The 233,702-nt window shown below is 44.4% G+C and overlaps 1 protein-coding gene across 1 annotated transcript; it reads right to left on the reverse strand.

Moving 5' to 3' along the window:
• Positions 1–2,218: 2,218 nt before the first annotated feature.
• On the reverse strand, positions 2,219–179,333 carry EPC2 (enhancer of polycomb homolog 2). The gene is made up of 14 exons (XM_030209088.1): positions 178,938–179,333; positions 138,711–138,870; positions 99,733–99,878; positions 94,852–95,058; positions 77,717–77,865; positions 65,187–65,319; positions 56,183–56,374; positions 51,969–52,058; positions 40,820–40,965; positions 38,942–39,285; positions 14,115–14,251; positions 11,686–11,845; positions 9,433–9,766; positions 2,219–4,312 (listed from the first exon to the last, which is right to left on the reverse strand). The coding sequence occupies exons 1-14, from the start codon at positions 179,088–179,090 to the stop codon at positions 4,240–4,242; spliced, it is 2,424 nt and encodes an 807-aa protein (XP_030064948.1). The 5' UTR covers positions 179,091–179,333; the 3' UTR covers positions 2,219–4,239.
• Positions 179,334–233,702: the final 54,369 nt, after the last annotated feature.

Genomic DNA, 233,702 nt, shown 5'->3' on the forward strand with positions numbered 1-233,702 from the left:
TCCGATTCTCAGCGGTTATAAACACTCTACACCCCGTCCACTCACACGTTTAACCAACCTCCCTATTGAGCCCATGGGGAGCAATAGTATTCCACGTAAATATCATGTGCTGCTCTCTACGTAAAAGTCTCAGAGAAATATGCCCCCCCCCCCCATTATTATAACACTGACATACCACAAATTTCAAATCCTGAAGTGCATGCCCTGCAGTCGCCCAGTGTGGTACTACAGGCGCTTCTTGTTTCAATAAGAGTATATTGCTCAAGTGTTATGCAATTCTGTTCTTAACTTTACGAATAGTATGCCCTACGTACCACAACCCACACGAGCAGCAGATACCATAAACACACTGACTGCTATTACAATCCTTGCGTGACCGCAATGCATACACCTGTCCTCCTCAATGGGGTATATTTATTTGAGAGACCTGCAATGCATACCTACAATACACATATGCTCCACACTCCCCGTGGCCCCCCCACTACATCTCTCCTCTGTGTCTCCATTAAAACCTTATAATGGGACATTATTTCACCCAGATTTTTCCCACGTGTATATGTGAACCGGGGTTGCTGTTGGAAATTCTCATGTACAGATAAAATAGGCCATAGTCGTTTCATTATTCTTTCCACCGTCATACTCTCCAAAGTGTATGGCAACATACACATCAATCTAGGGGTGCCTTGCGGTTTCCCAGAAGTGGTTAACCACTCTCGCTGGGCATTAAATGCCCGCTTCACCGCCTTATGAATAATTTTAGGATGGTACCCCCGCTGTCTAAACTGGGCTGACATCCCTTGTGCTTGTTCCTTAAACGTGTCACAAGAAGTGCACAGTCTCCGAATCTGGAGAAACAGCCCTGCCAGTATACTATTTCTCAACCGTAGAGGGTGATGGCTGCGGTAATGCAAAAGTGCATTCCAATCTGTGTCCTTGCGATAGGATTTGGTTACAAACTTACCCTGATGCCAGATAATGTTGACATCCAAAAAATTCACTGTATCTCCCCCTATATGATAGTGAAAGTGAATATTGGGGGATCTGCTCATTCAAATAAATCATACATTGATTTTAACTGGTCCTTTCCAAATCAATAAGATATCAAAGTACTGCAGCCATCCCGCCACACCTGAGAAAAAGGAAGATCTATACACAAAATTCTCCTTATATTGTGACATATACAGGCACGCCACCTTGGGGGCAACCGTGGTCCCCATTGCGACCCCCTTCACCTGTAAAAAATATTGATCTCCAAACCTAAAAATATTTTGGAAAATGATCGATTGTGCCATCTGATATAACAGGGATACCCGTCCTTCGGACAGCTGTAACATATTCAACAGTTGTTTTTGCATCTGCACGGCTGCCCATTGTGGTATATCCGTGTATAAAGCCGTAACATCTAGTGTTACTAGAATGACCTTGGACCCTATTTGTTCCGAAAAACCCTCCAATTCCAGTAAATGATTGGAATCCCTTACATAAGTTTGCTGGTATTGTGCAGTTAAATGTGGAGCTGAGGAGAATACTCCGGAAGTAGCAACAAGATCAGCATTAACAGCATTGGCTGATAATATGGGCATCTAGTGAAACTTCTGGAAGGAAGTTTTATGAAAGAACTTTTAACTGGAGCGAGGGTTGAAGAACAAAGTTTACTGCTACACTTCTAATGCTGTAGGCAGGCATGTGTAATGTATTAGATAGGTTTGGTGTAATGTTTGGATGAGTGTGGGTTTGTAGCTGATTTATCTTTTGATATGTGATTTTAAAGGTTTGATATATTTGTGATACATAATAAAGTGCAATCAAAGGATAGTTGTATGGTCTACTATTGTTATACAGTATACAACTATTAATATATTTTACCCAGTCTAGTGATTTGTGTATACATATTCACTGGGGAAATCCTGAAAACCCAACTGGGTTGCAGTCCTCGAGGATCAAGGTTGGACAGCCTTGTATTAGATCATATCATATGATCTTAAAAAATAAAAAAAATACAGTCAAGCAGACTTTGCTATGCACAGAGTAGTGCTATGCAATTTTTAGCTGGAAACCATAACTAAAAAATGCACAATAAATATATTTGTATTTTTATTTTGTTTCCTTTCCTCTGCTTGCCTGTCTGTATTACGATACTGCATAACTTCCAATTAAAAAGCAGATAAGCACACTGAAAAAATACAAAACGTAAATTTATTTTTTGTAAGTTTTTAGTTACACGTTTCCAGTTAAAAAGCATATACACATTTGAGCACATTGGCTAAGTTGTCAACATGAATTGCTGCTTTAAACTTACATAACATTTTAATAAATACAAAAGAAATACACTTTAAATATCCTATCAAAAAGACTATACAAATAAAAAATGGAAAGTATATAATATTCTTTCTGGTAGCATTTGTGATTTCACCAATGATAGCAGGTAATCTTGAAATTTCAATATGATGAATGCGAACTTCAAATCAACTTTTTTTTCAGGGGATTCTAGATCAAAAATATGGAACATAGGTCTAAAACAAAAAATGATGTGTACAGTATATTACCGTGGACATAATTTACTGAAAAGGCTTGCCATTCAGTTATTATTATTATTTTGTTACAATTTACCATATGAATCTAGTGTATTTTTAGGTAATCAAATCATAAGTATGCTGATCAACTTCCTCAATCCACTGTAAATACAGTGACATGTCCAACAAAAATCAGCAGCAAGATCTATTGGTACGACTTAAAAGGAAGCCCACTTATCCACTGCTGAGGCAGCAGATTACACTTTGAGTTTATGTTTTCTTTTTGAAAATGTGAAATTTCATTTTCTAAAAACAGTTCCCTTATCAATGGGCTCTATTTTTTCTAATTAAATGTTCTCATCTTTTGCAATAGTCATCATTATCATACTCCATTAATGGCCAATTATCTCCTAACAGAGCCAAATAATAAGACTATCCTTTAAATAGTAAAAAAAAACTACCCTCTACATAACCATGTCTTTTCTCTTTTTGCAAAACATTTTTTTACATTGTATAAGGAACACGTGCGCAAATTCTTAATGTTTTGATATGTATTTTATTTCCCTGCAGTTTTCACTTATCAAGAACAAGTAACAGGGAAAGTTGTCTGAACTAGTGCATAAACAAACGTTCTGGTAAACACCACTACACGTATCTAATTTACAAGAACTGTATTAAAAAAAAAAATCACTAAAACACTACACTACGAAGGTGTCCAACGCTTACAAGTCAGACTTTTTCAAACCCGTTACTTGCCTTGTAGCCACAGGAAAACTATTCAAAATTGAAAAGACCATCTTGCCACAATCCTCCCCCCGCCCACCACCAGGGATGGCTCGATATTTAGACCTCCAATAATTATTGCAATGATAAATAATGCAATATATAACTGGTAAAATAATCTTTTGTGTGTTATAGTTTTAAAGCCAGTTAAAATACACAGTCTTCCAATAAAATGTAATCTGTTGAAAAATGTTCGTATCAGCACAGTTTACATGTGCTAGATGCATAATTTTCCCCTAATCCATTTTTTCTGTGTGTAATTAACTCTTATAAACTGGTATCATAAATAGAAATATACATTCAAAATATATGGAAAAGTGAGTTACTACATAAAATTTTCATGTATCGATCCATCCCCTTCCCCTGCATGGTAATAGAAAATACTATTTTGCCTTGAACTTCATATTTGACAGTGAAATGCCACTAAATTTACCAAAAAAGTCCATCTAGTCAAATTGAGAGCAAAATGAACCGAGTGAAAACTTTACATTTCCTTTAGAAAAAAATTACAAGAATTTCATCTCCTAGCTATGAATCTTGAACTTTAGACACAAAGTTGAATTTATTTGTACAAGATACAAAATGTAAACATGGCAAAATAAATAGTTAAAACAAGTGATGCAGGATCCTATTTCATGCTCATGATCCCATTAAAGATTTTTTTTAATTCATTCAGTTGCAAATTCAAGTGCAAAAGCATGATGATGAATATCTACTATTCAAGTAACAGAAATATTGATGATACAAATAAACTATTTTACAAGGTAGTGATTTTCCCAATTTTACAAAATTTACACTGTACATCGATGTAATATACGATATACGGATAGTCCATTTAGGTCCATTTGAGCTCCCTGTGATCCACAGAGTGCAGAAATTTGCATTCAGTTGGAACAATAAATGCCTATACTATTAAGCACAGGACAAGTCCACTGTTTTAAGGTTATGTCACTTCCATTGCTACTGTTGTCTCTGCAATTCCATTTAAACCCAATCTTTCTGGCTCATGGTTCTCTCTGTAAAGAAAAGAACATGTTATTTAAAACTAATCCAGAATTATTACAAAAGTCATATAACACAACACAAAACCATGCTGTCAGATCAAGGTGCACTGGGACCTACATCTAGTCTTCAGATCATAAGTAACCAGAAGATCCCAAAAAGCAAATTAAAATTCTCATCTTTCATTTAATGGGAAAAGTGATGGTTTTCCAAGTCTACCTATTAGTTTTTAATAGATTTTTCCTCCAGAAATTTCCCTAAATCTCTTTTCAATCCCACTATGTTAGTTACCTTGATCACATCCCCTTTAATGTTTCTGTTACCATTCTCTTAACCTTTTCTAGTTCTTCTATATCTTGGACAGGGGCGTATCTGCGTGGGGCCTCAGGGGCCTGGGCCCCCGCAGATTTCGCCCTGGACCCCCCTACCGCTGCCAACCCTCCCCCTCCGTTGCTCGCCTACCTTCGCTGGCGGGGGACCCCAACCCCCGCCAGCCGAGGTCCGCGTCCTCCTGCCGCTGCCGGCTGCCTTTAAAGAATTCCGTCAGCTGGCGGGGGACCCCCAACCCCCGCCAGCCAAGCCGAGGTCCTTTCATTTTTCCACTGAAGCTGGCGCCGACGAAAGTTTCTTTTGAGTCTGACGTCGCTGCACGTTGTACGTGCAGGACGTCAGACTCAGAAACAGAATGAAGCTGTTTCTGAGTCTGACGTCCTGCACGTACAACGTGCAGCGACGTCAGACTCAAAAGAAACTTTCGTCGGCGCCAGCTTCAGTGGAAAAATGAAAGGACCTCGGCTTGGCTGGCGGGGGTTGGGGGTCCCCCGCCAGCTGACGGAATTCTTTAAAGGCAGCCGGCAGCGGCAGGAGGACGCGGACCTCGGCTGGCGGGGGTTGGGGTCCCCCGCCAGCGAAGGTAGGCGAGCAACGGAGGGGGAGGGTTGGCAATGGCAGCGGCTGGGGGGAGGGGGATCGGCAATGGCGGCGGCGGCAGGGGGGGGCTATAATGTGCCCCCTCACTCTGGCCCTGGCCCCCCCTACCGCCGCAGTTCAGATACGCCCCTGATCTTGGACCCAAACAGAGGCATAATGATATCTTCAGTTGTGCTCTGCAGCCCTTTTCAAATAATCTCTAACATTCTACTTGCTTTTATGACAGCTCTGAAACTTCAGCATATTGCTCACAGTGATGACAAGATCTTTTTACGTGGGAGGTGACTCCTAACTCATCACCTAGCACTTTATACCTGTAATTGGGATTTATTTCTCTATGTATATCACTTTGAACTTGTACACATTAAGATACTCTGAGGTCCTTTTACAAAGATGTGGGAAAAGTGGTCTTATTGTGCCACACGTGAAGGCCAATTTCTACTGCAGCAGTACAATGGCTGATTTCGCATTTTTAAAAAATTAATGGCCACGCGCTGTTGCCATTAGTGCGCGGCCATTAAAACAAATTACACATGAGCACTTACGGACAATTATTTTGTAGGCGGTAAGGGCTCATGTGCTAATGATGTACTAACTGATTAGTACTGGCCAGGGGCGTAGCCAGACTTCAGCGGGAGGGGGGTCCAGAGCCCGAGGTGAGGGGGCCCCCGCCACTGCCAACCCCCCATGCCATCACCACCAACTTTTACCCCCCTTGCAGACGATCCTCTCGACCCCCCTCCCGCACTGCCGCCGTTGCCTACCTTTGCTGGCGGGGGATCTGCAAGGCTTCGTTCTGTTTCTGTGAGTCTGACGTCACGCAGGATGTCAGACTCAGAAACAGAACGAGCTTTGCGCTGGAAGAAAAGGACCTCAGCTGGCAGGGTCGGGGTCCCCCGCCAGCAAAGGTAGGTGACGGCAGGAGGGGTCGAGAGGGTCGTTGGCAGGGGGGGTCCAGGGCCAAATCTACGGGGGCCCAGGCCCCCGTGGCCCCACGTAGGTATGCCACTGGTAAAAAGATATTCTGTTCTCCTACACACAGTGATTATCACTCTCTGCACTGACATGCCCCTTCTGCCATAAAAATGAAAAATATTTTTTAGCACGTAGTTTGAACCTGCTAATCTTAGACTTCCTGCAGGACCTCCTGCAGTAAACCTTTTTAAGTTCTGGGAAGAGCACTAACACTTACCGCAGCTTAGTAAAAGGCTCCCTCAGTCTCCTAGTCTCATAAAATCCTGCAATGTCTCAGAATCCTTTGCTGTTTTAACAGCTTTGAATAATTTTGTGTCATCTGCATGTCTAAACAATTCACTCACTGCTCCTTTTTCAAGATTGTTCATGAATATGATGAATAGTACAGGATTCAATACAGACCTTTGGGCACTCTACCATTGACCCTTTTTCAATTAGAAAACTGACCACTTCACTCTACTCTCCATTTCCTGTCTCTATGCCAGTTTCCAATCCACAGTAGGGCACTGCCTTCTATCCTGGGCTGTTTTAATTTCTTGAAGAATCTCTCATGGATGACTCTGTCAAATGTCTTTTTAAAATTGAAATATAGTACTGGGTTCTTGGAAGGAGGGAGGTCTGGGGCTGCCCGACCTACGGCACTATAATCAAGCCTGTGTGCTTCGCCATTTGGGTGACTAGTTTCTGGACAGACAGGATTATACCCCATGTCATTTTTATTTTTTTGTTTCAGGCCCCACGATCTTTAGTTCCTCAGCCTTTTTGGAATAGTTTGTTGTTGAGTCCGCTGTGGGTGCTTTGGAAAGATATGACTAGTTTTTGGGGAGTCGACTCACATGCGTCTGACCTGCTGCCAATTTGCGGTAATTTGATGTTTACACCTGGCAATGAGAATAGCACATTTTGGACCTGGGAACATATGGGCATCACGTGACTGGAGCATGTTTTGTCTGATAGGGGTTCTTTGTTGAGTTTAGGGCGTTGGGTATTGGTACAGAGATCATATAACCAAATATCTCATTACGTTGGCTCTTTGTGTGTTGAAGATTTGGGATCTTGGCACAGCCATCGTTTACGATAATTCTTCGTGTTGGTGAATGGTGAGAGGCTGTCAGACGCAGGCCTTTATAAAGCACTTGCTACCCTTTCCCCCCCCCCCCCCCCCCCCCCCCACACGAAGGACAAAGAGCTTATTGGACTACGTTGGGCAAGAGACATGGATAGACCCAACCTTTCTTTGAATTTCAACGCACTGACCTCCTGGATCCCCACTTTAGCTGTCAGTGCAGATCTGAGAGAATGCCAGTTTCGAATATTGAACAGGGCATATCTTACCAAAGTTCAAATTTTTAAAATGGGGAGGGCCTACGATGTACCATAAAGCATAGTCGCCTTGTGAATAGATATTCTGTTCTCCTACACACAGTGTTTATCACTTTACAGAGATTGGGTATGGGTGGGATGGGTTGGGTCGGGGTGGCAGAAGGATGGGGTATATTAGGTCAGCAGTGGTAGTGATGATTAGATGGGGGATCTTAGTTGCTCCCAGCTTGATGACTGTGTAAGTCAGTTCCATTGCATGTTTTGAATTGACCACTGATACTTTATATCTCTTTATCGTTTATACAGTTTACTTTGGGGGTTAGATAGTTACCACGAGTATATAGTGAGATGGGGTGGGATACTTGTAATACTTGATGATGGATTATTTCCCCCTTTTCGTTTCTGCTGTATACTCCTCATGTGTATCTTTGTATATACATTTGATTGGATGTACTCTTTTCTATGGTCATCAATAAAAACTGTTAAAGTAAAATTGAAATATATTATGAGGTCATTTTAGAAGGATCAGCATTTGAACATGTAAACAGTGGCATTTACTTGTCTAGATCACATACACATGCAAATACTGATTTTAGAAAGCTACTACTTGCACTTGTACATCACAGGAACACAGGAATTTAAAGAGGATGTGGTGGGATAATGGAGGCTGCAGATGAAAATGTGTGAGATCAGGATGCTCTACTTTTCAGTCTCTATTTGTAAAATCACAGGTCCTACTGGATGTGCTAGTAATCTACTATTTTATGAAAGGATCTGTGTTCAGTAAAGTCTTTTGTTAAATACAGGGAGAAGTGAGCACATGCTGACCTGGAAGTCTCTTTTGTGATCTCAACACTGTTTCTCAAATGGGCCTTCACAGGGGCGGCCCAAGGCAATCTGCCACCCGAGGTAGGGATGAGATGCCGTCCCCGTTCCCCATCCAGTCTGGCATCTCCCCACTTCCTTCCTCAATCCTTTTCCCCACATTTACCTTATTTTTTTGCCAAAAGGCAGCAGTGATTCCCATAGGCTGCTCTGCCGCCGGCACCAGCCTCTTCGCTCTACTGTGTCCCGCCTTCAAGGAAACAGGAAGTTACGTCAAGAGGCGGGCCACAGTAGGGAGAAGAGGCTGGTGCCGGCAGCAAGGCAGCCTATGGGAATCACTGACACTGCCATCGCCACCTTTTGGAAAATAAAAAAAAATTAAGTAAACATGGGGAAGAGGGGTGAGGAGGGAAGGGGAGTGCGCCGTTCCTGGAGAGTGTCACTTGAGTCCCCCACCTCAGTTGGCCTAATGGTAGGGTCGCCACTGCGCCTTCACATTTAACCAGCTCACATTTATGTACATGTTTACTTACACCTTTAAAAATGTTGACTTCTGCAATATCCATGCTGAATTATTCTCATTAAGCCTTTTCTATCTATATTGTCAATAATTTTGCTTATTTTGCATCTACATTTTTCCCAGCACCACTGTATTTCTTTAGAATAGCTTCTACCATTTCCCCCTGGTCTACAGTTCTCAATCACCCCTGGAGCCATTTTTATAAATTGTCATTATATTGGCCACTCTCCAGTCCTCAGTTACCATGGCCATTTTAAATGATAGGTTACAACTAGTAACAGATTAGCAATTTCCTGTTTGAGCTTTTTCAAGACACTGGGGTAAATGCCATCTAGTCCTAGTTGTTTGGGAGAGGGTGTGGAATTTAAAACAGGAGAAAAACAGGAACAAGGGAATACACATTTCATACTCTGAAAATCCCATACCTTTATGTACTCTACAAAATTTACATTCTATAGAAACAATACAACAGTACAAAGCAAAAATGTGAATCCAGGGTACAGTTATCATAAAAGAATTATTAAATAGCATGAAAATATTGTTCTGATTTATTATACATACCGTGCTATGCTGCTGATGGCACTGCTAGGAGTCACCTTTGGCACTCTGTCCATACTGGCAGCAACTGTGGCAAGTTTTAAGGCTGTTGGCGATGGTGCTGAAGTCCTTGTATTGATATGCACATTGACCGGAGAAACAACACTGACATTGTTAAGGTGGACTGCATTAGTTAGGCAAGAATTGTTCATTGGAAGTGTTTGAGGGTTACTTGTGCACAACGTTGGAATTAAGTGGTTTGTGGTGGTGTGGCCAACTGTCCTTACAAGTTGCACTGTTGAAATCCCTGGGCTGGATGATAAAGCCATATTGGCAGAGTACAGAGTTTTAGAAGTTCCTATTTAAACAAACAAAATAAAAAATAATGAGTATTCAAAACACGTTCATTTTAATAAAAGAAAGAACAGATGTGAAACAATTTAGAGGCTCTGATTTTACAAAGCTGGCACATGGACATTTAAAACTGATGAATGTCTAAATGGCACGAAGGAATGGTCTGGGCATATTCTGGGCGGGGCTACAGGAGGTCCAAAAAACAAATGTTTATTTCCCATTTCAAAAGGAATACGAACATCTATGTTCACAAACATGGACATCAGGAACCACAACTGCTTACCTGTGAAGTCCAGGTTTCAAAAAAAATACTTTTACTGAGTAGCTCTCCTTCATCCACCAGTGGTTGGTGTCCCCCCTGAACATGAAACTGGACTGTGTGACAGCTTCAGCAGAAACAAATGTTTGTGTTTCTACAAAGGCTGACCAAACGCTTATGTTCCATCACATACTTGTCTATGTGGTCATTATACAATATAGCTATTCATATGCTGCTACAGAGATGTTCATGTTCCTGTGTTGTCCTGTTGATAAGATGTTTCTCTTTCTAAAATGGATGTTCATCTTGCACGCTACCGGCATATAAACATCCATTTCACCAGGTATTTTAGAAGAGGTTCTGTGTTGGCAGATCCTGTTCTAAGATACTAGCAGAACTTCACATGCCCCAACTTGGAATATTTAAAATTTCAATTTAGATGTCCTTTCTAAAATGCTACTCCAAATGTACAGTGTCGCAAGTAACTATTCAGCAAACACATAACTTTAAATAAATACACCTTTTCTGTTTCAAGCAATTCCTGCTTTCAGGCTTGAATACATAAATTATTCATAAAGCAGCTCAATTTTGCTGCTCTCCATAATTATTTTTATTGGGAAAGCATGATAAACCATAATACCTGCAAGCAGGTCACAGCAATTTACAATCAATAAAACACAAGATAGTAAACGGAATGCCAAAAACTAGACAGGACAGCATTAATCAATCACACAGAACCCAAACTTCATATAACTTTTAGCCTGGAATGCCCCAAATGCCAATATATATGGCCAACAGTTATCCGTATAAGTCCCAAAAAAGCACTGGTTGGCTGTCATTCATTGCTGATCATATAATATTGACTCCTGTTATCTTCAATTGCACCAAATTTTAAAAATGTCTACAAAAAGTATACTTATTTCTCATTATAACTAAAACTATGTCTTCCATTAATATTAAAGGATGCCTTAGCCATCACCAAACACTTTAAAATATAAATATCTGATTATGTTTGATTAACATTTTATATACAGCAATGCCCCAGCAAGTCAAACTGCCTTAATTAGATGTCAGCACCTATCACACTTGGTGCAAAGATGAGCCACCATCTTACCTTATGCAGCTAACCAAAGATAAGAGATCCAAACTCAAATTTTCTTCTTCACAGTACTACTAACCAAGCCCTATGACTGCTCTGTTATGCAGATTTTAATTCATCCAAAGCAAACCTCTGTGTAAACTGAAAGCAAAACTACTATATTTTTTGTGTGCCTGACTATCTTTTCTATCACTTCTCTTTAATCCCACTGATGGAATTCTTGCTTATAATGAAATCTTCTCAGTAGTAAACATGTATCAGATATGCAGATAGGACATAAATAAATGGGCCATATTGAGGTGGAATCACATATATATAGTATATTAAATAAAATAGCTCTCCAGATCAGGAGGATTGGATAATATAAGGTAAAACTGCAAATACCCTTGGTCTGATCTGTACAGTTATTTTCCCACTGTTCCTCAATACCCATGATACTGGTCCAAAGTTGATGCTATTCTTGTATAACTGATCTGCATTGTGCACACTCTCAGCATTTGTTCTTTCAAATCATGATGATTTGTCACAAAAAAAGCATTAATGAAACACCTTTCAAAAGTCTCACCTGAAGACTGCACAACACCATTTATGTTGTTGTGACCAGTACTCTGTTCCTTGGTCATCTCGCTGCGACCAGGAGCTGGAGCACTGACCACTGCAGATGCAGCAAAGTGGGCACTGGCCGAATCAAGTGTTTTGGACATACAGTCAGAAGTGCTTGAGCCCTGTAAAAGGTTTAACAATGTTAAGAAATTGTTTGCTGTTTTAACAAAAATTACAAAAGTTTTATTTCTTTAGAAGAGGTGACTCTAACTTAAACAAAGGACTACCCGCCAGAAATCCTTCTCTCTGGTTTACCAAGGACCTGAAAATCCTAAAAAAAGGAATATCAGCTTAGAGGAAAGGTAGAAAGAGGACAGAATTGATGAGATTTTAAATTACGTAGAAACCACAGCTGGCATAATCAACAGATGCTGAAAATGAAATTAAGACAAACTGATAATGACAACCTCTGCGGATCAGACAAATAAACAAGGAGCGGAGACCAGTGAATAACAGGAAATCAATATAGGTGATGACATTTATTATGATTAGTAATGACCTGACATGGCTGATAGAGTGAGAGTGAGTAGTGTTGCTTTCCTTCTTGTGAAGCCTTCTGAATAAGAAAAGAAGATCTTTATGACGGTCTGTGCCAGAGCCGGTGGCGGGAGTCGGGGCTGGTGGTTGGGAGGCGGGGATAGTGCTGGGCAGACTTATACGGTCTGTGCCCTGAAGAGGACAGGTACAAATCAAAGTAGGGTATACACAAAAAGTAGCACGCATGAGTTGTCTTGTTGGGCAGACTGGATGGACCGTGCAGGTCTTTTTTCTGCCGTCATCTACTATGTTACTATGACTGTTTCTATATTGTTGTTGGATGTACAGTACATACCTTCGGGATCCCTGACGCAGCACATGCCAAAATATGGTCACACTGGGTCACTGCTAGTCATAACAAAGGTCACTGCCTATATTACAAGGCTCCTGTTATTCATTTGTCTCCTCCACTTGGCCGTCTCTGCTCCAGATTTATTTGGAAATGAGACAGAGCTATCCCTCTTAATTCCTTACAATGGCCAACTCTAAGACTATGAATTCATTTTAAATGGCATTGATAACCATTATAGGTGTTGGCCTGAGAGTGTGGTATCACTCTGCCGATCCACAAAAGCATTGCCAAAATGCTGATTTTACAGTTCCCTCATTGAAGGAATGGAGGACGATGAGAACCACAGAGAGAACATTTACTAGGATGGCTCCTAATCTGGAACTTAAAGATGCACAACCTTACATCCAAATTTAGTAGCACTCAAACTTACCAGTCAATATTCAACCAGCGGCAGTCAGCAGTTTTAAACACTGACTACCACTGGCAGAATTAGGCCCCAATTCACAGGGTAGACAGATTTTGCAGTTTGCTTTTATTTGTGTTTTTTATGTTTGTTGTTATTGATACGTAAAAGTTTTATGGATGTTTTTATTGTAATCTACTTAGTGTTTAGGCAGAATATAAATATATGAAATAAAATAAAACAAATAAATTGGTGACTGACTGAACATATTAACATTCAACACCTGGACAGGTACCTAAAGCTTAAAATACAATACCATGGGGAAAAAATTTTGACCCTCAGTCTTTTACAAGTAAGAGATCATATGGGGGATAATTTTATAACAGGACATTCATGTTAAAATTCCAAGATGACATCTATTTTATAAATGTGCCTATGTGTCTTTATAAAATAGGCACTGTGAAGCACTCCCAGTACTGCTCTTAAGATGATGCAAATCTGTGTGTGACCTCTATGTGTTTGTGTATTATATAAAATATGCATCTACATCACAGCTCGGTCTTCACTCTGCTCAAACTAATAACCTGGGAATGCCTACGAGCACTCTGTGTAAAAGTGCTATGTTTACACACACACACACACACACACACACATATATATATATATATATATATATACACACACACACAATTTCTAGAATTTTGCCTAGTATCCCAAGATAAAGATTTCCAACCATCCACGTATTAGAACAGATATCCAAGAATTTGTGAAAATCAACATTTTATACGTATTATTGGTTTGCATCTGACACACTGTATATCTTATCTAAAGGCTCATGGATGAACAATTCCGAGTTAGCTAAAGGAAGTCATCCATAGACTGCTGTTATTCAAAAGTTGTATTTCTAAAAATCTCTCTTAAATATATATATGTAAACACACATACACAGAGAAATAAAAGGGTAAATAAAAAAATAGAAACAAAACAAGCAAAAATAGAATATATGATGTAAAACAAAAATATATTTAAAAAATGGCAAACCAGGGAAAATGCTGAAAAAAAACATACACAAAACCAACATATTTTCCTGTTGCTATCTGAACCAAGTAGATTATGGGTCATTCCTCATATTATGCTGCTGGAAAACAGTCAAACATACCTGTGCTTTCGGATGTGTCTGAAGCGAGGAATGCTGCGACTGCTGCTTCTGTTGTAGCTGAGCCAGCTGCTGTCGCTGCATTTGAACTAACTGCTGTTGATGTGTCTGAAATTGCTCCTCTGTGATACCTCCTGTGACTGGAATAAGAAAAAAAAATTCTGCAATGTGGTCCAAAAATGTTAAATCAGAGCTCTGAAAACTCAGGACACAAGTATAGATATATTACACCAATTCTCTGAAGGAGGACATTATTACATTCCAAAGGCAGGTTTAGACAGTTTATCTCTGGCAGAAAGTCATTATATACAAAGTAAAAAAAAAAAACAAAAACCAACAACAACAACCAACCAACCAACCAAACAAGAACGACCAATAAACCTTAGGGTTTTATATAAGCACATTTCACTGCTATTCAGCACCACAGTCTGGACAGCTCCAATTGCAGACAAGCAGTTACTACAAAACTGTCTGAACATCACAAACCTTTGAAACATACTAACAAAGCACTTGCTAGCTGTTAAATATCTACCCAAGCCTGAGGATTTCAATCCTAAATATTCTCCAGCTTACGACTTCTCAACATTTTATATTTTCCTATTAGAAATGTAAAATAGTACCCCTCAACAGCAAATTACTTGAGTAATTTATTTGTGCTAATTCAATCTCAAATAACTAGGATTTATAATCTTAGGTATTTATAACTTACACATCTACGTGTTTACTTTCCAGATAAATAGATATTCTTTTCAGGTAGAAACAAGTAAAATCATTTTACCAGTATATTTGCAACACAGGTAGTACTGCTAAGTACGTTTTCTGAAAGAATCAAATATGTATTTTTGTATCACTTAGGAGTCATCGGTCCAGAAAAGGCACAAAGAGCAAGCAGAAGATTAAGGATAAGCCAGTGGAGGTGTGAGAGAGTACTAGGAGAAGTGTTTTTCCAACTTCTTTTCAATAAACACTTATTTAAATTTTTTTTCGTATCGTGTTTATTAAGGAATATTTCCAAGAAATTCGGACATTTTCAAAATATCTTCCCTCTGTACCACCTAATTAACAAGAGCTAAATATCAGGAATGTTGGCAAGCTTGCTCTCATTTTTTGGAGCAAACTCAGATGAAGGTATTTTGAAAGTGATTCTCTTGCTCTCTTTTACTTTGAAACCTAATGCTGTTTTTTTTTTTAAGCAAGAAAGCGAATGCTACATACCTGTAGAAGGTATTCTCCGAGGACAGCAGGCTGATTGTTCTCACTGATGGGTGACGTCCACGGCAGCCCCTCCAATCGGAAACTTCACTAGCAAAGTCCTTTGCTAGCCCTCGCGCGCCCGCGCGCACCGCGCATGCGCGGCCGTCTTCCCGCCCGAAACCGGCTCGAGCCGGCCAGTCCAGTATGTAGCAAGACAATACACTTCAAGGGAAGACACAACTCCAAAGGGGAGGCGGGCGGGTTTGTGAGAACAATCAGCCTGCTGTCCTCGGAGAATACCTTCTACAGGTATGTAGCATTCGCTTTCTCCGAGGACAAGCAGGCTGCTTGTTCTCACTGATGGGGTATCCCTAGCCCCCAGGCTCACTCAAAACAACAACATTGGTCAATTGGGCCTCGCAACGGCGAGGACATAACTGAGATTGACCTAAAAAATTTACCAACTAACTGAGAGTGTAGCCTGGAACAGAACAAACAGGGCCCTCGGGGGGTGGAGTTGGATCCTAAAGCCCAAACAGGTTCTGAAGAACTGACTGCCCGAACCGACTGTCACGTCGGGTATCCTGCTGCAGGCAGTAATGAGATGTGAATGTGTGGACAGATGACCACGTCGCAGCTTTGCAAATTTCCTCCATGGTGGCTGACTTCAAGTGGGCTACCGACGCTGCCATGGCTCTAACATTATGAGCCGTGACATGACCCTCAAGAGCCAGCCCCGCCTGGGCGTAAGTGAAGGAAATGCAATCTGCTAGCCAATTGGATATGGTGCGTTTCCCTACAGCCACTCCCCTCTTGTTGGGATCAAAAGAAACAAACAATTGGGCGGACTGTCTGTGGGGCTGTGTCCGCTCCAGATAGAAGGCCAATGCTCTCTTGCAGTCCAATGTGTGCAGCTGACGTTCAGCAGGGCAGGAATGAGGACGGGGAAAGAATGTTGGCAAGACAATTGACTGGTTCAGATGGAACTCCGACACAACCTTTGGCAGAAACTTAGGGTGAGTGCGGAGGACTACTCTGTTGTGATGAAATTTGGTGTAAGGGGCCTGGGCTACCAGGGCCTGAAGCTCACTGACTCTACGAGCCGAGGTAACTGCCACCAAGAAAATGACCTTCCAGGTCAAGTACTTCGGATGGCAGGAATTCAGTGGCTCGAAAGGAGGTTTCATCAGCTGGGTGAGAACGACATTGAGATCCCATGACACTGTAGGAGGCTTGACAGGGGGCTTTGACAAAAGCAAACCTCTCATGAAGCGAACAACTAAAGGCTGTCCTGAGATCGGCTTACCTTCCACTTGGTAATGGTATGCACTGATTGCACTAAGGTGAACCCTTACGGAGTTGGTCTTCAGACCAGACTCAGACAAGTGGAGAAGGTATTCAAGCAGGGTCTGTGTAGGACAAGAGCGAGGATCTAGGGCCTTGCTGTCACACCAGACGGCAAACCTCCTCCAATGAAAGAAGTAACTTCTCTTAGTGGAGTCTTTCCTGGAAGCAAGCAAGATGCGGGAGACACCCTCTGGCAGACCCAAAGAGGCAAAGTCTACGCCCTCAACATCCAGGCCGTGAGAGCCAGGGACTGGAGGTTGGGATGCAGAAGAGCCCCTTCGTCCTGCGTGATGAGGGTCGGAAAACACTCCAATCTCCACGGTTCTTCGGAGGATAACTCCAGAAGAAGAGGGAACCAGATCTGACGCGGCCAAAAAGGAGCAATCAGAATCATGGTGCCTCGGTCTTGCTTGAGTTTCAACAAAGTCTTCCCCACCAGAGGAATGGGAGGATAAGCATACAGCAGACCTTCCCCCCAATCCAGGAGGAAGGCATCCGACGCCAGTCTGCCGTGGGCCTGAAGCCTGGAACAGAACTGAGGGACCTTGTGGTTCACTTGAGATGCGAAGAGATCCACCAGGGGGGTGCCCCACGCCTGGAAGATCTGTCGCACCACACGGGAATTGAGCGACCACTCGTGAGGTTGCATAATCCTGCTCAACCTGTCGGCCAGACTGTTGTTTACGCCTGCCAGATATGTGGCTTGGAGCACCATGCCTTGACGGCGAGCCCAGAGCCACATGCTGACGGCTTCCTGACACAGGGGGCGAGATCCGGTGCCCCCCTGCTTGTTGACATAGTACATGGCAACCTGATTGTCTGTCTGAATTTGGATAATTTGGTGGGACAGCCGATCTCTGAAAGCCTTCAGAGCATTCCAGATCGCTCGCAACTCCAGAAGATTGATCTGTAGATCGCTTTCTTGGAGGGACCACCTTCCTTGGGTGTGAAGCCCATCGACATGAGCTCCCCATCCCAGGAGAGACGCATCCGTGGTCAGCACTTTTTGAGGCTGAGGAATTTGGAAGGGACGTCCCAGAGTCAAATTGGAGCAAATCGTCCACCAATACAGGGATTCGAGAAAACTCGTGGACAGGTGGATCACGTCCTCTAGACCCCCGGCGGCCTGATACCACTGGGAGGCTAGGGTCCATTGAGCAGATCTCATGTGAAGGCGGGCCATGGGAGTCACATGAACTGTGGAAGCCATGTGGCCCAGCAATCTCAACATCTGCCGAGCTGTGATCTGCTGGGACGCTCGCACCCGCGAGACGAGGGACAACAAGTTGTTGGCCCTCGCCTCTGGGAGATAGGCGCGAGCCGTCCGAGAATCCAGCAGGGCTCCGATGAATTCGAGTTTCTGCACTGGGAGAAGATGGGACTTTGGGTAATTTATCACAAACCCCAGTAGCTCCAGGAGGCGAATAGTCATCTGCATGGACTGCAGGGCTCCTGCCTCGGATGTGTTCTTCACCAGCCAATCGTCGAGATATGGGAACACGTGCACCCCCAGCCTGCGAAGCGCCGCTGCTACCACAGCTAGGCACTTTGTGAACACCCTGGGCGCAGAGGCGAGCCCAAAGGGTAGCACACAGTACTGGAAGTGGCGTGCGCCCAGCTGAAATCGCAGATACTGTCTGTGAGCTGGCAGTATCGGGATGTGTGTGTAGGCATCCTTCAAGTCCAGAGAGCATAGTCAATCGTTTTGCTGAATCATGGGGAGAAGGGTGCCCAGGGAAAGCATCCTGAACTTTTCTTTTACGAGATATTTGTTCAGGGCCCTTAGGTCTAGGATGGGACGCATCCCCCCTGTTTTCTTTTCCACAAGGAAGTACCTGGAATAGAACCCCAGCCCTTCTTGCCCGGATGGCACGGGCTCGACCGCATTGGCGCTGAGAAGGGCGGAGAGTTCCTCTGCAAGTACCTGCTTGTGCTGGAAGCTGTAGGACTGAGCTCCCGGTGGACAATTTGGAGGTTGTGAGGCCAAATTGAGGGTGTATCCTTGCCGGACTATTTGGAGAACCCACTGATCGGAGGTTATGAGAGGCCACCTTTGGTGAAAAGCTTTCAACCTCCCTCCGACAGGCAGGTCGCCCGGCACTGACACTTGGATGTCGGCTATGCTCTGCTGGAGCCAGTCAAAAGCTCGCCCCTTGCTTTTGCTGGGGAGCCGCGGGGCCTTGCTGATTCGCACGCTGCTGACGAGAGCGAGCGCGCTGGGGCTTAGCCTGGGCCGCAGGCTGTCGGGAAGGAGGATTGTACCTACGCTTGCCAGAAGTATAGGGAACAGTCTTCCTTCCCCCGAAAAATCGTCTACCTGTAGAGGTAGAAGCTGAAGGCTGCCGGCGGGCGAATTTGTCGAATGCGGTGTCCCGCTGGTGGAGAGACTCTACCACCTGCTCGACTTTTTCGCCAAAAATGTTATCCGCACGGCAAGGCAAGTCCGCAATCCGCTGCTGGATTCTATTCTCCAGGTCGGCGGCACGCAGCCATGAGAGCCTGCGCATCACCACACCTTGAGCAGCGGCCCTGGACGCAACATCAAAAGTGTCATAAACTCCTCTGGCCAGGAATTTTCTGCACGCCTTCAGCTGCCTGACCACCTCCTGAAAAGGCTTGGCTTGCTCAGGGGGAAGAGCATCAACCAAGCCCGCCAACTGCCGCACATTATTCCGCATGTGTATGCTCGTGTAGAGCTGGTAAGACTGGATCTTGGACACGAGCATAGAGGAATGGTAGGCCTTCCTCCCAAAGGAGTCTAAGGTTCTAGCGTCCTTGCCCGGGGGCGCCGAAGCATGTTCCCTAGAACTCTTAGCCTTCTTTAGGGCCAAATCCACAACTCCAGAGTCATGAGGCAACTGAGTGCGCATCAGCTCTGGGTCCCCATGGATCCGGTACTGGGACTCGATCTTCTTGGGAATGTGGGGATTAGTTAATGGCTTGGTCCAGTTCGCAAGCAATGTCTTCTTCAGGACATGGTGCAAGGGAACAGTGGACGCTTCCTTAGGTGGAGAAGGATAGTCCAGGAGCTCAAACATTTCAGCCCTGGGCTCGTCCTCCACAACCACCGGGAAGGGGATGGCCGTAGACATCTCCCGGACAAAGGAGGCAAAAGACAGACTCTCGGGAGGAGAAAGCTGTCTCTCAGGAGAGGGAGTGGGATCAGACGGAAGACCCTCAGACTCCTCGTCAGAGAAATATCTGGGATCTTCCTCTTCCTCCCACGAGGCCTCACCCTCGGTGTCAGACACAAGTTCACGGACCTGTGTCTGCAACCTCGCCCTGCTCGACTCCGTGGAACCCCGTCCACGATGGGGGCGTCGAGAGGTAGACTCCCTCGCCCGCATCGGCGAAGCTCCCTCCGCCGACGTAGTCGGGGAGCCTTCCTGGGAGGTGGCCGCGGTCGGTACCGCACGCGGTACCGACGTCGGGGACCTCAACCTGGGCGATGGGCCAGCCGGCGCCACGCTCGACGGTACCGGTGGCGCAAGCACCGCCGGTACCGGAGGGGTAGGGCGCAACAGCTCTCCCAGAATCTCTGGGAGAACGGCCCGGAGGCTCTCGTTTAGAGCGGCTGCAGAGAAAGGCTGAGAGGTCGATGCAGGCGTCGACGTCAGTACCTGTTCCGGGCGTGGAGGCTGTTCCGGGCTGTCCAGAGCGGAGCGCATCGACACCTCCTGAACAGAGGGTGAGCGGTCCTCTCGGTGCCGATGCCTGCTGGGTGCCGAATCCCTCGGCGACCCAGAGCTCTCGGTGCCGACACGGGGAGGAGACCGGTGTCGATGCTTCTTCGATTTTTTCCGAAGCATGTCACCGGAGCTCCCCGGCACCGACGAGGAGGACGTCGAATCCATCCGTCGCTTCCTCGGGGCCGAGACTGAAGAAGGTCGATCTCGGGGGGGCTGTACCGCAGGAGCCCTCAGGGTAGGCGGAGACCCACCCGAGGGCTCACCGCCACCAGCAGGGGAATGGACAGCCCTCACCTGCACTCCACCCGATGCACCACCGTCCGACGACATCAGCAGACGAGGTCCTGGTACCACCGACGTCGATGCAGCTATCCGATGTCTCGGCGCCGATGCAGAGGCCCGATGCCTCGATGCACTCGATGCAGGGGCGGCCGAGGAAGGAGGTCTGGACGCTGACGACGTCGATGCACTCGAAGATCCCGGTGCCGATGCCGACGAAGAGCCCGAGAACAACACGTTCCACTGGGCTAGTCTCGCTACCTGAGTCCGCCTTTGAAGCAGGGAACACAGACTGCAGTTCTGAGGGCGGTGCTCGGCCCCCAGACACTGAAGACACGACGAGTGTCGATCAGTGAGCGAGATAACCCGGGCGCACTGGGTGCACTTCTTGAAGCCGCTGGAAGGCTTCGATGTCATGGGCGGAAAAATCACGCCGGCGAAATCAAAAGCCGAAATGGCGAAATTTGAAGCACCAAATTTAGAGGGAGAAAAAATCTCGACCGAGGCCGAAAAGAGGCCTACCCCGACGACGAAAGAAAACTTACCGGGGCAAAAAAGCTGGAAGTACGGGGAGGATTTACACGAAACCCGGCGGGGGGTTTCCGGAGCACTTCCCGACTAGGACAAAGCTTTCCCGAAGGAAAAAAACACGTTCAAAACAAATTGGACGCGCGAGGTCGACTTTCCGGGGCTCGACACGGCGAAAACACGACCGTACCGAGTGCGGACAAAAGAAGACTGGCCGGCTCGAGCCGGTTTCGGGCGGGAAGACGGCCGCGCATGCGCGGTGCGCGCGGGCGCGCGAGGGCTAGCAAAGGACTTTGCTAGTGAAGTTTCCGATTGGAGGGGCTGCCGTGGACGTCACCCATCAGTGAGAACAAGCAGCCTGCTTGTCCTCGGAGAAAATATATTTATCTCCTGAAGTTCTCTATAGTGACTTGAGTTAAATAAAGACAGTTTTCGGGACTGTATTCTGAGGTGGGTTACTCTAGTGCCGGCTTTTTTCTTAAGTTTTCCTGTTACTGTTCTGTTAAATTTCAGGAGAACTGACTGACCTTCCTTGACCACAATAATCTTAAAAGTATTGTTAAGGAAAGGGAAATGGGACTTGATATACTGCCTTTCTGAGGTTTTTGCAACTACATTCAAAGCGGTTTACATATATTCAGGTACTTATTTTGTACCAGGGGCAATGGAGGGTTAAGTGACTTGCCCAGAGTCACAAGGAGCTGCAGTGGGAATCGAACTCAGCTCCCCAGGATCAAAGTCCACTGCACTAACCACTAGGCTACTCCTCCACTAGCATTCTATGGGGCCCTATTACTAAGCTGTGGTAGGAACTAGTGCATGACTACCACATACCAAAAGGCACTGCCATGGGACGGGCTGAGGTGCCCCAAGTTAGTCTGCTGTTCAGCGTGTGCTGATCGCATACTAAAAAATAGTTTTTCTTTTTTTAGAATGGGAGATATGTCAATGGGCAGAGAGTAGGCATATCCTGTGCTAGTCAGTAGTGTGGGCACATTGCCGCACTCTGCCCGATTAGCATGGGGTTAGTGCATTGCCCCTTAGGCCCCGATGCTCAAAGGTAAACGCGGGTGCCATTAGCGCTGTATTAGCACCCACATTTACCTGCGTAGAATGTTCAGAGAGGTCTAACGTGGGAAACAATGAACATGCCAGGCACTAAGGCAGACAGCATGCAAATACTGTCAAGCTCATGTAAATGAGTTCATTTTGTATTCCTCCCCAATGCTCAGAAAAGAGTGCCCGAAACAAAACTGCCTTAGCGCTGCAAGAAATAACCCTGGTTTTGATTGCTTTTGGAAGCAGAAGGAAACCCGTACAAGCCTTTAAGCGCTGATTGCGAGAAACAGCAGACCCAAACAAAAGCACACACTGGCATCTGTTTCCTATGTCTAAATTTAAAACGTCCATGCTTAAAAAAAATTTAAAATGCCCAGTAAAAGCACACATTGGCGTCTGTTTCCGGCATCTAAACATAAGCATTCAAGGTAAAAAAAAAGAAAAAATTAAAAACGCTTATATTTAGGCAGCAGAAAACAGAAACCAATGTGTGCTCCACATTTGGGTTTTACCGGGTGCATGCACACAGGAGAAGAGCTAACTGTGGAACTCTTCTGCACATGTGCCTACAAAATTGGTGGCGGTAAGGGATCCCACAGTAATGGCCATGTACTAATTAGGAAGTATACAAATGAGTCCATTTTACCACCACGCTAAATGTAGTTGCAGCACATGAGAAACCCACAAGCTAACAACAGCATCAGCCACTTTTTAATATAGGCTTGTAAAAGGTCTCCTAAATTTGATTTTGACAAGCTCTCTGATACTTTAGATCACATTGTCTGATCTTTAAGGAAGAAAAACAGAACAGATGTTGATTTGATTATCTGATGCCCCATATTTGTTTGCTTTTCTTTCATACTAAATCTGAGAAACTTCTCTCTTGTAGGGCTTGATGAGATTTTGGCAGCAAACTATTCTTTTAGATGCTATGTGACTGGGCTTATCATTCCCATTGTTTTTGTTAATTTCAAGAAGCATAACTGTTTATTTCCAAAATGTTCTAAACCACCAATATTTAACAATTTTTCTTGCCATGGTGTACAATATCAAATAAATAATAAAAACACACAACCAAATTGTACCCAACCAAAATTACATATATAACACAAACAAAATGAAATCCTCTAAACCCACTGCTTAATACATAAAAGCAAACAACTGTCCCTTCCTGTCACACCAACCAAGAATTTACAGCAGATGCCAAGTCTGTCATGACCCTCCATCCCCACAGACTTGTTCAAGTAGCAAAATGTTTAACAGTTTTAACAGATGGCCAAGTAGATCTGCTGACTTTGGGGTCCTTTTACTAAGCTGTGCTAAGAAATGGACCTAGTATGCCCATACGTGGACCTTTCCCAGGCACTAAGCCCATTTCTAGAACAGGGAATGGGAATTCATAGCTACAATGCTAGTAGAGATTTGCACACACCGAAATCTTATGAAAACTCAGTTAACTGAGAATTATATAGAGAGAGAGATATTGCAGGTGTCACCTGTAACAGCAGAAAAATGGGTTTGGAGGGTGGAGTTGGATGCTGCACACTAAATAAATTTTGCAGAACTGTCTGCTCCAGGAAGTAGTGAGAAGTAAAGGTATAGACCAAAGAATCATGTCACAGCCCAGCAAATCTCCACTACAGAGGCTGACCTTAAATGGGCTACCAACATCGCCATGGCTCAAACATTATCAGCCGTGAGAAGTACTGTGGCTCCTCATCTGATTCCCAGGAAGGGTCAAAAGGAGAGTCCTCAAAGTACTCCTCACAGGTAGTACTGTTTATTTATTAATTAGGATTTATTTACCGCCTTTTTGAAGGAATTCACTCAAGGTGGTGTACAGTAAGAATAGATCAAACATAAGCAATAGACAATTACAGCAGTAAAAGTATTAAAAAACAATACAAAGTATGGCATGGTATACTACTTAAAATGTCAACACAATACGTAATAGAACATTATAGGTGATAGCGAAGGGTAAAGCAAAGATGTAACATATAGAAGGGTAGAAAAGTAGGAAGAGTTAGAAAGTAAGGTGATTGACTTAAAGAAAGTTGCACAGGAGGTTAGAGAAATGGTTAAATGTTATCTCAGTTAGAGTAGGAGTGGATAAACATGTCCTGCTGCAGTATATGCAGCTCAAGTACTCCTTGTGTGTGCGAGTGAGACTAACGAGTTAGTTACTTCTTCCAGTAAAGGCCTGGTTGAAGAGCCAAGCTTTCACCTGCTTCCTGAAGTACAGATAGTCTTGTGTTAAGCACAGCCTTTCAGGCAATGTATTCCAGAGTGTGGAGGCTACTCCGGAGAAGACTCGCTTGCGGGTATCACATTGTGTAATGTCTTTTTGGAGAGGGTGTGGTTAGTGAAAGTCCTTGGCGGTGTGTGGAGGCTCATCCTATTTTTCAGGTACTCAGGGCGGATCCTCTCATAAGGTCTGTGGTCACGCATGGAGGAGCGTCGAGATATAGACCAAGATGGCCTAGATACAGGATACTGTGGATTAGCCCTTGTGCTTGCAGGTTTTCTTTTACCAGATCCTTCCAAGATTTGCTTTATGTCAAAATGGAAAAGCAGATTACAGGGGTTCATCCCCCCCCCCCCCCCTCCAACAAGCCTACCACTGAAATCCAATAGTTGCCCATAATGGGTGTCATATAACACTTGCCTCTTTTGGGCAATTCCATTGAACAGAGGCTTGGAAGGAGTCCCTGCTTGGACAGTGATATTTGCCCAGCTCTTCTGGCCCAGATTATCCTTTGGGGCAGTGCTTATATGGACACCCTAATTAACCTGCCACCTAGGAACTCTCACAAATCAGCTCGTTCGTACCTAAACCTCCATTGCCCAGTTTTCTATGGCCTCAAGTATAACACCACTTATGCATCCTCCTTCTCCTATCTCAGCACTCAATTGTGGAATGGGCTGATCACCCGACCTTCAAGAAGCGCCTCAAGACCTTCCTCTTTAGTAGAGCATACGCTTCAAACCCACCTGGCATCTCTTCCTTCTGAATTCCAACTGACGTAGCGACACATTGTTCATCCCTACTCTTTCCCCCTTTTCCCACCTTAGCTTTTCCCCTTACCCCTTTACGATATTAATTGTTTGCTGAAGTGTTATTTGTTTTTATACAGTTGTACGCCACATTGAGCCTGCCCTTGGGTGGGATATAAATGCTATAAATAAATAAACATGCAGAAGGCACTAACCAGTGCAGCTTTGGGAGAGCCTTCCCCACTTTTCACTGCAATGATAACTGCAGCAGCACTTGGGATTACTGCTGCACTGCACCTGGAGGAGGGAAGCTTCAACAGTGCACAAGGTATACAAGCTTCAACAGTGCTGTTGCTATAAGTTTGTCAGAACTGCAGAGTCTCAAGACTCTAGAAAGACTGAGGGACAGATGCACAAAGATCCCCGCTACGAATCGGTCTGTATTTTCAAATTGGTAAAAATTACCAATTTGGAAATATTATTATTTTATTATTATTAGCATTTGTATAGCATTACCAGATGCACGCAGCGCTGAACACCTGATACAAAGAGACAGTCCCTGCTCAAAAGAGCTTACAATCTAAGTACAGAGGGAGTCCCAAAGAGAATCGCATGCAAATGAGCTGCTCACTGCTTTTGCGAATAGGGCACATTTGTATACAATGGGGGGGGGGGGGGGGGGGGGGGGGGGTGGAGCCAGTTGGCCAGATGAGAATGTGAAGAGCAGCCAATCGCTAAGCATGGCTGCTCTGCACATGCCACAGATGGCTTCATACACGTGGACAACCTGCATGTAAAAAAGCCATCTATAGCATATTTTTGTTTACATTGATCCAGCTTAATAAATGCTTCTGCAAGATACTTCCTGTAGCCACACTCCACCTCCTTTCCCAGAAAGGCTCCAATATCAACTGCCACAGAAGTGCCTGCCTGCCAATCACAGCATATTTAGGGAACTCTGGAGGTGGGGATTTTCAAGCTTCCAAAAACAGCACGGTGCTTCATGGGAAGGGGAAGAAGCAGAGGAGTATTAGAGTGAAAAGGGAGTTAAGCAGAAAAAAACGTGAAAAAGAGGGAGAGAGATCTAGGTTGCAAATCACAGTTTGAATCACACTTCTCATTGACCAGGCTGGAACGGCTCAAGCAGGGAGTTCCGAGGGGGGGGGGGGGGAGGGGATTTGTAGCTGTGTAGTAAGAAATCAAAGATCTTATGAGCACACTTTGCCAGCCTCAAGAACCCTACTGGTGTCCTTTTTTGGAGGATAGTACTGGCAGGAGCAGGGGAAGGAGTGGGAGATCAAGGATAGAAAGTTTTCTTAACAGGATTGGCCAGTCCGCAGCAAGCCACCAGGCAATACTGGCAGCTCCTGAACACCTGTTAACTTTTCCACGGTAAAGGCAGGAACTGCTTCTGTCCATTGGGTTGTAAAACGTCTGTGCATCCCTTTGCATGCACATTTGAATAGTAATTAGCTCATTATAATAGCTTTGCATTCTGTTTGCATTAGCTGCTATCATGATAGGAAAAGAGCTTGGAGAACCCCTTTGTGCATGTCTGGTTGTACTTCTTGCTCACTAAACCGGCTAGAACCAGTGTAAAAACCACACTGTTGGCTCGTTAGGTGCATCTGGGCCTAAGAGAAATAACACTGGATTCCATCTGGACAGTTCTAGACTTTCTACGTCATGTCTGTTCTGGCTTCATTAATACTACTATGCAAAACTCTATTAAAATTCAAGCCTTAGAGACAAGTGTCTAAGACTAAAAATTTGGTAACCAGAATGTCTCCAACAAAAGTACTTCCATCATCCCTAATTCAAGATAAATTGTTGGTGCACAAGAAATTGAGAAAGCGTGGGCAGTTTCACTAGATATGTCAATTTAAGTCTTTTGAATTTTCCACAAGTTGCAATGCTCTTTCCCTGAGAGCTGTTTCATACAATTTTTGAAAGAAGTTGTGAGGTATCCAGTCAGCATTTCCCCTGCTTCATAAGATTTACTACCTGTCATTAAAGGGAGGAGGAGGGGCAAGTGACTCATACAAAGCATTTGGTAACCAATGTTTCACCTGATATTTTGGATTTAACTAGAAGAGTGGAAGAATCTAGGGATGTAAGTGTTGAAGAAAGCCCTTTTGTTTTTCTTCATGATAAGGAAGCTATAAATTAGTTTGCATTTTTTGTGTCAAAATACTACCTTTATGTGAGAAGGTACCAATATTTTTGGATATCTGTAAATGGACTCAAAGGTAGGATGAAATGGATTCTGACTCTTCACAAGCAGGTTTCCTCTTTGGGAGCCAAGTTCATAAGATTTTCCTATAAATATACAGTTTGGTTGGAGAAGACTATGCATTCTATGAACCTTCCCAACTGATATTTCTTTTTTCTTGAATGTACAGGTGTTTCTAGACATGCTTTTGAAAAGGTTTGTTAATCTGGATGTATAATTGTTTCAGGTAGGGTTTCTATCCCCTTTTCCTTTTATCTTTTGGTCTATTATTTCCATGGTTCGGGTATTGGATTCTCTCATATTATGGTCTAATATGCAGAGTTTCTTAAAAAGCATCTGTAAAGTTTTGTCTATGTGGGGAAATGTATATCTTGCTTTTTTCCAACCATCTTTGAATTATTACTCTGAAATGGATAAAATACAAATTGAAAACTGAAAAAGCACAATCAGTTTAAATGTAAAAGTCCTTTGAACATTAAACTTTTGTCTGCAGCACAGAGCTTCCCAAACGGTGGGTTAGGACCCTAAATGGGATCATATAACCTGCCTTTAGGGTCACAAACTACGTGGGCTCTTCACAGGTGCATCATTATTCTGCACCTCCAGGGGTTACACAATTTTATTTGGCCACAATCATATCATGCAGTTCTTTCCTCTCTCTCTGTTAAAGCTGGACTGTATCTCCTGGTTTCATCAGCCAGCTCCAGTAGTCTTGTTTCTCTTTCCACTCTTTGAGGGTAATTTTATAAAGATTTTCTCACATGTAAAGCCTGTTACAAACACAGAAAAGAGCTTTTATAAAACTGGTCTAGAAACTTCTCAGTGCAAGGCCTAGATGGCCATGACAAGAAATAGCTCTCTGATGTTTCTCAACAGCCCTGAACTCCTAAGAGCTCTGCAGAAGTTTTAGTTAATTCATGTCAAAAGACCAGAACAGCAGGGCCTTTTATAGTTTCCTCCAAAACACACACAGGGAACATGAGAGTGAGAGAGAGAAAAAATGTGTGTGTACCTATCTATGGTAAAATTATGTATCATACCTGATAATTTTCTTTCCATTAATCATAGCTGATCAATCCATAGACTGGTGGGTTGTGCCATCTACCAGCAGGTGGAGATAGAGAGCAATCCTTTTGCCTCCCTATATGTGGTCATGTGCTGCCGGAAACTCCTCAGTATGTCCATATCCAAGCTCCATCCGCAGGACTCAGCACTTAGAGAATTACACCCACAAAGGGACACTCTGCCCAGCTCACCATCGCCGAAACGGGGGAGGGGAATTAACCCAGCTCATCCCCACACAAGTGGGGGAGGGGAATCCGTCCAGCTCATCCCCGCGGAGCGGGGGAGGGACACCACACCCGCCGATGCGGGGGGATCTGGCTTATCCTGCAACCGCAACCGCGGGAGGAGCTGACTGACCCTAACACCGCCGAAGCGGGAGGGGTACAAAGCTGCCCTACTGCCGCATGAAGCGGGAGGGAGCACCGGCAGAATTTAAGTCTGAATCCAGCCCCGTAAAACGGAGGGGAGAGGAATGCAGCAGCTCACTATAACACAAATCCGTCTCAACTCTTGAAGAATCCACTGAAAAACTTGAACACGAAGTCCTCCTGAACAGGAACTGAAGACTAAACTTGAACCTGAAATGCAACCAGAATATAAACAATACAGATATCTGGGAAGGGCTATGGATTGATCAGCTATGATTAATGGAAAGAAAATTATCAGGTATGATACATAATTTTACCTTCCATATCATCATGCTGATCAATCCATAGACTGGTGGGATGTACCGAAGCAGTACTCACCCAGGGCGGGACATAGAAATCCCTGACCGCAACACTGAAGCTCCAAACTGCGCCTCCGCCCGAGCAGCCACAGTCAAGCGGTAATGCCTGGAGAAGGTATGGGCCGATGCCCAAGTTGCCGCCTTGCAAATCTCTTCCAAGGAGACGGACCCGGCCTCTGCCATCGAGGCCGCCTGAGCTCTAGTGGAGTGAGCTTTCAGCTGGATAGGCGGCACCTTCCCCGCAGCCACATAAGCCGCTGCAATGGCTTCCTTGACCCATCTTGCCACTGTAGGCTTAGCAGCCTGCAGACCCTTACGAGGACCTGCAAACAGGACAAACAGATGATCCGACTTCCGGAAATCATTGGTCACTTCCAAGTATCTGATGATGACTCGTCTCACATCCAGATATTTGAGAGCAGAGTATTCCTCTGGGTAGTCCTCACTATGAAAGGAAGGGAGACAGAGCTGCTGATTCACATGGAAGCGAGAAACAATCTTGGGCAGGAAGGAAGGCACTGTGCGAATAGACACTCCTGCCTCAGTGAACTGCAGAAAGGGCTCTCGACATGAGAGTGCCTGGAGCTCGGAAACTCTTCTGGCTGAAGTGATAGCCACCAAAAAGACTGCTTTCAACGTCAGGTCTTTCAGAGATGCCCTCGACAAGGGTTCAAAAGGCGGCTTCTGCAAGGCTCTTAGCACCAGGTTGAGATTCCACGCAGGCACCACTGAGTGCAGAGGAGGGCGCAGGTGATTAACTCCCTTGAGAAAGTGCACCACATCTGGCTGCGAAGCCAGGGAAGCACCCTTCAGGCGGCCCCTGAAGCAAGCCAGAGCCACTACCTGGACTTTAAGGGAACTGAGCGACAGGCCTTTCTCCAGACCTTCTTGCAGGAACGCCAACACTGAAGAAATTGGAGCAGTGAAGGGAGAAAGTGAGCCTGCTTCACACCACGCTGCAAAGGTACGCCAAACCCTGGCGTAAGCAGTAGAAGTAGAGTGCTTCCTCGCTCTCAGCATAGTGGCGATGACCTTGTCTGAGAAGCCCTTCTTTCTCAGACACTGCCGCTCAATAGCCAGGCCGTAAGACCAAAGGGGGAGGGATCCTCCATCACCACGGGACCTTGATGCAACAGGCCCTGCTCCACTGGCAGCCGCAGAGGATCGTCCACTGAGAGCCTGAAATAGTCCGCATACCAGGGACGTCTGGGCCAGTCCGGACCCACCAGGATTATCCGGCCCGGATGCTTTGCCACCCGGTCTAGCACCCTGCCCAACATGGGCCAGGGCGGGAACACATAGAGAAGCTCCTGTGTCGGCCACTGTTGGAGAAGAGCATCTACTCCCAGGGATCGAGGGTCCCGTCCTCTGCTGAAAAAGCGCGACACTTGGCAATTGGCCGATGACGCCATCAGATCTAGGCTCGGCTGGCCCCAGCGCTTCGTGATGTCCAAGAACGCCTGAGCAGATAGCTGCCACTCTCCGGGATCCAAGGTATGGCGACTGAGAAAGTCCGCCTTGACATTCATGACTCCGGCAATGTGGGCCGCTGACAGCTGTTCCAGGTTCGCTTCCGCCCACTGGCATAGATTCATGGCCTCCTTGGCTAGAGGGGCGCTCTTGGTACCTCCCTGGCGGTTGACATAGGCCACAGCCATGGCATTGTCCGACAGGACCCGTACTGGCTTCAACGCCAGTACCGGGAGGAACTCCAAAAGCGCCAACCGAATGGCTCTGAGTTCCAGGAGGTTGATAGACCACTTTGCCTCTGCAGGAGACCAGAGCCCCTGCGCTGTCCTTCCCAAGCAGTGGGCTCCCCAGCCCGACAAAGAGGCGTCCGTCGTGACGACAATCCACTCCGGGGTCACTAGAGGCATTCCTGCAGACAACTTGTCTGTCTGCAGCCACCAGCTCAGCGCCTTGCGCACTGCTGGGTCCAAGGGAAGGCGCACAGCATAATCCTCCGACACCGGAGTCCAGCGCTGCAGCAGAGAGTGTTGTAGTGGTCTCATATGAGCCCTGGCCCAGGGCACTACTTCCATCGTGGCCGTCATAGAGCCCAACAGCTGCACATAGTCCCAAGCCCGAAGAGGAGAGGCTACTAGGAACTGGTCCACCTGAGCCTGAAGTTTGACAATCCGATTGTCTGGCAGAAACACTCTGCCCACTTGGGTGTCGAATCGAACTCCCAGATACTCCAGGGACTGAGTCGGGCGCAGCTGGCTCTTCTCCCAGTTGATGATCCACCCCAGGGAGCTCAAAAGAGCAATCACCCGGTCCACAGCTTTGCCGCACTCTGCATAAGAGGGGGCTCGGATCAACCAGTCGTCCAGATAAGGATGGACTTGTACTCCTTCCTTTCGCAGGAAGGCCGCGATGACCACCATTACTTTGGAGAAGGTCCGCGGAGCAGTAGCCAACCCGAAAGGGAGGGCTCTGAACTGGAAGTGTCGGCCCAGGACTGCAAAACGCAGAAAGCGTTGATGAGGAGGCCAGATGGGAATATGCAGGTACGCTTCCTTGATGTCCAAGGAAGCCAAGAACTCCCCTGCCTTCACTGCCGCTATAACAGAGCGGAGAGTCTCCATGCGAAAGTGCCGCACTTTCAAGGCCCGATTGACCCCTTTGAGGTCGAGGATAGGCCGGACAGAACCTCCTTTCTTTGGTACCACAAAGTAAATGGAGTAATGTCCCTTGCCAATCTGATTTTCTGGCACCGGAACGACCGCACCCAGGCGTATCAGGTTGTCCAAGGTCTGCTGCACTGCCACAGCTTTGACCGGAGACTTGCAGGGAGAGAGTACAAACCCGTCTCTTAAGGGTCGGCAGAACTCTAGCTTGTAGCCGTCTCTGATGACTTCCAGAACCCAAGCGTCTGAAGTTACCCTGGTCCACTCGCCCAGAAACGAGGACAGGCGTCCTCCAATCTGCACTGGGCTAAGGACCAGGGCCCCGTCATTGGGTACGAGACCCTGGGGGAGGACCGGAGGGCGCACCTCCGGTACGGCGGTCTCTGCGAAAGGAATGCTGCTTGGGGGAGAAGTTCCTTTTGAAGGAAGAGGGGGCAGAGGAGCCCGACTTGCCCGGGCGGTACCGACGGGCTTCCTGAAACCGTCCTCTGGAGTTACCAGGGCGAGCACCACTGGCCCGAGCCCTGACCTCTGGTAACCTCTTGCCCTTAGACGTGCCGAGATCGGTCACAATTTTGTCCAGCTCGACCCCAAAGAGCAGCTTGCCTTTAAAAGGCAACTTAGCCAGGCGGGACTTAGATGCGTGGTCAGCAGACCAATGCTTCAGCCAAAGCCACCGCCGCGCAGAGACTGTCTGAGCCATACCTTTAGCCGAGGCTCTCAAGACATCATACAGTAAGTCTGCCAAATAAGCCAGGCCCGATTCCAGGGCCGGCCAGTCAGCCCTCAAGGAAGGATCCGAGGGGGAAGCCCGCTGCACAATCGTCAGGCACGCCCTGGCCACATAGGAGCCACAAACTGAGGCCTGCAAACTTAAAGCAGCCGCCTCGAAGGACGAACTTAAGGCCGCCTCCAATCTTCTGTCTTGGGCGTCCTTTAGGGCCGTGCCACCTTCCACCGGCAACGCCGTTTTCTTAGTCACCGCAGTGATTAAAGAATCCACGGTAGGCCAAAGAAAGGTCTCCCGTTCACTTTCAGGCAAAGGATAGAGGCGGGACATAGCCCTAGCCACTTTGAGGCTCGCTTCCGGGACATCCCATTGAGCCGAAATCAAAGTGCGCATGGCATCATGCACGTGGAAGGTTCTAGGCGGGCGCTTCGTCCCCAGCATAATGGCGGAGCCAACAGGGGCTGAGGGAGAGACGTCCTCTGGAGAGGAAATCTTCAAAATGCTCATGGCCTGCATTAACAGGTTGGGCAAGTCCTCTGAGCAAAAGATCCGCGCTGCAGAGGGGTCATCCGCTCCATCCGAGCGGGAATCCGTCTCCTCCAAGGAATCCCCAAAGGACCGTTGGGAGAACTCAGATACGCTGCCTTCATCTACATCAGAGGAGACAGAGTCCTCTAAGGCCTGGAAATCCACCCGAGGGCGTTTACTTCCGGGGGCCTCAATCCCTTTATCAGACAAGGGAGCAGGGGCAGCGTTTTGCATAAGGAAGGCCTGATGCAGCAGCAAAATAAACTCGGGGGAGAAACCCCCCAGACTGTGCACTTCAGCAGCCTGGGCCACAGCCCTAGACGCACCCTCAACCGGCGCTCGCAAGAGCGGGGGAGAAACATGCTGCGCATCCAAGATGGCGTCCGGCGCGACACTCCGCGAAGGAGCCGCGCGGGAAGGACGGCGCTTAACTTTAGCCGCTTTTCTGCCGTCGCCCAAATGAAGGGCGGCCACGGCATTAACGTCTCCCACCTCAAGGGCGGCCCAAGAAGAAGCCGTCCGAGCAGCGTGGCCGGCCAAGATGGCGTAGGCGAGCAGCGGGGGATGGGCGTTTATGGCGGGAAAAACCGCCGCACCGGAGGAAGAACCGGGACACTGACCGGCCTCCAAATTGACACCCAACAAGGGCGAAACAGACTTTAAAACCCCCGCATCCCCGCTAGACGCGCACACGCGGTCCGGGGAGCGATTCTTTGCGCCCTCGCCCTCCAACGCCATCAGCCACATGGAGATCAATCGGGGAACCCCCTGCCCGCTACAAAAAGGTAAAATTACCTGCTTTCCGCTCCGAGCTGTAACGACCTGGTGTCCCAGTGAGTAGCTGCAATAAACGTTTAAATAAACGTCGACATAAACGCCCTTAAGGACGTCCAAAAAAAAATTTTTTTTTTTTTAAATGGAGCTAGCGGGAGGGGGGGAGAAAAGGAGGGACCTGGCACCACCAGGTTTGCACTTGCTCAAGAAGAGCCCTCAACCCCAGGCACTCAACAAAACCTAAAAATTAGGCTTGGAGGCCTAGCCAGAGCTGCTGCTGTGTGTGACCACCACCTGCTGAGATAGAGAACATACTGAGGAGTTTCCGGCAGCACATGACCACATATAGGGAGGCAAAAGGATTGCTCTCTATCTCCACCTGCTGGTAGATGGACACAACCCACCAGTCTATGGATTGATCAGCATGATGATATGGAAATATATATTGTGATTACACAAGTGTCTGCTCACCAGCAGTGTCAGGAATGATGGAGCCCCAGTAGAAATCATCTTAAGGTGAGGCAGCAGATGAGTGTTCAACCACAAGCAGTGAAACGTCTGCTCAAAAGCCCTACCTATATCCTTCTTTTCCTTAGAATCATGTCCCCATGTCTGCACCATGATTCAGTTCTCTGCAAGCTGATCGTGGTAAAGTACGTTTGCAAAGTCTCATGGGATTTGAAACCGAGACTTCCTGAACTTCCTGGACTGCATAGCTAGATCTTACTGAGAGCCAATGTGAGAAACACAATGTTTGTGAGGCAGCTCTGCAAATAGCAAAATAAAGGTAGTACGTAAAAGAATCCCAATTGCATTAGTTGTCTGGGAGTGACTTATGAGAGTGAGAAAGACTGTATATAGGCTGGGGGAATGAGCGAGAGAGAGACTGGGTGAAAGCTGGGGATATAAACACAAGAGAGAGGGAGAGAGAGGGTGAAGGCTTGGTGGGAGGTATGAGCAACAGAGACATGGGGGGGGGGTATGAGTGAGAGATATATTGGATGAAGGCTGGGGGGGGGGGAGTATGAGAGAGAGAGAGAGAGATTGGGTGAAGGCTTGGGGAGGGGAATATGAGAGAGAGAACAACTGATGGGGATCCAAGCCATAGAGATATGTGAAACAAAAAGAGGCAAAGGGGTGTTATCACACAGCTGACAGCAGTTTTGGGAAAGGAGGCTGCTGGTTTTTGCCAGTGATTTGCAGAGGCACCTTAAGGAACTGATTCACTAACGTTTCTTTACTCACAGACCTAGAACATGAAAAGAACCTGTTTTCAAAAGAGCTACTGATGATTTGTATGGGATTCCCATCCTTCCTTCTCTCTTAAATCCATAGGAGACAATGTTGGAGGGGCGAGGAACGAAAAGTGAGAGGTCTCAGCTGCAGGCTCCTAAGCTTTTGGGCTGGCTCACAGATTGGGGATAGGACCAATGAGGTGCTCTGTCTCTGAAGCAGAGGGTGAGCACAAAAAGTTGTGGATATGCTCTCGAATAGCGATTTCAAAACAGCATAGCTGGAATAATGTCCCTGAACCCTAAACCTGCCCCAAAGAGTGAGAATGGAGAATCAGACTAAGGAGCTCATCGTATCACTTACTTCCATGAAGAAAGACTCACTATATGTTGCTTCACCCAAGAGCTGCTAGCTCCCACAAAGGGATGGAAACAACTTCTCTGCTCTGTGGAAGACTGACTCCCACAAAGACAACATCAGGATTCTCTCATGGAATACAGAACCCAAACGCTGCCTGGAAGGAGATAGACTACAGAAAAGGAGTTTGGTAAAATAGAGATCCTAATCTTCTACCATGAAAGCCCCTGAACACCATGCTTCCCAATGACCTTAGATTCCCAAGAGGTGGGCAAATCCTTAAGGTGTCTAACAGGAGTTCATCTCTCCAACAGGCAGGAAACATACTCCTCCAGATGTCTTCACTTTAAGGCTAGAATCAAGTGGTTCCTGTAGAGGACATTCTTTCCCTAGCGAGCAACCATAGCCAAAATAGAGGTGGGGGAGGGATGCTAGCCCTGCCTAGCACTGTACGATTTCCCCACAGATCAATGTCCCTAAAGGCTCCCTTGGAAGCTAACTAGAAGACATAGGGATATCAGCCCTTCTCTCTCTAAGAAGCTTCTCCATGAGGCTGTCTCCCCTGCGGGAGAATAAGTACCTTCCATCTGCTAAAGTGGCTGCAACTGAGCTATCCAATAAACACACTGGGGATGGGACCAATGAGGTGCTCTGTCCCTGAAGCACAGCCAAATCTAAAAGGAAGAGAGCAGCTTGTTTACCTCTGTTCAACCCAAGGCCTGCAGTTCTTCAAATTTGTTGGTTTCTGCAGTCAGAACTGCAACCCCTAACCCTTAAATGTACTTTTTTTTTTTTTTTAAATGTGAAGAAGTCTTTATTAAGAACTAAAACACATCAAAACTACAACCAACCAATATGAAGGAATTCTCACCTCCAACGTTCTAATCTTGCTGCCTCAGACCGTGGCTCCTTCAGAGTTGGTCTGCTAGGCTCCGTAGATCGCTGACGTCACCGGAAAGGAGACACCAGATTGGCTCGGCGATAAGGTGCAGGAGCAGGAGGGGTACGTCACCCGCAACACTGACCAACCGCAAGACAGGAGCAACAGGCCCCGCCCCTGCTACCCTCGCCGCAACATCACGCCCCCCCCCAGGTCTCCCTCCCTCCCAGATCCCCGAGTTTCAGGGTCTCCCTCCCACTACCAGGATCCTCCCAGTTCCAGGATCCCCCCTCGCTCACAGTTCCAGGATCGGCGTAGCCTCCCTTCCTCCCGTCCACTGCCAGCCCCCCTCCATACGAATTTTTGAAGTCTCACTTACCCAGTCAGGGTTACGGCAGACTGCGGCGGCAGCAGCATCGGTAAACGGCGTACAGGCACGGGCCATCTCTGTCTCTCAGGTCTGGTCCCACCCTTGCGGAAACAGGAAATGAGGGCAGGACCAGAGCTGAGAGACAGAGACGGCCCAAGCCTGTACGCCGTTTACCCATGCTGCTGCTGCTGCCGCCATACGCCATAACCCCGACTGGGTGAGACTTCAAAAATTCTAAGGAGGGGGGCTGGCAGTGGACGAGAGGGAGGGAGGCTACGACGAACCTGGAACTGGGCGGGAGGGAGGATCCTGGTAGTGGGAGGGAGACCCTGAAACTTGGGGATCTGGGAGGGAGGGAGGAAGGGGGACCCTGACACTCGGCGGGAGGGAGGGAGGGAAATACTGGGAAGGTGTGTGAAATATGCACGAGGCAGTTTGGGGGGGGGCTGTTGGATCACCTCGGGGGGGGGGGGGGGGGGGGTAGAGGGGGGAGTGGTGACGACCTTGGGGAAAACGTTTTAGCGCCTGTTTCATTGTGTTCAGAAATGGGCCTTTTTTACTAGTTACAATATAAAACACAACCACAAGGACAGCAAAGTTTCCAAAGCAACCGTGTACCCCGTGTAGCTAATAACAGCGCTCAGCAAAAAGCCATCCAATGAACCCTGGGATGGAAGACCCCTGGCTCCAGGGGAAACTGTTCTGCCAAAAGCACCTGACAATGAACTGGGCATCTCTGGTTTCTAGCATGCTGCTCTCACCCTTACACTAGACCCTCCCCCCTCCTACCCCCAAGCCCAAAGGGGTGGGGTAGGGAAATAGCTACCTGTAAGGTAAGCGACAGGAAGCCCGGACCCCAAGGCAGGATCAGGCTCTCATGGTACACATCTTATTTTTTTGGTTATATACAGAAGGAATCTTCCAAGAAAGCTCCTGCAGGCTGAGAGTCCCTATGACAGGGACAGCATACAGACATCAACAAGGCTGCCATTCCTACCAGTACACAAACTTCCCACCCCCAATGGGGAACAGAAACAGTCACCATGATTCACCTGCTCCTCATTACAGGAGGGCTACAAGCCAGTGTGGTTACTACAAACAAAAAACACAGGCCCACAGCCAACAGTGATCCGGCACTGGAAGAGGAGAGGGGATGCCTGACTACTCATGAACATGGTCTCCTCTGGCCCCAGGTGAAGAAGTATCTCCAAAGCCAACTGCAAAATTAAACACGAACCTTCACTTCCATAGCACACAGCACTGGAACTGCCCCCTCCTTGGCAGACATCAGCCTGAAGCTGACTCATGAAGAGATTCCCCCCTCTACAGAGCAGGGGAAGTCTTTAACGCCTTTCATTTATTATTTTTAACTAACTTTAAAGACAACTGTCTTGCAGGGCAGGCTGTCTCACACGTTTTAATTTTATTCGTTGCTGCAAAGGTTCCTGGAGGAAGGAGGATGGGGGAAAGAGGGTTAAGAGGAAGGAGTAATAAGAAGGGAAGTAAGTTCACTGACCTTCACCCTGCTGGCACAGGCCCCTTGGGACCACCACCAGGCTAGACACCCAAATCCTAAACCCGTGGGCTTGTATTTAGGGCACCAGATGGGCATGAACCCCCCTCCACTCAACAAGGCTATGGACTGCACCCCAGGAGCGGAACCAGCCCCCCTGCTACATACTCACCCCTTCCAGCCAGCCACCTTGTGTAAAGGCTTGTAAACTGATGCTCAAGTGCTGCAGTGGGGAATGGACCTCTCCAATCTCTACCCAAGAAACAGCTGTGGTTCAATCCATGGAAGACTCCACCAGTCAAGAGGACTCAACCACAGGGAGTCAGGCCTACTTCCCAAACATTGCTGCACCATCTGCTGGAAGCAGAGAATAATGGCAGGTTCCAGGGCCTGCACCACTCCTTACACAAGTGATGGCATCACAGAGATGTCAGCGTTCTCTGTTTCCATCTGTTGGTTGGGGATCATAACCTAGTCGTGTGGACTGGTCTAACAGTAAAAAATTCACAGGTACTCTGCACCAAGGTAGGTAGATTTGAAAACGTATCCTCTGCCCGTCTTAAACCCACTTCTTTGCTAACTATTATTCATATACTCTTCGGTACTGTTCATACAGGCTAATAAAAAAAAACTTGAATGTGCAGTAACCAGACTATCAAGAAGTTACTGACAGTGGAATATAATTTGAATTTTTGCTTACCTGATATGCCATTCCTGCTGGTGTTTAATAAAGCTACAGATGTGGCAGAAATTCTTTTACTATTCACAGTCTGCCCTGGTTTCCTTGAGGTACATTCTTCATTATCATTGTCCTGTACATTTAGAAGCCTTGGCTGAAAACACTGCAACCGACACGATCTGATATTGCTTAGTACTTCAGAAAGGGAGAGTCTATTTTCACAATCTTTATTGGAAGCATTGGTCCATGAGAAATTAGGGGAAAAGTCTACAGTTTGGGAAGAGCTTGAAAGACTATTCAGCATTTCAGGATCCAGCTGCTTCAGGACGGGGTCATGTTCAGTGGCTATACGGTCCATTAAAATTCTGAAAAAGAACATTTAAACATACTCAGTTATGAGCTTCATTTCTAAAGCACCAATATAGGTACAAATGCATCAATATAAACATTGTGCCATTTTGGTATACATAGGCAATAAACCGTTAGGCTTTTTTAACAAAACATATTTCTCCTCTAACTAAAAGCTATTCTGGTTGATATTCAAAATGATTTAACTGGCCCAAAATGGCCGGTGACCAGTTACATTGTTTGTTCAGGGCTATCCGCTAGTTTTTAGTGGCACATAACTGGTTATTGCTGTTGAAAATTAATGGTTAGCGCTTAAGTGAAAGCTGGCTATTTTGGGGGTGTTCCAGGGTGGAGTCAGCACTTCACCAGTTAAGTGCCGATATTCAGCACTTAACAAGCCAGGGTAACCACATAAATGGGACCACATAAAACACAGTCTTATCTTTATATGGCAACCCATGGCTGGTTAAGTTCTGAATATCCACTTAATCAATCATGTGTTAGCTGGCACTGCATAAACTGGATACTCAATGCTGAAGCCTGGAAATGGCCTGGCACTGGGTACTTTTTTGCCAAGACCTACTCCTCACTTTATACCACTGCTTGATGCACCCTCCCTGGCTCCTACCCTGCTAGTTCGCCCTGTTAGATGCTTCTCCCCCTGCCTACTCCTTGTATATTCTTCTAAGTTTTCCTATTCTGTATTTTATTTAATGTTTGTAAGCCACATTGTGCCTGCATGAGTGGGAAAATGTGGGATATAAGTGAACAAGAAAGAAAGAAAGAAAGAAAGAAAGAAAGAAAGAAAGAAAGAAAGAAAGAAAGAAAGAAAGAAAGAAAGAAAGAAAGAAAGAAAGAAAGAAAGAAAGAAAGGTATGGTGATGGGCTGCCATAGAAATATTCCCTGGTCTGGTGCTTTGGGTCAATTTGAACCCTGACTGGGAGAGTGAAAGGGAGGGGATATTCTTCAAACAGAGAAAGAAAAGAGCAAAGGAGAAAAGACAGGACAGAAAAGTAGTGAAAGAAAGAATATGAACAGAAAGAAAAACAGAGTGCGATGGATGAATGGATAAAGAAGGATGGGGATGAGAGAGAGGGGCGATGAAAAAGGGCAGGGTGGAAAGGGTGATAAAAGAGAACAAGACACTGATGGCAAATCTTTGCTATAGCTGTTAACTGAACCAAAGAAGTAAATGTCTCTGGCACAGCTATTAGAGGGCCCTGGGGGAGACTGCTGGATTCTGGCAGCACTGTGCAGCTGTCCATTGAGCCTAATTTGCTAAGCTTTCTTTTCCTTTGGAAACAATGGGAAAACAGTCTTAGTAAATTAAGGAGCTTCAGCAAATCTCTGAGAGGATACCCATCCTGCTCCTGAGCTTAGGTTGGGGCATTGGGGGCTTGAGGGAGGAATGAGATGTCTCGGACTCTGGCTCCCAAGTTTTTGGGTTGGCTCTTACATTGAAAGAGAATTTGTCAAGATCTGCTGTAGGGCACAATATTTTTAAACAAAATCCAGATATTAAAAAAGTCCTTCAAATAATATTCAGCTACCTTCCGCCTCGGCCAACTCGTCTCCTGGCAAAGCCAATGCACCTGCGTGGAACTGTAAGAGTTGTAAGACAATGCCTGTATCGCAACTTTGTCAGTTCTGCCAAATCTGAAGTCTCAAATTGGTGTGTAGTTTGGTCCAAACGAGGCTGTAGACAAATAAAAGAATTTCATACTTAAATAAGCTGCAAAGTTCTGTTAAGTGTTTTAAAAAGACAAGACTACATGACAGCATTTTATATGCTAAATCATATTCCACCTTGTACATTCTGGAGAATAAAAAGGCAGATTATAGTTTTATTTTAAACTGAATTAAAACTAGCAATAAATTAAAATGAAAATAATGGCACACTTGAGCATAAAACTTCAGTTTTTAGGCAACTTGTCATTTATTGTACTATGAATTACGGAAGTATGCCCCCAATGGGCAATGCAGATGTGGTTCAGATTTGTCAACATTATAAAATAAAAACTGAAAGAAATGCTCCTAATGAACAAGGTGCACCAGCAACAGAACCAGCTAGTTTTGCTTTCCACATAGATTATTAAACTCAACTGCAATATATGCAAATCAAAAGGTGTAATGGGTAAAATGTATTTTTACCTTGAATAAAACAGTTCTGTGGTATAATATACTATCTAATCCAAGGCTTTATTTTAAGATGTGGTCTCCCAAAACGTTTTTGCATAAATGTCTCCAGTTCATGAACCATACATGACAGAGGCATGTTTCAAAAAGGTGCACACCAACTGAGAACCCGGCTAGCAACCCACATTGAACATAATTCTGTAAGCAATATGCTGTGGTTCACCAAATCAAAGCAGCTGTAGATCCAAAAAAAGTTTTAAATCCTGCAGGAGTGCAGTAAGTAGGGTTTCAGTACTGCTCTGGTTCCAGAAACCAGATTGACCTGGATCTAAAAGCTCAAATTCCATAATATATTGTTCATGTCTGTCTGCTACACTTGCTTCTGAGATTTTTGCGACAATTAGAATCTGTGCTGCAGGCCTATAATTTGAGCAATGGCAAAGGATGGAGTAAGTAGGATATCTCCCAAATATCTTGGGATAACAACCTTCCTTAAATTAAAAAAATTATTATCATTGTTAGTCAAAGTAAAATGTCCCCTGGGGGATCTTTATAGAAACTGGCAGGGCAACAGTTCAACGGACAGTTCCTTTGTGCAAATTTTTTTTTCCTCTGCGCAATTTATTTTTTTAAAATCTCAGATGAGGAAACTTCATCAAAAGCATCTTTATAATTTACTAGTAAAAAAGGCCCGTTTCTGTAGGCAAGGAAACGGGCCTTAGGCAGGCAAATTCCCCCCCCCCCCCCCGCGCTACGGCCCCCTCAACCCCCCCTTCCGCGAACCTGTCGATCCCCCCCCTGTGCCGGCGACCCCCCCCCCCCCCCCCCCCCCCGCTGTTGTTGTGCTACCTGTGCTTACAGGCGAAGTGTTGTTCTGCCCTTCGCGTAGTTTCCTCAATCATCTTGTCTGGAAGTTCCTCTGCATGCGTCGACGTCAGACGCACGCAGATAAACTTTCAGTGAAAATGATTGAGTAACCTACGTGAATGGCAGAACAACACTACAACACTTGGGCTGTCAGCACAGGTAGTGTACAACGGCGGCGGGGGGGGGGGGGGGGCGTTTTTTCGGCGATCCGGGGGGGGGGGGGGAAATCGACAGATTCGCGGAAGGGGGGGTTCGAGGGGGCCGTAGCGCGGAGGGTAACAGATGATTCCGAGGCAATAGGAGGAGTAGTGACCCCTTGCCTTGGAATCATCTGTCTTGACGTCAGTGACGTCCGTGCGTGTCTGCCTCGCAGACCACCTCCAGCCAGGGAGCCACGGTCCCAAGCACAGAACGCTGGAGGTGAGAATTATTGTATAGGATTGTAAACCACTTGTGGAACACTTTCTTGACAACTCAGAGAAGAACTTTCCTATAAGAAACTTAGGATGGCCTTAAAAACAATTATTTCCTATGGCTCTCCTGGGTATTGAGGCCAGTGGGAGAGTGGTGTGGCAATCACTATCTGTACCTTCGTCAAAAGAAGTTGTATGATGTGATACCCACCAGCGGGCCTTCTCAGGAGTAGCCTCCATGCTCTGGAATTTACTCCCAGAGGGGCTAAGTATAACTCGAGAATATCTCTACTTCAGGAAGCAGGTGAAAGCCTGGCTCTTCTCTCAAGTCTTTAATACATAGAGTGACTGACTCATTCTGCACCTGGATTATCTTGCTATACATATTTACAATTTTGGTAACAGTGTAACAATAGTAAAATGACCAAGTATAAACAAATAAAATAAATGAGGTAAACCTAAGAACAGCAAATTAAAACCTAATAATAGGACTATTGTGAAAGAGGATCAAAAATACACACATTTAATAGCACTGGAATTCAAGTACCAGAGATATAATACAATTTTAGCATACTACTAATGATGCACCTAATAAGCATGCATTAGAACACCCAATTAACATATATATGATGCTAATGATTTTCTACAATACAGCTTACCATATAGCTGAGGGATCAAGAGCAGATATATGATGGGAACAAGATGCATGGTAGAGTCAGTTGGGGATAATTTGATGGTTAACTGAACTCAAGGGAAGTTCTCTGTATAGTTAAGCAAGAGATAAGGATCTGATCTAAGTTACAGTTTTATGTTAAACTGTACCTGCTGTACACCGCCTTGGGTGAATCCCAATAAATAAATGTGGTAACAGCGGTTAGCGTATCTGGGTTTAAAAAAGGTTTGGACAAATTTCTGGAGGAAAAGTCCATAATCTGCTATTGAGACAGACATGGGAAGCAACTGCTTGCCCTGGGATTTGTAGTATGGAGTGTTGCCACAATTTGGGTTTGGCCACTGTTTGGAAAACAGGATACTGGGCTAGATGGATCACTGGTCTGACCCAGTATGGCAACTCTTATCTCATGTTCTTAAATAAAATTTGACCAACTTTTATGTACCTAATTTATTTCTGAACTTTTAACTTTTATATTACCTTTCCTGTCCTATACTTGCTTTCATTTTATTTTTTTTTTAAGAAAGTTAAATGTTAGTGCAAAACCACTTTGATGCCTTGCATATTGCAGTATATCAAAAACAAACAAGCTTACTTAGATATTTATTGATTGGCAGTATATCAAATAAACCTGAACTATCAACTAGAACACACATATGGCCCCATATCCCTCACAGGCTACCCTTCATTTTGGGGGTATTTGTAACAAGGCACCTACATGGAAAGTCCGAACAAAAGTGCCTATTTTAAAAGCTCTCTTATAAATTAAACACAAACCCCGATAATGCAGAAATTCTCAAACACAAATTTACTCCTGCTCCAAAAATATAAATGTGTACATGAACTCTAGGGCTATAAGTTAATCACAATTAATGCCATGATCAATGCATCATTTATCAGGCACGATTAAAAAAATGAATCGTGGCTAATATAATTAATCGTCTCCATCAAGCACTTTTCTCCCTTACCAGCTCCCCCATACCCCCATAGAAAGCAGCGACAACGCAGCAGAATCTACATGATACCTGCTGCAGAGGTTCCCTCTGACCCGTCCTGCCTCCCCCCTCCCCTCAAATGTCCTGTTTCTGCAGGGACTGAATGGGTCAGAGGGGGCCTCCGGAGCAGGCAGCATGTAGATGCTGCTGCTGTCTAAGACCAACTTGGAAGGTACAAGGGGGTGGTGGAGGGAGGGAGGGATATGACAGTGCATGATTTTGGAAGGGGCAGGGTGTGTGGGTGTGTGTGTATATGCAGGCAATGCTTGAATGGTTCCCAGGATCTATATCAGTGGCAGAATTCCCCTCTTACATACTGCTTGCAGAATTCAGCACTTCTAGGGCAGAATTCTGCACAGGGCCCAAAGCAACAGAAGCAAAGCAACTAGCATGATTAAGCCCCCACCACCCCCGAACTTGTTCTCTGAGCTCTCCTCTGCCTCCGACATGCACTGCCCATTTTGTCCTGTTCATTTCTTCTGAGCCTGCTTCCTTTTTGGTGATCAACAAAAGCAGAGGAGCAAGAAGAGCGGCTGCATGTCAGGCTGTATCTTGTTAATCTGCCACACTAGTTCTCACTGCTAAATTCCAAACTGCAGGGCTCTATGGTGTCCCGCTTGATTTAAATTCAGCAATGCGAACCAGCACAGCAGATGAGCAGGACATGGCCCGACATGCAGCCACTTTCCTCCTGCTCCTCTGCTTATGTTGAGTGCAGGGAGGGGGAAGGGGGAGGAAATGAATGGGACAAACTGGGCATGTGAGAGCTCGAGCATCAGAGGACAAAAGGAGATGAAAGAGGCAAGCTGAAGAGGAAATACCTGCAGGAGGGCTATATGTGCCAAAGATAGAAGAGAAAATGAGAAGGAAGAAAGAAGGAGTACAAGCCCAAGATGCCAAGTATGGGGATATCATGGGGGAGTGGGGAGTAGGGAGAGAAAGGGCTGAGGTGGTATATGGGAAAATTAAATTCTTACCGTGATAATTTTCTTTCCTTTAGTCATAGCAGATACAGCCATTACAGATGGGTTGTGTCCATCAACCAGCAGAGGGAGATAGAGAGCACACTTTTTTCAGTGCCTCATACCAGCTTGCTCCACTGCCTCTCTTCAGTATTTGAAGCTTCCAAAGCAGTATGGCAAACCGCAATGGGAATAACATAAACTTTCCTCACAGCGAACGATGGCCCTACAACAAAGGGCATTAACTCAGAATGGAGGGAATGAAACATCCTCCCGGAGGGCATAAACTCATCCTCCACTGAGACATAACTAGAGGGAATAAACTCATCCACCCGGAGGGAATAAACTCATCCTCCAAAACATGAAACTGGAGGGAATTAAGTCATCCTCCTTTAATTGAACAAGAATCCTGAAGACTGTTTCCCGACTTTCTCCCAAGGACGGAATCTCCAGGAAACACGAACAGAACCTGAAATAGATTTACAGCAGATAGCATCAGACAGGGAGGGATCATGGCTGCATCTGCTATGACTGAAGGAAAGAAAATTATCACGGTAAGAACCTAATGCTCCCTTCCTTGTCATCAAGCAGATGCAGCCATTACAGATGGGATGTATCAAAGCAATCCCTAGATAGGGTGGGAACAAGCCACACCACGCGCCAGCACTTGCGCTCCAAAATGTGCGTCCCTCCTGGCAGCCACATCCAGCCTGTAATGTCGGGCAAAAGAGAGCTTAGAAGCCCATGTTGCTGCACTACAAATCTCTTGCAGAGAGAGCACTCCAGTTTCAGCCCAAGAAGAGGAAATTCCTTTAGTGGAATGCACCTTAAAGGCATCAGGCGGAGGCCGGCCGGCCGGCAAGCAAATAAGCTGAAAAGATAGATTCTTTAAGCCAGCGGGCAATAGTGGCTTTAGACACTGGAGACCCTCTGCAAGGACCTGATAGCAAAACAAACAGATGATCAGAGGTCCTGAAAGAGTTACTAACTTGCAGATACTGCAGCAGAGTCCTGCGCACGTCCAACAGGTGCAATTGCCCAAAAGATTCTGGAAACTCCTCCTCGACAAAGGAGGGCAACAAAATAGGTTGGTTTAGGTGAAACGCTGAAACCACCTTAGGCAAGAAGGAAGGCACAGTCCGAACCGTGACCCCGGACTCTGAAAACTGCAGAAAGGGTCTCTACAGGACAGCGCCTGGAGCTCTGACACCCGTCTCGCCGAAGTAATGGCCACTAACAAGACGGCCTTCAGTGTCAAATCTTTCTCTGAAGCACGCCGAAGCGGTTCAAAGGGAGCACCCTGAGGGGCCTTCAGCACTAGCCCCAGGTTCCAAGCTGGACAAGGTGCACGCACAGGAGGACGGAGCCAAAGCACCCCTCTAAGAAACCGTGCCACATCCGGATGAGCAGCTAAAGACACGCCTTCAACCTTGCCACGCAGGGAGGCCAACGCTGCCACTTGCACCTTCAGGGAATTATAGGCCAAGCCTTTTTGTACACCATCCTGCAAAAAGTCCAGAATTGGCGAGACAGGAGCCCGCAGGGGTGTGATCTCTCTGGAAGCACACCAGACTTCAAACTGGCACCAAATCCTGGCATAAGCCACGGAAGTGGAATGCTTGCGGGCTTCCAGGAGAGTGGTAATTACTTTATTGGATTAGCCTCTGCCTCTCAATAATCGCCAGGCCATTAGACCAAATCGGCCGGCGTCCTCCATGGTCACCGGACCCTGTGACAACAGGTTGGGAACCAGAGGTAACTGAAGGGGATCCTCTATGAGCATCTGTCGGAGGTCCGCATACCAAGGCCTCCTGGGCCAATCCGAGGCGACAAGAACCACTTCTCCTGGATGCAGCCGAATCCGCAGGAGCACTCGCCCTATCAAGGGCCACGGAGGGAACACATACAGTAGGCCCGGAGGCCAGGGTTGAGCCAAGGCATTCAACCCCACTGCGCGAGGATCTCTCCGTCTGCTGAAGAAGCACGGGACTTTGGCATTGGTGCTTGTCGCCATTAGATCCATCACGGGCTTGCCCCACTTGGCACATATCTGCAGGAACACTTCGTCTGCAAGTTCCCACTCCGCTGGATCGATCTGATGCCTGCTTAGATAATCGGCTTGCACGTTGCTCTGACCTGCAATGTGAGCTGCCGACAGAAACTGTAGATGCAGCTCGGCCCAGTGGCAAATTTGTTCGGCCTGCGCGGCTAGAGCTCTGCACTGAGTGCCGCCTTGTCGATTTATGTAGGCCACTGCTGTCGTGTTGTCCGACATCACTCTGACAGCCAATCCTTCCAGGGTCACTTGAAAGGCCAGAAGCGCCTGAAACACCGCTTTCAATTCTAGGTGGTTGATGGACCACTCCGACTCCTCAGGTGTCCATAGACCCTGGGCATGCTTCCCCTTGCAATGTGCGCCCCAGCCTTTCAGACTGGCATCTGTCACCACTAGGCACCAATCGGGGAGCGCCAGCGGCATTCCTCGCCGCAGCATGCTGTCTGAGAGCCACCACTCCATGCTGAGTCGGGCCGCAGGGAGCCAAGAGAGTCTGCATTGGTAATCCTGAGATACTGGAGACCATCTTTGGAGTAGAGCATACTGTAGAGGTCTCAGGTGCGCTCTCGCCCAGGGCACCAGTTCCATGGTGGCCGTCATCGATCCAAGCAGCTGGACAATGTCCCAAGCTCGCGGGCGGGGCATCCTCAGGAGCAGACGGACCTGATTCTGAAGCTTGCACCGCCTTTGCTCGGGTAAGTACACATACCCCGAGGCTGTGTCGAACCTGGCCGCCAAATATTCTAGAGACTGCGAGGGGGTCAGGTGACTTTTGGCCAAATTGACGACCCAGCCCAGAGATTGAAGTACTGAGACCACTCTGGCTGTTACATGCTGACTCTCTGCAGCAGAGTTTGCTCGAATGAGCCAGTCGTCCAGGTACGGGTGGAACCCGAATACCCTCTCGCCTTAGAAAGGCAGCTACTACCACCATAACCTTCAAAAAGGTGCGGGGAGCTGTGGCGAGGCCAAAAGGCAAGGCCCGGAACTGGAAATGCTTTCCCATCACCGCAAACCTCAGAAACTTCTGGTGCTGGGGCCAAATTGGAATGTGCAAGTAAGCTTCTTTCAGGTCCAGAGACGTGAGAAACTCTCCTGGCTGTACCGCAGCAATGACGGAGCGCAGGGTTTCCATGTGAAAATGCCGTACTCTCAGGGACTTGTTTAATTCTTTTAAGTCCAGAATAGGGCGAAAAGACCCTCCTTTTCGCGGCACCACAAAGTAGATGGAGTAGCGGTCGCAGCCGTGTTCAGCGGGAGGTACCGGGGACACGGCCCCTATCTGAATCAGACCTTGTAAAGTCTCCTCTACCGCTGCCCGTTTGGCGGCAGAACCGCATCGGGACTCCACAAACACGTCTCTTACAGGGGCGTCGAATTCTATTCTGTAGCCGTCTCTGATCAGGTCCAAGACCCACTGATCTGAGGAAATGTTGGCCCACTCCTCGGCAAAGAGGGAAAGACGTCCTCCGATGACAGGACTCGAGGAGATTGCCGGCGCACCATCATTGAGAGGGTCTCCCCTGAACTCCAGGCCTTGAGCCAGTGGCTGTGGAACGTTTGTCCGAGCGAAAGGAGTTCCTCTGCTGAAAACGGGCACGAGAAGTGAACACAGCAGAACGCCCCGGGCGGTACCTTCGAGCTTCACGGAAGCGAGGTCTGTAACAGGAGTGGACCGCCGCACCCTTAGAGGAAGGCCGAGGCCTATCTTCGGGCAAGCGCTGGGGTTTAGCCTCACCCAGGCCCTTCACAATTTTCTCCAACTCCTCACCAAACAGGAGAAGGCCTTGAAAGGGCAACTTCACCAACCTTTGCTTAGAGGCCATGTCCGCCGCCCAATGCCGTAGCCAAAGAAGACGGCGAGCCGCCACTGCTACTGCCATGTGTTTAGCTGAAGCTCTGACAATATCATAAAGGGTGTCAGCAAGAAAGGACAAGGCCGACTCCATCCGCGGAGCCACATCTGAAACCAACCAAGCCAGGCAGGCTCTAGCAGCATAACAACTGCATGCAGACGCCCGAATAGTGAGACCTGCAATTTCAAATTAAGTGCTGATTCCAGTCTACGGTCTTGAATATCCTTCAGGGCAACACCTCCTTCAACAGGGAGGGTAGTTCTCTTTGTCACAGCTGTGACTAGGGCATCCACTTTAGGCATAGCAAAGCGAGCCATATGCTCCTCACTCAGAGGGTATAATTGCCCCATAGCCCTGGAAACTTTCAAAGGTCCCTCGGGGTCAGCCCATTGAGCCGAAATAAGCTTTTGGATGGAGTCATGCAAAGGAAAGGCTCGAGCAGGCTTTCTGGTATTAGCCATCCTAGGATTCACAGAGGAGGCTGTGCCACTGGCAGGGTCCTCAATAGAGAGAGCCTGCAGGGCATCAGAAATAAGCGCTGGCAGCTCATCACGGTGGAAAATCCTCACCGCGGAGGGATCGTCCAGATCCTGAGTCACTTCTGCACCAGACTCTGGCTCCTCAGACCATGAAGGCCTGCCAGAGTCCTCCGAATCCTCGCAGCCTGACCACGGGGGGGGGGGGGGGGGGGGGGGGGGGGGAATGGAGGTGCAGCACTCTCTGAAGGGGAATGAGCCCTTCTGCGCTTCATATTCTGCCAATTATCAGGGAATAAGCCTCAGAGGGCATACCCAGGCTAGAATCCACGGGGGGGGGGGGGGGGGGGGGGGTCATTAGAAGAGGCCCGTGCCGGGCTTTGTGGGACAGCTCTTTTAAGCATGTATGCTTTATGCATTAATAAGACAAAATCAGGGGAGAAATCTCACCCTGGGCACCCGGATCTCTGCCGGGGCTAGTAGCTCCCATATCAGCCTCACTCCGAGGCCTCCCCCCGGGCTCAGGACTCTCCGTCTCAGTGGAGGTCGCGACATGTGGTAAATTCAAAATGGCGCCCGCTGCCAGCTCAGAGCGCGAAGAATCGTCGCTCGCCATGCTCGGGACGGCTCTAACGTTTGTACAGCACGATTTACAGAGCCCCGCTGATGATCTGCGCTTGCCACACTTGGAACAGCGCTTTACTGTCTCCGCAGCCATCGCCGAAAAGGGTGGTAAAATTCAAAATGGCGGTTCGCGCCAAAATCACCCCGATCGCGGGCCCACCCCGGAGGAGTCAGAAAACACTCTTACCTCACTGGACCGAGTATCACAGCTCCGGTCCCACAGAAAAAGGCAAGGAAAAACCTCTGTTCCAGCGTCTAAGCGCTTTTTTTTTTTTTTTTTTTTTTTTTAACGCTGTGAGGAAAGCAGAGGTAAATAGAACTCCGGAGGCTCAGGTGAGTGGGAAAGGCAGGGAAAGGGCGAACCTATGTGCCTGCATCCACTGTTATGTGCCTGCATCCACTGTTGGTGGGGAAGGACAGGGAAAGCTAAGCAATGTGTCCACATCCACGGAGGTATGGGTAAGGCAGGGAAAGGGCGAACCTATGTGCCTTTAAAGTGAAGCTGCTATAGCCTCCAACACCCCTGCTAACAACTGGGAAAAGCACAGGAGCAACCTCCAGGCAGATTTTAGATGGAGCTCGAAGAAGCTGCAGCCACTCTGCTAGGGGAGATAGAGAATACTGAAGAGAGGCAGTGGAGCAAGCTGGTATGAGGCACTGAAAAAAGTGTGCTCTCTATCTCCCTATGCTGGTTGATGGACACAACCCATCTGTAATGGCTGCATCTGCTTGATGACAAGGAATTGGGGATTCACAAATAGCTGTGGGAAGTGTGTGTAGAGTGGGGAAGGGTTTCAGAGTTAGGATGCTGTATTTAGGAGGTTCAGAAAACTATGGTGGGGCAAAGACTGACTGACAGCTATGATGGGGTACATACTGAGGGGATGTCTGTATACTAGGGGAAGATGTGAAAGAAAATTCCGGGTGTCTGGGGAGGAGACTGACAGAGAGGTATGGGATGTGCTGTGCAAAGAGAGGGATAGAGGAAGAAGCTTAATGAGATTTTTTTCGGTGCCTACTGGATGGGGGGAGAGAGGTGGAGAGATGTTGGACTGGGAGGGGGGCAGAGGGATACAGGGCAAAAATAAGATACTGGCAGCCATCTTTTATTCTCACGATTAAAAATGTAATCAAAATGCAGCCCTAACTCACACCTTTTAAAGATCCTACATATACACTGCAACTGTCTCTACTCCTCTCAACCCATGCTCTCAAGAAAGCCTATGTGCAGCATGCGTGTAACTATGTACGATTTTTATGGTGTGTGTATATACAATGGCTCAGTTTTATAAAAGTCCATTTCTCAATGTAAAACAAGCTTTACATGCAAAAAATACTTTATAAAATTACCAAAATATGTCTTTATACACAAGAGAAGGCAGAGCTGACTGCTCACAATGATAGATTCAGCAAATAAGGCTTCACTATGCAGCCATTTAAAAAAATATTAAAGATGATTCAGATATAACAAATGGGTTTCAAATTCTGTACATTTCATGTTTTCATGGGATACACATATTTCAAATGACAATGAACCTTATTAATGGATCTCCCACTACAGAGGCTGCCATAAGCAGCTTCTCAAGCATGCTTATAGAATTAGAGCAGTAGTGTGAAAGAAAAACTAAAAATCATTCTTACAGCATAATACTGGCAACCCAATTTTCTTCTAAAAGCATATGGTCCATCAGGATCATTTTCTTCTTCCGTTTCTGATACTGGTGAAGGAACCTAGTGTCAAAAAGCCAAACAAAAAAAATTAATGAATATGGTTGTTTACTAGGTTCCATCTCTAGATACTTAGCAGTTGCAATATAGCTCATCCGTCATAATCACTTTGACTATAGGCTGAAATAAAGATATATCATGATACCAGTCAATGAGCCATATGTAATATAATTTCTTGGCACCCTACATTTTTCTTCTGCTGGCATAATTTGGATATGATTGAAACATGATAAAGGTCTAACAGGAGATCTGCACCACCTACAAAAATACACCTATTCAGATTCTTCACTCTACGCAGAGTGGTGTACAAATCACTTTCACAAACCAACTTTAGGTAGAACTGAATGATCATACACTTACATCCTCCAGTTCTACAGTGTTAATACATAGAAGAAAGTGATAAACTGTGCTACCTCCTCCCCCTCACCACGCAAAGGGTCAGACTTTGTACTGTCATTAGTATGAACCTGGTATTCGGATTGGCTGTCCAGATGTACATGTTTTTCCTCATCCCCACTTTCCCTGCTCAATGTCTCAGTGATCCCAGTTAATAACAACACTAAACTGTTCTTTGATGCCTAAGTGTCAATTGTTAAAAAAAGATTCTACTGGTTGCGATGACTACGATCCATTAGCCACTTTTTAAATTTCTCAGCTCTCCACACTGATTCATGCATTTGTCATCACCAGGTTGGATTATTGCAACTCTGTCTACTGTGGGATTTCTTCTGATCTTTTGTGCCGCTTACAAACAATACATAATTCTGTTGCCTGGTTTCTTTGTAAAGCAAAAAGATTTGATCATATCACTCCTCTCCTTATTCATTTGCACTGGTTACCGATCTTTTATAGGCGTTGGATTAAAGTACGCTGTCTAACCCACAAAGCCCTGCACCCTTGGTGCCTCTTCCGCTCTTTCCTTCCTTGTGATCTCTACACACCCCCTCGTCTTCTGCGTTCTCTGGATGCCAATCACTTAGTATTGCCATCTCCAAAATGTACCCACTATGAATCTACCCATTTGGCTGCTTTTTAATTTTCTTTCCCCCTTTCTCTGGAACAATCTTCCCTCTCACATAAGGTCAGAAAAGTCATTCACCACCTTCAAAATTCTTCTAAAGACTCTTTAAAAAAAAAAAAAAATGCCTTAGGCCCTTCTGCTACAACTCCCTGAGGCTGGGGTGGCCTGCTCAGTAACAGCAGCCTATGTGTATAGTTTCTTATGCATCTCCCCCTACCTGTTGTATGATTGAGCCTTGGTATGGTTGGTTCCCAGTCTTTGTTTAATGTTCTTTCAATTTTATGATATGTTAATAACATTGTGATCCTCTTTGGCCTGTAAACAGTAACAGTGGGGTATCAAGACTTTTAATAAACAAACTGCGGTAAGCAGTTATCGTGGGTATCAATATGTGATAGCTATTAGTGTGGACCTGCTGCCATTTTGAACCTGGGAGGCAATGGGCTAGGTGTGGAGGGGGATTGCTCTTGCCCAGTCCATAAAACTACCAGGGATACTCCTAGGTAAGTCCTGTGTGTAGAGTCTGGGGGTAGGTTTGGATCTGAATCATTACATGGGTAAGACTTTAAACCTCAGGTTCGACCAGGTGGGAGAACTCCAACTTGTAACCTTTTGTAAGGATATCCAGAACCCACTGATCTGACGTGATTTTGGCCCACTCCTCCTGAAATTCCTGAAGACATCCTCTTACTGGAAGAGAAGAGTAGACCATCCTCACATCTTTATAAAGCTTGGGAGCCATTGGGTGCTCTAGCTGACTCCACACGAAAGGAAGAGTGGCGTGCCTCAAAGTGGGATTTCTGACTATACTGCTGACAACCAGGCCAGTACTATCTGCTGTCTCAATTGAGATCGAGAGCCCCTGAAGACCAATGATCAGAGGCTTTCGGCTTATCCTCCGGCAACCGCTGTGACTTAGTTTCTTCCAGTTCTTTCACCAAGTTACAGAGATTTTCTCAAAATAGTCACTTGCCCTGAAAGGGTAGTTTAACTAGACGTGCTGCATCTGGTGCCCAATGCTGCAACCAGAGCTACCGACATGCCATGGCAGCCAAAGACATACTGTGGGTCGTAACTCATAACATGTCATAAATAGCATCCGCCAAGTAGGCCAAACCCACTTCCAGCTGGATGTTATGACTCCCATTTTGTGTTGCAGATTGTTGATGTCACTTCAGGCATACTCTTGCCATGAATGAAATGCACATTGTCACTTGAAGGTCCAAAAAAGTCATTTCAAAAGCTTGTTTCAGCGAACATTCTAGCTTCCTATCCTGTAGGTCTTTTAGGGTAATGCCCCCTTCCATTGGCAAGGTGGTCTTCTTAGTCACAGCCATAACAAGGGAGTCCACCCTGGGAAGCTGCAATTTCTCTTTCTCCTCTGGAACCAACAGATAGAGGCAAGCCATGACTCTTCCCACTCTCAGCCCCAAATCTGGTGAGACCCATTCTGCTGTAATCAGGTCCTTAATGTCAAGATGCATTGGGAAGGCCTCAGAAGGATCTCTAAGCCCCCTCATAATCAACGAAGCAGAAGGCTCCTCAATGGAAAGGACCACCAATGCCTCAGAAATAAGAGAAATGAGCTCCTCTTTATGAAACCACCTCAGTACTTTCAGGTCATCTCCCTCCTCTAACAGCTCCTTCAACAATGGTTCCACGTTTTTGGTTAGTTGCAATATGATCATATCTCAGCTCATCTAAAGCGGTTGAAGTGGCTGCTGGTTGCATTTAGGGTGAAATTCAAGTTACTGATGCTAGTTCATCATGCTTTGTTTCATGATTCTACTTTGTATTTGAGGAATGTTATTCAGCGTCATGCTCCACAGAGACAATTGAGATCGATGACTGCTGGGAATTTAGTTGTGCCTGCTATGACTCAATATCGTTTGGATGTGACTAGAAAAGGTTCTTTTTGATTGCTGGGCCTTATGAATGGAATTGTTTACCCGCTGGTTTGAAACATGAGACTCATTTATGGACTTTTAAGCGACAATTTAAAGCACACTAGATGTGTTTGGCTTTCTCTGCTACTGTTGGTTAAGTATTAGGCTGTGCTTTGAACATTTTTGGCTATTTAGATTCTTGATGATTGTTAGAAATGAATCTATAAATAGCCCGAAGCCACATCAGATAAAGAAGGAGAAACAGAGAGCCTCATCTGCCTACTCCTGGTGGTCTAAATGAGATCTCTTAGGAGCTGGAGGGGCAGTGAGGTGAGAAACTGAAGCACCTTGCAGCAACTCTGACTAGCCCTGCTTCAGTAAATAGGTCTGGTGCAAGAGCAATAAAAACTCCGGAGAAAGCAAATATCCCGATGCAGCTGAATGCTCTGTTGGGCCCTGAGGTTGTAAAATGGCGACTGTGCTCTATGTGTGATCAGAGACTGTTCCTCACTGCCAGTTGGATCTAACAAAATATTGCCCTTTCCCATGCTCTCTTACATCAAACTGCAAATGACCCTGTCAGAGAGCCTGAAGTCTCCGGCATATTCGGATGCTGCGCCAAATCCGAAGATGTGCTGCCGTCAACCATTTCACCCACGTCCTGTGGGATTCTCCCCCCAACCCCCACTTACCCACATATACGAATTAGAACAACATTTTAGGCAGAGTCTTCTTCATTAGTGCGATATAAATCCCAAACTAAATGGTAACTATCTTAACAGTGACAGAAAATGTCTGTATGAGCTCTCCATATAGGTACCTAGCTAAACCAAAGAATGGCAGTTGCTATTATGAGAATTGCAACTTTGGACCTCAAGCCAGCCAACAAGTCTGGCTTTTTTAGGGTAACCAAGCTATGCAAATAGCTTTATTTGTTCGACCATACGTTAGCAAAAAGAGATGGATATTTATTATGGATACCCTGAAAACAAGATCTATTCATGGCTCTTGCTGAGAACCACTGTACTGTCCAATAGTGCAAATAATATGCATGCATTTTAGACAGTTATCTCAAATTACTTTCAATATAAGAACCATATATCCTCTTACAATACCCACTAATGCACTCTTCTTCTGACCCATCAGCAATTTGCTATGATGCTGTAATCAGTGCTTAAGCTACAGGTGTCATGACATTTCACCATGGTATATTAACACACCTGTACATATTCATCTTCATCTGAGCTTTGGAAGTCATACTGTTTTATGTCGCTTTTGTTGATAACAGGTGATGGCTCAGTAGTGGCTTGTGCAGGTGTTACTAAAATTTCAGTTTTCGGCTTCTTTGGATATTTCTTCTTCTGACGGACAACTTCTGAAACTTCTTCCTTTACAGACAAATGGTGAGGATGCTGGGTGAAGAAGAATAATACAATGTGTCACTACATAAGTTGTAAAAAAACAAAAAAAAATCAATCTAAACATAATGGCCCTTTATTTTAGAAGCCCTATTCATGATTTACACATGTAAATACAGTACTAGCATTTAAACATATTCCCCAAATAAATGTAGAAAACGCAAGTTTACGCCAGTACTTACATGTGTAAATCTGCATATGACAAAGGGATGTGATTTCGGAAGGACTAGAGCACCACCAAAATCTACATTTGTATTTTCCATTTCAGCAAGGCAATGTGTGTCTATAATTACAAAGACCTAAGTCAGCTATCCCCAGATATGTATAGATTTGGTAGAAGTACTTGTTTTGAGCAGTATTAACAGAGGAATTAAGTGAGGTCTCTCCCCCTTAATCCCTCAGTGCCCCCCCCCCCCCCACAAGATTCAAAGTACAGAAAGATTGTGGCCTCTGAACTTAATTAGAGTAATTTAGACATCTCGATTTCCAAAATGGCAAAGATCTAATTGCGAGCACTTGCACGTCTATGTTCTGAAATTCCATTTTGCACATGTAAACGGTAACACATAGTTGTACAAGTTGCTGAGCTGTCCCTGTTGAGGTCATAGATGTTGCTGAATGTGAAATGGCTATTTCCACTGCACTTGGCCTGCACATACCCATGCATACTTGCATGTATTTTAGAAACGGCTGTACATCAGTAGATCCTTTTCTAAAATACAACCAGAACTGGACATGTCCAGACATGGATGCTCAACTCAATTTCTACATTCAACTAAAACAGGACTGAATATGTTTAAGGAAATGTACAATGAACCACATCCTAGGACTGGTTGTTGGATTTAATATTTTCTGCCCTACCCCCACCCCTCTTCAATACCCCATGCATTCTCCATCCCCTTTATTGAGCTCTCTTCTAGCCAGGCAGCAGTGGGCTTCATATAGACCTAGCTATTCATTGTCCCATGCACTTCATATGCATGGGACAATGAAGTGCCCCATGCACTTCATTCTGTCCCCCACACGTTGCCTTATTACCCACTTGCAGATATGCCTTCCATTTAAGTTTCTTATGTGCCTTATATCTCTACTTCTCGTGTCGTGCCATGCTATGCCTTGCACACTACCCTCTCCCAAAGCTCTGTGTGGGGCTCTTCCTACTTGGTTGAATATCCAAGGATAACTTCCCTTGTCAGCAGTAGTGCTACACAAGCACGTTTTTGCTTCACCTTCAATAGGCTCTTTTACATCACATTGCCCAGGTCCTCCATGAGCAGGGCACTATATATCCATTCCAATGACATCCCCAGGGCATAGTCCTTTAGCTCTATGACCATGTCCACAGTCATCTGAGCTTTGAACATTCCAAAAATCCATGGACTAAAGTTTCTGTCTGCATGGAGTGGAGGAGTGGCCTAGTGGTTAGGGTGGTGGATTTTGGTCCTGGGGAACTGAGTTCAATTCCCACTTCAGGCACAGGCAGCTCCTTGTGACTCTGGGCAAGTCACTTAACCCTCCAATGCCCCAGGTACAAATAAGTACCTGTATACAATATGTAAGCCGCATTGAGCCTGCCATGAGTGGGAAAGCGCGGGGTACAAAATAAAAAAAAAATAAAATAAAATTTTGCATTTGCTGCAACCCAAAACCCCATCTTTTCTCTCATATCTTTAGTTATTATTTGCATTTCCCACTGACTGGTATACTTTTCAAAAAGATCAGTCATCTTAGTTCCTTTAAAACTCTGTGTCATATCTTCCTCTCATCTCCCTATCAGATCTATCAGGTGTCCCCCTGGTATTGGTTGCTAATAACATTTTCAAACCACAACTGGGCTAGCTGCTCTTAATGATCTGCATGCAAACCATTTGAAAATACTTTAGGGGCCCTTTTACTAAGGCCCACTAACAGATTTAGTGCACACTAACAAATTAGTGTGTGTTAAGTGCCATGCAGCCCATAGCTATTCAATGGACTGCACAGCATTTAGCAAGCACTAATCGATAAGTCCATTAGCACACCTTAGTATAAGATCCTCTTAGTATGTTCCCAAGGGAACATATTTTGAAATACCTAAAGAACCTGATTGTCACTCACCTTGAGATGTTACTAAATGGTAGCCAAATACAAATAAATAAAATAAAACAAACATGTTTGGAATATATGTAACACTTCTGTCAAGGAACATCTAGGGGGCAATTCTATAACATAGGTGCTAACATTTACACACCCTATTATGTGCGTAAATGTTTATAATAATTTCATTTATGTATGTATGTATGTATGTATGTATGTGTACACATACACATGTAAATGCCAAAGTTCCGTCTAATCACTATTCTGCAAATATCCACTTAACTTACACAGTGCATATTTGCAAGAGGAGCACACAAAGGGATAGAGCATGAGTGGGGTTCAAAATTATGCGCATAAGTTATGTGTGTGTTTATAGCAATTAAGCACTAACAATCACACTAGCTTTATGGTTGGCTAGCTTTATGGGAAGGCGGTAGAACTGGAGGACATGAAATGAGATTGAAGGGGGGCAGACTCAAGAAAAATGTCAGGAAGTATTTTTTCACGGAGAGAGTGGTGGATGCTTGGAATGCCCTCCCGCGGGAGGTGGTGGAGATGAAAACGGTAACGGAATTCAAACATGCATGGGATAAACATTAAGGAATCCTGTTCGGAAGGAAGGGATCCTCAGGAGCTTAGCGGAGATTGGATGGCAGAGGCGGGGCTGGTGGTTGGGAGGCGGGGTTAGTGCTGGGCAGACTTATACGGTCTGTGCCCTGAAAAAGACAGATACAAATCAAGGTACGGTATGCACAAAAAGTAGCACATATGAGTTATCTTGTTGGGCAGACTGGATGGACCGTGCAGGTCTTTTTCTGCCATCATCTACTATGTTACTATGTTATCTGTTAGGCATATACTGACCCAGTTAGACTATTATTTTATAAAGCAAAGTAGGTGTCTATCCACTTTCATCCACGTTCCCCTCGATGTCACCTCTCACTAACATAAACTTATTAATTTGACCACCCAAATGTGGCATGTGTTCCTCACAGATTTTTTTTTAAATTAAAAGCCAACAGAAATAAACACCACTAAATTTAAAATTCTTTTCACAACACCGAACCGCATATTCCTCCCTCTTAGAAACCCCCCTCCAAGGTCTTGACAACCATTTTTTAATTACATTTTTCAAACCTCTGCAGCCAAACCTACATTTCCATTAAAATAAATTCAATTCAAATCCCCTTGATCTAAATTCCCTCATATCTCTAGTCCCTTCTGTCCTCCATCCTGGTCCAGTAGCATTTTTTCCAGCCCGGTTCCAAATGCAAGCTCTGGCGGTAGGCATGCCGGGTAACCTCAAAAATTGAGGCCCTGGGGGGTTTGGGGGGGGGGGGCTACTGTGGAGTCTCTGTGCATATGCACAAAAACTCACGCGTGACTAGAGATGTTCCTGATCTGAGACAGGTCACATACCTGGGTTTTCCTACTGTGTTGATTGTGCCAGGAACATGTAATTGGTGCACCCAACGGGTGCTTGAGCTTCTCTCACCCCAGATAGCCCTGGAGAGAACCAGAGACCCCTAGTTTCCATATTACCATGGTAGAAGGCCTAAAAATAGCCTCCCACTAATGCCAAACTGCAACTCAGCACCAGCCTTAACCAGGGAGTGGCCTGGAGACCAGTTACTTCCCTACACCATGTTCCCCCTCACAACTGGCCTGACCAGGTAGTTTATGTATTTAAAAAAAATAGATAACAACTCATGGGTTATATTCAAGCAGGCTTTTTAAAAAATGTTTACTAACATTTTTCCTATTACCTCTCTCCCCCCCCTTTCTTTAATACCTTAACTAAAGGTGGAATCTCAATTCAACTCAGTCAGCTTCTTAAGCTTTCTATAACTGTACTTAGCAACATACAGTACCGTTATTTAGTCCACAATATACATTCACTCAAATAAGTATTTCCCTTTGTTTATTCTCAGAGACATTCTCACTCCTTTAAGCTCACCTTCATTCCATGTACTAAAGCATTTCAGCTTAGTATTACATACTAGTATTCATGTATATTACTAGTATTCTAAATTCTAACATCATTATATATTACATACTACAAACATTTATGGTTTTCATTTTTTGTGTTCAGTTTTTGATTTAGAGGTTACAAGCCTTATTTGTTCCAACACCTTCTGATTCTCTTGTGTTTCAGTTTCTCTATCACCCCACTTATACAATTTTAACAAATCACGAAGTACTCTCATATCGCCAGCCTTTTTGATCACCCACAATTTCTATTATCTTGTACAATTTGGTTTTCCACACATCTTGTATTTTGCGCCTCCAAGTCTCTCAACTTTTCTTCTTGTGTATGAACCCAATCATCTAAACTGTTCAAATTTTCCTCTTTTACTCTATCTTCAGGTAATAAAATTTTATGAGGTAACAGAGTCTCTGCCTAAAAACATAAAGGCTGGCATGTAATCAGTGGAATTATGTACTGAACTGTTATAAATCTGATTCAGTTCCTGCAAGCACTCTGACCAAGGTTAACGGTTCTCAATATTTGGGGCACCATAGAATTTAAAAGCTCGTATCGTTTTCTTGATTCCATACCACAAACACATTTCTTTAATGATGGCAGATTTCCTTGCCAGAGTAAATTTTCACCAGGGCATCATACGAGTTTAGCTGTTGTCTTTGCCATTTGATTTTTGCTGGGAACTATGACTGTAGCTCTTGTAAACAGATAAGATAATGCACACTCTCGAAACCTTTTGTATCTTTTTCTAAAATTTTATATTCTATAGCAAGAACTTCTTATGTCTCATTATGTTAAAGTACTGCCAACAGTTTTTTCTATATGGGACTATCTTTTTGGCAGAATACCTACCACCTTTTACAATTGTAAATCCAGTTTTAGATATCTCTTTTCATGTCAGCTCAATAATATAGTTTTCTTATGCTCTTTAATGCAGTTTCTGCACTAAAGTGACCTCTTATCATGATACATTTCTGGAATTTATCTTTGATTTTCTTCTGATACAACTAATTGCAACATCTCAACCCCATGTCTGCAGTGTTCAAATGTTTGATATGACACCAGCCTCTCTGATTTCTCTATAGTTTCTTTTCCTTGTAAGATAAATCTTGAAAAGCAAGTGTTTGACCAGTTTCCAGTGCCTGAACAATCATTTTCAACGTATTATCAAATCTCTGATTCTTATCTCAATTTTGCACTAAGCAGTCACATTTTCAATTATTCTTTTCCCAAACTATCACATCTTATTTTTAATACATGATTTAAATTTAATACTTTCTAGTTAAAATAAAATCCTTTTCTAAATCATCTTCTTCATATTCAGGTTCAAAACTACTGTCTGGGCAGCAGTGATCATCAAAAGTTTGGTTTGATATAACAGCTACATTTGGTTTGATATAACAGCTAAAGGGGAGGGCAGCCATTAAAAGTCCTGGATTTCAAACATGCTGACTTTAGTAAAATGCGGGAATTCCAGGAGACGGGCTGGGAGGATATATGAAAAGCAGAAAGGCAGTGGTCCAGGCTGAAAGGAGCTATAATATGGCTACCAACCTTTATGCAAGGAGAGTAAACAAAAGCAAGAGAAACAGTAAACCAATATGGCTCTCCAAGTGGCTGAGAAAACAACGACTAAAGAGTTGGCATTCATGGAATACAAAAAAGAAACACAGAGAGGAATACCAGATGAAACTGAAAGAAGCTACATCTGGCGAAAACACGAGCGGAAAAACAAATGCCTAGAAATGCAAGGAGGAGTGACAAGGATTTTTCCAGGTATATTAGTGAAAGAAGGAAGACTAAAAATGGAATTGTGAGACTGAAAGATGCTATGAACTGCTATGTGGATAACGATGAGGAAAAATCAAACGTGCTAAACAAATACTTCTGTTCTGTGTTCACAGAAGAAAATCCTGGAGAAGGACCACGATTGACTGGCAAAGGTACATATGAGAATGGAGTGGATATAGAACCATTCATGGAAGAAAGTGTTTATGAACAACTTGGAAATTTAAAGGTGGACAAAGATATGGGACCGGATGGGATCCATCCCAGGATACTGAGGGAGCTCAGAGAGGTTCTGGTGGGTCCTCTTAAAGATTTGTTTAATAAATCCTTGGAGACGGGGAATGATCCATGAGACTGGAGAAGAGCGGATGTGGTCCCTCTTCACAAAAGTGGTGACAGAGAAGAAGCTGGAAACTACAGGATGGTAAGTCTCACTTTGGTTATTGGAAAATGGAAGCGATGCTGAAAGGATAGTGAATAAGGAATCCAATAGACTACAGGATCCGAGACGATATGGTTTTATCAAAGGTAAATCATGTCAAACGAATCTGATTGAATTCTTTGACTGGGTGACCAGAGAATTGGATCGAGGACGTGCGCTAGATATAATCTACTTATATTTCAAGAAAAGCCTCTGACACAGTTCCTCAAAGGAGGCTCTTGAATAAACTTGACAGGCTGAACTTAGGACCCAAAGTCGTGAACTGGATTAGGAACTTGTTGACAGACAGATGCCAGAGGGTGGTGGTTAATGGAATTCACTCAGAGGAAGGAAAGGTGAGTAGTGGAGTGCCTCAAGGATCGGTGCTGGGGCTGATTCTGTTCAATATATTTGTGGGCAACATTGCCGAAGGGTTAAAGGGTAAGGTTTTCCTTTTTGCGGACGATACCAAGATTTGTAACAGAGTGGACACCCTGGAGGGAGTGGAAAACATGAAAAAGGATCTGCAAAAGCTAGAAGAATGGTCTATGTTTGGCAATTAAAACTCAAGTTCAGAGTGATGCACTTACGAAGTAGAAGACCAAGGGAGACGTATGTGTTAGGCGGTGAGAGGCTGACAAACATAGACAGGGAGAGGGACCTTGGGATGATAGTATCTGAGAATCTGAAGATGACAAATCAGTGTGACAAGGCGGTGGCTGTAGTCAGAAGGATGCTAGGCTGTACAGAGAGTACTGTGTTCAGTTTTGGAGGCTGTATCTTGCTAAAGATGTAAGAAGACTTGAAGAAGTGCAGAGGAAGGCGACAAAAATGATATGGGAATTGTGCCAAAAGACATATGAGGAGACTGAAAGACCTGAATATCTATACCCTAGAGGAGAGGAGGAACAGGGGAAATATGATATAGACATTTAATACTTGAAAGGTTATCAATATAGAAACAAATATTTTCCAGAGAAGGGAAAATAAACTAGAGGATGTGATTTGAGTTTGCGGGGTGGTAGACTTAGGACTAATGTCAGAGAGGGTGGTTGATGCCTGGAATGCCATCCTGAGGGAGGTGGTGGAGAAGAGAACTGTGGCAGAATTCAAGGTGATGTGGGATGAACACAGGGGATCACAAATTAGAAAATGAATGGTATAAAAAAACAAAATTTAAAGGTTTGCTTATGTATTTGTATGGCAAGTGGTGTTTAGATGGCAACTCTATCTATATCAACTAAGGCCGGTGCTGGGCTGGCTTGTACGGTCTGAATCCCACACATAGCAATCCGGCTAAGGATGGGCTGTACAGAGCTTCAACAGAAACTTCAATAATTTGGAACATGAGGACAGTGCCAGGCGGACTTTTATGGTCTGTCCCCCGCAAATGACAAGATGGATTTGAATAGGCTTTGACGGCAACTCCTGTAATTGGAACAGAAGGATAGAGCTAGGCGGACTTCTACGGTCTATGTCCCTGAAACAACAAAGACCGACTATGATCAACTATAATATCATGTTCATTGTTGATTCAATGTAGAACTGAGAATGAATGAGAATGCTGGGCAGACTGGATGGACCGTTTAGATCTTTATCTGCTGTCACTTATTATGTTACCTTATCTGCCTCAGGCAACACAGATTATATAGCCTCAGTTACACTGTCTTAAGATATTAAAAGAATCAAACACTTTAAAAACATCAACAAAAGGATTTAACAGAGATAATGGTTTCTTCACCCATTACCAGGTCTACGTCTCCTGAAGCTGTAGATTCTACTATCCAAGCAACTCAGTTTCTCATACCTCTACAAATATAGCAAAGATACTTGCTTACAAGTAACAAGTGCTCTCAACATAAGCAAAAAAGATGCAATCTGCTATCCAATTAAATGGTGAGCTTTTACCAATGGCAGTACCAGGCGTCTTGGTATCAAAACACACACACACACACACACACACAAAAAACAGCCAAACAAACAAAAAACCTGGATGGACTTTCTAAAGGCTCTAGTTCACTCCAGGTAGAAAGCTAAAGCTCAGGCTCTCTTAGAATTCTAACTGTCTAAACCACATTTGTCTTTGTTGACCATCAGTAAACAAATCAAGCTAATCCATACATTTCTTAACTTTACATCTTTCAGGATTCTCTACACTGAATTCAGCTGCAAATTTCAATATTGATCTGACTGAAAGGTAAGACATTTCAATACACACTGCTCATCACATAGTTGTGACTTCAATATGCTTGAATTGGTTTTAATTATTTTCTGGTAACAAGTACGATTCCTTATGGATAAGTGCAAATTTTTCAGGTTAGCAGGTATATAGATGTACAGATGGCCTTACTTACAGCATTTATCTTGAAGTCTAACATTAGCCAACTCTTAATCCTAGGAAACAAACCTAACTAGCCAGATCTGTCTTATAAACAAAGGCAATATAAACCAGCTTCATATTCAGCCTGCTGAATTGTTGAAATATAGGACAAAGTTCTGTTATATGAAGATGCATTTCAAAAAGTGAGGTCTCTTACCTTAACTTTACATTCTGGGATTTTGTGGTGGTTTCCATTATGAAGAGATGCTGGAGCAGAGTATACTTCTTTTTCTGGTCTCTGGACCTTCACTTCATTAAGGATTTCACCTCCAAAATCACCCAAATGATACCTAGAATACATGCCATTCAGCTGTAGAATTAGACACTGTCAGGCTCTAATATTTTTTTCTAACTTATCTAATGATTTTAGTTACAATTAGTTGTATGCCTGCTATCAACCTGTTTTTACTATGTAGCAAATAAAATGTATAAAAAGTGATTTAAATTAGGATATTTAAAAGATAAGAATCACAAGCATAATACAGTTAGCTATAAACAACCCAAATTCCTCATTTTAAAATATTTCAAGTATTACAGTCTTTAGAACAAATTTACAAAATAAATTAAGAAATATTTTAGGCTCTTAAAGTTCAAACGTAAACAATTAAAATCTCTGTGTTGCTAAGGTGGTATTAGCATGTATAGTTTTGGTAGCTTCTCTCACCTTTATGAAATTAAATCAGAACTCTGTTGTGATAAACATAATGAATGAATACAGCATACAGTAAAGAGTGGACAAGAAAGTGGCAATAATGATACACATATGCCTTTTATTCCAAGACAAAAACAGATGCAGCAATTTTCAGACTGTCTACTTTGGGGCAAAGTCCATAAAGTACACATACTTTTCCTGTCAAACTTACTACAAGTATACACTTACAATGGACTTCTGAATCTGTTTTCTGCACATAAATTTGATCATGTTACTCTATTACATATTCAACATCATTGGCTACCAGTGGGTTTTTGGTGCAAATTCAAGATACTTACAAGGTTTAATAACTATTCTTGATCTTAGTGCCGTCTTTGACCTTGTTAGTCATCCCCTTCTTTTGTCCCAGCTTTCTTCTGCTGGTACTGTTCTTGAATGTTTCACCTTATTTCTTGAAAATCATTCCTTTTTTGTCTCCTTACCAGGTACATGTTCCCATTCGTTCCCTCTTTGTTATGGTGTTCCTCAGGGTTCTTTGCTCTCCCCAACACTATTCAATATTTCCTTAGCTCCTTTAACTACCCAATCTATTTTCCGTTAAATTCTATATTTATGCTGATAATATCCTCTTGGTCTCCCACCATGCTCCTTCTAACCCTGATCTCTCAACCCTTCAGTCCTGACTGCCATTCTGACATGGCTCAATACCAATTTTCTTGTTCTGAATTCAGCCAAGTCTGTAGCACTCTGGATCACAGGTAATACCACATTTGCTACTATTTCCCACTACCTGGTGCTCCTCTTGAACTGGTTGGCACTCAAGCATCTTGGAGTTGTTTTTGACTCAACTGTCTTTTACATCTCATACCTCTTCTACTATAAAATTCTGGTTTTTTTTCTTCATCATATTCGGTCTATTTGTAGCTTAGGAACACAAGAGTAGCCATACTGAGTCAAACCAATGGTCCATCTAGCCCAGTATCCTGTTTCCAACAGTGGCCAAGCCAGGTCACAAGTACCTGGCAGAAACCCAAATCATGGCAACATTCTATGCTACAAACCTCAGGGCAAGCAATCGCTTCCCCATGTCTGTCTCAAAAGCAGACTATGGACTTTTCCTCCAGGAACTTGTCCAAACCCTTTTACAACCCAGATACGCTAACCGCTGTTACATCTTCCTGCAAAACGTTCCAGAGCTCAATTATTCATTCAGTGAAAAAATATTTCCTCCTATTTGTTTTTAAAGTATTTCCATGTTAACTTCCTTGAGTGTTCCCTTGTCTTTGTACTTTTGAATGAGTAAAAAATGTACTTGCTTCTCCTCGTTTTACACCACTCAGGATTTTGTAGACCTCAATCATATCTCCCCTCATCCGGCTCTTTTCCAAGCTGAAGAGTCCTAACATTTTTAGCCCTTCCTCATATGAGAGGAGTTCCATCCCCTTTATCATTTTGGCCGCTCTTCTTTGAACCTTTTCTAATTCCACTATATCTTTTTAAAGATACAACCAGAACTGAACGCAATACTCAAGGTGCAGTCAAAGCATGGAATGAGTGACACAGAGGCATTATAATATTTTCGGTCCTATTCACCATCTCTTTCCTAATAATTCCTAGCATCCTGTTTGCTTTTTTGGCCGCCGCCACACACTGAGCAGAAGATTTCAGCGTATTATCTACGATGACACCTAGATCTTATTCTTGAGTGTTGACCCCCAAGGTGGACCCTAGCATCAGGTAACTATGATTCGGATTATTCTTTCCAACGTGCATCAACTTGCATTTGTCCACATTAAATTTCATCTGCCATTTGGATGCCCAGTCTTCTAATTTCCTAAGGTCTTCCTGCAATATTTCACAGTCTGCACGTGTTTTAACAACCTTGAATAGTTACTGTGTCACCTGCAAATTTAATTACCTTATTTGTCGTTCCAAATTCCATTATCATTTATAAATATGCTAAATAGCACCGGTCCCAGTACTGATCCCTGCGGCACTCCACTGTTCACTCTCCTCCACTGAAAGAAATAACCATTAACCCTAACTTCTGTATTCTGTCCAATAACCAATTCCTAATCCACACCAGAACACAGACTCCTATCTCATGACTCTTTAATTTTCTCAGGAGACTCTCATGAGGAACTTTATCAAAAGCTTTCTGAAAATCCTGATACACTACATCAACTGGCTCACCTTTATCCACGTTTATTCATGCCTTCAAAGAAATGAAGCAAACTGGTGAGGCAAGACTTCCCTCAGCTGAACCCATGCTGACTCTGACCCATGAAAACCATGTTTGTCTACATGTTCCATAACTGTATTATTTATAACAGTTTCCACTATTTTGCCTGGCACTGAGGATCACCCCTGGAACCCTTTTTAAAAATCGGCATCACAATGGCCACCCTACAACCTTCAGGCATTATACGATTTTAACGACAGGTTATATATTACTAACAGCAGATCAGCAATTTCATGCTTGAGTTCTTTGAGTACCCTTACTACTCTTTAATTTGTCAATTTGGCTCAGCACATCTTCCAGGTTCACCAAGATTTCTTCCAGTTCCTCCGCATTATCACCGTTGAAAACCATTTCTGGTACAGGCAGATCTCTTACATCTTCTTCCGTGAACACCAAAGCAAAGAATTCATTCAGTTTCTCTGCGATGGCCTTGTCTTCCCTGAGTGCCCCTTTTGCTCTTTCGTGATCTAACAAGCAAAAGGGGCACTCAGGGAGGACAAGGCCATAGCTTCCTCTTGTGCCACTCTCCTATCTTCACTAGTTATCTCCCGACTAGAATATTGTAACATAACTCTAGCAAGTCTACTTTCCATCTTCAAATAGTTCAAAACCCTGCTGTCCATTTGCTCTGCCATGCCCACAGATCAAATTGTGTTTCCCCCCTTCTTGCACACCATCACTGGCTTCCCATCTTCTTCCATATTCAATTTAAGCTCCTCACTCTAGCATTTAAGGCCCTACGTTCTGGCTCCCCCCTTTACTTCACTGACCTCATCTCCTCTTACACTCCCTCTCGCTCTCTCTCTCTGCTCTCTCTCCATCTTCCGTTTTTTTATCCCCCCAGTCTATCTGTCTCGTTTGGAAACTACTCATCATTCTGCTTTCTTTTACAAGGTCCCTTCTCTTTGGAATGCCCTCCCATTAGCACTTCGTTCTGAACAGTCCTTTTGCCGTTTTAAGTTTTTGTTGAAAGCCCACCTGTTCAAATTAGCTTTTCCTTTTGTTACTCTCTCTGCAGGTCCTGGACTAGAACTGCAGTCTACTTAATTTTAATTTTATTTATTCTAATGAATGTAATCTTACTCCTTGGTTTGTCTGGGGGTGGTGGGGGGGGGGGGGGGGGGGGGGTTCTCCTTCTTCTCTCTTTCCTTTGTATTTTGTAGTTCCTTCCCTACTGGTTTTATCTGATTCTTGTACACCGCTCTGATGTGAATGTGAAGAGCAGTATATCAAATTTTTAATAAACTAAACATTAATACATAAAATTCTATACTCCAATACGCCTTCCTATCTTGCATTACAGATTTGGACACACAAATCAACCCACCATTTACGATCCTCATAAGAATTTCTCCTCGCTCTACCATCACCTACACAAGCTCGACTTGAGAGCTCACACCACTCTGCTTTCTCTTTTCTTGGGCCCCAGTTATGGAACTCACTATCTAAAGATCTGAGAGATTAACCTACATTTGCTAAATTTAAAACAGAACTTAAAAGGTGCTCGATTAAACAAGCTTTTCCTGAGGTCACGTGATGCCGTGCTAGTACGCAGGCGTTGATGGAGCGCGCTCCTGGGCCCAAACCTCAAAGAAGTTATTTTTAGAGGGTATATTGGTACCTGGCTAGCGAAGGATTGCTACCTGTATCTGTGTTTTGTGAATAATTTTTGTCAGTTGGAGAGGATGGCACTACGAACGCTGCATCGAGACAAAAAGAAGCCACGCCAGAGTGAGAGCAAGATGACGGAGGATGGAGACTCGGGGCACTGTTCGATCAGCTCCGCCTGGGTAGCAGAGATTGTGACGGAAGTTAAGCAGGCTATTGATGCTTCGTTGGATAAGTGTTTGCAGTGTATCACCGATAAGCTCGATATTGTTGATGGTCGGCTAGAATCCTTAAAGGGAGAATTTACTGCGTATTGCCAATGCTTATCGGACCTGGAGGACAGGGTGTAGCAACTTTCTACAGGTAATGAAGAGCTGTATAATAGGGTGCGTACCTTGGAAGACAAACTGGACGACTTTGAAAATAGGTCGCGAAGGGGGAACCTGCGTTTGGTAGGTCTACCCGAAAAGATTGATGAGTCAGAGCTTCGGGGATTTTTGGAATCCTGGTTGGTTTCAAGTCTGCAGTTACAATCTGAAGCAGGAGCGTTCTGTATTGAAAGAGCACATCAATTAGGCCCACGGAGGCCTACAGAGGCGAGCCCTCGAGTTGTTATCTTTAAACTCCTGATCTTTGTACATAAAACTGAAATTTTAAAGTGCTATTCGGAGCAAAGGGACACTCACGTTTGAAAATAAACCAGTGCTGTGTTTTCATCTAGAGTCTTTTTTTTGAGGAAAGCTTATGCTCGGATATGTGGGGGCATATTCAGTTTGCCCTATTGTACCCAGCACATATCAAGGTGTTGACAGAAGGGAAACAGCAAATTTTTGATGCAGCAGACTGGGCCAAAGCGTTTCTTCAAACTCTACCGCCCATGAGCAGTCAACCATGACTATTAGTATGGAACAGTTTGGAGGCTGTGGACCTAATTGTGAGTCACTGACAGTTTGATGGAATACTGCAGGAGGTGCCTGTAAGCAATCCTTTGAAGCAGCAGGCCGGGCCAAAATGTTTTCCCAAGTTCTTCCATTTCTGACCAATTAACTGGGAGTATCAACATAGAAGTTCAGTCACTGTGGGTCTGAATATAAATTAATGTCAATTGTCGGGAATATTATAGGGTGTACTGTTAGTGTGCATCTTTGATGCAACAGACTGGGCCAAAGTGTTTCTCCAAACTCTTTCATATTTTGAGCAACTAACTATGAACATTAGCAGGGAGGAGTTGATCTTATTCCGGAAAGGGTTGGCTATTCAAATATTGCAAACTTGGAAGGACCCTAAGGGTAGATTCCTCATTGTCAAAGTCGCTATTTGCAACAGAGAGCTGCTCTTGTGTAATGTTTATGGCCCTAATGTGTATGATCATAAATTTATCCAAACACTTACACATAGGATTTTGGGGATGGCTGATATCCCGGTCCTTATGGGAGGGGATTTTAATTTAGTACATGACCCAACCTTGGATAGATCTCCCAATTCTGCACGAGATGTTGGGAACCCAAATAGGGGTATTCCGTTGCTTTGCTCTACTTTACATCTTTTGGATATTTGGCGAATATTACATCCCATGGATAGAGACTATACGCATCTGTCAAGGGCTCAAGGGTCTCAGTCTCGCATTGACTACTGGCTGGTCTCGTCTTCGTTTTTTTTCTTCAGTTTTAGAGGCAGGGATTGGTCCCTATAGCGTTTCTGACCATGCTTTGGTGTGGTGCTCATTTACTTTTGGGCCATTGGGGGATAAGGCATATCGCTGGCATTTTCCAGTGCATTTGTATTGGGATGCTGAATTTCGAGAATATCTTCTGCATTAAGTGGGATGATTATCAGAATAATAATGCCGCGCATGTACACACCCCAGTACTTTTTTGAGAGGCAGCTAAGGAAGTGCTGCGAGGAGAAATGTTAGCATATACTTCTTTCAAGAGGAAGGCGAGAGATCAGGAGATTTTACAGCTAGAAAGGCAACTCCTCACAATGTAATCCATAACTGAGTTGTAACAAACTGTATTTCCAGCTTTCATAACGTATTGTAAGCCACACTGAACCCGCAAAAAGGTGGGAAAATGCGGGATACAAATGCAATAAATAAACTGATTAAGGAGTGTATTCAATATGGGAAGTCTCCTTCTGTGCATCAGCGTAGCTCATTGTTGGCTTTGCAGTCTTCTTTGGGTGAGTTGCTCCATGCTCGGGCGATAAAGTCGATACAATATTACAAATTTCAGCTATATTGTCATGGTAATAAATCGGGGAAGCTTTTGGCAAATTTGGTTAACACACCTAGAGGTTCTCCTAGTATATCTCAGATAGATCGTGGAGATGGGGTTTTGATGAGAAAAGATTCAGAGATTGCAGAGGTTTTCCTGAGGTATTATAAATGTTTGTACACTCGCCCGGCAGGGGAGGATTTGGAAGGAGAAACATTTCTAAATAGCTTGGATCTACCACAGTTTTTGGAAGAAGATAAGGATAAACTTGATGCGTCTCTAACTGAAGAGGAGGTATCTTTGGCTATTCAGCAAAGTACCTTACGTAAGGCATCAGGCCCCGACGGTTTTAGAGTTGAATTTTACAAACTTCTATCACCATCCATTGTCCCCATGTTATAATCTCTGTTTACGTAGTTTATTACGGATGGGTATATACCCAGCTCCCTACAAGTAGCCCAGATCATATTGTTGCTGAAGCCAGGGAAGGATCCTACACAGCCTTCCTCGTATAGGCCTATTTCACTGTTGAATGTAGAGGCTAAGTTGTTTGCTAAGATTTTGGCGAATAGATTGGCTCAGGTGTTACCTTCTGTGATAGCCGAGCCACAAGTTGGCTTTGTCCGAGGACGTACAATTACGAGGAATTTGAGGAAAATTCTTATTTCGCTGGAGCAAGTAGAGCGTTCCCAGGTGCCATCCCTGTTAGTTAGTTTTGACGTGGAAAAAGCTTTTGATCATGTAGATTGGAAGTTTTTATTTGCTACTTTGCGTCACTATGGTGTGGGATGTTTTTTTTTTAAGGCAGTCCAGACTTTGTATGCCTCACCTCAGGCAGTGATCTGGATAAATGGTGTTTTCTCGTCATCCTTTGGGATTAGTAGGGGCACGAGGCAGGGTTGCCCCTTATCTCGATTACTATTTGTACTTTCTTTGGACCCTTTGATTAGAGAAATCCTGGGTAATCCTGAGATTAAAGGGGTTAAGGTAGGGATACAAGAATTCAAAGTATCTACTTTTGCAGATGATATATTAGTACACATTACTGAGCCTCAGAGACCTTTAGAAGAACTTATGGATAGTTTTGTGGAATATGGTGATTTTTCTGGCTTTAAACTAAATCTTGAAAAGTCTTTAGCTCCTCCTACTACTGAATCAGTGCGAAGAGATTGGGTAGGGTCGTTTCATATGCCCTGGGAATCTATTTCATTTGTCTATCTGGGGATTAGATTATGTTATAAGACCACATTACACATAACGGTTTAACTGGACTTGACTAGAGAGTGTTTGTCACGGTGGATGTATCTTCCATTGTCGGTGCATGGTAGAATACAGTTATTTAATATGGTTTTGTTTCCCAGTTGGCTCTATACTTCCCAGCTATTGCCTCTCCGGTTGTTGAAGCGAGATTTGAACTTATTGTGGAAGTTTTTTTCTAAATTCTGTTGGGCAGGTAAGAAGCCAAAAATGGCCTTTAAATATTTAATAGGTTCATGGAAATACGGGGGTATGGGGCTGCCTAATTTATGTGTGTACAATCAAGCCTGCTTGCTGCATCATCTTGGAGAATGTTTTTTAGGTGAGCAGGACTTCACCCTAATAGATTATGAAACTGCATTTTATTCACCATGGCATTAATGCAAGGTTCTTTGAAGACGCTGACGAAGGGGTTGCGTCAAAGTGTAATTCTTAGGCCATTGCGGGAGATTGGGCAATATTTGGTTCTCTTGTTGGGGGGAAATCCGGAAATTTCAGATCAGATCCCTATTCGAGGTAATTTACAATTTCCACCAGGGCAGGATAATGCCAGTTTTGGGCAATGGGTTGTGCAAGGGATGACTCTTCTACAACATGTGTTGGGCGATGACGGTCAGTTGCTAAGTTGGGCACAGTTGCAGGCTAAAGGAGGGGTGGAGCCAAGAGATCTGATGGCATACCACCAACTACACCATTACCACAAGTCTTTAGATAAAAGGACATTGGTTTTTTGTTTAGACCACCATTTAGAGGAATTTTTTGGGAAGTTCGGGGAAGGCGGCCTGTCTGTTTCTTCTCTTTATAAGGAGCTACAGCGGCTGTTAGTTGCTAGACCTCGGATGGCTGTTTTGGAGAAATGGAGTCAGGATTTAGGTGTGCTTATTTCTCTGTCGGATTTCAAGACACTAATTAAACGTATTCCTGACATTTCTATAAGTGCTGAATTGAGAGAATGTCAATACCAGGTATTACACAGGGCTTATTTAACACAGGAGCAGATGTTTAAGATTGGTGGGGTTGGAACACCGGTCTGCCTGAAGTGTAGGCAAGGCCCTAATTCTTTTTTCCGTGCTTTTTGGGAATGCTCAAAGGTCAAATTATTTTGGGAAGCTATTTTACAGTATGTGGGAGGGCTCTTGGGCTGCTCTTTGCCGATTACACCTGCGGGCTTGCTTTTAGATAAATATGAAAATTTTTGTGTCACTAACTGCGATGCCGTTCTTTTCATAAGGAACGCGGCAGTTTTGGGTTAACGAATCATATTGGAGGTATGGATAGGTGAAGCAGTACCGTCTTTTTGGGCATGGAGGAATCGTTTACATGCATTGTTGCTGTTGGAACAGAGGGTAGCTCACGGCTCTCCAAAGCGAAAGAAGTCGTTTTTGGCAGTATGGGGTGCATATATAACTGTCTTATAATGTTTTCTTGTTTTTACTAATATGCTTCATCATTATCATGTAACCCAAAACCCTCTGTAATACCAAATGTCTACTCTCTTGTATCCACTATTCATAATGTATTATAAAACACATTGAGCCTGCAAAGAGGTGGGATAATGTGGGATACAAATGCAACAACTAAATAAATAAATATATTCAATCTCTTCCACAGACAGCAAGAAGTTTGATTCTGAATAGTCTTTGAAATAAATATTCTCTTAGTGTTGGCAGTCGGTTTTTTTCTGCCTGCTTTTGAATGAAGTGTTCCCCCTGCTACACACGCTGGAACTCTCGGGGGAGGGGGGGGGGGGTTTGGGGAGGAAGGTTTGCCTATTTGGAGAAGAAAATTAATGAGTTCTAGTTCACTTTTGGCTTAACCATGGTAGTTTACTAAAATAGTTTACTAAAATATGTGTTTCAATGTATTATCTGGTGGTGTACTTTTTGTATTTTTGATAATTCATCAATAAAAATAGTTGAAATTAAAAAAAAACCAACAACAACAACAAGCTTTTCCTTATGTTGTTTAGAGGTCTGCCTATAGGGGAGTAGGCAGATTCGATTTGTTTCAGCGGTAAAAAAAATCAGGATTCCTGACTCGGGACTTTCCCACCTCCCTCCTGCTGTCACCCAAGCAACCGCTGCTGCTTCCCTCAGCAGCAGCGGCAACAAAAGAAGATAATCTCACCACAGGGTAGGTCTCTCTATTGGCACAGGCTGCATGCTCTGCTCCGGAGCAGGAAGTGACATCAGTGGCTTGGGACCAGCAGCTGCGCCAATGGAGAGCCCAGCCTCGTGATGAGTTTATTTTCTTTTTGACGCCACTGCTGCTCTAGTGAACAGCAGCAGCAGAAGTGTCAGGGTAGGAGGGGGCACAGAGAGGAGGCAGATGCTGATTGGGGGTTACAAAGACAGGACAGTAGCTGGATGGAAGAGGTGGGGGGGAGGGCAAAGGCTAGATCGAAAACAGAAGGGCAGATGCTGGATTGGGGGTTACAGAGATTGGACAGTGGCTGCATAGAAAAAGTGGGGAAAGAGAGGCAAAGGCAAGATGGAAAGGGGACAGAAATGGAGGGCAGATGCTGGATTGGGGGTTATAGAGATTAGACTGTGGATGCAAAGAAAAGGTGGTGGGGGAAGGAAAATGATAGATGGAAAGGGGACAGTAAAGGAGAGCAGACGCTGGATTAGGGGTTATAGAGGTAGCTGCATAGAAGAGGTAGGGAGAGAGATGAAAATAATGGATGGAAAGGGGACAGAAAAGGAGGACAGATGCTGGATTAGGGGTTACAGAGTTGGGACGGTGGCTGGATAGAAGAGGTGGGGGGGAGAGAGAAAGCAAAAGCTGGATGGAAAGACGATAGAGAAGGAGGGCAGACATTGGCTTGGTGGTTACAGAGATGGGACCGGTGGATGGGTAGAAGAGGTGGGGGGAGAGAGAGAGGGCAGAGAAGGAGGGCAAAGGTTGGATGGAAAGAGGACAGAGAAGGAGGGCAGGCCATGAATGGAAGGAAGGACGGAGAGGAGGCAGAGGCTGGATGGAAGGGGGAGGGGAGGACAACCGAGAAGGAAGGAAGATGTTGGTCCTTGAAGAGAAATGACAAGAGGGAATTGGGACAGGAGGGAAGGAGGAATAAGGGGAGAAGCTGAACATGAGTTGGTATGGGGACACAGAGTGTGATGCTGGACATTGGGGGGATAGGGACACAGAGGGATGTTGCTGCATAGGGCAAGAAAAAAGATACAGTGGGGGGAGATGCTCAGCATGGCAGGAAGATAGGGGCAGGGACATACAGAACAGTTGAAAGATGAATATAGACAGAGAAGAAATGATAAATGGCAAAAGAGTTAAGAGAAGACAGAGGAAAGTGGAAACCAGACCCATGATTACAAAAATTAAAAGACCAGACAATGAAGATAGAAAAAATGAATTTATTTTCTATTTATTGATAGTGGCCTTAAAGGACTAAATCAAATTGAAATGAATCAAACTGAAAAATCGATTCATATGAGTGAACTGAACTGAAAACATTTTGGCCGAATTGGGCAGCACTAGTATGGAGTACTGAATTGTTGACTATTTTTGATGGGTTTTCTAACCTTTTTTATATGTACTTTCCTATTCTTTTATTATGGAGTTCCTCTTCTCTCTTTTTATTGTTTTTATTTTAAATTTTTGCCAACTGCTTAGACACACTGTATGGTAGACAATATATAAAATATTGAATAAACCATAAGGAAAATAACTCATGTTGAACTAAAAATACAAGCTATCTACTTTATTTTCTAACACCATCCAAAATATGCCACCAAGAACAATTCTTGTAAATGGAACTGAAAAGTATATACGTTGTGGAAAACCATATTAAGTACTTTTAGTGGTACTGAGGGCATGCTATTTTCACAAAGCTAGTTTACACAGCTTTGAAAACTGCTTTTCAAATAAATACTACCACCTTAAGGAAATAAAGGAATATATAATATTAAGGCTAAATGAAGAAAAAACAAGAGCTAAGAAATTGACAGGCTAACACTGTAAAACGATAGAACAGCAACCAGCAAAGGTGAAAGACAAAAGTCCAGAGAACCAATAAAAAATTGATGAGAAAAAAAATACATATATACAAATATACACACACAACCCTCCCCCCCCCCCTTTAACAGAAATAAATATAAAGGCACATAAAATCATTAACAGAGAACATAAAAACTGTATTAACAGTACATCTTTTTACTAATGACCATAAGTCAGAAGCCCAAGGAAGTTTACTTGGCTCTCTTGTTTATTGATGGTTGGTCTGGCCCACTTACTTATTTATTTGTTTGGTTTTTTTGCTCACATCTTTTTGCAGTAGTAGCTCAAGGACAGTTACATTCAGGTACACTGGGTATTACCAGCATTCTACCAACCAATTCATTCATATGGCATCTTGCTGACAATTGGCTCTTCAAACATTTTTACCTCCACTCACTACCATTCTCCCTCTCACCCCTGGGTCATTTCACTCTTCCTACTCTTCCTGATATTCTAAAGAAGTTACCTAGTACTGTCACATAGTAATTTGCATGTGCATTAGAGTGGGTTGATTATTGGTTTTGATCTACATGGGGTGGACCCTATGGGTCCTTTTTAGAATTATGTATTAATATATTTAATGGATTTCAAATATTATATGCTGACTGAAACAGTAATTTGATCTGTGCGACTTATAAATAAAATTAAAAAAAATAAATTTCTAGGGTTTTATTTTCATTACATCTAAGGAACTTTACCTTTTCTCCACAACTTCCAATGTTAAATGCAACAACTCCCGTTTTGTCTTTTCTCTTCTCTTAATCATCTCTAAAATGGTTATAGCTCTGCTGAACTCCCTTCGTAACTTTAACATCTTCTCATAGGAGGCTTCATCATTCTTTCGATTCTGTGGAAGAAACAACTGATAAGAATGCAAGTCTGATGAAGGCTGTATATATTCCTCAACACTGTACCAGCAAAAAAAGGAGAAATTAGACCTTACCTGCTAATTTGCTTTCCTTTAGTCCCTCCGGCCCGGCCCAGGATTGGACTGATGGGTTGTGCACTCCTTTGAGCAGGTGGAGACTGAGAACATCTGACTCTGGAGAGCCAATAAAAGCCCTGGCCATGTGACCCTAGACTCAGTAATTGACTAACAAAGCAGGAAGAGAGAGAAAGAACCAACTTCTGTGCTCTCTGGAATCTAAGCAGCCACTAAAGCACTCCAAAGAACGTGCTTGATACAACACGACAAAGCCGCATCCCATCTGCTCACACCCAACTCCTCCGGAGAAGGGGTCTGGCAGCAAAGAACACTCCACAGAGGGAGGCCAAAACCATTTGTCTCCATTTTATTTTTTGTCTTTGTTGTATTATAAAACCATAAACGCACCAAGCAGCTCTGTCCTAGAACACATAGCCAGGCTAAGAACCATGAGCCTCTACCTGGAACTATAAACAATCCACTACTCTGCAAAGCATGCAGGAGGGACCTGGGCCAGTCCGGAGGCATTAAAGGAAAGCAAATTAGCAGGTAAGGTCTAATTTCTCCTTCCTTAGCATCCCTCCGGACTGGCCCAGGATGGAGTGATGGGATGTAAACAAAGCAGTACACGTAAGGCAGGGACCCCAGCAAACCCGCTGTAAGCATCGCCTCCTGATGACACTGGACGTCCAGTCTGTAATACTTAGAAAAGAAATGTGGGAGAAGCCCAGGTAGCCGCCTTACAAATGTCTGCGGGCGACACCAAAAACCGCTCCACCCACGAAGCCGCTTGTCCCCTAGTGGAGTGGGCCTTGATCCCCTCCTTGACCCCGGCAAGGAGGTAGGCAGAAGATATCATCTCCTTAATCCACCTAGAAATAGTGGGCTTAGAAGCCGCCAAGCCCCTATGCGAACCCCCAAGGAGCACAAACAAGCGATCCGTGTGTCTGAAGTCTTCCGTAGCTTTAAGACAGAACTTAAGAACTCTCTTAATGTCCAAAGAACACAACTTACACTGAGCCTCCGAAACTGAGGCAGAACCCAGGACTGAAAGGATGACCGACTGGGACAGAGAAAGCATGAGACCACCTTAGGCAGAAAGGAAGGAACCGGACGCAAAACCACGCGTTCCTTGGAAAATTCCAAAAAAGGAGTCCTGCAGGAAAGGGCTTGCAGTTCCAAGTCTCTCCTCACTGAAGCAATGGCCACCAAAAACACCGTCTTGAGAGAGAGATCCTTAAGGGAACAAGAAGATAACAGTTTGAAACGGGGTCCCTTCAGTGCGGACAGCACCAAATTCAGATCCCAAGTCGGGAAGGCTGCCCTAGCCGGTAGACAAAGAACGACGACACCTTTCAAGAAACGCAACACATCAGAATGGCTCGCCAGCGACTTATCGAGCACCCAACCTCAGAAGCAGGACAGCGCTGCAATCTGAACCGTAAGAGAAGAGAGAGACAGATCTTTCTCAAACCCAAGCTGTAGAAAATCTAACATCTCCGCTAAGGAGGCCCGGAGCAGAGAAATACTACAGTCTGCACACCAAGCCTCAAAAATCCGCCAAGTCCGTACCTAAGTCAGAGACGTAGACCGCAACATGGTAGCAATCACAGAAGAAGAGAGTGACCCCTTTTTCTCAAGCGGGCCCGTTCAAGAGCCAGGCCGTAAGACAGAATCGAGCCGGGTCTGGATGAGGAATGGGGCCCTGAACTAGGTCGTCACTGTGGACCAGGAGGTAAAGAGGAGGCGCGGACAGAAGATGCTGGAGATCTGCACACCAAGGGCTATGAGGCCAATCCAGAGAGACAAGAATCACTGGTCCCCTGTGCACCTCGATCTCCTGAAGCAGCCACCCCAAGAGAGGCCACGGCGGAAACGCATAGAGAAGACCGTGAGGCCAGTGCTGCAGGACAGCATCTATCCCCTCTGCTTTTGGGTTTCGTTGTCGACTGAAAAAGTGGAGTACCTTTGCATTGAGGCCGGAGGTGAAGAGATCCATCAGAGGGGCCCCCCACTGGGCCACGATCAGACGAAACACCAACGGACTCAGAGACCATTCTCCCGGATCGAGGGTGTGATGACTGAGAAAATCCGCCTGGACATTCTCCACTCCCGCCACATGAGAGGCTGAAATGGCGTACAGGTGACGCTTTGCCACCTCCAGCTGCAAAGGATAACTTCTCGTTCCCCCCGTCAGTTGACATGAGCCACTGCTGTTGCGTTGTCTGACAAGACTCGAACCGCACCTCCCACAAACATGGGGCGAAACTCCTCCAGAGCCAGGCGTATCGCCCTGGTCTCCAACAAATTGATCGACAGGGAGGCCCTGAGCAAACTTCCCCAAGCAGTGGGCTTGAGGCTGGCATCCGTCGTGACTACTATCCACTGGGGGAAATCCAACGGCATCCCCTTGGTGAGGTTGCCTGTCTGCAGCCACCACCGGAGACTGCCGTGCTCCTGCAACTGCAACCTCACCAGAAGAGAGTCCGTCTGAGGAGACCATTGGGACAGAAGAGAAACTTAGAGAGGTCTCATATGTGCCCTGGCCCACGGTACTACCGTCGCTCTCATGGAGTCCAGAACCTGTAGATAGTCCTGAGCACAGGGGACATGCTTGCGAAGTAGTCCCTGGATCTGAGACTGCAACTTGAGGACCCTGCTCTGAGGAAGAAAGATCCGACACCGCGCAGTGTCGAAGGAGACCCCAAAGTACTCCATGGACTGCGAGGGCACCAGAAGGCTCTTAGATGCGTTGACCACCCAGCCGAGGGACTGTAAAAACTGCACCGCCCGATCCGTGACCTGCAAACTCTCCTGATACGACTTCCCCCGGATGAGCCAGTCGTCCAAATAAGGGTGAATCAAGACACCCTCTTTCCTGAGCGCGGCTGCTACCACAACCTCGACTTTGGTGAACGTGCGAGGAGCCGTGGCCAGGCCAAACGGTAACGCCCGAAACTGAAAGTGCTGACCCAGAAGAGCAAACCACAGAAATCTCTGGTGGGCATCCCCAATCTGGATGTGTAGATAAGCCTCTGTCAAGTCCAACGCTGTGAGGAACTCTCCCGACCTCACGGCGACAATCACCAACCGGAGAGCGTCCATCCGAAAACTGCTGACCCGGAGGGCCTGATTGACGGCTTTGAGGTCTAAGATCGGCCAAAAGGAACCCTCCCTTCTTCGGGACCACAAAGTAAATTGAGTACCGCCCCATTCTTAACTCTGAAGGAGGAACTGGACAAATTGCCTGGAGATCCAAAAGCCTCCAAAGATTGTCCCGGACCGCTCCCGCTTTGATGCATATCTTCACTGGGGGGGACGGGAAGCAGATTGGAAAGAGGAGCTGGAATCACGACCCCCTTCTACCCCCCATAAGGACTGGGTCTGCTGGAAAAACCTAGATCTCTGGGCTTGAGTCCCCCGGCCGGAGCGAAACCTACGGATATCAGGCGCTCTCCCCTTGTCAAACAGAGAACCCCACCCAGATGAACGAGGCTTATCTTCTGGGAGACAGGGGACCTAGGTACTGCCCAGACTACGCACCAGCTTGTCTAACTCTTCGCCAAACAAAAAAGACCTCTTAAAAGGGAACTTACTCAATTTAGATTTGGAGGCCGCATCCGCCGACCAACCCCACAACCATAGGGAGCGGCGAGCTGCCACCCCGAAAGCCTTGGAGAAAGCCTTCAGCAAATCATACAAAGCATCCGCCAAAAATGCCGAACCCATCGCAATCTTGGCTACCTCAGCATCGATAGGCAACAAATCATCTGAAGTTCTATCCAGCACTCTTTCCGCCTAGCAGAAGAAGGCCCTGGCCACCAGACAGCCACAAATGGCAGCCTGCACCGCCAAAGAAACGTCAAAGCTTTGCTTAAGGAGAGCATCCAGTCGCCAATCCTGGACGTCCCGAAGGGCCGTGCCACCATCTACCAGGACAGCGTTACGCTTGGTGACCACCGGAACCTTCAAGAGGGACCTGTCCGCATCTGGAACCGGGTAGAGGCGAGTCATGGCCCTAGCAGGGCGAAAAGAAGAGTCAAGAACGTCCCATTGGGCCTGAATAATGTCCTGGATGTCCTGATGCATAGGAAAGGATCTCCCTGAAGATCTGATTCCCTTGACTAACAAGTCTACCTTATGGACCTCGGGGACCTAAGCTTAAGGGAGCAAAATCTAAATCTATTCATTCAATGGGTTTTGTTTATTGTGCAGCCCAATGTTGGAATTTGATCCCAATAGAACTGAGATTGATTTCATGTTATTTGACATTTTGTACATTATTGAAAGCCTAGCATTTTCAAAAATATCTGTATTAAATAGTTGTTATTTTAATATTGAGTGTTTTTTAAACAATTTTGATAAAGTGATATTATTTTATGTTGTAACTTCCTAGTGATGGCCTAATAAAATTGTTTTGTAATCCATACTGATCCAAGAATGGTTAGTAGCAGAATATAAACTGTGATAATTGAATCATGGGGGCATTAGTTTTTATTTAACCATCATATCTGGAAGAAAGTCCCAAGTGCAATGACCAGCCCAAAGGGTAATGCCTAAAACTCAAAAAGCCTGCACAAGATACAGAACCGAAGGAACCGCCAATGGTCCAGGTGAATTGGACAATTGGATGGAACATTCCCCTCTTCTTGGGAACCACAAACAAATGGAACAGCCCCAGCTTTGTTCCACCACAAGGACCAGCATGACCACTTCCAGCTGCAGGAGATTTGCCAAGGTCTTGACCACTGCCTTTGTTTTGGTGACAAAGCCACAAGAGAAACCATAAAATTATTTGAAAGGAGCTTTTTGAACTCCAAGGTATATCCTTGCTGCATCACTTCGAACATTCATTGATCCAAGGTAATGCGAGTTCATTCCCAAAAACAGCTGGCTGAGACAACCTCCCACTTGTTGTAGCCTCTCAGAATGGGCCAGTTGATTCTCACTGAGAACTTGTACCTCCAACGGTCAAGCTGCCTCCACCATCCCTGGGTTTATAGGTTTCCCAACAGAGCTGGATGTTCCTGAACTGACCCAAAGTACAGTTCAATGGGCCCGAAGGTGGCCTAACTGGAAGCTGACCCAGTTCTTGTAACATGAGATACTCTAAGAAGCCAAAGCAGAGATCTGAAGAGGTCCTCAGGCAATTTTTGCAGCCGTGCTTCTCTTAGATCTTAACAAAATTCATCAGGTCCTCTCCAAAAAGGAGCTAGTCCCTGAAAGGAAGCATGCAAAGCCTTGAGGTGGAGTCCGCCAACTAGTTCCATAGCCAATGAGCCATATGCACCACCATTATACAGACCACTGACCTAGTCTCAAACTGGCCAGATCATAGAGTGCATCAGCCACAAAAGCTGCCCCTGACTCTAACTGGACTGCCTCTGGTGATTGTGGCATTTGCTGAATCCACAACAGAAGGGCCCAAACCACATAACCTCAACAAATGGAAACCTAAGTCCCCATGGCCGAAGAAGCAAAAACCTGTTAGAGGAGTATCTTGACTCTCCTTATCCTGTATGTTTTTCATCACCACACCATATGAATCATCTTCTCGGTGACTGTTGTCACCAGCACATCCACTCTAGGGATCCAGAAAAGCTGATCCAGGTCCTCCTTGAGGGAACTGATTTGGCACCCCCATGATCCTGGTGCCTCTAAGTACCCTCTCTGGATACTCCCACTCCTCTAAGACCTGCGGAGGGTCTTATAGAGGAAAAAAAAGGTCTAGCAGGCTTCTTTGAGCTATCCAAAATGAGATCCCTATCCATCACCACCGGTTCCTCCGTCATCTTGAGGGAGGATGCAAGGTAAAGGAAAACTCATCCATCTTAAGGAAGGAAATTTCCCCCTATTCTGGCAAAAGACTAAGGGAACCATACCTCCCTCATTCTTCTCTAGAAGCAAGTTGTCCCCTAGTTCTGGACCCAGACTGTACTCTCCCCTCCTGCGCAGTGGAGAGGGACTCCCTCCCTGGGTCATTTGAAACACCAGAGACCCTCCCACAAGTGACTCCCTGACTTCCTCTGAACCACCCCAGTATATTCAGGGAGGCCAGAACTTTATTGAGGCAGGAGGTAATTTCCTCTAAAAGGTGCTGTCCCAGGACCAAAGAACTGTTCCCTTCTAAAGAGGACAAAATCCTTAATAAGGTCTGCCATGCAAGAGATATATGGCTTCAATCTAAAACTGCCACGTGTCCTGCCGAAGATAAAATTGCCTTAGCCATGGCCACCAGTACAGCCTCTTGACCTGGACCTAGGCTACCATCCAGAATCAGGGATTCTGCTGCTCTTTGCTGCTGCGCTGCCTCTCCCTCACAGGCAGAGCAGAACGAGATGGCTGACAACAAAATCTTTTGTTCCCCACAAGTGCCACAGTGCCTGCTTCACTTTTTTATGTACTACAGGCCATAGCAGCTGCACACATTACTCTCTCACCAGGATCTGCCCAAAGGTGCCTCAATGCACCCTGCTGTAATCATAGACCCAACATCAAAGCCATGTGCTGGAGCTCTGGCCTGTAAGCTTCTGGATTACCGATAAAGCTGACTCTTTTTTTTCAAAAATGAGCCCACTCCAAATATGAAGTGGGGGGTGGAGAGCAACAATGGAGGTCAAGTCTCAGATACTGGACACACCAATAGATGGGGGACCTTCTAAAGAACCCCACCCCCAACATATTACCCCCCCCCCCCTCAGTACGGATCCTATAAGACCCTTCTGCCCGGCCCAAGTATCGCTGCACCAATACAAACTGCAACCTTCTGCAAGAGGAAGGGAATACTGGAAAATTCCAGCACTATACCAATCCATATACTGACAATGATGTCACTGAAAATTAGTGTTCTCTGCCTTCATCTGCTGGTTGGGGAGTACAACCCACCAATATGGACTCATCTAGCAGGAAGGAAATTAAAATAGGCTACTCTCTATTAAAAACTGCTTTCCTAACATATAAGAGAAAAACACAACGGAGGTGACCAAAAGAAAAACGTTCACACCAAAGGTGCTACAAACACTTTATTGCACTCCAACAGACTCGACACAAATCATGTTTCAGTCACAAATGTGCCAGTATCAGGAGTCTAGCGACCTTCACAGTGGTCTATATGTTATCCCACTGTGTCTTATATCAGTATACCAAGCTGTCAGCAACCAGCAACTGCAGAATAAAGTGATGCCACTCTTTTTCCACTTCTATTTTTCCAAATTGCTGCTACTGCAGGGTGTACCAACAAATACATGCATATTTGCTGGCATCCTTATACGGTACTTACTTTACAAAAGGCACCATGTTCAGTAGAGCTTTTTGTAAAATAATCAGGTATGTGAACATCCCATCCTGAATGTCCCATTTCCCACATGGAGTCCCTATCCAAAAAGGGGCTTCATAAGTACATAAGTATTAGTCAATACAAAACACCACAGTATAACATAATAAAAGCAGCACCCTAATACGTTTTCAGGCCATATCACTTTGCATCAGATTGAGACCCTAGTTAAAAGCCCTGACAAAAAATACAAGCTTTACGATGTTTTCTGATAATTTAAATATTTTGCCAACTGCCTCAGTTCTTTACAGATGCAATTCCAGAGGCTTTGGCTTACAAAAGAAAAACAAACATTCTCTGTGTCCACTAATTTGATTTCCCTTAATGAAGAGCCACACAAAAGGCCTTCGTGAGAGGAATGTAGCATTCTTCCAGGAACATGTGTCTTACGGTCTCATTTCTCCTTGTTCCAATATGCGAGGAAATTCTTAACCCATAACAGATGACCCAAATAATGAATAACAAAAAATATTCATAATAAAAAATTTATGCATTTCAACTTTGTTCTAATGTAATCAGAACAAAAAAGTTGTAAGTTTTTTTTTCTATAAAATAAATATCTAAGATCCCTAAGCATATCTAAGAATAAACATTCTATAACACTAAGGGGTACTTTTTGCCAAGTGGTGGTAAGCACTAATGCGTGCTTACTGTGCGGGAAATTCAATACCGCGGGGTGCACTCAGGCATTCTGCGGTATTATTGGCATCTGTGCGCGCCTTTCAGGCGCTAAAAATAATAATTTAATTTTTTTTTTAGTGCTGGGGGTGTGTTTGGGGAGGGGAGGAGAATAGGCTTGCCCAGCATGGAAATATTAAGTCTTTCCTGATAAAATTATTTCCTTTAGTTGCAGATGGATCCAGAAACTGGTGGATTGTATCCGTCTACCAGCAGGTGGAGATAGAGAATAATGAAGTAAAGGCAGTGATCCTGGACATTCAGCCACTCAGTTTAAGTCTCACCACAAAGCAGGAGAAGCAAACACTGCAAATCTTCCTCACAAACAAAACACCACAATCCAACAGAACCAATGCAACACCCCTGATAAGTCCGCTTCTTCCTTTCTCAATAACTTTGACTTCTGGCTTTCTTTCTTTCATGAACCTTCATTTCCTTCCCTCATTCTTGAGGATTTTAACATTCATGCTAATGATCCCTCTGACTCTTATGCATCTAAGTTTCTCGCTTTAACATCCTCTTTCAATCTTCAACAGTGCTCCACTACCCCCACTCACCAGAATGGCCACTATCTTGATCTTCTTCTCCAACTGCTCACTCTCCAGTTTCTGCATCTCAGCTCTTCCCCTCTCTGACCATCATCTGATAAATGTCACCCCCCCCCCCCCCCCCCCGGCCTGTCAAAAGTCATTTAGGAACCTTCAGGCTATTGACCCTTCTACTCTGCCCTCCAGTGTATCAAATCTCTTCTCAACCACTATGTTATCCAAGTCTGTCATGAGGCTATCTCTTCCTATAATACTATTCTCTCCTCTGCTCTGGATACTCTCTTACTTTCCCCGTTCTGTAAAACGTACCAAACCCCAGCCTTGGCTGACCTCTAGAATCCGCTACCTACGTTCCTGTGCCCGCTCTGAAGAATGCCTTTGGCTGAAATCCCGTGCCCCTGCTAACTTCATACATTTCAAATTCTTGCTGACCTCCTTCCAGTCTGTTCTTTTACTTGCCAAACAGGACTATTACACTCAGTTGACAAATTCTCTTGGCTCAAACCCTCAACGTCTCTTTGCCACACTGAACTCGCTCATCAAAGTGCCTTCACCTCCAACTCTCCCCTTCATTTCCTCCCCAGACTCTGGCTAAGATTCACAAGATTAAACTTGAATTTTCAACCAAGTCACCTCCACCTCTCCTTCTCTTAGTCCATTCTCTTAACCTTCCTTCAACTCCTGCCTCCTTCTCTTCCTTTTCTGAAATCAATGAAGAGAAAACTGCACATTTTCTTTCCTCCTCAAAACTAACTACCTTTTCCTTTGATCCTATTCCCACCCATCTACTTAGCACTATCTCGCCTACTGTCAACCCTTTTACCTGTCATATCCTCAATGGGAAAATTAGGTTCTTACCTTGGTAATTTTCTTTCCTTTAGTCACAGCAGATGAATCCATTACGAATGGGTTGTGTCTACCTACCAGCAGGGGGAGATAGAGAACACTGAAAACCATAGTCCTCTAGGACGGCTAGCTCCGTCTGCCTCTCAGTATTTTGAAGCTTCCAAAGCAGTGTTAAACCGCAAAGTAGCATAACATGAACTTTCCTCACAGCGAACGAACGCCCCAGAACAGGAGCAATAACACAAAGGAGGGACGAACTCAACCTCCTGTAGAAGAACAGAAATCCTGAAGACTGTTTTCCAACTTCTCCCAAAGAGGGAACATGTCTGCAGGAAAAACTGAACACAAAACAGAGTCAATCAGGGCGGGATCATGGATTCATCTGCTATGACTAAAGGAAAGAAAATTACCAAGGTAAGAACCTAATTTTCCCTTCCTTGTCATCAGCAGCAGATGAATCCATTACGAATGGGATGTATCAAAGCAATCCCTAGATAGGGCGGGAACAAGCCACACCACGCGCCAGCACTTGTGCTCCAAAAAGCGCGTCCCTCCTGACAGCCACATCCAGCCTGTAATGTCGGGCAAAAGAAAGCTTAGAAGCCCAAGTTGCTGCACTACATATCTCTTGAAGAGAGAGTGCTCCAGTTTCAGCCCAAGAGGAAGAAATCGCTCTTGTGGAATGAGCCTTAAAGGCGTCAGGCGGAGGCTGGCCAGACAGCAGATATGCAGAAAAAATGGCTTCCTTAAGCCAACGGGCTATAGCGGCTTTAGACGCTGGAGACCCGCTGTGAGGACCTGACAACAATACAAAAAAGTGATCAGAGGTCCTGAAAGCATTTGACATCTGCAGATACTGCAACAGAGCCTGGTGCACATCCAGGAGGTGCAACTGCCCAAAGGATTCTGGAAACTCCTCCCGAGTAAAGGAGGGCAAACAGATAGGCTGGTTTAGGTGAAACACTGAAACCACCTTAGGCATGAAGGAAGGCACAGAACGTACCATTACTCCGGACTCTGAGAATTGCAGAAAAGGGTCTCGACAGGACAGCGCCTGGAGCTCAGATACTCGTCTCGCCGATGCAATGGCCACCAAAAAGACCATCTTTAGAGCCACATCCTTCTCCAAAGCTCGCTTCAGCGGCTCGAAGGGCGAACACTGAAGAGTCTTTAATACTAGCCCCAGGTTCCAGGCCGGACAAGGGGTCCGCACGGGAGGACGGAGCCTAAGCACCCCTCTCAGAAACCGTGCAATATCCGGATGTGAAGCCAGGGAGAGGCCAGCGACCTTCCCCTGAACGCATGACAATGCTGCCACTTGAACACGCATGGAATTATAGACCAAGCCTTCTTGTAAACCACCTGCAGAAAGTCAAGTATTGGTGAGACAGAAGCCCGCATGGGTGCGATCGCTTTAGAAGCACACCATGCCTCAAACTGGCACCAGATCCGAGCATAGGCCTGCAAGAGAGTGGAGATGACCTTGTTAGAATAGCCCTTGTCTCTCAATTGCGCCCTCTCAATAGCCATGCCGTAAGACCAAAGCGGCATGGATCCTCCATGGTCACCGGGCCCTGCATCAACAGGTTCGGAACCACAGGCAAAGGAAGGGGAGCCTCCACCAGCATCCGCCGCAGGTCCGCATTCTACTACAGCAACCTGGGCCAATCCGGGGCAATGAGGATCACCACTCCTTGATGTAGCCGAATTCGCAGGAGCAGCCGCCCTATTAAGAGCCAAGGAGGGAACACATACAAGAGGCCCGGAGGCCAGGGTTGAGCCAAGGAATCCAACCCCGCTGAGCGAGGATCTCTCCGTCTGCTGAAAAAGGACAGGACTTAAGCATTTGTGCTTGACGCTATAAGATCCATTACGGGCTTTCCCCATTTGGCACAAATCTGAAGGAACACTTCGTCTGCCAGTTCCCACTCCGCTGGGTCGATTTGATGCTTGCTTAGAAAATCGGCTTGCACGTTGCTCTGATCTGCTATGTGAGCAGCTGACAGAAGCTACAGATGTAGTTCGGCCCAGTGGCAAATTAGAGTGGCCTCCGTGGCCAGTGCTCTGCACTGAGTGCCGCCTTGTCGATTTAAGTAGGCTACTGCTGTTGTATTGTCCGACAGAACTCTGACAGCCAGTCCGTCCAGGGTTTTGCGAAAGGCCAGAAGCGCCTGAAATATCGCTCTCAGTTCTAAGCGATTGATGGACCACCCCGTTTCCTCGGGTGTCCACAGACCCTGGGCATAGTTTCCCTGGCAATGTGCTCCCCAGCCCTTCAGGCTGGCATCCGTTACCACCAGGCACCAATTGGGAAGCGCTAGCGGCATTCCTCGCCACAGCATGCTGAGAGCCACCACTTCATACTGAGTTGGGCCGCAGGGAGCCACGTGAGTCTGCATTGATAATCCTGGGACATCGGAGACCATCGTTGAAGCCGGGCAATCTGCAGAGGTCTCATATGCGCTCTCGCCCATGGCACCACTTCTAAGGTGGCCGTCATCGACCCCAACAGCTGGACAATGTCCCAAGCTCGCGGGCGAGGCATCCTCAGGAGCAGACGGACCTGATTCTGAAGCTTGCACCGCCTTTGGTCAGGTAGATAAAACAAACCCTGAGGCCGTGTCAAACCGGACCCCCAAATATTCTAGAGATTGAGAGGGGGTCAGGTGACTTTTGGGTATATTACAGACCTAGCCCAGAGATTGCAGTACTGAGACCACTCTGGCTGTGACATGATGACTCTCTTTTGCCAAGTCCGCTCTGATGAGCCAGTCGCCTATGTACGGGTGAATTCGGATACCCTCTCGCCTGAGAAAGGCAGCTACTACCACCATTACCTTTGAAAAGGTTCGGGGAGCTGTGGTGAGGCCAAAAGGCTAGGCCCGAAACTGGAAATGTCTTCCCAACACCGCAAATCAGAGGAACCATTGGTGCGGGGGCCAAATAGGTATGTGCAAGTAAGCTTCTTTTAGGTCCAGAGACGTGAGGAACTCTCCGGGCTGTACCGCCGCAATGACGGAGCGCAGGGTTTCCATGTGAAAATGCTGCACTCTCAGAGACTTGTTGACTTGCTTCAAGTCGAGAATGGGCCGAAAAGACCTGCCTTTTCACGGCACCACAAAGTAAATGGAGTAACGATCGCAGCCGTGTTCGGCGGGAGGCACAGGGATCACCGCCCCAAGGTGCAACAAGACTTGAAGGGTCTCCTCTACCGCCGCCCGTTTGACGGCAGTCCGCATCAGGACTCCAAAAACACATCTCTCACCGGGGCATTGAATTTCAATCGGTAACCTTCTCTGATCAGGTCCAGGACCCACTGATCCGAGGTAATCTTGGTCCACTCTTTTAGAAAGAGGGAAAGACGTCCTCCTACAGCTGTAAAGGAGGAGTGGACCGGCGCACCATCATTGAGAGGGTCGCCCTTGAACTCCAGGCCTAGCACCGGCCGCTGCGGATCGCTTGTCCGAGCGAAAGGAGTTCCTCTGCTGAAAACGAGCACGTTAAGTAAACCCAGCAGAGTACCCCGGGCGATACCTTCTAGCTTCACGGAAGCGAGGTCTAGAGGAGGAGGAAACCACTTGACCCTTGGAAGAAGGCCGCAGCCTATCCTCAGGTAACCACTGAGGTTTAGCATTCCCCAGGTCTTTAACAATCCTCTCCAACTCCTCTCCAAATAACAGAAGTCCCCGAAAGGGCAACTTCACCATCCTTTGCTTAGAGGCCATGTGAGCCGCCCAATGCCGTAGCCATAGAAGGCGGCTGATGGACACCGCCACAGACATCTGTTTAGCTGAAGCTCTGAGCAGATCATAGAGGGCTTCAGCTAAAAATGACAAGGCCGACGCCATGTGCGATGCAACCTCAGCGAGGGACTCCGCACCATCCACGGGCTGTTCCACTGCCTGCTGTAACCAAGAAAGGCAGGCTCGAGCAGCATAAGAACTGCAAACAGATGCCCTTAAGGCTAGGCCCGAAATCTCAAAGGACCGTTTTAGCGCTGATTCCAGGCGCCGGTACTGAATGTCCTTCAGGGCGACCCCTCCCTCTACTGGGAGGGTGGTCGTTTTTTGTCACAGCCGTGACTAAGGCATCCACTTTAGGCATCCCAAAACGGGCCAAGTGCTCCTCACTCAGAGGGTAAAGATGCCCCATCACCCTGGCCACTTTCAAGGGCCCCTCTGGGTCAGCCCATTGAGCAGAAATAAGCTCTTGGATGGAGTCATGCAAAGGAAAGGCTAGAGCAGGCTTCTTAGTACTCGCCATCCTCGGATTACCAGAGGAGGCCTTGCCTTTAACAGGATCATCAATAGAGAGGGCCTGTAAGGCATCAGAGATAAGCACTAGCAGCTCATCGCGGTGGAAAATCCAAACCGCAGTGGGATCATCCAGATCCAGTGGCAAACCGGCACCTTCCTCTGGCTCCTCAGACCACGAAGGCCTGCCAGATCCCTCAGAGTCCCCACAGCCCGAGCATGGGGGGGGGGGGGGGGGGGGGGGGGAGGTGCACCACTCTCCGACGGGGAATTTACCCGTCTATGTTTAGCGTGCATCCAAGGTTCAGGGGCATCCACTTCTGACATCTGCCCCAGGCTATCATCAGTCAGAGGGAGACCAGGTAGCAACACAGTCTCAGACACCAGCGGCAGAGCTCTTTTCAGCATGAAGGCTTTATGTAAAATAAGCAAAAACTCAGAGGAGAAAAACTCAGCCTGACCTCCTGTCTCTGAATTAGGAGCTACGGGGAATGGAGCTCCTCTGGTAGCCTCGGCCCGAGGCACCCCTCTGCTCATAGACTCCTCCACAACCGCGGGAGTCAAGCCGTGCGGCGCTTCCAAGATGGCGCCTGCTGCCAGCTCCATTGAGCGGGAAGACTCATCGCTCGCCTTGCTCGTACTGGCTCTACCGTCTATACAGCACGTTTTACAGAGCCCCGCTGCTGATCTGCGCTTGCCACAACAGGAACAGAGCTTAACTCCCTCAGCAGCCATCACCAAAAAACGGCGGAATAAAATACAAAATGGCGGCTTCGCACCAAAATCACACCGATCAGAACGCCGTCCACGGGCCCTCCCCGGAGGAGCTGAGTACCGCTCTTACCTCAGAAGCGGAGTCCACCGAGCTCCGGTCATGCTACAAGTCAATAAAAGCCTCAGAATAGCAGTGCATAAAAAGCGCATTTTTTTTTTTTTACGCTGTGAGGAAAGTTAGAGGCAAACAGCTACAGAGGTACTCTGGAGGCAGTAGAGGGTGGGAAAGGCAGGAACAGGGCGAACCTATATGCCTACATCCACAAGGGGGAAGTGGGAAAGGCAGGGAAAGGGCGAATCTATGTACCTGCATCCACAAAGGCAGGGAAAGTGCGAACCTATGTGCCTTTAAAGTGGGCACCACCAGCCACAACACCTCAGCTCAACTGGCCAAGCACAGAAGCCTCCCCAGGCAGAAATTTTCAAGGAGCTGAACAAGCTGACTCCTATCCTGCTGGGAGATAGAGAAATACTGAAAGGCAGATGGAGCTAGCCGTCCTAGAGGCACTATGGTTTTCAGTGTTCTCTATCTCCCTCTGCTGGTAGGTGGACACAACCCATTCATAATGGATTCATCTGCTGCTGATGACAAGGAATGTTCATTTTCCACTGCGACTGTTCCTGATGCCTTCAAACATGCTGTAGTCATACCACTCCTTAAAAAACCTTCATTAGACCCTACCTGTCCTTCCAACTATCGCTCCATCTCCCTCTTCCCTTTCCTATCCAAGATACTTGAATGTGCTGTTCACCGCCACTGTCTTGACTTTCTTTCATCTTAAGCTATTCATGATCCATTTCAATCTGGCTTTCGCCCTCTTCATTCAACTAAAACAGCAATTGCTAAAGTTTCCAATGACCTGTTTCTGGCCAGATCCAAAGGTCTCTATTCTATCCTCATTCTTCTCGAACCATCTGCTGCTTTTGACACTGTTGATCACCGCTTACTCCTTGATACGCTGTCCTCTCCACACCAGAAATCTTAGCAGAAATTCAGGCCAAAGTATCAGCCTGCCTGTCTGACATTGCCGCCTGGATGTCTCACCGCCATCTGAAACTAAACATTACCAAGACTAAGCTTCTTATCTTTCCCCCTAAACCAACCTCTCCTCTTCCCCCATTCTCTATGTCTGTGGATAACACTCTCATCCTTCCTGTCTCATCAGCTTGTAACCTTGGGGTCATCTTCGACTCCTCTCTCTCCTTTTCTGAACATATTCAGCAGACTGCTAAAATCTGTCGTTTCTTTCTCTATAATATCAGCAAAATTCACCCTTTCCTTTCTGAGCACACTACCAGAACCCTTATCCACACTCTTGTCACCTCTCGCTTAGACTATTGCAACTTGCTTCTCACAGGTCTCCCACTTAGCCATCTCTCTCCTCTTCAATCTGTTCAAAATTCTGCCACACGACTAAAATTTGCTCTCTGGTCCACAAGATAATCTACGGTGATGCCCCAGGATATATGATTGATTTAATAGACCTTCCAGCCAGAAACAGAATCAGTTCATCACGTACTTATCTGAACCTTCACTATCCAAGCTGCATTGGACTGAGATACAAATCAACCTATGCATCCAATTTTTCTTACTTAAGTACGCAAATGTGGAATGCATTACCAAAGAGTGTGAAAACGATGCACGATCATCAAAACTTCAAGCGACCTATCTGTTTTGCAAGGCCTACTCTATTGATTCTACTTAAATGCCTCAACTCTACAATGCATCTATACATACATTGCAATGGACATTTTATTTCTTATTTCCTTGTCCCTTATTGTACCCATTTATCACTACCTTAGCTGACCCTTTTTCTAATTGTATTTGTTTAATACTTACTGTACTTGGTGCTCACCATTTCGGTATTTTGTAAGCCACATTGAGCCTGCTAATATGTGGAAAAATGCGGGATACAAATGTTACAAATAAATAAATAAATATTCCGCCAGTGTCGCTATGCTCATATTAGCCCTCTCCTCAAGTCACTTCATTGGCTCCCTATCCGTTTCCGCAAACAGTTCAAACTCCTCGTATTTACTTGTAAGTGCATTCACTCTGCAGCTTCTCAGTACCTCTCCACTCTCATCTTTCCCTACACTCCTCCCCAGGAACTCCGTTCACTGGGTATCTCTCTTATCTGCACCCTTCTCCTCCACCACTAACTCCAGACTCCGTTCCTTTTATCTTGCTGCACCATACGCCTGGAATCAACTTTCTGAGACGGTCAGTCAAGCTCCACCTCTGGCTGTCTTCAAATCTAGGCTAAAAGCCCACCTTTTTGATGCTGCTTTTAACTCCTAACCCTTACTCACTTGTTTAATTCTATCAGTACTCTGGGATGAATACCATCCGGGCCAGGCATTTGCTACTCTTCAATTTGTCAAATTGTGCAATTACATCTTCTAGGTTTATAGAATTTCTAAATATGATTTATGCCTCTTACATCTTTAACATAGTAACATAATCCCAAATTACCTTTCGGGTCTGCATTTTCTCCGTTCTTCGACGAAAGGCAACATATGGGTCACTGTTCGTTGAGCCATCCCTTTTCTCTTGCTTGATTTGAGGGATGAGGGAAGGCCCCCTACAGTTTTTACGCTTTCTTACCCAGTAGTCATAGACTGCCTTTATAAGATAATCATCCTCATTTAGCAGCAATTTTGCTTCCTGAAGAGTTACAAGCTGAAAAACAAACAATAATTGTGCAGCTTAGTAAAAATACTATGGAAGAAATCAGAGAAATAAAGGGCTATCATTTATGCTTTTAGCTCTAGTATTTCATTTAAAATTTGTTATCAATAGAAATCAAACAAAATAAAACATGGAAAGCTAATCAAGAAATGTATTAAGTTATGTCCAATAAAAAAAGGTATCATCTTATTTTCTTTTCCATGTTTTATTTTGTTTGATTTCTATTGATAACCAAAGATATCAAGAAAGAGTTTCACTTCTACTGAATGCTTCTGTTCCTTGAATAGCTAACATGATCCACCCAGAGTCCTTCATTATGTTGTTATTGTTAAGAGGCAGTTTGACTCTCTAATCCACTCAAAATGGTTTAATTAATCCCAATTCTTCTTTTTAATGAAAAGGAAGCAAGAAAATATTCTCGACTGGAAATTGTTGCATGACAGCAAGGCATTTCTTAAGCAAATAAGGAGAAATTTCTATACTGGGCTTCCTTTCATTTTCTTTGCTTTCATCACAATTCAAGGACTAGCTTTAAGGTCTTTAAAAACCAGAAGGTAACACTACACAAATCGTTGATGTAAATAATGAAAAATTTGGCACTAATATAGTGCATAATGATTCAATACTATATTTTGTCACAGCAAGTAAACTTCTGATGGATAGACTTGTGGTTTCAGTGAGATTGTCATCATGCTTTTTATTGATGTTTAGTGAGGTTTGATGAATTTCATAAAAAGTTCTGCTCTGCTTTCTAACACAGGACACTAACAGGCATTTTCAGATCTCCTGGAAGCCATATAAAGCTAACGATCCTTCATTCCATGTTTCTAACAAGTCCTGGCAACATTCCAAGCGTCTGATATTCCTGTTGTGGCTCAGTGTACCACACTGAGAAGTCCAAGATATAATATTCCAAGAGTGGACTAACACGGCTACCACACTCCTCTATTTAAAATTTGTGTAAGGGAACAGAACAAGAACCAGCTTACAATGAAGGACTGGAACAGTTAGGACGAAATTCTATTAATTGCGCTGAAAAATCGTTGAGAAAAAAAAATATGCTAAGCGCTATTTTATAAACGGCGCTAAAAGTTAGGTGCCATTTATAGAATACGCTTAAGCACCTAACTTTAGAAGCGAGGATTTATATCAAGTAAACCCTGGTATCCTTGGGTCTAAATTAGGCGTGGATCCACCTTATTCTACAACAGTAAGCATAAATTCTAGGAACTCCCCCAATCCACCCATAACCTTCCCATGGCCACGCCCCTTTTCAGAACTGGGCAACTAAAAATGCGGTCTCGGCAAGATTCAAAATGGCCACTGAGACTTCAATTCTCTGCGGCCATTTTGAATCTCGCCGAGACTGTCATCACAGGCAGCATACAGGAGGATGCAGAGCAGTACGCTGGGCAGGAAAGAGGGGGCTCTTTCCTGCCCCGACGTCACTAGACCACCAGGGAAGATCGCGTGAGTAAGGGGAGAGGTGGTGACAGGGCCGGGGGGGAGGGGAGGTAACCCTAGGGAGGGCGATTCCGAACTTGGAGAGAGGGATTCGGACAAGATGCACCGGAGCACCTAGGTTTTAGAGGAGGGAAAAAGTGCATCTTATAGTCCAAATTTTTTTTTCCTATTTCCCGCCTCTAAAACCTAGGTGTGTCTTATAGTCCAAAAAATACGGTATTAATGTGAAAGATTTGACATTCATGTAGTGCAAAATGAAGATGCTGTAATTTAAGGTTTTTGAATTTTCCATGAGTGCCCATTGTATCAGCAATGTAAATATATAGAAACTTTGTTACTTCTATTCTTGAAGTTCCTACGGTATCTATACCACCATTGGTGAAAGCTTATTATCTGCCTCAAGCTAATAAAAAAGACGGTCCTGTTCAGGTCTCTTCAGTAAAAATGGATAATTTGGAACTGAATGAATTCCTACAAAGGTCTGTTCTGAACCAGTGACTTCTACTTTATTGATAATGTGTGCCCTAGAATCAGAGACTGGCTTCTTAAGTTGTTTTTCAGAGCAAAGGCCATGGTCTCTCTGAATTCCAAGGTTCGAATATATCCAGATGTGACCAAAAGTACACAATTTTTATTGTTTAGACCCACTGCAATTAAACTTGGTGGTTTATTCTTTTCCATGTAAATGTTTAGTTAAAATTAAGGGGGTGAGATATGTTTTCTTTGAGATTATGTTTTCTTTGAGCAACAGCATCTTGCATCCTTTGCAAATGCGAAATCTTTGGAAACTCTGATATTCCATCTATGATCCCCCCCGTAGGATCAGTTACTGTGGGCAAAACCCTTAAAGCTTGAACAGGGAGATATTTAGTGTTAAGGCTAGAGAGAAGTAATTTAGCTGCTGTATAGCCCATTTTTGATGGCTTAAAAAATTTCCTTTGAGTAGTGAATCGGATCTCTCAAGTTGTGGACTGATTGATTAGCAGAAATAATTCTCCTTGATATTTTTATTATTTTTTAAAATCTATTATTATTTATTGTTCCTATAAGGGTCTTCTTCTGTAGCAAATTGCTTTGCTTGTGTAATATCTATTTAAACAAATACAAGAAAAAGAAAGAAAACATTTGTGATTAGCAAGTGGCAATGATCTAGAAATATAAAAGGAAGACCTTTGAGAAGACTGGTCTTGGTGGTCCACCACTGCAACTTGGCCTGAAGCTTATGGACACATTTTGGAAGATAAAGGTTGGATTTGTTGACTCTACTGGACTTTGAAGTCACTTTGTGGTTTTTAAAAGTTTGCGAAAAGCAAGATATGAGGAGACATTTTGAAGTTTATCAGGTAGAAATTTTCAAAAATAAGGACCAGCATTTGAGAATGCTCTGTCTAGTAGACAAAAATTTGATAACGCCAAGACCCAAAAGTTGCAAAAGATTTTTTTTGTGATGAACAAAGTTCTCATTTGAGAGATATATGTTAAGGTAGAATGGACGACCCAATTGGAATGATTTATAAACCAAGCTTAACAGTTTGAAATTGATGTGTGTTGCCACTGGTAACTCAGAGAAGGAACACTATATAGAGAAAGGATGGATCCAATTAAAGCAAAAATAAAATGACTTTATAACTGGAGTGAGCTTTGACAACAGCTTCAGAGGTTGGGAAGTAAGACTAATGACGGACAGACTTCCACGGTCTGGGTCCCATAAATGGCAAAAACAGAGCAGGATTGAGGCTGGAGTTGGCTTCCACGGCTACTCCAATACTTTGGAAGGAAGACCAGTGCCAGGCAGACTTCTACAATCTGTGCCCTAAAATTGGCAAAGACAGACAGATATGAACACAGTAACACAATAAATAATAGCAGAAAAAGACCCGAACGGTCCATCCAGTCTGCCCAACAATATTTATTCATGTAGAAGTGACACTTGTGCAGAGTGGCAGATTCAACTCTAGCCACTTTGAAGGGCAAACTGGATAGATCATGCAGGTCTTCATCTGCCAACATTCACCTTCCAAGGGATATATAAATCTCTTGAAACATAATGCTAATTCACCTCCAAGATGGACCAGAGTCACCTGCAGGCTCTTAATCAGAGTGAAAAGCTGCAGAATCTAATCTTTTAATGTCACTGAGGACTAAAATTGGGAAGAGTTGCAGAAGTTTCTCCCAGCAGAGCAGATGGATTAACCAAGCTAGTTTCTCTGTTACAGAGTGCTTGCCGAGACTCAACAAGCCTAATGACTATTATCCAATGCTGCTCATCAATGTTGGCATAAATTATATTCCCGGGACTTGCTTCAATGGTAAGTGTACTTGTTTATTAGGAATAAAACAGGAAAATTATAGAGATTACACTTAATTTGAATACAAGCACACGTTGTATTACTGAGTTACTTGCAGTTTTGTGGACACCTGTGTGCAATGATTGATGATTTCAGAGGCTTTTACTTAGGATTTTTAGATCCATGCTAGTCTCTTTGGTTGTCTAAGCACACTGAAAATATTAATTTAAATGACTAATATATACGTTTTGAAAATATAAGGTAAACAGTGTTTTTACTGTGGGGTTTGTTTTTGGGTTTCTGCCGGGTACTCGTAACCTGGCTTGGACACTGTTGGAAACAGGATAGTGGGCTAGATGGACCATTGGTCTGACTCAGTATGGCTTTTCTTATGTTTATTTGTTACTACATTTTCCCCCAGTGAACTTAATATATACTTTGCCCTTTTTGTGTACTGAGAAAGAAGGATGACATCCTGACTGGGCAAGACACTTTCTTAGCCAGCTTGCCTAACTTAGAACACGGATGGCATGTGGGTTTATTGGTATTGAATACTCTTCACCAATCATTTCTCGAGGGCCTTGGGGTGGCCAAGACCAGTGCTCTTGTAGTACCTTCCTGGATGATTGAAGGGCGATTCAGAAATGCAGCAAACTGTTCTTTAATCTGACCCACCAAATGCTATGTGTAAGTCCTTACAGTAGTAAACAAGTAGCCAACAATAAAGCCATATGAATAAATGCTGGGCATCCTAATGTATAATTGGGATAATTATATATGGCATAATCAACACAGTACCAGAAGACAGTATGCACAGGTTAATAAAATACTTTTAAAAATTAAAGAGAAACAAGACAAAATGCTTAATTAAATTCAACACAATAAATGTTTATTTCTGCAGAAATTGCAATACCTGATTAGAACTGGCTTTTTCAAGCCTATCAATCATAATCTCAAACTGGAGTGGTTTGATTTCCATCTTTCTGTTGAGTCGATTCAATATTGTTTCATCTTCAGAGTCCATGTCATAGTCAGGTTGTTCGTTGTCCAGATTGAAGGCTGAAACAAAATTAAATATAAAGTTGCTTTGAGATTATAAAAAAAACAAAATAAACATGTAAATTTGCAAAATATCTACACTGAACAATGAAAAAACTGTACTTAGCATCATGAACTTGTATAATTTAAAAAACAGAGTAGCCAGGTACCTAGGATCAGAAAAATAAAACGAGTGACTAGTAAAAATGTAGTAAAAATTAGTGACTAGTAAAACCAGACAGTTTTGGTTTCATACTTTCTACTGGAAACTGTACAGAGTTTACAAAACAAAGAAACTGCTAAATCACAGAACTGAATCTAGGATATTATTTGCGGGGGGCACAGAATAAAAGACTGAGGGCTCCCAAGGTCCCTAGAAGCTTCTAAGGCTCTGTTTACTAAGGTGAGCTAGCATTTTTAGCACATGCACAAAGTTAGCAGACGCCGTGTAGGTGCCCACAGGAATATTGTGGGCGCCTACACAGTTAGCGCTTGCTAATAGAGCACTAAAAGCAGTAAAGCGCCTCAGTAAACGGGGCCCTAAGTGTTATATGTGAGATACTAAATTTGACGTTCACATAAATTTAGTATCTAGCACAGCCTAGGATTTTGCATTACACTGACATTATAAACAGCATATAAACATTTGTCAGCAGTAAATCATTCTAAAAATATTTTTTTATATATTCACATTTATATTTATTAATTTTACAGAGAAATAATATCTTACTGGTTAATTTTCTTTTCTTTAGTCAGCGACACCATTCTGCACAAATGGTTTTTGTCGCATTTTTACTGTGTACATCTGTGAACTGTATCTGCACATTCGAGGTGTTTCAGATTCAGGACGTTTCTTCTTTATATTTCTGTTTGGTTCACCACACAAAGACATTTCAAAACTTTAAGAAATGACAACACTTGTAAACCACAGAGACTCCTGAGGCAGGCCTCTGCGGCCGAAACACGATTTGTGTTCAGTCTAGGACTTTTTGTAAAATAAACTTCTGAGGTGAACTCTATGAGTCCGTTGGATGTTTTTCATCATCTTCATTGTCTCCTTTGCTGTGTGTCAACCCTCCCTACCAGCAGATGGAGGTAGAGAAAACTGAAATCTGTCAGTGACATCACCAGCATAAGCTGAGGTGCTCCCAGGAACAATCCAATATGCATTTGCCCAAGCAGCAGAAGGTCCTTTTGTAACGCACCCATGCCCCATCACCACTGCAGTTGCAATGATAACCAAGCGAGCAAAATGGCTGTAGCTACCCCGCTCATACCAGGATATAGCTATATCATGGGAACCCCGTATGGCTGCCAATCACAAAATTAATTTCTTTTTGTTGTTTTTCCTTTTTTGAAGCACTGAAAAGGAAACATAGAGCACACCCAGAACCCTGGGCCAAGGGCTTCCAAAGGTAGGGATTGCAGAAAGGCATCGCTGACTAAAGAAAAGAAAATCATCAGGTAAGACATAAATTCTCCTTTTTTAGCATCAGCTCCACTGTTCTGCACAAATGGGATGTACTGAATCAGCCTACTGGGCAGAGGAAGACAAGGCCCCTGAATGATGGCTCTGCCAAAGTCCAAGTGGATTCTGGCCAACACATCCAACTTGTAGTGCTCAGCAAAGGAATGGAGCAACGACCAAGTTGCAGCCCTGCAAATAGACTCAGGGGACACAGCCTTGGCCTCCACCCAGGCAGCAGCCTGAGCCTTAGTAGAGTGGGCCTTCAACCCTTGAGGTACCAGATGATTCCTGCCAATATAAGGAGAGACAACAGTTGCCTTGATCCATAATGCAATGGAGGCCTAGAAACACCTGGCCCTTCCAAGGGCCATCAAAAGTACAAAGAGGTAGGTGGATAGAGATGAAATTTATTCATCTCCCTCGGGTACCAGAGCAGCATTCTGTGAACATCTAGTTTGTGGAATTTCCGATCCCCAGGAGCTGAACCTTCTGCCAAAAAGGAGCGGCAAGTAGACCTTCTGACTAACATGGAATAGAAACATCACTTTTGGCAGAAAGGAGGGGAATATACACATGGGCCATGAGTCCTTTGTGAAAGAGATATGGGTCGGCAAAACAGTGCCTGCAGGTTGCAGTGTCTATGAGCAGAGGCAACACTCTGCTCATAAACAATACTCTGATAGGAAGGTCCTTGGTGCAAACCAAGCGCAAAGGCTCAAATGGAGCCTCGGACACAGCCTAGAGCACCAGACAGAGGTCCAGTGAAGAGTACGAAGGGTGCAATGGAGGGTGCAAATCAGTCACCCCCTTCAGGAACCGAGCCACCTCTCCAATGCCATGGACGGCTGCAGGTCTCGCCTAGCTTGATGATATAAGCCATTGTCATCACATTGTTGGAGAAAACTTGGACCAGGGCCCCGCAAGAAAAGGAGCAAAGTTGCGGCACCCCAGTTGAAAAATGCTGTCCCAGAAGATAGACACCTTGGTTCAACTCTGGCTGTTGGAGGAGCAAGTTCTTAAATATCGGTGTGGGGAGCAGTCCCTGTTTCTCTGGAGTGCTCAGGTTCATGATATTTTGGGGTTTCTGCAGCTAGGCCTGGATCATGGGATGGCTCTGAGCTCCTGAGGATCCAGGTGCTGCTCTGGCCAGTTTTTGTGAAGGGTATCTCTTTTGCTTTATACAGAGAGGTGGCTCGGGTTCCTGAAGGGGGTGACTGATTTGCACCCTCCATTGCACCCTTCGTACTCTTCACTGGACCTCTGTCTGATGCTCTAGGCTCTGTCCGAGGCTCCATTTGAGCCTTTGCGCTTGGTTTGCACCAAGGACCTTCCTATCAGAGTATTGTTTCTGGTAACTGTAGAGTGTAATCAATGGGAAGCAGTGCATCAGGGAAGAGGGACATGCAGTAGAATGGGAGGAGGTCGGCTGGAACCCAGCGGTAAATCCATGGTAAAGCAGTAGTCTTTACCGCGGTTTACAGCAGCTCCCCTTTCCTGTTAGAACCTTGCCAGGAACTATTCCCATGGCTCAGCTGTTCGTCACAGTGTGTTCTTTGCAGCACACTTGGAGGTGCTGCCACGGTGCCACATCCAGCCTGTAATGCCGCACAAAAGAGAGCTCAGAAGCCCAGGTAGCCGCACGACAGATCTCTTGAAGAGAAAAGACACCCGTTTCAGCCCATGAAGAGGACATTCCCCTCGTAGAGTGCGCTTTAAACGCTTCAGGCGGCGACCGCCCTGAAAGCAGATAAGCAGAAAAAATGAGTTCCTTAAGCCAGCGGGCTATAGTGGCCTTAGACTCTGGAAACCCCCGTCGGGGACCTGCCAACAGAACAAATAAATGATCAGAATTCCTAAACTCATTTGACATCTGCAGATACTGCCACAGAGCCCTGCGGACATCCAAAAGGCGCAATTGCCCAAAAGAGTCCGGAAACTCCTCCTTACAAAAGGAAGGAAGAAAAATGGGCTGGTTCAGGTGAAAAGCTGAAACCACCTTAGACAAAAAGGAAGGCACTGTACGAAGTTACCCCGGATTCCGAGAACTGTAGAAAAGGATCCCGACAGGAAAGAGCCACTAAAAAAAAAACTGTCTTGAAAGTCACATCCTTCTCAGAAGCCCGTTTAAGAGGCTCAAACTGAGATCGCTGGGGCGCCTTCAACACGAGCCCCAGGTTCCAAGCCGGACAGGGCGACCGCAAAGGAGAACGGAGACGAAGCGTCCCTCTGAGAAATCGGACAATATCCGGATGAGCAGCAAGGGACAAGCCGGATACTTTCCCCCAGAAGCAGGCCAACGCTGCCACTTGAACTCGAAGAGAATTGTAGGCCAGGCCCTTTTGTACCCCGTCCTGCAAAACGTTTAGCAAAAGCGAGACTGTCACCAGAGTCGGTGAAATAGACTTTGGAGTACACCACGCATCAAAAGTGCGCCAGATCCGAGCATAAGTTGCAGAGATAGACCGCGTGCGAGCCTGCAAGAGCGTGGCAATAACCTTATTAGAATAGCCCTTGTCCCTCAATTGCGCCCTCTCAAGAGCCAGGCCGTAAGACCAAAGCGGCAAGGATCTTCCATAGTCACCGGACCCTGAACTAACAAGTTCAGAACCCGAGTCAAAAGGAAGAGGCGCATCCACCAGCATCCGCTGGAGATCCGCGTACCACGGATGCCTTGGCCAATCCGGGGGGATGAGACTCACCAATCCTCGGTGCCGGCGAATCCGAAGTAGCACTAGCCATATCAAGGGCCAAGGAGGGAACACATACAGTGGGGGAAATAAGTATTTGATCCCTTGCTGATTTTGTAAGTTTGCCCACTGACAAAGACATGAGCAGCCCATAATTGAAGGGTAGGTTATTGGTAACAGTGAGAGATAGCACATCACAAATTAAATCCGGAAAATCACATTGTGGAAAGTATATGAATTTATTTGCATTCTGCAGAGGGAAATAAGTATTTGATCCCTCTGGCAAACAAGACCTAGTACTTGGTGGCAAAACCCTTGTTGGCAAGCACAGCGGTCAGACGTCTTCTGTAGTTGATGATGAGGTTTGCACACATGTCAGGAGGAATTTTGGTCCACTCCTCTTTGCAGATCATCTCTAAATCATTAAGAGTTCTGGGCTGTCGCTTGGCAACTCGCAGCTTCAGCTCCCTCCATAAGTTTTCAATGGGATTAAGGTCTGGTGACTGGCTAGGCCACTCCATGACCCTAATGTGCTTCTTCCTGAGCCACTCCTTTGTTGCCTTGGCTGTATGTTTTGGGTCATTGTCGTGCTGGAAGACCCAGCCACGACCCATTTTTAAGGCCCTGGCGGAGGGAAGGAGGTTGTCACTCAGAATTGTACGGTACATGGCCCCATCCATTCTCCCATTGATGCGGTGAAGTAGTCCTGTGCCCTTAGCAGAGAAACACCCTCAAAACATAACATTTCCACCTCCATGCTTGACAGTGGGGACGGTGTTCTTTGGGTAATAGGCAGCATTTCTCTTCCTCCAAACACGGCGAGTTGAGTTCATGCCAAAGAGCTCAATTTTTGTCTCATCTGACCACAGCACCTTCTCCCAATCACTCTCGGCATCATCCAGGTGTTCACTGGCAAACTTCAGACGGGCCGTCACATGTGCCTTCCGGAGCAGGGGGACCTTGCGGGCACTGCAGGATTGCAATCCGTTATGTCGTAATGTGTTACCAATGGTTTTCGTGGTGACAGTGGTCCCAGCTGCCTTGAGATCATTGACAAGTTCCCCCCTTGTAGTTGTAGGCTGATTTCTAACCTTCCTCATGATCAAGGATACCCCACGAGGTGAGATTTTGCGTGGAGCCCCAGATCTTTGTCGATTGACAGTCATTTTGTACTTCTTCCATTTTCTTACTATGGCACCAACAGTTGTCTCCTTCTCGCCCAGCGTCTTACTGATGGTTTTGTAGCCCATTCCAGCCTTGTGCAGGTGTATGATCTTGTCCCTGACATCCTTAGACAGCTCCTTGCTCTTGGCCATTTTGTAGAGGTTAGAGTCTGACTGATTCACTGAGTCTGTGGACAGGTGTCTTTCATACAGGTGACCATTGCCGACAGCTGTCTGTCATGCAGGTAACGAGTTGATTTGGAGCATCTACCTGGTCTGTAGGGGCCAGATCTCTTACTGGTTGGTGGGGGATCAAATACTTATTTCCCTCTGCAGAATGCAAATAAATTCATATACTTTCCACAATGTGATTTTCCGGATTTAATTTGTGATGTGCTATCTCTCACTGTTACCAATAACCTACCCTTCAATTATGGGCTGCTCATGTCTTTGTCAGTGGGCAAACTTACAAAATCAGCAAGGGATCAAATACTTATTTCCCCCACTGTACATGAGGTCCAAGTCTGGAGTCCCCCATTTGGCACAAATCTGAAGAAAAACTTCTTCCGCCAGTTCCCATTCCGCCGGGTCGATTTGATCTCTGCTGAGGAAATCGGCTTGTACGTTGCTCTGACCGGCTATGTGAGCTGCAGACAGCAGCTCTAGGTGGCGTTCGGCCCAGTCGCAGATCTGAGACGCCTCCGCAGCCAGTGCCCTGCACTGAGTGCCACCCTAATGATTGATGTAGGCCACTGCTGTCGTGTTGTCTGACAGAAGTCGGACAGGAAGACCCTTCAGCGTCCTGTGGAAAGCCAGAAGAGCCTGGACTATCGCTTTCAGCTCCAAGTGATTGATGGACCATCCCGCTTCCGCGGTGGACCGCAGACCCTTAGTACAGCATCCACGGCAATGAGCTCCCCAGCCCGAAAAACGGGGATCCGTTATCACCAGACACCAAAACGGAAGAGCCAGTGGCATCCCCTGCTGCAGCATGCTCTCGGAAAGCCACCAATCCATACTGCGCTGGGCCGCAGGAAGCCACCTTAGTCTGCGTTGGTACTCCTGGGAAAACGGGGACCATTGCTGAAGCAGAGCAAGCTACAGCGGCCTCATGTGAGCTCTCGCCCAGGGGACCACCTCTATGGTGGCCGTCATCGATCCCAGGAGCTGAACAAAGTCCCAAGCTTGAGGGCGAGGCATCTGCAGGAGCAGGCAGACCTGATTCTGAAGCTTAAGACGCCTGTTGTTGGGAAGAAAAACGAACCCCGAAGCCATGTCGAACTGGACCCCCAAATACTCGAGAGACTGAGAGGGGGTCAGGTGACTCTTCGGCATATTGACTACCCAGCCCAGAGTCTGAAGAACTGTAACAACTCTGGCTATGGCAAGTCGGCTTTCGTCTGCCGAATGCGCTCTGATGAGCCAGTCGTCGAGATAAGGGTAAACTCTGATACCCTCTCGCCTGAGAAAGGCAGCCACCACTACCATTACCTTGGAAAAAGTCCGAGGGGCAGTTGCCAGGCCGAAAGGCAAGGCGCGAAACTGGAAATGTTGGTTCAATATCGCAAACCAGAGAAACTGCTGATGCGGCCAGATGGGAATATGCAAATAAGCTTCCTTGAGGTCCAGAGGTGTGAGAAACTCTCATGGCTGTACCGCCGCAATGACGCAGCACAGGCTTTCCATGCGGAAGTGTCGCACTCCTAAGGCCTCGTAGACTCTGCGTAAGTCGATGATAGGTCTGAACAATCCGCCTTTTCGAGGCACCACAAAATAGATGGAGTAGCGACCGCAGCCATGTACAGTGGGAGGAACTGGAACCATAGCTCCGAACTTCAGCAACACCTGCCAGGTCTCGTTTACCGCCGCCCGCTTGACAGCAGTGCTGCATCGAGACTCCAAAAACGTGTCTCCCACCGGGGCAGCAAATTCTAGTCAGTAACCTTCTCTGATCAGGTCCAGGACTCACTGATCCGAAGTAATCTTGGTCCACTCCTCAAGAAAGAGGGAGAGACTACCCCCTACTGCGGGAACTGACGAATGGACCAGCGCCCCATCATTGTGGAGGACGCCCCTGAACTCCTGGGCGTTGCCCGGACGCCACAGCGCGTTTGTCCGAATGAAAGGAGTTCCTCTGCTGGAAACAGGTATGTTGTCCAAACCCCGCAGAGCGCCCCGGGCGAAACCTGTGAGCTTCGCGAAAACGTGGCCTGGAAGAGAAAGGAAAAGAAGGACTTTTGGAAGAAGGCCTTGGCCTATCCTCAGGCAACCGTTGGGACTTAGAGCCCCCTAGGTCCTTAACAATCTTCTCCAAATCCTCCCCAAATAAAAGAAGGCCCCGAAAGGGTAACCTCACCAGCCTTTGTTTAGAGGCCACGTCAGCCGCCCAATGCCGGAGCCAAAGAAGGCGGCGGGCAGAAACTGCCACAGACATCTGCTTAGACGAAGCTCTGACCAGATCATAAAGGGCATCAGCCAAAAAAGACAGTGCATACTCCATACGCGGGCTGACCTCAGTGAGGGAACCCGCTCCATCGGCGGGCTGCTCAACTGCCTGCTGCAACCAGGAAAGGCAGGCCCGGGCTGCATAGGAACTGCAAATAGCCGCCCGTTAGGAAAGGCCCGAGATATCAAAGGACCGCTTCAGCGCGGATTCCAGCCGCCGGTCCTGCATATCTTTCAAAGCGACCCCTCCTTCCACCGGGGAGTAGTCTTTTTAGTCATAGCCGTGACTAACGCATCCACTTTAAGCATCCCAAAGAGGGCCAACTGACTTTCACTCAGAGGGTAAAGGTGACACATAGCCCTGGCCACCTTCAAGGGACAATCAGGGTCAGACCATTGAGCTGAAATAAGCTCTTGGTGTACTGGAAAAGCTCGAGAAGGCTTCTTAGTACTAGCCATCCTAGGATTAATAGAAGAGGCAGCGCCCTCGTCAGGATCTTCAATACAAAGGGCCTGTAAGGCATCAGAAATGAGAGCTGGCAGCTTATCCCGGTGGAAAATCCGAACCGCTCTAGGGTCATCCAACTCCTGTGGCAAGCAGCCACCCTTGTCTGGATCATCAGTCCGTAATGGCCTGCCAGACCCCTCAGACTACCCAAAACTAGACCACGGGGGAGAACAGGGTGAAGAGTCCCCCTCAGACGGGGTATTCACTCGTCTACACTTAGCGTCAGCCAAAGGCACAGGGGAAGAAATAAAGTCTTCAGCAGACGCTGGGTTATCAAGAACTGGAGGCAACCCAGTCCGAAAGGAATTGTCAGGAGCCTCAGGCAATGCTCTTTTTAACATAAAAGCTTTATGCATCAGCAGCACAAATTCAGGGGAGAAAAACTCACCCTGTACCTCTGCCCCCACATTGGGGGAAGCGGAGGCAATAGCTCCTCTAGATCCCTCGAAACAAGGCGTCCCCCTGCAGTCAGACCCCTCCGCAACCGTGAGGATCGAGTCACACGGCGCCTCCAAGATGGTGCCCGCTGCCAACTCTGTCGGATGGGAAGACTTACCGCCCGCCATGCTCATGCCAGCATTAGCATCTAGGCAGCATGAGCTGCAAAGCCCCACTGCTGATCTGCATTTCCCACAGTGGGAGCAGCGCTTAACCCCTTCAGCAGCCATCAAATACAGAAAACAAAATGGCGCCTTTGCGCCAAAACTTACCCTGCACAGAGCGGTCAGCGGAAACCTCCCCGAAGGAGCTGGGCACCACTCTCACCTCAGGAGACCGAGTCGAACGAGCTTCGGTCAAGCTGCACCGAACCAGAATCTCTGGAGAAAGTCTCAGAAATCACCACGCTGAGAAAGCGAGCCTCTTTCTTTTTTTTTTTTTTACTGTGAGGAAAGTTAGAGGCAGGCAGCCACAGAGGAACTCCATGAGGAGGGGGAATGGGGTAAGGCAGGAACAGGGAAAACCAAGTATGCCTTTAAAGTGGGCACCACCAGCCACAACACCCCCCTGCTCTACTGGCAAACCACAGGAGCCACCCCAGGCAGAAATCCAGGAGCTGAGAAAGCAACATCCACACCTGCTGGGAGATAGAGATATACTGAAGGCACAGGGGGCTGGGCATCCAGGAACACCATGTGCTTTCAGTGTTCTCTATCTCCACCTGCAGGTAGGCAGATACAACCATCAGTTAATGGATTCATCTGCTGTTGATGACAAGGAATTATAGATGATATTTTGATGATATGGGAAGGTGGTGAGACTATGTTAAATAATTTTTTGAAATGGTTGAATACAATGGATAAGAATATGAAATTTCATATGAACTTTAATAAAACTGAGACACCCTTTTTAGATATAAAAATTAAATTCGATTATGGCAAATTTAAGCCAACATTATATCGGAAACCAACAGATAGAAATAAATTACTCCAATTTGATAGCTGTCATAGTCAACCACTCAAGCTAACTCTTCCTTACAGTCAGTTTTTAAGAGTAACAAAAATATGTTCAGATAATAAGGATTGTAAGAGACAGATGAGCATAATGGCTAATAGATTTATACAGAGAGGATATCCAAAAAAATATATTAAAGAAGGAATGCTTAGAACTTCACAACATCAGAGACGTGATCTCTTCCATACTAAAAATGATACTAATATCAATAAAGAAAATAGAATTGTATGCACCTTATATTTTGACCATATGTCATCGGATCTGATCAAGATATTTAGAAAACACTGGTCATTGATCAAAAACATACCATATTTTTCTAATAAGGAGTTACTTATACATTTAAGAGAAACTGAAATTTAAAAGATTTTTTGGCACCTTCATGCCTTTCTAAAACCAATAAAAGAAGACTCAGTATGGGGACATTACCCATGTCTAAAGTGCTCCTTCTGTTCAGTTAATTTGAAGACAAAGCTCTTTATTCATCCAAAGACAGGAGAAAAATATGAATTAAGACAATATTCCAACTGCAAGACATCACAGGTAGTCTATACAGCGATTTGCCCCTGTGGATTGATTTACATAGGCAAAACCATCAGGGCACTAAATAAACAAAATGCAGAACACAAAAGTGCAATAAAAAGAAATATACCAGAAAAACCATTAGTGGAACATCTGTATGCCTTTAATTACCCTTTTGAGGAGCTGAAGGTTTTGGTACAGTTGAAAATTAAAACATATTGGAGAGGAGGAGATGTAAATAGACGATTATTACAAATGGAACAGAGATTAATATTTAAATTTAATACGGTCAAGCCTTTTGGCTTGAATCAAGAAAATGATTATGCTGTATTTTTATAAAAAAATAAATATTTTTATAATTTTTTAAAATTATTTTTAACAAAACATCTCACTACATTCAGTTGTAATTCTTGTAGCTACAAACTTGTGTTGGATAGGTGACATGGTATATATGTTGCTTTTAAACTCTGGGTTTTTTTTCGTTTTTTTAGATTTTGGCAAGAGTATGGGTATTTATAGGGGACTGATTGAATAAGGAAAAGAGAATCGCTCTGATAACTCGACTTCAAAGAATGTTGACTCTACGTCATGACATTATAACCCTTAGAATTAAGAAATTTATGTTTGAAATAACCTGATTGCTTAAGAATTAATACTTTTTTTCAAATGGTAATCTTTTATTTATGCTACGTAAATGGGGTATAAACTAAGTCTATAGTTTGACGGTTGGTGACCTTTGATCTGAGGATGAGGCTTTATAACGTGGGACGTGATTGACTCGGTAATGCTGTGGACACAGTATTGCGTTTAGTTGAATGCTGAACAACAAAATGAACACTGTGAGTACTAAGTCTTAGTAATTTTCTTTCTGCTATCACTTTGATTTTTTGGAAAACTGAGAGGTTTGTAAAAGGATTAGAGTGTATTCAGTCCGTTCATGTTATGGATGTAGTTCACTTAGGAGCAGTATACATGCTAATATATTCAATAGCTATAGGCTTGGTATGTTTACGGATATAGATAATTAACATGGAATAGATTTAGATGTTTCCATTGACGTCATATGTCTCAGCTATAATAAATGGTGATACAATGGTCAGAAAGATCAGCTTATCTCTTCTTAACATTGAATCTGTATAGTTGGCTCATTGTTTTATTTACTGATGGTTACTATTTTTATTTTGATTATTTCATTATATGTTTTATTATTATTTGGTTTTATTGATAGTTGGATGTAGTGGAATGCTTGATTTATTTTTTTGTTTCAGGAGGTTGTTACACTTTTTATGGGGTATGATCAAGAATAACCCCCCCCCCCTTTTCTTTAGCTATGTATATAATCTATTTCAAAATATGCATACCACTTTGAGTAAATGTTTGACTCACCTCTCCATGTTTTAATTTTCATTTGAGTTTTTTTAATATGGATTCATATTTATCCGTTAAAAATTTCTTTCACTTTTATTGGGATTTATATGTAGTAATTTAAAAAAATTGTGTTTTGAATACATTTTTAGTTCAATATTTAATTTTATGTTTTATTCTTTGTTTTTATGAGCTATATTATTAAAAATTAAAAATGTTGTTTTTCTGTTTGATATATATGTACATGAGTTATACATGTTGATTTTACTATTTTTATACTTTCTTTTAAGTTATATTATGTATAAATGTAAGATTTAGATTTTTTTTGTTCGTTATATATGTACATGATTTATATATGATGATTTGATGTTTATGTTGTCATTGTTTTATTTTATACTTTTAACCCTGACGCAGCCTGAGGGCGAAACGTGGCCACGTCGGGTTTGTTTAATTTACCTCTGGGTTTTGTTTTACTAAACTTTGTTATTTTAAAGTGATTTTTATTAGTCTGCTTTTGTGGTTTATATTTATTATTGGAAGCAGATTTTTTGCCTTTCTGTTATTTTTGTTTTAAATTAAATGTGGCCAGTAATTGCTTCTACAAATTTCTGGTGTAGCCATGGGTGCCACTATACATCAATTACAAATGTGTTCATTGGTTTTTTTTTTTTTTTTTTGAAGATCAATGGATAAGAACGTTCACTTTTTAGCCAGACTGTTTTGTGGCTAAGGTTCATTGATCATGTTTTTGTTCTTTGGAAAAGGAATACAAGACCTTTTAAAATGTCATATTTTGCTCAATACATGTCACTGGCGATACATTTTACTTTTCATCCAAATGAAATTTCCTTTTTAGATATATCGATTAGAAAAAGAGGTTTTGCACTACACTTTTCAGAAAACCAAGGGACTGGAATGCCTTTTTTACATTATTCAAGCTGTTACCAAGGTCCGTTAAAGTGAGTTTACTGTTCTCTCAAGGTTTTGAAATACCAGCGGATCTGTTCTTTGATTTCTGCTGTACATTATCTGGGACAGCCTACCACAGTAACCAATCGGCAAGGCTGTCAAGAACTTCCCAAAGCAGCTGAAAGCCTCTGTTAAAGCTGGAGGTGATGTTTTGAGCATTCACAGTGAATGCGAAATTGACTCACTGTTAATTGTATCGTTTGAAGGATGTTATTTTACTGTGTTTTAGCTCAAACATTTTTAAGGCACAGGTAACTGGCCCCCAGCCAGACCTCTGGACAAGGCCTCAGGACAAGAGTCAAAGTTGATAGAAAATGCTGAGGAGCTGAACTAGGGGTCTGGGTATATAGGCTACAGCTCAACTATGTATTTTTGTCCTGAAATAGTGGGAAGGTATATAATGGCATGCTTAATTACTGTTTATTTGCTTTTTTTTTCACATATTCTACTCCTGAAGGAATTCTGTGCAAAACAAATATTTGAAAATTCTGCACACTTTAGGCTTACAAAGTGGCGTTACTGATTAGTAGTGCGCTGAATGTGAAGAAGCCCATTCAATTCCCATGGGTTTCTTCACATTCAACGTATGCTAATCGTGAGTGCAGTTTTCTAAAAGGAGCCCTTTATTTGTAATTCTTTTTTGCAGAATTGCCCACTTTATTTCAAATGGCATAGACATCACTTGATTCCAGGTGTTAAATTTTCTGAACTGCACTGAAGAGACATTTAAATTAAAATGGTCCTGAGAGCATCTCATTATGGGGGCTACTTCAGCTAACTGCCTATATTTGTAAAACTATATTTTATGCTATTATGTTATTGATGTGGTGTAATTTCTTTGATTCTGTCTACTGGAATTTGTAACATTTAAACAATAATTTTTTTAAAAAATGGTCCTGAGAGTACAAGCCAATAAAAACTTAACTAGCAAAGGCACAGATAAATATATCACTTTAAATTTCACAGGACATAGAACCAGAAGTCAATGCAACTGAAATGGAACAGGAGTACAATGATCAAAAATCCTTTTGTCTACATACAATTCTGGTGCAGAATTCTGTACTATTTAGTGGCTTCAGAATAGCAGCAGGTACCCCAAAATCAGCTGTTGTACAATAGTCCTAAAATCGTTATCAGCTAAAAATGATTTCAATCTAATGAGTAATCTTAGCTTATAAAAAGTTAACACCACCATTTTAGCAACTTACTACTACTACTATAAATCACTTATATAGCGCTACCAGTCTTGAGATTTAAACGTCAAACCTGAATCTCTAATCATCCCTAAATACATTATTTCAGTCCTCCCTCCCTTCCTCCCCTCCCTGTACACTCACCCTCCATCAAAGCAAGAGGAGCAGCAGCCCAGCTGCACAATGGGTGGCTTCCTGCTCCTCTGCTGTCCCAGACCTAACTGCTCCTTTCAGCCATATGGGCCTCCGTACAGCTCTGCGGCTTAAAAGAACCGCCGGGGACCAAGGCGGCATAGGAGCCAGAAGCTGCCTGATGTGCGCAGCTGGGCTGCTCTTCCTCTTGCCGCAATGGAGGGGGAGTGTACAGAGAGGGGAGGGAGGCAACCAGAAAACCATCTGTGCCATGCTGTAGGGCAAAAAAGCAGACTACACAGAACTCTGCACACAAAAGACAGAATTCTGCACAGCCTGAGGACGGGGAAATTCTGCACAAATTCTTTATTGCACAGTAGCACATAATTCTCCCAGGAGTAATATTCAAATCAGAACAGTGAATATGTAAAATACAGAAGTCTGGATGCCCTTCCAGTTGATTTATTACCATGGTTTTTTTTTAAGTTGTTAGTGTCTATAATTTTTAGCTATAAGCTGTAAAGCTTTACTTCAGGTATACTGAACTTTTTCCCATCCCCCATCTCTCTTTTCCTATCAGCCACATGAAGGAATTTCTGGCTGGTCACATGCTATGATGGTGAAAATGTTGCTAAGGCAACTCAGATACCTAGTATATCCTGTTACAAAAATAATTTACGGTGAAAAGGTATGGAAAGGACCAATTGCAAGCCTCCAGCATACACGAAAGTCCCAATTACAAGCCTCCAGCCCATATGCAGCACCTATGATTGGTCCAGGGTAGAGGAGAGAAGGATGCTCACAACAGCCTATAAAACCACGTTGCAGACAAAGGAACTCTGAAAAACTAGGCTTGGAGAGAGAGTTTCAGATCCGTCCAAATGGCCTGTTTTTCCCGAAGGGGTCTGCTTCCCCCCCCCCCCCCCCTTCGTACTTGATAGAATCATAAGTACATAAGTATTGCCATACTGGGAAAGACCAAAGGTCCATCAAGCCCAGAATCCTGTTTCCAACAGTGGCCAATCCAGGTCACAAATACTGGCAAGATCCCAAAAAAGTACAAAACATTTTATATTGCTTATCCCAGAAATAGTGGATTTTCCCCCAAGTCCAATTAATAATGGTCTATGAACTTTTCCTTCAGGAAGCCGTCCAAACCTTTTTTAAACTCCGCTAAGCTAACCGCCTTTACCACATTCTCTGGCAACGAGTTCAAGTTTAATTACACATCATAGCTATTAATCTTCCTTTCATTCATTCTTTCTTTCTCTGCCTTCTCTCTGCTTTCTCTCTGTTCTGTGACCTTTGTATGAGAAACAAACTTTTCTTCCTTCTTCATATAATTTGTCTAATTACTTATAATTACCAGAGGTACTGATGTTAGATTTTGAAAGTTTTGTTATAACTTTACAACTGATGTCTGATGTTGTGATGGTGGGTGAGTAATTAAAAAGTAAATTCTCTCTAATTCCTGTACAATTTTTTTCTATAATATTCGATAAAATTTGTGTTTTAGCGAATAGCAAACCAAATTGCGCAGCCTAGTACAAATTGTGACCCATGACGTCTACTAAAACCTCTATCTGCTCGTCAGAGAGAAGACTGTAGTTTAATTTATTGAAATCTATTTTTAATGATTGTCCCAAGTTTTGCATTTGCTGTTGCCCAAAAGGTATAGAGGACAATTCTACAATTTGGCGCCAAGATCTAGGCACCGATTCTATAAGGGCACTTATGTGTGCCTAAGGCATTACAGAATACTAATTTAAAGCTGCTTTAGCATGCCAAATTTAGGCATGCCTACAATGGATCATGTAAGCTGGCGCACTAAGTGTGCCATGCAATGTGCGCAACTGACAGTATTCTATAATCTGTATGCGTCGCTTGGTAACATGCCTATGGTCCACACATGCTAAGCAACATGTACAACCCCTTGCAGTTATGTGCTAAGGGACTGGCGCGTACTTTATAGATTAGCACCTAGCACTTATACACCTAAATGCCAATTACTGGTGCCCCTGATGCATCTAAGTGCTAGTATTCTATAAACTACTCACAGAGTTGGCATCAAGTTATAGAATGAAGAGGATAGTGACTCATTAGGCTTTCAATCAGTCAGGTACAGACAATACCACACTTAAATACCCTGACACTTCTAACCTCTCAAATTATGACTATTCTGTCTACTTTCAACAAGGAAGGGCTCCTATAAGCAACTGTTTGAGTATCTGGAAAATGAAGATAATTCAAATCTTACAAACCAGGGGAAGCTATGAAAAAAATATCTAAATGCTTCTAGCTAGCAATTTCAACTATTAGAAACACTGTTAAGAAATGGAAGTTACATGCAACTGTTAAAATCAAGGCAAGATCTACAAGAACATCTGATGGAACAGTCTGAAAACTGATCAAATCTGAAAAACAATAGCCTACAAATCACTTGCAGAAAACGTTCAGATGACACAGGAATAGTTGTCCATAGGTTGACAGTACACTGCTGCTTACATAAAAGTGAAATGCATGGAAGAATTGTCATAAGGAAATCTTTTCTACAAACTCAATCACTTATGTCATTATGACAAAGAAAACCTTAACAAGCCTGAAACTGCTTTGAATAAAGTGTTTGCCACAACCACAGAAGATGCAACTGTAAAGAAGAGATGAAGCATTTGAAGAAAGCAATACTTTGACAGCTCTTTAGCACAGGATGGATCTATTTTGCTTTTTGAATGAGTGACTAGTGTCAAGAAATACTGGAAAAAGGATGGCCTCAGCCTCAACTAAATAACATATCCAAGAACCTAACATATCGAAGTCAGTGAAGAAACTGGGAGTTTTCATATTTCAGCAAGACAACAATCTGAAATCAGACACAGAGTACTTACAGGAAGGATAAATGACAATTTTAAAATAGCTTTCACCGTCCCCAAACCTGATTTTTGAAAAATCTGTAGGGAGATCTGAAGCATGCAGTGCTATGCAAAGAGGTCTAACAATAATTCTGAGTTATGAGAGTTCTGCAGGGATGAATGGGAAGAAATTCCAAAAGCAAGAAATGAAAGATCTAGCTAGCAACAGAAAATATTTGGAAGCTGTTACTTGTGTTAAACAAGGTGTTACAAAGCATCTGCCATATTGATTTTTATTTTTATTATTTTGAAACTGGAAAAAGAAAACACATAGCAAATAGTAATTAATGCATTAATATTTGCAGAAAGGTGTTATGTTTAACTCTATTTTCTCTGATCAACCTAACTGGATACAAATTACAAAAATTGACTACACCAAAAATAATATAGTTTGCTTAATAATAAAGCTATTCTACATCCATTTTTCCTATACATAACATATTAAATAACTGAAATCTCAAATCTCCTGATAGAGGAATTTGCAACAAATTTACCACCCTCTATCACAATGGGAGTCAATTCTTATCATTGGCTCCTAGGAGGAAAAAAAGAACCAGTGTAAAAAAAAACTCCCAGTTAACCGGAAAAAAACAACTTGTTCCAAAAAATCCTCCTTCTAATAAACAGATTACTTTGAATGTGAATGCTTTATCTAATATAATAATTCGCACCTCCAACGTTCTGAAGCTGACTCCGTGGCAGTGTGGCAGTGAAGCCATGTAGTGTTCGTAGGGTTCGTAATCGCACTCTCGATCACTGCCCCGCCCTCGAGGGAACTCTGTATAGTTGCCAGGGAAAGAAACGCGACATCACAAGAAGGGACCAACCACAGGCAATCTCTATCGCTCTCAGTTTCCGCAAACAGGAAATGAGGGCGAGACTACTACTACTACTACTTAACACTTCTAAAGCGCTACAAGGGTTACGCAGCGCTGTACAGTTTAACAAAGAAGGCCAGTCCCTGCTCAAAGGAGCTTACAATCAAATGGACAAAATGTGCAGTCAAACAAATTGGGGCAGTCTAGAGGACCAGAGGAAAAGCTGAAACCACAGCCTGTCTGAAGCGACGTCTATACTTGCTGCACTTCAGTGTTGGCGGCCGAGCAGGAGGTAAAACTTTTTAAACAGCACACGTCCTCCTTGCATTCGCAGGCCACAGACACAGAGGGAGGGAGGCGCTGGGCGGCGGAAATTGGAAGAGAGGGGGCACGGATAGAGGGGGAGGGGGAGCAGGAGGGGGGAGGGGAGTGGGAGCAGGAGGAGGAGGGGGAGAAGTGGGGGTGGGGGTGAGGGGAGAAGAGGAGGGGGGTGAGGGAGGAACAGGAGTGGGCCCTGGAACCTTGATAGCACCCGTTTCCTTTCTGTTTGAAATGGGCCTCTTTTACTAGTTTTTGTTATATTTAACTCTACACCATGTAGAGATTACCCCAGCTTTTGTTCTTTTAGGAGTTCCCTGAATATACAATTTGGTCTGGTGTGATAGAAGGGAAGTTTGATAGAAACATTTGAATATGACAGGCTTCCATAAATTATGAAACTTTGTAAGTCTAAGTGTTTGAAAATGAGCCCCTAAGTGTATGAAACAGCCTAGTGATAGAACTTCACTGCCAATCTTCTGACAGAAGTGAAATATGTTTAGGTCAGACACTGAACAAAGTGGTAAATATAGGTGAGAGGTATACTGTGGTAAAATTGCGGGAGAAGGGGATTTGAGCATTCAATCATATAAAATGTCAGAAGAGGAATACAAGCTCCTTGGTAGAAAGTGATACTGTGCCAACTTTTGTCTTCCATAATGCAGAATATATATTTTTTTAAATAAATAAATGAAGGCCAGGGTCACCCGCATTTGGTATCAGGGTATAATCATGACCTTTCCAAGTGGGATTTTGCTGGCTGCTGCTGTTATTACAATGCTTGGCATTAAGAGAGGGTCTTTTGTTGTTGGATCAGGGGAAGTGAGGAAAGCATAAAGGGAATGAGTCATAGAATTTTTTCCAACCTGTGTGTGTGTTGATACTATGTATGTGCTTTCTTTTCTGTGATCAGGACAGGAAGGCAGTTGGAAAGGTACAATTCCTTAATCTCTATGTTACAGTGAATCAGTTTATGTATACTGCAGCTGTTGGAATTGCTTTCAACCACAGAAATGTATTGGGGCATTTTTTAAGAGCATTCCTTTCTCTTCCACCCCCCACCCCATGCAGAAACTTTACTTTTACAGCACAGAAATTTCCTCCAGATCACCTGCTTCCCCTCCTGTGATTAGAGTTGACTTCCAGTTCTCTACCCCTACCACCTTCCCACTGGCTGGATCCTACTTATTGTCTTTGCTGCTAGTTACAATAGATGCAGGCAGAGCAGGAGTCACTCACCAAGGAGGGGTGGGAATGAGACTAGAGAACTGCAGATAGTGTTAAACTCAGAAGTGTCCTGACCTATTATCCATCCTTCTACAATCTTAAAAAGCCACACAATTGGCAATTCTAACCTCCTGAATCCTAAGAACACTCACAGGGCTCCCCTAAATATATGCAAAGTATGTGCAAAGTTTGCCAACGGTGTAATCTGGCCCTGCCCATTGTATATAGGGGTAGTTGTGAGGAACTAGCTTTGGGGGTGGGACAATTGGTGGGGTAGTTGTGGGGGTGTAGTTTTTGGAGTTAGGAGTAGTTGTGGAGTATTATGTCATTTGCAGATAGGGTAGTTTTGGGGAGTGGGGAAGCGGTACTGGGATGATGGGACAGTTGCAGGGGCTTAGTTCTTGGAAGGTGGGGGGCAGTGCAAGGCGCTGGCGTAGTTGCGTGATGGTAGTTTTTGGGATTGGAGCAGTTTGCAGAGTCGTGGCGTAGTTGGGGAAGTAGCTGTTTTTGGAGTGGAGTAGTTTGGTGGTGGTTTGGCAGTTGCAGGATGTACCAGTGGCTGGGTCTCAGCTCCTTAGAGTCTAGTATATATTCCCTGATGTCCTTCAGGAAGGCTACATTCACATCAGGTGCTTTGATGGAACCGATCACCTCGGTGCCTTAATGCTTTTGGCACCAAGCTTCAAGGGGAGAGTAATATCAATGCTTGTTGGCCTCTGCCTGATGCAACACACCAGAATCTCTCCGCGCTGACAAAGATGAGTAGAAATCATTCCTTGTGCTCGAGGAGAGAGAAGACCGGAGAATGCTCAACCCTGACAGTTATTATCGATGCTCAATGTCGAGGAAGGTGGATGCCCCTTCAATGCTTATGCATCCCTAGTGTCCAATGCAACACCCAAAGTCATGGAAACCAATGACTGATGTTGACAGATCGGACTTCTCAGCACCAAAAATTTGTTCATAATGCTTTTCACAACCTTCGCTGTCTCTGCTTAATGTATGAAGACAGAAAGCAGAATCATGATCGAGACCCAGGTACTGCAGGCTCCAATTGTGAGTATCCAAAAAGACATGGTCCTGCTTTACCAGAAACACTTTTTTAAACTACCAAGTGTTTTCTGGGACATATCTGGAAAGACAGCCATGTTACAAATCAAATGTACTGATACTGACAAAAATCTACCCAGCCAAGAAACCCAACGTCTAAAAGGGCCTAGTGGGCCACAGAAAAATAAGAAAAGAAAGAAAAAAAAAAACGTAAAGAAGTGCCAAAAACCCAACTGACACAACCAGGGTAAGGGGCCTCACACTTGACAGGTCCAAAGAAACAACATGGCAGATAATGTGGTGGTTGAACATTGCAGATCAGAAAGGAAATCTTTATCCCAAGGTTTATGCACTATAACAGATAAAATACAAACAGAAAAGCCTAACACAGGTCATGTTTCGCCTGTGTCAGGGGTTCAAAAGTAACTAATAGAAAAATAATACAAAAACATAGTAGTATAAATCATAAAGACAGAGGTTTTTTTTTTTTTTTACTGAAACCACTATTTCACACCACTTCAGTATGTACTCTTATTTCACCTCTCTATGGGCTCCTTTTAAAGTGCCACGCTAGCAATTCCAGTGCGAAAAATGCAACAAAGCCCATAGGAATTGAATGGAATTCATCGCATTTGCCACACCAGAATTGCCAGCTTTGGTTTTGCAAAAGGAGCCCTATGTTTTAAACTAACAATTTTAGTTTTACAAAAATGTGTTTTTTACATAAGTTATATGTTTTCTGTTACAGATTTTATTCATTTATTCATTATTCGAACATACCTTTATTCCATGTACATATTCTGGTTTATTTACAAGTGTGTACGGAGTTATTTTGTTTCTATGATTTCTTTATTCTCTATTTTTATGATTAATACTAACGTATTTTTATTTCATTTTTAGTTACTTTTAAGCTCCTGATGCAGACCTCGCATGGGCGAAACATTCTGTCAGGCTTTTCTATTTGTATTTTATCTACTACAGTGAATAAACCCTGGCATAAAGATTGCCTTTCTGATCTGTTGTTTTCTACCTCCACACCTGACAGGACTTCAAAAACATGTGCAAAAATAAAATGAAAGAAATAAGAGCACATGATCAACTCCGACACGTTGAGGACACCAAAACATCTCCATTGCTCCATAGAAATAAAAAGACTGACAAGGTCCCACATGATGGTGACAGGCAAGAAAAAGTAACATAGTAGATGACAGCAGATAAAGAGCTGCATGGTCCATCCAGTTTGCCCAACAAGATAAAAACTAACAGCATCCTGCATATGCATACTTGATCCTGATTTGTCCTTGCCATTTTCAGGGCACAGACTTTAGAAGCCCGCCCAGCACTGGCCTCAATCCCAAACTACTGAAGCCATCATAAAAGCACCACTCCAGCCCATCCACATCTCTCCAGCCACGATCAGGGCACAGACCATAGAAGTAGGCTTTGCTTCCCAATTACTGGAGTCGCTATCTAATCACTGTGAAGTTTGTTTGCTTCCATTAATATAAGAACAGCCACCCAAAGGGTCCATCTAGCCCACTAGCCTGCTTCCAACAGTGGTTAATCCAGGTCACAAGTACCTAGCAGAAACCCAGTAAGTAGAACATTCCATGCTACCAAACCCCAGGCAAGCAGTGACTTCCCCCATGTCTATCTCAATAACAGACTATGGACTCTTCCTTCCTCCAGGAACTTGTCCACAACTTTTATATACCTAGATACACTAACTGCTGTTACCGCATCCTCCAGCAGTGAGTTCCAGAGTTTAACCATTCTTTGAATGAAAAAAATATTTCCTCCTATTTGTTTTTAAAGTATTTCCATGCAATTTCGAGTGTCTTTGTGCTTTTCGAAAGAGCAAAAAAAAAAAATCGATTCACTTTTACCCATTCTACACCAGTCAGGATTTTATAGACCTCAATCATATCCCCCCCCCCCCCCCCCACCTCAAGCCATCTCTTTTCCAAGCTGAAGAGCCCTGACCCCTTTAGCCTTTCCTCATATGGGAAGCGCTCCATCCCCATTATCATTTTGGTCACTCTTCTTTGAACCTTTTCTAATTCCAATATATCTTTTTTGAGATACGGCAACCAGAACTGAACGCAATACTCAAGGTGAGGTCGTACCATGGAGCGATACAGAGGCATTATAGTATTCTTGCTCTTATTTTGAATCCCTGTCCTAATAATTTCCAGCATCCTGTTTGCTTTTTTGGCCGCCATCACACACTGGGCAGAGGATTTCAGTGTATTGCTTACAATGACACCTAGATCTTTTTCTTCAATGCTGACTCCTAAGGTGGACCTAGAATCAGGTAACTATGATTCTGATTATCCCTCCCAATGTGCATCACTTTGCATTTGTCCATATTAAATTTCATCTGCCATTTGGATACCTAAATCTTCCAGTTTCCTAGGGTCTTCCTGAAATTTTTCACAATCTGCATGTGTTTTGACAACTTTGAATAGTTTTGTGTCATCTGCAAATTTAATCACCTCACTCGCTCTGATTTCCAGATCATTTATAAATATGTTAAATAGCACCAGTCCCAGTACAGATCCCTGCAGCACTCCACTATTCACCCTCCTCCATTGAGAAAAATGGCCATTTATCCCTATGCTCTATTTTCTGTCCAATAACCAATTCCTAATCCACAGAAGGACATTGTCTCCTATCTCATGACATTTTAATTTTCTCATAAGTCTCTCATAAGGAACTCTGTCAAAAAATTTCTGAAAATCTAGATACACTACATCAATCGGCTCACTTTTATCCACGATTATTCATGCCTTCAAAGAAATGAAGCAGATTGGTGAGGAAATACTTCCTTTGGCTGAACCCATCCTGGCTTTGTCATTAAACTATGTTTGTCTGCATGTTCCATAATTTTATTCTTGATAATAGTTTCCAATATTTTGCCCGGCACTGAAGTCAGGCTTACCGGTCTATAATTTCCCAGATCTCCCCTGGAAGCCTTTAAAAAAAAAAGGTGTTACTTTGGCCACCCTCCAATCTTTAGGTACTACAGACGATTTTAATGACAGGTTACAGATCACGAACAGCAGCATCAGCAATTTCATGTTTAAGTTCTTAAAGTACCCTGGGGTGTATACCACCCAGTCCAGGTGATTTATCACTCTTGTCGATTTGGCTCAGTACGTCTTCCAAGTTCACCGAGATTTCTTTCAGCTCCTCCCCATCATCACCCTTGAAAACCATTTCCGGTACATGTAGATCTCTTACATATTCTTCCGTAAAGACAGAAGCAAAGAATTCAGTCAATCTCTCTGCTAGCGCTTTATCCTCCCTGAGTGACCCTTTTGTTCCTTCATAATCTAACGGTCCCACGGATTCCCTCACAGGCTTTCTGCTTCTGATGTACCTACCTGAAAAAGGTGTTCTATGAGTTTTTGACTCTGTAGTCAGTTTTTCTTCATATTCTCTGCCTTATTTATCAATGCTTTGCATCTAGCTTGACAGTGCTTATCTCATACAGGATTCCGTTGTGTTTACTCCACACATTTTTAAATTCTGTTACAGTTTTCATTTTCACCACCTCCTGTGGGAGGGCATTTCCAGGTATCAACCACCCTCTCCATGAACAAGCACTTCCTGCCATTATTCTTCAGTTGGTCCCCTGCAACACAAATTCATATCCTCTAGCTCTACCGCCTTCCCGTCTCTGGAAAAGGTTTGTTTGTATATTAATACCTTTCAAATATTTGAATGTCTATCATATCACCCGTCTCTCCTTTCCTCCAGGGTATACATTTTCAAGTCATCAAGTCTCTCCTCATACTTCTTGTAGCACAAATCCCACACCATTTTCATCGCTTTTCTCTGAACTGCTTCAAGCTTTTTTATGTCCTTAGTAAGATATGGCCTCCAAAACTGAACACAATATTCCAGTGGGGTCTATATTCTAAGAAGTGGAGAAATTTTCCAAGACATGGGTCATGTTTCCAATGGATTATAGAAGTAAACTGAGCAGAGTTCCATCAGAGAGACAACACACATATTTAAAAGAATATTAGCATCCTACTTCTCCTCAAAAAATAAAACATGGGTATTGAACAGGTGAATGAGGGGTGAATATGAGGTTAAAAGTTAAAAGCAGCCTCAAAAAGGTAGGCTTTTCGTGTGGATTTGAATAGGGCCAGAAAGTAGCGTGATATACTGGACTCAGGAAGTCTATTCTAGACATATTGTAAGCCAGTAAAAGGAGTTTTGCTGCAAGGGGACAGAAATCTAATCCGTCCCTGCAGGAATCTAATATCTGTCCCTGCAGGAATCTAAACCATTCCCATCACACAAGTAATCTCCTCCATTCCCACCCTGGCCCACCCAGACCTGTCCCCGCCCTAACGTACTGCTTTGCACCTCACCGCACCAAGAAAGCCAGATTCTATAAGCAGTGAAAATACTGGTTAAAGTAACATAAATGCATTTTCTTCCATACTTTGCTACATAAAAAAATTTAAAAAGATGCACATTTCATTTCATTTCCCTCCCATCTATGAACAGCATGTCTCCCTCTCCTCTCCATCCCCTTCTCTCCCCCATGTGCTCCATTACCCTTTTTCCCTCCCCCCCCCCAACATGTACATCCCCCATACCCACATATTTTACAGCCCCCTCTCTCCACCCTTTTTACAACTCCCTCCTCCCTTCTACCCATGCCCCCATCCCTCGCACATGACTCCATCCATCCACCTCCTCTCCCGCCCTTGATGCCCTCCCCGAGGGCACCTCATTACATCCTGGTGGTCTAGTGGTCTCTTAGGGGCAGGAAAGATACCCACTCGGCAGCCATTTTAAAGAAACGGTGACAGTGAGAGGATCAGCGGCAGTGGGCAGGAAAGAGAAGGGATCTTTCCTGCCCCCAAGAGACCACCAGACCACCAGGATGTACCGAGGTACATTCGGGGAGCACATTCAGGACTGGAGGGGAGGTGAGGCAAGGCTCGACTCACCTACACTTCCACATGAACCCTACAGGACCATCCCCGTGTAACTGTGGGATTCCCGCTAATCCTGTTTCCATGCAGCTCTCTAGTTTGAACTGAACATGGAAATAGGGAGCCAATGAAGTGACTTGAGGAGTGGCAGAATATGTCATACAGCAAAATTTTTAACAGATTGAAGGGGAGGGAGATAGTTTAGTGGGAGACTTGTGAGAAGTAAATAGCAGTAATTTAAGCAGGAGGTGATGAGAGTGTGGATGAGAATGTTTAGGCGAGGTGATGAGAGTGTTTTTGTGGTGTGCTCAGAAAGGAGCAAATTTTGGTGATGTTATGGAGAAATAAACAATTGTTATAAGCAGGGAGGATGAGAGTGTCAGCCATAGAAATAGAGAATGGGAGAAGAGGAGGTGGATTCTGGGGCGGAGGTGGGGGAAGATAAAGTTCAGTCCTGAGCCAGTTCGTCAAGCTCCATCTCTGGCCTTCTTCAAATCTAAGCTAAAAGCCCACCTTTTTTATGCTGCTTTTAACTCCTAACCCTTATTCACTTGTTCAGAACCCTTATTTTATCATCCTCACTTTAATATTCCCTTATCTCTTGTTTGTCTTGTTTATCTGTCCTAATTAGATTGTAAGCTCTGTCGAACAGGGACTGTCTCTTCATGTTCAAGTGTACAGAACTGCGTACGTCTAGTAGCGCTTTAGAAATGATAAGTAGTAGTAGTAGCAGTCCTGGCCATGCTCATTCAGAGAATGGAGGGACATTTTGGCAGCAAATGTCATACAAGCAGGTGAAGACATGGGAATGGAATCCTGATGAAATTTATGATATGGAGAGGTAGATCTGGGAGTCACCAGCATAAAAATGGTGCTAAAACCCATGAGAGGAGATCAGAACACCAAGGAAATAAACATATATAGAGAAAAGGTCTCAAGGCAGAGCCTTGAGGTACACCGACTGACAGAGAGCAGTGGAAGAGGATCCGCTACAGCATATACAAAGAGCCATGGGAGAGAAAAACAAGATACAACAGAGCCCAAAATCCAAGTGAGAACAACATATCAAGGAGTAGGTGGTGACCAACAAAGAAGCAGATAGATCAAAACACTTCACCATATTTCAGTCAAGCAATGCAAAATGCAAGGAACCTCAGCTCTAAGGTAAAATTACTTCTTCTCTGATAATTTTCTTTCCATTAGTCCCAACAGATCAATCCAGAGACGTATGGGTTATGTCCCTCTACCAACAGGTGGAGATAGAGAGAACCTCAGAGGTTTACTATATGTGTACCTGTGCATCCATCTTAACCTCAATACTGTCGATACCAAAGCAATTGAAGAATGCGAGTAAATCCAACGTAAAAATCCACTCCTATCTCTATAAAGCCCACATAGGCTCTTCGTCTACTGCTACTGCGGAAGGGAAACATCCGAAGTGGAAAACTGCAGCAGGATACTTCCCATTCTTATTTAAGAAGCCTACCAATTCAACAAAGGGTAGGCCTCTGGATTGATCGGTTGGGACTAATGGAAAGAAAATTATCAGGTGAGAACTAATTTTATCTTCCATTGCATTCCATAGATTAATCCAGAGACGAGTGGGATGTACCAAAGCAGTCCCCAAGTAGGGTGGGAACTCAAAGGCAGATCCAGCCCTGATGGATCCAGCCCTGGATCCAGACTCTCAACATGGAGGCAGAAGAAAAAAGGAACTTCCCTTCAGCACTGAAGAGAAGAGGCAGCAACTAGAGAGATGAGAATGAAGAGAGCAATCACAGGAAAGGAGAAGGAGAATGCAAATTGTGGAAGAAAGTCTGGTATCCAGCGACTGACACATAGTAGATGACGGCAGAAAAAGACCTTCACTGTCCACCCAGTCTGCCCAACAAGATAAACTCACGTGTCATTTTTTTGTGTATACCTTACCTTGATTTGTACCTGTCTTTTTCAGGACACAGACCGTATAAGTCTGCCCAGCACTATCCCCACCTCCCACCACCGGCTCTGGCACAGACCGTATAAGTCTGCCCAGCACTATCCCCACCTCCCACAGCTGGCTAAGCTTCTAGGGATCCAGGAGGAATCTTCGCTAGCCAGCAACAAAGCAAACTCCATCAAGGCTCGAGAGGCCGAGACACAGCCACACTCCACAGGCAGAGAGATAAAAACTGTGCTACTCCACCCCAAAAAGCCAGGCACTGTGGCTAGAGCCACAAAATCAACCACCCAGAACTGGCAGAAGGCCCGTCAAATGAAGCCAGTCTCGCAACTAGCCACCCTGAAAAACTGAGGCCAACCACAGTCTGACCTCCCAAGAGAAGGTCATGGCCCCAACAAGCAAGGCCAAACAATATCCAGAGGCAGAACCCAGGCGACCTTTAGGAATGACACCAGGCTCAACCTCCAAAGGAGAAACAATGTCCTACAGCAGTAGGTCGGCGCAACAGCCAAAACTGGCTCCCGACCAAATAACCAGAAGGGAGCTTGGGAGACCGCCAGTAGAGAAGGCAAGTTCCAGGAAGAAAGAGACAACAGTTGGCTTGGCAGACAGAGTTGGAACAAGACCCAACCCCCCCAAAATGGGTTCCAGAGAGGGAGTAAATGACGAACCCCAGGAAACAGAGCCAAGCGCAACCTAACAAAATGGGACAGGCACTACGTGGAAACACTAAGTAAAACTGAGTGAGGCTCACATCCTAGAAAAGTAGCAGGGCTGCCCTCTAAGATGGAAGTATGGTCAACCTCTGAGGGCTGTGTGTTGCTCAATCCCCTCCAAGTTAAATCTATAGGTAGAGACAACTACCCAGAGAGAGTCCAACTGACTTCCGTAACGGAACCAAGTCACCTACCAAGGCGGAGCAAAGAGCAATGACCAAAAAGGCGGTAAACGGTGACCGCCAAGAATGACCTGACGTGACAGTCAAGGCGGTGGAGCCCCAACGGCCAGAGCCAGAGAAGAAACCATCCGGCCGAATAAGAACCAGACCTGAAGAGTAGATACAGTCATACCAGGCAACCAGATATGGGTCAAGGAACAGTCTGCTGCGAAGGCCCTTGCTCCCATACCCAGTGATGGTGGCACTCAATACAGCAGAATCAGGATGTCAGTAGCCAAAATGGCATACGGCCCGTCCCCCAGAACTGGGCCAAAAATCTGTCCCTAGGGAAGGAGCGGAAACCATCACCAGGAAAAGAGCCAGTACCAGACCCAGAGCAAAGCTCGACAGTCCTGATGGCTCAAGTTCACATCCTCTGAAACTGAACATGGCTCGAAGAGGAGACGGCACAAGCAGGGAAATCTCAACATCTAAAAGAGAAACAAACCACGATGCCCAGAGACTAGCTATGGTCAGAGATCTGGGAAGATCACCACTCAGGTCCAAGCCATCCAAAAACCTGAAGGAAAGGTCTGCTGCTAAAGAATGAGGAGCAGACAACTTGCAGAGACCGAAGCAGGGGGTAAGTCCAGAGGCCGAGCAGAGTATGGGTCAACTCTCAGGAACTGACAAGTTCCTCCATATGGAGACAACTGTAGTCAGCACCTGACGCTGAAGATGGTGCAAGGCTTGACGGCAGAAAGGAGGAAGGCTCAATGGCCCGAACCGGAGCCAGATTCGACGGGAACAGCTATAGGAAGTCTCAACGTTAGAAATGGTGCAAATCTCGAGGAACCGACCCAGTGCAAGGCTCAAAGTGCAGAGAAGGCAAGAAGCCCAACATCCAGAGAAGGCACAAGATCCAACGTCCAAGCTACAGCGCTATGCGCAAGGCTCAGCGCCCAGAGACGGAGCAAGGCTCGATATCCTGAGACGGAGTAAGCCCGAGGCCGTGCAAGGCTCAACATCCAGAAACGGAGCAACTCTCAATGGACGAAAACAGAGCAAGGCCTGATGGCCACAGCCAGAGGAAGACCTGACATTCAGAAATGAAGTATGGCTCTTTTGCCCTGCCAGAACAAGACTCGACTTCCAGTCTAGAGATGGAACAACTCCCGAGGGACAGAGACAGAACCAGGCCCGCCATCCAAACCTGGAACCAGACTCGACGCCCCAAGACTGAGTGGAGAATGATGTTCAATGACGGGTCAAAACTGGATGACCGAAGAAGGGCAAGACTCTAAGTCCAACTACGGCGCCAGATCTGACCTTCAAATGGATCAGGGCTTGTTGCCCCAGGCACACTGCAGAAACCTCAGAATCAAAAAAGCTGGCACTGCAGAAACTAGAGGATGACACACCTATGCAGGAAACAAGAGTGCTAGCAACTCAACCTGCAGAAATGCCAGCAGAATGCCACAAGGAACGATGTCACTAAAAGGAAAGTCTCTAGAAAGCCTGAGGTTCCCAGCAATAGCCTATCAATGTTAGGACAAACCACTACAGGGAAGCTGTAGCTAGGCACAACTGTACCGCCAGAACAAGTCTGACAAAATCCAGCTCTCCCCAGAGAAAAGGGGTTCCCTGCCTCAAGATCTCAAGCTGCGGACAACCGCAGCTTCCTGAAAGCTGTCAGATACTGCAAGAACGCCATAGGCCCCTAAAAGTCAATTGCACCATCAGATCACCAACTGGCAAAAGGCAGCAATCCTCGAGTGCTGTAGAATCCCCCCTGGCTAGCATACTAGAGACTGGAGGATATACAGAAACCAAAGGGGGCCCCAAACCCCTGCTAAACTCCTAGCAGCAGATAATCTGGAGCAGAGCCAAGTCCAACCACCAGGAGAAAGGGCAGCCCGCTAAGAGAGCACACCCGAATCTGCAGGTTACGTCCAAGAAGCCCAGGCACGTTCCACCAGTCCAAGATGACCTGATCCAGACAGTCCCAATGAAAGAAAAAACAAGAAACCCGAAGGCACAAAGAAAGAGAACCCACCCAGAAAGGGTGAGTCCTAAGGGCAACCTCACCCAACAGGAGAAGAAAGGCCCCCACAGGGGTCTGAATCCCCTAACAACTAAAGGCACTGCAGAGAACACCAAACGCCAAGGGGTGTGAACTCGCCGAGGAGCAGAGCGTAACTACGGGGTAAGCCCTCTCTGGTACCCGGTACCAAGCTCCTTCAAAGTACTAAGGCTCACTGAGGAAGAACCAAGGAGCCCATGTCAAAGGCATTGACCAGAGGGTCCACGGGCAAATTCCATCGGCCCCACCGCGCAACGCTGGAGAAAAAGATGCCTGACCCAGAGGAATGCCACGTCAGAAGTAGGCCAGGAAGCCGCAGCATAGGTTAGCTGGGAAGAAGGGAGAAAAGAAGCCATCCAGTGCCATGTCCACCCGTGCGTGGCAGCCGCGTGCCGGGTCTCTCTCTTTTTTTTTTTAACCAGTCTGCTGAGGGACTAACAACCTACAGCTAACAACCTACAGCTAACAACTGCCACAACTAGAAGGGGAGACGCTCTCTCACGCTGGAGACAATCTTCCTGAAATACTAGAGAAGGGCCGTAGGTGGGTAACTGTTCGCCAAAAAGCGCAGGAACACCAAGTCAATCACAGCCTGAACGACAGCGGCCTGAAAAGCTCCACCCCAGCTGTTTAAAGGAACAGATGAGGGCAGACCTGGAAACCACAGTTGAAAAAAGAAACAAATTCCACTGCAGTTGCTACCCGTATGCTGGCTGAAGCAGCTTCTGCAGTGATCGAGGGGCAGCCTGATCTGAACAGTAGACCGAGCACATGAATAAAATGGAGCCCAATAGACACTAACAAAAGGCCCCCCCCCCCCCCCCCCCCCCCCCGAGTAAAGATCCGAAAACTCTAAAAGACCAGCGGAGTTCACCCGGACCGAAAGCCAGACAGAGCGGTACCCGCAGAAAGGGAACCTGTGAGTAGCAAAAAGGGCTGTAGTGAGAGTCCCCACTAACAAAGAAAGAAATTAAACCAAACCTTACAGGAATGATGCAGTTCAACAGTGGAGCAGAGGAGATTCACCGCTGAACATGCTGGGTTTCTTTGTTTTGTTTTTAAAAGAGGACAGAACACCAGCCCCCAGAGGTGGGGAGGGGGAGTGAGGGGGGGGGGGGACCTGGCACCAACAGGTGTACCCTGGCAGGCCATCACAGCAGCGCCATGCCATAACCCCCAGCTCAACTAAGCCCGAGGGAACAAGCTAGGAGCCAGCACCAAACCAGAGCTGCACAGGTATGTCTATCCACCTGCTGAGATGATGTTAAGATGGGTGCACAGGTCCACATACAGTAAACCTGAGGTTCTCTCTATTTCCACCTGCTGGTAGAGGGACATAACCCACTCGTCTCTGGATTGATCTGTGGGATGCTATGGAACAACCATTCTTTCTTTGCTCTCTGTTAAGGCAAGGAAAGAAATAGGACTTTAGTATATGAACAAGAAAAGTACTAGCGGCTCAACTGGACCTGCTCAGCTATCGTCTTCCCCAGAGAGCAGAAGATGACTGGAATGAAAGAAATCACTGCTAAGGAGAAAAAGTTGGAACAGACGTCGTGTATCCCACAGCTACTTCAAAATTTCAAAACTAATGGTGGGCTCAATAGTATCTGTCTTGAAGCAATTTTTAGTGGAAGTCAGGAAGTCTGCATCTACATTCCATAATAACTTATGAGCTCTGACTTCTGAAAACTTTGAGAGTAGTATCACTTTAAATAATCTGGATAACTTTACGAACCATTCTGCCCTCATAATTGCATGCAATGAACTCCAATTACCAGGATTTTAGTCTTCTGGAATGCTGACAATTGGGCAGTGAGAACATCTGAGACAATGATACTATTCTTTATTAAATTCATCCCTAACTCATATTACCTACTGACATACTGTAGGATTCAAAACTGTCAATAACCACAAGCACTTCTGAAGGGGTGGGGGTGGGCGCTTATATTGAAGAGTTTTAATCTGCAATCTAATTCAACTCTGACAGACAAGTCTGTTAACACTACAGGCCACATGTGAAAACATTTTCAAGAGGAAAAATAAAAGACTACAGAATCTGGATCAAAGGAGTTTTTAATATGCCAAATTCAATTAAATACAATGGATTTCTCAAAACATTTTTGGCTTTAAAATTACAGCTTTTCAAAATTAAAATTTAACATCTGGATGCAAAGAACAGTGAGCGCATATACACAGAAAAACATCAACAATTAATGATATGATACAACCTAACTGCCCACTTGTGCCTGCTTCATCTGTAATGAACTCCCTTTCTTGCCATTATTCTGTTTATAACAGACAAAAAACTACCATGACAATGCTATTTTTTTAATACTAATTGTGCAAAATTTTGGTGAGCTTTGGCACATTACTAACAAATCTCACACAAGCTTAAATGCAACAGGAGTTAAATGTAAAGCTTTATTATTTTAGCAGGAAGTGCTTATGTGCCAATGCAATTCACTCAGCAGCATGGAAACTACACCAATCAGCTGGAAACTAGGATTAAGATATCATGGTCCTACCATTAGCCCATCTTAAAATGACCTGAACTTGAAGAGGTAATATTCAATAGGCTCACAATATTCATGCATAGCTCAACTCCATTTTTTCACATGAAATTTTAACCTTCAGGAGTCAAACTCTTTGGTAAGAATCTTTCCTAGGAAAACATTGGTTATTCAAATCAGTGCATTTCCTTCTACAAATGGTGTCACTAGTTTTGCTAAGAAGCCTTTGGGATATTTCTTTTAGTCTACTCCATGTAGTTATCATAATAAGGTGCTGCTGTCCATCTGCAATTCATAAAAAGAGATACAGTATGAAAACAAAAGCTAAAGTACTCCTCTCTACAATGGAAAAGAAGGAAATTATTTTAATATCCTGAATTCAAAATGCCAAGTTTTATATACAATATAAAGTCATGTTAATTCTGAAGGTAAAATTAGTCCTTAACTGATAATTTTCCTTCCACTAGTCCCAACATATCAATCCAGAGACTTGTAGGTTATGTTCCTCTGCCAACAGGTGGAGATACAGAAAACTTCTGAGGTTAACTATATGTGGTCATGTGCAGCCACCTTCACCTCAGTATTGTCGCTACCCAAGCAGTGCCAATGAAAAAAAAAACCAAGAGCACAAAGATCTCCTGACTCTATACAATTCAGGTAGCCCCTTCAACAGCCACCGCGGAAGGTAAAAGCATGCAGCTCATAGCAATGAGACCCCTTCAACTCGGGTCTGGTAATCACTACCACTGAAATCTTCAAACGGACAAACTACAACGTATCAACTGATTCAGAACACAAAGTACTCAGAACAAAATCACACGGCAGGTCTCTGGATTGACCTGTTGGGACTAATGGAAAGACTTGTGGGATGTACCCAAGCAGACCTCAAAGTAGGGTGGGATACTGTCCCACCAGCCACCAGGACAGAAGCCCCAAACGTGGTGTCCCCACGTCTAAACGATAATGCTTAGAGAAGGTATGCACCAAATACCAAGACGCCGACCGACAAATCTCCTCCAAACACACCAAGTGGGACTTGGTGGCTGAAGTCGCTTGCGCCCTGGTGGAATGCGCTTGCACCCTTAGCGGCACAGCCTTCCCTGAAGAAATCGATAGCTACACTGAAGAAATTGCCTACCTCAGCCAGCAGGCCACCGTGGCCTTGGAGGCCAGACTCCCCTTCTTGAGATCCTTGAAGAGGATGAAAAGATGATCCAAAAGGCAGAAATCACTAGTGACCTCCAGATAGCGGAGAAAAATATGCCGCACATCCAGGCACTGCAAGGCCCGGTAATCAGCAGGATAATACTCCCGTTGAAATGCTCGGAGGAAGAGCTGCTGATTCATATGAAAACGGAAGACCACCTTCAGCAAGAAACATAGAACCACTCCCGTGTCTGTGAAACCGAGTAAGAGATCTCTGCAGGACAAGGCCTGGATCTCAGAGGCCCTCCGAGCTGAAATGATGGTTACTAGAAACACAGTCTTCAAAGTAAGATCTTTTCAGGATAAAGGCTCAAATGGGGAGTACTGGAACGCACACAAGACCAGATTAAAACTCCAAGCTGGGGCAACAGGAAGACGCGGCGGACGCAAGTGGTTCACCCCCCCCCCCCCCCCCCCCCAAGGAAGTGAACAATGTTCGGATGAGATGCTAATGAGGACCCTTGAAAGCGTCCTTAGCTGCCAATTGAACCTTCCAAGAGCTCAATGAGAAAGACTTATCAAGGCCATACTGTAAAAAAGCAATGATGGCAGACACCGAGGCCGACGACACACACAGTCCCCCTGCCAAGCACCAGGACTCGAACATCCACCAAATGCATGTGTGTGCCGTCAAAGTAGAACGCTTCCGCGACTGCAACATGGCAGCCATCACCCTGTGCAGATAACCCTACATTCTCAACCACGCCCTTTCAAGAGTCAAAGGTGGAGGGATCCCCCATGGCAATCAGCCCCTACCAAAACAGGCTACACCAGACAGACAGCCGCAGGGGGCTGTTGATTTGCAGGCAGATTAGGTCCTCGTACCAGGGGCGCTGGGGTAAATCTGGGGCCGGCATACAGCCATTTGATGTGTAGAAGAAGTAAGTGTTAGTTGGAATGTTATAGTGTTATAAGATTGTAAGAGAAGCATTGAAGATGGTAGTAATGGTATTATTTAAAATGTTATAGATTTGATGGTGGTTCCTCCTGAGGAAGATTTGTGAAATGCGGTCCTGCATTGGGGAACCGGCACAATATGAAACAGATATGGTGGACTGTTGAGTTAGTCACCGAGCACACAGCACTTGTATTGTGATGCATACAGATGATTGGAAGTGGCGTATTTAATCAGCCAACGGAGGGTCAACAGACATACAGTGTTTTTCCATGAAGAGCAGTCATCCAGCGTTTACGTGGAAACACTTTTACAGCGTCCAAGCGGAAGGCGTGGCATCTGTAGGAAAAGGACTATCTAGCTGGCAGGACTGAGTTTTGATCATTTGTGCATGATATAATGTATAAGTATGGTAAAACATATGTAAAATAAGAAACAGCATAAGTATGCAGTTTAAAATGTAAAACCAGTTGTTTTGTATTTAAATACAGGTGGTGCAAGGTGAGTGGAAGAATGAATGTGTGAGGTTTTAACATTAGGTAGCAGTGCTGGTGAGGTTAGTGGGCATTGCAATACAATAAAATGTTTTTTTGATATGAAAAAAATACTGGAGTCTTTGTGTATTAGTAAATCTGGGGCCACCAGAATCACCTGCCCCAGATGCCTTCAATGTGTCCCATGATCCTGCCCACCAAGGGCCATGAAGGGAATCTCTAAGTGTTCCCTTCATGGCCCTTGGTGGGCAGGATCATGGGATCTCTAAGAGCGACGGAGGACAGGACTGGAGTAACGCATCGATTCTCTGTGAACCGGGGTCCTTCCACCTGCTGAAGAAGTGGGGTACTTTTGTGTTGACTCCCTGGGCCATTAGATCAATTGCCAGGATCTCCCAGCGCTCCATGACCTGAGCAAACGCCTGACTCGAAAGTTCCGACTCCCCCCAGGTCCAGCACTTGGTGACAGAGAAAGTCCACCTCGACGTTGAAAGACCCCACAATGTGTGTCGCCGACAGGAGCAGCAGGTGCTGCTCGAGCCAGAGGCAGAGCAGAGATGCTTCCTTTGCAAGAGGGGCACTCTTGGTGCCCCCCCTTGCCTGCTGACACATGCTACCACCATAGCATTGTCCAAAAGCACCTGTACCAGCCGTCCCTGAATCAACAACTGAAATTTCTGAAGTGCCAGTGGGACAGCCCTCAGTTCCAGCCGGTTGGTCATCCAAAAGGTCTCCACCAGGGGACCAAATCCCGAAGGAAGGCCACGATTACCACCATAACCTTGGGAAACGTTCTGGATACCGTCGCCAGGCAGAAGAGCATGGCTCATAACTGAAAATGCTGTCCCAGCACCACAAAACAGAGGAAGCGCTGGTGAGTAGGCCAAACAGGAATGTGCAAATAAGACTTCTTGAGGTTGAGAGATGTCAGGAACTCCCCCAGTTGCACTGCCACAATGACTGAGCACATGGTTTCCATCCAAAAATGTCTGACTCAGAGTGCCCTGATTACGCTCTTAAGATCTAGTATGGTAGTACGAGCATCATCGCCCACTAAGGACATACGAGTCTCTCGAACTGCTGCCACTTTGGCAGCGGCCTTGCAAGGTAACTCTATGAAAAAATTTGCCAGAGGTCTGGAGAATTCAAGTTTGTATACGTCCCGGATAACCTTCAAGACCCATTCGTCTGAAGTAACCCTGGCCCACTTTCCCTGAAAAGCAGGACAACCGCCCCCCTAGTAATGGAGGGAGATGGACCAGGGCCCTGTCACTGGGACCCAACGGCAGGCACGGAATGAGCAGAAGGGTCACTGAAGCTGCACTCCCCCCGATAGGGCTGCTGTTTCTTTTGGAAATGAGGCTTAGGAAAGGAGTCGGAACGTCTCGGCCAATAACGTCATGCCTCCCGAGAACAGGAGGACCCCAAGCAAAAGCCAGACCTAGATTTATCCTCGGGCAAACGCCATCCTTTTGAGTCCCCCAGGCCCTTAACAATTTTCTCCAGGTCATCCCCAAAAAGCAGTTTACCTCTGAAAGGTAATCACGCCAGGCGAGATTTGGAAGCCTTATCAGCCGCCAATGTCTCAGCCAAAGCAAGCGGTGAGCCATAACCACCAAAGAAACCTCCTTAGCTGAAGCCTGGAGGAGGTCGTAGAGGAGATCCACCAAATACGTGAGGCCAGCCTCCAGAGATAGTAAAGAACTAACCAGATCGTCCGCCAAAGCTGCTTTCTGCACACAAGAAAGGCACGCTCGGGCCGCATATGACCCACAAAAACGGATGCCTAAAGACACAAGGCTGCCACCTTAAATGACGTTTTCAGGGAAGTTTCCAACTTCCAGGCCTGGGGATCCTTCAGGGCCGAGCAGCCCTCCACCGTCAAAGTGGTCTTTTTTACTGACTACCGTAATTAAGGAATCCACCATGGGTAGACGTAAAGACTCCAATTCTCCTGTCGGAAGCAGATAAAAGCGAGACATAGCCCTCACCACCTGCAACCCGGCATCCAGCATGTCCCATTGCGCCGCTATGAGGACCTTCATAGCCTCAAGAATGTGAAACATTCTGGGGAGCCTCTTGGTTCCCGAGAGAATAGACAGAGTGGCAGAGGACATGGACGCAGATGTCCAAGACTTCAAGTGCTCAAACAATAAGGGCAGGGAGCTCCTCCTCCTGAAAGAGCCACGCCATCGTGGGATCTTAACCTCCACTCCGGTAACAACTCCGCCAGTGAGTTCAAAAAGCCAGATGGGACCCTCAGGAAAACTGGCCATCATCCACCTCAGAGGCCATGGAGGCCTCCTTCAAGTCCCTTAGGACCTCAACACACGGCCGCTTGAGTAAAAGCAGCAGCGGAATAGCCAGGGCCCCCTGAGAATCTGAATGAAGAGTAGGAGCCTGGGGCCCTCCTGGCCACTTTAGCAAAAATGCCGTGCGTCAACAGCACAAATACTGGAGAAAAAGGGGTGTCCTCCATCCCCAAGCCCCGATCGGTAAAACTCCAGCAAAACAGATTCAGTTGGCTCCAATGCAGAAGCATTCCCAGCCTGAAGTCCTCTGCCTACGCAGCTGAAATCATAGCCGCATGCAGGGGGGAGAAAATTGCATCCTCCAAAGGATGTGAATAAGTAGGGCTGGAGGCTCCCACAAAAAAAACAGTTACAAAGGATTCCCCTCTGTCGGTGCATCTGTAACGCTGCCACATATGGGGGATTCAAAAAAATGGCACTGGCTGACAGCAGAAGGGCCTTAGCAGGACCCTGCGCACACACAGCACAATACCCAGACACTGCTCTCCGGCACCCACACCAGGAGCAGCGCTTAACTGTTTCGGATGGCATCACCATGAAGAGCTGAGCCTGGCTGAAGCCTGTTCACTGCAACAATTTTTTTTTTTTGGGGGGGGGGGGGCTGGAGGCAGGAGAAAGCATCAGAGCCAAATATCATGAACAACCCAAGCAAGCATCGGGGGGTCCAGTGGGGAAAGGAAAGGGAGGGACGTGAGGTGTATCCTTCTCACAGCAGGGAGACTTCAACCTCAGGAAAGGCTCAACTCGGCCTGGGGGGCTGCAGAGTTATGACCCTCCACCTACTAGATAGAGAGAATTCTGAGGTGAAGGTAGTTGCACATGACCATATATAGAGAACCTCAGAAGTTCTCTCTATCTCCACCTGCTGGCAGAGGGACATAACCCACAAGTCTCTAAACTGATCTGTGGGATGCTATGGAAACTAATTTCTTTGAAAATAATTAAATGACCCACAAATACAAAATATGTAAATTATAAAATGTCCCAGGAAAATCATAAATACAATAATTATCAGCAACCATTCAAAAGACATCTTTCATTCATTTATATTCATGTAATGAACTAAAGCTATAATGAAATAGGTCTCAACAAATTAACAACTCATTTTGGGCCTCTTTTACTAAACCATGCTAGCGATTTCCCATTCAATTCAATTACTATAAAATGAATACACCAATGTTTTTGTCCACATTTTGACCAATGGCAACAAATTTACAAGACAATTAATGACAAAAATATTTTTTCTAGATTAAAAACATGAAACAAGTTAAATTCCCAATAATTTCATGTGCCGCATGCAGTAACTCTAATTTAGACTGCATCTGAAAACAATAGATCTAATAAACTTACGTTGAATATGAATGAATTGTTTTGGCTGCTTAAATTCTCCTTTGTACAAGCGATTGTAGTAGATGACATTGCTCTCTGCTTCAGGAACTGGAATAACCATGCTCTCTTTCTTTTCTCTAAAAACTTGTTGCGCTGAAATAGCCCGTTGTAAATGATGCTCCTGAAAGAATACAAAATTTACAGTTTGAAGGAATTCAGAAAGCCTCAAACTTTTAACAGCAGAAAACAGTATATGGGCCAATATTCTAAAGAACTTATACATTCACCAGTAAGCCAGTGATTGTTTAAATTTAGCCATAGATTTTCAATACCGATATGAATACCAGGTCAAAAATCTGAACAGCCCAATATTACCCATATAAGAAGGGACTGTGTTTGGAACAGAGAGAGAAGGTAGGTTGAAAAATTATATAGATGGTAGAATATACATATCAACTTAAATGCTGCTGCTCAAACTAAAGTGGTCACTGCACTGGCTAAAGTTCCAGCCCTATATGATGTATGAAATGAAATGGGCAGCACAATTTTAAACCACAATAGAAAAATAAACAGTGTTTAGAAGCAAAAATCACTATTTTCTGGGTTCATGACAGGTTTCATTTATCTGAAATTAACAATTCATGTTTTATGTACAATTCTGTACACAATGTTGTAATGTCCTGATTAAGGAACTCTCTGGAAAATTAATACAGGAGGGGAAAAAGAAAGGAAAGATGAACACTGAAATAGTTTAACAAAACCTTACAAGTCACAGATAAGACCTTTACAGCTTATCACACTACTCTCTCCCTTTTTCAGAATGGTTAGAGTAGGGGTTTTTTTCAACTTTGTTTTCTTAACAGAGAGCTGTTTGTGACTCAAAGGCCAGAGTTGAAAGGAAAAGGGTATGTGATTTGATATACTGCCTTTATGTGGTTACAATCAAACCAGATTACATATTATATACAGGTACTTATTTTGTACCCGGGGCAATGGAGGGTTAACTGACTTGCCCAGAGTCATAAGGAGCTGTAGTGGGAATCAAAACCAGTTCCCCTGGTTCTCAGGCCACTGCACTAACCATTAGGCTACTCCTCCACTCCTAGAATTTGTTTCATACCTGAAAAAGGAATAAGCAGGCATGAACATGGGAGTAGCACACTGGTGTGTCTGCCTGATCAATCTGGTGTGGCTGCCCAAAGAAGCTCGGATATATTTTAAGATTTGTATTTCAATTTTTAAAATATTGTACAGTTATGCACCTGCCTATACAATGGGCTCGATTCATATGCAAACAAAAGGCAGAATTTTACGTGATATTATGCAGTTGCATTTTCCGGATCTAGAGGTATACGTTTTAATTCCATCTTTTCATTGCTATAGAATGGGCTTCCTGTTGGTCTTAGAAGTAACTATAAAATGTTTAGAAACGTTTTAAAAACATTTCATTTTAAGAAATATTTACAGGTGCAATGTTCTTATTTGATTTATAATAGACTATACATTCCCAGGGTTTTGCCTGATTTTCTTGAACTGTTATCTATATGAAACGGTATCTGCAGAATACAATATCTGTAATGTAACATACATCCGTAATGAAAACATCCATTACAGGTGAGCAATACTGCTTTACTCATTGACAAGCAGGATTCAGTCAAACACACCAGTGGGCTACTCCCAGATTCACAGCTGCTTATCTTATGAACTGTACACTGCTCAGGGAGCAGCATGATCATGAAAAAGTGTCAGTTGCATCGCCACACTAACTCGCTATTCAGCACAACTCAATTAAATGCAGGGTCTCTGATGGTGGACTAGTTCAGGCAGTATTATCAAGTATGAATTGAGGCCAAACTTGCTGCTATGCATGGTATGTAGCAAAGCAGACTTTAGGAAAGCCATAGCTACAATGGCTCTGATTTCATGAATTTTCACTCTTCTGGCAAGAGAAGCACTGCTTTGTTTTTAACAGGGTTGAAAGAGACAAGCAGGTGTGTAGACTTTGATGGATTTAATTCATTTAGTGAAGTATTCTATTGACAAAGCAAATCTGGAACACTTGAAAAGCACTGAAAATCAATGACATGCATCCACGTTATATACACATACTATAGAACAATATTATGGAGCAGCATTATGGATCAGAGTAAAGATACTCACCTGTAGCTGATGTTCTCCGAGGACAGCAGGCTGATTATTCCCACATCTAGGTGGCATCAGACGGAGCCCGCTGCAGACGCTCACTAGCGAGTGAAGTAGAACATTCTAGTAACGTCCCACCGCGAATGCGGTGGTGCCTTCCTGCCTGACACACAAGCAGATGACTCCATTAACTGATGGGTTGTATCCGCCTACCAGCAGGTGGAGATAGAGAACACTGAAAAACCATAGTGCCTCTTGGACGACTAGCCCAAACTGCCTTCAGTATTTGAAACTTCCAAAGCAGAGTGAATCCTCAAATTAGAATAACATGAACTTTCCTCACAGTGAACGAACACCCCAGAACAGGAGCAATAACCATACAAAGGAGGGACGATCTCAACCTCCTGTAATAGAACAGTATATAGAAATCCTGAAAACTTGTTTTGCAACTCCTCCCGATGAGGGAACATATCTGCACGAGAGAACTGAACAAAAAACTGAGTCAGACAGGGAGGGATCATGGATTCATCTGCTGTAAGTAAAGGAAAGAAAATTACCAAGGTAAGAACCTAATTTTCCCTTCCTTGTCATCAGGAGCAGATGAATCCATTAACTGATGGGATGTAAAAAAGCACTCCCTAGTTACGGCGGGAACATGCAACTCCACGAGCAAGCACTTGTGCTCCAAAAATCGCGTCCTGCTTCGCTGCAACATCCAGCCTATAATGTCAGACAAAAGAGAGCTGAGAAGCCCAAGTAGATGCACTACAGATCTCTTGAAGAGAGAGTGCTCCTGTTTCAGCCCACAAAGAGGAAATGGCTCTCGTGGAATGCGCCTTGAAAAAGTCAGGTGGAGGCCGCCCTGATAGCAGATACGCAGAAAAAATGGCTTCCTTGAGCCAACGGGCTATAGTGGCCTTAGACGCTGGCGACCCTCTTCATGGACCGGATAACAACACAAAAAGGTGATCAGAAATCCTTAAGGCATTTGACATCTTCAGATATTGCAACACAGACCTGTGGACATCCAAAAGATGTAACTGCCCAAAAGATTGCGGAAACTCCTCTCTAGAGAAGGAGGGCAGATAAATGGGCTGGTTCAGGTGAAATGCTGAAACCACCTTAGGCAGGAAGGAAGGTACCGTATGTACCGTTACTCCGGACTCTGAGAATTGCAGAAAGGGGTCTCGACAGGAAGCGCCTGGAGCTCAGACACATGTCTCGCCGAGGTCAGGGCCACCAAAAAGACAGTTTTTCGAGTCACATCCTTCTCCGAAGCTCGCCTCAGCGGCTCAAAGGGCAAACACTGGAGTGCCTTCAATACCACCCCAGATTCCAAGCTGGACACTGCAGCCCATCTTAGAAATCGGGCAACGTCCGGAAGAGCGGCCAGGGAAGAGCCAGAGACCTTCCCTCGAAAGCATGCCAATGCTTCCACTTGCACTCGCAGGGATTTGTAGGCCAAGCCTTTTTGTAAACCATCCTGCAAAAAGTCCAATATTGGCGAGACTGTAGCCCGCGTGGGTGTGATCGCCTTTGAAAAACACCATGCCTCAAACTGGCGCCAGATCCGAGCATAAGCAATGGAGGTGGACCGCTTGCGGGCCTGAAGGAGAGTGGAGATGGCTTTGTTAGAATAGCCCTAGTCTCTCAATTGCGCCCTCTCACGAGCCATGCCATAAGACCAAAGCGGCAGGGATCCTCCATGGTCACCGGTCCCTGCATCAACAGGTTCGGCACCAGAAGCAAAGGAAGAGGAAACTCCACCAGCATCCGCCGGAGGTCCGTGTACCACTGGGCCAATCCGGGGTAATGAGAATCACCACTCCTCGATGTAGCCGAATTAGCAGGAGGACTCGCCCAATCAAGGGCAAAGGAAGGAACACATACAGGAGGCCTGAGGGCCAGGTTTGAGCCAGAGCATCCAACCCCGCCGAGCGAGGATCTCTCCATCTGCTGAAAAAGCGCGGGACTTTGGCATTGGCGCTTGACGCCATTAGATCTGCTACGGGTGTTCCCCATTTGGCACAGAGCTGAAGAAACACTTCGTCTGCAAGTTCCCACTCTGCTGGGTCAATTTGATGCCTGCTTAGGAAATCGGCTTGAACGTTGCTCTGACCTGCAATATGCACTGCAGAAAGCTGCAGGTGTAGCTTGGCCCACTGGCATATCTGAGCGGCCTCCGCGGCCAGCGCTCTGCACAGCGTGCCACCATGGCGATTTATGTAGGCCATTGCTGTCGTGTTCTCCGACAGAACTATAACAGCCAGCCCCCCCCCCCCCCCCCCCACAGTCTTGTGAAAGGCCAGAAGAGCCTGGAACATTGCTCTCAGTTCCAAGCGATTGATGGATCACCCCGTTTCCGCGGGTGTCCACAGACCCTGGGCAAAACTTCCATGGCAATGTGCTCCCCAGCCAACCAAGCTGACATCGGTTATCACCAGGCACCAAGAGGGAAGCGCAAGCGGCATTCCTCGCCGCAGCATGCTGTCGGAGAGCCACCACTCCATACTGGGTCGGGCCCACAGGGAGCCATTAGTCTGCGTTGATAATCCTGGGAAAGTGGAGACCAACGTTGAAGCAGGGCAATCTGCAGTGGTCTCAAGTGCGCTCTCGCCCACAGCACTACCTCCAAAGTGGCCATCATTGACCCCAACAGCTGGACAAAGTCCCAAGCTCGCGGGCGAGGTAATTTTCTTTCCTTTAGTCATAGCAGATGAATCCATTACGAGTGGATTGTGTCCATCAACTAGCAGGGGGCGATAGAGAGCACTGAAAAACCATAGTGCCGCATGGCCAGCTAGCTCCATCTGCCTCTTCAGTATTTGAAGCTTCCAAAGCAGTGTGACACCGCCACATATAATAACATGAACTTTCCTCACAGCGGATGAAAGTCCCAGAACAGGAGCAACAATTCAAAGGAGGGACGAAATCAACCTCCTGTAACAGAACAGAAATCCTGAAGACTGTTTTCCAACTTCTCCCAATGAGGGAACATATCTACAGGAAAAACTGAACATAAAACCAAGATCAATCACATAATGAGAGCTCATGGATTCATCTGCTATGAATAAAGGAAAGAAAATTACCAAGGTAAGAACCTAATTTTCCCTTCCTTGTCATCAAGCAGATGAATCCATGTAACAAAGCAATCCCTACATAGGGTGGGAACAAGCCACACCACGCGCCAGCACTTGTGCTCCAAAATGCGCGTCCCTCCTGGCAGCCACATCCAGCCTGTAATGTCGGGCAAAACAGAGTTTAGAAGCCCAAGTAGCTGCACTACATATCTCTTGAAGAGAGAGTGTTCCAGTTTCAGCCCAGGAAGAGGAAATCGCTCTTGTGGAATGTGCCTTAAAGGCTTCAGGCGGAGGCCGGCCAGACAGCAGATATGCTGAAAAAATAGCTTCCTTGAGCCATCGGGCTATAGTGGCTTTAGACACTGGAGACCTTCTGCGCGGACCTGATAACAGAGCAAAAAGATGATCCGAGGTCCGAAAGGCATTTGACATGCGCAGATACTGCAACAGAGCCCTTTGCACATCTAGGAGGTGCAATTGCCCAAAGGATTCTGGAAACTCCTCTTTTAGAAAAGGAGGGCAGGAAAATAGCCTGGTTTAGATGAAACGCTGAAACCACCTTAGGCATGAAGGACGGCACAGTACGTATCATAACTCCGGACTCTGAGAATTGCAGAAATGGGTCTCGACAGGACAGTGCCTGGAGCTCAGACACCCATCCCGCCGATGCAATGGCCACCAAAAAGACCGTCTTTAGGGTCGCATCCTTCTCCGAAGCTCGCCTAAGCGGTTCGAAGGGCGAACGCTGAAGGGCCTTTAAAACTAACCCCAGGTTCCAGGCCGGGCACGGAGCTTGCACGGGAGGACGGAGCCAAGCACCTCTCTGAGAAACCGTGCCACATCCAGACAAGCAGCCAGAGAGAGGCCAGCGACTTTCCCTCGAAAACATGCTAAGGCTGCCACTTGAACACGCAGAAAATTATAGGCAAGGCCCTTTTGTAAACTATCCTGCAAAAAGTCAATTATCGGTGAGACAGAAGCCCGCATGGGTGTGATCGCTTTAGAAGCACACCAAGCCTCAAATTGGCGCCAAATCCTGGCATAAGTCACGGAAGTGGAACGCTTGCGGGCCTGTAGGAGAGTGGAAATGACTTTACTATAATAACCCTTGTCTCTCAATTGCACCCTCTCAATAGCCATGCCGTAAGACCAAAGCAGCAGGCGTCCTCCATGGTTACCAGCCCCTGTGGCAACAGGTTCGGTACCAGAGACAAAGGAAGGGGAACCTCCACCAGCAGCCGCCGGAGGTCCGCACACCACGGCCGCCTGGGCCAATCCGGGGATATGAGAACCACCTCTCCTTGATGTAGCCAAATCCGCAGGAGTACTCACCCTATCAAGGGCCCAGAAGGGAACACATCCAGGAGGCCCTGAGGCCAGGGTTGAGCCAAGGCATCCAACCCCGCCAAGCAAGGATCTCTCCATCTGCTGTAAAGCATGGGACTTTGGCATTTGCGCTTGACGCCATTCGATCCACTACGAGCGTCCCCCATTTGGCACAGATCTGAAGGAACACTTCGTCTGCCAGTTCCCACTCCACTGGGTCGAATTGATGCCTGCTTAGATAATCGGCTTGCACGTTGCTCTGACCCGCAATGTGAGCTGCTGACAGAAACTGCAGATGTAGCTCCGCCCAGTGGCAAATCTGCGCGGCCTGCGCGGCCAGTGACCTGCACTGAGTGTCTCCTTGTCGATTTATGTAGGCCACTGCTGTCGCGTTGTCCAACAGAACTCTGACAGCCAGTCCCTCTAGGGTTGTGTGAAAGGCCAGAAGCGCCTGGAATATCGCTTTCAACTCCAAGCGAATGATGGACCACTCCGACTCCTCGGGTGTCCGGGCATGCCTTCCCTGGCAATGTGCCCCCAGCCCTGCAGGCTGTCATCTGTTATCACCAGGCACCAATCGGGAAGCGCTAGCGGCATTCCTCGCCGCAGCATGCTGTCTGATAGTCGCCACTCCATACTGAGCTGGTAATCCTGAGATATTGGAGACCATCGTTGAAGCAGGGAACACTGCAGAGGTCTCAGGTGCGCTCTCGCCCATGGCACCACTTCCAAGGTGGCCGTCATCAACCCTAACAGATGAACAATGTCCCAAGCGCGGGGGCGAGGCATCCTCAGGAGCAGACGGACCTGGTTCTGAAGCTTGCACCGCCTTTGCTCGGGGAGAAAAACAAACCCCGAAGCTGTGTCGAACCGGACCCCCAAATATTCTAGAGATTGAGAGGGGGTCAGGTGACTTTTGGCCATATTGACGACCCAGCCCAGAGATTGAAGTACTGAGGTCACTCTGGCAGTTACTTGATCACTCTCCTCTGTCGAGTCCGCTCTGATGAGCCAGTCGTGTAGGTACGGGTGAACCCGGATACCCTCTCGCCTGAGAAAAGCAGCTACTACCACCTTTACCTTGGAAAAGGTTCGGGGAGCTGTGGCGAGGCCAAAAGGCAAGGCCTGAAACTGGAAATGTTTTCCCAACATCGCAAACCGGAGAAACCGGCGGTGCGGGGGCCAAATAGGAATGTGCAAGTAAGCTTCTTTCAGGTCCAGAGACGTGAGAAACTCTCCTGGCTGTACCGACGCCATAACGGAGCGCAGGTTTTCCATGTGAAAATGCCGCACTCTTAGTGACTTCTTGACTTCCTTTAAGTCGTGTATGGGCCGAAAAGACCCTCCTTTTTGCGGCACCACAAAGTAAATGGAGTAACAACCGTAGCCGATCTCAGCGGGAGGCACAGGGACCACCACCCCGAGGTGCAACAAGCCTTGCAAGGTCTCCTCTACCGCTGCCCTTTTGATGGCAGAGCTGCATCGGGACTCCACAAACACGTCTCTCACCGGGGCAGTAAATTCTAATCTGTAGCCATCTCTGATCAGGTTCAAAACCCACTGATCTGAGGAAATCTTGACCCATTCCTCGAGAAAAAGGGAAAGATGTCCTCCAACTGCAGGAATCGAGGACTGGGCCGGCGCACCATCATTGAGAGGGTCGCCCATGAACTCCAGGTCTTGAGCCGGCCACTGCGGAACGTTTGTTCTAGCGAAAGGAGTTCCTCTGCTGAAAGCGGGCACGTGAAGTAAACCCAGCAGAACGCCCCGGGCGGTACCTTCTAGCTTCAGGGAAGCGAGGACTAGAAGAGGAGGGAACCGCTTGACCCTTGGAAGAAGGCCGCGGCCTACCCTCGGGTAAGCGCTGGGGTTTAGTTTCCCCCAGGCTTTTAACAATTTTATCCAACTCCCTACCAAATAGGAAAAGGCCCCGGAAGGGCAACTCCACCAACCTTTGCTTAGAGGCCATGTCAGCCGCCCAATGCCGTAGCCATAGAAGGCGGTCGTGTAGGTACGGGTGAACCCGGATACCCTCTCGCCTGAGAAAAGCAGCTACTACCGCCACCGCTATAGCCATCTGTTTAGCTGAAGCTCTGACCAGATCATAGAGGGCGTCAGACAAAAAGAACAAGGCCGACTCCATCCGCAGTGCCACCTCCGCTCCATCCCCGGGCTGTTCCACTGCCTGTTGCAACCAAGCGAGGCAGGCTCGAGCAGCATAACAATTGCACACAGATGCCCGTAAGGCTGGGCCTGAAATCTCAAAGGACCGTTTGATTGCTGATTCCAGACATCGGTCCTGCATGTCCTTCAGGGCGACCCCTCCATCTACTGGAAGGGTAGTCTTCTTCATCACAGCCGTGACTAGGGCATCTACTTTAGGCACAGCCAAGCGTGCCAAGTGCTCCTCACTAAGAGGGTATAAGTGCCCCATTGCCCTGGCAACCTTCAAAGGCCCCTCGGGGTCAGCCCATTGAGCCGAAATAAGCTCTTGGATGGAGTCATGCAAAGGAAAGGCTCGAGCAGGCTTCTTAGTACTTGCCATCCTCGGATTACCAGAGGAGGCTTCGCCCATCACAGGATCTTCAATAGAGAGCCTGTAAGGCATCAGAAATAAGCGCTGGCAGCTCCTCACGGTGGAAAATCCTAACCGCAGTGGGATCATCCGGATCCAGTGGCAATCCTACACCTTCATCTGGCTCTTTGGACCACAAAGACATGCCAGACCCCTCAGAATCCCCACAACCTGACCACAGGGGGGAAAAGGGGGGTGCGTCACTCTCTGAAGGGGAATTTACCCTTCTGCGCTTGTCTTGCGGCCAACTGTCTGGGGAAAAAACCCTGACGGCAATCCCAGGCCGGTCTCCACCAGAGGGGAACCAGGTAGCAACGCAGAGTCAGACATCTGCGGCAGAGCTCTTTTTAACATGAACGCTTTATGTAAAAGCAACACAAACACAGGGGAGAAAGGCTCACCCTGGCCTCCCGGTTCCCATCCGGGGGAAGCAGCCCCTCTGGCCTCAGACCCCTCCGCTCCTGCGGGGGTCGAGCCATGCGGCGCATCCAAGATGGCGGCCGCTGCCAGCTCCACCGAGCGGGAAGAAACCTCGCTCCCCATGCTCGTGCCGGCCCAGACGTCTGAAGAGCACGATTTACAGAGCCCCGCTGCGGATCTGCACTTGCCACAACGTGAACAGCACTTAACAACCTCCGCAGCCATCGCCGAAAACGGCGGAAAATTTCAAAATGGCGGATTCGCACCAAAAACGCCCCGATCGCGGGCCCTCCCCGGAGGAGCTACAAACTTACTTCACCAGACTGAGTCGCAGAGCTCCAGTCACGCTGCAAAGGAAGCCTCAGAATCACAGCACTAACAAGCAGGTCACGTTTTGGTTGTTTTTTTAACGTTGTGAGGAAAGTTAGTTAGAGGCAACAGCTACAGAGGCAGTCTGAAGGTCCAGGAGAGTGGGAAAGGCAGGGAAAGGACGAACCAATGTGCCTGCATCCACATAGAAGAGTGTGGGAAAGGTAGGGAAAGGACATACCAATGTGCCTGCATCCACATAGAAGAGTGTGGGAAACGCAGGGACAGGGCAAACCTATATGCCTGCATCCACATAGGGGGAAGGATAAGGCAGGGAAAGGGCTAACCTATGTGCCTTTAAAGTGAAGCTGCAATAGCCGCAACACCCCTGCTACAACTGGCAGAAGCCCAGGAGCCATCACAGGCAGATTTCTGAAGGAGCTGGGGAGATAGAGAATACTGAGAGGCAGATGGAGTTAGCTGGCCAAGAGGCACTATGGTTTTTCAGTGCTCTCTATCTCCCCCTGCTGGTAAGTGGACACAACCCATTCGTAATGGATTCATCTGCTTGATGACAAGGAATCAATATTTTAAAAAATCCAATCTTCAATGAATCCTTGAATATTTTTATTCTCTTTCCTTTCCTCAATTTTCTTTTTTTTCCCTTTAACTTTTACGTGTTTTATTCACACTCCCCTCCCATTTCCCTCTCCACCATCCAATATTCTTACTATCTAGCCTCTCATTTCCATTGGTTAGCACTCCCCTACAACTCTTCACCTCCGGTCTTCAAACCCATCCAGGTTTTCTACTCTGTCCCCTTTCCCTCTTGTTCACTCTCTCCCTCACATCATTCCAATTTTACCATCCAGCTACTGGCACTGTGTGCCTCCTCAGTATACATATAACGATTCTAACTGCGTAGTGTGGCTGTGTTTACCAGGCCATGTATTTGCCAGCAGAAATCAATTTCTGCCTGCACTATGCAACCTAGTAAACAGAGCCACATGGTTAGGAAGCACAGCTGCCGCTGGAGCATCAAAGAGAGGAAAGCAATCATGTGGTTCTGCGAGCTTTGCCAACATTAACCAGTTTCTCTAGGACAGCATGAAGGAATGGAGCAATCTCAAGTGCAAGCCAGAAGCAGCTGTCTGACTAGTAGTTACTGGAAAGCAGACAGCAGTTCACCACTATTCTGCAGTAACTCAAAGTATAAAGCAATTAACATGGACACATTAAAAAGGTGCCTGCATTTAAGGCATAAAATCGTGTTTTGAAAACGCTCCCCCACACCATTCTACAAAGTTAAATTGGTGGTATTGCATTGTCAACCACAGCCATGAACTAACCACCTTTAAACACGAAGAGACTGAGTAATGGAACAAACAATACAATGCAGCAAGCTAGTTAAAACCATGATTAAATCTGGTATCACAAACCCTTTGCCCCACAAAAACCATTCTAGTAACTTATAGCTTACAAATATTTTAACAGAACCACCCACTACTTGTCAGAAAAAAAAATCATACTATGCAGGAATTTTTAAAAACCTTACATTACTTTTTTTTAATGTTTAGTAATTCTTTAAAGGCAATCAAAAGGGGCAGGAAAGTGGTTCTCAACTTCTGGTAGTCCAAATTTATACGATAAATTGCACTCTCTTACGGCCCTGTTTACTAAGCCGTATTATAGGCACTTTAGAATTTTAATGCATGTTAACCATGTATGCGCCTACAATGTCCTGTCCCTATAGGCACCTACATGGTTAGTGCGTGCCTTAGTAAACAGGGCCCTTAGCGTCAGCTTACATTGTTTTGAACCAGTGGTCGTTATCCCTTCCAACCAACAGATGGAAGTAGAGAAAAATGAATTCCACCAGTGACATCACCAGCTATAATGTAAGGTGCTCTCTGGAACAATCCAGTATTATTCTCTACCTTCCAGGAGGTGGTAGGTTGTGCTGCAATGCTCGGTCCCTGGCCTAGCTCCCCACTCTGCTGGCCACAGCCACAAAGCGTGGTTGAGCCTAGCAGCAGTTCCCAGGTCACAGGAACGTACCTAGTTGAGCTCAGAACTTGGCTCTGCAGCCCCCAGTTGCACTTCTTAGCTTGGCTTTGTCTAAGACCTGAGGGATCTCGCCTGAGGGGTGCAGGTCCCCACCCCCCACTCTACTTGCCCATTCACCCTATTTAGGTATCTCAACAACGGGTTTCATCGCCAAATTGCCATGGGCAATTTGCTTAAATTACCTCCAAATTGCCATGGGCAGCCTTTCGCTGTTTTAGAGAATAAGGCATTTTTTGTTGCGCCTCTCAATGGGGGGGGGGGGGGGGGGCAGCCTTGAACAGGGAAAAAACCCCTACCTTGAAATTGAGGGATCTCCTTATAATTGAGATTTCCCTAATTAACACTACCAAAGAGCCCAGGAAGGCACAGGAGCAGGATCCCAGGAATGTAGCAAATTCGAAAAGTGTGTTAGGCTCGTACCTTTTGGCAAGAAGAGCTGTATCGTCTTACTTAAGGAGATTACTAGGGCCCTTTCTATGCTTCAGACTCTGGCTGCGGACCCTATTGAGGGGGATCCACTGCTGGAGGGGCTCGCTGGCCCCCCTAAGCATTTTCCTCTTCACAAGGTTCTTATCCACATGATGTTGGCAGAGCGGAAAAATATGGATGGTCCCCTTAGAGGTGCCAGAGCTCTGGATCATCTTCATAACTTTGCTCTGAGGAGGTTGAAAAGTATTGGCCCTTTCCTAAGGTGGATGCTCTGGTCATGATGGTCACTAAGGTGACTGCTGTGCCGGTCCAGGGAGGCTCAGCTCTGAAGGAGTTTCACAAGGTGGAGCACCAGCTCTGCCTGCCTTTTCTGTGGGGACATCCAGTATTCAGACCACCATTTGTGCCACTTATTTGGCAAGGGCCATGTTACGGTGGTTGCAGCAGCTCCCGGAGACCCATAGGAAACTCACTTGGAGTCTGGGACAGCCTTTTTGGCAGACATTATGTAAGATCTGGTCCGCTTAGCTTCCCGCTCAGTGGCTGCTTCAGTGGTTGGGTACTGGTGGTGGTGGCAGATGCAGCCTTCAAAAAGCTGTTGAGTCAGATGCTCTTTAGAGGGAGGTTGCTCTTTGGAGGACCTGAAGAAGTTGGGGAAGGATATAGGGAGGCACGGCCTCTCCAGCAACCTGAGCTACAACAGAAAGACTCTCAGCATTCCTCTGCTGCCAAGGGGCAGGCTAGAGGATCAAGGTGTTTTCTGCTCACCCACCACTTTATGTCTCAGGGGATTGGTCAGGGAAGAACCTTTAAGCAGGGTTCCTTTCGAGGCCTCAAAAGAGCAGGTTCTGCTGGCCCCTCCAGTTGAATGTCAGCCCCCCTCCCCGGTTCTGCCCTCTGTAGGTGCGCCAGGCATCTCTGTCAGTGCCACTGAGAGGCAGGCTGTCTCTCTTCTGGGACAAGTGGGCCAGCATTACTTTGGATCAGTGGGTTCTGAAGGTGTATGGCAGGGGGTATTTTCTGGAGATATCCTGTTGCCTTCATTGCCTCACCCTGCAGCTCCGCTATGAAACAACAGGCAGTCGCTTTCACCCTGCAGAACCTGTGTGCTCCTGGAACGGTGGAGCCTATGCCTCCAGCAGAGTGTTGACTGGGACAGTATACCACATATTTTGTGGTCCCAAAGAAAGGTGGCTCCTTCTGTCCCACCTTGGACCTCAAAAGGGTCAATGCTTGTCTCAAGGTCCAATTCTTTAAGATGGAGACGTTTTGCTCAGTCATAGCATCTGATGGAGGTAGAGAAAACACCTGCTGGTTCAGTAAAGTGATGTTGACTTTAAAGAACATTTTCAGATAAAACATAATTTCTCCTTTTTTTTTTGTTTTATTTGGGTTTTCTCTTATTCATTTTTTGTTTTCAGGCTGTATCATAAAAACTGCACACTATCAGTCAACATTGAGCACTATCCTTCTATGGTTTATCTCCTGATAAATAATGCACACCATTAAACAATAGTTCACAGTATCTGAGCAATAAGGAGAAATTAGATCTTACCTGCTAATTTGCTTTCCTTTAGTCCCTCCGGACCGGTCCAGGAACTGACTTGTGGGTTGTGTACTCCTTCCAGCAGGTGGCGACAAAGAACTCTGAATCTCGAGAGCAAATAAGAGCCCTATCCAACAAGCCTTAGATTCAGTAAACAAGTAACAAAGCAGGAGAAGAATAAAGAGAGAAAAGAACTCCCCCCCCCCCCCCCACCTTCCTCTGTGCCACCAGGAATGTTAGCAGCCAATCCATGTAAAGCAAGATAGCGACACCTCTGTGCCGATCTGCCCAATGGAAAATGGACTCCTTGTTATTATAATTTCTTTTTTTTTTTTTATTGCAAACTACAAAACAGCTCCGAATGTGAACCAAAAACAAAAACCATATGCAACAACCAAAACAGATATACACAGTACACGGATCTGGGAGGGATCTGGACTGGTCCAGAGGGACTAAAGGAAAGCAAATTAGCAAGTAAGATCTAATTTCTCCTTCCTTAGCGTCCCTACAAACCAATCCAGGAACTGACTCGTGGGAAGTAACAAAGCAGTACAATTTAAGGGAGGGACCCCAGCAATCCTGCCGTGAGCACCCTTGCCCCGAAAACCGCTTCCTGACGGCACTGCACATCCAATCTGTAATGCCTCGAGAACAAATGCAAAGAAGACCAGGTTGCCGCCTTACAAATCTCGAATGGAGGAACCAAAAAATGTTCGGCCCAAGATGCCGCTTGTCCTCTAGTAGAATGAGCCTTGATCCCTCGTGGAACTTGCATGCCTGAAAGAATGCAGGCGGACTCTATCATCTCCTTCAACCACCTAGACAGAGTTGGTTTAGAAGCTGCTAGACCTTTACGGAATCCCCCAATAAGGAGAAACAAATGATCTGAAAGCCTGAAATTCTCCGAAACATTCAGATAGTGCCTAAGAACCCGTCTGACATCAAGACATCGCAATCTGCGTTGATCCTCGGAACCCGGGGTAGAACCTAAGACTGGCAAGACCACAGTCTGAGAAAGATGAAAACGGGAGACCACCTTAGGAAGAAACGAAGGCACCGGCCACAACACCACACACTGCTTAGAAAACTCCAAAAACGGCAACCTACACGAGAATGCCTGCAACTTCGACACCCGTCTGGCCGAAGCAATGGCCACTAAAAACAGTCTTGAACGTCAAATCCTTAAGAGAACAATCCGTTAAAGGTTCAAAAGGAGGCCTAGTAAGAACCGAAACACCAAATTAAGATCCCAAGAAGGAACACCACTCTCGAGGGAGGCCACAGGAGACCTACCCCTTTCAAAAAACGAGACACATCTGGAAGGCTCGCCAAAGACTTGCCCTGTACGCACCCTCGAAAACACGATAAGGCCACAACTTGAACCTTAAGGGAAGCAACAGCCAAACCCTTATCAAAACCATGCTGCAAAATAATCCAACATCTGCAGAACCGAAGCACATAAAGGAGAAATAGCTCAATCCGCACACCAGGCTTCAAAAATTTGCCAAATTCTGATATAACTAAGAGGCGTCGAACGCCGCCGCCAACGAAGCATGGTAGAAATGACCTTGGAAGAGTAACCCCTCTTCGTTAATCGCACCCTCTCAAGAGCCAGGCCGTAAGATGAAATCGAGCTGGATCTGGATGAAGAATCGGCCCCTGAACAAGCAGGCCGGGATGATCCGGCAACCGAAGTGGGGGAGCATCTAAGAGACGCAAAAGATCCGCGTACCATGGACTGTGAGGCCAATCTGGAGCTACCAGGATCACCTTTCCCTCGTGCGCGTCGATGCACTGGAGAAGTCTTCCCAATAGAGACCACGGAGGAAATGCGTACAGAAGACCCTGAGGCCATGGCTGAAGAGCATCCACCCCTTACGCCCGTGGATCTTTTCTGCGACTGAAGAAACGACTCACTTTGGCTTTGACCTGAGTGGCTAATAGGTCCATGACTGCCCACCCCCACTGATCTACTATCACCTGAAAGGCCCGCGATCCTAGAGCCCACTCTCAGGGATCCAGAAGGTTCCGACTGAGAAAAATTGCTTGCACATTTTCCGTTCCTGCCATATGCGACACTGAGAGAGAGCTTAGATGAGCTTCCACCCAGGACATGATTCTCGATGACTCTAGATGTAACAGCCGACTCCTCGTCCCTCCCTGCCGGTTGACATAAGCCACCGCGGTCGCATTGTCCGAAAGAATGCGAACCGACCTGCCTTTCACTAGGGAAGAAAATGCCGCCAGAGCTAGAATGATCGCCCTGGTTTCCAGGAGATTGATCAATAAGGACGTCTCCGACGGAGACCACTGACCTTGAGCAAACTGTCCCAGGCAGTGGGCACCCAGCCTTTGAGGCTGGCATCCGTAGTTATCACTGTTCAGCTGAGCTGATCTAATGGCATGCCTTTGATCAAATTGGACGTCCTCAACCACCAAAACAAGCTGCTGCGCTCTGGCATCCGCAAATGTAGCCTCACGTGTACTGAGTCCGTCTAAGGAGACCACCGGGACAGGAGCGATGCCTGAAGACTGCACATGTGCGCCCTGGCCCAAGGCACCACCTCTATCGTTGCTGCCATGGAGCCCAACACCTGCAAATAATCCCGAGCACACGGGATCTGGTTGCGCAGCAAGGCGTAAATTTGAGATTGGATCTTCAGAATCCTAGCTTGAGGAAGAAAAATGCGACCCTGTGCCGTGTCAAACAAAACTCCCAAGTACTCCAGGGTTTGAGATGGCACCAACCGACTCTTGGTTGAGTTGACCACCCATCCAAGGGACTGCAGAAACTGAACCACTCAATTCGTGACCTGAAGGCTCTCTTGATACAAATTCACCCGAATCAACCAGTCGTCCAGATATTTGTGAACCAAAATGCCTTCCCATCTGAGCACTGATGCGACTACTACCATGACCTTGATGACAGTACACGGCACCGTGGCTAAACCGAAAGGAGGCGCTCGGAACTGAAAGTGCTGTCCCAGGACAGCAAATCGGAGGAATCGCTGATGCGCTTTTCGAATTGGAATATGTAAATAAGCCTCCGTCAAATCCAAAGCCATAAGGAACTCTCCCGTCTGGACTGCCATTATCACTGAGCGCAGAGTTTCCATCCGAAAACCGGGAACCCGGAGCGCTCGATTGACCACCTTGAGATCTAAAATTGGCCGGAAGGAACCTTCTTTCTTTGGAACCACAAAATAAATCGAATAACGACCCTGCTTGACTTCTGACAGAGGAACTGGGCAAACTGCCTGCAGCTGGAGAAGCCTTAATAGAGTATCCCGAACCGCACCCGCCTTTAACCGAGAACAGCAGGGAGACTACAGAAAGGCATCAGAGAGAGAACGAGCAAATTCTAAGGCGTACCCATCTCGAATAACCTCTAAAACCCACTGATCTGAAGTGATTTGGGTCCACCTCTGAAAGAACAGAGCTAAACGAACTCCCACTGGAACCAGAGGAAAGGCTCTCGCACCTTCATTAGGCTGGACAGGTAGTGGATTGAAAAGAAGAATGAGAATCCTTACCTCTTCGACGGGACCCGAGAAAGGACTTATTCCTCTGAAAGAAACGAAAGCAATGCGATGGAACACCCCTGACAGACCTAAAACGACGGAAACCTCCTCCTCGACCACGACTAAAACCAGAATAGCGCTGAGGAGCTCTAGGATGATCTTCTGGAAGACGAGGTACCTTGGTATCTCCCAAACTATTGACTAGTTTGTCCAATTCAGGGCAAACAAAAAGGAACCCCAAAATGGGAACTTACTCAATTTAGACTTAGACACCGCATCCGCAGACCAGCCTTTCAGCCACAAAGACCGACGAGCCGCAACTGAAAGGGCCATGGATTTCGACGACGCCCTCAACAAATCATATAAGGCATCTGCTAAAAAAGCCGAACCCGTCTCAATCTTAGCCACTTCTGTATCAATAGAAGAGAAGTCATCAGAAGACCTGTCCAAAACTCGCTCAGCCCATCGAAAACAGGATCTAGCTACTAAAGAATAGCCGCCTGCACAGCCAGAGAGGAGACGTCAAAAGCACTCTTCAAGAGGGCCTCGAGCCTAAGCTCCTGCGCATCCTGAAGAACAGTACCACCGTCTACAGGTACTGTATTGCACTTAGTGAGCGCAGAAACTACTGCGTCCACAATAGGAACCTTCAGAAGAGATCTATCAACCTCAGGAACCGGATAAAACCATGGAACTTGCTAACCTAAAGGGAGAATCCGGGAAATCCCACTGAGCCTGGATGATATCCCTAATGTCCTGATGCATAGGAAAAGTTTTCCCAGGGCGTCTAATTCCCTTAACTTGTAAATCAACCTTAAGCACTTCAGGAACTGCGTAATGATCTTCCTCAAAATGCAAAGTGTCGGACACTAAAGAAATGAGCTCCTGAAGGTCCTCCTTGTGAAAAATACAAACCACCGATGGATCTTCACATGGAAAACAGGAATCTGACCCTGCCTCAACGGAACCAGAGTCCTCCAACTGTGACTCACCCAAAAACTCCATTTCCTCCAAAGCGGGCATACCCAAATCTTGATCTGAAGCCTGATCTTCCTCGAGACCCCCATACTCTCTAACCTTCTTAACAGGAATACGCTTGGGCGCAGGGTCATCTGAAACAGAATGAATCAAATGGGAACCTGACTGCTTCAGAAGAAAAGCCTGGTAGATTTGAATAACAAATTCTGGGGGGAAACCTCCCTCCTGAATACCTCCAGAAGAGGGAAGCCCTGCAGCAGACTGTCCCCCAGAAGAACAGAGAGGCGGTCCTCCAAAGATGCTGGGGCTGACAAAATGGCCGCCGTTCCTGCAAAAACAGGAGTGCAACCCGAATCGGAGCAGTGCGAAGACCGGTCTGCCGCTGCCACACCCGAAGGTTCGACCCTCCTCTCTTCCTTCCCGTTCACATTAATTGATTTGATTACTTTATTTATTTTTTGTCTATTAGATTGTAAGCTCTTTGAGCAGGGACTGTCTTTCTTCTATGTTTGTGCAGCGCTGCGTACGCCTTGTAGCGCTATAGAAATGCTAAATAGTAGTAGTAGTAGTGAAGGGGAAAGAACCGACGGAACAGGAGCATCAGCTGTTTCCACAGCAGTACAGAACTTGCAGACGCCGGAGGATCCCACCCCCGGGCGCTGACAAACCTGACAACGACGCAGTTTCTCGGCCATCGTGCAGCCCCACAGCTGCGGAGCTGGGAATTTTCCTTTTTCCTTTCTTTTTTTATTTTTAAACGATCCTAGTCTGAAGTCTCTGTACGGCGATCAAAACGCACACTCCCAGAGCTGCTGTGCCATTCGCTGCTATAATCCTGTACTCTGCCGATTTTTTTTTCCTTTCAATTTAAAAAAAGTCTGCCTCTCCTGAAGCTTCAGTGCTCTTCCGCCGAAGAGACTGAGCTGTCGCCCGATAAAGCAACTAGAAATGGCAGGGACCCCAGAAGGTATAGAGGGGGAGGGACCCGGTTACCCCCCCCCCCCCCCAAGTATAACACCACAAGGCTGGCTGAAGTGTACACTGCGCCCAGTCACAACAAAGCCTAAGCATGGGGCACAGAGAGAAGAAACACAACCTCTGCCCTGAACAAACAAATCTACCTTTAAAGTCTTAATAGAAAACCTAATAAAGAAGACAAAGAGAGGAGACGAAAGGCTCACCTCCTTCCACCTGCTGGAGACTGAGTTTACTGAATCTAAGGCTAGTTGGATAGGGCTCTTATTGGCTCTCAAGATAGAGTTCTCAGTCTCCACCTGCTGGAAGGAGTACACAACCCACGAGTCAGTTCCTGGACCGGTCCGCAGGGATGCTAAGGAATGTACACCATTATTGACACAGAAGATAACGAAAGCTTTATTTTTTTTCTGTCATTAGTGGTTGAAAATAACAAGGACTGACATTGAAACCACCTGTATGGTCAGTTTTATCCTTACAAAGATCCAAATGAAGACAAAAAATAACAAAAGAACTAAAACAAAACCAAAGGAAATACTTCACAGAAAGGGTGGTGAATTTGTGGAACAGCCTCTTGGTGGAGGTGGTGGAGATGAAGACAGTATCAGAACTCAAGAAAGCTTAGGACAAGTACACATGATCTCTATGGGAGAGAAAGGAACAATAAGTAGATGGTATGGCTGGGCAGACTGGATAGGCCGCCAAGTGTACTTTATCTGCCTTTATTTTCTCTGTTTATGTGTACTTCTCTCTTTTTGTGTACTGCAGGGGCATAAACATGATCAAATACCCATGCATCTTTAAACAGTGATCATTCATGAAAAGTAAGAAGATTTTCTTATAGATATATTAGGTCTGCTTACTCTTAAGATATGTTTTTCTTTTTAACAGGATGGTTTAAAACAGTGGCATTCAGAGACAGTTTAAATCTCTTTAGAATCAATAGTATTAGTATACACTTACAATAATCTTGACCATAAAATTTATAAAATGCCTCAATAATAAAACAATTTAGTAGCAGTAGCTGAGCTCTCACTCTTATTAACAAACTGAGATCCTATAACAGAGGTTCTCAACCAGTCCTCGGAACACACTCAGCCAGCCAGGTTTTCAAGATACCAATTCTGAAAATATTTGAGATAGATTTTCATACATTGGAGGCAGTGCATGCAAATTGACTTCATGCATATTCATTGTGAATATCTTGAAAACTAGACTGACTTGGTGTGTTCCGGGGACTGGATTGAGAACCCCTGCCCCACAAGGCTTGTAATTATGCTATAACCCTGCCAAAAAAAATATTCCAAATCAGGTTTGGCACTAACACCCAAGCAAGATGAAAATAGGATCCCTTCATATATAATTCTTTACATTTCCATCAAAAGATGGAGAAATTAGGTTCTTACCTTGGTAATTTTCTTTCCTTTAGTCACAGCAGATGAATCCATTACGAATGGGTTGTGTCCACCTACCAGCAGGGGGAGATAGAGAACACTGAAAACCATAGTGCCTCTAGGACAGCTAGCTCCATCTGCCTCTCAGTATTTTGAAGCTTCCAAAGCAGTGTTAAACCGCAAAGTAGCATAACATGAACTTTCCTCACAGCGAACGAACGTCCCAGAACAGGAGCAATAACACAAAGGCGGGACAAACTCAACCTTCTGTAGTAGAACAGAAATCTTGAAGACTGTTTTCCAACTTCTCCCAATGAGGGAACATGTCTGCAGGAAAAACTGAACACAAAACAGAGTCAATCAGGGAGGGATCAAGGATTCATCTGCTGTGACTAAAGGAAAGAAAATTACCAAGTAAAGAACCTAATTTTCCCTTCCTTGTCATCAGCAGCAGATGAATCCATTACAAATGGGGGGATGTATCAAAGCAATCCCTAGAAAGGGTTGGAACAAGACACACCACACGCAAGCACTTGTGCTCCAAAAAGCGCGTCCCTCCTGGCAACCACATCCAGCCTGTAATGACGGGCAAAAGAGAGCTTAGAAGCCGAAATAGCTGCACTACATATCTCTTGAAGAGAGAGTGCTCCCGTCTCAGCCCAAGAGGAAGAAATCGCTCTTGTGGAATGTGCCTTAAAGGCTTCAGACGGAGGCCAGCCAGATAGCAGATATGCAGAAAAATGGCTTCCTTAAGCCAACGGGCTATAGTGGCTTTAGACGCTCGAGACCCTCTGCGAGGACCTGACAACAATACAAAAAGGTGATCAGAGGTCCTGAAAGCATTAGATATCTGCAGATACTGCAACAGAGCCCTGCGCACATCCATAAGGTGCAACTGCCCAAAAGATTCCGGAAACTCCTCCCTAGTAAAGGATGACAGATAAATAGGCTGGTTTAGGTGAAACACTGAAACCACCTTAGGCAGGAAGAAAGGCACAGTACATACCGTTACTCCGGACTCTGAGAATTGCAGAAATGGGTCTCGACAGGACAGCGCCTGGAGCTCAGACACCAGTCTTGCCGATGTAATGGCCACCAAAAAGACTGTCTTTAGAGTCACATCTTTCTCCGAAGCTCGCCTCAGCGGCTCGAAGGGCGAACACTGAAGAGCCTTTAATACTAGCTCCAGGTTCCAAGCCGGACAAGGGGCCCGCACGGGAGGCCGGAGACGAAGCACCCCTCTAAGAAACCGTGCAATGTCCGGATGCGCAGCCAGGGAGAGGCCAGCGATCTTCCCCCGAAAACATGCCAAGGCTGACACTTGAACACGCAGGGAATTATAGGCCAAGCCTTTTTGTATACCATCCTGCAAAAAGTCAAGTATCGGCGAGACAGAAGCCCGCATGGGTGTGATCGCTTTAGAAACACATCAAGCCTCAAACTGGCGCCAGATCCGAGCATAGGCAACGGAAGTGGAATGCTTGCAGGCCTGCAAGAGAGTGGAGATGACTTTGTTAGAATAGCCCTTGTCTCTCAATTGCGCCCTCTCAAAAGCCATGCCGTAAGACCAAAGCGGCATGGATCCTCCATGGACACCGGACCCTGCGTCAACAGGTTCAGTACCAGAGGCAAAGGAAGGGGAGCCTATACCAGCATCCGCTGGAGGTTCACATACCACGACCGCTTTGGCCAATCCGGGGCAATGAGGATCACCACTCCTTGATGTAGCCGAATTCGCAGGAGTCGCCGCCCTATTAAGGGCCAAGGAGGGAACACATACAGCAGGCCGGGGGCCAGGGTTGAGCCAAGGCATCCAACCCCACCGAGCAAGGATCTCTTTGTCTGCTGAAAAAGGACGGGACTTTGGCATTTGGGCTTGAGGCCATAAGATCCGCTACGGACGTTCCCCATTTGGCACAGATTTGAAGGAACACTTCGTCTGCCAGTTCCCACTCCGCAGGGTTGATTTGATACCTGCTTAGAAAGTCGGCTTGCACGTTGCTCTTACCTGCTATGTGAGCTGCTGACAGAAACTGCAGATGTAGCTCGGCCCAGTGGCATATCTGAGCAGCCTCTGTGGCCAGTGTTTGACACTGAGTGCCGCCTTGTCGATTTATGTAGGCCACTGCTGTCGTGTTGTCTGACTAAGGCATCCACTTTAGACATCCCAAAACGTGCCAAGTGCTCCTCACTCAGAGGGTAAAGATGCCCCATCGCCCTGGCCACTTTCAAGGGCCCCTCGGGGTCAGCCCATTGAGAAGAAATAAGCTCTTAGATGGAGTATTGCAAAGGAAAGGCTCGAGCAGGCTTCTTAGCACTCACCATCCTCGGATTACCAGAGGAGGCCTCACTCACCTTTAACAGGATCATCAATAGAGAGGGCCTGTAAGGCATCAGATATAATAAGTGCTGGCAGCTCATCGCGGTGGAAAATCCGAACCGCAGTGAGATCATCAAGATCCAGTGGCAAACCGGCACCTTCCTCTACCTCCTCAGACCACGAAGGCCTGCCAGATCCCTCAGAGTCCCCACAGCCCGACCACGGGGGGAAAGGGGGGTGCGCCACTCTCCGACAGGGAATTTACCCATCTATGCTTAGCGTGCAACCAACGCTCAGGGGAATGCACGTCTGACATCAGCCCCGGGCCAACATCAGTCGGAGGGGGACCAGGTAGCAACGCAGTGTCAGACACCTGCGGCAGAGCTCTTGATCTTCATGAAGGCTTTATGTAAGATAAGCACAAACTCGGGGGAGAAAAACTTGCCCTGACCTCCCGTCTCCGAATTAGGAGTCACGGGGTACGGAGCTCCTCTGGTAGCCTCGGCCCGAGGCGCCCATCTGCTCTCAGACTCCTCCACAACCGCGGGGGTCGAGCCATGCGGCGCTTTTAAGATGGCACCCGCTGCCAGCTCCATCGAGCGGGAAAAATCATCACTCGCCAAGCTCGTACTGGCTCTACTGTCTAAAAAGCCCTGCTGCTGATCTGCGCTTGCCACAACGGGAACAGCACTAAACTCCCTCAGCAGCCATCGCCGAAAAACGACGGAATAAAATTCAAAATGGCGGCTTCGCGCCAAAATCACCCCGATCGGAACGCCATCCGCGGGCCCTCCCCAGAGGAGCTGAGTACCGCTCTTACCTCAAAGGATCGAGTCCACGAGCTCCAGTCACGCTGCACAGTCAGGAAAGCCTCAGAAATAGAAGCTGTAAAAGCGCAATTTTTTTTTTAAACGTTGTGAGGAAAGTTGGAGGCAAACAGCTACAGAGGTACTCCGAAGGCAGAAGAGGGTGAGAAAGGCAGGGAAAGGGCGGACCTATATGCCTGCATCCACACAGGGGGAAGGGTAAGGCAGGGAAAGAGCAAACCTATGTGCCTTTAAAGTGGGCTCCACCTAGCCACAACACCCCTGCTACATCTGGCAAAAGCACAGGAGCCACCCAGGCAGAATCTTCAAGGAGCTGAACAAGCTGCGTCCAACCCTGCTGGGAGAGGGAAAATTAGGCTCTTACCTTGGTCATTTTCTTTCCTTTAGTCATAGCAGATGAATCCATTACGAATGGGTTGTGTCCATCAACCAGCAGGGGGCGATAGAGAGCACTGAAAAACCATAGTGCCTCATGGCCAGCTAGCTCCATCTGCCTCTTCAATATTTGAAGCTTCCAAAGCAGTGTTACACTGCAAAGTAGCATAACATAAACTTTCCTCACAGCGGATGAACACCCCAGAACAGGAGCAATAACACAAAAGAGGGACGAACTCAACCTCCTGTAACAGAATAGAAATCCTGAAGATTGTTTTCCAACTTCTCCCAATGAGGGAACATATCTACAGGATATGAACATAAAACCAAGATCAATCACATAATGAACAACTGAGGGAGGGCTCATGGATTCATCTGCTATGACTAAAAGAAAGAACATTACCAAGGTAAGAACCTAATTTTCCCTTCCTTGTCATCAAGCAGATGAATCCATTAAGAAGTTTTTTTTTATTTTTTAGCAACCATATCATACCATATTATTTTTTATTTTTATTTCTTTATTTTTTAATTTTTACATTTATTTATTTTCTATTGCACTGGCACAACATATTGTTTTTTTAATTTTTTCATTATTCCATTTTTCACTTATTCAGTAATTTTATTTCATTGGTGTTCATATTTATTTTTATCATCCTAATATACTATTCATCTTCTCTATTTTATTTGGCTTTACTTTACCTTTCCATCTCCATTTATACATATTTCACAATAGCCTCACTATATTGGTCATTCCACTACTTGTGTCTCTGTTTCCATTGCTTCTGTTCTTAATGCGCTCCACACTGCCATTATTTGTCATAAATTTGTCTCCATTATGTCGGTCATTATACTACTAGTTCTTTTGCCTTTGATGTCTTAGTTTCCCTTGTGCTGTATACCGTCATTCTTCTACTCCCCTCTCATCTTTGATCAGTCTCTGTTTCCACTCTGCATATTACCGTCACCGTGGGCAGAGCATCAAAGCTTTTTTATTTATACTCTTTTTCATATACATGGACATTTCCCTCTGTGTCTTTTTTGTTAAGTATTTTTGAGGATTTGTCTTTTTCTTTTGCATTTGTTCAATCGTTTTATTTTTCACTTTCTTTTTTTCATCTGCATACGTCACTTCCCTTTTGTTGTTTGTTTTTTCGCAGTTTATCCCGTGGCTTTTCTTCCATTTGGCGCCTCTTTGCCTTTATTTTGATCAGTTGTCTTCGTGACAGCCTTTTGCCATTGCGGTAATCTACCACAAGCGCATAATCCATCGAGACCACCAAGAACGCTTACCTCCACAACGGTCTTTTTAAAGGTAAATATTTTAGTTTGCGTTGCATTATTTACGTGGTCTGTACATCTATAGTTGCCCTCATGTGCTTTGGCCTTTTTTTGCCACCTCTAATCTAGTAGTTTTTTTAAACATAAGTTTTTAGCAGTTTATACTTCTATTTTTACCTTGTGCTGTGCCATCTTCAGAACACAAAAGTTTGTCATTTCTTCTGTCTAGTTAGTTTCTTGTTCAGCAAGTCAAATAATTTATTTATCTATTATTTTAAATTACTCTTCAGTGATTTTTTGCAAGGTTTATCAGTTGATTTGGATCCTGTGGTCTGTTTTTTCAACATATTTTATCAATCATGATTCCAGATAACTACCATTTGCAATACCTTTTTGATGAGAGATATATGTACTACATCTGTTGGCAACAAGGTTTATTTATTTTTTTTGTCAGCTGTTTACCATATGCTTTTACCATCGGTATACATTTTATGTTATTTTATGTTCAATTACCTTCTTGTCAATCCATTTTATTTCATTCGTCATTTTTTAATTTTTACCTTTTTACTTTTTAACTAGACCCTCTTTGTTTTGGGAATTGTCTTCATCAATAGCTCCCAAGGTATTTTATAACAAGGTTAGTTCCACCATACTTATAATTCACATGTCTATATTCATTTATTCCACTTCATGCACAATCTTTTTAATGAGTCTGCCATTTATTGATCTCCTTCACTACTCCTTTTTAAAAATTAAAAATAATTTTTAAATACTGTATTATTTTATTATTTTGATTTTCCAATACAAATATCATTCATATATGTTCTGTACTTTTCATATTCGTGTAAGGCATCAAGACAAAAAAATATATTTATGTATTATTAATTTTTAAATTATATATGCACACTAATTTCTTTATCTTTGAACATCATTTTAAATATATGTGATGTCGCTTTATTATACGTTGTATGTATTGCAATACCTTAATTCCAAATTTAGCCATTTGTGCAAATTCATTTTTAAATGTTTTTTTATTGGATTTTATAATGTTTATTTATTTTATCTATATTTAAAACATATAAGTGTAGTCTAATTAAAAAATTAACACTTTTTTAAGAATGTTTTTAATATTTCAGTGTATATATATATATATATATATATATATATAAATGTATATATTGTTTTTCAATTTGTGTTTTTAAATTCGATTATGGACTCCTGATGTAGGCCTAACGGCCGAAACACAACATTCTGTCGAGTCCTTATACCTTAATAAAATTCTTTATTATACATCTTCTCAGCCTTTGGAATCCTTGGTCATCCTCCCACTTTTATCTCATTATGTATCAAAGCAAAGCAGGGTGGGAACAAGCCACACCATGCACCAGCACTTGTGCTCCAAAATGCACGTCTCTCCTGGCAGCCACATCCAGCCTGTAATGTCGGGCAAAAGAGAGCTTAGAAGCCCAAGTAGCTGCACTACATCTCTCTTGCAGAGAGAGTGCTCCAGTTTCAGCCAAAGAAGAGGAAATCGCTCTTGTGGAATGTGCCTTGAAGGTTTCAGGCGGAGGCCAGCCAGACAGCAGATAGGCTGAAAAAATAGCTTCCTTGAGCCAATGGGCTATAGTGGCTTTAGACGCTGGAGACCCTCTGCGCAGACCTGATAACAGGGCAAAAAGATGATCAGAGGTCCTAAAAGCATTTGTCATGCGCAGATACTGCAACAGAGCCCTTCGCACATCTAGAAGGTGCAATTGCCCAAAGGCTTCCGGAAACTCCTCTCTGGAAAAGGAAGGCAGGAAAATAGGCTGGTTTAGGTGAAACGCTGAAACCACCTTAGGCAGGAAGGAAGGCACCATACGTACCATAACTCTGGACTCTGAGAATTGCAGAAAAGGGTCTCGACAGGACAGCGCCTGGAATTCAGACACCCGTCTCGCCGAAGTAATGGCCACCAAAAAGACAGTCTTTAGGGTCACATCCTTCTCTGAAGCTCGCCTTAGCGGCTCGAAAGGCGAACACTGAAGGGCCTTTAAAACTAACCATAGGTAAACTGCCTATGATTTAGCACATGGTTATATATTATTCACATTGATTAGTAACACACCGGTTCTATCATTGGGCACAAAAAAACTCCACTTACACAGGCTCAAAATCATGTGCCTTAAATAACTAATGAAAAATGAGTCATCCCTCACATTTCCTATATGCAGTCACTTTCTCAGGCGACAAATCAAAATCAGCATAACAGAAAAACTTAGCTTTGAATTAAGTACTCATCTTTGTCCATGGCGCTATTTTGAAAAGTCTAGAGCTTCCATTTCAACTTCAGCACAACTTTAAAGTACTCCGTTCCTGATCAAGCCGAGTTTCTAGGTGAAACGGGTCCCCGTAGAATGGACAATGATGAGTACTTAATTCAAAGCTAAGTGCAAGTTTTTCTGTTATGCTGATTTTGATTTAAGTCACCTGAGAACGTGACTGCATAAAGGAAATGTGAGGGATGACTCATTTTTCATTAGTTATGGTTCAATAATTTTTATTGGAGAAATCATAAAACATCCTAAGCATACATGTGCTTCTTCTTAGTTGTCTAACTCAGTAAACTTATTGCTGTTAACAACACAGCTCATTACGTTTCATACGTTAGCAATAAACTTGCAGCTGCCTAGTCTGCTTAAACTTCTCTCCAGTAACTTTTTACATTTTCTCCCCCTATACTTTGCCCCCCTCTTCTCCCTCCCCATCAAACAACCCCCCTCCCCCTGCCCTCTTGCAGTCTTTAGTCCCAGACTTCACACTTCAGCTAGTTTGGTAGCAGTTGTTATACATTTTTGTTACATATTCATTAGGTGCCCCCTAGCATAGGGTGTCAGCATAAGCCAGAACGGCGTCCAGCAATTCCAAAAAGACTTGGCGCCCAATAGTCTCCGGGTTCGCAAGCTCGATCTTTCCGTGCGCAACAGGTAGATCATCTGTCCTCTCCACTGGAATATCGTGGGGCCCTCCGCGGTCAGCCATGCCAACAATATTGATTTCTTCGCCACCATCACTGCTCGAATGGTAAAGGCTCGGCATCCCCTCGGAATGGGGCTGGAAATTCGCAGGTAGCCGAAAAGCAGCCGAGCATCCATCTGCCAACTTACATTCCAAATAACGGCCACTTGCTTGGTCAGGTCCTTCCAGAACTTCCGAATCCGCGGACAGGTCCAAAACATATGACCCAGCGTTGCACCTTCCGCTGCACATTTAGGGCATGCCCCATCAGGTGACACTCCCATGTGAAATGCCCACCTGGGTGGCACATATGCTCTCAGTGTGAACTTAAATTGTATTTCCCAATAATTCGCTTGGTCAGTGTTTCTACGGTATCCAACCAAGTGTTCCCACAGTAATGCAATGGTGATCTCTGTCCCCAATTCCTCGCTCCATAGCTTGGATAATTTCCCAAAATCCGGTTCTTTTGCCATGTCCTTGAGGTGTCTGTGATAGAACGTTAGTGGCACTTTGTGCTGTGCCCCCAAAGAGAGCGCCGAACTTAGTTCTTCTTGCACATCTTCTGCTAGCGCTTCTATCGGGAGGCTCTCTATATAGTGCTTTAGTTGATGGTAATGAAACCAAAACCAATCCATTGAGCTTAAGGAAAATTGAGCCTGGAGTGCTGCCCACGGTTTAGGCCGTCCTTCTGTATCTATGGCCTGCAGTACGTATTCCAGGCCTTTCTCTTTCCATCGAGCAAACACTGTGTAGATCTGACCCGGCTGGAATTCCGGGTTGCCACAGATTGGGAGGTATGGAGTAATACGTGGTGAGAATCGGTGGTGCCGACAGAGCCAATACCAGACTGCCTGCGCTGTCGGCAGAAGCTGCGCCTTGTCCAACAAGTTAGTTTCTTCCTTGCTGCGTCTGTGTAGCAAGTAACTTATGTGTGTCTGCTCAGTTTCTGGTAGCTCCAATCGGGATGGAGTGAAGTACTGTGTGCCCCTCAGCCAGTCATTTAAGTGTCTTAGGCCGCTAGATATTGTCATATGGCGCAGATTCAGCAACCCCATGCCTCCAAACTCCACCGGGAGATGCAGATTAGACAAGGCTGTTCTGGGTTTTTTCTTGTTCCACAAAAAGGTCTGTAAGATCTTGTTTAATCTTTTCTCATCAGCTATGGTCAAATATAGTGGCAAGGTCTGGAACACATATAACCACTTGGGGACTACCACCATGTTATATAGGGCTATTCTACCCATTAATGATATAGGGAGGCCCTGCCACATTTGCAAACTCATTTTCGTATCATTCAACAGCTTCCGCACATTCAAGGTATACACTAAGGAGAGGTTTCGTGGTATGTGCACTCCTAGATACTTGATTGTCTCTTGTTCTCACTCTATAGGCAGTGGTATCTTGTGTTGCATGTTATCCCCTGACAAGATCTCTAACGCCTTGGACATTTGAATATTAAGCGTGTAACCCAAGTGCTCCCCATATTCCTTAATCACCTTCAGTATCCGAGGTATTGAACGCTCAGGTTCTCGAGTCACTACCAGCAGGTCGTCTGCAAAAGCCAGGGCTTTAACTATTCCCCCCTTCAAGGACACCCCCCACACCCCCTCATCTCCTCTCAGGACACGAAGTAATGGTTCCATTGCTAGAACGAAGAGAAGGGGAGAGAGCGGGCACCCCTGTCTTGTCCCCCGTTGTATCTGGAAGAGTTCTCCTCTTACCCCGTTCACTAATACTGCTGCTTTAGTGTCACTATACAAAGCTGTTATCGCATCTCAAAACCAGCCCTGTACTCCCATATAGTTCAAGAGCCCAAACAAGTACCCCCAGTTCACCCTATCGAACGGCTTTTCGGCATCCAAGCTGAGGATCACTGCAGCGCTCTGCTCATGGTGGCATTGTGCCATAGCCAGTAGGAGGCGTCGGACGTTACTGCCCGCCTGTCTGTGCCGTACGAAGCCCACTTGCTCCTCACCAATAAGCTCTGGTAATAGGTGCTCCAGGCGCGCAGCCAATATCCGCGCCAAAATTTTCACATCTACGTTAATCAAAGAGATGGGTCGGTAAGAGCCCGGGTATGCCCGATCCTTTCCTGGCTTAGGGATCAGTGTGATCAGTGCTTCGTTCGCGTATGGGGGGAGTTTCTTGTCCTCGACTATCTGTTCCAGGTAGCCCCCTAGTGCTTCCAACCCATCCTTAGGTAGTGATTTATGGTATTCTCCCATGAATCCATCTGATCCCGGGGCCGAGCTCAGGGCTAGGGATTTAATAGTGTCTTGTAACTCTTTGCCGCTAATGGGTTGATTTAACATGTCTATGTGTTGCTGCTGGAGTTTCGGGAGTCCTACCCTCCCCAAATAATCTGACAAATTGGCCGGGCTCACTGATGTCTGCTTACTATACAGCGTGCTAAAGTATGTATGAAAAATCTTCCCTATTTCTTCGCTATTATTTTTCATTACTCCCTGGGGGTATTTCATTGCCATTATCACTCTTCCAGGGCCTGCCGTTTTCACCACCCGGGCTAGAAGCGCACCCGTTTTGTTTCCAAACCGCTGCAGGTTGCACTTATAGTATAAAAGTGACCTTTTAGTTTGGCTATGGATCAACGCATTGAGCGTCGTCTGAGTTGCTAGGTACCGTTCTTTATAGATATCGGGGCTTTTATATAGTTCCGCTTGGCCTTCCAAAGCTGGGTCTCCAAATGTAATATCGCCCTGGCCTGTTTTTTCTTCCGTGCCTGCACATATGCTATTATTTCACCCCGAAGGACTGCCTTAGAGGCCATCCAATAAAGATCGGGGCGATCCTTGTGTTGCCGGTTAAATCGTTCGTACTCCCTCCATTTACCTGCTAGAAATTGCGTGAACTCTTTATCCCCATACAAATAACCCGGATATCTCTTTTTCATTAGTTATTTAAGGCACATGACTTTGAGCCTGTGTAAGTGGAGTTTTTTTTTTTACCCAATGATAGAACCACCACATGTGTTACTAATCATTGTGAATAATATATAACCACGTGCTAAACCATAGGCAGTTTACCTATGGTTTCTGAGGGCTTTTTTCTCCACTTTTCCAACTTAGCACTGATTATTTTGCTGCTAGAGCTTCTTTTAGTATTAGGTTATGTTTTTTTTGCTCTAGCAATACTGCATTTGTTCTGATTGCCTTTAAAACTAACCCCAGGTTCCAGGCCGGAAACGGAGCCCGCACGGGAGGATGGAGCTGAAGCACCCCTCTAAGAAACCGTGCCACATCCGGATAAGCAACCATGGAGAGGCCAGCGACTTTCCCTCGAAAACATGCTAAGGCTGCCACTTGAACACGCAGGGAATTATAGGCAAGGCCTTTTTGTAAACCATCCTGCAAAAAGTCAAGTATTGGCGAGACAGAAGCCCGCATAGCTGTAATCGCTTTAGCAGCACACCAAGCCTCAAATTGGCGCCAAATCCTGGCATAAACCACGGAAGTGGAACGCTTGCAGGCCTGTAGGAGAGTGGAAATGACTTTAACAACCCTTGTCTCTCAATTGCACCCTCTCAATAGCCATGCCGTAAGACCAAAGCGGCAGGCGTAATCCATGGTTACCGGTCCCTGTGACAACAGATTCGGTACCAGAAGTAACGGCAGGGGAGCCTCCACCAGCATCCGCTGGAGGTCCACATACTACGGCCTCCTGGGCCAATTCGGGGCGATGAGAACCACCTCTCGGTGTAGCCGAATCCGCAGGAGTACTCGCCCTATTAAGGGCCACGGAGGGAACACATACAGGAGGCCCTGAGGCCAGGGTTGAGCCAAGGCATCCAACCCCGCCGAGCGAGGATCTCTCCGTCTGCTGTAAAAGCACGGGACTTTGGCATTTGCGCTGGAGGCCATAAGATCCGCTACGGGCATCCCCCATTTGGCACAGATATGCAGGAATACTTTGTCTGCAAGTTCCCACTCAGCTGGGTCAATTTGATTCCTGCTTAGATAATCGGCTTCCACGTTGCTCTGACCTGCAATATGAGATGCTGACAGAAACTGCAGATGTAGCTCGGCCCAGTGGCAAATCTGCGCGGCCTGTGCTCTGCAATGAGTGCCGCCCTGTCGATTTATGTAGGCTACTGCTGTCGTGTTGTCCGACAGAACTCTGACAGCCAATCCTTCCAGGGTCAACTGAAAGGCCAGAAGCTCCTGGAATATCGCTTTCAATTCAGGATAGGCCTGAAATCTCAAAGGACCGCTTTATAGCTGATTCAAGGCGTTGGTCCTGCATGTCCTTCAGGGCAACCCCTCCTTCAACTGGGAGGGTAGTTCTCTTTGTCACAGCCGTGACTAGGGCATCCACTTTAAGCACAGCTAGGCGCGCCAAATGCTCCTCACTTAGAGGGTATAATTGCCCCATAGCCCTGGCAACCTTCAAAGGCCCCTTGGGGTCAGCCCATTGAGCCGAAATAAGCTCTTGGATGGAGTCATGCAAAAGAAAGGCTCGAGCAGGCTTCTTAGTACTTGTCATCCTCGGATTAGCAGAGGAGACTTCAGCACTAGCAGGATCTTCAAAAGAGAGGGCCTGCAATGCATTAGAAATAAGCGCTGGCAGCTCATCGTGGTGGAAAATCCACACCGCGGAAGGATCATCTGGATCCAGTGGCAATCCTGCACCTTCCTCTGGCTCTCCAGACCACGAGGGCCTGCCAGACCCCTCAGACTCCTCACATCCCGACCACAGGAGGGGGGTGCATCACTCTCTGAAGGGGAATCCACCCTTCTGCGCTTGTCCTGCAGCCATCTGTCAGGGGAAAACGCTCCTGACGGCAATCCAAGGCCGGGCTCCACTGGAGGGGACACAGGCAGCAGGGCCAATTGAGACCCCTGTGGGAGAGCTCTTTTTAACATAAATGCATTATGCAGCAGCAAAACAAACTCAGGGGAGAATGGCTCACCCTGGACTCTCGGTTCCATTCCGGGGGTAATAGCTCTCATATTAGCCTCCATACAAGGCTCCCCTCCAGGCTCTAACCCCTCCGCCTCAGCGGGGGTCGCGCCATGCTGTTCCAAAATGGCGCCCGCTGCCAGCTCCACGGAGCAGGAAGAGACCTCGCTCGCCATGCTCGGGCCGGCTCTGACATCAGAAGAGCACGATTTACAGAGCCCTGCTGCTGATATGCGCTTGCCACAACGGGAAAAGTGCTTAACAACCTCCGCAGCCATTGCCGAAAACGGCGGGAAATTCAAAATGGTGGATTCGTGCCAAAATCGTCCTGAGAGCTACAAAATGCTCTTACCTCCCCGGACCGAGTGCACAGAGCTCCGATCCGCTGCACAATCAGAAGAAAACCTCTTTTCTGGGACTGCAGCGCTACAGCGCAACTTTTTTTTTTTTTTAACGCTGTGAGGAAAGTTAGAGGCAACAGCGCAAGAGGCAATTTTTTTTTCACTCCAGAGGTTTAAGTAACGTGGGAAAGGGTGAAACTATGTGCCTGCATCCACAGCGTTGGCAAAGACAGGGACAGGACTGGCTAGCCTATGTGTCTACATCCACATCGGTGGCCGGGTAAGGCAGGGAAAGGGCGTATCTATGTGCCTTTAAAGTGGGCACCACCAGCCACAACACCCCTGCTACAACTGGCAACAGCACAGGAGCCACTCCAGGCAGATTTTCTGAAGGAGCTGAATAAGCTGCGTCCACCCTGCTGGGGAGATAGAGAATACTGAAGAGGCAGATGGAGCTAGCTGGCCATGAGGCACTATGGTTTTTCAGTGCTCTCTATCTCCCCCTGCTGGTTGATGAACACAACCCACTCGGAATGGATTCATCTGCTTTATGACAAGGAAAGGCCCATCACACAAATGTAAAGTAATAAACAGTCCATCACTACGGAGATGAGCAGGCGTGATAACATGCGCTAACATCCATGCTGACTGCTTAACGGCTACCACACCCTAAAACCAGCCAGCACAATAAAAATCCCAAGCTCACTGTTTAGCATGGACTGGGTGAAAATGAGGCAGGTTATAGGCACAGATAAGGTGTGGCCAGCACCGACAGTATGCAACTGCACATTAACTGTAACTGCTGCCAACAGCACAGGTGAGCTTAACGCCACTTCAAAGTGTCAGACAGCGCAACCACTGCACAAAACAAAGTAAAAGGAAAAAAAAAAAAAAAAAAAAAAAAAGACTACAGACAAGTTGTAACCCGTTTCCCCCAAACCCTGCACCAACTCTCCCTGATCCAATCAGCAACACCAGATTACAAAGCCCCCAGAACATAACCTCCCTCATGACAGACCATTCCCTCACAAGACTAGTGTATGGTGGGGGGTGCTTGTCCCGAGTGAGCTATTATAAGAGAAGGGCTATGATTGGAGGGATGAAAATTGGGCGCTGGAACCATAATTAAAAAGCAAAGCACAGATAGCACAGAAATTTCAGTGCTGCTGATGTATTTCATGCGGGCCTGTGTGGTATGAGTGTGACCTGTAGAGTAAAAATGCAGGGCAGATGTTGGCTGCATCCTCAACAGTTATCATACAGGCTTTCCATTTAGTGAACTTACCACATGCTAACAAACAAGCCCTCAAATGTCTTAAATATTCAACTGTATAAGAATTATCGGTGTTCATTTTTAAAGCACATACTTACAAAGTTACATAGAGGTGTATCTTCAAAGCACTCAGACTTTGAATGTTCCAGAGTAAAATATGGAATTTTGTAAGTCTATGGGCCCTGTTTACTAAGCCAGTCTGTAGGTGCGCTAACACTAGAGACATGCACAGGATACATGGGTTTCTCTAGTGTTAGCGCATGCTAAAAATGCTATCGCGCCTTAGTAAACAGGGCCCTAAGTGCTTTGAAAATGAGACCCATAGCATAAGCATCATTACTTATCACTGCTATAGTGTAACGTGCAAAGTAATGTTATCCTTCTAAAATGAGGTTTTTTTTTGGGGGGGGGGGGTTGTTTGCTTGTTTTTAGGAAACAGAGATACTAGTCAAAATTTAGCCGAGGTGATGTAGAATTCTTTATAGCTTCTGTTTTTTCAGCCACGCTAAGTGGCCTTAGTATGTGGGAAAACCCACACACTAGTCATAGCATCGGCCACCTTTTAGCACAGCTTAGTAAAAGGATTGGATGACATTGGATGTTTTATATTTTTAATTGTCAGGATTGTAAAGTCAGCTTAAGAACAGATTTATAAAAGTAAAATAATTTAATTGAATCCAATCAATGGTACTAAGCCACGTTGACTACTGCAATGGAAACTATGCAGGATGTAAGAGTGGAGGAGTGGCCTAGTGGTTAGGGTGGTGGACTTTGGTCCTGGGGAACTGAGTTCAATTCCCACTTCAAGCACAGGCAGCTCCTTGTGACTCTGGGCAAGTCACTTAACCCTCCATTGCCCCATGTGCGTGCCAGGTGCCCTTGACCTGGATTGGCCACTGTCGGTGACAGGATGCTGGGCTAGATGGACCTTTGGTCTTTCCCAGTATGGCACTACTTATGTACTTATGTACTTATGTACATGTAAGCCACATTGAGCCTGCCATGAGTGGGAAAGCGCGGGGTACAAATGTAACAAAAAAAAAAACTCACAAGGAAACTCCAGACAGCCCAAAACACAGCAGCCAGGTTGATATTTGGTAAAACACGATTCCAAAGCGCCACACCACTCCGTGAAAAACTGCACTGGCTTCCAATTAGAGATCACGTCACTTTCAAAACCCGCACCTTGGTCCATAAGATTATCTACGGTGAAGTCCCAGGTTACATGACTGACCTGATTAATCTCCCAATCAGAAATAGTACCAGCTTATCATGGACTTACCTCAATCTCCACTACCCAAATGAAATACAAGACAACCCATGCGTCCAACTTCTCTTACATAAGCACACGTCTGTGGAACGCATTGCCACAAGCTGTGAAAACAACCCACGATCATCTAAAATTCAGGAAATCATTAAAGACTCACCTATTCGGAAAGGCATACCTGACTGACCCAACTTAAATGCCTCAACCCTGCAACACTTCACTATCAAAGATTGTATTGGACATTATCAAACCCTCCTACCTTAACCCCATGTGACTGAATCTAATCTTCCCTATACCACCATAACATCTTTTGTACTTGTCCCCTACCGAACTTGGAGAATGCCTTTAGGGTATTAAGTAAGCCACACTGAGCCTGCAAATAGGTGGGAAAATGTGGGATACAAATGTAACAAACAAATAAATAAATAAAATAAAAAGACAGACTGAAAGGTTAGAACACAAAAAGTCTAGATCTTTTTCCCTAAGCTTGCATCAAACAGTTGGCATTCATTTGACTTTCTTTGTTAAACATTGGAGTTTAAACAGAATTCTATTTTTTTACACATACAGATCTTTTGAAAGGTAGAGTATGACTTAAGGTAATCTGTCTTTCCACTTTATTTTAATTTTGTATTATAATGCCATAGGCTACCAATTGATCTATCTTCCCCTTTACTCATTTACACGAAAAGATCCGCTAAGCATATACAATGTTGCTTTTTAAAATATGAAATCTTTAAAGAGGAATTACAACAGTGCATTTAATGTTTGTACCAGATAATGAAATTCAGAACTACACAGGAATAAAGTTGAGGAAAAAGTTTTGTCAGTATGCTAAGGTGCTTAATATGTGGCACCTGCTGCTAGCAACTGTAGTACAGGCTGCAATGCAGCTGGCATACTGTAGAAACAAGGAAATAGGGAAGAAACCAGACAGGTCAGACTGTGAATTTATATATATAAATTACCGAATTTTCATTTCTACAATTAATGGCTACATGTGAGCCCTAACTGATACCTATTTACTAGGCAGGAAGGGCTCACACGCTAACCGTGCACACCCCAAACGCTTACCCAGTACTAAAAAATACAAAGCATGCGCAGATGCCAAAACTACTGTGGGGCACCTAAGCATGCCCACGGTAGTGTATTTTCCAACATGGTAAACACGTGTTAGTGCTTACTGCAACTTAGTAAAAGGACCCCCAAATTTGCTGGTAAGGCAGCATACTGTAAAAGTACTTAGAAATAAAAATACAGCAAACCTGTCTTTATAAAATCAATTCCAAATGTACAGATTAACTGGAACTGATTTAGAACAGTTCAATAAGCTTTTACAAAAACTGCTACTTATGTTACTTTCTTATATCTAAATATATTTTTGACTAGTGATACATAAGTTGCCAAAACAAAAGAACATGAGCTCTTCAAAAGTTGTTTGTGCCATTTCAAAGTACACTTACTGGATCTAAAAAACAGTTCTCATGCATATACAGTATAGACTACTACTACTTATCATTTCTTTAAAACTAGAGCTGCATGTCGATTAAAATTTTTTAATCGCAATTTGCGTTTAAAGTTGGGGCATAACCAGCTGTTCATGGGGGGGGGGGGGGCACATTTCCTTCCCACCCCCCAACCTTAGATATCATACCTTTGCTGGTGGGGATGACAAAACCAAAGAGATCCACTGGCAAAGCGTCCCCTTCCTCCTCGTACCAAGCATGCTTAGGGAGTGCATGCATTGATGGCTGGAGGCACCCTGTTGACTTACTGGCTCCTGAGGCAGTACGAAGAGGAAGGGATGACTTAGGCAGCGGATTTCTTCAGCTGGCAAGGCTTCAGCAACCCTACCAGCCATTGGAGAGGGCCTTCACCCATTCTTTCTCTCTCTGTGCCCCCCATGCTATCACCCATTCTCTCTCTCTGCCCCCCTGTGCCTTCACCCATTCTCTCTCTCTGCCCCCCTGTGCCTTCACCCATTCTCTCTCTCTACCCCCCTGTGCCTTCACCCATTCTCTCTCTCTCTACCCCCCTGTGCCTTCACCCATTTTCTCTGTGCCCCCCTCTGCCTTCACCTATTCGCTCTCTCCCTTACTCATGTGCCTCCCATGCCTTCACCTATTCTCTCTCTTATTCATGCGTGCGTCTGGTAGCACTATACAAATGTTAATAATAATAATAATGTGCCTCCTGTACCTTCACCTATTCTCTCATGTGCCTCCTCCTAGTCTCTCTCACACAAATAACACTCCTGAAGAAGCTCCAAGTGAAAATGTGGCGCTCTGTTGTGCAAACCAGTAGATTCCTTATTTTTCCAGATAAGTATCCTAATCTCATGATTTAGTTTGAAAGAATGAACCAGAACATGGCCGTTAAATAAGAAAACCACAAGACAATATAAATTGTGTGGAACACTAATTCAAACTATAATTTAGTTACACATGTAAGCATGACAACACTATTAATCTGCGCAAACAAACCGGCGTTATAAAATAGACAACAGTTTCTTATTAATGCAATCAATAGAGAAAACATGTTTTTGAATCAAGCATGTCTCGATCCATTTTATGCTTTAAAATAAGGATCCTGTAGAAGTAAAACCATTTACAAACAATAAAAGCCATTATATCAAACGCCTGTATGTACGATATAAATGCACTAAAAATACAAACTTTCAGTTTGTCAGCAAGTTCCGAATGAATGCGCAACAACAAAAATTATATGTTCTCCAAATCAGTTTTCTACCAAAAAGAGATCACAGATGTTAAAATTCAAGAGGTGCATGCAGGTATTAAACATTACCATGGCAAAACGAAATCAGAGCCAATCAGCGCTCAGAAAGGCGCATACGACATCAATAGTCAAAACAGCAAGCCAATGAACGAAGAAGTGAAGGCAGCCCGTGACAGCCAGAAACCCAGAAGAACCAATGCTCGCTCGGCGGGGCGGAGAGCCTTTCATTCAGGAAATTCTCCAGTGCAAACTTCCTTACTATCAAATACCAAAACAGCAACGTGGGGCGCGCACACACACATACACAAATACACTTCCATTGCAGACCGCAACCTTGAGCCGCTACTGATAAGCCGGGGGTAGCTACTGCTCCCAGCAAGCAGCCCCGGGCGTCCTCAACTAAAAAAGTGAATACCTCTTTTGTAAAACTGCAAAGTGCAACAATTCCCCTCGACTCTCTCTCTCTCTTTTACTAGATGATGTGGTTTCTGCGAGTTTGTGGACAAGAATATTGACAGAGAACAGCTCAGGAAAACAAATCTTCATCCATTCCGACCCTCCACTTATACTTCATACGATCACTATACAACTTTGTATTCGTTAACCACCGACTGGGCAAACGCCTTTGACGGTACTATGTAAGCCACATTGAGCCTGCAAATAGGTGGGAAAATGTGGGGTACAATGCAACAAATACATAAAAATAGATGACAGCTTCATGCACAGCAATTCGGACCTGGGTGTATTAAAATACACAACACATGGCTGGTCTACAAGCTCCCCAGAAAGCAGATTGAACAGTTACTGCATAAACACGCAAGTGTTGTTTCATTTTAGCATTGCAGCGCACTATGGGGGAGTGGCAGCCTGCTGCCACTACAGCAGTAGGACGGCCCGGAATGCTCTATTCTCGTACGCCACTTACGGCGCTCCCCGTGCGTAAGCGCCGCGAGCTAATCAAAACATTAGACGTGAGACGGGACGCAAAACATGGCGGACAGCGCTACGCTTGCGGAGAATCTTACGCAACTTTCCTGACGTATAGCACCATTCAGGCCACTATCACTACGTAACTCTTCAAGCGTAGTCAGTTCCTGAATACAAATGCCCTATTTACAATGGAAAAAAATAAATATAATAACAAAAGATACATACCGATTCCTCTTCCTTCTCCATCCCCGTTGGCATCTGCGGCACAGCACGGTTGATCGAGACACAGTCGTTCAAATCCGGCATGTCTTTGCCGCGGTAGATAGGGAGAGGTTTGGCGGCGTCTAGCGCCCGCGCTCGGAAAGAGAGTTTACTCATTGTTTTCCCTCTTGCTCCTATCACAATAACACGAAAACGTGAAAGGGGGACAGAAAAGAGGTTACAATCTCGGTCACAAAAACGCCCGGAAGCCGCTCGTTTTTACCCCTAGCGGACTCATGGGCGCCCAGAGATCCGGAACGGGGCGCAAGAAAGATGTTTCCGACGGGCTTTCTCCAGCCTAAATCCGATTTTCGTTCGGTCGATCCGCTCCCTGCGCCATGGCAAACATGGCGGACATTACCAAGGCGGCAAGCGATCCCAGCAGCCAGCGCGAGACGTCGGCACAGTGGGTGCGCGCGCAGCCGGCAGGCAACATCGCGGAAAGTGTGCGCTATACACCGCCGTCAGCATCCAATAGTGGAATCCTTGGGTGGTTCTATGCATGTACAGGAATTTGTTGTGTGTTCTGTGCCGGGTACAGATATGAAGAAAGGTTTATGTGATATATGGCAACTACTTGCTATTGACATAATGCAATTATGGTTTTAGGCCAAGGTTTTAGTATTTGCTTTCTTCTGTTAGGAAAAAAACTGTACCTCAACATTTCGTGTTTTACTTTATTATAATAGATACTTGGAAACATGCAAATATACCTAAAATATAAGTATGTGAGAGGACTGCGTAATAAAGTGCGTACTTTTTAAATTTAAGTTGTTGCTTTATCTCTTATGTTACTAATGTCCTTTCTGTGGTCCAGAGTAACATAGTAAGCGAATCATTTAATAATATATGTAACCAAAAGTAACTCATAATTATCTGCATCACTAAATAAAAATAGCCCAGTATTAATATAATTGATATTTGTAAACTGACTTCCAAACGAGAACTCGGAGTAGTTCATAACATAACCTAAGTATCACAACATGTCCAACAAATAAAAAATAAAATCGACCTGGTTTCCTTTCCAAACTTTTCTCATAAGATTACAGAAGTAGCTAATGAACTTGAAAATAAACATTTTCTAATTTGGGTGTTAATGTTACATATTTATGACTCCCAAGTGTGGTCACAGGGATTTAATTTTACTAACAATATATAAAGCTAGCTTTCCTATAGGAAGTCTTGTGGTAAATAAAGGGCATCAATGTGTGTTAGCACATGTTCATGTAGTAGCACACTTTAATAAATCAAGCCCCTAAATGCAGTCATAAACATTAACAAATAAAACAAACACAATAAATATTGTACTATACCAGGGGTTCTCAACCCAGTCCTCAGGACACACCCAGCCAGACAGGGTGATTCAATGAACCACTGCAATTGTTCATTCACTAATAATTCAAGTAATTTTACTATCCAAGGGATGCTGGCCACAGGGTGACAATTTTCAACTAATGCTAAATCTGCACCTATGGATTTTGGAAGGGGGGGCACCACTATATCAGTAAAATTATTTGGATATCTCCCTGATTGATAATCTGACCACTATTTTATTTATCAACTCAATTTAAACTTGCTCAAAACTATTCCACATGCTACCTGTAGAAATACTATTGGGTTTATCTGAAAAAAAGAATCAAAACATCTTCAATCTTACCCTTAGAGATTGCTTTATCTTATTTACCTTGGATTAAAAAAGCCTCGCCTGTTCATCTACGCTAAGTTGTTAGGATTCTGGAATCATTGAACATTTGGCTGTATCAGTCATCTCAAAATCTAAAAAATAGTTTTACTAGTATTATCAGATCTTTGAACAACTAGAGAGAGAGATTGTACCCCTGCCAAATTCCTTTACAATTGTGAACCAGCTTTTTCAACATTTTCTGTCTTGATTGTAGCTTCTTTTCCCATGTACAAATTCTGCATTAGAGCAATCAGATGTTCAGGTACACCCATTGTCCTAAGGACTTTCCACAGTTTGACATGGTTGATACAGTCAAAGGCCTTACAGTAGACAATAAAACACATATAAACTTCCCTCTGGTACTATTTGGCCTTTTCAATTACCTAGCCTGCATCAGCAGTGATGTCTGTGGTTCCGTTTCCTTTCCTAACTCCTTGCACATCTGGAAGCTGTCTTTCCATATATTGCTCAAGTCTTCATTCAATATGATCTTGCTGGTATGTGGCACTAAGAACATTTTTTGATAGTTTGTGCAGTCCATTAGATCTTCTTTGTAGGGAATTGGTATGTAGATTGATCTTTTCCAGTCAGTTGGCCATTGCGCTGTCTCCCAGATTTCTTAGCAAAGTTTGGTAATTACCTTAACAGACTTATGTTCTGTAGTTTGTAGTAAGTAGTTCAGTTCCAATTCCATCATTTCTAGTATCTTCCTTCTCAGCAGTGATCTTAGGGCTCATCTGACTTCTAAAATTGACAGTTCTTGTGTGTATACAATGTGCTCTTTTTTGTCTCATTCACATTAGTTTTTTTTTTTTACAACTTTTCTATGTATTCCTTCCATCTTTGTTTGATTTTTTTTATGCATTCGTTAGTATCTGTTCATCAACATTCTTTAACATACCTATTAATACTCTCTATTATTGGCTATTTGCAAAGTTTCTTCTGTTATCCACCTTGATTTCTTTGGTGTTTTCACTTTGTGTAGATTCGTCTGTGATTCAACTTTGATTATGTCTATGATTTCCATCCACAATTCTTCTGTTTTCCTATCAGTCAGATTCAGCAACCCAAACTGTTTTTTGTTGTTCTCTATGAAAGAGACTGATATGTTTTCAAGATCATATTTTGAGATTGGAATGGGTTTGTTTTTATTCGATTTAACTTTTGTCTTGCACACAAATAGTTCATCATCAGTTTCACAATTCTCTTGGCCTGCTTTTAGCTAACAAAATAGAACTCTTCCTTCTACAAGCACTGAGAATATAGTCAATCCGGTTTCGGTGCTCTGTACTTGGCAGTGTCCAAGTATACAACTGTCACTTTGGTTGGATGAAAAATGTATTTGCAGTGAAGAAATTGGTGACTACATAAAAATTGATAAGCTGATCTCCTGCCTTGTTTCTGGTTCCTAGCCTGTAAGATCCAACTGCATTATCTTCCATTCCTTTTCCATCTTTGGCACTCTGGTGTCCATCTACAAGTAACACATCATTCTTGCATGATCTAAAACTGTTCCACCTCTTCTTTGATTACATCAGTCTTTCATTTTTTGCATCAGGATTTTATCCTCAAAGATTAAAAACTTGAAATTGTTTATCTCTACATTAAATTATGATCTGCCAAATTAGATTCATGACATTTTAGAAACTCTGAGGAATGATAATTGTTTTACTTCATAATAATACATTTTAATGACAAGAATATTTATTCTGTTGTGGAAGGGCATTTTTGATATGACGACTGAATTAAGACATTTTGCTGAAAACATCTCAAACCAACGTCTAGCACATAGCCATGATCAAACCAGAAAAATGTCTAAATTTGTGGTTCGATTATGGCTTTCAACTATTTATTTATTTATTTATGGTTCGCTTATATCTCACATTTTCCCATTCATGCAGGCACAATGTGGCTTACAGAAAGTTAAGTAAAAAAAAATGCAAAGTTGAAAACTTAGGAAAGTATACAAGAAGCAAATAGGGGGAGTAGTTTCTAACAGTGCGAACTAGGCAGGGTCAGGGAGGGTGCATCAATCAGCGGTGTAAAGTGGGGAATAAGTCTTAGCAGGGCAGGGTCCACTTGAGTTTTAAGGTGGTGCGGTAGAGCATTCCAGTGTTTGGGACTCCAGTAGCAGAAGGACGAGGTGAAGATCTTCTTGTACTTGACACCCTTACAATTCGGGAAGTGGAGGTGGAGATAGGACCGATCAGCAGGGTTGGCATTTCTAGGCGGAAGGTCGATCAAGGGGAGCATGTAATCCGGGGCAGCCCCATAGATGATTTTGTGGGTTAGGGAGCAAAGCTTAAAGGCAATTCGCTCCTGTACAGGTAGCCAATGGAGTTTAAAGCGCAAGGGTTCGGCGTGGGCAAAGCGTCATTCTCTAAGGATGAGTCTTGCGGCAGTGTTCTGAACTGTTTGGAATTTTTTCAACAATGAAGCCTGGCAGCCCACGTAAATTCCACTGCAGTAATCTAGATGGGAGAGGACGAGCCAGTGGACAAGTGTATGGAACAAATCTCTAGTAAGGAGGTATCTTATGCGCCAAAGCCTCCACATTGCATGAAACATTTTCAGGCTCAATATGTCCATCTGTAAGTACCATTTTTGAAAAAAAAAAAAAAAAAGACCTGTGGTAAAACATAAAAAAAACAAGCCACAGTGAGGTCTGTCTGGCAGCATTCCTAGTGATCTGGCCACACAGACATCCCAGCAGTGCTGAGGAGCAGCCTAGTGGTCAGTGCAGTAGACTTCACATAAAGGGACCCAGGTACAAATCCCACCTAAACCCCTTTATATTCTACGGTGAGCCCTCTGGGAACAGAGGAAAACTACTATACCTAAAGGTCCACCACTAAAATATCCCTCAGGTTTGCAGGTCACTTATATATTTAGGTACAGGAGGTATTTCTGTATTCCAGAAGAGCTCACATATTTGTACTGAAATGGAAGAGTTAAAGTGGGAATTGAACTTGGGTACCATTGTTCACTGTCCACTGCACTGACCACTAGGCTACTCCATCTACTTGCGTGCTGCTTTCTTAGATATGGCCAGAATATCTGAGCTGTCATAGAGCCTGCTATCTACTGTCACTGGTATCTAACAAATTGAATCCCCCAGTCTCTGGTAACAAACAGTCAACTTCAAAAACTAGAACCAGGACAAATTGCTGAAACATAGGCATAAATCACAAGTACTGACCCCACACCCTAAATTATAGGTGTTTCCTCCTATGTGCAAACATTCATATATGGGTACTGTGCAGTGGCATAGCTACAGGTGTGCCGGGGCCCACCCACTTAGGGTTCAGGCCCACCCAACAGTAGCACATGTTTAGCAGTAGCTAGTGGGGATCCCAAGCTCCGCCAGCTGAAAACTTCCCCCTGATGGTAACAAAAATGCTGCTCTGCACGATTCTGGCACCTGCGCATGCTCAGTTTTCAGCACATGCCTGCTGCAGACCGCCAAAGTGGACAGAAGCATTTTCCCACCAGCTGAGATATTTTTTTGGTGGGAGGGGGAGAATGCTTGGTGCCCACCCACTTCTTGCGTAGGCCCATCCAAAATCTGCTGCCTGGCTACGCCCCTGGTACTGTGTAGCCCGGTACTTCAAAATATCTTCTTATATTCAATAATAACTTTATACTATTAAAGAGTGCCCTCAGACAAATATCCCCTTTTTTTTCAGGCAATATATTGTTATGCCCAGAGGTTTGGAGAAGGTGACTTCACAGTATAACCATGGATGGCTCTAACCTAAGTCCCTGAGGAAAGATTTTCTGAACCCCGCGGTGTTGGGCGTTTCCAGGGGAAGCCAGCTGTTGGGTCGAAATTTGTGACCGGAGAAGCAGTGAAGCTCTTTGATATCACTTTTAAAAGATAAGTTCACATTTTGATTTATTAGCAGCACTTATCACATAGGCTATAGCACGTTTTCAAAATTTACACAAGAATGGCCCGATGAAAGAAGTGCTATACCACGGGGCATAACAATATATTGCCTGAAAAAAAGTGGATATTTGTCTGAGGGCACTCTTTAATAGTGTAAAGTTATTATTGAATATAAGAAGATATTTTGATCTACTGTCACTGACATATCTTTGGGGGATGGGAGGGGGTCAGTGACCACTGGGGGATTGGGGGGGGGGGTCATGCCTTCATCCGTCCAGTAGTTAGCTGGTAAGTGAAGACACCTTTTTCTGACTTAGTTGTGACTGAAACAGGTCTAGATAAAAAATATATAAATTTATTTTTTGCTATGGATCTTCTTTTCTCTTGCATTATCACGGAAAAACATTCAGATTTAAATCTGTCTAAGTCCCACCCCCAACGCAGATTAAAATGTCCCAATTCTGAGTTTCAAAAATCACAACTTTTGGTGAGAAAAATGTCCATCTGCCACTTTTGAGACATTTTCTCTTTTGAAAATGAGCGCCATAGCATAAAGGAAATCAGCGCAACTGGAGTGGTATAGAACAGGTAATTGTAAATCAATTTTTTACTCTTTCAAAAAGTACAAAGTCTAGGGGACACTCAAGGAAGTTACATGTACTACTTTGAACAGGAAGAAATATTTTTTCATTCAACTAAGAGTTAAGATTTGGAACTTGTTGCCAGAGGATGTGGTATCAGCAGTTAATGTATCTGGGTTTAAAAAAGGTTTGGACAAGTTCCTGGAGGAAATGTCCATAGTGTGTTATTGAGATAGACATGGGCAAAGCCACTGCTTGTGTCAGTAGCACCAATCTTCCTACTATTTGGGATTCTGTCAGGTACTTGTGACTTGAATTGGCCACTGTTGAAGCAGAGTGCTAGGCTAGATGGACCATTGGTCTGGCCCAGTATGGCTATTCTTTTTGGGGGTTTTTCAATTATTTTTATTGAAGTTTTAAATTCAAATAATCATTACACAGCATACAATTATAGCCACAATTAAATAACAACACATAACCTTCAGAATTCCCCCCCCCCCTCCACCCTTCAGTATGCTATGAAGTATGGCTGTTCTTATGTTAATTTGCAAAGTAAAGATTTTCTCTTTAGTCCTGTGTTTGGATATGAAGAGCATAAGAGGTTTCTTCAAGGTCACAAAATGAATGGTGCACAGAGAAAGCATATCAAGGCATACTGCAGTAGGTATAGCTAAATACCTACTAAATTAGGTCTTTGGATTTCTCATTTCATAAGATCATCACAAAGTTTGGCAACTTAAATCCTTCACTGAAGAAACTATTCAGGCAGTCTTGCATGGGTTAAGGCTGAGAGAGATTAAGTATACCATATATTCCTACACGTGTCCTCCACTCGCTTAATGATGGTTTTACCAGGCCTTTCCATAGCTCATTTGGAGCCAACCCAACACAGTACCTTTTACTGCTCCGTTTTTGTGGAATTCCTATCACTTTCTATTAGAAAAGTAACCTCTTTCTGGCAAATCAAGATTCACCTTAAATTTGGCATTCAAAAGCTTTTTAAACAATAATTCTTAGCTTAGTTCCTATGATCCACTTCTGTGATGATTCCAGTATAGGAGACATGCTTATTGTTGTCTTCTGTTGAGGGTGGTGTGTTTTGTGTTTGATACTCTTGTGTATGTGTGTTTATCTGCTGTCTCTGAAAATGGCGTTCTTCTCTTAATAGTTTTATATATTTTATTTTATTGTAACTCCGCCTTCATTTGCTTTAGTGACTAAGGCCCTGATGCTGCCTCACTAAAATTTAGCGAATCGCTAACAGCCAGCGATGCACAAAGGGGATCGCAAGCAAATGAGCTACATGGATCTCCCTTTGTGCATCCTTGCTGTTTGCGAGTTCAAGCTGTCAAATGGATTTGACACTGCTGTCAACTTCATTTGACAACTCTGATGCACTGGACCTCCCCGACCCCACACTTTGTTGTTTTTTTTTAAATTTACCCTGGTGGTCCAATGGACCATGACACCCCCATGATCCCTGAACCTTTTAAAAACATTTTCCCTGGTGGTCCTGTGGACCGTGAACCCCCTACGACCCCCGAACCTTTTAAAAACATTTTCTCTGGTGGTCCAGTGGATCGAACTCCTTCCCCTGTGTGTGCAAACACCCCCCCCCCCCCCGTACCTGACCCCCACCATGCCCCTCCCTGTACCTTTAAAACAGGGAGAAGGCAGGAGCAACGGCTCCCGCCTCGGGCCTGCCAGGAACAAAATGGCGGTGCCCAGGCCCTGCCCAGTGTATTCTGGGATGCACTTGGTGGGACTAAACACCATATAAGGAGTTTTTTCCTTGTATAGTGTTTAGCCCCACCCTGTGCATCCCAGAATGCACTGAACAGGGCCTAGGCACCACCATTTTCTTCTGGGCTGGCAGGAGAGCAGAGCCATTGCTCCTGCTTTCCTGCCTCCACCTTGTTGTAAAGGTAAAGGGAGGGGCAGGGTGGGGGTCGTGTATGGGAGGGGATGTGTGTGTACACACAAGGGAAGGAGTTTGATCCACTGGACCACCATGGAAATGTTTTTAAAAGGTTTGGGGTTCAGAGGTCGTGGGGGGGTCATGGTCCACTGGACCACCAGGGAAAATGCTTTTAAAAGATTTGGAGGTTGTAGGGGGGAAATTAAAAAAACATTCAAGGGGGGGGGGGCTCCAGGAGGTGAGAGGTAGGAAGCACAAGCAGGCAACCTTTGCAGCTGCCTCCTTGTGCTTCTCTCCTCTCCGACAGCTCCACAACAGCCATAAAATTTGCTCATTAAATTAGGGCTGCTCTGGAGCTGTGCATCCCCTGAAATACACATTAGACTATGATTGCTCTTACTGCATGGCCATGCGAGAGGGAGCACTGACCGCCACCCACTGAGGTGGTGGTAAGGGCTCCCGTGCTAACCAGGCACTGCCCAATTACTGCTGGGTTAGCACCACATTAAAAAAATACAGGCTGGCGCTTCGCACACACGCACCTGTTTGAGCTCCTGGAGGACGCTGTGAATTATTTCCTCTTTTGACTCCCTCGCCCCGTCGTTAGCGATGGGGAAACGGAGGGGGAAGGTTAGGGAGCCTCCCTCAGTTCCTGGACCTTCGATGATGTTGAGGCAAACTACCTTACAGTTTCCCAGGACGCCGCCGGGACCTCTATGTTCTTCGACTCCCTCTGCCATTGTCGACGTGACGACGTCGATGGATAGCGGAGACGGGGTTTCCTTGAGCCCCGAAGACCGCAGGGAACCTCCACAGCCAGGAAGTGTTCAATTTGCCGCAGACCAGGCAGTACCCGAAACTGAAGGGGTGAATTCGGAGCTGCCAGAGGGGAGGACAGCGGCAAAACTGAGTGGGACCCCGGATTCTACGTTTTCGGCCGATTTGGCCTTAAAGGTATTACCACAAGCTATTGTTAATAGACTTACTTCCACCGAGACCCCACCACACTCCCTTTTGCCAACGAGTGGAATAAGTAAACCCTCTATTGTGACATTAGAGTCACTGTGGGATATGGTACATAATACTCACTCCTCCATGCAAGCTATGTTAAAAGAAAATACTAAAGATATAAAAACTCTTTCAGAAGCAGTTCTGATCCAGGCACAGGTGACAGCACAGCAGTCCTCTAAGATTGAAAAATTAGACACTAAGATTCAAGAAATGGGGTCTTTGGAATCCGTTTTGGTTAAGGACAATAATTTCTTACACAAACGTTTGGAATACCTTGAAAATCAGTCTCGGAGACTTAACCTTCGGTTTCTTAATTTCCCCAAATCTCCTTTAATTTCCTCAACGGAGATGGTGAAAAAATATATGATTGACATTCTGGGAATGGATAAAGAATCATTGCCTCCCATAACCCGAGCCTATTACATCTGGAATATTAAGGGGACATTGGGAGATCCCCCTAGACGAGAAATGGGTGAAGAAATGAACCTTACTTCCTTCCTGGAAAGTTCACTGGATGTGATTACCTACAGGACTACAATGTTAGTCACTTTTGTGCTAGAACCTGATCGGAACGCTGTGTTAAGACTTTCCCTGAGACATTTAGACGATCTGTTTATGGGTTCCAAAATTAGGATTTTTCCTGACCTTTCTAGGCCGACACAAATGAGACGTAGGGCCTTTTTGGAACTCCGTCCCAGGGTAGAAGCCTTGAAAGCTAATTTTGTTTTACGTTTTCCTTGTATATGTACTGTTATGCTTGAGGGTAAACAATTTCAATTTGTAGACCCTAAACAGCTTAAAGATTTCCTAGATGCTAGAGTTGAAGTGACTGTTACATGCCCTCCTACATTGCAGGCTGGAGTCTGAATTTAGAGATAGCTTGTGTGCATTAATAATCTCATGTTTCTTTTAATTTTCTTTTTTCCTTTTCTTGGAATTGTTTTTCCTTAGTAGTGGACGGAAAAAAAATGTTTTTTGTTTCCTCATCTCTTTTTGAAAAGAATTTCTTTTGTAATTTCAAATGTGAGTTGTATTATCACATTGCTGTGTGAATCATTAAATGAAAATAATAAAAAAAAAAATACAGGCTGATTTTCCCTAGTGTGAGAAATGGCATGTGCTAGGGCTGGAACAACCACCAATGCCCGCGTTGGGCCAGCAGTAGCTCCAGATTAGCGTGCGGTAAGCCTGCGTTGGGCTTACCACCGCTTTGTAAAAGGGTCCCACAGTAATTTACTAAATATAATGCTACTTTATTGTATTACTGTTCTTCTGAATACCATGCAACTACTTACCTTTTATTTATTTATTTATTTGTGGCATTTATACCCCGCTCTTTCCCGCTTGATAGCAGGTTCAGTGTGGCTTACAAAGTGTGGTACAGTGTATCACGGAGGTAATACAGGTTTGGGAACAATGTATCAACGAGATGACATAATTACATAAAGTAGGTTCAGTGTGGCACAAAGTATGGTACAAAGTATCGCATGGATGATACAGAGTATGGAACAAAGTGTTGTAGAGATGACATAATTACATAGAGTAAGACAATAGTAAGAGATGTGGGGAAGGGGTTGGAGTGTGGGTAATACTAGTAGTGTGGAATTATGTGTTGAATTATGTTTGAGATTCAAGGATAAAAAATACATATTCTTTGAACCTGAACAATTAAGGTCATTCCTTGATATGAAGAAAAACCAATGCTAATTCCATCTCTGGTTTATGGTTCTGTAAATTAAGGAGTACCACTGCTTGCTTTTCCTTAAACTTTAAGTTAATAGCACCAAACTTCCTTTGGTTTAATCAATCTTGAATCCCACTCCTTCCCCTCCGTGCTGGGGGATGCAGTAGTATGTGCAGAGGTAAGCGAGGTTATTAAAAATTATATGGAGCTGAATGACACAGGTGACATATCTGATGGGACTCTCTGGGATGCTCTCAAAGTAGTGGTACGTGGTCACCTCATTAAATGGGGTGCAAGAAGAGAGCGAGGTAAGAAAGAATTAGAGCTTCAAACGCAATTAGTGCATCTCGAGGCAGTACACCAAGAGAGGAGAGATCCAGCCATTTTACCACAGTTACTAGCTTGTACAACAGAACTGCAGCAGCTCCAGGTAGACCAGATGGAATTTCACAGAAGACTGGTCCAACAGAGGTTCTATGAATTTAGCAACAAGGTGGGCAGAATGCTAGCTTGGTATATTTATTTATTTATTTATGTATGTACGTATGTATCTATGTATTTATTTATTTATTGCATTTGTATTCCACATTTTCCCACCTCTTTGCAGGCTCAATGTGGCTTACAATACATCATGAATAATGGAAATATGTAAGAAAATATACAATTAGTATAACAGAAGGATTTTGGGTAACATAATAATGATGAAACAAGATAGAAGTTTGACAAGCATATTTTGTAAGGCAGTTCTGGATATATGTATAGGAGTTCATGTTTGTTGATCTTTGTGGTAAGCCTTGTTGAAGAGATGGGTTTTCAGTAGTTTGCGGAAGTTGGTTAGTTCATAGTTCATTTTTAAGTTCTGTGGCAGCGCGTTCCAGAGTTGTGTGCTCAGATAGGAAAAGGTTGACGCATGCGTTAGTCTGTATTTTAAACCTTTACAGTTGGGGAAGTGAAGATTAAGGAATGTGTGGGATGATTTTTTAGCATTCCTGGGTGGTAAGTCTATTAGGTCTGACATGTAGGCTGGGGCGTCTCCGTGGATGATTTTATGAACTAGGGTGCATATTTTGAACGTGATGCGTTCTTTGAGTGGGAGCCAGTGTAACTTTTCTCGCAGGGGTTTAGCACTTTCATATTTTGTTTTGCCAAATATGAGTCTAACTGCAGTGTTCTGAGCTGTCTAAAGTTTCTTGATTATTTGCTCTTTGCAGCCAGCGTAGAGTGCATTGCAGTAATCTAGATGACTGAGTACCATTGATTGTACCAGGCTGCGGAAGACGGTCCTTGGGAAGAAAGGTTGTACTCTTTTTAATTTCCACATTGATTGGAACATCTTCTTGGTTGTGTTTTTCGCGTGATTCTCAGGTGTTAAGTGTCTATCAATGGTAACTCCAAGAATTTTTAGGGTGTCCGAAATTGGAAGATTCAGGTTTGGTGTGTTAATGGTGGTGAATTTGTTCGTGTTATGTTACGAGGTGAGTATTAGGCATTGGGTTTTTTCTGCATTGAGTTTCAGCTGAAATGCGTCCGCCCATGTATGCATGATATGTAGGCTTTGGTTGATGTCCTTGGAAGTTTCATTTAAATCTTGTTTAAATGGGATGTAGATCGTTACGTCGTCTGCCTATATGTATGGGTTAAGGTTTTGGTTTGATAGTAATTTCGCCAAGGGTATCATCATTAGGTTGAATAAGGTCAGGGAGAGGGGGGATCCCTGTGGAACTCCGCATTAGAAAGCATCAGATTATGCATACCATCTCTAAAATCAAGGGGTCTGGAGATATCCTCTACTATAGAGACAGGGAGATTTGAGAGCAATTTGTTCAGTTCTATACTAATATGTATTCTAGAGGAAATGGGGTTCAGAAATCAAAGATTCAAGAATATTTGGCTGGAGATGGGTTGATGGGTTTAATAGTAGCTGGCCGAGATCAGTTGGTGCCGGGAGTGGATGGATACATTGCAAAATTTTATAAGCTTTTTGTTGCTGAGTTAGTTCCTCTTCTGAGAAGGGTGGGAAATGAATGCTTTGAAGGCCACTCCCTACCGCCTAGTATGTGTGAGGCGGGGATCTCAGTAATATTAAAGCCTGGGAAAGATCCAACAATATGTGGTTCCTATCAACTGATCAGCAAAGCGCTGACAAGGCAAAGAGAGACTTTGAAAAAAAGAATGCATTGGAGGCAAAAACACATAGTAAAATTTTTTTTAGGTATATTAAAAGCAGGAGGCCGGCAAAAGAATCGTTTGGACTGCTAGATGACTGAGGGGTAAAAGGGGCAATCAGGGAAGACAAAGCCATAGCAGAGAGATTAGATTAATTTTTGCGTCGTTCTTCACCAAGGAAGATTTGGGTGGGATACTGGTGCAATAAATGTTATTCGAAGCTAACGAGTCGGAGAAACTTAATGAGATATCTATAAACCTGGAGGATGTAATGGGGCAGTTCTACAAATTGAAGAGTAGCAAATCTCCTAGACCAGATGGTATTCATCTCAGAGTACTGATAGAACTAAAAAATGAACTTGTGGAACTATTGTTAGTAATATGTAATTTATCCTTAAAATCGAGCGTGGTACCGGAAGATTGGAGGGTGGCCAGTGTGATGCCGATTTTTAAAAAAGGTTCCAGAAGAGATCTGGGAAATTATAAACCGGTGAGTCTGACGACGGTGCAGGGAAAAATGGTAGAGACTATTATAAAGAACAAAATTACTGAGCATATTCAAAAGCATGAATTAATGAGACAAAGCCAACATGGATTTAGTGAAGGGAAATCTTGCCTCACCAATCTATTACATTTCTTTGAAGGGGTGAACAAACATGTGGATAAAGGTGAGCCGGTTGATATTATGTATCTGGATTTTCAGAAGGCGTTTGACAAAGTACCTAATGAAAGACTCCAGAGGAAATTGGAGAGTCATGGGATAGGAGGAACTGCCCTATTGTGGATTAAAAGCTGGTTAAAAGATAGAAAGAGAGTAGGGTTAAATGGTCAGTGTTCTCAATGGAGCAGGGTAGTTAGTGGGGTTCCCCAGGGGTCTGTGCTAGGACTGCTACTTTTTAATATATTTATAAATTACCTAGAGATGGGAGTAACTAATGAGGTAATTAAATTTGCTGACGATACAAAGTTATTCAAAGTTGTTAAATCGCGGGAGAATTGTGAAAAATTACAAGAGGACCTTACGAGACTGGGAGACTAGGCGTCTAATGGTAAATGACGTTTAATGTGAGCAAGTGCAAAGTGGGAGTATGTGGGAAGAGGAATCCGAATTATAGCTACATCATGCAAGGTTCCACATTAGGAGTCACCGACCAAGAAAGGGATCTAGGTGTCATTGTTGATGATACGTTGAAACTTTCTGCTCAGTTTTCTGCTGCGGTTAAGAAAGCAAATAGAATGTTAGGTATTATTAGGAAAGGAATGGAAAACAAAAATGAGGATGTTATAATGCCCTTGTATCGCTCCATGGTGCGACCACACCTTGAATATTGCGTTCAATTCTGATCGCCGCGTCTCAAAAACATATAGTGGAATTAGAAAAGGTGCAAAGAAGGGTAACAAAAATGATAAAAGGGATGGGACGACTTCCCTATGAGGAAAGGCTAAAGCAGCTAGGGCTCTTCAGCTTGGAGAAAAGACGGCTGAGGGGAGATATGATATTGGTTTATAAAATAATGAGTGGAGTGGAACGGGTAGACGTGAAGCGTCTGTTTACGCTTTCGAAAAATACTAGGACTAGGGGGCATGCGATGAAGCTACAAAGTAGTAAATTTAAAATGAATTGGAGAAACGTTTTCTTCACTCAACGTGTAATTAAACTCTGGAATCTGTTGCCAGAGAATGTGGTAAAGGCGATTAGCTTAGCAGAATTTTTAAAAAGTTTGGACAGCTTCCGAAAGGAAAAATCCATAGACCATTATTAAATTGGACTTGGGGAAAATCCACTATTTCTGGGATAAGCAGCATAAAATGTTTTATACTTTTTTGGGATCTTGCCAGGTATTTGTGACCTTGATTGGCCACTGTTGGAAGCAGGATGCTGTGCTTGATGGACCTTTGGTCTGTCCCTGTATGGCAATACTTATGTACTGAACACTGATGTAAAAATTCTGACAAAGATTATAGCAGATCACTTGAGTAGGGTATTCCCACAGATTATCCATACAGATCAATCTGGTTTTATGCCCAAACACCAGGTGGCAGATAATATTAGACATACTCTTAATATAATTTAGGGGGCGCAAGTTCAGGGAGAGTCATTAGCCCTGCTGACTAAGGACACTGAGAAGGCGTTCAATAGGGTTGAGTGGCCATATTTGTGGGAAGTGTTGCGATTCATGGGATTCGGCCCCAAGTTTCTGGCATGGTTACAGTGTCTCTATGAAGCTCCTGTAGCTCGTATTAAGATCAATGGAGGGTACTCTCCACAATTCTCTATAACGAGAGGGACCAGACAGGGATGCCCACTTTCTCCTCTGTTATTTGCATTGTCCATTATACCATTGGCACAATGGGTTCGATCTCTGCCTGATATAAAAGGAGCTCAGATAGTGGAAAAGGAGCACAAGATAGCAGCTTTATTTGCCGATGATATCCTGTTCTATGTGAGAGCACCTCAGTTGACCCTGCCTATAATAATTCGGGAATTGAATTACTTTGGGAAAATGTCGGGATTTAAAGTCAACTATGACAAATCAGAATTTATGTCCCTTAACATTCCAAGGGGGAAGGAGGAGAGGTTGTTACAGTCCTTTGCCTTTTGCAGGGCGTGGATCAGTTTTTGGTATTTGGGTATACAGATACCCAAAGATTTGTCTAAATTATTTATATTGAATTATACCCCTTTATTCTTCCAGCTCCGATGAGACCTGAATAATTGGAAGACTAGGTGGTTATCATGGTGGGGTCGGATCGCGGCAGTTAAAATTAACTTGTTACCATGGTTGTTCTTGTTTTAAACTTTTCCTTTAGCTGTCCTGAGGACGGAACTAATGCGGCTTTAGTCAGAAATTTCTAGCTTTGTATGGGAAAGGCGCCCATCTAGATTGGCTAAGAAAGTGATGTGGGGTGTGGTGAAGCTGGGGGGAAGGGGAATGCCCAATTTAGTGTGATATTAATGGGCAGCGCAGCTAAAACTTATGTCTGGTTGGAGTCGGGGGACAGATGGTCACCACTTCCGTAGAACAACATTTTCTGAAGGACTGTTCCCTAGGAGCAGCCCTTTGGGCCTCTCTTTCCAATTGGGCATACAAGCAGCTATCAATCAACCCCTTTGTCTTCAACTTACTTCCCCTGTGGAGCTTTTTAAAAACTAAGTTGAGGGGTTCACAGGCCCCCTCCTCATTTGCTCATGTTATTCAAGAACCAGGCTTCTCGGCAAGCCTTGGGCAGGTAGTATGTATTTATTTATTTGTTGCATTTGTATCCCACATTTTCCCACCTATTTGCAGGCTCAATGTGGCTTACATTATGCCGTAATGGCGATCGCCATTTCTGGAATGAGAAATACAAAGTGGTATTGCATTAAAGTTCAAAAGTGACAGAGTAAATTAAGCAGTCAGGTATAGAGAGTTCATTTACGGAATGAGAAATAAAGTGGTATAGTGTTAAAGTTCATTAGTGACAAAGTATATGAAGCAGTCAAGTATAGAGAGTTTGGTTTTGTTGGATGTCAGGGAAATGCGTTCCTTTGAGGAACTTCAGAAGTCTCGTGGGTTAATACATACAGATATGTTCTCGTATTTGCAAATAAAGCATTACATTTCTAGTCAGGGGTGGTTGAGGGTCAAACCAGATGAGACTGAACATTTGGAAAATCTATGGGCCTCATTGGGGACACTTAGGGGGACCATTACCCACTTATATTGCTTTATATATGCGAACATGGGAAAAAGACCTGGGGTGTGAACTGAGTGTGAATGAATGGAAGGCGATATGCCTGAAGGTGAAAAAAGCTTCCATATGTGTTCTTATTAAAGAAAATGCATATAAAGTATTAATTAGATGGTATTACAGACCAGATAAGGTAAGAGCTATGTTTCCTGGGTCCACTGATCTGTGTTGGAGATGTGCTACGGATATGGGCACCTTTTTTCATAGATGGTGGACATGTGGGCAGCTTCAGCGGTTCAGGCAAGGAGTTAAGAAACATTTGTCCTCACTGCTTGACACTATCTTTCCTTGTGATCCTAAATGGTGTTTACTTGGGTGAGGCAATCACAGAGGCCCGAAGTGGCAGCGTCACCTCAAGAGGCTATGCTTAGCTTCGGCAAAAAGTGTCATTGTGATCCATTGGAAGCAAGAGAGAGGACCAACATTAGCTATCTGGTTTATGAAAATAAAACTTTTGGGAAATTTGGAGAAATTAACAGACCGCAGACTAGGGACGTACGATTCCTGTGCTGAAGAATGGGTGCATCTGGATCAGCTATTGAGGGATACTAAAGGTGGTTCGGGAGGGGGGTGAGAGGAGAGCCAAGGGACGGATGGGTACGGGGGGGGGGGGGGGGGGTTGGGAGGTTCAACTGGGAAGAGATGAGTACTCTGAAGAAACTACGGAGTGCTCAGAATTTGGTGTAGTAATAAAGAGGGGGAGATTGGGGAGGGATTGCTGGGGTAAGGTTCTTTAGCTGGAAGATACTAAAAGGTTCACGACTTGTTTGGTGGTGAACAGCATTTGATGTTTGTATTATCTTCATAAACTTTCAATAAAAATTTAATGATTAAAAAAAAGGTTCTCTTAGTGTGTTTCAAGCTCTACATTTTATAAATCATACTGAATTTAATGTAAAAGTTATTTTCTCTTCCACTTAGGTACTGCTATGCATTGGTGCTCTGTACTCACATAACATCTTTCCACCTGGCTGCCTTTTTCAGGTTAATAGATGAGCACATTGAAATGTGTCTGAAGCTAGACTTAACGCTACTGAGTGGGAAGGGTTAAGAGCTACTGCTTCCTCAAAGCCCCTAACAAGTATCTTTGCAGTACCTTTTCATGTCACATTCACATTACAACCTAATGTCTCACATCCCCATATAAAATTTGAGCTTCAGTGCCGAAATCTTTCTAGTACATCACATTCATAGCAGATTTGCACACTTTCCTTAGTCTTTTATAAGAGATATTTCTTCTGGACAAAACTTACATCACTTTGATTCAATCTCCCTGCTACAAGTTCTTCACTTCATTGCATTTCAAAGATAGAGGCCGACCTAATTTTGATTTCAGTTCTGGTTATGATGCAGAAACTAGCCTAAATTTCTTTTTCTATCTAGTTTTGTTTCGGCTGCAAGCCTTTGGCCATGGTTTCAGTTTTGTCTGAAACTGAGCATGTTTTTCAGTGGAAGACAAAATTTTGTGCTTTATACTTTTTGTCTCCCTCACGCTTCATCCCCTCCAAAAAGGAATTACCTCTCCCCACACCCTTACCTGTAAATGCCCCCCCCCCCCCCTCGTCCTTATTTTACAATTCCTGGCAGTCTAGGGGTGTAGTCAGGGTAGGAGTGATCCCCAGTCGCTCCTACCCATGCTTTCAAAATGGCTGCCATGACCTCTAGTGGCAATCTTGTGAGACTGCTGCAAGAGATCATGGCAGCGATTTTGAGAGTAGAGGTGATGTGGGCAAGAGCAACTGGGGATCAGTCCTGCCCTGACTATACCCTTGACCAGTGTTTCCCAGATCTGGTCCTGGAGTACCCCTTGCCAGTCAGGATATCCACAATGAATATGCATGAAAGATTTGCATATAATAGAGACAGTGTATGCAAATCAAGTTCATGCATATTCAAGGTAAGGGGTCTAGTGACCTGAAATAAATTTGATTTTTTTTAATGTAATTTTTGTTGGTGTGGTTTTGGCATGTGAAAGATTAATTTTACTTTTTTTTTTAATGTAATTATGGGTTCTTGAGGACTTCCTTGGGTTGCCCTACCTTCCAGGCCCTATTCTTTTTACTGATACCTTACTATAAAGAAGAGCTTAACAATCCTTCTGCCTCTCTCATTCACGCAACCTAAAACTCAGTGATCCTTTCACCTTTCTGAAACAATGCAACTCATTCAAATTCCCTTACAGCCGGTTCAATCACAAATTTTAAACAGTGAATTTTACTACCATTTAAAGCCACTCTGCTGATGTGAGATTTAGAACTCCTTTAACATTTCCAGTGCTCACACTCAGAACACTCTCTAACCAAGCAGGAAAACATTCTTTTCACACTCAGTCAAATAAATCAAACTTTCACCCTTATGCAGTCAGCCCAGCATTTCTGATCTCTTCAGGTACCTCAGCTCTTCTCAGTAACAGCCTTGAGAGCTGTTTCCAAAGGAACTTTGATTCAGCTTGGACACCTAACTCATTCTAGCCAATCAGGTTGCCTGCCTGGAACCTTTTGTTTCTTTCCTGCCTCACTTAGAACCTTTTTGAATGGACCAAATCTCCATTTTGGTTTTAAAAGGAAAGAATAGGAAAAGTGCACTTTTACACATTTTTTGTGAGAAAATAAATACAAAATCTAACCCAAATTACCATATTACTGTAGCACTACTATACCAACTTCTCAGTGCTCTTATATTTCAAAAATACCCATTTTCTAAAAGTCATTTAATTTTTTCTCAAATAATTTAAAAGTTTCCAAAACCCCAAGATGTTCCACAGAAAAATTAATTTAACATCTCAAACACCCCCTCCATCAAGGAATCTCCACCAGAACCCACCATAAGCCTTACTTGTGCCATCCTGAAGTTTCCAAATTTAAACTACCTAGCCCATCCTAAGAAGTTCTCAAGAACCAATAATTTAAAATATAACCCGAACACCAGCAATGTAAAACTGCAAATTCCCTGGATCTCTGGCTGAGCAGGCCCAGAAATCGAGGCCCCGGCTTTGGTTAGGGCCTAGTTGCGTCTCCCAAGCATTACTGCGCAGGCATGAAAAATCGCACATGCTCCGGAGACTCGACCAGGCTGAGACAGGCCATTTTTTTCTAGTACTCCTGGCCAAGGAACCTCATTCCTGGCCCAGACCGCATTGTGAGAGGTTGCCCTGAACGCGATCTCCTTCCAAGGGCCCTAAAATGGCTGCAGTTCTCTGCACCATCACCAGCTCTGACCACCAATGAATTCTTTGACCACCAGGACAGGCCCAGAGCTCCGGAAACGGTGGACCACAGCGGGATACCCCTCCCTCCAGGTAACCCTTCAGGGTTACAATATTACATTTAAATGAAGTTTATATATTAGAAAATAATTTGAGAATTGTATTGCTCTTGATTGTAATTTTTCAGAGCATAAAGTCCTCACATTCAGTGACATGAATGTGCTTTTTCTTTGTTATGGATTGTGCATCAGGCTCGTATAATGTCTGCAGTGTAGACCAGTGTCTGGACTCATAAGTACATAAGTATTGCCATACTGGGACAGACCAAAGGTCTATCAAGCCCAGCATCCTGTTTCCAACAGTGGCCAATCCTGGTCACAAATACCTGGCAAGATCCCCAAAAAGTACAAAACATTTTATACTGTTTATCCCCGAAATAGCGGATTTTCCCCAAGTCCAATTTAATAATGGTCTATGGATTTTTCCTTTAGGAAGCCATTCAAACCTTTTTTAAAACTCTGCAAAGCTAACCGCCTTTACCACTCCTTTACCCTTGTCCTTAATCTACTTTCTCTTGTTACTTATGCACAGTCTGAGTAAGCATAAAAGCTGGTAAACTTAATTATTTTGTACACATTTTCACAAAGTTCCAGTGTCAGAGGATATTTAACTATCAACATTGACTTGGGAACCTAAACGTGTCAGACTTGTTGAGAAGTCCTTGTTAAAATGACTCTCCCAGTTGTCTGTCTGTACTTGAAGTTGCTGGGACTGGACGGTAATAAACTCCTATAGGTCTAGCACAGGGCTGCCGACTTCAAGCTCTGGCAATCCCCAGTGGGCCTTATTGGTTCACATTCATTCATACAACCAAGCTTTAGTTCTCAGTTTCAGTTCAAACACGGCAATAAGTTTCATCTGCAGTTTCAGTTTTGGTCAGCCTCTGTTCAAGGACAGACTAAAGATACTTTCCTTCTCCTCAGTTATATGTTTTCTGTAAGATTAGCATAATAGTTATAGCTGTAAATTTAAATGCAGTTCTCTACTCTATGCCAAAGTGTTTGTCTACTAATCAAGGGTGATCAGTGGGTCCAGTACCTGAATTTCATACAGAACTTTGTAAGTCTCAGGCCTTTAATTTTGGGAGAATTTTTTAGATATCTTTTTTTCATATGTGGCAGGGCCAAACACAGGAATAAAGACAGAAAGAAACTAGTTTTAGGTAAGATCTTTAATGCAGATGTACCCAGCGCTTTACTAGGCATGGGAAAATACAGCAGCCATTAATATTTCAAGAATACCATACTAAGGCAGTGGTGTTCCTAGGGGGTGGGGGCGGTCCGCCCCGGGTGCACGCTGCTGGGGGGGGGGGGGGTGCCGCGCGCCTGTCCGTCGTTCGTTCCATGTTCCCTCTGCCCCGGAACAGGTCCTGTTCCGGGGCAGAGGAAGCATGGAACGAACGACAGACAGGCGCGCGTGGCACCCCCCCAGCGGCATGCACCCGGGCGGGGGGTTCTTTCGCGGTGGGGGGGGGGGGTTGCTGCACCCGGGGGGGGGGGGCGGGGTGCATCGGCGATCCACCCCGGGTGTCAGCCCCCCTAGGAACGCCACTGTACTAAGGCGAGGCTTGTAGTCGGTGGCAATGCTATGCCCTATCATGCAGAGTAGAGACTTGCATGGGAACGGAGTTCGTGGGAACAGTGGCGTAGGAAGGGGGGCGTTGGAGCGGTCCGCCCCAGGTGCATGCCGCTGGGGGGGGGGGGGATGTCGGCTCTGCTGGTTCCCTGCTCCCTCTGCCCCCGGAACAGGTTACTTCCTGTTCCGGGGCAGAGAGAGCAGGGAACCAGCGGAGCCAACGCAGCTCCCAGCGACGTGCAGTCGGGGCAGATCGGCCCTCCCGCCCGCTCCCCGCTTTCCTAAGCTAGTAAGAATGTGCGCCAAGGGGGGGGGGAGTGCGCAGCGGCGACCCACCCCGGGTGTCAGCCGCCCTCGCTACGGTACTGCGTGGGAATCCCACGGGATTTCCGCAGGGATGGAAGCAGTTCTGCAGGGATCCTTCGGGGACGGAAGCAGTTCCTGCGGGGCTCCCATAGAAGTGTATGCTGCACTTGCGCCAGCCTCTCACCTACCAAGTACCAAGTTCTTTGAGTTCTGTCTCCTCCTCCTCCTCCTCCTTGCCCTAACAGCACAGATGCGGAAAGTCTCCATTAAGGATGTGGTAGAGATACAAATGGTGATGAAATTCAAAAAGGCATGGGATAAACATAGAGGATCACTAATTAGAAAATGGAAGTTATAAAAAAAATAAACTTAAATGGCTGAATGAGTGTGGATGTGTCGAGTGACACTTAGATGGCGACTCTGGCTGTGATGAACTAGGGCCGATACCGGGAGACCTGTACGGTCTGTGTCTCATATATGGTAATCTGGTTTAAGATGGGCTGGAAAGGGCTTAGACAGCAACTTTAGTGGCTGGAACATGAGGACAGTGCTGTACAGACTTTTACGGTCTGTGTCCAGCAAATGAGAAGATAAATAGGTTGGAGTGGGCTTCAAGGGCAACTCCAGCAGTTGGAACATAAGGTTAGGGTCGGACGGACTTCTATGGTCTATGTCCCAGAAACGTAATCAAGTATATAATATCACATCCATTGTTGATTTAATCATGAATTGATAATGATTATGTCTATTGGGCAAACTGGATGGACCGTTCCGTTTTTTATCTGCTGTCATTTACTATGTTATTATTAATCCTCTCTGCACCCGGGCTGATGCGCAGACCTCAGCTCTGACATAGGCACGAGCATCAGATGTCACCTGACCTACTGGTGTGTGCATGTGGCGACCTTTCAGCACACATTGCCAGTGAATGCCATACAAGTCTTACCTGTACGCACCAGTGTTCCAATTTCCAACTTCCGTTCCTTCCTTGCCTGCAGTGCTGCGGCTTGAACCCAGAGAGCAGACAGGAATTTTTTTTTTCAATGTACCATTAAATTCTTGCGGAGACGGGTTAGATTCCCCGTGGGGATGGGTTAGATTCCCCACGGGGACAGACAGGGATGAGTTAGATTCCCTACGGGGACAGATGGGGATGGGTTAGATTCCAACGGGGACGGGTGGGGATGGGTTGGATTTCTGTCCCCATGCAACTCTCTAATGCAGAGGCACCCGGGTTTGCTTCCTGGCTTAGGTATTATGCTCTCTGTGGCAGCTGGGGCTGGGGTTCCGCAGAGTCAGCATTCACAGATCCTGTAGAAAGGATCTCATTGCCATCACATTATGGTGACATCCAGTGGCAGAATTTAGGTCCCATAACTGCAGGGTCCTAAAAGGAGTCCTGACGCATGGCCTTTGGCCTAGGATAGTCTGGACTTGAGTACATTGGGAGGGAAAATGAAAATAGGGGAACAAACTGCAGATAGTTACAGTGAACAGTTATGGCACCACATCCCAGTTCTGGTTCCAGTGAACAAGTAGGAGAAAACTGCTAGGTCAAAAAAACTGCAGTACTGGTTATGCACTAATAATCATTTGACACAAATGACCTGGTAGAGTAACATAGTAGGTGACAGCAGAAAAGACCTGTACGGTCCATCCAGTCTGCCCAACAAGATAAACTCATATGCGCTGCTTTATATGTACAGTGGTGGAAATAAGTATTTGATCCCTTGCTGATTTTGTAAGTTTGCCCACTGACAAAGACATGAGCAGCCCATAATTGAAGGGTAGGTTATTGGTAACAGTGAGAGATAGCACATCACAAATTAAATCCGGAAAATCACATTGTGGAAAGTATATGAATTTATTTGCATTCTGCAGAGGGAAATAAGTATTTAATCCCTCTGGCAAACAAGACCTAATACTTGGTGGCAAAACCCTTGTTGGCAAGCACAGCGGTCAGACGTCTTCTGTAGTTGATGATGAGGTTTGCACACATGTCAGGAGGAATTTTGGTCCACTCCTCTTTGCAGATCATCTCTAAATCATTAAGAGTTCTGGGCTGTCGCTTGGCAACTCGCAGCTTCAGCTCCCTCCATAAGTTTTCAATGGGATTAAGGTCTGGTGACTGGCTAGGCCACTCCATGACCCTAATGTGCTTTTTCCTGAGCCACTCCTTTGTTGCCTTGGCTGTATGTTTTGGGTCATTGTCGTGCTGGAAGACCCAGCCACGACCCATTTTTAAGGCCCTGGCGGAGGGAAGGAGGTTGTCACTCAGAATTGTACGGTACATGGCCCCATCCATTCTCCCATTGATGCGGTGAAGTAGTCCTGTGCCCTTAGCAGAGAAACACCCCCAAAACATAACATTTCCACCTCCATGCTTGACAGTGGGGACGGTGTTCTTTGGGTCATAGGCAGCATTTCTCTTCCTCCAAACACGGCGAGTTGAGTTCATGCCAAAGAGCTCAATTTTTGTCTCATCTGACCACAGCACCTTCTCCCAATCACTCTCGGCATCATCCATGTGTTCACTGGCAAACTTCAGACGGGCCGTCACATGTGCCTTCCGGAGCAGGGGGACCTTGCGGGCACTGCAGGATTGCAATCCGTTATGTCGTAATGTGTTACCAATGGTTTTCGTGGTGACAGTGGTCCCAGCTGCCTTGAGATCATTGACAAGTTCCCCCCTTGTAGTTGTAGGCTGATTTCTAACCTTCCTCATGATCAAGGATACCCCACGAGGTGAGATTTTGCGTGGAGCCCCAGATCTTTGTCGATTGACAGTCATTTTGTACTTCTTCCATTTTCTTACTATGGCACCAACAGTTGTCTCCTTCTCGCCCAGCGTCTTACTGATGGTTTTGTAGCCCATTCCAGCCTTGTGCAGGTGTATGATCTTGTCCCTGACATCCTTAGACAGCTCCTTGCTCTTGGCCATTTTGTAGAGGTTAGAGTCTGACTGATTCACTGAGTCTGTGGACAGGTGTCTTTCATACAGGTGACCATTGCCGACAGCTGTCTGTCATGCAGGTAACGAGTTGATTTGGAGCATCTACCTGGTCTGTAGGGGCCAGATCTCTTACTGGTTGGTGGGGGATCAAATACTTATTTCCCTCTGCAGAATGCAAATAAATTCATATACTTTCCACAATGTGATTTTCCGGATTTAATTTGTGATGTGCTATCTCTCACTGTTACCAATAACCTACCCTTCAATTATGGGCTGCTCATGTCTTTGTCAGTGGGCAAACTTACAAAATCAGCAAGGGATCAAATACTTATTTCCACCACTGTATACCTGACCTTGATTAGTATCTACCACCCTCAGGGCACAGAATGCAGGAGTCTGCCCAGCACTAGTCCCGCCTCCCCAACCACCAGTGCCGCCACCTAATCTCTGCCAAGCAAGAACTAGTGCTCAGGCAGAGTCCAGTCATTTAAATACCTGCAAGGATAATGTTAATTGTAATTGTAATGAAACACTGGCCATGAGTAGGTAAATGAAACATTACTTTTAATACAGATACAGTATTGGGTATTTTGAACTCATTGTAGCTGTTCTGTCTCACATATTTTTGCTTTCCCTCATATATATGAGAGTGTGTGGTCTAATGGTTAATGATGGAATATGAATTCAAATCACTTTACCTAAATTTGGGCACCCAGGTCAGACGCCTTTGTTGTTTTTGCACCCTACAAATAGGTTTTCCCAGTCTTAAAAAAATAGGCTTAAAGTCAGTTTTTAAATATTTTTTACCATTCCAAGGGGCTAGGCTTTGGAATATGTTACCTATGGAGATGAAACATTTTTACCATCATATTTGTCTTTTAGGAAAGCTCTAAAAACATACTTATTTTAATAGTACTATGGATGCTTAATTATGGATTATATTTTTATTAACTGTATATCCCTTGATTATACAGGCCATCTTGTCTGTTAACCGCCGTGATCCCCTTGTTGGAGGAAATTGCGGTATGCAAAACGCAGGTAGAATACAATAAAATAGTTAACGAGGCATCAACAATCAATTGGAGTTAATTGGCAACAGTTTGCATTTGTGCGTACATCTACCCAAGTCACTATTCTATAAAACCTGCGCCTACATTTCATGGTGCACAACTCTAAAGGGGCATAGCTGTGGGAGGCGTATGGACAGTTCAGGGGGCATTCCCAGAAATTTGGCGCAATTTTATAGAATAATGTCATATCCATGCCTAAGCTGGGCACCAGCATTATACCATGTTTCAACAGGTGTAAATCTAGTGCCCAGCATTAGTCACGAGATGTGTGCCAAGGAGTCTTTTTACCAAGCTGTGGTCAAAGGGGCCCTGCCCTAGCAGCGATGTCCATTTTTGCCATTCACCAGGGCCCCTTTTGCCACAGGTGGGTGCAAATAGCCAAAAATGAAATTGCCATGCAGTAAGTTCACACTTGCTACACAGCCGTTTCAGGGAAGCACTTACCTGTACCCATTGAGGTGGCGGTAAGAGCTCTCATGGTAACCATGCAGCATCGCATGCTGCCTGATTACTGCCAGGTAACCCCCAGCGGAAATATTTTTTCAATATTTCTTCTAACACTGGAAATAGCACACACTGGGGGTAGAACTACCGCTTGCTCCTGCGTTGGGTCAGCGGCATGGCAACCCTTTAGTAAAAGGGCCCCTAAGCTTGTATTCTGCAAAGGTCAAGTGCTAGTTTAGCACAGATATTTTGGGCATCTGATTTTGGATGCCATTTACTGAAACCGGCCCTTTATGTCTGTTTACATCAGGAACCCACCCAGACTGTAAGCTGTCTGCAGCAGAGACTCATGGTAACTCATGCACTTTGTTGTTAATTTCATTCATTTACATTCCACTTTTAACAAATGCATTTTGCTTCCAGGAGGATCACAACTATGTCTAAATAATATATACATTAATGTCATGGACCAACAGTCTCTGTAACTTTCAATCTTCTTGAAACATATTGATGGACACTCTGAAAAAGATATTTCAGGGCAGATCATTTCAAGATTCTAAAGGCAAATGCAAACATTTGAAAAATGATTCTAAATTGTATGGGAAGCCAGTGAAGGGTCATATGTAGCACTGTGGCCTTAGCCCAATGCTTAGACCCAGTAATTATTTTGGCCACCATATTCTGGATACATTTTAGTCTAGTGATAGATTGTATGGGTAGGCTCATATGTGTAATCTGACTATAATAAATGCACAGAAAAATATGAAACTTGTTAGAACAAGGAAAGGACCAGCTGGGTAGTTAGCTGGCAGTACTATGCACTGCCACACAAATGGCTTGGGTTTGATTCCTAAGCCAGCTGGAGCCGGGGTGCTACGGAAGCGACACTCAGTCTTTGGAAGAGGGAGTCTCATTCACCACACAATGGTGGCATTTATTTATTTATTTGTTACATTTGTATCCCACATTTTCCCACCTATTTGCAGGCTCAGTGTGGCTTACATAGTACCGTAGAGGCGTTCGCCAATTCCGGTATGAACAAATACAAAGTGATATTGTGGTAGAATAAGGTTCATATATAACAGACACATTAGGGAATCATAGAGAGGAAGAGTTATTATATGCCCATTGCGAGCTTTGATTTCGCTGTGTTGCAGGGTACAGGCATTTAAGTTGGGTCGGTAGGGTATGCCTTTTTGAACAGGTTAGTTTTTAGTGATTTCTGGAAATTTAGGTGGTCGTACGTTGTTTTCACTGCTTTTGGTAATGCGTTCCATAGTTGTGTGCTTATATAGGGAAAAACTGGATGCATAAGTTGATTTGTATTTGAGTCATTTGCAGCTTGGGTAGTCGAGATTTAGGTATGTTTGTGTTGATCCTGTTGCATTTCTGGTTGGTAGGTCTATGAGGTCTGTCATGTATCATGTATTTAGTGGCTGAATTTAGGCCATATGATTGTAGGGTTCAGGAAGGAGCCCTAGTGCATGATCTCTGCCAAGGACTGTCACTGCAGTAGCCGGACCAAAGTAAGGGGCCCTTTTACTAAGTCTAATGTGGGACTTTCCCGTGCTCTTAGCTCATTACTAACATCGCATTATTATAGGCCCTTTTCAAGTTTTTTTCAGGTTATGCATTAATATTCACATTAGCGCGCAATACCTGAAAAAAATGAACATGGAAGCACTTACCACCTCCAATTTAGGAGATGGTAAGTGCTCCTGCATTAACTCTGCATTAACCAGTTATCATGCACTAATGCAAACACTCCAGCTGGTCAGCGCTTCCATGCCCATTCTCCATCCATGGCATGACCCTAGCTGTAATTGTCTATTACTTACGTTTGACTTATTCTTGCTTTACATCACCTTGAGTGAATTCCTTCAAAAAGACAGTAAATAAATCCTAATAAATAAATAAATTGTACAGAAGAATAGCCATACTGGGTCAGACCACAATGGCCAATCCAGGTCACAAGTACCAATTAGTAGCAAGATTCTATGTTGCCAATCCCAGGGCAAGCAGTGGCTTCCCCATGTCTGTCTCAATAGCAGACTATGGACTTTGCCTCCAGGAACTTGTCCAAATCTTTTTTTTTTTAATTCCAGATACGCTAACTGCTGTTACCACATCCTCCAGCAATGAGTTCCAGAGCATAACTATTTGCTGAGTGAAAAAATATTTCCTCGTATTTGTTTTAAAATTATTACCGTGCAACTTCATTGAGTGTCTCCCAGTCCTTGTACTTTTTGAAAAAGTAAAAAAAATCGGTTCACTTCTACTCATGCTTCACCACTCATGATTTTGAAGATCTCAATCATATCTCCCCTCAGCCGTCTCTGTTCCAAGCTGAATAGCCCTAACCTCTTTAGCCTTTCCTCATATTAGAGGAGTTCCATCCCCTTTATCATTTTGAGCGCTCTACTTTGAGCCTTTTCTAATTCCGCTATATCTTTTTCGAAAGATACAGTGACCAAAACTAAACACAATACTCAAGGTGAGGTCGCACCATGGAGCGATACAGTGGCCTTATAGTATTCTTGGTCTTATTTACCAACCCTTTCCTAATCATTCCTAGCATCCTGTTTGCTTTGTTGGCTGCTGCCACACACTGAGCAGAAGATTTCAGCATATTGTATCATCCCTGATATATATTAAATGTTAATCTACTTGTGTGTCTATCTATCTATCTATCTATCTATCTATCTATCTATCTATCTATCTATCTATCTATAGCACCTGCACATATCACATCAGTTAAATCTTGGATTATTGAACACTGTTCAGCCATTTGAACATCTAAAGACACTACACCATTGGTTTTGCACTTTGCAGCAATAATCTCATGCTATCAATGATTTGAGGTATTTTGTTTTCCTAATAGTGAAGATTATATCATAGGGAGATTTTTCTAAACTGTTATTCCAATGAGAACAGGAGTATATTTTTTTGCTAGCAAATGCTTATTCAAAAGGACTTGAGTTTAGAAACTGAGAGGTAAATGTTCTTTTTTTTAATTAGTATTATTTTATTTTCTTTAAGGGGAAAAGTTATGAATAAGGTCTACTGTTAAGATGGGTTATTTTAGCACAGGTTCCATTTTATGCAATGAGGCCTCGTTACTAATAACTCAGGTTAACAATAAAATAGCATATAACTGATGCAGCCTGGCTGGATTGAAAAAGTAACCTAATACAAAAATAGCAAAAAATCCAGCCAATATTCATGTGTTGGTGCGATGTTTAATGGGTAAAAAGGAGAAAAAGCCCTCAGAAACCTTTGGTGAAATACCAGCGGTTTAGTGCGAGGTTATGCAAGGTTTTTTATAGTATAACTCACGCAACAGTTCTATCATAGGGCAGAAAAAACTCCAATTTACACGGACCTGTACTTAAGTCTCAAAAATTTTTCAATATTCTTCTCAGACCGTTATGTGAGTCTAAGGGTTTTGATACACAATGCAAGCAACTTTTAAAGCAGTCTTTTTTTTGTGCAAAATTTTCAATATTCTTCCCAGATCATTACACTGGTCTAAGGGTTTTAACACACAATGCAAGCAACTATAAAGCAGTCTTTCTGTGTGCGAAAGGAAAATGCACTTAGCTTGTGGTTTGAAATAGCACTCTTCTATGACCATTCGACGGGGACCACCGTTTCACCCGGAAAAACCTGGCTTCATCAGGAACAAAGTGCTTTGGCAATGTTGAATCACAAATCTGAAACAGACAAAGTATCTTTAAAATGCCTGCCAATGTGCAAAAAACTTTAGTGAAAACACCTCTAAAAGGTCATCCCATAGACAGGCATACTTATGCTGGAGACGTTAATGTTAAAATGGCGCCTCAGCGTTCACGTCGAGTCAGCTGTTAGATATACTTGCGTGAGAATGACGTGAAAGGTATCAGAAAAAGTTGAACCAATCAATGGAGCTGTTAAGCCCATTGGGTGCTAGCGTGTCCAATTCAAATATCCATCTCGCCTCCCTCCTGGCCAGATTAAGTTTTCGATCGCCACCTCTTTTAGGTGGTGCAATCCAATCGATGACAGAGCATTGTAGATCCTCGAATTTGTGTTTCTGAGCAATACAATGTTCCACAATAGGTTCTTTTATTGCAGACCTGCGGATGTTTGATCTGTGCTCCAAAATCCTGACTTTCAAAGGTCTCGTAGTCATACCTATGTATGTTTTATTACAGGGACAACTTAATGAGTATACCACATGGTCAGTGGAGCAATTTGAAAAGTGTGTCAGCTTGTGTGTTTTTTTAGTATGCGGGTTGACAAATTGTTTGATCTGTTTTGTGATGTTACAAATTTGGCAATGACCACATTTAAAATGACCTGTTGTTTTTACTTTGTTAGTATGTAGTTGAATATCAGCAGGGCTGATCGTTTCTTTGATATTACTAGATCTAGCAAATGCTATGCGAAGGTGGGTGTTTTTGAATGTTTGTGTGGATTTCATAATATCCCACCTATTGCGAATCATGTTAGCAAGAAAGGGGCCATGCTCATTGTATTGCATAACCATGGTAAGTATGTTATCTTCAGTTTTATGTTTCATAGGCTTAGACAACAGTAGCTGTCTATCGTTGTATTTTGCTCTCCGGTATGCATGTTTTAAAACGGACTTTGAATAGCCTCTGTCTGAAAGATTTGTCATCAAGTCTTTGGCTTGTGCTTTAAAGGTGGCTGAATCTGAGCATATGCGTCTCAACCTTAACATCTGCGAGAAAGGGAGACTGTTCTTGAGGTGTAGAGGGTGACAGCTGGAGTTGTGCAAAAACGTGTTTCTGTCCGTGGTTTTTTTGAATACTTTGGTGGAAAAACAGTCAGATGTGTTATGCACTTCTACATCTAGGTAGTGAATGTGTTCAGCCGAGTGTAGTTCAGTGAACTGAATATCTTGGTTGCAACTATTGAGCCAGTTCAGGAATCTTTGAAGGTCTGTTGTTGTGCCTGCCCAGATCATAAAGATGTCATCTATATATCTCCACCAATGTAAAATAATTTCTTTAAATGGAGAATTTGCAATCCATATTGATTCAAATTGTGACATGTACAGATTGGCTATCGAAGGGGCGAAGGTTGCTCCCATGGCTACTCCACTGGTTTGAAGATATAACTTGTCAAGGAACATGAAATAATTTTCTTTCATTGCTGTTCTAGCTAGCGTGATAAGAAAATCGGTAGGTATTTGATGTGGTCTTGGTCTGCTGTCTAGTACTAGTCTAATTGTATCTAAGGCTTCCTCCTGCGGGATAGACGTGTATAAAGAGCATACGTCTAAAGTGACCATTATGATCTTTTTGTGGTCAATGTTTGCATCTTGTAATTTTTGAAGAAAATGAGTAGAATCCCTGATGTATGAGGGAATTTTTAGTACTTCAGCGCTCAAAAAGGAGTCGACGAAAATGGACAATGGTTCAAGGACAGAATTTTTGCCAGATAGTATTGGTCTGCCGGGGGGATCCGACAGACTTTTATGTACTTTGGGTAAGAAGTACATAACGGGGATAGTTGGAGAATTTTTACATAAGAACTTTTTGTCTTTGGAAGTAATATAGCCTTCTTCAACCGCTTTTGTGGTTGTCCTGTTTATAAAGGACTGCAGTCGGCTAGTTGGATTAAGCAAAAGTTTTTTATATGATTTAGTATCATTTAACTGCCTTAGTGCCTCCTTAATATAATCACTGCGGTTGAGGACAACAATTCCACCGCCCTTGTCAGCCTTTTTAATAATGATATCATTGTCATTTTTAAGAGTGCAAAGGGCTTCTTTTTCTACTCTGGTGGTATTAAAGTGTTTGAAGTGCAGGGGACTATTCTTCTTTTTGAAATAATCCAGATCTTGGAGAATCATTGCTTTGAAAGTTTGTAATGCTGGAATTTGTGGTACTGGCGGTCTCCAAATGCTTTTAGGCTTGATAATAGTTTTATCAGACATGTTGTCACGGCCATAAAAAAATAATTTGAGTTCCAACTTCCTAATGAATTTCTCTAGATCAGTGTGGAATTTGAAATTATTAAAGTGAGTGGATGGTACATAAGAGAATCCTTTAAGGAGAATAGACTCCTCTGCGGGAGATAAAGTTCTGTTTGACAGATTAATAACTGTGGAATTCACTTTTGTGACCGTGTCCATGGTTTGTTCCGTTGTCCTGTGTATCCCCTTCTGCTTCCCCTCCCTCTTCGTTTTCCTAAAAAAGATTGTTGTCTATCACTGTCACCAGAGTCTCCACTACTACCGGATGATGAAGAATTGAAAGTTGCGATTCGCTTTTTGTAAACAGAAGATTGTACGTCTTCCGTCTGCATCCAAGGGTATACGTTATTGGTGGAATAATCTTTTTCGTCTCTAATTAGTTTTTTGAGCTTTGACTTTTTGATGTTTTCGCGAAATTTGTCTATATTTTCCTTCAAAATAGAGTGTTGTTTGTCAAATTCTACTGTCGCAATGGTGTTCTTAAGTTTGGACAGCTCGGTGTCTAATTCCTCTTTCTGAACATTCAGACTAGTTTGGCTCTTCTCAATAATGAGTAACATTAAATCAAGCGAACATTTGTTAAGTATTCTATTCCACTTGTCTACAAAATTAGGGTCATCAGTGAAACATTGTGGAGCTTTGTTAAAGCGTAAACCCCTAGGGATTTGTTCTTTCTTGCAATATTCGATTAGCAGACCACAATTTAGTTCTATCTTTACAATGTCTTTATATTTCAAAGTAATTTCACTCCACCCACTGTCCGTGGGACTGGAGTGAGTACTCGTAGCGAAATCTGAGGGAAAGCTGAGTAAATTCTTGAATTGGTCATTGGAAAAACTAAATCCTGAGTTCCATGGGTTTTGTGACATGCTGCCTACTCCCAAAAGAAAATCACATATAACTGATGCAGCCTGGCTGGATTGAAAAAGTAACCTAATACAAAAATAGCAAAAAATCCAGCCAATATTCATGTGTTGGTGCGATGTTTAATGGGTAAAAAGGAGAAAAAGCCCTCAGAAACCTTTGGTGAAATACCAGCGGTTTAGTGCGAGGTTATGCAAGGTTTTTTATAGTATAACTCACGCAACAGTTCTATCATAGGGCAGAAAAAACTCCAATTTACACGGACCTGTACTTAAGTCTCAAAAATTTTTCAATATTCTTCTCAGACCGTTATGTGAGTCTAAGGGTTTTGATACACAATGCAAGCAACTTTTAAAGCAGTCTTTTTTTTGTGCAAAATTTTCAATATTCTTCCCAGATCATTACACTGGTCTAAGGGTTTTAACACACAATGCAAGCAACTATAAAGCAGTCTTTCTGTGTGCGAAAGGAAAATGCACTTAGCTTGTGGTTTGAAATAGCACTCTTCTATGACCATTCGACGGGGACCACCGTTTCACCCGGAAAAACCTGGCTTCATCAGGAACAAAGTGCTTTGGCAATGTTGAATCACAAATCTGAAACAGACAAAGTATCTTTAAAATGCCTGCCAATGTGCAAAAAACTTTAGTGAAAACACCTCTAAAAGGTCATCCCATAGACAGGCATACTTATGCTGGAGACGTTAATGTTAAAATGGCGCCTCAGCGTTCACGTCGAGTCAGCTGTTAGATATACTTGCGTGAGAATGACGTGAAAGGTATCAGAAAAAGTTGAACCAATCAATGGAGCTGTTAAGCCCATTGGGTGCTAGCGTGTCCAATTCAAATATCCATCTCGCCTCCCTCCTGGCCAGATTAAGTTTTCGATCGCCACCTCTTTTAGGTGGTGCAATCCAATCGATGACAGAGCATTGTAGATCCTCGAATTTGTGTTTCTGAGCAATACAATGTTCCACAATAGGTTCTTTTATTGCAGACCTGCGGATGTTTGATCTGTGCTCCAAAATCCTGACTTTCAAAGGTCTCGTAGTCATACCTATGTATGTTTTATTACAGGGACAACTTAATGAGTATACCACATGGTCAGTGGAGCAATTTGAAAAGTGTGTCAGCTTGTGTGTTTTTTTAGTATGCGGGTTGACAAATTGTTTGATCTGTTTTGTGATGTTACAAATTTGGCAATGACCACATTTAAAATGACCTGTTGTTTTTACTTTGTTAGTATGTAGTTGAATATCAGCAGGGCTGATCGTTTCTTTGATATTACTAGATCTAGCAAATGCTATGCGAAGGTGGGTGTTTTTGAATGTTTGTGTGGATTTCATAATATCCCACCTATTGCGAATCATGTTAGCAAGAAAGGGGCCATGCTCATTGTATTGCATAACCATGGTAAGTATGTTATCTTCAGTTTTATGTTTCATAGGCTTAGACAACAGTAGCTGTCTATCGTTGTATTTTGCTCTCCGGTATGCATGTTTTAAAACGGACTTTGAATAGCCTCTGTCTGAAAGATTTGTCATCAAGTCTTTGGCTTGTGCTTTAAAGGTGGCTGAATCTGAGCATATGCGTCTCAACCTTAACATCTGCGAGAAAGGGAGACTGTTCTTGAGGTGTAGAGGGTGACAGCTGGAGTTGTGCAAAAACGTGTTTCTGTCCGTGGTTTTTTTGAATACTTTGGTGGAAAAACAGTCAGATGTGTTATGCACTTCTACATCTAGGTAGTGAATGTGTTCAGCCGAGTGTAGTTCAGTGAACTGAATATCTTGGTTGCAACTATTGAGCCAGTTCAGGAATCTTTGAAGGTCTGTTGTTGTGCCTGCCCAGATCATAAAGATGTCATCTATATATCTCCACCAATGTAAAATAATTTCTTTAAATGGAGAATTTGCAATCCATATTGATTCAAATTGTGACATGTACAGATTGGCTATCGAAGGGGCGAAGGTTGCTCCCATGGCTACTCCACTGGTTTGAAGATATAACTTGTCAAGGAACATGAAATAATTTTCTTTCATTGCTGTTCTAGCTAGCGTGATAAGAAAATCGGTAGGTATTTGATGTGGTCTTGGTCTGCTGTCTAGTACTAGTCTAATTGTATCTAAGGCTTCCTCCTGCGGGATAGACGTGTATAAAGAGCATACGTCTAAAGTGACCATTATGATCTTTTTGTGGTCAATGTTTGCATCTTGTAATTTTTGAAGAAAATGAGTAGAATCCCTGATGTATGAGGGAATTTTTAGTACTTCAGCGCTCAAAAAGGAGTCGACGAAAATGGACAATGGTTCAAGGACAGAATTTTTGCCAGATAGTATTGGTCTGCCGGGGGGATCCGACAGACTTTTATGTACTTTGGGTAAGAAGTACATAACGGGGATAGTTGGAGAATTTTTACATAAGAACTTTTTGTCTTTGGAAGTAATATAGCCTTCTTCAACCGCTTTTGTGGTTGTCCTGTTTATAAAGGACTGCAGTCGGCTAGTTGGATTAAGCAAAAGTTTTTTATATGATTTAGTATCATTTAACTGCCTTAGTGCCTCCTTAATATAATCACTGCGGTTGAGGACAACAATTCCACCGCCCTTGTCAGCCTTTTTAATAATGATATCATTGTCATTTTTAAGAGTGCAAAGGGCTTCTTTTTCTACTCTGGTGGTATTAAAGTGTTTGAAGTGCAGGGGACTATTCTTCTTTTTGAAATAATCCAGATCTTGGAGAATCATTGCTTTGAAAGTTTGTAATGCTGGAATTTGTGGTACTGGCGGTCTCCAAATGCTTTTAGGCTTGATAATAGTTTTATCAGACATGTTGTCACGGCCATAAAAAAATAATTTGAGTTCCAACTTCCTAATGAATTTCTCTAGATCAGTGTGGAATTTGAAATTATTAAAGTGAGTGGATGGTACATAAGAGAATCCTTTAAGGAGAATAGACTCCTCTGCGGGAGATAAAGTTCTGTTTGACAGATTAATAACTGTGGAATTCACTTTTGTGACCGTGTCCATGGTTTGTTCCGTTGTCCTGTGTATCCCCTTCTGCTTCCCCTCCCTCTTCGTTTTCCTAAAAAAGATTGTTGTCTATCACTGTCACCAGAGTCTCCACTACTACCGGATGATGAAGAATTGAAAGTTGCGATTCGCTTTTTGTAAACAGAAGATTGTACGTCTTCCGTCTGCATCCAAGGGTATACGTTATTGGTGGAATAATCTTTTTCGTCTCTAATTAGTTTTTTGAGCTTTGACTTTTTGATGTTTTCGCGAAATTTGTCTATATTTTCCTTCAAAATAGAGTGTTGTTTGTCAAATTCTACTGTCGCAATGGTGTTCTTAAGTTTGGACAGCTCGGTGTCTAATTCCTCTTTCTGAACATTCAGACTAGTTTGGCTCTTCTCAATAATGAGTAACATTTATTTTCTTTAAGGGGAAAAGTTATGAATAAGGTCTACTGTTAAGATGGGTTATTTTAGCACAGGTTCCATTTTATGCAATGAGGCCTCGTTACTAATAACTCAGGTTAACAATAAAATAGCCCATCTTAACTGTAGCCCACATTGATAACTCCCCCCCTCCTAAATAGAATATGCATGTGAGGGGTTTTAAAACATCTATGATTGAGTGTGTAGATGGACCTGGAACAGTGAGCAGGTATGTGGCTGCTTTTATTTTTTTGCTAAATATTTTATTTCTGAATATTTATCACTCTGTCTTTTTTATTTTTAGATCCCTTTTTGGAAAAATGTGTCTGAGTGAATGTGGTGTCCTTGATTTCATAATGCTGAAAAAGTTCTGATTCAGGGCGGAACTAACAGCTGAGGTCAGATTTTCTGAGGACTTAGTTCACCAGATTGCTTTTATTATTTTAGATACATTTTTTAAATGTTTGCTTATTTATTTATCGTTAGGATTTATGTTGCTACTTTTTTGAAGAAATGCACCCAAGGTGGTGTGCACTAAGAATGACTTGGACACAGGCAATAAAGACTAAATTCTCTTGGCACCAAGCACTATTCCATAAATGGCATTCAAAGTTAGGCATAAGTATCCTGGTGATTGAAAGTAAAATAACATATACATCATAATCATCAAGTTAATTAATAGGTAACCAGTGAAGCTCCCTAAGTAACAGGCGAGCACTTTCCCATCTACTTTTTCCCATAAGAATTCTACTTGCTGTGTTGTGGACAATCTGCAGTTGTTTTAATAATCTACCCTTAATCCCTAGATATAACATTTTGCATAGTCCAACAAGCTCATTAAAAACACATAAACCACCATCTGTAAATGCCCAAAACTCCAAGAAAATGGGCAAATCCTCTGGATATCATCTGCATATATGTCATAATTCTGAACAATGACCATCGTGTCTTACTGTAAAAGTCCAGTCCTCCAAAAAAGAGCCCAACCACTTTAGGACTGTCCCTCTCAAGCCAATTGCTGAACACCTATTCAACAAGATAGATGGTTCAGGTGTGTCAAAAGCTCACACACCAGACAGATCTAATGAAATCAAAAGAACCGGTACATTTCTTCCGAAACACACATAAATATGGTCCATCATCACCACCAATAAGGTCCCTGTTCCATTGCCTTTTTGTAAGCCCCCCCCCCCCCCCCCCCCCCCCCAGAGCCACATCTAGATAGCTATGAACCTCCATAAAAGTATCTAACTGAATACACCACAAAAGCAAGAGTGGAGCACACAATCCACTGGTGGAACCAGTGAGACCTTTTCCCCCCCAGTGTAAACAATCTCTATGAGGCAACCCAACACAGTTGTGTTTCGGCATGAACAGTGCCTGCGTCAGGGGTCAAATGACATCTCACTGTGTTAGCAATGCAATTCAAATTGCTGCGGTTAAACCACAAAGTTTAATCTGTGGTTCAGTCAATGGACACTGGATTTGTTACCTGGTGCTCATTATTCATCCACATTATTAGCACAGTGAAGACCAATAGGAGAGAAGCAAGGGAAGCCAGGCAGAGGAAGAGCAGACCCAGGTGGGTGGAAGCAAAGCAATGAAGGAGCCTGCAGCTACAGAAAAACCACACACACATGGCTCAGGCAGTGCCAGTCAAGTATGCGTGACGACGGGACCCTGCGCAGCCCAAGGATGCCTCTTGCGTTGAGGTAGGGGACATGACATATCACAAGTGTAAAAAACCAATCTTGCAAAACATATCTGTAAAGATACTGAAACTACAAGGGTAAAATGCTTGTTGTATTGCCAAGCTGATATAAAATAATTATAAAACACCTTCAAATCCAAATTGCTATTCAGACCATGTGGAGCTACCACATTTAGTTCAATAATAATTCTCTGTTCTTCCTTCAGAAGTATATCATTAACATCTCTTCTCCTCCAAGTTGTTTTGATCATTTTAATCATGCACAATTTTAGACCTTTGAAAAGATGATTATGCTCACAACAATGTTGTACCTCAGTGAGAACTTTCCTTTCAAACAGCTTTTGTGCTCCAAGAGTCTAGTTATTATTTTTCTCTTAGGTTTCCCTCATAAAGCTGTGGGGCACATGATGATATACACAATGTGTCAATTTAATCTTCTTTTTGGATACTGGATGTTCAAAAATGGTAATAGAGTTTTAGAAGTTACAAACTGAACACACCCCACATGGAGAATGACCCAAATCTAAGAGTGTTTGTCGATGATATTCAGGCAGAGTGGAAGGGACCAATTATGATTGCTAAGGGTGTTTTTTTAAGGATATTGTTATTTTATTTGTGATGTTTGTTATTAAAACTATGGAGCACATTTTCAAATGAGAAAAACATTCAAAAAGTGGCATAAAGCAGCATTTGGATGTTTTGCTTGCCAAAGCATTCAAATCGCTATTTTCGAGATTCATTTTCTAAATGTTTTTCAATGCGGTTCTTCCGCAGTGCATTCAGATCATAAGAGGGCATGTTAAGGACAGGATCTGGATGTTCCTAACACTTGGATGTTTTTCTGCCATAATGGAACAAAACAAAAACGTCCAAGACTAAAACTAAGATGTTTTGAGCTAGACCTGTTTTAATAATGACTAAGCCATAAAAAGTGCCCTAAATGACCAGATGACCACTACAGGAATAAAGGAATGATCCCCTCCCACCCCCCAAAGATGCAAAAGAAACAGTACATACCAGCCTCTATGACAGCTTCAGATGTTATGCCCAGTCCTTTAGAGCAGCATACAGGTTCCTGGAGTAGCCTAGTGGTCGGTGTAGTGCACTGTAGAAAAAGGAACCCAGGCCAATATCTCACTCTAAGTTCATAAGTACATAAGTATTGCCATACTGGGAAAGACCAAAGGTCCATCGAGCCCAGCATCCTGCTTCCAACAGTGGCCAATCCAGGTCACAGATACCAGACAAGATCCCAAAAATTTAGAAAACATTTTATACTGCTTATCCCAGAAATAGTGGATTTTCCCCAAGTCCATTTAATAACGGTCAATGGACTTTTCCTTTAAGAAGCCGTCTAAACCTTTTTAAAACTCCGCTAAGCTAACCGCCTTTACCACATTCTCAGGCAACGAATTCCAGAGTTTAATTACATGTTGAGTAAAGAAAAGTTTTCTCCGATTCGTTTTAAATTTACCACATTGTAGCTTCATCGCATGCCGCCTAGTCCTAGTATTTTTGGAAAGCGTGAACAGACGCTTCACATCTACCCGTTCAGCTCCACTCTAACTGTTACACTTGTGGTGGAAAATATCAGCCCGACAAAACCCTCCAAAAACCTACTGTACCCACATATAGTTGACATCTGCAGCCATAAGGGCTATTGTAGTGATGTATAGTTGGGTACAGTAGTGGGTTTTGGAGGGCTCACCATACAATATAAGGGGGTAATGATGAGATGTGTACCTGGGACCTTTTATGTGAAGTATACTGCAGTGGCCCCTAGGGTGCCCCACTGCTTTGCTGGGATTTCTGTATGGCTCCTCCCACATCCCAATAGATTGATTTTGTGTATTTTTGTACTTAGACTTGTTTTTCTTTCGTAAATGGTCCAAAAACATAGATGCACTGAGTATAGCAACATCTAGCAAATGGCCATTTTCAAAACAAAAGATAAACATTTTGCTGTTTGAAAAGTGGTGTCTGGGGATAAAGTATGTCCATTTGAAGATAAATCTAAGGTTCTAGAGGTGGTCCTTGATTCATGGTTAACCTTTGAACCACAAGTAAACTTGCTTTGCAAAAAAAGCAATGTTTACGTTGAATCAGTTGAGATTGGTAAGGTTGTTCTTTGATCAATCAGCTTTTAGGCTATTAGTTCAGATGCTAGTATTGACACGACTTGATTATGTTCTCTATTCAGGTCTTTGTGTGAAACTTCTTACGAAGTTTCAGCTTACTCAAGACACCTCCGACTGATTTTTAGGCTTAAAAAATTTGATAGTATTTCTATCTACATGACTAAATTGCATTGGCTTCTGGTTCACAAGAGAATATTGTTTAAATCTGTTTGTATGAGTTTTCTGGCTGTTTATGGCCTTACATCAGAACTTGTGACCGATTTAATCTGTGCAGCTGTCCCTAGATCTTCTTCCCAGTTAAAGTTTTGAAGGTTCTTCGTCATCTAAGTATTAGAGGGGTGAGATTTTCCAGGAATGGCTGGCTCTTTCTTTTCCTCCTTTGCAGTTTCCAAATGGAATCTGTTGCCTTTGGACATCAGATTAGAGTCAAGTCATTATTATTATTTTTTTTTTTTTTTGTAAAAAGCTTGACTCTTTTATTTGATAATAACTATTTTTATTTTAAGTTTTTAAGAAGATTTTATGAGGTATTGTTGGAAACTTAAGTTAATTCTGTGATGTTGTATTCTTGTGCCATTATTGTGACTGCATGGTATTGATATATTCACCACTTGAATTTTGAATGTTTTGAGCAAAATGTCTAAAGTCAAATTTAAATGTCATATCGAAAATGCCCCTCCATGTATATTTTGTTATGAACCACCTAGAATGGAGATAGTACAGGATATAAGCATTTTTAAATTAATAATAAACATTTATGTTATCTAAAAGCAAGAATAGTTATAATTAAGTCCATTCACTTAGCATTGACAAAAAAAAAAAAAAAGAATCATACAGGGTCCTTCAATGAACTTTGTGCAATTTATCACACTTGTATAACCTTGTCTCCTGGGAGCATGTGGAGGAGTGAACGTCTTAGGAACAGTGTCTCCGGAAACAACTGGAACAATGGAGTTGAGCTTGCTACAATCAGGCTCGTGACTGATAAGTTATTCTAGGTGGATTTTCATAAGGCCTTTTTGTCATGACCGTGGTTATCTGCTGGACTGAGATACCTGGTTGGTGATTGGTCTATGTGTCACCTGACCGAGAGCAGGGCCAAGGATGGGGGATGAGAGGGAAATCAGAAGCTCAGAGAGAAGGAAGAGGAAGATTGCTTAGTGTATGGTTCTCTCTCAGAGGAATTAGAGATCTGTGGCCTAAACACCAGTGAACTGAATTCCTTGTGATAAAAGCGGACAAGGTCAGTTCAGTTGCAGCTCCATGGCTTCCCCAAACACTGTGTAACTGGTGTACAGAGCAAAGACCTTGGACTTTATTCCTGAACAGAGATAGACTCACAGTTACTCTGCTGGAGTCTAAAGGGAGGAATCCAATTCTTCACTGGAAGTCTGGAACCTACGGACTGCAAAGGGTGGGAGAAAGCAGGATTTTCTTTCCTATAGTTCAGGGGTAGCTAGTTATGGTGGTTGCCTGTAACTTATTGGTTATAACTGGACCTGTGGTCTTTAGCCTAATTTTGCTGCTAAATATGTAATCTTCTCAGGATATATTATAGGCGGGTATTCTCATAATCTTCTCAGGAATCAGTATTTTTGTGTAATCCTCAGTAAATTGGGCACAGTATATTTTGGTAGTGTACAGAGTTTTGTAACTTGCTTTGCATTTTACCATATTGTTATTTTTCTATCTATAAATAAATAAATAATTATTCCATTTTGGCATTATTCCTGATGCAGCCTGTTGGCAGAGCTTAGCACCACATAAAAGGTACTTTCAGATATTCGTTAGCAAACAAATCCAGAATGATTACTGCATAAGTGATTTTCTGTTGCCCACCTAAGTGCCTGTACAGGTTTTATTACTTTATATTCTACTAGTGCATTTCTTAAAATCAACCTGGAGTACATCACCATCCATCTATTATTGCCTGAGGAGGTTGCCAGTCAAGCCATAGATTTGTAGAAACTATAACCTAGCTGGCACTAAGGACTAGATTCTGTATATGGTGCATGAAAAATCATCGCCAAAAATATTTCCATCTAGGCATATTCTATAATCCGTGCCTAGATTTAGGCGCGATTTATAGACTACATCTAGCCGGTTTACAGAATATGCCTAGTGGCCATGCCTGCGTCTAAGTCTAGGCGTGTCTATTTACGCCAAGTAAATCTTGGTATAAATACCGGCAACCTAAGTTAGGCGCAGAGCAGGTGTGTTTTATAACCGTGTGTGTAGATTTCAGAATGCCCATGGTCCACCCATTCCACACCCATAGCCATGCCCCTTTTTGGCAGCGTGCATTAGAATGTATGCACACCACTTTACAGAATACGCCTAGCAAGTTGTGTGAACAAATTTTAATTGATGCCAATTAGTATCAATAATTGCTTAAGTGGCAATTATTGGTGCTGATTGGCTTGTTAAATAATTAAATTGTATGTGCAAATCCAGAATACTAGCAAAATGGCCTTATGTAGCGTGGCTGTTATTTGCTTATGTTATTGGAGGAAAAAGCCTCTGGAATCCCGGTTCAGAACATGTAATCTGTTTTGTCGGGATGGAATCTTCATCGGCTGAAAAAACCTCCATCAATATCATGTAAGCATATAACTTGTAATTCACAAAATGACTATGTCAAACAGACAATGTCTAACACTTGTCTTAGTGTCGTAATGTTGCAGTATGGTTACACTCCGTTCTACTCTGACGGGGTCCCGTTTCGCCATTCTAGGCTTTATCAAGGAAATGGCCTTGTACTGCAATGTATGGTCTGTAAATTATATAAAAGTTGTCCAAATCCAGAATACAACTGTATTTGCGTGCATAATTTTGGTCATGCTATATAGAATCTGGGGGTATATATGTACTTCATTACAGGGCTGTGTGACATCTTCATTTGCAAGCTACCAATGAAGACATTCCTGCAAAGTCCTTTCTGCCATCACTTTGAGGTCCTTTTACTAAGGTGCACCAAAAAATGGTCTGCGCTGGTATAGATGCATGTATTGAACGCACGCAGATCCATTTTCAGAGCACCTGCAAAAAAAGGCCTTTTTTTGGTGGGTCGAAAATGGACGTGCGGCAAAATAAAAATTGGTGCGCGTCCATTTTTGGGCCTGAGACCTTAACACCACACATTGACCTAGTGGTAAGGTCTCATGCGCTAACCGGGTGGTAATGGTCTATGCGCATACAATACTGATTACTGCCCAGTTAGTGCTGCGCGCCGTAAAATTTCCGTCACACTTAGTGGATGGGCATAAAAAATGAAATGACCACCCAGGCCACATGGTAGCCAGGCGATAGTTAAACATTGATGCACGTAGGATGTATGTACGCACCTACGTAGCTTAGTAAATGGGCCTCTTTATTCTTGTATAAGATACTACAAGCTATTGTATTTGTATAACTACCAGATTGGCGCTAGCCTTTCGGTTTATTGTAAGCCACATTGAACCTGCAAACATGTGGGAAAATGTGGGGTATAAATGTGATAAATAAATAAATATGATGGTAAGTTCTATGAAACAGCTCAGAAATAGTGAAAATATGCACAAGTCCTTAAATGTGAGGTAAGGATTTTTAATTGACCTATTTGTTGTTTATGCAACTCTGCCATTCAGCCCAGAGTAGATTGGATTGATCGTATTTATATTCATTATTAAAAAAAAAAAGTCTTCCACAAAATTACAGAAGAAAGCCAACTTGCTTTAAACAATAGCAATGGTTGGAAAGCTTGAAGATGCCTCTGCTATTTTGGCAGTTACTAGAGAGATGATAATTATTTATGATTATGGAGCAGACTAGTCCTCCTCCCTCTTGATTATTTCATAAACTGCTGTTTTCCGAGAGGTAACATCATGATTCACATGTTTGCACATTGTTTACTTACAATGTTTGTATGTGTGTCTTTCAGAAATCATAATGTGAAAAATACAACACCATGTTGGGGTGAGGGCAGGGCTGGCTTAACCATTAAACAAATTAGGAGTGCACACTAGGGCAGCAGCATCTGAGAGGCAGCAGAGCAGCTGTATTTGAGGCAAAACAATAGGTTCCAAGAATCACACAAATGCAAGGAAGCATCAGAATGTAGTTTTACTCGTGAAAAGGAGGGGGGTAATTTTCTGATAGTCTAATCAACTGGGTAAATGGCATTTGGAAAATGGTTTTTATGTATTCGGATAATGAAGACAAAGCATAATGTCCATGTTGTGCAGGATTGTTTTCGGAAGATCAATCCCTCACCTGCACTAGTGCTTGTTAGTTTCTGAGCATGTTAGGTATCTCGTTTTGGTTACTGTACAGAGGTGATTTTTTTATTTATTTATTTATTTATTTTGTATGCTCACATTACTTGCATTGTACTGTAGTAATTGTTTCCTGTTAGCTACATTGAACCCAAAATTATTTGGGATAATGTGGGATATAAATGTCTCAAATAAGAAAAAATGGGTAATCGTGATTGTTGAGTTTAATAATCAGAATCTCAGGAGAAAGTAGAAACTTCTCAGATAATTAAAGGGGGGGGAGGAGCAAAATTTAAGGGTTGCCTAAAGTGCCTAATACCCTTGCACCAGCCCAGGTTGAGGTACAGGGGTCCTGTGATATTTAATGTGAAATTAGGAAAGCAATTTATTTATGGGCCTTTTACTAAGCAAAGTAACAAAAATACAATGGGAACAAAAGGGTCCGCTCGCTTTGATAATCTTCCACAACAAAAATAGCGGATCAAATCATAAAGAATGCAAAAAATGAATTGATCGTGAATGGAGGACAGGACCTCAGACAGGTGACAAAATAATCTTGATCTTATATAATAAGATTACATACATACATGCCACCATATTCTAATCATAGGTCACTACCAACCTCCTTCCACAGAGTTCGCATAAGTTAAATATACAATGCAAAAAAGCAGCCAAAATACAGAGCAAGGCTACTTAGCTTTGTTGTAGCTTCGTTATGGCTTAAACTAAGGGCCTCCCCAACGTCCCGTTTCGCCGGGTCAAGCTTCATCAGGGGAAGGACGCCCAATTGCACGCCATTGCTCGATTACTGGCTCAATCCCGGTATGCCGAAAATCCAGCAGCTCACAAGGAAACTCCTTTTACTAAGCTGCATTAAGCGCTAGCACGCACTTTGAGGGTCTTTAGAAAGTGTGCTAGCATTTTTAGCTCATGGTAAGAATCAGCTGGTGGTAAACGCTGAGACACCCATTATATTCCTATGGGTGTCTCAGCGGTTACCGCCAGCTGAATTTACCCGCAGCTAAAAAGCTAGTGTGGCTTTGTAAAAGGCCCTCTTAAAGTGGGGAAAAAAGGCTTAGGTAATTTACCTGTCAGCATATGCTAATTGCTGGCTATTTATTTGTTGTTGTTTTTATTGAGGAGTGTCATGGGTGGGGATAGGTGTGGAAGGTTGTCCAGCTAACGTAATCACAGTAGCTTATACTGGATAACGCAGACTTAATATGGGAGCACTTTGCACCTCCTAAGTAGAAGGTGGTAAGTGCTCTGTGAGGGAATCTATAGGACTTGGCTACTTCCCTTAAGGACACCTCTCTCACAGAATCAGAACTACCTTAAAACTCATAGTCCCATGGTGGAAGTGGCAGGGAGGAGAGGAGCCAGAAGGGCATGGTCCAGGAAGTATAAAAGCTGAGCGCACAGCTTGGTTAAGGAGGTCCAGATGAAAGCAGCGAAGGCCCCCTGCATATGCCTCCACCCTGTGTCTGTGAACTGCAACCACGACAGCCAGGTAGGCCGTTTAATTTGAGACCTTGAAGAACAGTATTCTTGACCCAGCCAGAGGCAGGTTAGTGAATGTTGTTGACAAGAGACCATAGTGCATGCCGTGGCCTGTAGGAACAGGACCATGGGAGGACTTGTTTCATAGGACTGGACAATGCAGGTCTTTTTCTGCCGTCATCTACTATGTTACTATGTTATTCTCTCTTGCCTGTGATGCTAACAGAACCCCTCATACCTGCACTGTTAATGAAGGATTGTTTTCTAGGCCCCTGAACCGCTATGTGGCTCCATATTGTATGGGTTGTAGATTCCGCCCTCGCCCACATTACTGCATGCTCCTACAATAATATTTTTGCAGGTCTCACATACTAATGGAAAAATTAGAATGGATCTACAAAAAGAAAGAAAAAAGCCGCATTTTTTGGACTGCATTGATGGACTCTAATAGCGCATGGGAAAGTCTCTCATTAAAAATGTGCTAAGCTTATTTCTTACTGTATTTAGTAAAAGGCCCCTTAGAGTTTACAGAACTGAATTTTGTGTGGCAGTTTCTTTTCTTTAGCTTCATCCTTCTTTATTAATTAGGAATATCCTTGCTTTAACATATGTAAGGACGGCTGCCAGGGGACTTCAAGAGTTGGCTCAGGTAGTGAATGGTGAGGGAAAGGTTTGTTCATTTTAGGAACTGCAGCAGCATTTGTATCCTAAGGATTTCTTTGCCTTCTTGCATGCCCAAAATTACTTCAGATCCTGAGGGCAGGGACATATTGGAGGGGCTGAATTAGAGCTGGAACATTTTTTTTTTAACTGGACAATGTAGAAAAGTTTAATTTCAGTTTTGTGCAGCTGGAGCTGGGAGTGGGACTTTCAGAGTAGGCCCAAAAATGGGGAGTTGGAAATTCAGATGACATCCTCTCAGCAGATGTAATGGTTTGTCCCATATATAGCAGATCATGGGTAACAGGTTAAGGGTAGACTAGTAAAATTAGGCTTCTGATTTAGTTTTTACTGATAAACACCAATAAACCCAATGCAAAATTATTAAATAGAGTTTATTAGATAAACACTGGAAAAATACCCCTTCCCCTAGTAGTACCCGCTCACCCCTATACAGTAATACAGTAAAACACAGCAGGCAGAGACCAGTAAGGTCCATCTAATTTGCCCAGTAAGTGGGCTAGGGTTGCATCTACCACTTTGTGCAGGTTACACCCCTCTATTCCTTTCTTATTATTAGGATTTATTTATCATCTTTTTGAAGGAATTCACTCAGGAGGTGTACAGCAAGAATAAGTCAAACATAAGCAATAGACAATTATAGCAGTAAAAATATTCAAACAACAATATAAAGTATGGCATAGCATACTACTTACAATGTCAACACAATACACTTATTGTAACAGGCATCAGGACCCTATTCATAGACTGTCTAGGGGTATAAGCAAAGATTGGAAGATATAGATAGGTAAGATAGAGTAACAGGAGTAAGAAAATAAGGACTAGTTAAAGAAAGTTGTTAATGAGGTCAGAAAAGTGCTTGAATATTATCTTGCTAGAGTAGAGTAGATAAACATGTCCTGCTATAATACGTGCTGTCGGTGTCATATACTTCTTCTGTTAAAGGCCTGGTTGAAGAGTCAAGTTTTCACCTGCTTCTGAAGTACAGATAGACTTGTGTTAAGTAAAGCCTTTCAGGGAGTTCATTCCAGAGCGTGGGGGCTACTCCCGGAGACACCACCACAAAAGTCATTGCTTGAAATGTCAAATAAGGTTTCAATTTCCAAATCTACCGTAACTTCCCATATATAGGTTTCACTTTATTTGAGTAAGTGTAGGAGAAATCCAGATTTCTCATAGTCTTTTGACTAGACAATATCTTGATTCATCCACACACAGCCCTAGTTCGTCTGCATAGGTGTGTGGCCTGAATTAGTACTGGAGGGGTGCTTTCACTCCACTACTTGCAGAGATGAGGGGATTAGAACTACACATAATACATGTTCCACAGCTCATTCTTGATATTGCAGACTGCAAGGTGGAGTTGGTAAAACATGTGCATTTTATAAAACAAATTAAGACTGATTCTTCATGAGACAAAAACTGTAGGCCCAAGCAAAGCCAAAATAAATAAATAAATAATACACAGTTTTCACACAGAACCACTAACAAAGCCCATGCACCTAGAGGTCATTGGTTTACACAGTTTTAGACAGAACCATTGCCGCAAACCGAAATGGGGATGCTGAAGCAGAATGATTTACACCTTCTTACTACTCTAAGTTGATAGGGTCCTGATGCCAGGTGCATACTGGGATAGTGAGGGTCCAATGGATCCCTTACCCTACAATTGCTAGTGATAATATTCCTGATGAAGAAGTTGCATATCACATTCAGACAGCATCCAAAACATTTGGAAGACTATTGTAACATCTTTGGCATCGCTATAACAAAAAAAAAAAAAATGACATGTTCTTAAAGTTCCCTTAAAAGTCTCATGTCAGTAAAACTCCACATTACACGGGAATCTATGTGTCTGGGGAGTGGTGACTGAGCTCAGGCAGTGGATCCAGGGCTATGGCTCAGGACCTAAAAGGCTGCTGCTCTTGGAGTTGGGGCTAATCATACCCACTGCATCTACCCAGAAATTCCAGTTGGAGGTCCAGCATGGAGTCCCAAAGCAGCGTGGGATTTGTAGTGCTTATCCTGCCCATTGAAATCAGTGCTGCAAGTTCCATAATGCACCAGGATGGTGTGGTCAGAAATCTAGGGCTATCCCAAAATCTCCAGCCTGGAACTAGGTCATTTGGCATCTCTGCTGCCTACTAGTACTTTTCATGTTTTCTGTGTAGAATGCCTGTGTTGGAATAACAAACAGCTTCTGTGCAGTACTCAGTGAATTAAATGTGGTCCTGAAGATTTTCAATATGCTGTATGCAGATGAATCCATGGCAATTTAGAGGGAATATATGCCTAGTAAGTACAAAAGTATAGGTATAAATGCAACCCCATCCACAGGAACATCTTCCCTATTTGTGCTTAAATGTGTGTACTGGCACTCCACTCATGTTAATGTGCAGAAATTCATTTGAAAATTGTTTCTTTAATTCGTAATTCTATCAGAGTAATTTTATAAATCTCTTTTAGTGTATCACTGTTAACTTCGAGTTCTATGCGGATTATATTTGAAGAAACTGGACAGTCACCAGGAACGTAAAATAACAATAATAGAAAATAATCAGTTTGAGCTTAACTAAGAGGAATATTTTCAAAGCACTTAGACAAAGTTATGTGGAGGGGCAATTGTAGATAGGACGTCTAAATAGCACCAGAGATGTCCTATCGCAAAATGGCCAAAGTGAGAGGGCTACAATCAAAAAAATATATAAACGTTCTCGAGATTTGAAAATATGACACACATACATATTGAAATAATACATCTCCAAAGAGCAGCAAAAAAACATCTCTGCTGTTCGAAAATACATAACACAAAACGTAACACTGTGAAAATCCACAGCAGCATCAAGACGTTAGTGTCTAGATGTTCCCGCTACATGCAACGTGGTCTATATATAGCACTGCACATGGAGAATGTCCTTCAGAGTACCTAGCCATGTCACTTCGCAGAGCCCAACTACTCTGGACCGAGACTGACTCTCGGTGCTCCTGTGCCTTAGACATATTTTTAAAAGGAACCACCACCTGCCCCAAGTGCTGTCTCCATGAGGACAAGGAAGAGGCATCCTGAGAAGGTAATCTGCAACAGTGTCCCCCAGGATCACAGGTCTCTTGTGCCAAGCGGCATACATAAGCAGGGTCACATGTACTGAGGTCCCTAGTTTGTTGCTAGACATGTACATGTTTGAGAGAAAAAGTAAAAAAAAAAACCAAAAACATAGTGCTGAAATCACTATGTACAGAATATGTCCTTACAAGTCAGTCTGGGTACCCCCTTCCATGATGTATGGTACGCAACAATGAGAGGCGCCATGGCCACCTCAGCAAACACAGCACCTGTGCTGATGTAATGCATACCCATCCCCTCAGCCTACCCCTAATCTCTCTGGTGCTATGTGTCCAAGCCTATGTGAGGAGCAGTGCACAAGATGGTAGTCAAATCAATAATGTATGTGATGCCAAGGAGGCCTAGCACCTCAACTCTCTCTCCATCAATTGTGTTTTGCAGGCACTTTGGACTCCACTGTGACCTTGAGTTGCTCTGGTGCTGGTACTGGCACATCCGCCGAGAGAACCCAGGCCTGATCTGGCACACATGGGAGCGTGGCTCAGGGCACAACATAAGCACCACACACATATGTCCCCTATACCCCCATCAGGCCTCTGGTTGCAGTTACCTCCCTACAGCGTAGCTCAGACCCCCATATCTCTGGTAATGTGGCAGCCAAACCTCAAGCTATGAGATGACATGGAAAGGAATGGGGGAGGGAGGAAGCATATGGGTCCCCATCCTCCAGCCACCACATTCCTTTACCCAGTTGTTCACATCTTGACCCATTCCTGGCCAATAGTAGTCTTTCCGCAAGTTTTTTTAGTATGATCTCTTCTGCTGGATGCCCAGCATAATTGTGCTTTGCCTGAAACACCTCTCTTCTCATGGTTCTCGGCACAACGAATTGTTTCACTTTCAAGCTGTCCCTGGGATTTGTGATCCAACGATACCACAGTCCATGCTCACAATGTAATCTGGCCCGTTGGTGCCATAACTTCTTTTGTCTGAAAGACCAAACTGGTGTGTTCAGTTTCAAACGATCCAACACAAATCTGATCTCTGGGTCTTTCTGTTGTTGCTCTTTAAGTTCTGTTATTCCCATGTTCAGCACTAAACACTTATATTTAACTTTTTGAATCTTTTCCTCTTTGCTGCTTGGCCACAAACAGTTTTTCACCTCTACTGCTTTAATCATTAGGAAATCCGGCTCTGAATCTTCTCCTTCTGCTTCTAAATTCTGAGGCTGCCTGGTCAAAGCGTCAGCTACTCAATTAGTTTTACCCGGCTTGTAACAGATCTCAAAATCTAATTCTGCTAATTGGGCGAGCCACCGTTGCTCTGTGGCATGAATATTGGCAGTCTCCAAATATCGCAACGGGTTATAGTCTGTTCATATTAGAAACTTCTTGTATATCAGGAAGTCTCTAAATTTCTCAGTCGCAGCCCACTTGAGCGCTAATAATTCTAATTTAAAGATGCTGTAGTTCTTGTCATTTCACTCTGACTTATGTAGGCCTCTACTGACATAGGCTATTACTTTTTTGTGCCCTCTTGAACCTGGCTGAGAACTGCACCCAGGCCAAGATGACTAGCATCGGTCGTTAAGATGAATGGCTGATCAAGCGTAGGGTAAGCTAACACTGGTGCCGTAATCAAACTCTGTTTTAGTTGGTCAAAAGTCTCCTGACATTCTGACATCCACTGAACTGGCACATTCTTTGCCTGCTGCTTGTTTTTTTCCCATCAATCTGTGAAGTGGCATAGCGATTTTTGATAAGGAAGGAACAAATTTCAGTAATAACTGGCCATTTCCAAAACTGTCATACTTCAATAGTAGTAGTTGGTACTTTCTGATCTGTTATTGCCACAATTTTCTCATTGTCAACAGCAACTCCCTCTGCTGACACGATGTATCGCAAATATTTGATTCTCTTTGCGGCAAAGTACATTTCTTAGGCTTAAGCTTTAAACCAACTCAGCCAAGTGGATGAACACTTTGTCCAACCTGTCCAAGTGGCTTTCAAAGTCTCTGGAGAATATGAGAATATCATCTAAGTAAGGCAGGAGCATTTCAAAAACATAATCACTAAAGACTCCTTCTATTAAGCATTGAAATGTAGCAGGGGCATTACTCAACCCAAACGGCATTCTAGTCCATTGGTATAAACCAAATGGAGTGGCTACAGCTGTTTTCTCTTTGTCTCTTTCATCCATTGCTACTTGGAAATATCCTGATGTCAGGTCCAATGACATCAGGATATTGCATTTGTACCCCACATTTTCCCACCTTTGCAGGCTCAATGTGGTTCACACAATACCGCAAAGGTGTTCGCCAGTTGGTTGATAACAAATACAAGGTTGTGTTGTGGTCAAATGAGGTAGGTGCGGGTCAGGCACCGTAATGGTTGAAGGAAATGAAGATTGTATATTGTCCAGTACGATCATTGGTTGTGCTGTGTTGCTGGGAGTGGGATTTACGTTGGATCGGTGGGGTAAGCCTTTTTGAAGAGGGGTTTTTAATGCATTTAATGCTTCGTCGATGCATGAGAGCGAGTAGGCATCTTTTATAGTTATGCTGTTTAACTTCCTGTAGTCTATGCAGAACCTGATTGACCCATCCTTCTTTTGTATTATCAGCGGGTGAAGACCAGGAACTCATACTACTTTCCAAAATCCCTTGAGGCACCAAATCTTGAACATGTCTTTTGAATTCCTCATACACATGAGTTGATACCCTTCTGTATGCCTGCTTAATAGGCAGATGTGTACCCGTATTCACTGTATGTCGTATTAAGTTCATATATCCAATATCACTTTCATTTTTAGAGAAGACATGCCGATGTTTACTCAGCAGTCTCTTCAAATTCTCACTCTGTTCTGTAGTTAGCTCTGACCAATTTGCATTCACAGCTAAATTTTCCAAGAATCATTCAGCTTCTGAGCTCTCCTTCATTGATTCAGCTTGTCATTTCCTTACCACCACTGTGTTTCCTTCAAGCTGACACTGCATAGGTGAGGGTGCTAAAATCTCGCTAGGCTGATATACCTGAGCAATCACATCCTTTGTGGCAGACGGATCTTTTGCTGTCCTGCGTTTAATACTGAGACTACCACTTTATCTTGTTCAGGTTTGACCAAAGTGTTGGCTGTGCAAACCCCGGCAGGTAGTATGGCTGATTCGGTTCCTGCCACAACCACCGGTGCCTTTGTGCAACTGCGCAGCTCCATTCTGTAAGACCGCTCACTCACGTCATACTTACGAAACGCCCCCTCTGGGAATGTTCAGTTTTAGACATTCTGGTATTTTGGAATGTTTTTTTTCTTTTTGTTTGTTCTCACTTTGGATGTGAGAAAAAAGTATATCTGCTTTTTAAGCCACGTTTTGGGCATTTTTTTCTTTCGAAAATGAGTATAATAGTAACCTATGGAACTTTGTAAGTCTAAGTACTTTGAAAATGAGCCCCTAAATAACCTTAATATAATATGTAGCATCAAGGACTAGTAAACAACAATAGTTATAAGCAATGTAGTGCCTCTCCCCAGAAATATAATTCTGTAACGTTCAGACATATTTCCCAAATAAATGTGTCTAAAGATTGCTTCTGAATCGCACATAGTTTGCTATATGCAATTGTTTATATGTGGAAATGATCTGTTATAAAACTGCTCACATTATTGAAAAAAAAGGAAGGAGATGGAGTTCAAAACAACAGAAACATCAAAATACCTCACACCAAGATAAAAACATGTAAGAGGAAAAAAAACATTTAATAAACACTAGGAGGAAGCCTAGGGCCCTGTTTACTAAGCCACGCTAGCATTTTTAACACGAGCTAAAATTAGCACATGCTAAACACTAGAGTCGTCCATATGTTCCTATGGGCAAATCAGCATGTAGCACGTGCTAATCATGAGTACGTGCTAAAAATGCTAACACACCCTTAGCACTGCTTAGTAAACAGACCCCCTAGTTTGGTGAGAGCAGCAGTGTAGGCTGAGCTCTCTGACTTTTTGATATTTCTGGCTCCTGTTTCTTGTACACCGCAAGTTCTTGAGGCAGTTATCGAAACGTTGGCCACCGTTGGACAGATGCGGTGGTTTAAGAGCTGAAGCTAAGTATTTATACTTTCTTTCAAAGACTTTTGAATGGAGCTTCTTTATAATATTGATAATAAAACACAGGAGGTTTTTTTTATGCAATGATTGAAATTCAGAGCCCTTAAAGACTATTAACATAGTAACATAGTAGATGACAGCAGAAAAAGACCTGCACGGTCTATCCAGTCTGCCCAACAAGATAAGCTCATATGTGCTACTTTTTGTGTATACCTTACCTTGATTTGTACCTGTCCTTTTCAGGGCACAGACTGTGTAAGTCTGCCCAGCACTGTCCCCGCCTCCCACCACCGGCTCTGGCACAGACCGTATAAGTCTGCCCAGCACTATCCCCGCCTCCGGCTCTGCCACCCAATCTCGGCTAAGCTCCTTAATACTATTGTGTATTAAGGTGGCCTGGGTCTGCTGAGGCTTTTTATTCCTAGTGTTTATTCAATCGTTTTTCCTCTTATGTGTTTTAACTTGGTGTGAGGTATATTGATGTTTCTCTTACAAAATTGTGCACAGGTACACACACAAACAAATAGGCACAGCATAAGATAACATATATTTTTACCCAATCTGTGTATAGGAATGCCTGGTGCATAGTCTCTCACATCAAACCAGGGATCAAATAGTCACAAAATATGTGCATGAAAAAATGTGTGTGAAAGAAGGAGATGCTGTCAGAAAACTGTCTCACCCATACGCCGTTTTTAAATTTATAACCGATTACTTGGGG

This window comes from Microcaecilia unicolor, chromosome 7 (genome assembly GCF_901765095.1).
Source record: "Microcaecilia unicolor chromosome 7, aMicUni1.1, whole genome shotgun sequence".
NCBI lineage: Eukaryota > Metazoa > Chordata > Amphibia > Gymnophiona > Siphonopidae > Microcaecilia > Microcaecilia unicolor.

Bases quoted from the DNA above. Each gene is read 5' to 3' on its own strand.
- EPC2 (XM_030209088.1), bottom strand. From the start codon at position 179,090: ATGAGTAAACTCTCTTTCCGAGCGCGGGCGCTAGACGCCGCCAAACCT. The intron at 99,879-138,710 runs GTAAGTTTATTA...ATTTTGTTTCAG, and splicing joins ACAATTCATTCATATTCAAC to CCTTCAATCTGGACAACGAA. The intron at 40,966-51,968 runs GTAAGAATGATT...ATTTGTCTACAG, and splicing joins TGGGTTGCCAGTATTATGCT to CCTCGTTTGGACCAAACTAC.